Source organism: Episyrphus balteatus, chromosome 3 (assembly GCF_945859705.1).
Source record: "Episyrphus balteatus chromosome 3, idEpiBalt1.1, whole genome shotgun sequence".
Classification (NCBI taxonomy): domain Eukaryota; kingdom Metazoa; phylum Arthropoda; class Insecta; order Diptera; family Syrphidae; genus Episyrphus; species Episyrphus balteatus.
The window spans coordinates 41,154,084-41,366,855 of NC_079136.1; the positions used below are offsets into that span (position 1 = coordinate 41,154,084).

Genomic DNA, 212,772 nt, shown 5'->3' on the forward strand with positions numbered 1-212,772 from the left:
TTTTTTCTGCTGGTAAAATAATGTCATGTAAGTTCATATCTCAACGAAGTGCCTCTACGGAAAGTCTAACTTAAAATATAAGTAAATATATCATTTAACGTTACATAGACCATAAAAATTTGATATTAGCCATATCTACATTCAACTGAAAACCACAGAAAAATATCTCAGACACTAGAAACTTGAAATCTCCGCTCATGTACACAATATCGACAGGATGTGTGTATGATGTGCTTGATTGGCATAGCTTTCCGTGTCTGCAATAGATTTAACATGTAAAACAAAAACAACTAGCAACTGCCGATAACAATATTCACTGTAGGATTCAGCGGATAGCTTTACCAAAACACAACTATACATTTTTGCCCTCCATCGGATCTTTTAAAGACATTTCTGATGACAAACAAATCACTTAACTTATGAACCAACGCAAAATATTAAGCACCACTCGGTAGCATATACTTGCACAAAGTTTCTTGGAATATTAAACCTTTTTAAAAATTCATAAAGATTTTTTTAAAGACATTAAAAAAAAATATGTAGTATAAAATTAGGTTTAAAGTTACAAGTTACATACATCTCTTTAAATGGTTTTAATCTCCAAAGCGAAATATGCCATTCATTTTTACGTAAATCTTTAGAGCCGTTATTTTAGAAAATTGTTATTTTTTTGGATTTTAAAAATTAACCATTTCTTCCGAAACAATTTTTTTTCACAAAAAAAGATTTAAAAACCAGATTGCAAAACCATTACATTCTTGTAACCACTAGGTGAGAATGGTTAAAAAAAATATTAACATAAAAAAGTTTCAATAAAATTCATTGGTCCGTATAGCAAAAATTGATTTTCCCAAAAAATAATTAACTTTTTTTTTTAAATTCAAAAATGATTTCTTTGAATTTTTTTCTTAATTTTATCATTAGAGCTACTCAAAGTCAGAAATCGAGAAAACCGGTTTATACCCTTAATAATAATAGAATCTAATGTGCCACATAATTTATTTTTTTTTTAATTTCGCAAGTTAAATATCGCTACATCACTATGTTTGCCAAATGTAAAACAACACTTAATTCCACAAAGGATTTTATTATTTATAGAGTTAAAGACTAAAATGTAGATAAAATTGTACATCAAACTCTCATGTATCTAAACAAAAAAGTTGGTATCATCTTTTATCCTTGTACAATGTACATACTTCTGGTAAAGTTTACAAGAACATATCTCATGCGAACATTTGACATTCATCGCTGGTACACAATTCAAGTTTAACTAGCTCATGAACAAGCTGACAACGAAAAATACATACTTTTCGTTTGGAAAGCATTCAAGGCCTTTTTGCTTCACTAAGAATCACTGAGTGGACGACATTCCCGTACATTATGCATCTTCTCCACAAAAATGAGTAACGCAGCCTAGACGTAATAATTCTTGGGTCACCAATTTTAAGGCAATACATATTTACAATTTTATCATGGCTTGGAAGCAAGAAAATGCGGCAGTTCAAATCAGTTAGCAATGTTTGGAGTGGTTTAAGGCCCAAAAATATAAGATTGTTGAGCCCAAAGAAATTTTATGTTTACGATTTTTTGTTATTTTAGGAGATTTTTCGTCTTTCCCTCAGCAATGTACCTATATTTACTCAAAAAAAAAAAAAATGTTACACATTCGCCACAGTGAACAGCAAATCATTGAAGTGTTCCTATATTTGAAATACGCATAAGAAATTAGGCTATATCTTTTTCCCTCAGGTTGAAGACCTCAATCTTGAAGATCAAATAAATAAAATATAGATTTTACTAACAACTTCGACTCTTAAAAAAAAAAAACAAAGTAAACAACCACTTTTTGCTGATATTGGAACTTATGTGACACCAATATAAAAATGAGAATTGCCTTACCAAATTGTGTTGATTTTCGTCAACAATTGCCAATCATGTCAAAATATGTATATTTAAAAATAATAAATAAATCCAATTAAGTGCAGATGAGATAGAATTTCTTGGATATTTGTGTAGAGGCTTTTGACCTAATTCTTAAGAATCAATCTTTTTTATAGCAACATCACTACATAGTTGAACTATGGAACGAAGGGGCCGAATTCCAGTGGCCAAGTTTCGCACTCAGGAAGGCAAAACTCGAAGTCGAAGCCGTGTTCGGGAGCCAGATTATAATGAGCAAGATCCAGAAACTGATCTATTTACTCTCATAGAAGACAACATTGCATTGAAAGAGGATAATAAAACTTTGAAAGCTGGAATAGAAGATTGTAAGTTGCCAATTTAGTTTCCCACTACTTTCTAAACCGTATAATCATTAATTTTCTTTTTAAGATAAAAAGCTTCAAAATGAACTATTGGAAGAAAATGCTAAGCTCAAGGAAGAACTTGATAACATGCGACGCTCTCAAACCGATTTTGAATCACGCATCAAAGATATGTCTGCGAAATTGTCCAAAACTACAACTGAAAAGTCAGCTTTGGATAAGTTGCATAAGATGAAAATTGAAAAAATTAATTCGTAAGTTTAAAAAATTTAATAAACACTAAATTCATTATTTACTTTTTGTTTTATTTCAGACTTACTACTCAGTTGCAATCACTGCAGGAAAACCAAGACAATCTTTCAACAACACTCGAAGATTCTATGGGTTTGAAAAGCAAAATTTTAAAACTAATCCCATCGCTGACCAATAATGAAATGGAAAGTCTAATTGATATTGAAGATGGCTCCCGAGCTAGCATTCTAACTGGTGCATGCATTGAAAGGCTTTTAGATGAGTTTGTGTTATTGAAGGGCAATTTGAATTCAGTCGAACTTCAACTGTACGAAGCAAATGAGAAAATATCTGATTTAATGGAAAATGTAAATTTAATTTTATTTCTATTTTCTTATTCTAATTTGTATCTTCTTTTTAGCAACAACATTTTGAAGAAGAAAACGAATCTTTACGCACTGAAAATACGAATCTAACAAGAGTTGCACAATTGTTGACACAAAATATGAAAGAGAGTGTCGAAACAAGTAAAAAGTAATTATTATTTTTTTTTTTAATATTTAAATAAATTTTGACAAACAAATCTTTCGAATTTCATAGAATGGAAGAAGCTTTGATAAAATTGAAGCAGCGAAATGATGAATTGAGTAAAAAATCGAAGGATCTTATTGATGGTCAGGTTTCACCACCTACTACTCCGTCTGTGGCAGCTTTGGTTTCTGCAATAGAAATACCAATACAACAAGAACAACCCCCAGTTGAGGAGCCAAAAGAAGAGCTACCAAGTCCCACTCGCGATCATGGAGAACGAATTGTTGAAATGGTGAGTGTAATTTTTTTCTTTCGATAATCTTTATCAAAAACAATTAAAGGAGAATGGGCGATTTCGTCGCATGGGTGTAACACATAATGACTTATAGCACTGGAAAGGGGTCTATGAATGAAATAAATTTTTTTATGTGTCTTAGTTTGTACTCATGCAGAGAAAGCTCTTCGGTTCATTTGGATTAAAAATTCTCGAAAATACGTTTCGATTAATAACTTGATAGAATATACTTTTAAAAGAAAAGCGTTAACGACTTGAAATTTTGTAACATTTTCATAAATAAAGTTTTTTTCTAAGCAATTTTAAAGTTCAAGTGACCTCAACTCCAAAGCGTTTCGCCCAGGTACGACAGTGAGCTCACAGTTAGATCTGTCGTACCCTTACTAAGACGCCTTATTTTGGTCGATGTTTACCGACAACTTATAAATCTCACAGCATGAATATACTGTGAATTTTAATATTCTGGGAATTTGTCAGGCTGATATAATAAGGAAGAAAAATAACAAAAATAATAAAAATTATTAAAATTATTTTAATTTTAAGTGGAGCGATTGAATATACATAATTCAATTTTAAAGTTGATAAGCTCACTATCGTACCTGGGCGAAACGCTTTGGAGTTGAGGTCACTTGAACTTTAAAATTGAATTATATTCAATCGCTCCACTTAAAATAAAAATAATTTTAATACTTTTTATTGTTTTTGTTATTTTTCTTCGTTATTGTTTTTTTCTAAGCTACAGTCTCTTTAGAGAGCAAAATCTAGTATTTTGTTTGATTCCATATTAAATGAATAACAAAACAAACAATAAAACAATATACAGTCGACTCCCTCTAAGTCGAACTTCCTCTAAGTAATTTTTAATTTTAACGAATAATTTTGAAGAAAAAATCCCTAGCATTTAGATCCGTTGCTGTAAATTTTAGAAAAAAAAAATATATAAATGAAACTGCAGTCAAGTTAATAATTTGCATTTTTGTGCATCTTAAATTTAAACCGCCAAAAACTTTTCCTCCATGAGATACATGCCCATACAAAAAAAAAAAAGAAATGTATTCAGTTCAGACCTTTCCAAAGATATAATATAGGTCACTATGCGCTACATCGACTGGGCGCAACCCGTACAAGAGTGCCCTTTCTCCTCTGCTTTGGTTAAAATAAATAATTGTATTTCATATAGAAAAAGTGAATTTAAAGTGCAGACGGATTGTTGAGTTTTCCTTCATTTAAGTACACACTGCTTCAGAACAGCATGATTTTTATCATCATACCCGAAAAAATTCAGAAAAAAGTGACCAAAGTTAGCTGTAGACAGTGAATTATGGGGAAAAAATGTTTTATCGTTAGATTTATAGACCAGTTATTTAAAATATCCTAGGCCACAAGGAATTAGTGGTAATTGTATATATGTATGTAGATCGAGTTAAATTTAAATTCCGATACAAATTTTTTTTCAAAAAATTAAGATGAATTAATTTTTTTTAAACAATTTCAACCAAGTTTGAAATTCCAGCTAAAAACAAATATTTTTTTGTTTCAAGTTGTACATTTTTTATCTGTTACAATTAAACACGGAATAAAAATGAAGTAAGAAAGAAAAAAAATTGGTGCAATCAATGATGATAATAAATATTTTTAAATAATTCTATAACAATAAGCAACATAAATTGACTTTCTAAAATAAAATAAAACGATAAATCAATATTAAAAATTATTTCATTTCATCGCATTATATTTCAAACAAACATTTCATGATAGACGAAGTTCCCGCAGGAGATTTTAGAAATAAGTTATAGCAAGGAAAAATTGGTATTTTTGGAAAAGTCTTTAAGTTGTGTTTGAGATAGTATCGCAACATGTATCGCAGTCTCTAGTAATTTGTAAGTTAAACTGCAGGCACCATGACTACTTATGTAAAATTAGTGGAGTAATTTTAGAACAATTACTAATTACTTTAGAACAAAGCCGATTTTCACATTTTTTTCAAACGTCGCGGTCGGTAATAACAAAAATACTTAAACCTCTATCGGTTTAAAATTGCATCTTTTGTATTTCTGTTATTTATTCTTGTAAATGACCTGATATTTTCTTAAATTTTGTTCATAAATCCGATTAATGATTGTTTTCTATTACAAGATTATCTCAATGGTGTACCGTAAACCAATTACACTGCTCTAAAAAGGTAATTTTTTTTTTGCTGTCGAGACTAAACCAAACAAAGGTTTTTGATATCCTGAACTCGAATCCGTCGTCATAATATTACGTTTTTAAAAAATATTACCCGTTTTTTTCGACTACTTTGAAAGAAAACTGTTCAACCATAAAACATAACCGTTTCTATAAGAATTGTTTTCCTTCTTTCGAGACCTATTTTAATTTCTCTGAAATCTTTTTTATTGCCCGAGGTAAACTAATCTGATTTGAACTTTGGTACTAAATTTCTTATATCTGTTGGCCTTAATTTTTTTTAACTACCCATTTCGGTGTATAAGAATTGAACATCTCATACATACAAATTAAAGACCTTTCCAAATATAGCAAACATTTCGTGCTACCAAAAATCTGCTGCGATGCGAGCTCATATTCTATAAATGAAAATCTACATGTGTACCTACATATATTTTTGAAAAATGTTTTCCAACAATAATTCTGTTTATTTATACACCTATAGGGAATGAAAAGAGTTTCGGGCTTTTTCAAACCCTTTCAATCAATTTTCAAAAGTTCCTAGGAATTTTTGAAACAACCCATCTAATAAACCTATTATAGCAGCTCAGCAATACTCAATATGACGGTATGTTATCAAAAAAGAAAATGTGTTCGGTGTTCGTGTATCGTCTGTGATGAACGTGTTGTCAGCGAACTAAAATAATTACCCCCATCTAAGAAGCATTTTAAACCTTGTTAACTAATAAATAATAATTTTGCTTCTTCTACGACTAAATTCCTAATTTTGTTTTTTTTTTTTTTTACTAACACTTACTAACTATAAAAAAAAGTCCTTGTCTAACTTACTAAAAAATAAATAAGTATTGTTTGACGGTTTGGTGTTAATCATTTGTATCCAATATAATTCTCTACTAAACAAAAAATCCTTTTTTACTAATTTTCCTTTTGTAGAAAACTCTTATGGAAGCGGCTATTGAAAAAACTACTAACGACGAAATTAAAACTTTGCACATTAAACTGGAAATTTTGGAAGAGGAATTGAAAAATGCACTTGCCCGTGCCGAAAAAGCCGAATCTACCCTTGAAACCTACAAGCGTCAACAGTCGAATGAGTCGAATAGGTTGCATGCAACAATACCTACCACAGTACAAGCACCCCCACCACCGCCAATGATGCCCCCACCACCGCCACCACCAATACCTGCTTCATTGTTATACTCTCCAAATATTTCTACACTTTACAGAAAGCCTCGTTCGGGTAGCTCATCGTCCTCTTTAGGTGGTTCCACTTGCCACCTTCATTCATCCCAGAATGATTTACAATCAGGAAATGGTGGTAGTGGTTCTGGTGCTGGTGGTAGTGGCTATGATGCAACAACAAACAGAAACAACGAAAGCTTCTGTAGCAGTTGCAAACATCAAATGAAGCAACAAGTAGGGGCGGCAACAGGTACGTCAACTCTGAACTTGCTTCTTCCTCCACATTCTCACACGAAAAGAAATATTTATTCACTCAAACACACAAACACATACATTCAATTATACAATACATGTATCTGGTAGTCTTTCCACGTTTCACGTTTGCCTTTTTGCCTCTCACACTCGCATTATTGTTGCGCTTATTTCCCACGTAAACATAGGCATCCCCCCATTCCATTTCCGTATCCTTTCATGCCATATCCTTGGTGAGCTATTAAGTGTCGCAGTCACATACAGTTCATTACTATACACATACCATCCTCCATCAGTGTTATCGTCATGTGCGCATAGATACAGATCAAAACAAGGCCACTCATTTTTTATATATCTCTATCTTTATATGTTTGTATGTATAAATTAGGTGGTGTGTGGGGGAGTGGGAGGGAAGGGAAAGAGGGGTTGCGGTCAAGGGGGACGAGAGTTGATGAGGGGAATTTGATAAAGGTATGGTTGCTTTTTAAGCATGAATAAGAGTCGCATTAAAGATTTATGGTCAAAGTGTTGCCAGATGTCCTATTTTCTTATTTTATTTAATTATATTAGGTCTTAAAGAATTTACAAGTATTGATTGAATGCAAAATACAAATTATTCCAAATTCAAAGTTTCAACTGCAACAGAATCAAAAGTAATAAAAAAAATTTTTTGGTGTATAAAAAACAAATACCGAGGTAATTGCCTCGGCATAAAATAGACAAAGTTCATGGGAAAAAAAACGGGACTCGGAATGTATTGAATCCTGACTGTCTAGATTTCTCCTTTTCTTTCTCGTAATTGTTCTTTAAAAAAAAATTTAATAAAAACCTAATCATATCGAACAACAAAAATCATATTTGTTGAAATTTAACATAAACTTAAGCTAACTAGTTGCATTTTAAATTTGCCTCATATTCTTTCAAATGTCAGTACCGCTGTATACCCGGATTTGTTTCTTCTGTTTTTTGGCTGAATATTCACTAAGGAAGTTCTGATATTTTCTTGTTTGTTTCTGATGTAAACAATTTTGAACTGTTATTGTTGTTCTTTTTGTCCTTTATGGCGAGAGAAAGATGGTGAAGTGAGGCAGAAATTTTAAACAGATTTAAAAAGAATTAAGAATTTAGATTATCAGTTGTTGTATGACTGAGACACTCTACAATAGAATTCAGATATTTTAATGAATTCCGAAATTTCAGTTGAAAACTTATTCTAGGGGTTGGCCCCTTTAATTTTTTTTTTATCAATTTTGAAATTTAATTCCAATAGTGATTTTTGTTTTAAGTCAAAGTCAACAAATCTTAGATTTTTGGGAGACCTCAAAAATGGTATCCAAAAATAAAAGGATATATCGCCAAAATGACTCACAAAAATATGAAAATGCCAAAAGTCGGGTCCGAATAGTCAGTTCGATTATGGCGGTACACATTCATTATAGGCATACAGAAATCCAAAAATGATACCTTTACTGAATATTTAATTAATAAGAGATTATATGACTACCATTAACCCCCATTATCGATCCGTTTGCTTTTATTATTTAAATTTTTTGTTTTATTTTGGGATATAAAAGCGCATCAGTGCGCGATATGAAATAGTCATACACAAACCTCTTCTATAAAAGTTAAAGCCATTTCTTTAAAAATAAGCATTATTTAGATGAGATTGTCTAATATTTGTTTTATATAACGACTAAAAATTTAACCAAAAAGTTCTTAAGTGATCACTGTTATGAAAAGTGCGTTTCATGGTTAAGATGGTAAGAGTGGTTCAAAATACAAGGCTTTGGTTCTTCATAAGTTCGTCGCACCACAAACGTTATTTATTTATTTATATCTAACTTAAAGGGTCACTGTGGCGTATGTGGAACTTTTTCTACTAACAAATCTTAACTAATAATGGAAACAATATTCTAAACCTTTGTTGACCATTTTCTGACCTTCTCAATGGTTTGATTGGTCACGCGAAATTTTGCATGGTATGCAGCACCTAAAAACGGCTATTGCGTAAAATACTCCTAAGTGTATACCCAGATTGTTTAAATTGTAAAAAAAAAATTCACTGAAACGGCTAAAGCGTTAACAAGAAATTCAGAATTAAAAAAAATAACTTAGGTACGATTCAAAAAATATAGTTTTGTTATCACAAAAGTATCACGGAAGCTTTTTTATCATTTTTGTACCTTTTTTGTAACTTTTCTAACGGTTATCCGTTAATTCTAATATATAAAATTTCAATTTACCATCAAGGTAACCATTCAAAACTGGTTTAAGCTGACCGGCAGACAGAATTGTGAGACCCACTTTTTTGACATTCTCTCTATTATCACAATGTCATGTCTGATTGTTATCTCGAGTTCGATTTTGTTTAACGAATCCGAGAGACTCGGAGATAAACTAAATTTTGTAAGCTGTTCAAAATACATAGTTTTTGATCGAGCTGAAATTTTATATGGCTTCTCAGAGTGTCGCTGCGTCACAACAACACATCTTCTCCATAAGTCGCCTGTACTGAATTTCTTTTATCGTAAAAGTGGAGTAAAACAGTCTTACCATTTTTTAAAATAAAATTCAAACGTTTGAATAAAAATTTAAAAATAATTCTGTAAAACCAGGATTGCAAGCATTTCTTTTTAATAATTAAAAAACTAAACTGGAATTTATTATTCAACTACATACATTTTTGTTCGATTTGATTTATTAAATTTGCTGCAATGGCAACACTTAACCACTTCAACACTTTCCATGACATATTGAAGCCATGAAGTGTGGCAGGAAATTGAGGAATATTGCGCACAGCCATTTGAAACCTAAATCTCGTGGATCATTTATTCTTATAAAACGTTGATTTCATGCTTTCCATTTCCTACTCGCCCGACACCGATGAGATATGATACAGAAGACAGCCAACACCACCACTATACCAGAGCGCCAGGCGCCACCCCCAAAAAGAAATGTCACGTCGCCGATGTCGTAGTCTTCGTCATCATCGTCGTCGTCGTCGTGCGTCGTTCACACTTCACTCATCATCAAAAAGCTGTTTACAAAAAATACATCATGCTAACGTTAACGGTAATTCACTTGCCAACTAAACTACCACTCCCGATGATAAAGTAGTATTGGCAAGCCAAAAAAAAAAAAAAGAAGCAAAACAAAAAAATAACCTGATGCCTTTGAATGGCTTCCGTTTCATGGAGAAACAAAATATATAGAAGAAGGTGGGGTTGAATGAGGTGGGGAGTATTTTTGAAATAAAGCACGTTTTTACTCCATCTACAGGACTAGTATTGGTTGCAAGTAAGAAAATTGAAATATTCTTTCAAACAACTTGTATAGTTTTCGTCAAACTATCAAGCCTGGACAGTAGAGTGGATGCCTTATGGTCTTCCTGAACTTATTCTGGTACTCTGGAAATCGACATTTTGCGAGTTTTTAGAAACAATCTGAATTGAGTTATTCTTTATCAAGTCACTATGTACTGCTCATCACTTGCTGATTGCATATTTTGTGTCGTCAATGGAAAAACGAATTCAGGAAGCCTGCTATAAATACACATTTTCGCAAAAATTGAGATTTTTTTTTTTAAATTGCACAAAAATTCCACCTAGAATAAGTTTGTTTTACAATCTGTAAGTATTTGCTATGTTTATTAGAATCTTTAAAGTTACGAAGGATCCTAACTGATGATTTATCTTTAAATGACGTCGTTTATGTGGGATTTAAGAAAACGTTACTTTGACATACCCTGACCAATTTCAATAGAAGTTGTAATTCTAATACTACACTTAAAAACTTTGTTTAAAGGCCCAAATTGACGGATTCAAACATTATAAGCATTATGTTGATTTTGATTTGGTTTTTAAAGTTTCTTTTGAAAAAAATTGGAATTTTTTTTTTTTTTTAAATCAAATTTTCGGAAACCGGACATTGATTTTTTTTTGTTGAAATTTTGGTTTTAGATGTTGATAGTGTATTATACAAAATGGCATACCAATTTTATTTTAAAACCTTTTTTCCAAAAAAATATTTATAAAAAATAAGTTAAAAAAAAAACGGCTCTAACGATTTAAATTTTTTTTTTTCTAAAAATGCATCTTAATATAACAAATGAAATTGCACACTTGTTTTGGAGGGCAATGTGATTTCAAATATTGTTTTATTTCTTTGAAAAACGATTTTAATTTTTTTTGTAGAGCGTTAAATTTTCTATAGATGCTAGAATAATTTATCAATTTGACACATAATGTTATTTGCATGGAAAATTGAAAATCGCTACATCTAAATACTTTTATTAATGACTCATATTTTAACAGGTTTACTTTTTAGACAAACACTGATTTTTTTCCATGTTCTTCGAAAAGGAAAAAATAGTTCGATTTTGTAACACTTATAAATTTTGAAGGATCAATATAAAATGTAAAGCTAAAAAAAATGCGTCATCCTGTACAAAATAAATATTTAGCTGTAAAAAAGTATTTATTGTAGTAACACTACATTATTTGGCTTAAATCTTAAAATTACAAACACGAATATTGTGTTTTGTCAAAACTGTCAATTTTTCCAAAAAGTGCAACAAAAAAATTTGAAAGTGAAAAAATCACATTTTGCATTTTGCAAACAAAGAAAAAACGAAATTTTTTGTTCAAATATACAAGTTACAATTAACACATCTACTGACTGCAATATTTTGTCAAACAATGAGAAAACCTTTCTTTAATTGTGGTTATTTTGAACATTAAATAAATGTTTTTTACATGGACTCCTTCCACTCTTAAATGTAATGACTCATATAGGTACTCCTTTTTTGCTTAAATGCTATAGTGTTTAAATAATTTGACCTTAAGGGGTAATAACATTTTGTAAGCACGAAATCGAGTGTCATTTTCATCAGCGTATAAAACAAAGCAGAAACATTATTTTCTTTTGGAGTTTGTTTAGTTTGATTAAGAATATCCATAGGTAACAGAATAGGCTAATGTGAAATTTATTAATGATAAAATGGCGGTGTAGTTCAGGATGAACGCAAACTCCTGTGCTTCCATCGGGCGACCAATTAACTCCTACAGTTTTTAACCGATCGGGCTGACATTTCGTCTGTAGCTTAACAATACTATTCCCCAGTGAAAGATTTTTTTGAAATATTAAAATTCAACGATTTTATGGTCTTTTTTTCACCGAATTCTGTTTTTGGAATAAATGAATTTTTTTTTCAAACTAATGCCATTTCTCTAAAACTTTATAAATCACAAAACTTTATATTCACTGGGGAATAGTATTTTTAATCTTCACAAGAAATATCAGCCCGATCGGCTAAAAACTGTAGGAGTTAGTTGGTCGCCCGATGGAATATGATCATCCTGAATTACGCCACCATTTTATCATTGAAAAGTTTCACATTATCCTATTCTGTTACCTATTGATTAAGTATATCAAACTGAACAAAATCCAAAAGAAAATAATGTTTTTCTTTTGTATTCTACGCTGATGAAAATAGTGAAACGATTTCGTATCTACAAAGTGTTATTACCCCTTACATAATTAAAAAATAAAGTACATCCATTCAATTTAGTAAGCTATTAGTTAGTTCGGTCACTGGGGTGTATGCGTAACTTTTTTTCTTTAATATTTTCAATCAAATATATTGAAATATTAAAGAAAAAAAAATGTATGAAAACAATTTTTTAGAAATTTCAAGAACCAATTTATTGCTAATTCAACTTTATTTTATAATGATAATTCCATGTCTGTTTTTAATAATGGCTATGAAATTAAGTTTGGCAACAAATTTATTATATGTTATTAAATTTATTAATGTTTTTATTTCTTTAAACTTTTTTTTGAAAATTATAATGCATATTAACACTTAAAAATGATAAGAAATAGGTGTTTGAAATTTAGCATGAAATTGTGAAGAAAATAAATGTTATTAACTTAAAAATTATAATTTGCAAAATAAATATCTCAAATTTGTTAGAAACGAGATTAAAAATAAATTGCACCACTGGGGTCGCACGTACTTGCTCTTATGGTAAAAGTTACTCTAATGTTAAAGCTTTTCATTGAACAAAATAAGGTATATGATATTTTCACGGAATTTCATAAGTGGAAAAAAAAATAAAATCTATTTTTATAAATATTAAATACCGTTTTAAATGATCTTTTACAAAAAAACTAAGTATGCCATTTTATTTCTTGTATAAAAAGGAATTTTTAGAAATTTTTTTTTCGAAAATCGTTAGAGACGTTTTTTAAAAAAATAATTTTTTATATAGAAAAAATTTTTAACATTTTTCAAAAAAAAAGTTGGTATGCCATTTTGAAGAAATAAATAATTTACAGATAAAAACGGAATTTCAAAATTTTTTTACCAACCCGTTTCCAAAAAATTGATTTTAAAAAAAAAAAAATTTGAAATATTTTTTTAAAATCAAAAATGTGTTTTTTGAAAAATTTAAAGTTGTTTTAAATAACGATAGTTTAAACGTTTCTGTATAAAAATTTTGGTCGAAATATGTTTTGTCGTTTACGAGAATTTCATAAATAAAAAAAACCATTCTATGGCAGGTACAGTTAATAACGGTTCAAAAAATATTTTTTTTATTTCCAAAGGAAGCTTTTATGTGTTACACTACACACAAAAATTTTAGTCAAAATCTTTAGAGCCGTTTTTGAAAAAAAAAATTAACTTTTCTATTTCCGTTATATGAAAGGTACCGTTAGTTTTGGTCGTAAAAAAAAAATTTCAATTTGTTCTCTAAGGATTCACCCAAAACTGTTAACTACCAAGTTTGAAGGAAATCGCTCCATTCGTTTAGGTGGTAGTTTGAGGTACACACAGACAGACAGACAGAATTGCCGGACCCACTTTTTTGGCATTCTCCATCATCGTAATGACATGTAAAATTGTTATCTCGAGTTCGATTTTTTTTACGAATCCTAAACTTGCCCTATAGTACCTATATCGCAAGTAAAAAAGGGTCTTAGAATTTACACAAAAATCATAGGAAGTTTTGATGATCAAACTTTCTCCTAGATTGATTTACAGACGCACGTCTGTATCCATGATGACTTTTTTTTTTAACTTCTCCAACACCGTAATGTAGATTTTCATTAAAATTTTGAGTTTTTTGAGTGCATACATTTTGCATTGAAATTTTTTTTTCATGCTTTGCTACAAAATTTTTAATTTGAAATAAATATTTTTTTTTTAATTTCAAATGATTTGTTTAATTGATATTTTTACAACCCTGGTTTGTGTTTCATTAAATTCAGCTTTGATTAAAGCTAATACTAATAGTATACATTTCAGTCTAGTACACCACACCAAACTTGACTTATTTGAAAGCCGCTTTAAACAAATCGAACTCATTCCAAATAATTTTATTCGCTCGCATTGTTCAAAGTTATTGTGAATATCATTCCAATGTATTTTTAACTTTCCACTTAAAACTATTTGCATCCAAAAAATTAAGTGAACAAAGAATAAATGGCTTTAAATTTCAGCAAAGTGAAGTTTTTCTTTCCAATATTTCACAAGTATTCTCCCGGAAATCACAAAAGAAAAGGAAATCACATAGCGAAAAGCCACAATAAAAGTGTTTCGGGTATAGAATATTGCTCATATAGAACTCATAACTGAGAGCTATGAATGGAATTTATTACCTTGTATCACCTGCGTCACTATTTAACTGAACTATTCCTTTATTTGAAGAGTTATACGTCTCGGAATATGGGTTTTCGGGGTTTTAGCATAACTCTTTGACCTTATTAATTACAATCTACGACTTAAGAGCAACAACTTACAACCCCAATATAATCCATTCTATTTTTGTATTTTAATTCAATCTTTGATATTTACTCGCTCTAAACCATGAAATTGTATTTTCCTGTACTTACACACTGATATATACCTGTAACCAAGGACTATAGGTATTTTAACTAGTGATAAGATGTTGATTTTACGATGCGGTAGTCTGGTTCTGGTCTATGGTGTTTTATACCCACACACACACCAACAAAATAACAAAACAAGGCGGCGATTCTACCTCAATTGAGGTAGAGGGAAGAATAAGGAGGAAAATGAGTCTTGGTTTATTGTACCACCACCTCCCCCATTCCAGGATACAATTCGCTGTGTGTCTTAATTATCCACTCGTTTTTCTTATTAACAACTAGGTTTCCTTTTTTTTTTTCTTCCTTCATTCTTTTTTCTTCCACCTTTTTAACTTGGGTAAAGGTATAATTTTTTTTTTTCGAGTCCTTGATTATAATCAAAAGACACGGGGAAAAAAAACGAAAGGAATCTGTTTTTTTTTTTCTTTATTTTTTTTTTAATTCTACGATTGCTTCATTCCCCAATATATATTGAGAGAACGACTTAGGTCGAGGAAAAGTGAGGGTTACCAAGAACTTATATTCATATACCAACAACAGGTATGTGTATATGTATATATCGATAGGATGGTATATAAAATATGCGTACATACTGACAAACCTACAATATCCTTATGGAGAACTATAAGTATAGTGCAGGTGAATCAGTGCCACACCATATCAGAGCCAAGGCAAATAAAATATAACAAACAACAAGTATATTAAATATAAAATATCGATCGAATTTATGATTTTTAGTCATCATCATCATCATCATCATCATGAGAGCCATCTCTCTATCACTATTTTATTGACAATGATGATTATTATGATGATGAAGGATAGGAAATATACGAGGACATCATCATCATCATAATAATCATTTCTTTTTATAGCGTAAATTTGATTTTTAAACTTTAATAGGGCGCACACACTTACTCAACTCAGCTCATCGATGTCGATATATCTCTATCGGCTTTCGTGTCCTTTTTTTGATGACAATTTTTCTCTTCTGTGACTGTGTTATCCTTGTGTATATCCTTTTTTAATCCAAATAACAGCACGAATAAAACTCGCTTTATATTGTAGTGTAACACACAGTAATCACTTTAACCATAAAATAAACACAAAAGCCTCAAACACTTATCCCAGACACAAGGCACAAGGATCAACAAATAACCCATAAAATTGCACTAAAAAAAAAATTAAAAAAAAAAGAAACAACCATCATCATAGAGGTATAAACAAAAACAAGGATGTGTGGGGATTTCTATTTTTTTTTTTTTTTTTATTTAATAATCCTGGCTCAAGTGTTTGTGGGATATTTTTTTTCAATTTTTTTTTTTGTTCTAGTACAAAAAATAACCGAAAAGGATATAGGAATGCGGTGTTTATTCGACAAGAACGCGACACGAATAAAAATCAATCAGTCGTAAAGTATAGGCAAGCAGGATATAATATGAGAGTGTCCTGTGAATGTGAATGTTGTCGTCGTGCGACTACTAGAGCAGTAGCAGCAAGCAACACTGTGCAACGTACGAGGACGAAAAAACGAATATAATTCGTTTGGCACAACGCAACGCAACGAGCACAACACAACACAACTTTTTGGCTGATTCTATATTTTTGCCGCCTATTCCTTGTATACTACTATACTCTACGAAGGATTCCTCTCTGATGCTGGCTATACGGTTGCTGCTGTGATATTATAGGGGAGTTGTGAGAGGGAGTCTGAGGGTATATCAGAAGCATGACATTCTATGCCAATCCCTCGTCGTCTTGGTTTGTTGTGTCGTTGTGCTCTGCTCCACTCACTCAGAGTCACTATACTGTGATGATGATACTGGCTCAGGAGCGAAAAGAAGTATGGAAACAGAGTAGGGGAGAGAAGAAGAAACTTGGAGGGATTTTGTGGCTTCTTTTTACCACCCACTGTTTGAATTTGTATTCTCTTTCTCTCTATATAGTTGATGATGGGAATGAATTTTCCTTACCCTCTTTAGACCCTCCCTCCCTTACCCTACTCACAACCGACCGACCACATGCTGTGGAGTTGCTGGTACTTGGGCCATACGACTACCTTCGTTTTGAAGAGTCTCGTGTCGGTACAGTAGGTATACGGTGTGGTGTGGTAGGGTGGTATTCTTGTGTCCTTGGAGGGAGGCCATCTAAAGCTTCTTTTTCTAGGAAGGATATATTGTGTAGATTTTGCTATGGTGATATTTGATGCTTTACTTTTTTTTTTCTCTTGTTCTTTTTTATATATTTTTTTTTATTTTTTTATAACCAGTACTTTTTCGAGAAGCAAGCATACCAATGCCATCACACACTTTCTTATAGGGTTTGTCCTTTTTGCTGCTCTGTTTTAGTTGTTTGTTGCTTTGGTTCTACTCAAGCATCTGAAGCTCTAGCAACAACAATAACAGAAGGGGGAATTATGGGGGGTATAAGTAAAGTATATATTTTAGCACTTTCTATGCTTTGAAATCTCTACTACTTTTCTGCCTCTGAAATACCACCCGTTGGGTTTTTTTTTTTTCTTACTTTTTTTTTTTGAGGAGGAAGATTTATTTGAGAGTCATTTTTATTTTTTTGATTTTATTATTTTTTATTATTTGTACTTTCTTAAAGTCTTCTTCATTTTTTTTTTTTCTCATCATATTGCCCCCAAAAATAACACACAATCAAAAAAAAAAGGATAAAACAGCCAAATCAAGAGTGAACGATAAGAAGGTGTGAGTTTTTGACAGAACGCGCGAGGGATATGTTGTTGTAAAGGAAAAGGATTTTTATTTTCAATTTTTTTTTTATCTTCTCATTGTTGTTGTTAAATATAATTCTGTTGTCTTTTTTTTTTCTACTTCTTATTTTGTATTTGAAAATGAAGAATATTTTGAGGATTCATATATAAAAAAAAAAAAATAAAAACAAGAATGGGGAATGTGATTTGTGCTACTTGCTCTCTGATGATGGTAGAAAACACATAACATTTTTTTTTTTTGTTGAAAATTTTACTTGTCAAGGGTTGCATTTTGGTATATACGAGTTGAGTATATCCTATCTTCGGCTCTGTGGGTTGAAGCTTAAAGTTAGAAATTTTTACTTTGTTTGGTTTCAATTATAAAATTTTTGTTTTTAAATAAGGATATACTACCTACAATCGCATTATAACACATGATTACATACGTTCGAAGAAGATATAAAGAGGAAGCAGGAGGATGAATTGAAATTTCTATTTTAAAATATTATAATATTTATCTAGATGAGGGCAACAAGATATGCCTTTGCTCCATCTTAATTTAGATATTTTGTAATGAAACAAGGAAATCTTAAAGAAAATATGAAATTTTAAAGAAAACATCGATAGTACGTTAAAAAAGAAATTGATACGCAATATAATTATGTCAAACCTCCTTGCTCTTTAAGTTTTTGTTTTTTTATAAGCTAAATTTATTGTAAAAAAATCTTGAAATCATTTAAAAATTTTGTTGATCAACTTAAATTTCAAACGAAATATGCAAACTCTTGATTAATATTTGAACCTCTTCAATTGGGATATTCATAAAAAAAAAACTGTCTACAAAAAAAAAAAAAAAAATTAATATACTCTGTTTGTTCTGTTACTTGCAATTTACATTATTAAATTGTTAAAAAAATGAATTGTATTCTAAATAAAATACAAAAAAAATTATGAACGAAATTCCTGTAATTTGTATGGGTCACTGTGGTGTATGTGTAACCTTTTTTATTAAAAAGTAAAAAAAATCTGATCACCTTTGTAAACCACTCTCACGATATTAAAAATTGTGAGAAGTCAGTCAAAAGTGAATATATTATGAAGGACTGGAACAAAAAATTGAAATTGGATGGAAATCATTAAATCTTTATTCCGCATGGATTTTTATATTACAGTTGAAACTCGATTAACCGGGATGGTAGGGACCGAGCTCATTACGGATAATCGAAAATCCCGGATAATAGAACTTTTTTTTTCAAAAAAAAAATTATATGTATTTAAGTTTTAATTAAAAAAAATTATTTCAAAAACTAGAAAACAAACAGAAAATTATTCCATAATACGTAACAATTAATTTTTTTGTTTGAATACCTATATAAATCGTGGGCACAAAGGCAAAACCACGAATCTTGAAAGTTGTAGTTTTTAGAAAAAGTCTTCAAAGTTTTTTAAACTCAAGCAATATTTACTCCAGTCAAAGCGTCGGAAAAAAGGGCCTACCCCTATCGATCCATGAAATAAAAACTAACAGTGCCTCTGTGCGCAAGGTCAAATGACGCTTTGACTGGAGTAATTATGAAATCTCGTGCAAAGGAAATTGATAGTTTAAGCTTCTAGGCAACAAATGGAGGATTGGGGTCGATAAAGGGAATAGATTGATCGATAAAAGTTAAATGACGCAATAAAAGGAAAATGTCAAAAAATGCGGTTTTGGCGTTGTGCCGACGAATGTTATGAACTTTAAAGAAAATTAAAAAATTGTTGCATTATTGTGTGACTGGGGTCTTACCCAATGTTTTTTTTTTCGATTTAATTAATGTAAATGCGGTGAAATAGCAATATATCCTGATGAGTTTTCCAGGAAAATTCTACTTACAAAAAAGAACTAAGTTAAAAAAAAAGACCCTCTACAAAAAAAAAAATTGAAAATCTTTTCTTTATTTTTGACTGCCGATTTTGTATATTTTAGCTAAGTTTTCATGGGCACACTACTTTTATTAAGTTAATTTGTCAAATCCATTTTGTTTTGTATTGATAAAACTTTACGTGATCTTTTATTTGCCCTTAACAAAAAAAACTTGACTTGCTTGACTTACGGTTTTCCAACTAAAACCGAACATTATCCAATACAAACCTAGATACAAAACAAAACATGCGTGTCTGTAAGATTTAATAGATACGAAATTCCGTTAGTTTGGAGAAGTGAAGGATCTTCCTCTGTCCTCATGTAACGGATAGTAGAGTTTATAACGGATAATAGAGTTTAACCCTTTGCTCCCGGAAAAAAATACAAATATCTTGAAAAAAAGTTTTGATGTTTTCTTATTACACACTTAAATGAAAAAATAATGATTGTACTAGTAATAACATTGTATAAGGAATTTTTTAAGCTGAGAGTATAAAAGGAGAAGTCCATTTTATAGTAAAAAAAAAAAATAACAAAGTAATTAATACGTGGTTTCATGCTGAAACCACTAGGAAGCAAAGGGTTAAATAAATACATTTTCTTTATTGTCGAGAAAGAATGTCAAATAATTTCATCACGGATAATAGAGCGTCCCAGTTAATTGAATCCCTGATAATCGAGTTTCAACTGTATTTATTTACGAGTACTATCACAAAATTTAAGTATAACAATTGAAGGTTGCTATTTTTGATTAAAAACCCAAAAAATTGCTTCAAATACGTGGCAAATACCAAACTTTGCAACATGTTTTCAAAATCATCAAATGTTAATTTGTATTTCAAAATACAAATATTCAAAACTGAGAAAATGTCACCTGCAGAAACGATTTACTCATCGAGCTAAAAAAAAATTCAAATAATATGCAATTTCAAATACTAGCAAAAGCTAGTTACGAAATCTACACGTCTTCCTTTCCACATCCTAGCACGTTCAGTGTGCATGTGCATCTCATAGATCTGAAAGTAATTACGTCTGTAAAGTAATTACATCTTCTTTTCAAATTCAGAGGAAAAAATGAAAAAAAAAGTGGTGGACATTTGTAAAATTTTATTTAATAAGCGAATTTATTAACAAATTAAAAATTTAAAGCGATTTGAAACCAAGTCGAAATTTGAACATTTGGGTAAAAAACCAACAGATAAGTTTCTTTCTATAGTAGTAGTTCTATATGAAATTTCTGCAGTTCTGTATTGAATTCAAATCAATTAAATATTTTTTTTTCATCAAGTTAAATTGATTTTTCTCAATTCAATATCTTTTTTATGTTAGTTTGAACCTTTATTAAACGGTACCTTTCATGGAACCGTTTTCCTTTATTCTGAATTTCTCTCTAACGACTTATCCGTTAGAGATAGTTTTGGATGGAGATGCCGCCGGATATTCGGTTGGATAAACCTAGCCGATTAGTTCCATAAACTACCGCAACATTCGGCTGAATACCAAATAGCCAAATATTCGGCCGAATATTGGGCCAAAGATGTGCATGTGCCGAATGTTGCGGAAGTTTGCGGAACTATTCGGCCGAATATATTTAATTTATTAAGGGCCAATTTTTCAATAGTCAGTTAAACAGTCAGTTAGTAGTTATTCCTAAGGATAGAGAAAAAATCAATTTTTCAACAAGCAGATATACCTTATTCCTATTTATAAAACTATCTGCTTCTTTCAGAGACGAATAAAAATTATTCTAAGGAATAATCTCAACAAAAATATTGTGTCAGTTGTCAAAGCTGTTTTGAAAGAATTTTGAAAAAAAATACAGTGAAACACAAAAAAACAAAAACAATCATGAATAAAAGTGACGTTTAATTTTAAATATTTTTGAATTTGACAATTTTTTTTTGTTATTCTGTAGAATAAATTATTCTTGATTGAAAAATTCAATGTTTTTATCTGATTGTTTATGAGCCTAATAACTTTATTCGTCGGACAGTTAACTGACTGTTTATTAGAAGATTGAAAAATTGGCTCTAAATCTTAAATTAAAAATATATATTCTTTCATGAATTTTGCATTAAAAGCTCGCAATTTTTAGCAACCGCTTAAAATGTTGGTACAAATTAATGAATAAGTCCTCCACATTTGAGTTAAATTAGTAAGCTTAGTAATTTAATTGTTTTTAAACTAGTAAACTGAATATTTATTTTATTTTTTTTTTTTTTTCAAGTTAATGAGAAAAAAATTACTTGCTCAATTTTTCTGAAACCAGATCAAGATTCAGAAATGGTCAATATTTCCTACTCAAAAAAAAAAAAAATATGAACGTAACAATTTGATTTTGTTAACCAGTAGGTATACAATAAATACGATTTCTATTAAACTTGAACACTTCTCGAATTGTATTGATAACACTGGCCAAAAATTTTCAACTTTTTAAAATTTTCGGGAGAGATTTATATCAAATTTTATAGATTTGGGTTCAGTAAGCTCAAAAATAATATTGGTTTCTTTCTAGCAGCTCTAGTTTTTGCAAATATTTAATTTTTCACATTTGGGGAAATATTCATACTAATTTTTAAGTTTTTCTTAAAGTTTTCCAGAAAAAATTATATTAAACTCAATGTATTTGGGGTCAGTAAACCTAAAAATCACATTCATTTTTTTGTAGGAGCTCTATTTTTTGAAATATTTTAGTTTTCCACTTATTTTTAAGTTACTTATTTTAAAGTTATGCTTATATAAACTGTTTGTTAACATTTTCCAGAAATTTTCTTATCGAACCTAATGCATTTGGCTAAAATCACACTGGTTGCTTTCTAGGAGCTCTTTTTTATTTTTTAAAATATTTTAATTTTTCACATTTTTGGGGTAGTTTCATACTATTTTTTTTAGATTTCATTATTACAAGCGTTTTAAAAGTTTTGTTTGGAAAAATTTGTAAAATAAAAATACAAAAAAAAATTTAACAAAAAAAAATTGTATGAACTTCTATGAATTTTCATATATGAATAATTTAAAAACTAGAGCTGCTAGAAAAAAACTAATGTCATTTTTGGAATCAGCACCCTAAACTTAGTAAGAAATGATAAACAACGGTCTGGAAAATTTTTGTGTGTTGGGCAGTGTAATGAAAATAGAATTTCCTTCCAACACAATATATTTTTCTTTAGAAAAAAAATGAACCCATCGATATTAATTAAGGACGACCTAATTGGTCACCACACTACATAAATACATATGAACATTTTCTACACTTCCCGGAAAGCCTCATTAGTCGGCACATCGATGAAATGGACGAATTGTGATGTCCTTAAGATTTATCTAATTTGTGGGAAGTCTGGAAAATCAATAAAATTATAAGACACATGTGGTAGTTCTTTATCTAAATGACTGTTAATGAGAAAATTCAAAGAATCAAACTCAAACAACAACAAAAAGAAGAATAAAGTTCACATTTAGGTCGTATACACTTGTTTGAAAATGGAATACCTTGTTTGACCAAATTATAGTTACAAATTTTCGATAGCGAAGAAGTAATTTCTTAGCCATAATTTATATGCTGAAAAAAGGTCGGAAGGAACTGTTTATGAAAGGGAAAGCGCACAAAAGTTATCTTAGATTCAAGATAAATGATGTTTTAAAAGATGTCCAGTGAAAATCGATGAAAATGAAAATTCACGGCATCCAAAAAATATTTAAGGGACAAAAAATAAATGAAAAATTGAATGCTTTAAATTCATTGAAAATCTTTAATTCGCAGCAAATAAGAGATTTTTTAAAGGAATTCATAAATAGCCTTTAAATTTCCAACTATCAACCATTATTTTTTCAAGTTAAAACAGAAAGTGTACGGGTACAAAAAAAATCTAGTTTTGTACACACACGCTTTCTGGAGCTTAGTTTTATTTTTATTCTTGACATTCACCGAAAGAAAAAACCAAAAAAAAAATTAAATTGTTTTTTTTTCAGAGCTTTAAGTGGACTCATGTATCATTTGGCAACTGCAGAGTTGACTTTCTTTTCAACGAACGTCAAGCCAGAGCATCCTTACGATGCCATCAAACGAATATAGTACAGCTTTCCACAACATAATGTTCCCGATTCGTTTGGTTTGCTCTTGCTTTCAGAGCATTATTTTGGAATGTTTTGGTTGTTATTTGTGGTTTGCTGTGGTTGTCGCTGTTGTTCCCCCTGGATACAGCAGCGGAGCGATACATTCACATCCATCTATCGTTGCTTCCCGAGGGTACTGTTTTCAAATTGTCAACTTGTCGACTTAACTTATTTATCCAAACCCTCTTTTGCACCACCACCAAAAACCCATCCTCTTCCCGTGGAACGCCCAATTGATTTTTGTTTTTATACAGAAAAAAAAATAAGCATTGTTTGAGCGAGAGTATGTGTGTAAATGCGGAAAGAGGGTCGGTCGAGTGCTGTTGTGGTTGGGAAAAGACGGATTCGGGAAAGCCTTGAGCTGCTGCGTTGCGTTGTATGCGAATCATTAGAGTTTGGTTTGGATGTGATGTTTTTCTTTTTTTTTTTGAGGGGTTTTGTGTGTTGTTAGAACGACCGACATCGACATAATAACACAGAAATCATTTCTCATGGCCAACAAAAGGAAAAGAACTCTTTTGGTTCCCTTGTTAATTGGATATGATTATTAGTTGGGTAATTATTTTTGCGTGTCAATTAAATTCCATCTCTCAATTATTTATATTGAGGCAATAAGGGTTTTCTCGTGTAGGTTGTTTGGAAAAATCTCATGAGCTTTGATTTCGTTCTTTGAGTTATGTTTCGAGAAAATGTCAAGGTCAGGTTAAGTGATTTCTTTTATTTCTACTAATAAAAGAGTGACATTTATAAAAAATTTCCAGTTCATCATCTTTAACATTAATGCTAGAAAAAATAATTAGCACAACAGAATGAAAAAAATGGACCAAAATAAAGATACAAGTGATAATACCTGTGTGTTGGCGGGTCTGATGATGAGTAGAGTTGTAAAAGCTTAAATCTCTAATATTGACCAATTTGAATTTAAGATTTCAATGATAAAAGGTAGTAAATTGATTTTTGTATTTTTTGAGGTGCAATTAAAATGCAGCCTCTCTCCACGTCTGAAAAAGACAAACGAAACCCCGATTAAATTAATTCAATTCTGGGCCAGCGTCAACAACTTTCCACTCATCATCCTCCGTATATGATCAACGAATGCACAAAAAAACTCGTGTTTGCTTGATAAATTGCAAATCCTGTTCTGGGTTAGAATCACTACATTACTAGAAAGCCAGCTCAAGTAGAAGTTTTTCGAATTAATGGACTAAAAGGAACATAGCACCACTAAAAGGAGTGAGATGATCGGTCTGGTCTGAGTGGAATAAACATAGCTCCAGTCCATAAACTTTCTTACACACACAATTTATTGATGTATCACTCAAACTTTCAATATTAATTGGTTAAAAAAGCCAATCTCACTGCATATATGAAAAAGATGTAAATTATATTTTTTTTTTGGTTTCTATGGCGTATACGCAATATTTTTTTTTTTTTTTTTTTGTAATCGAAAAATTAACTTCAAACTTTTGCTACAGGACTGTCTTTGTCATGCATTCTGAAATTATCAATTAGAATAGATGGTGTTTAGGTCAAGAATTTTTGCATTCAAAAATTGAATTGGAGTAAAAATTACTACATATTCACCTGTTTTTACTTGCAAGTATTGTGATTCATTCATTTTATTTTTGGTTTTGATGACTATTTAAACGTTTATACATAAGTTCTTAGACGTTTTACACGAATCATTGGCTTTTTGGGAACAGTTACAGATTTTACTGTCTCTTCGAAAAAAAAAAAACACCCTTTCACCTAGATTTTTTTATGAAAACTCTTTATTTTTGCTTTCTATCCCAAAATCAATGTTTTTACCAAATTTCATTAGGGTGGCTCATCATTTTTGTTTACACTCAAAAAAACACCCATTTAACCACGATATTCTTATAGACACTTTAGGCTATTATTTCTAATCTCAAAAGTAACATAATTGCTGAATTTCAATAGGGTACCACTAATACTACTCTTGTTTTCCTAATTTTTTCAAATATACCCATATTTTCTCTGCACCTAAAAAAAACCCCTTTCACATGAAAAAAAAAGGTATACACTTGTTTTATTTGTAAGTCCTATGGGAAAGACAACATTTTTAATAAATTTCGTGAGGGTACCATTTATACCACTGATTTTATCGGACTTATCGCGGATTTTCCCTATTTCCCCAAAAAAAAAAAAAAACACCCTTTAACCTAAAATATTTTTATAGACTGCTTAGATTCTTGGTTTCTGTTATAAATGAAATATTTTTACCAACTTTTATTGGTGTAACAATTTTTGTGGTCATATTTCCGATTTTCATCATATCTTAAAAAAAAAAACACCCTTTCACTCAAAATAATTTTGTACACTTTATTGATTCTTAATTCTTATTACAAACCAAACTTTTTCACCAAGTTTTAAACTTTTTGCAAACTTTTTGCCAAGTTTCATGAGTTTAACAGTTTTTTTTTTTATTTGTTGATTTAATGTTCTATTTTACCTGTACTAGATTTGAAATAATAAAAACTAAGGGTTTTTCTTGGCTTCTAGGTGACACGGCCATAGCCATTCTTTCTGGGATGACGTTTCAGTAGTTTTAAACTGAAAGTCATATTTGCTGTGTGTTGTTGAAAATCATTTTAGTCAAAGACTTTTTCCACAAATTCCCGAATTCTCGTAGGACCAAGAAATTACAGAAATTTGATGATTCCATGAAGAAAAGCACTAACCAAATTCCAATGAGTAATAAAGATCGTGATCCTGTTGACAATGCCAGCTCAGAAGCATGCTTGCATATGCTGATCTTTCATGGTTTCACTAGTTTTAAAAATCAATCCAGCGAAAAAGAAGCCCCACATCACATTTACATGTCAAAACTTTCTTCAATAATACCAATTTATGAAAAACTAGCTGACCCGGCGGACTTCGTTCCACCTTTTCTAGTATTTATTTCCAATTTTTGTCATCTCCCCAAAGCCTGAATTAATTCAATCTTGTCGATGCGACATTCGAAATGAGACAATTTGAGTAATTATCTCATTTGGGCTCTAGGCTATTAACCAAACAGCTTATATCTTGAGTTCTATTGATCGCACCGTTAAGATTGATATATTAAAGCTGAGGATAAATGACATAGCCTAAGTGCTTATATTCAGAAAGTGAATTTGTGATAATTTAGTCTTATCACCTTTATTAGAAAACTCGCGTTATTTAACCCCCCGAAAACCATATCAATCCGCGATTTGAAGCTGCCAGACTTTGAATTCGTTAATAAAGCCCATAAGGCTATAAAACTGCATACTCACATTTCTGTTATACATCCACTCGCAAAATTTGCTCTGGGCTCTTAGACTATATTGTTTTTTCCAAAGACACCAAAGATCACTTTCACATTCGCTTTCCCAGTTCACACCAAAGAATTCCAATTTTTTTTTTAGATGCAGTTTAGATGCAACAGAAAAGACTCGTCATTCTAATAAAAATAAACCGCAGGATAATTATGCATGTGTTAAAATTGCTAAGAATCTTAAAGCACTATTGATTTGCGTTTGGGTCTCATCGGGTTAAACTCGAAAAGCGGCGGCAAGTCTCCGAGTTTTGATTATTCCACTTCAGAGGACAATTATTTGCATAAGCTTGTATCAGGTGTTCTAACATCAATTTCCTTAAGTTTACATGCTCTTCTCTTTAGAAATATTTTTTGTTGGTAGACACTAGAAAATTAATTTTTCATTTACATTTTTTTCGAAACTTATTTAACCTACCATACATGTTTACACTTCCTAAAAAAATCTTGTTTTTGAAATTTTTTGCATTCTTTAGTTCTTATGCTTCTATTAACAAAATAATTTTTGCTCATAATCTATCATCTATTATCTTTTTGCAAACTCACGCAGTACTCTAACACCCATGGAAATAAAACTTCACTGTCAATCATTTAAAAAATGGTAATTTATTAAAAGTGTTCAACTATCACATTTAATTAAAATCGTTTGAATATCAGTTTTGTTTATTTATGTTTAGCTTTATTTATCGTTCCCACATAAATGTATACCCACTCCTTTTTTATGTAAAAATTATTCAAAAATCTAAATTCTAATACATTTTTTTTTTTACTTTTTACATTACAGGTCTTGACGCTTTAGTACGAGAACTGAAATCAGGCAAAGTAACACTGCGACGTAATCGAAGAAAAACCAAAACAAACGAAGCCCTCCAAGAAATGTTCCAAGTCTTAGAAATAAGCCAAAAGCAAAACCGAAATTCCCAAATTGTAATCGATATTCATATATGATCGTTAGATTGAGTTTAAAACAAAAAAAAAACCTATTAAGCCTTCTTGCAATGCCTTTATGCCTTTTTGTATTTAACCAAAAAAAAAAAAAAAAAAATCACGCATAGCCTTTATTTTTCTCTTAAGCCTTATTGCATATTTATAAAACATAACCTACTAACAAAATATTTTCTTTCTACAACTTTTGTATTCCTTAGATTAATCACCTTATTTTGTTTTGTAAACTTAGTTTACATTTTTTTTTTTGTTACTTATTTTAGTAAATCCTTATTATTGGGTTTAAGAACCGTAATTTATGGTGCTTCACTCAAAGACAAAAATAAACCAATAACCAATAAGTCTTCCAATGGAATTTATTAGCAATTATTTACATTTTTTTTATTATTTTATTAACTAATCATTTTTATCGATTAATATTTCTAAAAATTTATTTTTGATTCGCATTGGAATCAAGCACATTATTTTTTACATTTAATCCGAATGGTACATAAAATGTATCTATTTTATGTAAGTTATATTAATTTTTATATTTTTATCTGTTTACTCAGAATATAACCAACGAATATTTTTTTTTTATATTTTATTTTATTACCTTATATGTATTGCCTTAAAAATATTATTGTTGCAATAAAGCATGACAAAAAAAAAAAAAACACCCAAAGGACTTGTTTCGTTTTATTTATTTTCTAACTTATTCATAGGTTATCCAACAACCAATTTAATCACTATGAAAATTGCCACTATAAGTAATACCAAATTTTACTTCGGAAATAAAAAAAAAAAGTGATTTTAGTAACTTTTTAGGCTGTTTATGCGCTGAGATTTTCAGAGAAGCTCATACGACTTTTTTCATCATAAATATTTACCATAAATACAGGGATAATGTAGGAGTATTTGACACTTTAAGAGTCATCCCGAAAACATGTCAGAATTTTGTCAGATTTTTGATAATTTTTCCCTTAAAATACCACTAATTGGATTCAAGAAATTCTGAATTTAAATTCAGTGATCATAAAAACACGATAAGAAGATAGATACATTGAATTTCAAGAAAATATACCATTTCTTAGACTTTCTAACCTTGATATCTCGAAAACTGTTTATTTTCAAACCTTCAGCCTATGTACAATTTTGGTCGGGAGGATGTCAAATATATATCAAAAATTCAGACAAATCCACCGGGAACTAAATACCATAGATTACTATGGTTACAAACAACAGAGAATGTAGTCTGACCTAGTCACAATGCCCCTTACATTTTTTGCGTCAAGTCAAATGTTCGAAAATGTTGACTTTTGGCTCTCATCACAGATTTTTCCCTTAAAAAAAAAAAAAAACACCCTTCCACCAAAAATATTTTAAGGGACTTTTACTCCAGTCAAAGCGTCATTTGACCTTGCGATGAGAGGCACTGTCTGTTTTTATTTCATGGATCGATAGGGGTATATTTAAAAGGCTTAAACCCAATTTCTCACCACCTGATCATTCTTTTTAGCGGAGTTATTCACAAAAATGCATTTTTTGGGATATTTTACTTCTAAGCTAATATCTTTGCTCCAGATTATCGTAGACCAAAAAATAAACATACATTCTCTTCCTTATAATATTTTCTATCGTTGTATGTAATTTCATTGTATTTGAGTGAGTAAATATAAAATGGCAGCCATTTAAAGTCAAATTCTTGTTGTTAAAAAACACATTTTTGTCATTATTTCGAAAAAAGCTTATATCATGATTGACATTTTTCCAACCTATTTTGTAGCCCTGTTCATGTCCTGCATTTTACAGAAAAAATGAGCTCTTTATCACCAAAGATGGCCGAGCTATTGATAAATGAACGCATGCAAAACCGGTGCGAAAATACCCAAAAATATCGTTTTTTGGGAATAACTCGACTTCAGAATGTCCTACGGCAAAAAATAAAGCAATGAATTGTTCGTTACAACATTTTCTATCAATTTAGTGCACAATCTTTTTGTTGAAACAAATAAAAAATAAGTAATATTAAGTCAAAGTCGTTTTTTTGTTTAGCAAACTCTTGCCTTATTATTTTGCAAATGGTGCGAGTATTGGCTAAGAAAATAAAATATTATTGTAGTCCTTTAAATTATCTACAATTCAAAAAAAAATTTAGCTTTCTACGACCCACGGGAGCCGAGCTATTATAATTTTAAGAAAGCATTAATCCGTACGAAAATTCAAAAAAATTTCAATTGTTTATGATTCGAATACTAGTTCTCAGTGAGAGGGGTTGTTTTCATTGTTTCTGTTATAAGAGAATTTGTCTTATGTTTTTTCGTTGGTCATTTGGACCTTTTTTAAAAAATTAATTTCTCGGCTCGTGTGGGTCGTAGAGAGCTAAATTTTTTTTTTAAATTGTAGATAATTTAAAGGACTACAATAATATTTTATTTTCTTAGCCAATACTCGCACCATTTGCAAAATAATAAGGCAAGAGTTTGCTAAACAAAAAAACGACTTTGACTTAATATTACTTATTTTTTATTTGTTTCAACAAAAAAATTGTGCACTAAATTGATAGAAAATGTTGTAACGAACAATTCATTGCTTTATTTTTTGCCGTAGGACATTCTGAAGTCGAGTTATTCCCAAAAAACGATATTTTTGGGTATTTTCGCACCGGTTTCGCATGCGTTCATTTATCAATAGCTCGGCCATCTTTGGTGATAAAGAGCTCATTTTTTCTGTAAAATGCAGGACATGAACAGGGCTACAAAATAGGTTAGAAAAATGTCAATCATGATATAAGCTTTTTTCGAAATAATGACAAAAATGTGTTTTTTAACAACAAGAATTTGACTTTAAATGGCTGCCATTTTATATTTACTCACTCAAATACAATGAAATTACATACAACGATAGAAAATATTATAAGGAAGAGAATGTATGTTTATTTTTTGGTCTACAATAATCTGGAGCAAAGATATTAGCTTAGAAGTAAAATATCCCAAAAAATGCATTTTTGTGAATAACTCCGCTAAAAAGAATGATCAGGTGGTGAGAAATTGGGTTTAAGCCTTTTAAATATACCCCTATCGATCCATGAAATAAAAACAGACAGTGCCTCTCTGCGCAAGGTGAGGCCCTTTTTTTCGACGCTTTGACTGGAGTATTTGTCTATTCTTTATGAATTTTTTATGATTCAAGTAACACAGCCATATTGAATTTCATCAGAATATGATTTCTTTTGACATAGGTTTTCCGGATTTCTTCTCTAAGCTTAGTAGTATCAGATAACTTAGAATAGATGTCATTAGATTAAGCAAGAAAAAATCCCTTGAATTGATGTCTTTTGAGCGTATCGGCACAAACATTGTTTTTCTTTCGGTTTTATTTACCTTCATATTTCTACCTTTCTCTGTCAAAAAAAACACCTTTGCACCTAAAATATTCTTTTTCTTTTGGGGTTTCAAAAGGTCAGTATGGTGTATGTGGAACATTTTTTTTAAGAATCTGCCGTTTAAATAAAACTAAAAATTTAATTCAGTTCAAGATTTATGATCCCCTAACCCAACGCATTTCTATGGCCGCCTTCAGGCCGAGATCAAGAGACCAAGAGCTGAGTTTTCTTGCTATGGGAGATCCCATAAAGCTCTTTTTGACCCAAGATTTCTTCTTCTCTTCACATTTTTTTGAAAATCGATAAAAAAAAAAACAATTTTCTTAAAATATTTTTTTTTTTAATGATTTTTATTTAACTTAAAAATCTTTGGCTAAAATACATATAACTAATAATACATATATATTTTGTAATTGACACATTATTGCGTATTTCTCACACATCTTAATTAACAAAATATCATATAATTATCATTAAAGTAAAATATTACATATATATCAACTATAAGTGTATACATTTATATATCAATCAACAGAGTTTATTTATTTTTTTTTTTACATTTTTTTGCGTTGTGTACTTTTTTGTTTTTTAATTAAATTTAAGACTTGTAAACAGTAAACATGCAACTTTTTTTTTATTTTTCATTTAAATTTTAACTAACTACTAAACCCTATTCTCAAAACGAAAATATTTAAAAAATAAATTTAAAATACTAAAAATTAAAAACAGAAAAAAATGCATAAATATTTATATGACTTTTTTGTTATGCTTGTAAGAGTAAGTATTTGTTTTTTTTTTATTATTTTTTGTTTCTTGTAAAATTAGAATTGTGGCACTTGTGTTTCATTCTGTATATAATTTTTTTTTAATCATAAGATCTTAGAAATGGTTCTGGTTTGATTTTTAAGTTTGGTTGGTTTGATTTTTTTTATTTTATTAGGTTTTGTATAAAATGTTGAAAAAAATATCAACATTGAGTACATTTTGATTTTGTTTTATTATAAAAATTGTAACATAAAATTTGTAAACTTTTAAATATAACAATTAAATTGGGTTACAACTAGTCTATGTCATTATCATTTTTGTATGTCTAATTTCCATTGCTTTATTTGTACATTGAAAGTATTTTATTTTACAAAAAACAACATAAACAGAAACAGAAAAAAACGGAAGACTTTTTTTTAAATTAAGATTATTTGAAAATCCTCGTAGGATACATCACTTATAAGCTATAAAAACACTTTTTGTAAAGAGTCGTAAAAATAGTATTTGGCTTTTTGCGATATTCCTGACATTACAACCAGCAATTATATTAAATTTGTGCTTTGTGCGAGTGCGTATGTGTAGAAGAGAGAATTTGAGAATTCCCAGCAACACTTTTTGTATTATGGAATGTGCTTACTATTTCTTGATGGTTTCGGAGGCGGAGTTGGAGGTCTTCGCTTATCATCGGCGGCGGTTAAAACAGGATTTGTTGCTTCAACATATTCGTACGTTGAATTCATAATACTGGTTGGACTCATTGTTACAAATGAACTACTTTGTGTCCAGTCAATTCCGCCCGTTAGACTTGTAAAGTCAGTTGAATCACGAGTTTTAGCAGGCAATGGTGGCGGTTTGAGGTCTTCTTCAGATGTTGAATCAGTTGTATCAACGATATCTGTGTTGAATGAGATTAAATTTTAAATTAATAAAAGTTCATTAATAATGTATCTTTTTGTTTTTTTCTTACCAACTGAATTTCGATTACTACTATCGCCTCCTGATAACGAATGGGTATCTGCAGCAGAGAACCCTTTCATACTAGATGTTGGCGTTGCTATACTAGCCGGTCGAGAGAGGCGACGCTCCTTTTCTTTTTCTGAACGAAGTGGACGCTTTGATGTTAGCTGCAAATTAAAGAAATGCAAAAATTGAATATGTAAACTTATATGATATCAATTTAAATCGTTAAAAACAAAACAGCAAGCAATAAATGGTTCCTTGTGTCCCATCTTCCTCTACTTAATTTAACTATTTATTTTCAAGATGGGTAATGGGTGATAAATTAACAACATTATTTTGTTCCCTTGCGGTATGGGCAGTTCAGGACTTTCACCTCTGAGATCTTAGAATTCTTAATGGTAGTGGTAACAGCATCAAATTCAAGATTGGATTATTGAATTAGCATCAAATGAGCAAAAAATTTCAGCATATGTTTGACAAGTTCTACAATGCCCTTTGGACACGAAGGAGGTGAATATAAAAGTTGAATTCAACTTTTTTGAAAAGGATTTGAGTAGCCCTTTAATTTGGTGTTGGGCTGTCTTGGGATTCGAACCCCAGACCTCTGGTGTAATTGAATTTTAATTTCCAATACTTTTTTTAACTTTTAGTTTAAGTATTGTGTGACCTCTGAAATAAAGTGCTTTAAGTGTTCAGGCCACTCGGGGTGGTGGAAAAGAGGTCCGTTTTTTATGATTTTTTAAATTGAAAAAAAAAAAAAAAAATGATGTTATTATTTAGGGGGTACCAATAAAAGACTGTAAACCTCTGACAAAGATTCCGATTCTACGCTGAACTTGGGTAGCACCCTTTCTAAGCTGAATGCTTCCCCTTTCTTTCCAACAACACAACATCACCGTAATGACCACTAAGCGTAAAAAGCCCGAGACAAGGAGTTCCCAGTAGATTCACAAAACAAAAACAATACACATCGACAATTTCATAGAAATTTAGTTACAATTAAAGACAATTTCAACAAAATAGACCCCTCCTGTACCAAACCCAACATATTTATAATCTAAACCACACTTTTAAATAAGCAGCGTTAAGCAAATTTTAAATAATAAAATTTAATCGTAGATCGATTACCGTACTTCTTTATGTATTCAGTTCTTCTGTAGTGGGCTGGAGCTACATCTTATTGGTAATATGATGAAATAAGTTGAATTAGTGGTATATTCTCCAATAAGCCTGGTAAATAATTTTGCAAAAACTAGCATTTAATAAAACGCATTTAATATACTAATAAATAATTTTTGTTTGACTACATATTTTACACTTTTATTTAGAAAACATTTTTCGATCAATTATAGTTATTTGGAGAGGCCGTATTATTAGGCCCAAGCGAAAAAAAAATAAATTTTTTTGGATCATGTTGCTGAATTTTTAATTTTTTTTTAGCAATATCTTATGTCGTTTTCTATTGACGAATCTCAGAATGAGATTTGTGAATCTGACAGCTGAAAGAGGGGGGGGGGGGATGGAGAGGGGAAATAGTGGACAAATCTTAGATTTCATGATCTATTTGAGTCTTGAGATTCAAAAAAAATGACAAAAAAATGAATCTGAGAATCAGAAATCTGAATCTGGATTTTTATCAAGATTTACGCATACAAACACACGCACTTTCACACACACTCCTCTGTTTGACATTTGTCTGAACATTTGTTGTTGTTTTATTTTTTTTTTATACGCACAGATTTCGTACACAATTACAAAACTAGATTTCATATTCTATTTGCAGTGGAAAATCTGAGATTTTTACAAAAAAATCTAAAAAGTCAATAGAAAACGACATTAAACTTTTTTTTTGTCTCAGTTACTTACACTCATCATGTAGATACGGATTGACTTAAAAAAGTTAAAGAATTCATAAATTTCGATAAAAAATAACGTGCAAAAGGGATTAAGCTCTTAACGACATTTTCGTTTTGATTCTACGATTTCGGAATAGACTTGAGGCCTTAAGATTCTATATTTGTGCATAATGGGGTCCTTGTCATAAAGTTTAAAATGTCACATTATTCCTCTATACAAAATTTAAAGTAGTGGACCGGTCTGGAAATTCTCCGGTCGTGAAATCCATAGAAAACGTCTTTTAGAGCTTATTCCCTTTTGTACGTTATTTTTTATCAAAATTTCTAAATTCCTTAACTCTTTTTAAGTCAATTTGTATCTAAATGATAAGTGTAAGTAAATTTGATCAGCAATCAGGAGCCTATAAACAGAATATCATTAACACAACAAATTTTAATGACGCGATCCATTGAACAATGCGAAGAAGTATTTTGGTTTAATAGTTAGAAGTTTTTAAAAAGAAGATCTATGTCAAACCAAAAGGGGTAGCCTAGAAATGGAATCCAGAAAAGTTTGGAATGTTTTATGCTCCTCAAAAAACTCAGTGAAAAGTCATTATTTATGTTAAAGGCTGGTTTTATCTTCTTTATGATTGAGTTGTTCAGCATTATTTGTAACTCTATCACACATTCATATGACAAACAATTTCAATTGAATCGGCCGAAATTTCAATATAAAATTTTTAAAAAAAATTTTATTAATCGACCCGATAAATGTCGTTCTGTTCGAGATGTCAACAACAGCGAGAGTATGTGATTGCTAAGGAGCTGCTTTTTGCTACAAAGGCTTGCAGGGCTTGGTAACGATTACCGTCAAATTATGATGAGAGAATCTCACACAAGACATAAAAGATGATGCTTGTGAATCTGGTGATGATCTAAATGTTATCTTTGGTATTATCTATCTATATCTGGTTTTTATCTATTGTGAGATTTTTTTACGAATAATAATAATAATAATAGACGTTAGGGTTTAATGGACTTCAAGTGTACTTATGAAATTTGAAGTAATTTTCTTTAAAAACTATCCCTGTAGTAATTTTTAAATTTTCAACAATAGTTTCAATAATTGTGTTTGTTTATTATAAGAGAACAAATACAATTTATTTTGGATTGTCAGAGTGTTTTATCAGATTTAGCATAACCGGGAATTTTTTGAATTGATGAATAAAAATATAAATAAAGCATTTCATTAATATCGATTCTATTTTTAACATTCATAAAAATAATCCGATTAGTAAATTGTTTTGAAATTAACCAAAACAAAAACCATAAAATTTTAGATGTTGCTACAAATTACATATTTATTTTACGATTATTATTAAAATTACCTCTTCGGTTAAGACTCTTGGATCTGGACTTGGTTTCGATAACGATGTATTGGAGGCTGATGTTAACGATAATGAGTCTTTTTCGGGCGTCGAAGTTATAGTTGACAAAGGTGTTGTATACCATTGACTGTTGGCTACTGGAAGGCTAAGTGCTTCTCTATCAAGCTATTTGATAAATACAAAAAAAAATTATAAAATTTAAATATTAGAAAAATTCAGAATTTTACCTTTTTAATGGATCTTCTTTTAGTTGGTGTCTTTTCTTTGGTTTTGCTCTTAACACTTGGCGAATGTCCCAGCGTAGTTCTACATTGTCAATCAAAATCAAACACAAAATAAAGAAATAAAAATAAAATGTGTGGACCAAAACGAAAAAAAAAAAACGTAAAAAACAAATAAAAACTAAGGAAACAAAAAGAAATTGAAATTCAAATCAAAATGAAACATAAAGTGCAACATAAAAAGTGCTGTGTTACAACAGGTGTGTGGAAAAGATATCAAATCTACAGAGGTATAAATGGTATTAGATAGTATATATTTTTTATTTTTTTATTTTTTTTTGTTTGTATTTGTATGTCTATGATTGATTGCTACGGCACCTGGTTATGTTCGTATTGAAATTAAAGCTAGCGAATGTAGATTTGATCGAATTGCTTTGGGCTCTTCCATAAAATGTTGATTTTGATAGGCCGCTACTGTTGAAATGAAAATAGAAACAAAAGTCAGCTTTGTGATATTTTGATTAATGATTTCAAGTTAAACTTACTCTGATGAACCCATACTGGTTTCTGATAAACGGTTGCTACCATCAAACATTTGTTGCATCATAGAACCATTGCGGCGCAGGAGGACAAATGAGTCTCTTTCGAATTTAAGATCACACGACTAAAAGTTAAAAATTACATAAATGTCATTATTCCAAAAAAGAAAAAGTCTACTTTATACCTTCTTTCCATATTTGCTTTCAACATAAGTTTGCATTTCACTGAAACATTTCTCAATTCGTTCGTGGAATAGCTTCAGACTTTCAGGGGCTTTTGATTTGTGCACAGAAATTGCGATTTCCAACAGCGGTATCTGTGATGCAATTAAATCCTTTAGCCTATCGACTAGTTCCTCATCATCGGGGTTCTCTTCTAGATAATCCGGTGTTAAGAAAGCCTCCTCGTATTTACCAAATCCACCCATTACAGCTGGATCAACAATTCCATTGATTTTCATGCTCAAAGGATTTATTGGAATATTTTCATCATTCCTATGAGCAATAATCAAATCACGTAGAGCTTTGTTCGTTGATTCCATTGTTTCTACAGCCAATGCAATGGGAGATATCTATATGAAAGAAAAAGTATTAGAAAGTTTGAAGAACTGAAAATTAAAATAATTGTCTAGAAAGCACAATTGATCGAAGAAAAAAAATAATACAAATTATTACATATTTAGGTACGACAGCATCTAACTGCTGATTACAGAAAGTGGTTTGTAATGCACATACCAACAACGAAAAGTTGCTGTGTTTCCTGGATGCAAGTACCACAGGGGATACTAATATGTCAGCAAAACAGTTGAGTGAATTGGAAGTTTCAAACAGGAGATCATTTATAAAAATGAGAAAAGAATCCTAGATAGAATGGAGCCCTGGGGCACACCATCATTTATTTTGTGGGTTTCTGAATTGAATCTACCAAATAAGACTTGTATCTATCCAATGCTTTTGCAATATCAACAATCTTTCTTTTTCCAAACGATGTTAAGATTGTTTTACTGTTCGTGGAAATAAATCATCAGGTCAGGACCTATTCGACCACTTCACAAACATAATCCATGTCTGTGGATAGGGTGGGTATTCAGAAGCTGAACAATGAACACGAAGTCAGATAAGTCTCAACGTATAATAGGCTTATGACACGGCTTCACGATGGTTTTGGACTGATAACGTAGAATTTAGATACGGGGAAGAGCTTGGTGCGTTGTCAAACACAAGCGATTGATTGGCACTTGGTTATATTAAGATGCATGCAGATTTTATTAACACTAGACTGAGAAATTGTCCAAATCTAAATTAATAGGTAAGAGTAGAGTCGTGGGTCGACGAAATGGTCTTGATGGAATACAATGAGATATAAAACGACCATTTTGAAATCGTTTATAATGAAGATGAAAAAAAGAGGTCCTAAGTGGTTGCCTCGAGGTACCTAGAAAAGGATTTGAAAGTGAAAAATTGAAACGCAATCTATACTCAGGTTTTCCTAGGTAGGTGGACATGAATTTCAAGAAGCAGATTGATTTTTTTTTTCTTAAAGTTACGCATATTACATAATTACGCATATCACATTGATTGTACAAAAACTCACCTTAAACTTTTCCGAATTCACCACTGGGAACCACCTGAGAATGCCTGGCAAGGGGAAACTTGTCGTAATAACCGTCCTCTCCAACCACAAACCTCGCACATCATCACTGCCACTGTCTTTCTCCCTAAACGGCCGAGAAAACTTAAACTTCTGCACATTGTTCGATGTATAATACTTGGCAATCTCATTTGAAATGACATTATCATTGAATTTACTAAATGCCTCATCCATTATCGGTTCAACATTATTTATTTGAATGTATTGTCCATCTGCCTGCATTATTTCTGGACCAGGCGTTGTCAATGTTTGCATTAGCTCTGCTGTTGGATGCTGAACTAAAATTCGAGAACAAAAGTCACTTAGCCTTTCGTATTCTTTACCTCGGAAAACAAACACCTTATTGCGAAAGATGTTTGGGAATTTCATTCCGTAATAGCCAACACGGAAATACTCAGAAGTGTGACGCATTTCTTTGAGAATTTTCTCAAAAAACTGAGCCATTGTTTTATACAAATCGGCCAGCTTGAGATAGTCGAATGTGACCTCTTCATATTGCTTTGCTAGCACTTTGCACATATCTATTGCACACTCCCAGACTTTGCCTTTGTTGAAATAGTCAATTATTTCATAGTAGAGAGCTTCTTTGAGTTCTCTGTGCGTTCGGCACATTACATGTCGATGGGATCTCAGCAAGGGCGACAGTTCAGTATCATTCCACTGCAGGAGGTTTGTGTGGAGCTTCAGTGTGAATGCAGCTTCCGTGTAGTTTTCAAATTCCATGTGCAGATCACACAATTTGTACACGTAACGGATGTACATCTCCTTGCGATTGACTTCCAGATAAAACTGGAGTATACTAAAGGTGCAACCCATTCGGTTCTCCTTGCTTTCGTCTTGAATGATACAACGATACTCGAGCAACCTTTCCATAAGTTTCGTCAGCATGTTGACAAATCTTGTTCCTTCAACATTGAGTGTATTGTGGGCCATACAGTGCTCCAGCATGATTTTCTGGAAGAGATCCTTAAACTCATGGTCACCTTTGCCAGATCCAATCAGCACATCGAGCTTTTCGATCATCTCCGTTTCGAATTCATTGAAATTCGCTTTATAATGAGCATTATTTCGCTTAGTGTCCCCATAACTTTCCATCAACATTTTCGAACTGTAATACTCGCATTGCATCATATCGAAAAAGATAGGTATTGTGGCTTTTCGAAGTTCGACTTCTGGGATCATGCTCATTTCTAGAATTGGTTCAACCAATTGTGGCACAAATTGTGGTTTATGTTCGCCAAGCTGGAACCACATTTTTCGAATTTCATTGGCAGTCTCTTTGCGAATATCTTGATATCGTTCGAATATGGTTGCACGTTTGTTGTCTGAGAAGTCATTTAATTGCAACGGTGATTGGATGAGAAAAGCAATGGAACACTGGAAAAAGTTTGACCATACTTGTTTTTCGAATGGCTCGAAGAATGCATCAATAATAACAGTTGACAATTTTTGTAGACTTCCCAGAATTACAGTATTTTGATGCATAATCATATCCATCCAGTCTTTTGGGAATACTGGCTTGGGATGTGGCGATACGAGTTCTTGGAAGACCAAGAGTAATTCAATTATGAAACTTTGTAAATCATATTTGTTACTGAAACTGCGAACAAAAGTGTCGTAGTGGTAGTTTGTCATACTACGAAGTATTCCCAACATAATGGCAACTAAATTTCCAACTAGAGGATTCTCACGATCCATGGCTTGAGACGTTTTGATCACAGTACGTAGTAGTATTAACATAACATCTTTGATGTCCTCTTCTGTGGGTCCGATGTCATCGCGGAAGAGAAGTTTCAGAATATTGTTCATTATGTTGATGCATTCGTTTACCTAGAGAAGTTTTTTTTGAAAAAGGTTTAAATAAAACTTGTGGAAATCGAAATAGAATTAAAGTCAATTATTTTTAATAAACGAGGATAATTTTTGTCCAATATTTGAATTTTAATGTTTTTTTTTCAATAGTATTAAACTCAAGCTAACTACAAAATTGTATTACTCTGAATTGTAAGTAATTTTACTTTTATCATAAATAATTGTTTATGTGAAGTTCAAAGTTTTTAATGAGCCTGAGAAATACTGATGGGCATTCCTTGAAGTAAGAGTATTACGGTTAAATTGTTTCAGGGTAGGAATGCAGCTAGAAACTTCATTTGAACATTTTGTAAAGAAAAATATGTATACCTATAAAACAAATACGAGCGTCATACATTAAACACGTAGATGAAACGGGCGAAACAGTCGGCAATATCTATTTATTTGATTTCAACGAAACTTTTTGTAGAAAGCGTTTATACAATTTTAATATAAGCCAAAAATAAAATTTTGAAAAAATTAATTTTTGGAGTTTTAAAAAAATTTGGAAAATTTTTTTTTGAAAAATCAAATTTTTTAAAACGGGACAATGAATTTTTTTTTGAAATTTTGGTTTTAGATGTTGATTAGTGATTTCTACAAAATGGCATACCAATTTTGTTTTAAAACTTTTTTCCAAAAAATCATTTATAAAAAAATTTAAAAAAAACGGCTCCAGCGATTTAGAATATTTTTTTAATGCATCTTAATAAAACAAATGAAATTGCATACTTGTTTTGGAGGGCAATTTGATTTCAGATGAGGTGCGTTCTTTTTCTAACAATAGTCAACGATCGTTGTTATGTCAAAAATTATTGTTGAAGTGTCATTGTTAGAAATCGTTGGATTTTTTACAAATCATTTAGGAACGATTTATTGTTAGAGATTGTTAGACTGTCAAACCACCAGATAAATTTCTTTTGAGAATACTTTTATTTCCAGTATCATAACAAAAAATTTTGTTTTTTATTCAAAATAAATTATCATTCATCAAAAAATTACAAAACTCTCTTTTTATTTTATTTTTTTCCGCTTATTTCCAAAAGAAAAAAATCTTTGAGTTCGTTTTCTAAACAAAACATCCACTTTGACACATCAACAATCTCATGAATGTTTAACACATATCATGGAGGTGAGTTGGAAATAGTTACGATTTGTAACTATTTGACACTTCAAAACGAGCTTAGGAACGATGGTCATCTGTCAAGTAGTTACAAATCGTAACTATTTTGTAGTTTAGGAACGACAAAAGTTAACAATAGTTAACTATTGTTAGAAAAAGAACGCACCTATGTTGTTTTATTATTTTTAAAAACTATTTTTATGTTTTTTTTTTTTATTTTTTCCACTTAATTTAAGGTGGACTTTTTCTCTGTGTTGGAACTAAGCAGCAGATTTTACTTTGACATGGCAAAGGAGTTTATCCATCTTGGAACTGATGGTTAACTCACCGAATGTTAGCTAGGTGGGAGAATAAAAAAGTATAAAGATAAACCTGTATTGCGTTTTAGACTAAATAAAATTCATTAGTTTCTCAAAATGCTGGAAAGTTAAAATAAGACTCGTTTTAAAATATAAAATATTTTTTGATAAGTTTAAGGATTGATTAAATATTTTTGATAGGCACAAATTTTTTTTTCAAATATTGGACGACAAAATCATTTTCGTTATTAAAGAACATTTAAATACTATAATGATTTTAAATTTTGTAAAATAAAACAAATAAATAAAACGAAGCCAAGCTTAGTGAACAAATACACTCACTCACATAAAATACATACTTTTTTTGTTGAAATTATATAGAAAAAACTCAATTTTTTTGTTTATAATTTTTTGTTTGTTTATGTTTTTTTTTTTTAAGTTTAATAAAATGTTACCTTTAACTTAGCTGTAGTTTCACGTGTATGCAGTTGTGATTTTAATTGCCCCAAAACTTTAGCTGCTTTTGTAAGATTCTTTTCTTGTTGCCATATATCGGATTTGCAGTCGCCCTATGTTAAGTTTTTTTTTTTTATATTTAATTCATTTAGAAGAATTTTTATTTCTTTTGTTTCGTTTCTTTTTTTTTATATTTTGTTGGGTATTTTATTCGATGAATAAAGTAACAAAAAGAAAAAAATGAAGTAGGTAATACATTCCGGTAGTTGAAGATTTGATGATATTTTTCTATGATATTACTTTTTTTTATTATTTAATTTATCTAGGTTTTAGCACAAATGGCTTTTTTATAGTTACATTCCAGTTGCGCTTGTTTTTTTTTTTTTTGAAGATGAGTAAGTTAACTAAGTGAACCCAAGCAAAAAAATGGTAGACTAAAATGTTGATGAAGTGAAAGTATATAAATAATGTGACAGTGATGTTTAACGAGATGCAATAATAATGTAACCATTTGAAGTGCGTGCAATGTATGTTTACTATTAAAAACTATAAAAGCTTAAGTCTAAATTTGTGGTAAAACTTAAATTAGAATGTTCTACTTTAAAACTGAATGAGTCTTTTAAAATTCTTATATTTCTCTTGACTGAGAAGTCAACTCCCAACTGATTTATATAAAAAATAAATTCGTTTGATTTGGAAATAAATATTATTTTAAAATATTTTTTTAAAACAGCTTTGAAAAATTTTCAAGTTCAATTTTTTTTTTTTTTTTGAAAAATCAATTTTTCGAAAACTAACCAACGACTTTTATTGAAACTTTGTTTGCATATGTCGATTCATATTTCCTTTTTAATTGTATGTAAAATTTTTTTTTCGAACATTTTTGAGAATTTTTTATAAAAAAAAACCATTTGAAATTTATTTTTTCTATAAGTTCTATGTTATACAAGGTCAAAACCATTTAAGCAGGTGTTTTTGTAACTTTAAACCATTTTTTTTTATTTCTAATAATAATGCATTTATGAATTTTTAAAAAGCTTTAATATTCATAGCAAATTTTAATATAAATTAAACCAAATTAAAAGGAAGATTCAAATGGCACTTTTTTTAATCCGGAGGCATTTTAAGAATGATTTGGTTACATTCTGATTTTAAAAGTACAATAAGAAATAAAACTGGATGTAAAGTGTTTCCTTAACTACGAGATTCAAGAATCAAAAGAGTCCATAAAAATCCACTTTTACTTCACTAAGAGAAATATAATAAAATCAGTTGATAAAACAAAGGGCGTACGAGTATATCCAATCGATCAGGACCGCAAATCCCATTAAAATAATCATAGCTTTCAATTTGTGTTATATCTGCGTAATTACTACTAATAGCAATACTGCAAAAAATGTTAGAAATACATTATAATGGATTCATTAATACATAAATAAAAGCAAATAGCACTTAAGCTCCTTATTTAAAACGACAGTTTTTTGGTACTTTTATTAATATCAAAAATTCAATAATTTGATGGGGCTCTGTTCTATGTAGTAAAATAGTTCTCTTAAATTCGTCGGTAAAGATCCTTGAAGGTTGATGCAGTCGAATTTAATTTTGCACTCAATTTTATTTTAGTCATAGAACACAATTAGGGGGTGCCTCAACAAATGTTAGTAAAATTTTGATTTTAAGACGCAACCTACCTCTTATCTTGATTTATTTTATAACATTTTATGATATAATAAATAAATAGACTTTTATAAATACAAAGCATAAAACTCATCTTCACACTTTAGAAACAAATTAACAACAACAAAAAAAAAGCCAATACTAACTAAACGAAAATTATACGAAATAATTTATTTACAATTTATGGCTTAAGCTTAATTTAAACATACAAAGCAACACCTTAAAAGTAAGAGAAAAATAAAAAAGTTTAATAAAAAAGCAATAACCCAAATTAAAGCACAAATGGAAATACATATAATTATGATGTGATTTATAAATAATAACTTTGATATGACGGTGTATTGGGTTTTTTTACCTACAAAATGATGCATACTACCATTTGGGTAGATATTTATTCCCCAGTTTCGGTTTGTTTTTTCTTTGTATGGACAAACACAGTAATAGGAACGAATTTTTGTTTTTAAATTTTGTTTCGACGATTGTCTTGAATTTAGTTATTTTTTTAGAAGTGCGACGTTGTTCAATCCAATTGGCATTCTTGTGAATTATTTGAAAAATAATGGCAGTCAATTAATCTACATGCAGTCTACTACAAGGACAATTTTTTTTTTTTTTTAATTTATCAAGACAATTAACACTTTTGTTAAGACTAAAACAAAAATTAAAAATGACACATAGAATATTTATTTCTATTAAACATAAACAAATGAATTTTTTTGTTCAAAGCAAAAAACAAAAACAACAACAAAAACAAAAACAATTTAAACAATTAAAACACACAACATGCTATAAACCGTGAATGTAAGTTAAATATTTTTTTGTTTATATTAAATGCAAATGAAAAGTCGCTTCAACACAATAAATAATTTACATATTATAACATAGATCAAATTAAGGATGTCCAATACCCATTAAATGCGAATATTTATTTTTAAGATAATAATTTTCAATTTGCGAATTTAATTCTATTATTTGCTAAAATTCCACAAATGGTTCAAATATCTGCTACACATTCAAAACGATGTACTTTTTTCAGCGTTAAGAAATTCAGCTTGTATAAAATTGTCGGTTGGTGTTCTACAAAGGGGATAGGCGCTCACCGGACAAGCTCGAGAAGCTTCTTGGTTGTGGCCCGAACCTCTGAAGGCGCAGACCAACCCAAAGTTAATAGTAAAAGTGTTAAAACAGAAGGTACTAACATAAGAATATCAGTTCAACTGCTTGGATGCGGACGACATGGACAACATGTGCCACTCTCACAGATTCGTATAAGAGACTTTCAATGCAATTTAGGAAGGAACATGCAAAACTCGGATTGTAGTAAATGAGTTCACATTTCATGAAGTATGAAAAAATTAGCTCTACCTTAATGGAATTTTTTTCTTCATGGACGGTAAAGTTCAAAACATGGACCTCAATAAAATATTCCATCAGTCAAAACAGGAAGTTACATTTCTCGATATATTAATTGTTGGCTTTTCTTTCAATAAAATCGAGAAAGTAAAAGGAATCGGGAAAGTGGCTGATCAAGAAGATCACCAATTTCAAATATATTTGAAGAATAGCTCCTAAATGTAAAGTTAGAGTACTTAAAATCCAAGAATATAATTGATAAATAAGTAAGTGTACGTGTGTGTAGTTTTGTGTCATTATTTATGCATTGATTGATAGAAAAAAATTATTATTTACAAAATGAAATGATCACCATTTTTATATGATCGTTAATTTTTTTTTTAAATTGTGAATGCATTCAGTGTCACCCCAAAACTTGACCTATGTTATAGTATGTTTTTGATTATGTAGAAAGAAAAATTTTTTTTGGATCGACTTGATGACAAATATACAAAACTTACCTCCTCTCCACTTTCAAGGCGATCTTTAATGTGTTTACAAAAGACCGGCAAGAGTATAGCTCTGCATTCGGGATAGTGAAATAATTTCGAATCGACAAAATCTTTGATGCAAACCATTTTCGATTGGGTCAAACGACCCGGTGGGAATTTCATCAATATTTTAACTATGCTATTACTATTGTTAATAAAAAAAAAAAAAATAAGTTATTAACCAAATAAAGAGAGCATACAAAATTAAACTCACCTCAATTCAACTTTGTCATAAACTTGAAGAAGATCTGTTGCAATTACATGAAGATTTTTTAAGAGTGCTCCCTCGGATTTTAAAAGATCCGTTGGACAATCAATCATATCGATGAACATTATCAGTAGTTCTATTAAAAAGGATAAATAATATTTATAAGCTTTCTTCTTTAACTCGTTGAAAGCGTCTCATTTACCTTCAAGTTTATTTTCAAAATCTTTTAAATTTGAATTGTCATTCAAAGCAGCAAATAGCATTCGTGATCGAATAATGAATTTCATTACGTAATGCAAGAATTTTGTAGTTTTATACAATCGTCTAACTTCGGCTTTTTCCTCATCGGCTTCGTAATTGTTTGATGTGCCTGCATTGATGGCTTCACGTATGTGATTTTGTAAAACGTCAATTAATTTGCTTTAATTTAGAAAAAAATATTCATTAATACATTAAAATTGGTAAACAATTTCAAGAGTATTTACTTATAAGCTAATGTAGCTGAAAAACTTTCATTAATGTATACATCAAGAACCGACAAGAAATGTTGATATTTAAGATCGGAAACTGTTTCAACTAGATGTATGATGCTCATAAAGACTAGATTATCATAACGTTCAGGATTATCATTTTCTACCTGCAATTAAAAAAATTGTATTTAATAAGAATTCTTATTCGTAATAGTTTGTAACTTACCAATATATTAAATAGAGCGTCTAAAATATCTTGTAAAAATTTCACAACTTCTTCACCAGGAACTGTTGCAAGAGCTTTAAGTGAATCTTCTAGAGATTCTTTGTGCGCAGACCAATTAAGTAGACCTAGTAAGCTTACTGAAAAAATAAAAAATTGATGATTTATAAAAAAAAAAAACTAAACAATGCAATGATAAGTGGAAAAAATACATTTGATGAGCAAAAGAGAACTACTGAAAGCATCACGTAGTTCAGAAGGAACCAATCCAAACATCATTTTGACCTGAGATAAATTCACAAGTCATGTTGCTGTTCAACAACTTCATCAGCAATAGCTACATCCCAATCGACAGCAAACAAAAATTTACTATGTACATACAGTTGTGTTCAAAATAATAGTAGTGCCTGCAACTAAATAACACTTGTTATATTTACGGTGCTTCTATGGTTAAAAATTTAATTTCTTTGATGTCAAAGTTTGTAACGGTCAATTACTAATAAATGTATCGTAATTTTAAAGTGGAAAAGAAGGTGCCAAATAATTTTTCAATGATTTTTGGTTGTTCTTTCGAATTTGACCTGTTCAAAATAATAGTAGTTAAAGTTATTTTTTAAGAATTTAAAAGCGGTTTATAACTTAGAATATTTATTTTTGGTTTATAAGTAAGTACTCATATAATTTGAATAATTTTTCAACAAAAAACGATTTGTTTCGGTTTTAATCTATTTAAAGTTCGAAGAGCAAAACACTGCAGTTCGGATAACGGAAACTTATACGAAAGCTGCTTGAAGAAGGGAAAACCTACTTGGAAATTCAAGTTTATATTAGGATGCTCCCCTACAATGGTAGCCAATGCAATAAAGTCAACGAAAAACCCGAAACGCGCGGTAGAAGAAGAAAAAAGACCGCCGTAGATGACAGGAGTAATGTCCAGACGAGCAAAGTTGAGCCTTCTGCATCGTTGTTTCACATCCAGAAGGCTTTAAGCCTGGATTACAGTGCAGTGAAAATTCGGAGGCGAATGTTAAACACTAATTTGTACGCTTGAAGTCCACGAAAAGTTCAGCGAAAAATGTTAAAAAGCGTATCCAGTTTGTAAAAGACCACATAAACTGGCCAGCAAAGTAATGGCGTAACATATTGTTTACTGATGAGAGCATATTTGTCCCCTTTGGTGGTACTGGATCTCCAGAATACGTCCGACGTCCACCCAATACGGAATATGTTCCAAAGTATACCTACGACGGAAACAGTTAAACATGGAGGGTCGAAAATTTAAGAATTTAAACATATTTCTTTGTTAACAGCGGAACTTTTCGTGGACTTCAAGCGTACAAATTAGTGTTTAACATTCGCCTCCGAATTTTCACTGCACTGTAATCCAGGCTTAAAGCCTTCTGGATGTGAAACAACGATGCAGAAGGCTCAACTTTGCTCGTCTGGACATTACTCCTGTCATCTACGGCGGTCTTTTTTCTTCTTCTACCGCGCGTTTCGGGTGTTTCGTTGACTTTATTGCATTGGCTACCATTGTAGGGGAGCATCCTAATATAAACTTGAATTTCCAAGTAGGTTTTCCCTTCTTCAAGCAGCTTTCGTATAAGTTTCCGTTATCCGAACTGCAGTGTTTTGCTCTTCGAACTTTAAATAGATTAAAACCGAAACAAATCGTTTTTTGTTGAAAAATTATTCAAATTATATGAGTACTTACTTTTAAACCAAAAATAAATATTCTAAGTTATAAACCGCTTTTAAATTCTTAAAAAATAACTTTAACTACTATTATTTTGAACAGGTCAAATTCGAAAGAACAACCAAAAATCATTGAAAAATTATTTGGCACCTTCTTTTCCACTTTAAAATTACGATACATTTATTAGTAATTGACCGTTACAAACTTTGACATCAAAGAAATTAAATTTTTAACCATAGAAGCACCGTAAATATAACAAATGTTATTTTGTTGCAGGCACTACTATTATTTTGAACACAGCTGTACATATATATAAATGGGAGACGAGTACAGTGTAGAGTTCTAAGCAAGACCAACAAAATCTTGGAAAGAAGTTTTGCGAAACCAACACCATCTGTCCAACATGTAGCTCGGAACTTTTGAGAAAAAATGGAGCCTCATCTATTCTTACAGTTCAAGAATGACCCTGCGATTACCATCAATAGCCATCAGTATTTGTTTCAGTTTAATCATACCCATACTGTTTTTAATAAAAATCGATAGCAACCAATCAACAACCAAAACCAGCAGACCTCAAGGATCAAAGCTGGAATCCCACCTCTCCTCCTGTTTTTAGTGGTGCTTGGTGGTAACACACACAAGTTGTTGTTGTTCATTCAAAACCTTCAAACAAAGGCAGCATCACTGCAAGTATGTAAAGTCGATACACAAATCACTTCTAATAAGTTTCTTAATTGTACACATCGGTGGGTTCGTGCTGGATTAGAAAGACATTTGAGGAAACTAGCTTTACTGAAAAAAACTGCTAAACTGATGCAAAACCATTGCACTAAAACAAATTTTAAAATGTGAGAAAGGAAAGAATTGAAAGAAAAGTAATTAAAAATTTGAAATTTTAAAATGAAAAATGTAGTCTTTTACTCTTTGCTAATAATAAGGAATGAACTTTTTTAAAACATCAACTTTCAACGACTTATCGCACTTGTAATTCGTCAATTGTTGAAATTTGGATGATAAAAAGTATGGGTGGTATTGTTATCAAGTTTGCTTTTTTATTTTTTTCAACTTTCCATTGAAAAATTACGTTTTGGCCGTCCAAATCTTACAATTCGACAACTCTTGCCTATAAGGAGAGTTCACATAGTGTTTGTTTTTTTTTTTTTCAAAACCTGTTTTCACGAAGATGACGACGTTATTTTCATTATCCACATGTTCTGATCTCTAACTTGGAGACCAGTTTAACAATATGTTTCAAAGTAGCGAAGTGAAGCTTGGGTGATTTTCCATAAAATCAAGTTATTAACTTCAGTTTTGCTAATAATGAGGAATAAAAGAACAATCTTACTTGGAATTATTTTAACTATTTTTCTTCCAGTAAAAATGAGTTGGTAAAAACCCATTGGAACAATTTGAAGCTATGGAACATCCATGCCAAAGAATGAAACAAAATTTTGATCTGATTGGCTTTACATCGTTTTCTTGAATAAATAGCTTGAATTTGCTGAATTCTCATGAAAACACCGATTATATCACCAAATAATAATGAGAATGAAATATAAGCATCCTCTTTGGATATCTGGCAAAGTGTACAAAATGGAAAAAGTAATACTTACCACTTTGTGTCAACTTTGTACTGCATAAATTAACACCAATTGATACACTATCCTTCGAGAGTAGTGTCAGACCAAGTGTTGATGGTTTGGTTCCACTTGGTATTTCAGAAACTGTCGATGGCAAATCCATATAAGAAATAATAACATTCTTATCGAATTTCTTGTGATCGATTTTGTAAACTATTAAGTTATGTTGTCCTTGCTATAAAGAAAAAGAACATAAAAATAAGAAAAAAGCTATTAACTATATAAAACTCACTGTAATAGTTGTTCCATTATCTTGCATCAATTTAATATAAGATAAACCAAATGGTTTTTCATTTCGATCTTTTTGTTCATTCGAACTTCGATGTTTATACAAGAATTTTAAATGACACTGCTTGAATTCATCAATTGGCACATGAATCTTAAAGAAAAAACAAAATAAATTAAAATCTCTACTAATGATAATAATTCAAAATGTAACAATTTACTTTAAATGTTTCCAACCACTTTGGCTTATCATCATGATAATATACAACCGATTTGTATTCATCAACTGGACCATGTCCGGCTCCAATACTCATCACACCTGGCACAACTTCACCTCTTTCATTGCAAACATAAACAGTTACTTCAACATTCTTCTCACTACTTTTTGCACTTCTGGAAAACTCTGCTCCCATTAGTGATAAGTAGAGATCATTTCGTACATCACCTGGCAAAATGACTTCTGGAAAACCCATTTTACGAGCAAATGGCACTTTTCCATGTACAAGATGAGGAAATTCTTCTTTTATCTAGGAAAGAAATAACATCAAGTTAGTTTTTTTTATAATAAATTCGCACTCGATAAAACTCACCTGTTTAATATCTCCCTGTAGCACTTCTATGCTCACAGCTACTTTTGAGTCGATTTTCCCGATATCCTTATTTGCTACCAGCTTCTTTAAGGTCGTATCAAAGTTATCTTTCTCACACATAATAAAAGGCAAGTCAAGATTTCTCTTAAAATCATCTGGTTTGCCAATAATTGGTGTTAGATCTTTACAAGCCACACCAAAAGGACGTCGCATATGATCTATACTATTCCCCGACGAGCTATTCGAATTAATTGATAGCTGTGAACTTTTCTTACTAGCCGAACTTAATCTCGTACTAGTTAAACTTGACCTTTTATCTTTGTCCTTTTCCTTGTCTCTATCTTTCTCCTTCATTTCCATTGAACCAATTCGAACGGCATAACAAACTAAATATAACATACTGATATTGAGGTCATTTGTACTCAAATCTGTAAAGAGAACACGAATATTATCGAATTGATCGATGTCGCGTGCAATGCCCAATCGACCCCATCGCACAACGTAGTTCTCTGTAATTGGCTTATGGGTTTCCCCATTGTATAATGTGAATAGAAGATCAGAGTCCTCTTGGAATTTACAAACAAATGCATGTACTGTAAGCAGGACGTTGTGTGAATATTTGTTCATTGTTCGTGATGTCCGATGTTTAGCATGGGGATTCTGCAAAATGAAAATATGTAGTCGTTATGACAATGTCAATCATAAAAAATAAAAGAAGAACAAATAAACAAACATACATTCGCCCTTCGGATACGATCAACGGCATTCAAATGATGATCATACAACTCAGTTGTACAAGTGGCATTTGTGTCGAGCATATTGCCGCTTTCGTCCCGCACTACCATGTCCAATCCAAGCAGACAATTTCCTGTGTCTATTTGTGAGGTGGCTAGCAATTTAACTTTGCGCATTTCATCAGCTGGAAGATTGCCGGATATAAGCAACGCCCTAAGATGAATCAATTCGAACATTTTTCGTTTGATTGCAGTAAAATCCGGATGGCAGTTCTATATTGGAAAGAAAAAGAGATGTTTAATCATTAAATCGATCTGGAAATGTATTGAAGTAAAAGAATATTACTTACCAGATAGTAGCCTTTTAATAATCGACCCCATTCTAATATCACTTTTGTTGTTTCTTCGACTATTTCTGAACGTTTAATATAATAGTCGCCTTTAATATAGACCCATTCAACGGTTTGAATGTATCCTTTTGGAAAGATTCCTCGTTTATCTTTTCTTCTGTGGGTTAGAAATAAGAAAATTAAAATGTTGCTTTCTTTTCATAGGATTCATTTTTGTTTTAAATATGATATTGTGAAACCTCTTAACTGTTATTTTTTTCATCGTGCATTTTGGAACGTATTTTTAATTGATTTTCTATTTATTTAACTCGAAGAGTTTTAATAAAGAGGCACGCTAGTGCAAAGCCAAGTTCTCCAGAAAAATTTGTTCTAATCCCTGACATAAAAAAAAAAAAACAAAAACATTTTTGGAGCGAAGAGCTCAGCAAGAACCAAGCCGTAGTGACTAAGAACTTTTTCCATTCTATTCTACAATTTTTAAATTGAATTGAATACAGAACCTGTAACGAACGTCTATCGCATTAACCATAACGCCGCATAGTTAAGTGAAAATTTGGAAATGGGTATCTTAAAAACCAAATCTTTTAAACCAGTTCTCATTTTTGGCAACAAAGTCACCACCAGTGCTAGACTAAAGTCATAAGACAAGACATATTCTGCCAGTGAGGACGTTCTATAATTCTGTCTTAAACTAATTAGAGGAATGCAAAGATGTTTTAGCAAACATTTTATGCAAAAGCTTAATCGAAGGAAGAGTTAAAAATTAATCAACACGTTTTATAACTTAAGCTTAATGACAAATTTAAACATTTTCCGGTAAGGGAATCAATTATAAACTTTTGAAGATATAATTTCGAGCAGTTGCTTGTACATTTTTATAATTTTTCAATTTTCTAAAAGAATATGTAAAGAAATTTGCTAAAAAGTCGATTGATTTTTTTTTTAATACGAGATTTATGTAGAAATGGAAAACTGCGAAGCGGAGGCTCTTCCCATTAATATAAAGAGCTCATATTTGGTAAGTATGTTCTAGAAGTGTCTAGCAATCGATTGGAGTACAAAATAAATATTCGATGTTTATATTGTAATCAAAAAGATTCTATTTCCATCATAAATTTAGTCGGAACCTTCCATTTGATATATTACTTGCGATATAGGTACTATATATCAAGTTATGCATTCGTACAAAAAAAAAAAAGTTGAGATAACATTTTTCCATGACATTGCGATGGTAGACAATGCCAAAAAAGTGGGTCCCGGAAGTCCGTCTGTCTGTCTGTCTGTCTGTCTGTCAGTCTGTCTGTCTGTCTGTCTGTATAAGGAGCTACAGCCTAAACGGATGGACCGATTAATGTCAAACTTGGTATGGAGCGTTATTTGGCGACTCTCCAGAGGGGTTTTTGGAATTAATTTTTTTGGACCAAAAATAACGGTACTTGTCATATACCGATTTTGGTAAAATTGAAAAATCTCAAAAACGGCTCCAACGATTTTCTTTAAAAAATTAAAATGTTAGTTTAAAGCTAAGGTCTATATTTCAATGAAAAAAAAAATTTTTGAAAATCATTATTAACGGTACCTGCCATAGAACCGTTTTTATCAAATTCGAATATCTCCGAAACTTTTTATTCGATTTCAACGAAACTTTTTGTGAAGAAGCATTTATATAATTTAAATATAAACCAAAAACAAAATTTTCAAAAAAATATTTTTTTAGATTTTTGAAAAAATTTTGAAAATTTTTTTTGAAAAATCAAATTTTCGAAAACGGGACATTGAATTTTTTTGAAATTTTGTTTTTAGATGTTGATTAGTGATTTCTAAAGAATGGCATACCAATTTTATTTTAAAACTTTTTTTCCAAAAAATTATTAATAAAAAATTGTTTTTTTTTAAAAACGGCTCTAACGATTTTGAAAATTTTTTTTCTAAAAATGCACGTTAATATATCAATCAAAACTGCATACTTGGTTTGGAGGGCAATTTAATTTAAGATTTTATTTTATTTTTTTTTTTTCAAATTTCTGTATAAAAAGTCTTAAAAATTTTAGCAACTTTAACTCCAAGAGCAAGTTCGTGCGACCCAGTCGTGCATTTTATTTTTTACTTGCGATATAGGTACTATAGGGCAAGTTTAGGATTCGTAAAAAAAATCGAACTCGAGATAACAATTTTACATGACATTACGATGATGGAGAATGCCAAAAAAGTGGGTCCGGCAATTCTGTCTGTCTGTCTGTGTGTGTGTCTGTCTCTATCTGGAGCTGCAGCCTAAACGAGTGAAGGGATTTTCTTCAAACTTGGTAGTTAGCAGTTTTTGGTGATTCCCTAGAGGGGAAATTGTAATTTTTTTTTATGACCAAAACTAACAGTACCTGCCATATAACGGAAATAGAAAAGGTAATTTTTTTCAAAAACGGCTCTAACGATTTTGATTAAAATTTTTGTGTGTAGTACTACACATAAGGGCCAACTTTTTAAATAAAAAAAATATTGTTTGTACCGTTATTAACGGTACCTGTCATAGAACGGTTTTTTTCGTTTCTGAATATCTCGTACAAAATTAACCCGATTTAAATGAAAATTTTTATACAAAAGTGTGTAAGTAGAGATAATATTAAAATTTTAGAAAATTTTCAAAAAACGCATTTTTGGTTTTTTAAAAAATATTTCAAAATTTTTTTTTGAAAAATCAATTTTTTGAAAACGGATCAATGAAAAATTTTGAAATTTAGTTTTTATGTGTAAATTTATTATTTCTTCAAAATGGCATACCAACTTTTTTTTTGAAAAATTTTATATATAAAAAATTATTTTTTTAAAAAACGGCACCTACAATTTTCAAAATTTTTTTTCTAAAAATACCTTTTTATACGAGAAATAAAATGGCATATTTGTTTTTTTTTTAAGATATTTTAAAACGGAGTTTTATTAATTATAAAAACAGATTTAATTTTTTTATACTACTTATGAAATTTCTTCAAAATATCAAATTTTAAATTTCTTGAATAAAAAGCTTTAACATTATACACTCCTGCTCAAAATTAACGCACACATTTTTCGTCTGAAGTTATACCCCTGCATCTTATTTTAAAAGGCTTTAAAATTCTTTGGTGCATTTTTTTGTGTTTTGTTATTGTTTAGCAAGTCGAAAAAATGCTAAACTGCAAAAGTATTATCAACCAAAAAAAAGATAAACCAAATTTAACAATTCAAGGTCTGAAAACTGATTATAAAATAATTTTTATTTTTAAGAAGAAAAATTAAAAAAAAATGGAAGCGGGTGACGGTTCTTTCCCATAATTGTATGCAATACTTGGTATAGTCTCCTCTAGCGCATATGACAACCTGGAGTCGTTTGTCCATTCCACTAATTAACTTTTGAAGGTTTTGTTTTAACACTTCTTTCACTGAAGTTTTCAGTTGATCATGACTGCTTGGAGGTGGATTTCGGTCGCGAATGCATCTTTTCAATATTTCCTACACATGTTCTATTGAATTCAAATCCAGATTTCTGTGTGGCTAATCCGAAGCTGGAATATTAAAATCTTGAAGATATTCTCAAACTACTCTAGCATGCATTATCGTGCATCAGACTAAACTGTGGACCAAATCTAGGGGTGATTGGAACCAGATGCTCGCTAACTCCGTAGGTGTTGTAAAGCAGATTTAACTCCATGAAATTTTATGACTCTTCTTTAAAAGGCTCGCGGGTTAACAGACAGACTTCAGCAAATCTCTCCCCAAATCTTCCCGACAAACATATTATTCCATACCTTTAATTTAAGATCACTATTGTCTCATTTGAGAAAATAACCATGATGCTGTGGCATAAAGTAATAGCAGGACTTTACTTTAAAATAAATATGATGTGCGTTAAATTTGAGCAGGAGTGTAGTTACTTTAAGCATAAGAGCAAGTACGTGCGACCCCAGTCGTGCAATTTATTTTAATTTGACTTAACTCTAGACTTGAAAAATGACATCCATCAGCTTGGAACGCAAGCGTTATTTTTTTAAATATATCTGCTGTATGGTACCGATGCATTTAGCAAAATATAACGATCTATGAAAGATGTTAAAAGTTTGGGACTACGATAATTGTTAAGAGTTGTATGAGAACGTGCCATAGTCACGATACTCTCAGTGCCAGTTGTATAAACGTGGATCAGCCTTGGTTTAAGAATTTAACTTCGGGTCAAGCATGAATGTTGCTATTTCTACATATATGAACCTTGAACCAGTGCTAAACTTCAGCCTTGCTACCGATTTCAGAAGATCCACGGATTAAATATTTGTACAACTGACCCTCAGTGTACTAACCAAAGGCAGTTCAATTTTGAGAAGCATAAATTAAACCTTAGTCCGTATAAGAACATGAGACATTCAGATGCGAATCCAGCACCCAGAGATAAAGATCTTTCATTATTGTTTTTATGTAAACGTTTCTAGTTCGACATGAGTGAATTGAATAAAAACAACATTTTCTTTAATCCTATCAATACAAAAAATTTCAATAAAATTTTAATAATTTTCAAAGATTTCAAGTGTATTGAAACTCTCAGTATTTTGAAAATGCATTCTTTTAAAGGTCTACGCCAGCACCAAAGATAAACTTCTCTCAACGTAAGCGCCATCCAACATCATGAATAAATAAAACAAAACAACATCCATTATCATTTTCAGTTTCTTTCTTCCAGATCCAACTACTTCCGTTTTGGCACCATACTTTTACCAGTAAACATACACAATCAAAACATTTATACACACACAATGTTCGTTACCCATATGGCTATTGCATGCATTGAAAGATATCAAAATTGCACAATAATTCTAACATTTGTGTTTAACAAATATTTATTTTAGAGCGAAAATTTTGCTCCCAAGAGTGAGCTAACAAGAAAAATAAACAAAATCTGAAGAACCAAAAAGGTTCTCTAAAGTCTTCTTATCATTTAGGTTGTTTTTTTTTTTTAATATCGACGACCAACGGTCGCTGAAAAATACACTCCAATTCCTTCACATAGTTATCCTCCTAATTTTTCAATATAATTTTCAATTTTTTAACAAAAACCTAATGTGAACTATATCCAGCAAGATTAAGATTTTCATCATTAAAACTGGAAAAAGGTTTTGCCCGTCGTGGCTTGGCTAGTTAATAAAGAGGAAGAAGATTGGTTTTATAATACAAATTCTATATACTACTACTACTGAAATCAGTAAAGTTGAAGAATATACACTATATTTAATTGGACTTGTTAAGTTATTGATTTAATATGGCTTTTTACGGCCTTTTTGTACTATTCTGTTTGAGCTTCTGGATTACATGTGTAGTCCTTCTATTGGATGTTTTCATCCATGGTGAAATTTGTGCGCATTAAATAAACCTGCCAGACTTTTAAATTCTTTATCAGGGAGCTAATATTTACACCTTCATGTAACCAATTTTTGGTTAATATTATATTCCTCCACTCCCAAAATCTGATAAAGGTTCTGTGACTATGATTTCATGAGATATCTCAACAGTTTTAACGTTGAAACGTCGCAAACTCAAATGCAATTTTTGAACTGTAACAAAATGATAAAAAGTCCATAAAAATGAGTACAGACACAATGTATTTTTAATTAGAGAACTTCGATTCAAACAAATAGTCCAAAACAACGTATGTATGAACATTAAGGTGATCTTTGTATTGTTATTTTTCGAAATTCCTCCCGAATAGTCTCCCGGCAGTGTTGCCAGGCTATTTATAGCCAAACAAGCTCACTCGCTCCTTAAAATTTTGACTTCCGATTCATCCGAATTTGGCTATTTAAATTTTGAACTTCGCAATTTAAAGCTCCTTTAAAATCAAAGCATTTTACAACAAAAATCCATCAGAAATTTGGACAGAAACAACCAATTTGCATAAATTTTTCATTTGTAACAGGAAAACTAAAATATAACAACAAAATGAAATACAAATAATTATACTTGAAGTCTGATAGGAAAAAATTATCCAAAAATTAAAAAAAAAATTTTAAATCTCATACCAAAACAAAATTGACCAATTTTTAACTCGGCTCTTTTTGGTACTAAGATTTTTCAAAATCAGCTCCTTGCCTCTAAAATATTCTGACAACACTTTCTCACGGTACAAACCGCGAGTCTAATGGAATACCTCATATAAAGTATACCTTAAAATTCAAAGAAAATATTTGACAAGGAAAGGAAATAAAAATCTAAAATGAAAGGGAAATTATTTCTCAACATTTCCAACTGAATGGCGGCTATCCAACTGCATATCCCGGATAAGAACCGCCTTAATGTAAATAATAGATGTATGTGAATAAGGCTTTCTCCATTTTGTTAACATATGACATTAAATCTTTTATCAACTTGTAAAGTAGAAATCTTGGCAGAGAGTATTTTTTTAGATGAAAAAAGCTTAAGCAAATGTTGGGCCAGCAAATTTTTTTCTTTTTGCACTTGATACTTTTTTTTGAGGTGAATAGAAAAATCAAAAAGGCAAAATCCTTAAACGTATGCGAACCGAAAAAGACGTTATCAATAGATTTTTACTTTTATTTTATTTTGTAAATGCTCCAAACCCATCGAACTGCAGTGTAAACTATGAAGAGTCTTATTTGTTATCTAAAATGTCTTTATCTTATTTGCATATTAACCTCGACAGAGAAAAAAAAAAAATAACAAAATTCAATTGACCCAATCAAATCAAAAACTGATTTCACAATAAATTCTATCACACAATCGATGTTTTATTAGTTCAAGCGTTAATTTTCTCATGAAATAGAAATGAACAACAATCAATCTATAACTCATATACTCACTTGGTATTGTAGCCGTAATACCATTGTGTAAGTTCTTTTAGAATCACTACGGAATCACCAACATCCAATGTCAATCTGTGGGGCTTATCTTCTTCTTCGAAATTGTCTTTTGCTGTGAAAGAGAAGAAAGAAGATAAACAATATTTTATTAGAAAATTTTAAATTTAAATTTGAGTTTGAATAAGTTGTTAGGAAGACTTTAAAAAAAAAAAACGAACAAGGTGCGATAATGCTTGATGATGATAAGAGCAACCGACTTAGCTAACTGCTATGCAAACACGTCTCCGGGGTGACTAGCTACTAGATCCATCTACAATGTTTATATTTGCCTCATTTGGCATTCAATATTCATTTTTTATTTTTAAATTTTTTTGCGGCGGGATTAAATAAGGGGGGAAGCTATTGCTTTGCTTAATGGGAAAATGAAACAAGCGTTTTAAGCACGCAGCTTATAGTGATAGAGAGATAGTGAGACATCAGAGGAGCAGCCAGAACCAATATAACCCAGCTGGTTTGGTTGTTTGTTTTTTTTTTTTTTTAGTGCTCGTTATCGAGTTACTTCCTACAGATGTAGAACACTGCATTTATAATCAACACACTGTTGGCACTGGGGAATACTACCCTCAGCTTCAGTTTAGTTCAGCTTGGCTCAGATCACAGCAGACCCCAGAGAGTACACATTATGATATGAGGTTAATTGTTTTTAATGTCAAATACACGCAGTTTATGCGCGAGACAAGTATACAAACAGAATCGAGTACGGTACCGCGACTATACCAAGTATAGTCACATGCATAGCATAGGTTTGCTTTTTTTTGTTGTTGTTGTTATTTTTAGTTTAATTGATGTTATGTTCGGATGGACATAAATGAACTAATGAAAATCTTGGAAACGGGTTTAATTATGGAATTCTATGTATAGCCTTTCAGGGTTTGAAGTTTTTTTTTGTTGTATGTATTTTCATAAAAAAAAAAAACAACATTATACGGGGTGTTTGAAAAAGTGAAGTTAGTTTTTGGTCCGGTTAAAAGTAGTTTTGAAGTAAAATCAATACTTTTTTTTGTCGGAAAAGTTTAACCCTTTTAAATATGCGGCTTGATTCGAAAAAGATGCAATTAGCTCTTCTGAAAACCAAAGTATTCTTTTTCTTGACATCAGTTCATTAAACCATTCCTTTCTATCTTTTTCAGAAGTGGGATAACCATTTCATAGGTTGCGATGGACACGATGGGTGTTTTTTCGATAATCTCAAAATTAGACTGTATGATTTATGCTATGCACCATGTTGTTTGGCCCATATAAACGTTATTTAAGTCCTTTTGTAGTTTAACCAGGAAATGAAATTATATTAGGATTTATAAGAAGAGCTTTGATTTACTGATGGCAAAAAACAAAACGTGTTCTTAAGCTTTCCGCTTGAGTTGAATTTTCTATTTTGATTGTCTGTTCTACACCCAGGATTATTATTTCAGTCAAGCTTTCCCGCTCTGCAGAATCCTTTTCGAATCCCAAAAATATCTGGACGATCGGCTATGCTCATTTTGGAGAGGAACCACCAAATCTAGCAGGAAGAAATCAACATGATTCTTTTTTAAACAGTTCAAAAATTCTTCTGATTTTTTTTTTGTCTGCATTAAGGAAATACTGCAAACTGCACCCATCTTGCGCTTTTTCACTGCTACGGCACAAAAAAAAGTGTCATGTACCAGGAACCAGACCTATCTTTCTATATGTTTTTGGGCACGCTGATTAAGAATTTCATGTCCGTTTGACCCGGTTATCCTCCAGTTTTGAGCTGTGACTGCATTTTGTTTGCATTTGTATGACTTTTTTGGAGTTTTTTGCATTTTTCTCAAAACTGGAGGGTATTCGGACAAAACGGACTTGAAATTCAAATTCAGCGAGTCCAAAAACGTATAGAAAGATAGGTATGGTTCCTGGTACATGAAACTTTTTTTTCGTGTGCCGGGGATGACAGCGACAGTGCAAGCACACAAAAAAAAAAGTTGTATTTACCAGGAACCAGACCTATCTTTCTATATGTTTTTGGACCCGCTGAATCCGAATTTCAAGTCCGTTTTGCCCGGTCACGCTCCAGGTTTGAGAAAAAAGCAAAAAGGGCAAAAAAAACTTCCTTTTTACTTGCGATATAGGTACTATATATCAAGTTATGCATTCGTACAAAAAAAAAAAGTTGAGATAACATTTTTCCATGACATTACGATGGTAGACAATGCCAAAAAAGTGGGTCCCGGAAGTCCGTCTGTCTGTCTGTCAGTCTGTCAGTCTGTCAGTCTGTCAGTCTGTCAGTCTGTCAGTCTGTCAGTCTGTCAGTCTGTCAGTCTGTCAGTCTGTCTGTCAGTCTGTCAGTCTGTCAGTCTGTCAGTCTGTCAGTCTGTCAGTCTGTCAGTCTGTCAGTCTGTCAGTCTGTCAGTCTGTCAGTCTGTCAGTCTGTCAGTCTGTCAGTCTGTCAGTCTGTCTGTCTGTCTGTCTGTATAAGGAGCTACAGCCTAAACGGATGGACCGATTAATGTCAAACTTGGTATGTAGCGTTATTTGGCGACTCTCCAGAGGGGTTTTTGGAATTAATTTTGTTGGACCAAAAATAACGGTACTTGTCATATACCGATTTTAGTAAAATTGAAATATCTCAAAAACGGCTCCAACGATTTTGTTTAAAAAATTCAAATATTAGTTTTAAGCTGAGGTCTATATTTCAATGAAAATTTTTTTTTTTTTTATTTGGCGACTCTCCAGAGGGGTTTTTGGAATTAATTTTTTTGGACCAAAAATAACGGTACTTGTCATATACCGATTTTAGTAAAATTGAAATATCTCAAAAACGGCTCCAACGATTTTGTTTAAAAAATTCAAATATTAGTTTTAAGCTGAGGTCTATATTTCAATGAAAATTTTTTTTTCGAAAATCGTTATTAACGGTACCTGCCATAGAACCGTTTTTTTCAAATTCGAATATCTCCGAAACTTCTTATTCGATTTCAACGAAACTTTTTGTGAAGAAGCATTTATATAATTTAAATATAAACCAAAAATTAAATTTCCAAAAAAATAATTTTTGGATTTTTAAAAAAATTTTGAAAATTTTTTTTTGAAAAATCAAATTTTCGAAAACGGGACATTGAATTTTTTTGAAATTTTGTTTTTAGATGTTGATTAGTGATGTCTAGAAAATGGCATTACAATTTTATTTTAAAACTTTTTTTCCAAAAAATTATTTATAAAAAATTGTTTTTTTAAAAAACGGCTCTAACGATTTTGAAAATTTTTTTTCTTAAAATGCACGTTAATATATCAATCAAAACTGCATACTTGTTTTGGAGGGCAATTTAATTTCAGATTTTATTTTATTTTTTTTTTAAACGAATTTTATTTTTTTTTTTCCAAATTTCTATATAAAAAGTCTTAAAAATGTAAGCAACTTTAACTCCAAGAGCAAGTTCGTGCGACCCAGTCGTGCATTTTATTTTAACAAGTTCGTGCGACCCAGTCGTGCATTTTATTTCTAAGCAACACCTTCTGTTTCTATTCAAGTGCTGCTCGAAGACCCAGTACAAAAAAAATAAATTTTCTATACAAACATTTAAACCCGCAGATTCAAAGGGGTGAATATGACAAAATCTGAATTTGTTATTATTACTATTTTATTGGAGTTACCAAGTCAGTCACCTTTGAAAGAATTCAACTATATGAAAACTAAAAGTTTTAACGCAGACATATTTATACACCCATCACTAACTTCATGCCCTATAAACAAAAGCAATAAAAGACAAACATCTCCAAGGAAGTTAAAAAGTTGAAATATTTTCTTTACCCTCTCAGCATGTCAGTACCAGTCTCAAAATCAAATTCAACTTCCATTCATGTAACATAAAAATTCATTCCCTTCTCTCTTTATATGTTAATTTTGAAAACTTAAAAAAAAAAAAAAACCTCTCTTTTGTAAGAACCTAATAACAAGGAGTCTTTCAATTAAAATACTTTACAAAAAAAAAAATAACTCCTGCTTCCATACGATATACCTACTCGTAAAAAGTATACACATTACATTCATTATTTTTTTCTTCATTTATATCAAAAGAAAAGCATTTAAAAGCAATCAACCCAATTACCTTTCAATTACATGGGTTGCAGAACCCATTAACCTCTTTGCATTATTCAGAATCCTTATAATAGGTCTCCTTTTCAAAAAGTCATTCACTCTTCTTCTCTCTTCCTCTAGGCCGAAATTCAAAATAGGCATCATATAGGTATAAAGCTACATGTATGCCAGTTGCTATATGTATATTTTCATGCAGGGAAATATTTATAGCATTTCAACAGGCTGAATCAAGTGCTGAGCACGTGCTAAATACACGTCTATACAAATTCACAAAATACGACCCTTAAAGCAATCCTCACAAGCCTCAATCCTCAATCCTAATCGTAGGTAAAAACTTCTTTTCAATATTGCCATCTCTCTGGAATAAACGAATATATACCCACGAGCCACGAGTGTATGTGATATCAAAATATATACACAGTACAATTGTGTGGTTTTATTGTCGTCATCGTTCGTCGTCGTCTTATTCGACGTACTCTACGTCGACCCTCATTAGAGAGTTTTTAATATAGATTTACAAAACAAGCAAAGCTGCTTCCTTCCCTTCTGCTTCTTTTTGTTTCTTTTTTTTTATATTAAAATAAAATGAATGTATCCCTCGGGAGCATGCATCGGATAAAACTATCTGAGTCGTGAGCTAATCGTGCGTAAGAGCATATAAATATTTTATTTTAGCAACAGGGTCGAACTTCTTTCTGTATGTTTAGGTAAATACAATTTGGGGTATTCGTAAACACTGTTTAAACTCTTCTTATGCAAGTCTCGAGTTTATGCTATTTTATGGATAAATGCCTTTATTTCTTAAGTATTTGCATCACAAAATGTATAGACGTAATAATTTTAGTGACTTATGTAAAACTCTTTTAAGGGGCAAAAATAACAGTATTTCCAAACTTTGTTTTTTGAATAAGAACACAGGGCAAGTTGGTGTACCTCAAGGTTCCATTCTTGGGCCCTTTCGTTTTTATTTTATGTAAATGACTTTCTGTCCTTACGTGAAATTGTTCCTTTAATACGTGCGCAAACGAAGTTTAGCTTAGTTTCAGTTGCCGAATGAAGCAGTCGGATAAAGTGATGAATTGTTCTGAGTAAAATGGTCGTATTTAAACCCCTAAATATTTAAAAGCTATGAAATATCAAGAAAAATCTGTAGATCTCACTTATTTTATGTCAATTGTTTAGCTATACTCAACGTGCGGCCTGATAGCCGATCTCTAATAAGATGCTTACCAGCAAAAGAGGAAAACTTGGAGACTGGCATCATTATCCCTCAAAGATATAAAACCTTTCAAAGAAAAGCCCACAAAATCCATGAAAAAAACATATTCATATCCACTCAAAAACGGTTGAATATGGCTGGTTTAGAGTAATACTTCAATCGAATACATTGTAATAGCAAAAAAAAAAATCCGAGTAAGCGCTTTCTGACAATTGATAAACAAAAAGACTCAAAAATCCGCCCAGAATAATGTCCATATTTTTCAGGATGTATTTATTTAAATAAAATAAATGTTTTAAAAATCATATCAAACTCATTTTGGAAAGGCTAAATTTACATATGTAAATGAAAAAGATTAAGTTAAAAATTAAGTTTCTTGCAAGAAACATGCTTGAGTTGTTTTTTTTTTTCTATTTTTGTCAACTTATTTTTTTGAAAAGTTGGAAAATTATAGACATCTTGTGTTGTTTCGCTTTATTAAAGAATTAAAATCAAAGGTTGAAAATCGGATTTATTTCGCATTTAAAGTGAAATAAAATCAATTTTTGGAAAGTTAGTTTTATTTAACTTAGCCTTATTTAGTGCGGGGAACTAAGTCTACGGGAATAAAGTCTACTTAACTACCTCCGTTCCCACTCCAAGAAAAATAAAATTCAGTTTAGTAAAGTGGAGTTAGTTCCCATGCTAGGTAAGAATCTCATTCTGAAAAAAAATTGCGGTTTTCGTTCCCTCTGAACTGAATGTAAAATTAAATTTCACTTTCATCAAGAAGAATTAAATAGTGTGTTTTTAATTTGACTTTTTACAGAATCTTAAAAAGCAGCAGTTCATTTCGGAATTCAGTTTTCAATATTCTGAAATTGGTGTAACACGGAATAACTTTTAGTTTGGAAATATCACCCGCGGGGCAAGCCGAAGTTTAGTTAAAAAACTGTTGTTTTTGGAGCCTTTCTGGCGACTTTGCATACTCTAAGACGAGCAACGAAGTTACGCGAGGGGAACAGAGGACCCGAAAAGGGAGTTAAAATTCAAAGAACCCGTGAAGCGGACCAGGCAAAGTACTTATTAGTTACAAAGACTGTCTACATTATCGACTCTAAATATCCTATGAATGTAAGTATTATAATTTGGCAAACTTGAACTAGAAAAACATTTGATCACATGAGATTCTATTTGATTTGCACAACCCAAACGTGAAGCTGAAAAAATTTTGACTACGGGAGTATCAATTTTGAGGTGTAAAAATAAAATAATCTCAACGCGGGTTATGCGACAATATTCGAATGTTTGTATATTTTCGTCTTTTTATATGAAAACAAACTGAAACCCTTAAACAAAATTTGTGGCCTTTGGGTAAATGTTTATATTGCTCTACGCATAATCCAACCCTGAAAAGCAAACATTGAAAAATAGAGAAAAGAAGACATCATCATTGAACAGGTGCATCAAGCACAAGTAGCACCGCACACTGAACACTCAAGCTACTTGTTTCCTCCTCGCACCTGCATCACGCCAACGTGAGGTGGAGCATAAAGCAACTTGAATAATTCAATCACACGCAGTTGTTCAGATTAATTTTGCAGTGTTGCAGGTTTATGCGTTTAAAATGAGATAAAAAAAAGCAAAAGCAAAAAATAAAAACAAACAACCTCAACGATCCCAGCTTTCGTCATAGAAATTGGACAAACATGGAACTGGCTGCGACATATTGACGTGGAGCCCGTTTTCGATATCTCAATGCTCTGCTGAAAGTCTCGATTGCGTGCCACAACTTTTAAGTGGAAAAACGAATGAGTAATTCTGCGCAATGCTAATTGTTTCATTCGAAAGAAGAAATCGCCACACAGCCCAGCCAGCCACAAGATATAACCCAATTGGGAGTTGAGAGTGACAATGACGCGTCAATATAAAGCTTCTATAAGCAAAAAAAAAACAAAAATACCTAAAGAATCAAATTGGAAAAGAAAATAATAAAAAAAAAACCACATACATACATAGCTTTCGAAACAATTGAGCATGACATTTAAATTCATAATTTGTTCATTCAAATTCTAGTTTTTTTTTAGTTTTGAGAAAAAAAAAAACAAGTAATGGCATAAATGATACAAAAGATAAACGCGATTGGAATTTGTCTCATGTATTCATTTAGCTGTGGTTTGAATTTTAGGGTAGATTTTTGTTTTCTTATTTCCAATAAGAGTGGCCTTGTAAAGACAAGTATACGACGACAAATGGTTTTGTGGTAATGTTGCAATTAGTTCTCGATACTTGATGATATCGGATCTTCAAGTGGCCTAGAGAAGATTTGTTCTCTTTTGTAAATGTCATGTTGTTTAAAAAGTCGTATGAGCTTTGATTTGATTGATATTGATATGAAGACTCCATCATTTAAACAGTTGGTGTGTCTTAAGTGAAGACGCACCAAAAATTTAATTACAATATTTTTAAGAAATCTTTTCGTCATTGTTTTAAATATAAACGCGTTTGTTGGAAACAATAACCCTCCTTTGAGGTTTGAATTCACTTTAAGTTTAAGCTTCAATTCAACTATTTATTCAATTTCACCATTTCGTTTGAACATTAAACTGAGTTCAATAGGTAGTGTGAATTTAACAATAGTATTCTGCCGTTTAAATCTTAATTCAGTTTTTGGCCACACTTTCCTCAGTGACATTAAAGTTTTAAGGCTGCAAATTCATAGAATTGTGTTTGTAAAGAAGGTTTCTCCAAAGCAGCAAAATATAAGTTCTTTAATTTAATAATAAAACGGTTCTGGTTTACAGTTTTTAACATATTTACTTGCTCTTAGGTCTCTGTTATGAAAGTTTTTCGCACTTTCTTCGGATTTTCGGGCGAATAGCCATTGTTTCACAGACAATGGTTGTTGAAATGTCAACTTCAAGGGCATTTCCTCTTCAGCATAGTATCCCTTAGGATTTCATTGTATTTAAGGTGGTCCATAATACCCTCTATCCGATGAAGTGGGCCCACACCATGCCAAAGAAGGATGCTGCTCCCACCATGTTTAACAGCCTTTATGGTATATCAGCTCAAATTACAAAAGCCCCAAGTGGGGAATTTCCATTGGAAATGCTTCATATGGGGCATAGGAAGCTTTCCACATTCTTAGTAGTTTACACTTTTCAGTGATTCCACTGAGGAGACATTTAGAAAAAAAAAAAACTAACCGTATGTCATATGACCAAGATGGAAATGTTATTTTTTAACAAAAACGCCTTAAACGGTTTTGATTAAAAAATTATAAGATTTAAGTAACTTTAATTTCAAAAAATTCAATTTTTTTTTGTAAAATCAATTTTTTTATTATTTTTTTTTTTAATTAAGAACGCTGTAATACCTTGAATTAATCAATTTATCAAAGATAATATGAATCTAAAATTTACTAAATTTACTTTTTCATATCTTTTAATATGTACATATAATATGATGATTTTAAGCAGACCCGAAATAAGGTGACATCTTTCATTCGCAAGGCTAAATGCACTTACAATCAGAGTAAATTTAATTAAAATAAGTTGACGATATTTTCCATTATGATGCAAGGATGCAATTTGCTTTCAACATTCTATACTATCAATAAACTCAAGGTTAGTTGGATTGGATGGAGTTCACCCCAAAAACATAAAAACATGTTAACCTCCTAACAACTAGTGTTTTTTTTAGCAGAGTTTGCTATAACTTCTTTTGAAGAATTTATGACACGACATCCATCTTTGTCAAAGACGACAACATTTTCATGATCCACAATCTTCTTTATGGATAGTAAGTTGACTTTCAACTCTGGGACATAAAGAGCATCATGAACAACAACATCACTTCTTCCTTGTGGAGTTAAAACAGGCAACGATATGTCACCCTTACTGATAGCATTCATGGACATGTTATTTGCTGTCTTAATTTGACCTTGAAATGGCTTGAGTTCTTTAAAATAACCAGGATCAGATGTCATATGGTCAGTTGCACCACTGTCAAAACACCATTCATGCTGTTTCGACTCTGCATGAAACGCTGCAAACATTGAGCCACTTTTTGTTGACTTAAAATCTTGACTTTTTAACTTCGATGGACAATCTGAAGCGTAATGTCCAACCCCATCACAGTTAAAGCAACGTGATTTGCCTTTCTTGTCATACTTTGACTTCATTTTCTTGTGTGAATTCGAGAAACTTCCTCTCTTTGACAAAAGAGCACTGTTGGATGATTTGGAATCACACTTAACGTCCTGCAGCAATTTCATTTTGATGGAATCTGCTGTAATTGGCTTTCCACTGCAACCTATGCTCATGATCATTGGCTTATATTCATCAGGAAGACCCTTCAATAATATGCTTCCAACCCATTCTTCATTTACTGCAAATCCTATTTCATTCAACTTCTGTGCAGTCGAAACGATTTAGCTTACATAATCTTCTACGGAGGAACATTCTACCAGGACCACTGAGCATAGTTTTTGAAGCAAACCAATGCGCCTGTCCAAGCCAGAATCTTGAAAAAGATTTTTCAAAGCTGTCCAAACTTCTTTGGAAGTATTTGCGTCGCTTACATGGACGTAAACACTCTTGTCGATGGCCAGAATCATCTTACACCGAGCAGTATTGTCTTTAGCAGCATCCAATGCAACGCCTGCATCAGGTTCTATACATTTCCACGAACCATCAAGTTGTAATTGAGTTTTCATGGCAAAGCTCCATGTTGACCAATTTTCGGAACCAACAAGCTTCTCCATTTGATGGGTTCCCAAATTCTGTTGCAAAGACATTTATCTTTTTAAGCAATATATTTTTTCTTTAAAATATATAATTCCTTATTTTGTTATTGGACTGGGCCCATAACCTTTTAGCAGAGTTAAATAAATAAAAACGTCTTGATTCCAATAGAGCAAACAACAGAATAAATATTTTATTGAAAATTATTTTCTTTCAAACAACAAACTCAAAACTTAGTTACTTATAAATTTTGATCGCAAGTATAATCTAAACAAGTATTTCAACAGTTTTCCCTGACAAACGTAAAAGTGTACTATTTATTCCAAAATCTAAATCACTCAAAAACACCGATTATACCCCCATAGCTATTTTACCTTTTCTATGCAAGGCAGATCAAAGTCATTTTGGATGAACAAAAGATAATAATAGATTTTAAATTGGATCCCAAACGCAAGCATATTTATTATTTATTTCGAGATAATAGCATTGTTGCATTTCAGAACTTATGAAGCAAGTGAAGAAGTGTTTCATGAATATTGAATGGCATTTATGGATTACGGTGTTTCTGGATTTTTCAAAGGCTTTTGACTCAGTAAACCATTTAATTTTAATCTATTAACTTTCTTTTCCTTTTTCCTTTTTCAATTTTCAACAAGGTAATCCTTGTTTATTCCTTCTACAATCTGTGCACGTTCAAATAAATTCCCGAACGAGGTTGGCCCGTAATCCTGACTTTTTTTTTCGTAGCACCTGCCAGAGTCAAATATTGATGAGTCAAATGAGTCAACTTGTCTGCAATCTAATGTAATCATTATCTTGGTAATATAACTCAAGCAGTTTTTGACAATAATAATAGTTAATTCTAAATATTTGTGCCTAACGGTGTGCCACAAGAATCCGTTTTGTGTCCCCTTTTAATTATGATCTATGTATTTAAATGAATTTTCTATTTGTTAAAAAATTGTGAATTTCATATTTTTCGCTGATGACGCGCAAATATTTATTTAAGATCAAAAAGACTAACTATTAGTTTTGCAGTGGAGCAAAAGAACGATGATCTTAAAATAATGTTTTAGATAGTCTTAGTTCAACGCTTCCAAAACTAATGCTATTATTTTGTGGAAGACACAAAAGTATGTAATATATGCATAGATAATTTTCTTTTTGAGTTTGTAGACAAAGCAAAGAATCTTTGTTTATATGTAGGTAGCTTAATCATTAATAGCATAGTACCAAAAATGTATTTAATTTTTCGAGGTTTGAGCCCTTAAAAATGTACTAGCCTATAGCTACAATGAAGCTTTGTCAATTAGTCAGTGTCAAGGTTTCTTCTCACTAAAATTAAAATTCCTTTTTTCCTTCTTTTTTTTTATACCATACCTACATATTGGAAAAACTTGATAATAAAACTTGTTTTTAGTCTTCAATATAAACTACAGACCTCGCAATTATTTTACAAAAAAATATTATACGCATTAATAATTGCGAAGTAGGTGATTATATCAACTAAATCTGGTTTAAATAGCCAACCAGTAAGTACAAAGTTTGCTACAAATTTCACATATAAAGGAACAACTTTACTTAACTATTATACAAAATACCCAACATACAGCTCATAAATCCTCATGTTCTAGATAACAATAAAAGTCAAATCAAATTCTGTTACAAGTTCATCACGATTCCACTACAGACATTTGGGTTAATGACTCATATTCCCATTCCGAGAAGATCCCAAGAAAAAAAAAATATACCAAACAAAACACATGAACTCGAATCAAATCAATGCACAATAAAATGTGTAAAGCTCTATCGGGAAATGTGAAGAAAATAAAAAAAAAAACATGACAATCGACGACGACGAGTCATTTTCTAGAGGTGTACAAATTCTTACAAACATGCAACATGAGCAGCATAACAACAACAACAACTACAACAACATCCGCTTCCAACAATGACGCTTCTTTTTGTTTTGTTTGTTAATCAGAAGAAAAAAAGAGATTCCTTAAGAATCATCATCATCATAAATTCAACAACAAAACATATTGTGAGATTGAGACTTTCAATTCAAAAATTATCAAAAACAGTGTTACATGTTGGGTGTTTCGTCTTACGTCGAATAAAACCCACTGTCTTTCACACAGGACAAGAAAAAGGGGGAAAGTGCCCGCCGCAATGCATTTCATTAGTTGTCCCTCCATTTCATAAAAATTATTCTAATCAACATCGACTTCGTTTTTAAAGAGGCTTTGTCGTGGACTACGATTGCGCCTGCTATGACTGTGACATTACCCCAAATGGAACACCAAACAAGATTGTGTGTTGGTCGACAACTTTTTTTTTTTTAATAATTACTCGACGTGCCGTCACACAATGGGACAAAACGATCCAAAAGCTGGCAATAATTAAAAAAAAAACTAAATTGCAAATATGCTTGATTTTTTAATATTTTCTAATAGAGGAATATCCGTTCTTTATAAAAATATTATTTTTTTTTATATAGGACTTCCCGTTTCTTCACCGTTTTCTTTTTCCTGGTGTAGTTATGTCCCCACTTAAGGTGAGAAATAAGGTCATCGAGAAATAGTGTAAAGAATATAAGAAATTTGAGCACAGTTTTATGCAATTTACTAAAAAAAAAAAAAACAAATATATTTTCACCCCTGTACTCCTATTACGATCGTCAAGTGATAGTTGATAAATACTGAAATTTGGTGTTTTAAAATTTAATTGGGGGAAAACTGGTCATTTTTTTTGCCTGGAATTTTTTAATTATGTATAAGTATTTCAAATAATAACGGTTGACATAATTCTTTGTTTTGAATTTTTTTGCAAATTAGATAATAAGAGATCAAAATGTATTTATTATCAACTATCAATTGATAGTAGACAATCGTAATAGAGGTGTTTGAAACTAATCATAAGATTAAAATAAGTGTAAAAATTCTTTATTATTAATAAAGTATGCAGCAGGGCTCACAGCTGTACTGAACCGAGTAACAAAAATTCAATTTGGAGAAATAAAGAGTTAAGATCAATACATTGCCTTTGATTGCTATTGAAATCACTCAATATTTTAATCGTTATGTTAGAAACAAAAAACTTTTTGGCAGAGCTCTTTGTAAACCCTAATAAAGTTTACCCTTGTGTAGAAAATGGTCCTCCATATGTAAAATAGATTTTTCATTTTCATCTATGAAATGAATTTTTAAAGCAAACGTTTTTGTAAATATTCAGAGAAAAAATGCACGGGAGTTTTGAATTTTTCGTTTTTCAAAAAGGACATACAAATTTATTGTGAAAACTTTGAAGTAATTGTTATTATATATTCAAATTAGTCTTACTGATCTTTCAATTAATTGCAGTTTTCAAACCCAAAGTGAAAAATTCGAGCAATTCAATGTCAAAGTCTAAACGCAAGGCGTTTAAAAATAAGAGAGAATCAATTTTGAGGTTGCGAATTTTTTATTTTTACACCTCAAAATTGATTCTCGCGTGGGAATTTTGTTTCCCCTTTGCGTTTGGACTTTGATATTAAATAGAGTTTATTATAGTAACCCCAGCTCAATTTATTTTAAAGGCAAATAAATTCTTGTTGTTCCTTAGTTATAAAGAATAAGCATTATGAAAAAGAGTAAAGAATTTTAAGACTTTGTTATTTCTCATTTTTATTTGTCAGTCCTCACAATTGAATCATTTATTTTCAAAACATGATTAGTCCATGATTTCAAAATTTTCAGGAGAAAAAAAAAAACATTCTATTTTCTTTTGTTAAGTGTAACAAAATGTAAAAAAATATATTTTGTAGGACTTTTACCTAGCTACAGAATATCGTTTGGTATTTACTTTTTGGACCGATAGTTCAAAAGATAATAAATAAAAACGATTTTGGGCTTATCATACTTGAATCGTTGATTGTTAAAACAACATAAGTGACAAATTTTTTGAAACCACTTTTATAACTGTTTTGTATTGCTTATGGGTAGAACTAGCGTTGAGAGCAATACCAACATGGTTTGATATTTGGATCATATAAATTTTCGAGGTTAAAATACGCATTGAGTGCTAAAACAACATATCTCTTCTGCCAATTTTGAAATTAAGTATTAAAACACCTTAAGTACTTGATATTAATTTGTTTTTTTATTCAACGCTAGAAAAACGAAGAAAGTAAACTGTTATTTCTTACAGTTTTTTTCGATGATTTACTGTCAGCCAGTTGTTCGTGGTCATTTGAGTGGAATGGCATCTTTCAAATTGTTCTAGGTCTTTAAAATATGGATATAAATACAGAAAATTCTGAGTTGGACGTTCGGCAGTTACAAATGAAAAAACTATAACTAAGGAAAAGTTTTACTATGAACTTTTCACTGCATTGCATTAAGAATGTAAGATATTGCAATATTAGTATTGTGTTAATGCATCTTGCAATATGTGAAGGACATATTGAATTTAATTTTTATTTTGAATACGAAGTATCATTCTCTGTTATTTTACCTGAGCATGAAGATAAAATCTTGAATATCATGCCAATAGAAATCTTAATATAAACTTTTTAAGCAATCAACTTCGAGATTTTGTTTGAGAGTTTTCAAGCGATTAAAACCAGCAAAGAATTGAAAATCCGAACTATAAAAAAAACACGTAACTGTTTTCTTAAAAGGCTTCTAATTTGGGTTCTCTTGGTTTGATATTCAAGATCAAGGTCTTCAAACCATCATATTTTTCACTTCAAATAAACATTAAAATTACATCAATGAGGCAATCAATAAAAAGTGTTAAATGCAAAAATGCATTTTATACTATTTTGATGTACCTACGTCACAAGGATAAAACTTTTGCACAATATGAAAAAGACTTAACTACGTCAAAAAATAACAAATTCATTGCTGGCCGTGGAACGTCCACTTTCGCCTTTTTGTTTAATGTTCTTGTTTTTTAATGTATATATATAAAATTAAAATTGCTGAATTATAATGGTCTTTTATTCATTTCCATTAAATTTGCTAATACTTTGGATGTAAAACAAGTGTCAAAACAACATTATTTCCAAGTAATTAAGTGGTTTTGACTCCCAACAAAACGTTGGGTGTTAAAACAACATATAAAAAATATTTATTTTTTGTTAAATCTTCTTTGATAAAGATATTTTTTTAAAACTTTTAGTTAGTTTCAACTCTCAACAAGGCCTCTAAGCCGAATTTAAAGCTAAAATTGTCAATGCGACCGCGCCGTCAAAAATACAGAGTTTTTTGTCTCTCCTAAAAAAAAATAAAAATGTTACTTATGTTGTTTTAACAATCACCGATTCACTTTGAAAATAAACGAATGTGAATATTAGTTTTAAAAAGAATATACAATTTTTTCTAAAGCCTCAGTCTATTAAACAATTGCATTTGGGAATAGATTATCATGTTTCGAGTAGTTATTTAACTTGAAAGACGCTTTCAACTTAAGATTTTGAGTCAGTAGTCAGCTTCTTTAAGCCAGAACCATAATTGGCGAATGGAGTCGGAAGCTAATGTCAATTGTTGTTGTTTTCTTTGTATTTTCGATAAGTTTTCATCCGTCGAGTGCGGTTGCGAACGCTGTTCCTCTCCGTTTCATCCGACGAATCCGACAATTATAGTTCTGGCTTTATGTGTAGTCAATTACTCATAAAAAAAAGTTGCTGTTTATTTTTAAATAAAATGCACGACTGGGTCGCACGTACTTGCTCTTGTAGTTCAAAGTATATTTATCTTAAATATCTATTGGAAATTAAAGATTTTGTTTAGTGTCGAGAAAAAAAATTAAAAAAAAAATCGAAAGTTGATTTCAAAAACTTTTTTTTAATTTTTTAATACATTTTGAACTTCAAAGTGATGTCTTAAAATTTTGAATAAAATTGACTTGTGCATTGATCAAATATATGAACTTAAAAAATGTCAATTTTCGAAAACGGTATATGGGAGGTATGCGTTAAAAAAGAGATATTGAAAAACTAAAAAAAAACGGACCTAGGGTATTACGCAAAAATCATCTGTACAAAGTTTCAAGTAAATCCATCCATCCGTTTAGGCCCTAGCTCGATGTACAGATGGACGAACAGACGCACAGACCAACGGACGGCATGACGAAAACCACTTTTTTTATCTTCTCCATTATCGTAATGTTGGTTTTGATTAAAACCTCGATTTTTTTTACACGAAACCAATACTTGCCCTATAGAGCAAGTAAAAATGATAAGTCCGGGACTTTTATCATGTTTTGACAGTAAACATTTTTTTCGCTTAGCTGTAAAATTGAATATAGACTGAGTAGATGCTTCATATTTTGAAGGCAGGTGTGGTTATCCCCCAAGAACATATTCAGTCAAAAAAAAAAAAAACGAATTTTGAAAAAAAGTGGGCTTATCATGTTTTGAAAATAAACGATTCAATTGTAATAAAAAGTAGATACCACAGTCCTCATAAAATATATTATTTTGTGGCTGAAAACTGCAATTGAATCTCGAAAGTAATTTATAACAGCCTATACTGTGTTAAAAAGTGAAATTATTCCTACACTCCGTGGGTAATAACTTAACACAAAAGTGAATTTCGTTCCCACGAAAAAGTGAAATTTGGTGGGAATTCGAAATTATTTCTCACTAGAGGTGAAGTTATTTCCCATTTGAAGGTAGTTCCCGTGAAGTAAGTTCCCTGCATCTGATTATAGTTAGGTCTAGATGAAAAGTTTATGTATTATTGAGTCTCTTTAGCCCTAAAATAACCTATCAATTGAAAATGAAAAGTATTGAAAATTCTATTAATTCCCAAATAATAAGAGTTTAAGTGGGAGTTAAAGTGGGCTTGGCAATTATAGGCTTGGATATGACCTAGTAAAGGTCTCATGCAAATTTTCAGGTTCCCAGCTATAACGGTTAATTTAATACCACGTTTTAAGGCATTCTTCCCTACTGTGGTCGTTGTGGGTTTTTGTTGTTTCACTTCAATTCCAAGCCAAGAGGGCGATTGGGGCTAAATGACGACAAATTAAACAAAATCGACAGATACGGAATCGAATCGAATTGAATTTATTCCAAAAATTACAAAGAAATGATCAATTAATTAAGAACATTGATTCGATTTCCGATGCACACACAACAAAACGCATCGCATCGGCACAATCTCTTCTCTATGCAGTTGTTGCACCTCTGTGCTTTTGCCCTCTTGCGGCTCTGTTTCTGTTGTGTATCATAAAAATGCAACAAGTTCCACCCTAGGAGGTCGTCGTCTATGTTTGTGTCGTTGTCGTTGTCATTGTTGTTCGCTGCCGCTCGTCGCTCGTTTTCATTCAGTTTCTTCTTGATTCAAGGGTAATTTGTTGCCGCGAGGCAAAGCAAGGGAAGAAAATCATTGAAATTGAACGAGCAACGAGCGACTACGACGACGACAAATGTTTTTAATCTGTTGCTAAAATTGTTCCAGTAGCAAAAATGATTGGAGATGAAATTATTAAAAAAAAAAAAAATAAAACTCCAATAAAAAATTAAATGGAGATAAATAATTTTTCGGAGAGTTGCAAAGCGACTTACCAATTCCAAAGCGATGTTGATCATCCGTATCCAGCCACACAGTCATTTTGGAAAATTATATTTTTTTTTTTGTTTCTTTTTTTCTTCAAGATTCAGGATCTTTTTTTTAATTTATTTTCACTTCTTTTTTTCTCTTGGCACAAAAAAACACATAAAAAACACTCAACACAAATAAACGAATATATTTATTTAATTATCACAAAACAAAAATTAATTATTATTAATTTTTAAAAGAATTTTTGTCAACAAAATAAATTGGGAGACGTCGTCATCGGTCGCGGCCCCACGGACATTTTTTCGAAAATAAAAAAAAAATACATGAAAATGAATTTCAACTGATTACAAACTTTACACGCATATGTGTGTTTGTGTGTAAGTGCGCAGTTGGGGAGAGGCTTTTTTGCTGGAGCACAACAACAAATTAGTATATGTATTTGAAATTTTTTGACAGATTGTATTGTGGGTGTGTGGGTGGTTGTATTCAGCATGTGGTGTAGGACGCTCTGGAAAAAAATGGGCTTTGAATGATTTTTTTTTTGTAATTCAGCAAATGGTTGTGTTCAGGCAGATAAGTTGGGGTGTAAATTTAGGTAGCATTTATACGTTGCAATTTGTTGGCTTTTGTTGTAACAAAAAATCTTAAAGCCTATTTTTACTAGAGCCCAAATAAATAACTTCGGAAATTATCTCATTTCGATTGTCAAATTACAAAGAAAAAAAAAATTAATTTGGAATTTAAACTGACCTCATTTGCGAAATTATCTCACTTGGGCTGCAGTGAAAACAGGCTATTCAGAGGCTCGTTGTACAAATATGATTAAATATTTGTACAAATGGCCTCAAGATTTTTTGTTTCAGCAAGAGCTATTGCAACGTATACAAAAAACAGGCCCTTCCCAACTCACATTTCAGCTTCGTTAAAGGTATTACAAAAGCTACATTTCAGCTTCTTTTAAACTTTAGTAAGGTTGTTGGGCATGGAAAAAGGAGAACGTTATACAAGTTTGAACCTCTATAAGGATCTTAAACGAAGCTTTACCGAAGCTTTGAAATTTGACAGATAGCTTCGCAAGAACTTGTACAGCTCTTTAATACAAGTCTTATCGAAATTAAAAAAATAACAACTACAAAAACAAAAAAGAATTCTATTTTTAACTGGTTTTAAATCATGAATTCAATCTTTTGATCCTATATTATATATAGCATTCCATTAGTTTTTAGTATATCTATTAATAGGTGTGTTTTTTTGTTTATCTATATAGAATGTCGTTTTTTTGCACAAAATCTATATAGATAAACAAAAAAACACAGCTAATAATAATTTTCAAAGTATATAATTTTTTACCACACCCAGGAATCGAACTTAGTATCTGCTTGGTGGCAGTCCGCCACTCTACCCACTCGGCTATCCTAGTATATTCATTAACGAAGTCAAAAACTTAATCAATTCAAATAGTAGAAATGTCAAAACAAAAAATGTCCGAGCTAAATTATTCAATGTCAAAACCAAAAAGTGTCCCAGCTAGATTATTCAATATCAAAACCAAAATCAAATACTAAACTTGGTAATTTCTTTAAAAATTCTATAAATTCATTAAACAGGCCTTTCCGAAAACAAGCTTTTTTCGTTTAAGTTTCTTAAACAGTATTTAAACAACTTATTAGAAGTTGTTAAACAAGTCCGAACTTGTGTAAGCAATTAAATTCTGAAGCAAGCTCAATACAAGCTGTATAAAAAGTAGTACCAGCGAGATCTCAAATTATAGAAGCTGTTGTGCCAGTTGGGTTTGCATGGATAGGGGTCGCTGATTTCGTTTTTCAATGAGAGTCTGGTTCCGCAGCTGTAAATAAACACGCTTGTTGATGACAGCCATCAAATGAAAATAAAATGGAGGCATGCACTCATCGAAAAACTTCAAGAAACTACAGCCCTCTATAAAAGCTTCAAGGAACTAACAGCACAAGCACTCCATATATTAGGTGTGTTTTTTATTACCACCGGTCTTAACTGGACAAAAAAACGCAGTTGGGGCTAAGGAATTTACATGTTAAATGCAACAACACTTTAGCCCCTTGGGCTTAGCTGTTAAGCCCGGAGAATTCTCTGGGCTTAACTTTTTCAAGAGATTTAAATCTGTGATACCAACTCAACTTGTTCGTAAATTGTTTAGAATTTGTTTAAAAACATCAAAACTGATGTTTGGAAGGACAATTATTATTTTAAATATTTATTTAATAGTTAATTGAACTTTTTTTTTCAAAAACACACTAGAAACCCCAAAAGCGAAAAATATGACAACTTTATATTTTTTTGTGTCAGCTGATTTCGGAACATTTAGTATGCAGTGCTGCCAATTTTTCTCACTAAGCCCCGAGGCGTTTTTTTTACCAGTTAAGCCCGGTGGTAATAAAAAACACACCTATTATATCCTCTAAGGAAAACGGGCGATGCTATTTCATTATGTTTCCCACTTAATGTTTATCTTTGACATTTTTCAAAATGAGTGCGTTCGAAGACACAAACCAGCTAACGGCTCGTTGACGTTGCATTTTTATAAACAAAAAAAAAACATACAAAAGCAGCACATAAAAGAAAATGCAATAAAAAACAACGAAGATTATCAAGATTTTGTCAACAAAAAAACTGAATAAATTCCAAAAATATTATTCATTATTAAAAAAAAATAATTACATAAATAAACTACAAAACAATTATTCAAAATTATAAAGTTAATTTGAATTAAAATCTTATCTATACTTTTTTGTCAATTTAAAAGCAAAACAAATCCAATTTAAAGAATTGTGAAATCATCATAAATAGACAGACATTTTTTATTTCTATCGGCTACAACAAAACAACTACAACTTTGCTATGCTCATTTGTTGCTATTTATTTAACAGCTAAAGCTTGTTTATTCATGTTAAATTTTCCTGGAATTCGCGAATATTCAAATTGAAAAAAAAAAAGATATAAGAATAATAGGTCAATATGGGAATTCATAAACCAAATTCAAACCAAGTTTCTAATGGAACTGGCTCTGTCCAAGACACAAATACAGTGTCGACATTTGGAAACCAATCAACAGGTTTTATTTCTGGATTTGGACAACAATCCAATGCAGCAGTTTTTGGATCATTTGCAAATCAAAATAATCAAGGAACAAACACTTATTCGTCCACAGGGTTTGGTAGTCAACATACTTTTGGAAACAACTTTTTTCAGAATCCAGGTAGTATTTTTATTGTTTACTAACTTAACTTATTTATTATTCATATAATTATGTATGCTGAATTATGAGACACTATTTTGTCACAAAATGGCAGTCGGGAAAATCCACTTTATAGACCTGAGTCACTCTTAATTCTTACTAGTTTTGTAATTGTATTCATATATAAAACGTCACAAAAAAAAACAAGACACAATAAATAATTAACATCTAAGCTATTAACTATTATTTTATTTATTTTTAAACTGGGCCTCATGCTACCTATTATAAAACAGTAAAACCCGCTTAAGAGAAAATCCCGCTTATCTGAAACACTTTTGTCATCCCGAAAATCTTTTTTCATTTAAAAAAGGTTCGTTTAAGACTGGGTTCCCTTTTTCAGCAAAGTCAAATCTCATGTAAAAGCATTTGTGTGTATTAGTGAATGTGTTTCGCTCTCTCGCCATCGAATTCTCTGGTTTTTTACTCTCAGGATGTTGGTTATGGTTTTCATTCATTGTCTCTTTGTGAGATCGCCATCGCACTCACGCTTGCGGGGTGACATGCAAGTGGATGTAGGTATCCATAGATCTTTATATAGATATGGTGTTTAGGACGAAAACTGGTTTGAAATTCAATATTTTCATGAAAGATTTCTGGAGTGTATATCTATTTATTTTTGAAATGAAAAAGAAACTTGTTTCCATGTTGCTGTTGTGGATGGCATTTGAGTTTTTTGTGTATCAGAGAAATTTTTTGCATTATAATAATAATTATAGTTGTTCAGCGGAGAAGCAGGTAGAGGATGTGTTATATGGGTGCATTGATATAATATACTTGACAGTATCCTTTGTGTAGTTTGTATAAAAATATGAGTAGATGCGCAGAAGGATTGATTTTCAGGTTCTTGCTCACTTTTGAGTTGTTCTTCGTTGAGAAATTTTTTGTCTCGCACTCGCGCGTGCCGGCTGACATGGAAATGTATTTACATACAATATATAGAATGTTAAGGTTCTTATGTGTATGTTGTTTGAGGATGGACTCGATATCAATCCAATTTACTTTCAACACCTTTTTAATAAAGATTTTATTAGAGTCACCAATGCAATGAACTCAGTTCGTAACTGAATCGATTTTGTTTTTTATTTACCTATACCTACATTATTAGGAAACAAAAATAAGGCAGCATTAATAACTTATAAGTTACTTTTTTTTAAACCTTGAAATTAATTTTTCAATTATGTACCTAATCAATGTTTAGGGAAGTTTTCAAAAATAATTTTCAAGCTCAACACTTTGAAAAAAAATGATCTATTTTTTCAAACTGATATTTTATTTATAAATTCAGATAGGCATAAGCTACTTTTTTGCTTCTGTTTCCTCAGTAGGTGTAATTTTAAAAACTTTTTTTTGCTAAGGAAACATACTGAGCATCTTCACCTATTCAAAACTATTTCTATAAATACCATCAAGTGCATTCTAACCACAAATACACTTATATAACCCTTTACCCATTCCCCCGCGAAAATATTACTTTTATACCTACAAACCTACAAAAAAAAAACCGAATCCGCAACATATAAACAAAGACAATGAAAAACAAAAGGACATATTTATATTATATAACCCCGCACGCACGCGCGAGTGTAGTATAATAAACAATACAACCCAGAAATCAACCTAAATATGGAAATAAATCATTGTGCACATGTCAAATGTCAATACACATTTTTACACACAAACAAATGCATACCACATATCTAATCCTTTACCTATATCCCCGCACGAGCAATGTGAATATTACACAATGCAAAGAATTTCGCTGACACAAAAAAAAACCCAAAAGTGTCAACTCGCAAGCGCGGGTGCGCTATTATAAACACGAAATGAATTGTTAGGAAAAACCCAAGAGTCAACAAGAACAAAACAACCCTTTTTGAAAACCAAAGATAATGATCTTGCAAAAAATATCTACTATCTACCTACTCTCTGCATCATCTTCATAATTTCATGAATGATTTCTGCCTGCCTGAGTGAGGAAATAGGAAACAAAAAAAAAGTATTATGTAAACACAAAAAAAAAAAAAACAAAATATAACGAGAAAATGAGAGCGCAAGAGCAGGTTTTTTTTTTCAATAAATAGAAAAGAACAGAAAAAAAAGAGTTCATCAGCGCCAGCTTATGCGTGGCATTCTTTTGAACTAAATTTGCATGTGTGCGTGATCAATGGAATTTTCAAAGTAAAAAAAGCTAAAATAGACACTTTTTCAACAATTTATATTAAAAATACTGTGCGCAAAAATATATATTTTTTTTTTGAAACTGATTTGAAATATAATGAAAAAAAATAATAAAAATAAATTGTGGATGATTTGACTGCCCCTTCCTCAAAAACAGAATGCAAATATTGGTTTATTAAAATCAAATTTTTAGTGTGTAAATAAAAAAAATATTTTTTTTTGGCAAACGGGTTGCATGAACAACTTTATTAACTTCTCATTAAAAAATACAAAAACATTTTAAAAAATAATCACGCTTTGCCCCACGACTAAAATGCTAAAAAAGTGCATTTTGACACCTTTCCTTCAAATTAACCGTTCGAACTAACTTCAAATTAAATTTTAGAAATTTTATTGGATTCTCCTTATTTCACTTTATTGTTTTCTTTTTGTTTCATCTAAAAACACCAATAAACGGTAAAGTTATTCTAAGAAGAGTGAGTAAAAAAACATGAAATTACAACAAATTAACGAAGCTTTTTTTCTAACAAAAAAAAAAAAAAAAAAAAAAATCTGTTTCACGCATTGCATGAAAACACAATTAATCATTATAAAACAAAAAAAAAAAAAATAAAAAGTTTACAAACAACGGTGCCCCAACCAAAATTCTGATTCAATCTAAATTTGCAGGAAAAAAATCATTTTCGACCCTTATAAAAATCGCACAAGAAATGTTTCTAAAATTAAAATGATGCAAAAATATTCGTACGTTTATTACCTTTTCAAAAAAGTACGTTTCATAAGATTATCTTATAAACTGCAAAAGTTATACAACAATTAGTCAACCATCTTCCATTAAAATGCTATGGAAACCCCCCCTTAAGAGAAAAACCCGCTTAAGTGAAAGAGAAACTGTGACATTTTGCCGTTTCACTTAAGCGGGTTTGACTGTATTCACAGTAACTTATAGTAATTTCGATTGGCAGTCCGGAATCATTCTGAAAGCGTTTTATTCGCACAAAACTGACAGATTTGTATGAATAAAATTTTTTCAGAATGATTCCGGACGCTTCCGGACTGCCAATCGAAAACGCCATTACATGTGAATACAATATGAATTACTCTAGGACAGACTATAATTTTGAACATAAAAAGTTTAAATGGATTCAAATTGGAATAGGTTTTATTAGTAAAATTCTCCTTTTGGGGGCATCGATTGTTTTAGTTTATACCCTCTCTCAATCGAGCCATTATTATGTCAAATTAAGTTTTGTTCTCAAATGCAAGAAATTCGCAGGATCCATTGCTTTAGTAAATATGTCAGCTTGTTGTTCTTCTGTCCCGATTGATTCAACTTTTATTAATCCTTTTTCAATACTGTCTTCTACAAAATGATGTTTTATATCGATGTGTTAGGTCTGTTTGCTTACTAAATTGTGGGCCATGCCAATGCATCCTTTATTGTCTTCAAAAATACAAATTGGTTCGTCTTTGATCTCTTACAATAAACCTCTTAGCCATATAAAGCTATATATTCAGCTTCGCTTGAAGAGGTAGCTACAGTTTTCTCCCTGTCTACTATATCACATGCCCAGTCTGCATCAGCAAATCCGATAATTGGGTGATTATTGTCAAATATAATTTTTAGTTTTAAGTTCCTAGTACCTTTTAAAGATCGTACTATTCTTTTCAGATGTTGCCAATGTATGTCAGATGGATTTTGTTGGTTCTTCGCACAAAACTGACTGCGTAGCATATGTCTGGCCTTGTACAAAGCATCATATACATAATACTTCCAAGAAGTTAACGCTACGGTTTTTGACAATTTTCACTGGTTGTATTTGCTTGAAGTTTTAAACCTTTCTCCATTGGACTTTTGACAGGGTTGCATTCTACCAAACTTGAGTAAATTTAAAAAGTATAACCAGCTAGATAATTATGTATACAGGGTGTCCCAAAAGTTAACGTCGAAACGAAAATGGTAGATAGGGTAGGTGGTGACAGTTATCAGAAAAATAATAAAAAAAATCGCAGCCATATATTTTGTAAGTTGTGGGCATTTGAAAAAAAGTAAAAAAAAAATGGTCACCAAGTGACGGTTTTCCATGTGCAGTGACTACAAATCTTAATTTTTCTCAGTTTTTTCTTTTGTTACGGAACCTTGAATAACCCTGCTACCAAATGTTTACAAAAATTTTAACCCAGCTGCATCAGTTTTAAAGCAAATCTTATTTTTTTGCCCAACTAAGTACTAAAAAATGTTACATGACTATCTCCATTTTTATCTATATACCTAGAGGTTTAGTCAGGGCATGCATGTTCTTTTGCGTTTATTGAAGCAAGCTTACTTATTTACTTTGGGTGATCATGCGCCTTAAGGCGGCTATGTTGTTTAATGAAGACAAGAACCTCATCAAAAATATATCTAAAAAAATAGCCTCATAAGACAACATATATATAAAACACCATTTTAAAGTCGTTTTTTTTTTAAGAAAAACTAAATTTTCAGTTTTGTCAGAATTACTAATAGTCTTAAATATATCTCCGATCATCCACGGACGGTTTTGCAAAAACCATTTAAACTTTTCGAGCATCGTTATCAATCAAAACGAATGATTAAAACCTCGACATTAATTTTTAACACTAAACTAATAGCTCCCTTATAACAGCAAGAAGAAATAGTCAGTATACAGCAATAGCTTTAAGAACAAAAAATGGTAGAAATCCACTGACTTGCTGTCTTTGTATTTTTGAAGATTCAAAAATATATAAGTATAGAAAAAAAAATTCTCTGTACTTTTGTTAATCGTTAAGCCCCTTGCACATGACAGCGACCAACGAATGAGAGAATGAACGAAGAAATGAAATTTAAAAAGCTATTTCTTGGGTAAATTTTTTTAACAAAAACTGAAGCAAGCTAACTAATGTTTAATACTTTCAAAGAAAAAATTACATTTTAATTTCTTAAGTAAGAAAAAATATGACGAAACAAATAAAAATTCGTTCGTATGAACAAATGGTTTTCTCCTATTTTACTTATTTAAGAAATAAAAATGTATTTTCTTTTTTAAAACATTAACCATTAGTTAGCTTGCTATCGTTTAATATAGTTATTGTTAAAAAAAAATTACTTAATAAATACATTAAAATTCATTTATTCCTTCATCCGTTGTTCGCCCTCATGTGCAAGGCGCTTTAGCAATCATTTTTTTGATGTTTACCGTGCAACATATATATAAACTAAAACTAAGTACTGAATTACTACCATAAAAACATCACGAATTCCATTCGTATCGGAAATTTGCTACGATTCCCGAAAAAACAATCACGAAATCCGTTCGTAATGGAAAATTTCATACAAATGGTGACTACGATCGGATTTTGTGATTGTTTTTTTTTTTTTTCGGGAATCGTACTTACATACATACGGCACTTACATACGGTTCACAATGTTGGACAATGTACAGAACGTATGAGAGTAAACTGACAGCAGCTGAGATGAAGATGCTTCGTATGACAGCAGGAGTAACAAAGCTTGATCGAATCAGAAGCAAGAAAATCCGAAAATCACATCAAAAACACCATCTTGGATAAAATACAGCATGACCGTTTAAGCTGGTACTGTCATGTACAAAGACGAAACCCTGAGAACCCAGTTCAAAAGGCGATCGCTTACGACGTTCCAACGCAATCGCGAAGAAGAGGCAGGCCTAAGAACTCATGGAGAAGACAAATGCAACGACAACTGCATTCAGTTGGCCTTAGACATGGAACAATTCAAAATCGAGAAGCCTGCCGACGTTTCCTGAGGTCAACCCGGCGAACCCCACATGCGGAGCCGTAGTGTGAAGCAGTAAAGTGGGAGAGTTGTGACCCCATCCGAGATCATGACTACCGTCGATAATGGAGAAGAAGAAGAAGTAGAAAATTTCCGATACGAATAGAATTCGTGATAAAGGATAGGCGAATTTTGTTTCCTTGTAGTATGATCTCTTTTTGGAAACTCAACTATTCCATTGCTATAATATTTCAGTATTAATTATTCATTTGTTATGTTAACTTTTAAAAATTTTTCTTACTTTATGATTTTTTAATTTGTTATTTATCAACAGGATATTTTCAACCTTTCAACTTTGGATTTGATCGCAAGATGTCAAAACACATTACGAACATTTGTTTCACAGGATTTGGTGAACCTAAAACAAATTATTCTTTTAGTAGTACTTCTAGTGCTGGTACAAAAAAAATCACATTAATTTTCGAACATCCAAATTCAATTTTCGGAAGCAGTATGTTCACCAAGCCAAATACAATTGTTGAAATAGAAGCTTGTTCTACAAATAACTGGTCTTCTTTACAAAATTATAATGACTTTTCATTCACTGTTCGTCAAATTGAAAAATATAACAGCATTTTTGTTATGAAAAGCAGTAAACCAATAAGTAAGTAAATTTATTTTTAATCAATTAATATAATTCAAAATATTTTAAATTATTGTTTATAATTTTAATTTTATTTCTTCAAGAATTGTGACTAGGTTCTAAGATTTTTTATTTTTTCTTCATTTTAAACACACACCTAAATTTTGTTCTGTCTACAACTTGATTTTTTTTTTCTTCGAAACTAAGGGACTTGGACTGTCTCGTTTTCCCTTAATACGGTTGAAATTAACCTCACTTTACACCATCAAAAAACCCGCGCACTAATCTGAGTTATTTTGAACCCAAACTAACTTAAAAGTGGGCGAAACCTAAACCAATTCTATTGGCCGATCAAAATAAGCTTTTTAGAAAAATTGCAAAACAGGATATACATTTACCGTTACAATAGTTTTTCAACTAACTCTTTCTGATATATATGATATTTTAGAATATTTTGCCTTACTTCTTTGTCGTACTGAAATTTGGCCCTTCGGATCACAACATTACAAAAGTTCCTTTCCTTTGAAACGACGAAAACTAACTTCTCTGCTAGGATTGCTTCCTTACATTCTAAGTTGAACCACGACTTTTCTTTATATTTTAAACTCTTTTTCCCTATAAGGGATAAACGTTTTTATACCCAAGAGAACAATGTTGGAAACCATATCAGCTGCGGCATTTATATCATTGTCCAAAAAACATAATGACTAGTTAAAAATTCTAAAAAAGTTATTAAGGCCAATCCAATCAGCTTTTTCATAAAGCCACACAGTTCGTTTAGGAATTTTTTCGTATACCTAAAAGTTGGTGAGGGGAAAAACTACTGAAATTACACAGTGATCCGATTTCTCCAAAGGAGATGAGATATTTACCGTATATTTTTCAGAGTGCGAACTACCGAGTCTGTTCCCAATTACAAAAATTGTGTAGAAGAGAGCGCTAACGAGAGAGTAAACAATTTCCCCACCCTAACAGTCCCAAGAATTTCTTTGGTCACAAATATGAGTTCTGTCATATCAAACAAATAAAAATAGAAGAAAACAAATGAGATTGTGGTGATTTTTAAATTTAATCGCGTTTACGTGTTTTTTTGCATTCTAAAAGTGTTTTTATTATGTGCCTTTAATTATAAAAGTGGACTAAGTCACTCCTAAAACTGGCATCAAATCTAGCCTAAAAATAATTATTATTTAAGGGGTAAAGTTTATTTGAACAGGAAATTGCAGTAAATAAATTTCTTTATTGCTCCTTCAGTGATTTCATAAAATAAATACAATGAAATCGTTATAAGAAAATTATAATGTAAGTTTTTCTTTAACCAATGCAAAAAGTGACTTAGTCCACTTTCATAATCAAGGGCACATTAATCGAATTAAGGCATAACTACAACGGCCATTTTTTGCAAAAAGTCAAAAAGTGAAAATTTTCAAACTCATTTTGTGACAGTTTTTCCGAGCACAAAATTAAAATAATGACGCAAAAAGCTTATTTTGTTGGTTTAAAAAACAATTTTTGTAGTTTTTTTCCAAAAACAAATGGCGCTAGAAAGAAATAAAAAAAATTCACTTTTGTAAATTTCCCACTTTTTCACTTTTTAGGTCATTGTAGTTATGGCTTAAAACGTAAAATATGACATTACGATTTTTAAATGGTGTTCAACTTGTTCCAGACTCTTTTGCAGCCTTTCGTAGTTTTATTTCCTTCTGAGATAATTCTCTCTCAACTCCCAGAAATTCGACGGACTTGCTAATTTAGTGCACAAAAGACCTAATTGCAGCTCATTCGATTCTTTCTCAATGGAGATTTACAACCTCTGTAGAAAATTCAGATTTCCAACACGAATATTTTTCATCTTAATTCCTCATCTCGATCAGCGTATATGTATGCGGGTACTAATATATATTTAAAGAGAATAACATTAAAAAAAAAAAAACTTAACGAAAGTGCCAACGCCCAAGTGATATCAAATTGAGCTCAGTTTATTTCACTTCACAGGAAGTCACACACATGAAAGAATTTTTAAATTTTAAACAAAGACTTCGACGAGTTGGATGAATTGTTTTTTTTTGTCCCTATCTTCCTCTGTGAGTCTGATAGAGACACAAACAACGAAAATCTTTTCATCGTTTTCATTTAATAGATTCCAGATCCATGATCATTCAGCTTGGGTGTTTGCTTCTGTTCAGTAGTTTTGAAAATTATTTCTTTTCAAGTTCAAAACTTATTATAGTTTATTAGACTGATTCAAAAAAAATTATTTTTATTTTTAAAAAAAATACTGTAAAAGTTACAGCCCAGAATATTAATATTAAGTACTGCCGCATCGCAAATTTCTATTTTCCATATGATTTATATGGGAAAGATTGTGTTTTTGAGTTTTTTATAACTTTTTAATGACTCATCAAAAAGGCTAGACTTAATCATTTTCTTGTATAAAATTGAACGCTCTACAAAAATAAACCGCCCTTTTGAAAATTATTCAACTTTAAAATATTAAATGTATTTTTTTATAAATTTTTTCCCAATTTTTTGACGAAATTATTAGGTTTTTCAAAAAAATTGGCAAACTTTTTGAATTTTTTTTTATTATATGTTGTTTTTGGGTTTCACAGATCTTTTTATTTAACTGTCAAACTTCTAATACTATCGTATTAGTATTGTTCAATAAATTCGAATTATTTATATTTTTTAACTAAAAAATATGTATTTTCATCAATTTTTCGCGTCGTTTTTTTTTTTTTAATTTTATGTAAGCATTTTTGTAGAGCGTTCAATTTTATACAAGAAAATGATTAAATCCAGCCTTTTTGATGAGTCATAAAAAAATTATAAGATTCCAAACTCAAAAACACAATCTTTCCCATGTTAATCATATGGGAAATAGAAATTTGCGATGCGGCAGCACTTAATATTAATATTATGGGCTGTAATTTTTACAGTATTTTTTTTCGTCGTTTCCAACAATATTTACGATATATCTATGAACGAAAAAAAAAATATTTTTTTTTTTTGAATCAGTCTCTTATTTATTATTTTTTTTCTTAATTAATGTGCAACTAATGATATTAAAACTTATAAAAATCATATAAGAATTTAAACTAATAAAAAACAATTATTTGTATACACAAATCCTTGTAAAACGATTTATTTTCAGAATATTCTATAAAAGTCAAACAGCAATCTGGTCTTAACTACAACTACAACAATACCATGGCATCATCAAATAATTATGGAAATCGAAAAATTACTTTAACTTTCCAACCAGATCAACCAAATTATATACCAAACACTAATATCCAAAGACCAAAGGAAACTATTTTTGAAGTTCCTATTGTATCTACTAAAAATGATCCATTTTCAACATTTTCTAAGCCTTCCAATGAAGAATTTGCATTTTCCGTTGGTCCAAGTAATGCTAGCAATTCATTCGAAGTTCAATTATGCAAACATGCAGGTAAGAAAAAAATAGATTAATTAAATTTCTGATCAAATTTTTATGACTTTGTGTAACCTCTTTCAGCTTATCGAGTAACATTTGCAGAAACTGGATCCAATAATAATAATCAACTATTTGGTAACCGACAAACTAGAACTGGTTCAGTTTATTTTGATCAAGGTCGACAAATGAATGCTTTTCCAAATACAAACTATGCAAATTTTGGTAATTCATCTGCATTCGGTGCAGGGAATGCTTTTGGAAGCTCATCTTCCAATTATTCTGGTCAAAATATTAACGGTGGTGGTTCTACATTATTTGGGAACCCAGCATCAGCTAGTGGAGGTTCAGTATCAAACCAATTATTTGGTAATTCAGGAACTTCGCAAACAACAGGAGGTTCATTGTTTGGTAATCAACCATCAGCTACCGGAAATTCAGCATTTGGATCAAACCAATTATTCGGCAATTCCACAACGGGCAACGCAGCTGAGTCGCAAACTTTCCAAAACAGCCAACCAACAGTTGGTTCATTTTTTGGTAATAAACCATCAAGTGCTGGATCGAACCAATTATTTGGCAATTCAACTGGTACAAATCCTATCCCGGAAAATCGCCCAACTGGAGATATGTTTGGTAATGGTGGATCGGCATTTGGTTCATTATTTGGAAATTTAAGAGCAGATCACGTTGATCAAAATCAACAAATGAACACTGTTGGATCATTACCCAACCAGCCAATATTTGGTGGCAGTAATGGCCAAGCCTGTGGATTTAGTGCCAGTAAACCAGCAGGAGCATTTTCTGACAAAAAACAACAAATTAACACCTCTCCAAACACAGGAAACTCATTGTTCGGTCAATCAAGTAATTGTATGAATAATCAGCAACAAATTTTCGAACAGACATTCAAAAATTCAAGTGCAGGAAACAATGCATTTTCTGACAAAAAACAACAAATGAACACCTCTCCAAACACAGGAAACTCATTGTTCGGTCAATCAAGTAATTGTATGAATAATCAGCAACCAATTTTCGAACAGACATTCGAAAATTCAAGTGCAGGAAACAAAGTTGCATATTTTGACCAAGGTCAGCAAATTCATACAAATCATGACCAGTTTGAATCTAATGCATTTGGTTCAAATCATGCATTCCAACATCCAACACCAGTAAGCTATCAACCAACTTTTGGCAGTGAATTTTTAACAAATAAAAAATGCAATATCAATACCAAAACAAATTGCATCACTGCAATGAGAGAATATGAAAATGCATCCCTCGAAGAACTTCGATTTAAGGAATACTTTAGAATCCATGGACAACCATCTGGCAACATGCCTGTAAACTTTGGCAGACCAGAACAAACAACTTTTTCTAATCCAAACACATCAGATAACATGCCTATAAACTTTGGCAGACCAGAACAAACTACTTTTTCTAATCCAAACATCAATATTCCATCTCAAAACATGACTGGAAATACAAATCAAGCTTTTTTCGAACAGCTTCATAAATTGATTCCATATTTAAATGCTGGTTCATTTTGCAAATGTAATCGTTCGAGTAGTGCCTCAAAAAATCAAACGGTAATGCCCGCTAACAATCAATCGTCATCGTCCAGAACAAACAATGATTCTCTTGATCGTTTATATGGAAACACTCAAAAATCACGTCATAACGATAACATGACAATTGATGAGTTTTATGAAGATGTTTTTAAATATTTGGAATACATTCAGAAACAATATCGCCATTTGGAAAGTACTATTATCAATAAAAATGCAAATAAAGATCAAGACCGTTCAAAGAGTTCATCATATAAAGCAAAGGAATCGAAAAGAATACACAAACCATCAGCGCCAGTTTTTGGTGGATTAGCTTGTCCAAAAGTAAAGATTTTATCAACAAATAAAAGCACTGATGTATTAAAAGAAGACAAAGTAAATTTGCCAGAACAAACAGAACTCTCTTGTAGCTCAACAGAAGCTGGTAAAATTATTATCAAAGAAGACGATAAAAACACATCAACACTTGGAACATGTGATCAAGCAACAATCAAATCACTTGACGCAGCGGACGTCCCAGATTCAAACTCTAATTCGACAGTGAATACAAATAAACCAGAAAAAGACTCTGGTATACAAACAACAAATAGTAACAACGAAGATTCTCAAAAAGCATCAATATTTGGCGAAGGTGTGAGTAGCATTACCGAAGACCCAGCAGCATTCAAACCTCTTGAGGCATTGTCTGTCCCAGATTCAAACACGAATTCAACTGCCAACACAAGCTCTGAAAAAGGATGTGGTTCCTTATCATTTGCTGGACCAGAATCCTACTCCCCTAGTAGTCCAATAGAATCAACAAACAAAACTATTAAAGAAGATCTGAAAAAAGAACAAGACTCCATTAAGATCATCGACCCAGCAACACCTTTATCATTTGGAACAATATTTGGCCCAGCTTCAAACTCTTCTTCGACAACTTCCTCACCATTTGGGACAGTCTCTGCCCCAGTTACAAGCTCCAATTCGGGATCAATATTTGGACCAAATCCGACTAAGATAATCGACCCATTATCTTCAGCATTTGGGTCAATCTTTGTCCCAGTTTCAAACTCAAATTCGAAAACTTCCTCACCATATCGGACTGTCTCTGCACCAGTTTCAAGCTCCAATTCGGGATCATTATTTGGACCAAATTCTGCTGCAACCACTTCAGCATTTGGAGCAGTCTCTGTCCCAGTTTCAAAATCTGATTCCACAACATCCTCCCCATTTGGGACATCAAGCTCTATTTCTACATCGATGTTTGGAGCAATTTCAAAACAACCTTCACTATTTGGTACAGCAGTTTCTGTTCCAGTTTCAAACTCTAATTCCACAACATCCTCACTATTTGCTCCAGTTTCAGGCTCTAATTCGGCATTAACATTTGGAGCTAGTCCCACTAAAACAATTGTTCCTGCAACTGGTTTAACATTTGGGGCATTCTCTGTCCCAGTTTCAAACTCGAATTCAAATTCATTATTTCGAGGAACACCTTTAGCAAGCTCTATAAATATTAAACCGGAAGAGCCTAGAGGTTCTATTTCTTTCTCATTTACCGGACCAACAGTATCCTATTGCAGCACAACAGAAGCAACAAATAAAAGTAGTATCAAGGACGTTCCTAAGAAAACATTGATGTTTGGAGTACCGGATGCCCCAAATTTAAACTTTAAATTTTGCAGTTCTGATGAAGCAACCAAAATAAAGGAAACCAGCAAGACTCAAGATCCAATAAATAAAGTCGAAGAATCAGCTAAAATTTCAACCCAAAATTTACAAAAATCAGTTTTCACCAATTCTGGTTTTGCTGCACCACCAACTACCAATGCACCAGCAGTACCCTCTTTTTTCGCATCAGGAAACAGTAAAAGTAATGAAGAACATAAGTTTACTTTTGGTTTTGGTCAAAGTCCAACATCCAAACAACTTGCCACTGATGATGAACATAATTATTCCAAAGCTGGTTCGGAGACAAAAGGAGTGACCTTTTCATCACCTAGTAACACAGGTGTTACCACAACTTCAACTGGAGGTTTCACATTTGGCTTAAGCAATTTCGGTTCTAGCCATAATCCACCTAAAAACCTTTCACCTTTTGGAACGAGTCGGGGATTTGTTTCAGCTAAAGCAACTAAAAACTCAAGCAATTCCATGCCATCTTTGCCATCACCAAGTTCGGTTTTTGTGAAGTTAGTTGACAAAGCTATGGCAAATAAAAATCCAAGTTCACCTGCAACTGAGTCTAAAGAAAAAGATTTATCAATCAACAAAAGTTGGAAAAACCCAAATCACCCAGATAATATTGAAAGTGGAGTAAATAATGCCAAAGCAAATGAACAAATGAACGTTCAAGATGGTTTTGTATTTCGAACATCAAAACCACTTAATATGGTAAGTTTAATGCTCTTGAGTTTTTTGTCTTTTTTCTGATTTTTGTTGTTTTTTTTATAGAAAAAAATCAGTGATGAATTAGCATCTTTAGAAGCCAATGAAATTGAGAAAGAAAATCAGCGTAAAGTCTCGTTGACTAAATCGGATACTGATAGTGATATTTCAAACTACAGTTTGATATCTAATCCATCAAACCAAGAAGATGACAAAGAAAAAGAGGAAAATCCAATTGGAATTAAAATGACACGTTACGGGTAAGTTATCAATTTGTTTAATCATTGTATTTGTGTCCGCTTGTTTTGGTTCCCCTTAGGGTTAACACCCTTGATCTTTATTTTGAAAAAGCGAATTACTTACTTAAGTTTTCAGAAGTTCGTTGTTAATCCCTAGGGTAATATAGGTGCTTTACTACACCTGGGACCTATTCATTGCTTTTTCGAACCGTTCGACCCGAGAGGGGTAGAACTCGGCTTCAACCAACAATTCTATGCAGCCAACTCGGTTCCTAGCTAGCTGTTGCTGTCTCCAATTGGTTGATGTTGTCTGCAATTGAGGTAGCACCTAAGTTGAGGCCTTCCCTTGCCATGTTGCTGATTGAAGTTAGATACGAAAACTCGAAGGGCTGGTGTTCATACGCTCCACATGACCCAACCTTCTTAAACCATGAAAATTCAGCTTTCTGATGTCGCTATAAGGCTCTTATAGCTCTTAGTTGTATCTTCTCCGATGCACACTTAAACGAACTTTACCCGAAGGGTTTTGTCTACTGTTCTGCATATTTCTTACTATATTCCCGTTTTTTCATTCTTGTGTAAATTGTTTAACCTTTTTTAGAGTTCCATGATAGACTCGACACTCGATCACTTGTTTTTCGTGATTTTCTTCCGCCTACATTATCCGTAGAACCTGTGCTCGGAACAACAGCTTTTGAGTTCCTTGTTTATCCAATAACGTGTTCTGTTTTGTGCAGCTGCTATCCGAGCTTTAAGTTGTTTTCTTTCGTTGACCCTTACCCAATTCTCGTTAGAAAGTAAAGCATCGTTTTCTTACTGCACACGACCAACACTTCTTTACGCGCACCTAATGCGGAACCATTTTTCAAGACATTTCAGTAGTTTTTGATGGAGGCAGGTTTTTAGCTGCTGATTGTTTTCATTTCGTGAGAAAAGTCGATAAGTTGTTAACGGTTGGTGCGATCCTTTATAGTCTTCCATTGTTCAACTGGGGCGTTGGGGTGGTTCCGTTTGATGATCTCCCAGCTACAGCTGTTCGTTATCTGAAGGAAGGTACCGTTGTCAAAAGATGTACATTTTTTAATATAATTAAGTGAATATGTTTCATTTCTCATTGGAAGTAAGAATACAAATACATCACTTATGTATTTAGGGCTTAACGGTGTTTTTTTTTTTTTTCAGACAAAAGAAATAATTTTTTTGAGTTAATTTTTGTTTTATGTATTTAATTAAATTTCCAAATCTATTTTTACAGCTACTACACCATACCTTCGCTTGACAATTTAAAATATTTTATCTCTGATGATGGAGCTTGTATTGTTCCCACTTTCACAATTGGCCGTAAAGGTTATGGAAAAGTCTGTTTCAATAATGAAGTCAATGTAACTGGTATAAATATTGACGACTTAGGTAAGAAAATTTAACTAATAAGTTATTTTATTTATATAAACAACAATTCATATTTCTAGTTCATTTCCGAAACAAAGAAATTATAATTTATCCCAATGAAAATGGAAATAACACAACAATTGCAAATGATTTGAAAAAGTGTGATGCATTGGTTATTTTGGAACAAGTTTGGCCGCTTGACGAGGCAACACACGAACCAATCAAAGATCCGCAGCATTTGGATAAAATTAAATATGAAGATAAATTACGTTTGGCTTGCCATAAGAATGATATACATTTTGTAGAGTATCACCCAGAAACCGGAAGTTGGTTATTCAAAATGAAACAATTTACCAAAAATAATATTAATTGCTGGAATGAGGAAGATGATGAAGATGTTTCCCAAAATAATCAGTGTCCAATAGGAACTCCGGAAACAATGTAAGATTTGGAAAATATTCTTTTACTTTTAAATATTTACAGAAAAATTCTATTGCAGGAAATTACAGCCTACTAAGAAAGCAGAAGAACAAGGACCGCCTAATAAGAAAATCTTTTTCTAACTAATAAAAGAGATAATATTTATGTTTTGATTCACTTTATGTATTAATGAAAAAAAAAAATATATTAAATATGTTAATGGCTTTAATTAAAAAAATATGTTTTTTTTTAACTTGTGATTCTGGCACTTTACATTGTGCACTTTGCACTCGTAAGTCAATTCGATCGGCACGGTGATGTTTTCATTTTTCCACAGATGAATCATCAATCAATAATCTGGAACGTTGTTGCATATTGCCGTTTTGGTGGGGTTGTATGGCAGTACCAACTAAGTCGGTTTTCCGCTATTCGTTGGCATCTTTGTTACTCCTGCTGTCATACGAAGCATGATCATCTCAGCTGGCATTCATTTATGCTTGTACTTTCTGTAAATTGTCCAAAAATCTGATTGACTTATTAAACACATCTCTGCTTTTGCATTAAAACTTTGTATGGAAAGAAAACCCTACCCAACCTACAAAGCATTACATTTGCACCAGAAATACCAGACGCTTCGATGGTGTCTAACTGGATATCTTACTCTAGTAATCGTTACATAATACATGTCCTTTAACCACACATTAAGCACCCATATTGCGACTTACAACTATCAATCTAAAGTTGATAAATACAGAAATTTTGGATTTTAAAACCTAATTTTTAGGGAACCCGGTTGACTTTTTAATGGAATTTTTCAATAAGATTTCTATTATGTATAACCAACCTCTGTTTTCAAAACTTTTGTCAATTAAGTATTAAAATATTGAAATTTAATTTTTATCAACTATCAATTGATAGTTATAGATCGCAATAAGGGTGAAGTGTTTAGAACTCCTCGTTGACCAATCACCAACCATATCAGATATCCTCTTTTTTGAGCAGCTATGTTGATGCTCTGCAAATATCTGCGTTTTACATTTATATAAACCTGACATTTGTCATTTGCATTAATGAAAGCTATGGATTCGTCTTGCGAAATCATGCATTTATTAAAACACCCAAGCTTTCTTTTTTAATTTGCAGTGCCTAGGGAGGCGCTACAATCCATTGTGGATTTGTGCCTCAACCAGCAAGCTTCTCCAGCCAACTTTATCCTTAGGATGAGGTCCCCACTTGCGTTTCCAAGACGAGGTCCTTCCCATCCCGTACCTCAGGCGTGGAGTCGAAAACTTTCCGGGCTGTAACATGACCCGTCCTTCACAAACAATGCATATTTGCTCTTTAGGTTAATGGTCTTTACAATCCAGATAAAATCGAATCGAAAATGAAATTTTTCTTTATTTTATATTATTACTACCCCATACGGTATGGTGAGCGTTAATTGTACACAATCAACTTATTTTCAGTCATTTTTCTTCAGCGACAAGGAGATCATGGCCACGATATGGCGGTCCTGCCCATAAGGTCCTGTTGTCAGTCTTAAATTAAGCTGCAAAGAAATAATGATTTGCTATAATGATTAGTATTTTATGAAAAATCTTCAACAAGTTTTCAGCTCTAAATTAAAGTACTAGGCAAACAGTAACTGAAACATTCCTTCCCTTTTGTCTTCCCAAATAGCATTCAATCAGCTTTTTTTTTAATTTCAATAAAAAATACAAATTATTTTAAAATTAAAAACAATTTAATACTTTTACATGCAATATGTACATTCCTCTATATATGTAAACATTAAAATAAATACTAAAAATTTTACACAACATTATGATTTGCTGCAACAACTTTCAAGTAGGCTTCTATGTGACCTTTAGCATCACACTTCACATAACTTGGTAGTTTTCTCATTTTCTCTTTCAAACTGTGAAAGAATTCTTTATCTTCATCATCAGACGATGTATCAGAATATTTTCTTCTCTTAGCGGCAACTCGCTCACGCATGTCACTTATTTGAACGTCATTTTGTTCAATACTTTGTACGATTGCTGATGGTGAACATTCGAACAATTCTTCATAAAGTGCGTCATCTAAATCATCATCTTTTGAAACCTAAATAAAAACAAACAAAAAATTAGGAAAAATGTTTATTATTTATCTGTAATACAAAATTACCCCAGGTTGGTCTGGGAAACTGTAATCTTCTATGATATCCTCAAAGCTAAAACATCCTGAAACTTCAACAAAGTTTGGCGAATCCCTGAGAATTTGATGATGAAAAATATAAATTTTACAGATTGAAAATTCATTTTGGTAGCTTACATGCTTGTCTTGATAAATGGCCTCAAGAAATCCATTTGTTCGCAATACTTCCACGTATATTTTCTATCATTTGCTTGGCCAACAATAACTCGAGTATAACCATTTTGCAATGCCATCCATTTCTCTTTACAATCGGTAACTGTAAAAAGAGGATATACATATAAAACTGCCATATTCTATAAAATATATAAAAAAGAAGGGAGAAGGAAAAGAAGGAAGAACGGGAGATAATAAAAGACTCAAGATATAACAAGTGGTATAAAGAAGTAATTGCAGAGGAGATTCCGCAATATATGAAAGCGGAATGGAAGACTGAAAGAACAAGGAAAATAGCCAGAGGGAGTGAGAAGAGTGGATAAATAATTTATAGGAGTTGAGAAGGTACAAAACGAGAGATGGGAGAAGAGGAGGGAGGGGGAACAATCTTTCATACTTGACAATCCAAACTTATTAGCAATTTCTTCCCAAGCTTCTTTTTTCTTCATTTCATCTTTATAACTTTCATCAACATAATTCCATAGCAATTCCTTATCTTTGATAGCTTGAATGAATTCAATTGTAGAATTATCATCAACCGTAGTTCCATTAGACACTTGAAATTTCTATTAAATATACAACCATGTTAGATTTTAACCATTTTAAACTTGTAAAATTAACCTACCGCAGTGTTTGCACCACAAGAGTCTGAATCATAATTAACTTCATAACCCATTTCTCCAGTGCTAAATTATTTTGTTTCTTTAAAATGAAATCATCTTTTAATAAGATCAAGAAACTTACTTGTTAATTTTTAAATGTGGGCACAAAAATGTCATAGTTTTGTAGTATTTCCATCTTGTAGTTGAATTCTCTTCCGTATTATTACCATATTTGTTCAGATCTGCAGTAAAATTTGCTCTAAGACTTTTCCATTTTCGTTTAGCTTCGTTAACTTAAAAAATCCAAGAAGAGATAAGAAATTAGATAAAGAAAAATTTCTGATTTTTTTTTTTTCCTTACTAGATACACCAAATTCTTTAGCAATCGTATTCCAAGCTTGTTGCCTTTTGAGAGCTTTTTTATAGTTAATGTCGGCTGTGTCCCATAGGATTGTTTGTTTTTCAACAGCAAGAATAAAATTCTCAATCCAATTTTGATCAGGACTAGTAAATATAGACTGATTGGCTGAGTTGATTTCATTTGCCTCGAAAGATTGCTGTGGTTATAAAATGTTGGTTAAGAGTTTTTGTTGTTTTGTGGAGTTTAAGAGTTACCTCATTATTTTGCTGTGTAGATGGTCCATTGTTGTCACCATTATCAGAAACACTCAATTCTCGCTTCACGGTTCTGAAATTAAAAAAATATATATGTATATAATGTTGTTTGTTGGATGTGAGCAGGTGGAAAAAGATGCATTTGGGCTAGATTTTCACCACCTACTTAAAGGAATTTCAAGGGAAGAGTTTTTATTCGTGCATGTAGGTTTGGATGGGCATGTCGGGAAGACAAAGACTGGAAAACTCGAATGAGTTTTTCTAAAAATCTATATCTCCGCGATAAGGAGCTGCACTACCTTGTGTTTTAACAAAAGGCCAATGAAGAAATATTTGACTGTTAACAGTCGAATTGTTTTTTCCCTGAACACCGTTTATTTTTAATAAATATGATTGAATTTGAATTTATAAATATGATTTAAAATCATGAAAATATATAACCAGCATAAAAGTGTTCATATATGCGTTTCGCCCCGATGTAATGCTTGGGCTCATCAGAAGACGACCATTACACCTTGTCTTGACGCATATTTTCCCGAATAAATCGAGATTCCATATAATCCGAGCTGCATAGAGCAACTGCGAATTATATAGTTGCTACAAGTCTTCAAAGAAGATAAATTGTAGCTATTTTTATTGCCTTGCTATGGCATTGAAGAAATATTTGACTGTTAACAGTCGAACTGTTTTTTCCCTGAACACCGTTTATTTTTAATAAATATGATTGAATTTGAATTTATAAATATGATTTAAAATCATGAAAATATATAACCAGCATAAAAGTGTTCATATATGCGTTTGCGCAGTTGCTCTATGCAGCTCGGATTATATGGAATCTCTATTTATTCGGGAAAATATGCGTCAAGACAAGGTGTAATGGTCGTCTTCTGATGAGCCCAACCATTACATCGCACAGTGTGGTAATTCGCCAATCTGACTGGACAAAATAGAAAAATAAAGTTTAGCCACATGATTTTAAATCATGAGTTGAGCTTCTCAATACAATGGGTAACTGTAATTCATGTTTGGTTTTTTGGTTCCCATCTCGGATTAGCGTAAGCTAAGCTTGAAAGTTGGTTCTTGTCAACAGTTGGATGGAGATAATACAAAGTATTCTATTTTTCGCTTGAGTTTGGTTGACGATTAAAAACGCTGTGGTAGTTTTTTTGTTGTAATTGTTTTTTTTAATTGTTAATCTACATTTGGAGGTAAAGTATTATAATTTTTATTTATTAATTACCATTGCAACTATTTAAAAAAAAAAAAATCTGTAAGAAGGCTAGGAAGTGCAAAAAAAAAATATCTTTGTTTTTCAATTAGAGGTAAAGTTAATTTTTCCGCATTTTTCCGGTCTGAAATTAATTAATTAATGTATTGTGGAGTGTTGTCATTGAGATTAGCTATTTACATGTCTCGCGTTTTCTCGACCGCCATACAACTTTTTTCACTTTTCAAAATGAAGTCAAGATTTTCAAAAAAAAACAAATTTTCGAAAAATGTGTCAAAACTGCCAAATAAGATCGAAAAGACAGTTTTTTTTTATCTTTTAATGAGCAGGTTTCATCTTTGGAACATTTTTGACAATAAAGAAATATTAAAAACATATATAAAAGTTTTGTGCTTCAAGTTAAGCGAAAAAAAAAACAAAAAAGGTGGAAGACACTTTGGACCGCTCTTTAAACATGAATTTCATTTTGCTTGACCAATATTAGGTGGTAACTAATTAAACAAAAACAGTAGATAGTGAAACAAAGAAGAAAAGAATTTTTAAAAATAAAAAAACGGGAAAAATATAACAAACGGAAGGTTAAAAGTGTACCTATCCATTAGAAATAGTTAAAATCAGTAGAACCGCTCTCCGCAAAATTGAAAAAGCATATTCCAATAAAACCGTAAAGGATTTATCGAAATTTTTTTTGAGTGAAGGATCAAAATGTATAAAAGATTAAGTTCTGATCCTGAACTAATGAGGCATTATCATTGATGAATGATGCTTTTCTGTCGGAACACATAAAACAAGTTAAATGCAAAAAGCAAGCAAGTGTAAAAGGCCAGAAATAGGGTCACGAAGAAATTTAGAGAATTATTATCTTGAAAAACATAGAAGGTAATATAAACACAGCTGTTTTTAATAGGCTCTTATGTTTCAAGTTTGCATCGCACAAAAAGGAGTTACTTTTTTAAATTATCTGTAGATATTTTTAAAGGTGATGCCATTTTTTATGATTGTGAAGCATATTTAATTAAAATCATTGCTAAAATTTTAATTTAAAGCATGATATTGAGAAAATAAATCATGTATGTCACCTGTCAAAAACGTGTGTAAAAGTTCTATTTCTTAATAAAAACTAATTATTCTGCCTCTCTTTTTTCGTGAATAGCAATAGAGTTTTTATTTATTGAGATTTTTCAAGCGTTTTTTTAAATAATTAAGTATATCCAATCATAGAATATGTTTACGGAAACATAAATACTATAAAAATGCATTTTCTTCATCACTATTTTGACCCACTTTTTGCAGAAATTATAGATTTCTTTTTAAAAAACCTTTCTTTTTTATAGAATGTTATCTATTCACACTCATTTGTTTAAAACTGTTTAGAAAAAAAGTCGATTTAAAGCGAGTTATTAATTTTGTCCAGCTAGATTCGTGATTGGCCACACTGTGCATCGGGGCGAAACGCATATATGAACACTTTTATGCTGGTTATATATTTTCATGATTTAAAATCATATTTATAAATTCAAATTCAATCATATTTATTAAAAAGGCCAATGTTCAGCAAATCAATTTAACTACTTGGGTAAACGTAAAACTTTCGCACTATAGGTCGCTGTCGTCGATCGAAGACGTACGAGTAAACAAGGAGTTCAATTATCTCGGATGATAATCAGAGTCATTACTTGGTCGTACTTCTGATTTCCGTTTATAATGAATACGATCTCTTATTGTAACGAAATAAAAAAAAAATAATCGTGGCGTATACGTAACATTTTTCTGATCTGTGTCTACATTATTTTAATAAGAAAAAAAAAGTTTTTAAAAGATAGTGAAAAGAAAGCTTTATTATGATGGAACACAGAAAATAAACTCTAGAGACATTTCATAGACTGGATTGTCTTTGGTTTGACGGCCTGAAGAAAGAACCTGGGGTTGAATCGCGGTACACGATTACGATCATACGTTTTGACTATTTCTGTCTCCATTACATTAGTAGAAAAATATAGGGACACATAGATCCCATACGTTAACGAAAGTATGCCGTAATTCGACCCCTGTACGGCATCCCTTCAGCACAGAAATGGAGTTCTCCACAATAGAGTACAGCCTGCTGACTCAAACATAGAGTTACAAGAAAGTCATTTTACAGATTTTCGGATTCAATGATTCATCAATCAACACTTTTTTTTGTATTTTTTTTTTTCGCTGATATTGGTTTCCAGAAATAAAATCAAACTTAAAGCAAAAATTGAAACTTACACATTAGCTTTGAGATACGGCAGCAAAAAATCCAATTCTTCAAAATTTTCCCACGTAGCATTGTTGGGATATTTTGCAAATTCTCGAATAAACGCACCTCTTAGTGTGGCCCATTTTCTTTTGCATTCCAATGCTGAAAATAATAATCAAAATTAAACTCACTTTTAATTTTTCACAATTTTAAACTTACAAGATACTGAAAAATGAGCAGCTATTTGTTTCCATGCTTGTAATCTATATTTCCTATCTTTACATCGTTCATCATTAAGATCCCATAATATTGTATGTTTTCTTATTTCATTAATAAACTCTTTGACTGTAAACTTTTTTAAAGCTTTTCTTTTTGAGGATTGATTTTCATCATTTTTGGATTCCTTTTTGTAGTATAAAAAAATGTTAAAATTGTTATAGAGTATTGCAGTTATGTGAATGATCATAAAGAATTACCTCAAATGAACTTGAGAAACTATTATCATTTCTTCGTTTAAATTCCGACTCGCCTACGAAACTATCACCTCTGAAAAACAAAAATCATGTAAGAACTTGGTTCTTTTAAGCAGTCATTAAAATGTAAATTTTTTACTTACTTCTTGTATTTAACGTGTGGACCCAAGAATTTCATTTGTGAGTAGTAATTCCAATTTTTATATTTTTCCTTTATGGGTTTAAAATAATTTCGAACAAATGAATCTCTAAGTGCTTTCCATTTTCTTTTGCATTCCTCAACTGGAACAAACATAGTCAAAATTTATTTTTATACTGATACTTTGGATTGCAAGATTAATTGAATTAAATATTTACAAAGTGGATAAGAAAATAAAATGATTTATACATTTTTGTCTTTTTAGACATAATATGGAGTACCTTTATCGAAAGTAAAAAATACTACTTACCAGAACAGGAGAAATGTGCTGCAATGAGTTCCCATTCTTTAGCTCTTAGCTCATTGTTTCGATAATTCTCATTATTGGAGTCCCATAACATTTCATGCTGCTTTACTTTAATAATAAATTCATCTACGCAAAATGGTTCTTTTGATTCCATCTCAAGTCTATCTATTTCCTGTTTTATTAAATTAATTAAAAATAAATTTACAACATTTATGTCTTATAATTTACCTCATATGCACTTGAATAATTATCTTCATCCATTAATTCTTGTTTTACAACTAATTCTTGATATTGTTCTTCTTCGCCATTTTGTTTAATGTCTGGTTCTTCACATGAGTCATCTTGATTGGGTGTATTTCTATAAGTAAAATACATTCCGATTTAAAAAGTGGAACAAGTCATGTTATTCAATTCGTACGTTAAAATTAAGTCATTTTAACTAAATCTAAATTTTTACTAAAAATTGACACCTCATAAAAACTAATAACTCATGTCTTTAAAATTACCTTTTATATTTTAAATTTGGCACTAAGAAATTCATTTGTTTATAGTATTTCCACGATTTTTCTTCTTCTTTAATGGGCTTGTAATAATTTCGAGTAAATGCGTCCCTTAGTGCTTTCCATTTCTTTCTGCATTCAGCAATATCTAAAAAGATGAAAACATTTGGCTTTGAATGAAATATTTTTATTTTTTATTTTTTTTTTTAAGATCTTAAAATATTTTAAACCCTAATTATTTGAAAACTTAAAAGTTCAGATAACAATTTAAAACGTAAGTTCACAAAGAATCAAGTGACTTAGGTCCAACTGTTTGGAAATTTTTTGCTGAGCCCGAATGGATAAGGTGTGATGCAATTATTCTATAAACATGGATATGCTGACGATTAATTCACAAATATATCGCCATTGATATCCTTAATAAAAGTTAGTTGATTCGAAAAATTTTGTGTTGATAAGCAAAACAATATTTGACGAACTTTTCACAGAAGCTACATATTGTAAAGGTTTTGAAATAAGTAGATTAATGTAGCGTCAACTGCTGGAACGTGACCTCAGACTTCTAGTTTAAAATTGACGGCAGTGAGTCAGGGATCGAGCTGGCTTGCTGCACATTTTTATTTCAAAACGAAAAGATTTCCAAAATCGAAGGGTACGAAGGTGGAGTGTGCATAAGTGGAGACTCGTTAAAAAAGTTTAAAATTCGGAGAATTTGATAGACGGATGTTAAAATACTGAAACACCCAGTCGACGGACGATGTAGAACTATGTAGAACAAGTTCCTCAAGGGGAAAGAGAACTCAATCAACCTAATGTCTGGCGTAACTGAAGGCAGCTTAAGTGGTTTGTTTGCTAGGTTTGTGCTCTACCCTGGATTTTGATATATGTACATATATTTAAAAACTAACGAATAACGTCCTAAGAAATCAGAAAATCAATAGCAACAATCAGACTTAAAAAATCCACATACTTTTCTCAGATTTTAGTTTGCTAATTTATTTTTTAAAACTTTCAAAGAAAAGGTCAAAGAGCAGCATGACTTAACCGTCTTTGTGGCTTCTAAAAGAGGATTGAGTATGCTAGGATCACACTATTTAGTTAAGTCATTAGAACAAAAAAATTGGGAATTGATGTTCTGGAATTCTTTAACATTGAAAAAATAAATAACTGTTTAAATTATTTTTTTTTTAAATTTTAAGATGATACAAAAAAAAGGATTATTGGGTTTAAGTATTTTTTTAGATATTAGTAAGACCAACTTACTTGACATAGCAAAATGATCAGTCACCTCCTGCCAAGCTTGTAATCTTAAATCCTTATTTTTATAGCTCTCGCTGCTTAGATTCCACAACATTTCATGTGATTTCATAAAATTAATAAATTCCTCATTCGAATCATTTCCAGTTTCATCATGTTGGGTTTCCTTTAATATTTTGTTTTTTTTTTTTTAATTGTATGAGATTAAATGAACTTTTAAGAACAAAAAACAATTTAAACTACCTCGCTTATACTTGGAATTGAATTTTCTCGTACTTCCTGTTTGATTTCATCAACTAAACTGCCTGATGGATTTGACTGGGTTCCTAATTGATCTCTGGAATAAAAATATAAGTACAAGATCATTTATATATGCTACCATTAAAACTTCAATCAATTCTAACCTCTTTTCTGCTTTTATATGGGGGACCAAGAATTGCATTGGTTTGTAATATCTCCAATGTTTATCTTCCTCATTTATTGGTTTAAGGAAATTTCGAACAAATAAATCTCTAAGAACTCTCCATTTCTTTTTGCAATCTTCAACTGGAAGAGAAAAGTTAATTTATGTTGAAGAGAGAGAGAATTGTACGTTTTTGTTAATAATGTTTAAATTTTTCAAAAATATACCGATATGGAATATTCTTTGATTTTAAAGTCTTGAAAATTAAAATGCGAGGGGAAACGCCATTTCTTAAAGTCCGAGTGTGAAGATGAGTTTGTTGGAAGGAGGAAGAATGCTGTTACATGATACATTATGTCAATACTTTTGATTTATTGATCTATTCTTATAAATAAGATATCATTATGAATTGATTTCAAAAGCTCAATCGGCTTAAGGTATGAAAATACGATTCGAGCCATAGACAAATACACTCGTACGCTTTAAGGATAACTACTAAATCTGAGGATGGAGGAGAACCCAAACATTTCACAGCCCCAGGAGGTGACTTCTGATATCCAGCGCTCATATCAAAGAGATAATTACTTTTGCCAATCGTTGCTACTTTAGTAAGAAGGCAATGCCATATCTCGAACAATTAAGGTGAATCTAAGCCAGAATGATATCATTTCTGTCCTGTTTTATGCTGCAGAGACATGGACTTTGACAAAGGCTGATGAAAACCTTCTGGATTGTTTCAAGAGAAAAATTCCTCCGGCTGATTTTTGTCCCGTCTGCATTGGAGAAGTAGATACAATAAAGGACTGTACGGATTGTACAAGAACACTAGGGGCCATTTGCTGAATCGAAACTTAAATAATTTATGTTGAACATAAACTCTTATTCTCTATTTTTTCCTCTATGTAAACTGTCACATAAGGATTTATGTTCAACATTAATGGTAAAGTTTGGATTCAGCAAACGGCTCTAACCTAGCCAAACGAGTAAAGGTGCATCGATTGAAATGGCCAGGTCATGTGGAGCGCATGAACAACAATGCTCCTTTCCAGAAAGTTTTCGACTGCAACCCAAAGGGACGGCGCAGTAGAGGCAGACATCGTCTTAGGTGGTGCACGCTAGTGTCAGTAAGTGACTTTAAAAAAGGATTTATTAATACCTGCGAAACTATTTGTTCTGACTAGTGTACGCACACTAGCAGCCCAACCCGGCCCAACTACCGGTCAATTAGCCTTAAGTGTACCCAGAATTGCATGGCCCGGTTTTCGGCAATCAGCATAAGGCCGAAAAGTTACCATTATCAATTAGACAACGTCAGAAGTCACTATGCAGAGCGAATTTACTTCAAGACTCCAACTCGAATGCTCTTTTCAGGTCAGAGGATTTTGAAAACCGAGAAAGATTGTATAATCTATGTAGTAATTTGGATGAAGATTACATCCAAAGATTTCAGATTGAGCTGTTTGAAAATGGCCTTCGTCATCATTATTTAAGCATAATAAACGAATTAATTATATAGATTTGTACATACCTAATACGCTAAAGTGATCAGCAACTTCCTGCCATGCAACAAATCTCAATTTAACATTCTTGTAGTTATTAAAATTCGAATCCCATAATATACGTTTTTCTTTCATTACTTCAATAAATTCTTCATTGGAAAACTCCTTGACTTCTTCTTTTACTTTTTCCATTTTATGTTCATTATCTGTGCCCTATTTTAAGGAATTATAAATTAATTACTTAAGTTTATCTAAAAAAAAATTGTTTAAACTTACCCAGCCTTCAGATGATAGGCTATCATCATCAGAGACGGTACGTTCAAATGATTTCTCAAAATTTAATCTGTGAACAAAATTTTGCAAATTATAATAAAAAATAAAATTTAATAAAATCAATTAATTTATAATACCTTTTACCCTTGAGGTGTGGTTCTAAAAACATTAATAGTTTAAAATATGGCCAAATGTTAGTTTTCTCATCTGGATTTTTATTATAACTTCGAGAATAAACATCTCTTAATCCTCTCCATTTCTTTTTAACTTCGTCGACTAAAAATAAGAAGTACATAGTTTTTAAAATGGAAACAATAGTCAATGTTTAAATTTGTATTTACTTGTAGATTCAAGTTTATTTGCAATCTTTTCCCAGGCCTTCATCTTTTTGTAAATACTTTTATGATTCTTATGATGTACATCCCATAATAATGGATTTTTTTCAACTTCCTCAATAACTTTTTCGGGGAAATCTTTTTTTTGTTCGGACACAACAGGAGGAGGATCTTTAGGTGACTCATCAGGAATAGGTTTGCTAAAAAAAATAAATTAAGAATTTACAATTATTTCCACAAAAGTAGTCATTCTGAAAACATACAAATATAAATGAGACATTTTTTTGTATTATTTTATTGGGCAAAATTATGTTAACATTTTGAATGACTAAGGATTGCCATTCGAATGGCACATTTTAAAGCACCTTTGGTTGAGCAACTAGTCAGGTCAGACTTTATCATAATGTCTGCTGACGTCTGTCAGCATAAACATACATAGATGAGATAAATTTTCGTTATTTTCGTGAAATTAAAAAAAAAAGGTACTGAGGGTCATCGAATGCTTTCAAGTGTTAACTAGGTTAAAGACCGACGATTTTCATGTTAAGTACAGACATGGTTATGTTCTGCGTTAGGTGGGAATAGCTCGATGTGTTATATTAAGAGCTTTTAAAACCAAGTGAAACCATAACAGGAGATCGTTATCAAATTTATGCATTTAACTGAGCTAATGTGACATCTGAATTTTCTATTGCTACGTCACACAGTACCTTTTTTTGGTTGCAAAATTCATATTTTCTGTATGAATAAATCGCTTCAAATTTTTACTTGCGATATAGGTATTACACATATGTATAACATGTTATGCATTCGTACAAAAAAAAGTTGAGATAACAATTTTCCATGATAGTGTTAAGTGTCAGTTTTTTCGTATGTTTCCATACTTGCAGTGGCTGCTATTTATTCTGTCAATTCCATTATCTTTGAACAACAACAACATCTTGAAGGTGCTACCACCAAGTGTTTATGGCTAGAGTTACAGTACTGTTTCACGGATGAAAATCCGATCATCAGACTCCTTTACTCCATTTTGGTATGTGGTGCTTAGTCTAGTAATTTTTTCATTTGATTTGAAAAACTTTTTCCGTCACCTAGACCAAGCGATTTCAGAAGCCAGTACACTACGCACTGCGTTACCTTACCCACATGAATAGCTTCAGCTGAGGTAGCGCAGTGCGTAGTGTACTGGCTTCTGAACTCGCTTGGTCTAGGTTCAATCTTAAACTCTAACAGCAAGTTCGTGCAACCCAGTCGTGCATTATTTTTTTTTATCTTGAAGAAAATTTCCGGAAATTTTAAGAAGTGCTTCAGAAGTGTTTGTTGAAGTAAAATTTTTCATCATTAGTTTTTCCAAACCCTTGCTTTGGTTAACTCACATCAAGTCCAAACTCCTCGCGAAAACTTGTTTGGATCTCTTGTTTTCTTCTTTTGTCCTTCTCTCTAGTCTCAATAGACTCATCAGTATCTCCGCCTTCTTGTCGAAAATTTTACGCAAGTTTCAATATAAATTCCATAATATCTGATTCTATCATGCAGTGAAAAGATTCCATAATATTCGTATTTATGTTCTTCCTCATTTATTGAGGCTTTTTTGTTTTATTTCTGTTAATTCATTCAAAAATTATGATTCACAAACATAGTTGTTTCCTCATCCTTTAACTTATCAAGTAAAGTAGCATAAAATATATTTTTCGTTTTTAATAAAAAATCATGTTATTTAAATCCACCACACACAAAACAAAGAACGCGTATTCTCCAAGATTTTAATTTTATACATGAAAAAAAAGAAACAAGAAAAGTCTGACTTCATCTAATCAAATCTTTCTGGCTTAGTCGATGAAAAAATGGCGCAACTGAGTTTTTGGATTTGCGTTAAACATATAGAAGGATTTTGAATCTGTTGAGCTTGGTTTAATGTACTTGGAACCTTTTTTTTTTCTATACAATTTCAAGTCGAAAAAGTGTGCAAAAAGTGGTGTTTCAAAAAAAATTAAAGTAAACAATTAAAAAAGATTTGTTTTTAAATTATTAAGAAATAAAAAAACTAAAAGCGTGTGACTAATTGAGGCTTATTTAGATTAGCTTAGTTCTGGTTATGCATAGGAAACTTGAACCGAGTAGTTTTTTCGAAAAGCATTCAAGACAATTATTTTTAATGTTTTAGATTCATATGCATTCGTCTAAATGGCCGACATTTTTGTATAATATTTATATCACGATTGTATTTCTTTTAAATATCTTTGTAACCAATCAAAAAAGTACTTATTTTTTATGAGCGACTGTCAACTTATGTGTCATTATGATGTACTTTGTGGTGGTTTTACTTGAGCACTGAAAAAGTTTCTAAATAACTATAATAAACCAACAAATCATCATAAGACAACTCATCATAAGACAATTCATCATATGACAACTCATCATAGGAAAACGCATCATGAGATTTTTCTCGTGCTTAGAAGCTAGCTTCTATTTGGATTTAAAAATATCAAACACAACAAATTCTTAATACACACAAAGGTTGAGAGATGTTAAAAAATAAAATTTAATTAAAATTTATTTAATATAAACATTCCAAATATGAGAATCTATCATTTTCACTTCGCTTATCCATTTTGCAAAAAATTTAAGAGCTTTACAAAATATCATTAAATGTGGTAATTGATGTTGAAATACGACACTTAATATAAATCTACTGTGTGTTTTTGAATCTAAGTTAGCAATTTATTATTTTGTTTTTCTTGTCAATAATTTTCTATTTAAATTTTCACTTCTTGTTAAACTGCGAATTCAGTTGGATTGTTCCTTTATATTAAATAAACTTAATTATATTTATTGTTATTATCTGGAATTGGTTTTAATTCAATAAGAGAAGTCAACAGGTTATGGGCCCAGATATGGAAGACAATAAATATAGAGTTCATCTGTTCGATGGTACCAATTTCAATAATTGGAAATTTCGGTTGTTGGCATTGCTAGAAGAGCATGGCCTTGAAGATTTTATTTTCAAAAAATTATCTGATGTCTTAGAAGCCGAGCCCGATGCAGCAAAGAAGGAAGTCTTAGTCAAGAAAGAAAAGAAATGCAAGTCTCTCATAATTCATCGCATTGCAGACAGCCACCTCGAGTACGTCAAGGATCAAAAAACGGCAAAAGAAATTTTTGATAGCCTTGTGGGTACTTTTGAGAGAAAAAGTATTGCGTCACAACTTTTTTTAAGAAAAAGCATTTTGAATCTCAAGTGCCCGGAAGGAGGAGACATGGAAGAGCATCTTTTGAGGTTCGACAAATTGGTTCGGGATTTGCAATCATCAGGTGTTACCATGGAAAAAGTTGATGTTATTTGTCATCTTTTATTAACAATGCCCCCTTCTTTTGAGGCGTTGGTAACTACCTTAGAAACTATGGATGTTGAAAAACTGACTATAGAGTTCGTTAAAAGCCGAATCCTTGATGAAGCGAAAAAGAAGACAAATTCAGAAGTTCAGCATAGCGATTCCGTAGCAATGTATTCGAAAACCAAACTCAAATGCTATAAGTGTGGAAAACTTGGGCACAAGCGCTCTGAATGCAAGAGTAGCAGATGGCAAAACCAAAATGAACATGTTGCCAAAGCAAAAGTGAGTACTACTGATGACGAAATGTTTATGTTCATTGCACATTCAGGAATGGGTCTAAAAGCTGAGTCTAAAAACTGTTTAAATTTCTATCTGGATTCTGGTGCTACAGATCATATGGTAAACGATGAAAGCTATTTGACTGAATGTAAAGTTTTAGACAGTCCGATTCAAATATCAGTTGCAAAGAACGGTTTTTACTTGATGGCATCGAAAGTTGGAACAGTCCCAGGAACCTTATCAGCAAATGGAAAGAAAACTGCTGGGGTTATCGAAGATGTCCTGTACGTTAAAGATTTGTCATGCAATTTACTTTCAATTCGAAAACTGGAAGCTAAAGGAATAAAGATAATTTTCGAAAACGGAAAGGCAACTCTTTGGAAAGGCGAAAATCTTCTAACGGAAGCTGTTGGTAATGGAAAATTGTACGAGCTATCCATAGAAGTAGATGAAACCCAGTTTGCTGGAATTAGCGCCGGAAAAAGTATTGAGTTATGGCATAAGCGAATGGGTCATCTGAACACTGCTGACATTTTCAAACTAAAGCGAGCTGGAACTGTAGATGGGCTGGATGTATCTGAAAGTGGTAATCAAGAATATTTTTGTGAATCATGTGTTGCTGGTAAGCAGCATCGAAAACCACATAAAAGCGTTTCGGAGAGCAGATCATCAAGACCATTAGAACTTATCCATAGTGACGTTGTGGGACCAATAACCCCAACCACCTATGATAGAAAAAGGTATGTTGTTATTTTCATTGATGATTTTACACGTTTTGCAGTGGCCTATTTGATGGAGGGGAAACATAAAGTCTTTAGTAAATTCATCGAATATACTGCATGGGTAACTGCTCATTTCGAAACAAAAATATCTCGTTTGCGTGTTGACAATGGTGGTGAATATTCTTCAAGCAACTTCAAGAAATTCTGTTTGGAGCAAGGGATCAGAGTAGAATACACATCAGAGCAAAATAGTGTGGCCGAAAAATACAATCGTGTTATTATGGAAAAGGCCAGGAAAATCCTATTAGATGCGAAAGTCGAAAAATATTTATGGGGAGAAGCTGTTGTAATGTCTGTGTTCTTGTCGAATAGAACCTGTACACAAGCATTTCAAAACAGGGAAGAGAAGAATGTCACACCTGCAGAGTTATGGTACGGTAGAAGACCAAACTTGAGAAATTTACGTATATTTGGAAGTGCAGCATACGTTCACATTCCTGGTCAGCATCGTACTAAACTTGATTCAAAATCATTTAAATGCATTATGGTGGGATATGCGCCAAATGGTTATCGGTTGTGGAACCCAGTTTCCAAGAAAATAGTGATAGCAAGAGATGTAATTTTTAATGAAAAGCCTTTGAAATCTGACCAAATTAAACCGATTGTTTGGGAACAATCAAGCATATCTCATGAAGATGAAACCGAACTCGAAGTTATATCCGAAGCAGGAGGAGAAAGTCAAGAATGTGATTCGAACTATGAAGAATGTTTGGAAACCCAAGATGTAAGAGAACCCGATGAGATTGAGAAACCAAATGATGAAAATGAACGTCTTAAGCGAACTATTAAACCGTCAAGTAGATTCAATGACTTTGACATGACAACTAACATCACGTGTGCCTTGAGTGCTGAAAGTTTTGTTGAAAATGTGAAAACATCATTTGACGATGGAAATAAGACCCCCGGTAAGAATCAATGGAAATTTGTAATTGAGGAGGAGTTGCCATCTTTAAAAGAAGCTTATACCTGGATTGCAACAAAACTACCCGAATCAAAGAAAGCGATTAGAAAGAGATGTGTATTTAAAATCAAGAAATATCAATGCGACAAGGTTACAAAATTCAAAGTCTCTCTTGTTGCTAAAAGATTTTCAAAAAGAAAGGGTCAACTGGAGAAAGTAAAATTTCGTTTTTATCTGTTATGTTATGACAAGAGCTTTGTCGAAATTCCAATTCATTGAACTTAGAAAACAACTAGGGATTTATCATCAAGCTGAGGAGGAGTGTTGAAATACGACACTTAATATAAATCTATTGTGTGTTTTTGAATCTAAGTTAGCAATTTATTATTTTGTTTTTCTTGTCAATAATTTTCTATTTAAATTTTCACTTCTTGTTAAACTGCGAATTCAATTGGATTGTTTCTTTATATTAAATAAACTTAATTATATTTATTGTTATTATCTGGAATTGGTTTTATTTCAATAATAAGAGAAGTCAACAATTGAAAATTGATAACTGCATTTGCTGTTTAACGGTTTAAAAAAAATTTCTTTATAGCTATAAGAAATCGATCTACAAGTTAACACACACAAAAACAGGCCCGAATGCTTTTATCTTTTTCTAATGATTTTACCGTTTTTACAAAGCAAACTTGTCAATTCTATCTTAAACATAATTAACCTTTTCCCTTTATCCCAAACAAAAAAATCAACTTACGTTCTTGTGCCATGACCAAGAAAGGGTCTTACAAAATCCAAATGTGTAAAATACGCCCATGTACTGTCGTTATCAGGATGTCTTGATATTTCACGACCCAAATAGACTTTAAAATATTTCCATTTTTTTCTACAATTTTCAACTGAAATTATAAATATTCAAAAATTAATTCATAATTCTTTATTTCAATATATGATTTATTACTAACCCGGTATACCAAGCAAATTCTCAATTTCCTTCCAAGCATAATCTTTCAATTCTTTATATTTAAAATTCGGATCATTGTGACTCCACAAAACCGGACGTTGTTTTACAGCTTCAATAAATTGAAATATTTGCTCGCCTTGATTCATAATAACTACTTTATTATCCTTTTCCAATTTAAGTTCAATTGGCGGTTCGAGAGGAGAAACAACAACTTCATCATCACTTTCAACACTCGATTCGGATGAGTTTTTATTGTTTTCTTGTGCAAATAAAGGACTGCTAAAAGGAAAGAATTCATAAAAAAAAACTATTTAGAATTGTTCAAATAGGTGTTGTTAAACCTTTTCTTTTTTATTATTGGAACCAAAAATTCCATATCTTTAGCATATTTCCATTTTGTACCACCTTTGAGTGGCGGCAAATCCTTATCACCTGTCTTCAATTTCTGACGACAAAGTGTTGCCCGAAGACCTTTCCATTTTCTTTTGCATTTGATAGCTAAAATATAATAAATTAATAATAACCAATACAGATTAAAACAATTTTGCACAAAAAAATTTGTTATTGTTTTTATTTTTTTTTTTTGTTTGTTTTGTTTGATTGTGATTACTTGGTAGATTAAATCGGCTGCCAATTTCATCCCAAATTTGTTGTTTCTCAAGAACATTTTTAAAATTGGGATGATTTATATTCCATAATATTTCGTTTGTTCTAATTGCACTAATAAATTCTTCAGTTGTCATATTTATAACATTTATATTGGATATTTTGTTTAATTTTAAGATGAAAAAATGTTTAACAAAATTGAAACTTTTTTGTTGGTATCAGCTGTAAAAAATTTGCGAAATAAAACTCGTCGGAATCAAATGGTTGCTTGTATTTGCAGCGTCGCCATCGCTGCCATGAAATTTTGGTAGTTTTGGTAGTTGAAGATGTCGCTTGCCGCGGTGGCGCGGTGAGCCCAATGAGTGTGTTTAAAGTTGATTTGAAAAAATTGTGAGTGTGTTCAACGCTGCTAGCAGCATTTTTTCAGTTGTACAAACATGGTTTAGCATTGGTTTAAGTTTTTTTGAGCTACGGACAGCGTTTTTTTATGACGTAAATTCGACACCGGACCCAAGTAACATAACAGCTTCTGTAAATTGAAGTCTCGCAGGTACTACTTTTTATACAGCTTGTATTGAGCGTGCTTCAGAATTGAATTGCTTATAGAAGTTCGAACTTGTTTTATAACTTCTAATAAGTTGTTTAAATACTGTTAAAGAAACTTAACGGAAGAAAGCTTGTTTTTTGGATAACCCAACTAACATTTCAGCTTCGGTTAAGGTATTACAAAAGCTACATTTCAGCTTCTTTTAAACTTTAGTAAGGTTGTTGGGCATGGAAAAAGGAGAACGTTATACAAATTTTACCCTCCATAAGGATCTTAAACGAAGCTTTACCGAAGCTCTACCGAATTTGAGTTTTGACAGATAGCTTCGGAAGAGCTTGTATAGCTCTTTAACACATGTCTTATCGAAATTTAAAAAAAACTACAAAAACAAAAAAGAATTCTTTTTTAACTGGTTTTAAATCATGAATTTTATCTTTTGATCTGATATTATATATAACATTTCATAAATTTTTAGCATATCTATTAATAATAATTTTAAAAGTATATAATTTTTTTACCACACCCAGGAATCGAACTTCGTATCTGCTTGGTGGTAATGCACCACTCTACCCACTCGGCCATCCTAGTATATTCATTTATGAAATCAAAAACTTAATCAGTTCAAATAGCAAAAAAATGTCCGAGCTAAATTATTCAATGTCAAAACCAAAAAGTGTCCGAGCTAGATTATTTAATATCAAAACCAAAAATCAAATACAAAACTTTGTAATTTCTGTAAAGCTTCTATAAATTCATTAAACAGGCTTATAAGAAAAACAAGCTTTCTTCGTTTAAGTTTCTTTAATAGTATTTAAACAACTTATTAGAAGTTGTTAAACAAGTCCGAACTTCTATAAACAGTTAAATTCTAAAACAAGCTCAATTCAAGCTGTATAAAAAGTAGAACCTGCGAGATTTCAATTTATAGAAGCTGTTGTGCTAGTTGGGAAGCCTGGTTAGTGAATTTATAGAAGCTTTATACAAATTGCCAAGTTGAGTATTTGATTTTTGGTGCTGATATTAAATAATCTAGCTCGGACACTTTTTGGTTTTGACATTGAATAATTTAGCTCGGACATATTTTTGTTTTGGCATCCCGACAAACAATTTTGGTTCTATAAAACTTTACAGATGCAATTGTTGCTTCTGTAAAGCATTATAGAAGCAAAATTGTTAGTAGGGATCAGCTATTTGAGCTGATTAAGTTTTTGATTTCATTAATGAATATACTAGGATGGCCAAAGTGGGTAGAGTGGCGGACTGCCACTACTATTCTTTTTAAATTATTATTAATAGATATACCAAAAGCAAATGGGATGTTATATATAATTTCAGATTAAAAGATAAAATTCATGATTTAAAATAAAAACCAATTAAAAAAGAAAATTCTTTTTTGTTTTTGTAATTGTTATTTTACTTTCGATAAGACATGTATTAAAGAGCTATACAAGCTCTTTCGAAGCTATCTATCAAATCTCAAAGTTTCGGTAGAGCTTCGGTAAAGCTTCGTTTAAGCTTCTTATATACCAAACTTGTATAACGTTCTCCTTTTTCCATGCCCAACAATCTTACTAAAGTTAAAAAGAAGCTGAAATGTAGCTTCTGTAACACCTTTAACGAAGCTGAAATGTTATTTGGGTATAGAATCAAAAATTATTTTCACTCATTCTTTTTTTTTTTCTTTGTTCAGTTTATAATTCTTGTTTTTTTTTTACTCGTTTTCTCTGACTTCAATAATACTATGTTTCCACCTACACCTTAATCTCCTTTTTCGAGATTTAGAGCTAAATCTACTTCTAAATCCCGAGATTTCCCATACAAATTTAAATCTCCTAAAAAGTAGATTTAAAATAAATCTCCTCCAAATCTACTTGGCTGAATGATTCCATGCTCTAATAATGATAGGAACATGCGACAAGAAAAATTGAATTAAAATTTATAAAACAAATGTGATCTGAAAACAATAATTACGAATTTATTTTTAAATAAAAATTACTAAAAGTTTTAAAAAGTAATGGGAAAAGTTTTATTTTTGATGAATTCCTTTTGAGATTTGTAAAATGTCATTCACCAACGTCAAAATAAATCTTGGAAATGTCAAAATAAATCTGATTTGGCTAGTGAAAACACTTCGAGATTTATTCTAAATCTAGTTCGCTAAGTCTCAGATTAAGGGTAGGTGGAAACATAGTATAAGTTTTCTTCAGTCAAGTGCGGTTTTGATTGAACTGCTCGTTTCCATTTCGTTCCGTTAACAATTAATATTCCAATTGTAAGGGGTATTTTGACCGGATCGTGAATACCCCTATAGTCTTTTCCAATACATTCTGTTTATTTGCACCCTGCCGGATGCTAGCAAAACAAATTTTCAGTAGCAAATTTCAATTTTACCAATCCCCAATTAAGCCTGGTACGCTGCTCGCGCTAAATTTTAGCTCCCATACAAATTATCGAAAAATTTTAGCCGAGCTAAAATGAGTCCCATACAAATTATCGATAACTTGTATGGGAATTTTATCTTGGCTAAAATTTAGCGCGAGCAGCGTACCAGGCTTTAGCAAAAAGTTATCAAAAAAAATCTAATTAGCTGAATACGGTCGTCGACCTTATAAAACTAAAAAGACCTGAACACATTCATTCAGCAAAATTTTTCGAAACATGCGTTTTCGAAATAAAAAAAAAAAAAAATGACAGCGCAAATTGTCAATACAAAAAAATCCCTTCAAAAAAACGTTATAGCGCCATTTTTCTGTTAATTATTTTCTTGCACGGTTCTATCGACAATTTGTTATTAAAATACTCAATGCTTATATAAAAATAGAGAAAAACATTAAACAAATTGTGATAACTGGCAGAAATATAATAAAATAAAAATTACCGGCCAATTGTTTCCGCTGTGAAAGAAGAAATAAAAATTACCCTGCTCCCCTAACCTACAGAGTGTCATCCATTCACTCGTGTGTTTGTGAGAAGCTTTTTTGGTTTTCTTTTCTTTTTTTGTTACTCATGAACTATTAACGATTTTCACCACTTGACGTTGATTGAATCATTCAAGAGTATACAATTTAATAAAGAAATTATAAAAACAACCACTAGAATTTGAGAAAAGTAAATAATTGAAAGCAAACATGTTTGGTGGAACAAAACCAACTTTTGGCCAAGCTCCTGCAAACACTGGCTTCGGCTTTAATAGCACAACCACTGCATCGCCATTTGGACAGTCGACATTTGGAAAACCAGCTACTGGTGGGTTTGGACAAGCTCCTGCTTTCGGGCAGCAACAAAACACTTCGTTATTTGGTGGAGCTCAGAATCCAAATCCTGGACTATTTGGAGCTAGCACATCTACGGCGTTCGGGGCAACAACAACCGCTCAGCCGTCGTTTGGAGGTAATTTCTTATAATTCTTAAATAAATTGGAAGTTTTTTTTATAATTTTTGGGGAAGACTTTCTTAAATTAGTTTTCTTTATATTAGCACTATAATTTTAATTATATGTTAATAAATTATAATAATAATAGTAAATTGAGATAGCGTTGCATTGCTATTGTTTCATTTTGTCGAATATTTCAAAGTTCATAATGCTATTGTCAGCATTGAGTTTTGTAAATTTAAAAGAAATAACAATTTTTTTGAAAATTTTAGTAAATAATTGCCAGGAACCGATGTAAAACAATGTTTTGTTACCTACCTTTTAAAATATATTACTCATCTTTGAATTAGAGAGTTGTTTTTGGGAAGATGGTATGTAAGTTTGCCAAACTGCTTGCTAATAGTGGCATATGCAGTCCAGGGTGAAACACGGCCCCACTTACAAATGTTCTAACTAGCCCGATGCTTGCTTGATTCCAGTTAAACACACCAAGTTGAATGTTAGTTGGTATTGTTCTTCACTGGTGCAAGCCCCTGGGACTAAGGCGAATTCGCGGTAATCGACACTTAAAAAAATTTTTTTTGTTGATTTATGGCCTATAGACTATTATAAATCACTTACGACCAATTTCTTCACAAAAGTCCTAAGTCAGCTTAGTACCCGGTCTAGCTAGACCAGGGGTCGAACTACGGCATACGTTCGTTATCGTATGGTTGCTATGTGTCTCTATCTTTTTGTTTTGATTAAATAGAAAGAGAAATAGTCAAAACGTTAACGTATGATAGTAATCGTGTGCGGTGATACGACCCCAGGTCCTAGCACTAGTAATCGGTCCTAAGGAAAAGTTAGGACCCGAGCATTTCTTCACATATACATACAGGACCTGATCTAAATTTACAACGCAGTCCTAAGATTTAATACGTATAAAACTGGGGTCGAATTACGGCATACGTTCGTTAACGAATGGTTGCTATGTGTCCCTATCGTTTTCTAATAATTAAATAGAGAAAGAAATAGTCAAAACGTTAACGTATGATCGTAATCGTGTGCCGTAATTCGACCCCTGGTCTAACTGTCATTCTGACAATATTTTGATGTTTAAAATAATTAATTTTGATATTTGAAATAATTTATTTTCACATTTGAAAGACAAAATGTAGAAAATAATAAAAGGACTATCAAAAAAAATCTAAAAACAAATGTGGTCAAATGTAACAAGGGCCAACAAGCAAAACAAATTCGATTCATTTATCAAGAAATTTCACAGTCAAGAATTAATTCCTGAGTGCTGAATTGTGTGATCTGGGTAATGTAAACAATTCTGAAATACAGGTCACCAAAAACGAGGAAGGTTTCATACAAGTACTCGAGATTTAAACGGAACGCAGGCCCATATTAAGTTAACGACACTTTCGAATACACATTTGTACCTACATAACGATTATAATGTACCAACCTACACTACACTTTTAGGAAGATCGAACTTTTTTTGGTACTTTTTCATCAAGAAGTGTTCTCTTGCCCATTCTTCCCGTTCCGGCATTGCATTCGTCATTTCAAGTGTTTTGGGTAAATTTTAAAAAAATCGTTCCAATCATTAAAATTAACAAGAAACACTTTTCAAACGAAACAATACCCAAGAAATTAATAAATCTGGCCGATTTCTCTTAAAAAGAATAAAATTCATTGCTTTTTTTCAAGTACTAAACGCTAGACTACCGATTTTGAGGTCCTAACAAATTACGAGTCCTAACTAATACTCGGTACCAATTTGACAGTACTAGGGCTTAGTACTTTTGTGAAGAAATAACTAGGTACCGATTTGAGTACTAACAATTGGTATAATAACCAGGTACTAGTCGATTTTGAGGATCTAGCTAGGACCAGGTCCTAACTAGTACTCGGTCCTAAACTGAAAGTTTTAGGACTTAGTACTTGGGTGAAGAAATGAGTTGATACCGATTTGAGTACTAACTTTAGGACTAGGACCGGTATTAGCGTTAGGACTCTGTGAAGAAATTGGCCGTAAAACTTTTCCTCCCCGGGCTCCGGTACTCTCGTCTGACTTGTACACACTTTTACTTAAGCCCAGCACGCTGCTGATGCGAAAAGAAATTTTCCGTTGGTCTCCACCAGGACAATGAAATCTTTGCGAGAATCTCAACGGAAAATATTCTCAAATTGTAAAACATAAATATGTAATAAAATACAAGCAAACACACATCTCAGAAAGGCATGCAATAAAAAACTGAACAACAAAAAGAAACCAAAAACTCAAATGTCATTTTATCACTCAAAAATGGCAATTGTTTGAGTGCGAAAAAGAAGTGGAGACTTAAATTTGGCTGTGTCGAACAGCGTACTGCATAACGCAGTGGAATCATACTATGAAAGCATACATATTTTGACATAGTAAATAGTTAGCACGGTACGTGTAGATTTGTTAAAGATAAAGAAGTTAATAGTAAACAAACCCTGTCAGTTTTTACGTTAATTCAGTAAAATATTTGGTAAAGCTACTCTATTTCAAGTTCAAAAATACTTAGGTCCAATTTATTCACACTCCATTAAATTTAAAGTCGCCATTAAAAAAGGGAAATTTTAAAATTTGTATGCGATTTGACAGTTTTATAATTTTTAATGGAGCCTTTAAAAATAATGGAGAGTGAATAAATTGGGCCTTAGGTCCAATTTATTCACACTCCATTAAATTAAAAGTCGCCATTAAAAAAGGGAAATTTTAAAATTTGTATGCGATTTGACAGTTTAATAATTTTTAATGGAGCCTTTAAAAATAATGGAGAGTGAATAAATTGGGCCTTAATCTGTTTTTTTTTGTGAAAAATATTTACAGATTAAATTCAACCCAAACTGTTGTTTTGCATCTTCGTTTCTTGTTTATTTTTTTTCAGCTTATTTTGCAGGGCAAGCAAAAAAACTCACGAACTCAAACTACTAGACTATGCTAAGATTTTGAAAAATTTCAATGTCTTTTTAAATGACAAAAACAAAATACCTACCTATTAAATTTAAAAAAATGCATGTTATAGGTACAATAAAACAAATTTTATAAACATAATCACAAGTTCAACTTTAAAATGCAAAACAAGGAATAAATAAGTTTTAAAAATAAAATCATTACAAATATGTAGTTATAAAGATTGCATCTTCCTTGAAACTCAAAAAAAAAAAAAAACTTTAAAATAGTTTTTGAAATGTTTAAGGGTTTTCATATTCATGATAACTTCTTTCTGATTATCTTTTAAAGTTTTTATTTAGTTCAGTTTTCGTCGTAAGAACTGAGTTAAAAATATTATTAATAGCCGTATTTCCGCTAGACTTTGAAGTCCAGTCATTAAAAGTTTAACATAGAGTTAAACAACAACAAAAACTTACTGCGAATTATTTCACCGTCTTTGCTCCAGTAAATTAATTGGAATAATTGCTTTGGATCATTTTAAAATTATAGAACATTCATACAACAAGGGCTTCAAAATCAAATTGGTTTAACATGGCTATTGTCAAACTCAGATGATAAACACATACCATTACTAGGAGCCATAATATTGAGAAAAACATGCTATTGCAAAAAAATGTAGTTAAATTTTTGAAAACTCTTACAGCCGATTTCATCACAGAGTCATTTCTTCACTCAAGTACTAGGCCCTAAAACTGTCAATTTAGGACCGAGTACTAGTTAAGACTTGGTTCTAGCTAGCTTCTCAAGTTCGGCTAGTACCTGGTTATTATACCAATAGATAGTACCAAGTGATTTATTCACAAAAGTACTAAGTACTGTTAGATTGGAACCGAGTATTAGTTAGGACCTCAAAAATTGGTAGTCTAGCGGTTAGTATGTGTTTGAATCAAAGCAATGGATTTCTTTTGAGAGAAATCTGCCAGATTTATTAATTTCTTGGGGGTTGTTTCACATGACAAGTGCTTTTTTGTTGATTTTAATGATTTAAACAATTTTTAAAAGTTTACCAAAAACACCTGAAATGACAAATGCAATTCCTTAACGGGAAGAATTGACAAAAAAAAAACACTTCTTGATGAAGAAGTACCTACCAAAAGTAACAACCAAGTCAAGAAATATATCAAACATCAAAATATTGTCAAAATGACAGACCATTTTTACACGAATTATTTTCAAATTATTATTTAGGACCGCGTTGTGAACTTAGATCAGGTCCTATAAATGTGAAGAAATGTTCAGGTACTAACTTTTCACTAAGACTAAGTACCAACCAGTGCTAGAACCTGATCTAGCTAGATCGGTTACTAGGCTGACTTAGTACTCATGTAACAAAATTGGCCGTAATAGAAATAGCAACAAAGTTTTAAAGTCTTTAAGTATGCCTACACATAATTGTTGCAGAGCGGCTTATGAAAGATCCGATACCAACCATTGTAATCGAGCAAAAAAGATTACTTACTTTCTCATATAAAAACGTAATTGATTCCAAAAGACTGAGGGAGATTTTCGGATTATCACTAAAAAAACAAAACATCCATCTACTGCTGTATGTATTAAGCTTGTATGTATTTCTTTAAATTCTTAATCAATTATTGTTTGATTTTCTCACAAAAAAAATTCGGGGTGGTGTTAAACCAATTACATTGTAAAAGAATCACTCATCACTTGATGACAGAATTTCAAAAATAATACATTGGTTTTTGTCACTAGAAATCCATCACATTGATTTATGGTTTTGCGCATGAGCAATCTTAAATCCATTTGTAAACAATTCGACAACTCTGCCAATCAGCATTTTAGTTTGACCAAACATCTGGGTTCTTTTAAGATCACTATTAAAAGATTCATTTGAGTGCTATGAATGTTTTAGATGACAATACAAATTCAATAACTAATAATGACATCGATACCTCAAACATAATTAAACCTAACCCAAAACAGATTTTAGTCATAACAAATAAAAGGAACAGAAACGAATCAAATATCATTTCATTTCCTCTCCCATAAAACTTCTGAAATGTAAATCCAGTGTTTAAAGACAAAATTAATAAAGAAAGAATCATTCATTGATTGACCATGTATCGAGAAAGTAATCGCTTTACAAGTTATCGTTTTTAAGAAAATTAATATTTCTAATAATTAATATATATCAAAAGATTCCTTTTTTTTTGTATTTTAGAATTTAAATTTGTTTCATTACATATTGCAAAAATTCAAAAAAATATGCTCTCCTGATCACTTACATATTTTTCATTTTTGTACAATATTTGCTTCAATAGGTTTCTCTCAACCTCAGCAGAATACTTCAATTTTCGGAGCCGCACAGCCAGCTGCTCCGCAAACATCACTCTTTGGACAACCATCGACATCTGCATTTGGTGCAGCTAAACCATCTGGCTTTGGTTTTGGCCAAACGGCAGCTCAACCAACAACATCATTATTTGGCCAAGCCCAACCAACTAGTACCGCAGGATTTGGGTCTTTTGGTCAAACCGCTCAACCAACAAATGCCTTTGCTAGTGCTGCAACTGCATTTGGTCAGCCAACAGCAACTGCTGGCAATGCAACTGGCTCTGTTTTAGTAAAATATCAACCGACCATTGGCACTGATACTCTTATGAAAGGTGGAACTGCCAATAATGTCAACACGAAACAACATTGCATCACTGCAATGAAGGAATATGAAGCAAAATCCTTGGAAGAACTTCGTGTCGAGGATTATTTGGCTAATCGGAAAGGTCCACAAGCTGGAACCTCGGCTGGATTTAGTGGATTTGGAGCAGCTCAAACTACAACGAATACCGGGGGCTTATTTGGTGCAAGCAATCAACAGACAACTGGTCTTTTTGGCCAGCAACAACCTGCCCAACAGCCAACCGAGAATAAAAACCTCTTTGGCACCAGCATCTTTGGGCAGCCTGCCCCAGCTTTCGGTGGAGCAGCTCAAGCAAACAACAGTTTTCTAGCAAAACCATTTTCAACACCTGCTACATCTACAACAGGTTTTGCATTCGGTTCAACTCAACCCGATAACTCGGCAAATAACCCCTTCGGAGCGAAACCAGCTTTTGGCCAGACTCAAGCACCCAGTTTGTTTGGTCAGGCGGCAGCACAAAACACAGCAGCACCGGCCTTTGGTCAGACAGCAACAACCGGATTCGGTGGTTTTGGTGCACCTGCTCAACAAACTTCTGTATTTGGAGCTCCCGCTGCAGACAACAAGCCAGCCTTTGGCCTTGCAGCTTCAACAGCCAATACCGGATTCGGTGGATTTGGAACTAATGTTAATACTAGCACCGCTGGTGGAGGACTCTTTGGACAAAAACCCGCTCCAGCATTTGGAAACACTTCTGCGTTTGGAGCTGCTGCCCCAACTACTGGTTTCAGCAACTTCCAAACCAACCAAACTGGTTCATTGTTTAACTCAAGTTTGAACAAACAGCCTACAACTGGATTTGGTGGATTCGGAACACAAACATCAACTGCTCCCCTCACCTTCAACACTGGACAGCCTTCGTTATTTGGCAATACCGCCAACAAACCGCTATTTGGGAATACCTTACAAACTGGCAACACCACCGGAGGATTATTTGGCGGAGGACAGAGTATGTTTGGCAATAATAACTCAATGAGTGCATTTGGTACTTCTACTTTAGGAGGGTAAGCTAATTGAGTTCTTTATGTTAAATAATTTCAATTAATCAATTTCAATTTCAAGGAACACAACCCTGGGAGCCAGTCAACAGCAAGCAACAATTCCAATTCATCAACACATTCTCTCCAAAGTAACATCCCCATATGGAGACAATCCAATATTTAAAGACCTCAAACGCAACGATGAAACCGATGCCCTGCGAGCTACCAATCCGGTTGCTCAAAAAGCTATCCTTGAATCAGCTGGTTCACAATTTAAAATATCAGCTAAACCAAGTTCCAATTCGATTAAAATCAAACCTGTTGGTAGTGCTTTGACTAAGGTGAGTTTAAAATTTAGGAGTTTGGTTTGAAATTATTAAACTCTCTTTCTCTCCTTTTTTACAGAAAGCTCTCTTTGAAGGCCTTGAAGAATTCGACAGTAGTGTGGAGACATTTAGCTTAAAGCCAAACGCCAAGCGTTTAGTTATCAAACCAAAACCAAGTACTCCAAATACATCACTTAGTGGTGTCGGCGGTTCGAGTACTCCACAAAGTGCTAAGCCTTCAATAATACCAAGTTCAGTTAGTTCCAGTGCAAATCAACGAAATGATTCATTTTCCGGTGAAATTCCACAAGAGAATATTCCGCCAGCAAATAAAGACAACGATACCAGTCGTAGAGAGTCATGGCTTCATCCGAATAATTTGGAAAAAGTTCGTCAACAAAATGTACATCACAAATCAGATGCTGTTTTGAATAATACCCTCACTGAGTTGGTTCCACGTAAATCATCGGACTTGTCATTCGGAACTGGGACAAATGAAGAAGCTGGAACTCCGGCACGCAAGGATTCCTCGCTTAGTAAAACTGTTTCATATAATGAAACTGTTAGCGAAAGTTTTGTCTCAAATCGATCATACAATGAAAATCGAAATGATGAATCGATCTATTTAAGTTCGGATCCACATCCAACGGGTATTGTATTACGGCGAGTTGGGTGAGTTAATACACAAAACCTATCACTTCATTTGATTCATTTATTGATGATCTATTGTAGATACTATACTATTCCATCGCTGGACGATTTGAAATCATACCTCGCTGAAGATGGTTCGTGTATTGTTCCCAATTTTACAATTGGTCGTGAAGGTTATGGTAATGTCTATTTCAACAAAGAAATGGATGTGGCAGGACTTAATTTAGACGAAATTGGTAAGTTCTTGATTCTTTGCCGAATAAAAAAAAAAAAAAATATTTCACAATTTTTCTTTTCCTTTAGTTCACTTCCGCAACAAAGAAGTTATTATTTATCCAGATGATGATAATAAACCACCAATTGGCAGCGGTCTAAATCGGGAGGCTCAAATCACACTCGATCAAGTATGGCCACATGACAAGACTATACACGAACCAATTAAGGATCCACAACGTTTGGCTGAGATGGGCTATGAATTGAAGTTGCGTCGTGTTTGCGATAAGAATGATATTCGTTTTATTGAATATCGTCCAGAGACGGGAAGTTGGGTATTTAAAGTTAAACACTTTTCAAAATATGGCATAAATGATAGCGATGAAGAGGATGATATTCCGACTGATCCGAAGAAAGCTAAAATGAACATAAAGGAAGGTGATCCAGGTGCTTTGAGGAATGGAAAGGTAAACCTTCTTATTCATCTTTTGTTTTTCTTATTTTGAATGACTTTTATTTTGCAGATTGGTGAAAATCTTGCTGGGGCAGTAGGAGGAGCAATTGGTGGAAAGCAAGATCCAAAAGCAGCTGCTATGAATTTTGATGAAGCTGAATTTATGTTGATGGACAAGACTCGTAAGTTTAATATTTTTTTCGAATTCTCATAGAACACTTGTCTTTGTCCATATTTTTGATTTATTTGTATTCCAATAATCTTTTTTAGAGTGTCTATTCTTAGTTTGATGTGAACACTCTAAGTTTTGACGATGACAATCTGATTTTATCAAAAAATATAAACTGGTTTAATATTTTATTTGAGTGCTTTGTTTGTTGTTTTGGGTGCTTACTGATGATCACTTTTGATGCGATTATTTCAAGAATTGTATTGTTATAAATAGTTTATCAATAAAGATTATATTATATGATTGAAATATGTATACAATAATGAAAAAAAAGTTGTTTTTATTCTAGACTAAGTTTTTTATGGATTTGCTAGGTAGAGAACATCAACTCTACTTGGTATCCATATTATCTTGGAATGGAATAAAGTGTTAAGTATTTATTATTATATTATTGTAAGTCTTTTAAATATAATATCAAAGTAAAACCATCAAAATAAAAAAATCAGGTATAAAAAAAAAAAAAAAATTATAGCGAAAGTCACTTGTTGCCTCTAGATACAAAATTTTGTGTATTTGTACGCTAAATAATTCTAAGCATAAAACGTACGCCTCTAGTGACGTTGAATCCATATGATACGATTAAAAATTTAAATCTTACAGAAGGAAAACAGAAAAGTCGATGAATACCAATAACACCTGCAACGCTCTTAAATAATCAACATGTTACCTGAACCAAAAACTAAAACGTTTTATTCATTAATAAAAAATAAATAATTAATTCAATAAATTCTAAATCGAAACACTTTTCCATTTTTGGTCTTCTTCTGTTAGCTCTGTTGAAGAAGTTGGCTACCAAGTATACTCTACAAGAAAGTATTTTATATGCAGTTCTCAAAGGCGTGAACAGTTTCATTATACAAAAATTTTTAAATTTGAAAGCAGAGCCTAGCACATGACTCAGTTTTAAGATACCGCTTTTTGTTCATTACTAGCTCAGATACTTAGTCTAAGGGGCAGCATTCAAGAAATGTTTAAACTTCTCTCAACATTTTTACTTGATCTACATAATTTTGTATACTATAGGGCAAATATTGGTTTCTTTTAAAAAAAAAACAAAATACCAACAATACGATGATTTAGAAATGTAAAAAAGTGGGTCTCGCAATTTTGTCTGTTGGTCTGTGCGTTCGGCCATCTTTACACATTTCCACAGCCTTAACGGGTGGACAGATTTTCTTCAAATTTGGGACTGATGATTTTTATAGAATTCTGAAAGTTTTTTTTTATATCTCGCTAAAAAAATGTACCTCCCTAACGATTTTGATTAAACTTTGCACACGTTATATTCAAAGAATTCAACTAAACTGCACTTTTAGTTTTTCTCGAAAAAGTAAAAAAAAAATGTATTATTATTTATTTAAAAAAAAATCAAGGTAACAAGAAATAGGAACTCGGTCGGTGAAAAAACATAATTATATGACGCTATGAGAACAATAGTGGCGTAACCCACTTTTTTTTTTGTTGAAAAAATGAGTTTTTCATAAAAATGGGTCTCTTCATATATTTTTTTTAATACAAAAGTAGATTTATGCAGCTAGATACACACAAAACTAGATGTCACTCAAAAAAGTATTGTTTTAAAAAACCTGTATCTTAAATCTCTCGTAGCTCAGAACTGAATTTTATGGCTTACGCCACTTTTGTTCTCATAGCCTCATATGTATATGTATCAGGTTAATTTTTTTAACCCAAAGTATGTCTCCCACTATGAAAAGGGGGTTGAGTGTTGGACTTAATGTGAGTGTTTTAGCGAATATTGGTTTTGAAAGTTGTGCCCATAATATTAGAGGCATTGAGAGCCACAGGGGCCTTACTTTTTTCTCATTTTTTTTCTTGAAAGCCTCATATCTAATTTAGACTTAGTACTTCATGATTTCGTTCCTCTGAAAAATATAAACTAAAGGCGCAAGAAAGGAGAAATTGATTCTTTAAGTAAGAAATACCAATTCAAGACTATTTTCAACTTCAAAGCAATCCATCTCGAAGAAGATAGATAGATACAATAACTTTGTAATGTAACCTTGAAGTTTAACTAATGTTTTTTTTATGTATCCTCCTTCCATTTCTTAAAGAGTTTCTTCAAAATTCATCACAAAATGACTTCTCCTTCTTTGATTCATCAAAACGAAACAATCTTACAAGCCCTACTGCAATCTTGGCTAACGGCAATGGTACTGATTCACACAAATTACAATTAATGAAAGCCTCACTATTCATTGACGATGATATGGATTCTAGATCTGGTAAGTATTTTATAAAGTTTTTTTATTACCAGATATTTGCTTTACATAAACCATCCATAACAGTTACCTCAGAGAAACAAGACGAACGCGATAACATGGACCTGGGTGTTAGAAACCGTTTATACCTTACACATGATCACGATCAATATTCCTCATCGCAATCATTATGGAAAGATGGCTATGCCAATTCAGTTGCTTCAAGTCAAGTTGATTTTGTTGGTAGTCAAAGTCCAATGTATGAAACTATGAGTAATAAACCAAGAGATACAGAAGTGAGTTTGGGGAACATAATAATCATATTGTGATACTTAATTTAATAAAAATATTTCAGTCAACAGCAACACCAACAGTGGAACCCATTGCACCTTTAATCAAATATCAGCCTCTGATTTTAAAGCCAAAAGTGGCTCAAGTCAAAGGACATGCTTCTCAAATTCCATTCGAGAATTCACTTGCTTTTCGTTTGCAAGGAAAATGCGCTGCCGATTTGGGTATCTTTAATAGTCGCAAGTTCAAAGTGTGCTTTGGACCGCAGAATACTTTGATTATACCTGCAACAAAAAACTCTGCAGTTAAAAAAATCAATGGTGGGTTTAAGAAGTCTCAATAGATTCCCATAAATCTTAGTTTAATGTTTTTTTTTTTTTGTTTTAGATGCGAATTTAGAAAATTTGCATGATCTCTTCCGTGGTCGGAAATCCAAAGATTTCTCACAAACTGTCTTGCTTCGTCTTAAAATTTCCTCAGCACAACACACTGAGAACTTTGAAAAATCGATCGTTGATCATTTAGAAATTCAACTTAAGAATTCATTGCAAGTGGAAATCGAAGGCAGTGATTGTCCAATGATTAAGTCAAACAATGGAACCAAATTAATCGTTAAACATTTGGAAGAAGCCATGAAACTATTGAATTTTGGACCTCTAGAAGAATATGCTGTATCAGTTTGGTCACTTTGTTTGGCGCTATGGGGTGAACAGGAAGAACTGGAAGACTCTGATCCAACTAGTCATCATGCAGTCATGTGGCGAAGGAATCTCCTATCACAGTGGCTCGAAAACACACTCACTGATAAAGATCTTTTAACAAAAAGTGTTTCAAAGAACACATACATTGATCATTTAATGGATCTGCTTATGTGTCACAAAGTAGTTGAAGGCTGTGAGCTGGCATTCAGGTATGATGATGCCAATTTATCACTTTTATTGGCACAGCTATCGTCGGGACCAGTGGTTAGACAATTGATGGAAGATCAATTGGCTGCATGGCATAAAGTTGAAGCAGATAAATTTATAAGCGTTGAACGCTTAAAATTGTTTATGTTGGTTGCTGGTGTTTCTCTGATGGACTCGTCACATGGTCCAATTAATACTCTTGAGGGTATTGAGTGGATTAAGGTTCTTGCGGTAAGTCGATAAGCTAAGGGTTACAAGTTTTCCTTCTCCTTACCTTCACTCCTCCTCTCCTCTCTCTCTATTATATGTATGTTCCCACGTCTCTTCTTCACCCTCATATACTCTGTACACTTTCTCCTTTTCTCGCTTCTATTACCATCTTTCTCTCATCTCATTCCCTAGCCCTTCCTTTTCTCCTTGTTCTTTCCGCCTTCCATCGAGATTTTAAATGTTTCGAGATCCCCTCTGCAATTAATTCTTTATACTATCTGTTATATCTTGAAACATTTATTGACTCTCGTCTTTCCTTCTCCTATTCTCCTATTCCCTATCTTTATAATCCCTTGTATATGTTCATACCCAGCCCTATCCTGAGTTTTACGTGCAAATTTTTCCGCCCGAAACATTTTTGTTCGCCCGGAATTTTAAAAGCTTTCGTTTCACCCCAAGGGAATTCCCATTTTCCTCTAAACTAGTTTTCTGTTCGCCACAAAAATTTTGAGCGAGATAAGAGCTGTCGACTATATAACATATCACCTGAAAAAATACGGGGAATTTTCCGAACGTGAACAACTTTTCGGAAATTCTTGTTCCACCCACTTTTACTCCTCCCCAGTTCATCTTCTATATCCGCCGTTTAAAAGTCAAACAGAAATGGACTCATCGACCATCCCTGCCTCTCCCGTTAAAAAAATTTTTCCCCTATCACCTTTGGCGATTTTACTTACTTATCGTTTCTTTGTTAACTTCCCCACTCTTTCCCTTAACTTTTTTCTTCTCACTACGCCAATGCCTCCATCATTATTTTCTTTCTACTGAATCGAAAAATATGGTACTAATAGTTTTATTTGTAATAGCTTCAACTATGGTATCTCTGCTCCCCCACCTGCTCTATCACCGATGCCTTGATCGCCTACGAAAAGTCATTCCTGGCCGATGAATTCTATGCTTTGCCGCCATCACCTCACTACACGGAATCAATTGGAGACAGCGAAAGCCATCCACTCTATGACTTGCGTTATCACATTCTTCAACTTTATTCAAAACGAAGTCATCCACTCGAAAGCCTTCTGGATCCTTTAAACCATACCGCAGACTTTATGGACTTTAGACTAAGGTATTTAAATTTACAAAAACTTATATCAGCAATAGTTTGTTAATCTTTATCTAATTTTCAGTTGGCTTCTCTTGGAAACATTCGAAGCTCTTGGCTATCATCATTGTTCTGAGCTATTCGAGAGTCGAAGGCATGTTGATTTTGCTTCACAATTAGAAAATCATGGCTTATGGAAATGGTCGGTATTTGTATTGCTTCATATAAAAGAGCAAACTGTGCGAGAAACACATATTCAAGATTATCTCTATCGCTATGTGTCTGTATCAAATGATGGCGCTATAACAGATGATGAGAAATTTATAATTAACGTTTTGGGTGTGCCACAAAAGTGGTTAGATTGGGCGAAGGCAGTTAAAGCTGGTGCAACTGGCAATTATCATATGCAAGCCAAGTATTTGTTGAAAGCTCAAAAATGGGCTGAAGCGCATGAGGTTATATTTGAGCATATTGCTCCAGATGCTGTTATTAATGGTGGGTCTTTCTAACTTATTAAAACAATACAAATCTTTTAACTTGTTTCCTTGAATCTCTTTTAGACAATATGGACTATCTGCATGATCTTCTTAGCCGATTTGATAATTTGTCCTCGACTAAAAGTATTAAAGTACCGAATTGGTCAAATCAAGGGCAAATATTTTTAGATTTCATTGACATTAATGAGAAGGTAAGCAACATATTGATGCCCATATCAACACTATACCAACAAGTTCCTTTCTATTTCAGTTTAAGAGTCTAAAGAATCTACATGAAGGTGACATTGAAGCACGTTGGGAGAATCTCAAACCTCAATTGGCTGACTTGTGTTCGCGTATTAATCTTCTGCCATGTCCGACACCCAAACATCGTTTGTGTCAAAGTGAAATAGCCCAGAGTTTAGCATGTTTAGTACGTGGAGTTTTAGTTGTTTGTCCTTCCCTAAATCCATGTCTAACAATTAAAATCGCATTAGAACGGTTACCTCTGCCGCAGGAATTTGCACAACAAGAACTAAGAGCTTTGCTAGATGCGCTGGTAACAGATCTCTGTAATTCAAAAGACTAAACGAATTTTAGTTTATAGTAAGAGAAACAAGAAAAAAAATATTGATAGCTCTCGGTTTAGTTAAGATTTTACAATTTTTTTTTTAACTACCAATATTATTATTTGTAAAACGAAAAAAAAAATGTTTAAAAAAAAATCCTGCTACAGATCATAAATTATTTTGTAACAAATTTTTAAAAAAAGTTTTGTTTTCTTTTTTTTATACAATAGAGTCCCTTAAAAAAAAAAGTTCATAAAAGTACACAATATTGTGAGTTGTTAGTTTTTTTTTTTTATTTTACTTGTTTGCTTAAGTTTAGTAAATTCAATTAATATAATAAACAAAAAAATTTAAATAAAATACTTTTATTAGTTTTATTTGTATATTTTTTAATGTTTTCAGGAAAAATAATCAACTTTGTGGGTCTGGAGTTTTCGCTCACACAAATTCATACGGAACAAGGTTATCTATCAGCTCTAGAACTTGGAACAATTCCTTATGACTGGGTCGCATGTACTTCCTCTTATGATAAAATTAGATCTTACCCTAAAATTTTTATGAAAAAAAAGAAAATTAGGGAAATTTATAATTTGATACATGAAATCTGTTTATTTAATAAAAAACGGTTCTTAATGGTTTTGATCACAAAAAGAAGTATGCCATCTGATTTCTTGTATGAAAAGGAATTTTTAGAAAAAAAAAAATTTTGAAAATCGTTAGAGCCGATTTCGTTGCAACGGGCTAGTTTTGTAAGAGATATTCAGAAACCAAAAGAAGATTCTATGGCAGGCACCGTTAGTAAGGGTACAAAAAATATTTTTTTTTTTATTTCAAAAGTTGGGTATTATCTTTACATTACATCCAAAAATCGTTGGACCCGTTTTTGAAAAAAAAATATACTTTTCTATTTCCGTTATATGGCAGGTACCGTTGGTTTTGGTCCTGAAAAAAATTCAATTTCCTTTTTAGAAATCACGTAAAACTGTTAACTACCAAGTTTTAAGAAAATCTCTATTAGCTTAGGCTGTAGCTCGACGTGCATACAGACGGATAGAATTGCGGGACCCACTTTTTTGGCATTCTCCATCATCGTAATGTCATGTCTAATTGTTATCTCGAGTTCGATTTTTTTCCGAATCCTAAACTTGCCCTATAGTACCTACATATTAGGGTGTCCGTTATTTCCCAAAGTGATGTTTTCGGGGGAGACACCCCCTAGATCGAAAGCTTAGGGCCTAAATAAGGGGAATTTAGCAAAAAAAATTTGTTTGGGGGTCATTAACCCGTGCCTCTAGGGTCATACTTTCCCCATACAAATTTGAATGGGAAATTTTTAACTCATACATAAAATTTTTTTTTCTCTCGCGTTAAATCATATTTTTTTTTAATGTTTGATAATTCTGGTTGGAAAACAGTTACTTTAAAAGATCACATTCAAAATTTCCCGTTAAAAATTTTGTTTATATTTTATTTCGGTTTTTGAAATTATTAGCTGTTTTCGTGGTTTTTGCTTTCACCTATCACACAATTTTAAATGCAGTTTTATTGTTTTTTAATTCTTTTCAAATATTGCATTCACAAATTTGTGAATAAATAAAAAATTTCAATTTTTTGAATTTTTTTTTTTTAGTTTTTGCAGTTTTTATAATAAATAAATATTATTAAATACTTTACCCTTCCTTGTTTGCAACTTTTTTGATGCAATTTTTTAGGTGAATAATTTTTAAATAAAATTCAATAAAAATATTGTAAACATATCTTTTGTAGTTCGAGAAAAATAAATTTAAACGTATAAAAACGGCAAAAATTTCAAAAAAAAATTTCAAAAATTGAAATTTTTGATTTATTCACAAATTTATTCACAAATTTTTTTTTGCTAAATTCCCCTTATTTAGGCCCTAAGCTTTCGATCTAGGGGGTGTCATCCCCGAAAACATCACTTTGGGAAATAACGGACACCCTACTACATATGTATATCGCGAGTAAAAAAGGAGACTCATATTTGAGGCTGTGAGAACAATAGAGGCGTAACCCACTTTTTTCAAAAATGAGTTTTTCATAAAAATGGGTCTCATAATACATCTATTTTAATACAAAAAATAGATTTATGCAGCTAGATACACTCAAAACTAGATGGCACTAAAAAGTGTTGTTTTGAAAAACCCTGTATCTTAAATCTCTCGAAGGTCAAAATTTAATTTTATGGCTTTCGCCACTATTGTTCTCATAGCCTCATTTGTCAAAAAACTACATAGGCATGCATCAATTATTCTAAACTCAATTAGAAAAGTGTTCGCTTCAATCTTGTATAATCAACTCTTGAATTGGATAGAATCAAATCAAAGATGAAATGTGTTTCAAGCTAGTTTTACGACATTTTCGCTTCATCAAGTACCTATTGCCAACAAATTCATACGAAAGAAAAAGAAGCTGTAAGCTTGTTTTGTAGATTTCAAAGCAGCATTTGTTGCAGTGAATCGTCAAGCTCTAATATACAAAATGGCTAACATTCAAGAAAATTTCTAGAAATTTACGAAAGTTTTTGTGTGGAACTACTGAACTGTTTGGGAAGGGTCAGGTAAGTCAGTGGTGTTTTCGCATTTGCTTGTACCATGAGTTTATAGGCCAACCTTTATTTTTACTTCGTGTTCGAACGTTATTATATTGCCTTTTGCACGGGGTTCTCAGGATCTTTAATTTGAACATGGCAATACCAACTAATGGGGTTTTCGTTTGGTACAAAAATCAATTTATTTTTTTATTTAGATCTGTCAAAAACTGATTTTGATCATTTTTGAATTCGTTTGGCCAAAAAAATTGATTTATTTTTTGATCTTAGATCAATTTTCCAGATCTGGATTTTTCGGCAGATTTACACCTTTTTTACTAACACCACTATGCATAATTATTGGCATCCATCTGTTTGACAAGTTTTTTTTCGATAATAATTAAAATAGTCTTGAATTCAAGTAGATGCAGTACCTATAAAGTGAATAAATTTATTCGTCTAGCTCATCTTTGAACAAAATAAAATCAACGTTGGAATACAACTGCGATCGCTGCCTGGTTCACATACACAAATACACACCAATACTATAGCAAATACAAATCAATCTGAAAACGTGTTCGTCTCGTAACGAAAAAAAATCAATTTTTAGATCAAAACCCATGAGTCGGTCGGTTTCTATGTTTTTTAAATATTTTTTGTTCAATTTTTGTTTTTTAAATTTCTTTTTTTATTTTATTTTGTGCTGTATGCCTATTTTGTAGATTTCAAAGCAGCATTTGTTACAGTGTATCATCAAGCTCTAATTAACAAAATGGTTAACATTGGTATTTCACGAAAATTTCTCGACATTTACAAGTTTTTGTGTGAAACTACTGCAACTGTTTGGGATGGATAAGGGAAGTTAGTGGTGTTTTAAGGCCAACCTTTATTTTTACTTCGTGTTGGAACCTTCTATGAATGCCCTTTTGACGGTGTTCTCACGATCTTTCGTTTGAACATGGCAATACCAACTGAGTCGGTCGTGTTCTATTTTTTATTAATTTTTAATTATTTTTAAAAAATTTTTTTTCTATATTTTTTTTTCATTTTTTCTATTTTTTTAATTATTTTTTCTTTTGTACATTTTTAAGTAAAAAACTTTCAATTATGCATATGCATACTCAATTTAGTATCCATTATAAATATACAAACTTTACCCAAGATATGTTTTTAATTGTACTTTTCAAGTCAAGCATCCTTTCATCGTTAGAAATTCTGTTGAAATGTTCAATTCCCTTTACATTTTTTTTTTTTTTTAATAAATAAACAACTAAACAATGTAATTTTATAATGAATTTTTTATTTAATTTTTATTTTGTTCTTCATATTAACCAGGTATTTCTAATGTTATATTTTTTGTTTTATTTTTTTTTTTTTTTTTTACAAACTAAATAAATAAATGTATTTTTTTTTTAGTACCTTAAGATCGAGAAAATTCTTTCCAGATTATTTATATATATTTTTTTTAACCATAAAAAAGAAATTAAATAAAAATTAATTAATAAAATATATCATTTGCAGGAGTTTGGATAGATTTACCTACCAGGATATAGAAGAGAGATATTAGGAGTATGTTGCAAGTCACACATCGCTTGATATTGATCGCTTTTCAAGCATATGCATTAACGTGTTTCATTTTTCATTTCATTACTGATGACCTGTAACTTAGTCAAAAACAATTAAAAAATAATAATTTGATTGCCATTTCGTTTTGTGTTGTAAATTTTGATTTCATGCATTTTCGAAGAGATGGTTACTGTTGAAGTTGCTTTGAGGTTATTGATTTCAAATTTATTATTATTATTGATCAAATTTAATTTTTTGTAATAGTTAGTACTTAGTTCTTTCTCTTCAGCTGGACAACAGCAACAATCCCTTCTCAGCAATGTAATTCCCTTTCTTTGTTTGGAACGATACATTTTGATGTTACAAAAAAAGATGTTTTTGGAAATCACTCAAAGCCTCTACATCTCGCCGATCAAGCGCTGAAATATTTCAATAAAAAAGCCAAAAATAAACAAATTTCATTTCTAGGAAACACAAACACAATCAACTCAGGCTCCAAGGGAAACCCTGCATTTCGCTTCTCATCTAAAAATGCAAAGTCTCCACTCGATGTTTGTCCTTTAAGTTGTTGTGGTGTTCTGTTCTGCGGGACCCACCTCTTTTTAGCTAGAAATTTTACTTTTTTCGAGACGGAGTTAGTCTCATCGCATCCAGCTTCTGGAATGGTTGGAAAAAATTGTTAAATAAATACAGTTTTGGACAAAATATGGGGGTGATTCTATCTCAGACTCCTACAATAGATTGAGTTCAAAGGAAATTAATACAATTTTGGAAAGAATTAAATCGATTAACAAATGTTTTAAAAAAAACTAAATCTTAAAATCTAAAGAGCCAGCTCCTCGACATTACCTCAGGAATAGTACACTCAAAAGCAGTCCCCACTTAAGAACTGCTGCTGTTAGTTTAGTCCACCACAAGTAATTGCTCGGGAAGTTGTTGCAGGGGACGCTTTTCGCAGTTTAAACAGTTTTCTAGGGAAACTGTTCCTTCAACAGAATGCAAACAGACGCCGCTGTCTGGTGGACTTTGGTAGTAATTGTGTTCACCACAAACTACATCGCGGGACATTGGAAAGAAGCCTGCTGCCTCATCTGGCAGTGGATCATCATTTAGACCAAGCAATTGGTCCCAATTTGTTGTAGTGTCAGCAGCGCCTCCATAAGGTGAATAATCGGAATCTGTGAAGAAATTGAAATCATTGATGAAACTCTCTGATAGAATTGGAGCATCCACAAGCAGATTAGTACCGTTGTCATCGTTGAAGTCGTATACAAATGGTTGATCGTCAAAATTACTCGACGATGATCGATTTGAGTCTGTGGGCGAGCAAGAAGATTGTTTGGGTGAATAAGCACCCATTTGAGGTGGTACTTTGCCATGCAAAACCGAGACCAAATCTAAAATCCCAGTTTGATTGGAAACCAATCCTTTGTAATATTGTTTTTCATGTTCCAACTTTTTAACCAATTTAACATGTTTCTTTAAAGTTTTGTGTAACTTTTTGTTTGCATGTTTCATTGAATCAAGTTCTTTTTCAAGTGTTTCGAGGTATTCTTTTTTTTTGCGTCGATTTTCGCGTGCCAACAGGGCATTGCGATTGGAAACGTTTGGATCGGGTCGTCGGGTTGGTAAACGTTGGACTGTTGTTGTAGTTGTCGACTTTGAACCAGTCGAATTGGAATATTGACTTGCTGAACTGCTAAGGATACCATCATAATCAGAATCGGAATCACTTTCGCTGCTGGATGATGAAGATAAGTTTTCGCTTAAACGTTTGCTGATTTCACAAGTCTTCTTATAAGCGGCCATTTTTTTTTTTTTGTGCGATTATTTTGCGTCGCAGTTTATAGGTGGTTGGTATGTATATATAATTTTTTTGTTTTTTGGAAACACAAGGAAAATTGATAAAAACTTGCTTAATTTCGCTGTTGTTTTTTGAATTACTTACTTTTTTAAATAGAAATTTGGAAATATTGATATTTTTTTTGTTGAAATGGTTATTTTTTAAACGATTTGAATGCGTCTTGTGATAAAACGTAATCGTATCGGGGTGGTGAAATTTTTTGATATGAGGAAAAGAAAAAGGAATTGAGGTCACAATGGATACATATTTTTGTCGATAAGGTAGTTTAATTCACAATATAGCATATTACGGAAGTTTGAAGGTTGATACACATTTCTTGACCACAATGGAAATATATGCGGTAGCGGTACGGATAAAGGCATGACCACACCGGAAAGATATGCGGTAGCTGTATTGACAACTAAAAAATTAAAATGCGACACTGGTGGGAAAAATAAGCAACTACATAGTCAGCTATTACATGAAGCCTCAAGAGGCGCGACTCTTTTTAAACATAATGAGTGCAAAAGAGAAAAAAGATGAAAAAACAAATTATCCGACCGGAGAGTCGTGGGTCGTGAGTCCGAGACTCTTTTTTTACGTTTCTTTTTCCACTTTTTCTCTCTTGAGGCTTCATGGAATAGCTGACATATACACATAAGAAATCAGAAGCCATATGAATACATAGGGGTATTCACGACGATCTAGTGCAAAAGGCCTAGTAAAAATGTAAAATTTTATTTTTTTACAATAGATCGTGAACGCCCCTCTTCTTATCTATAGTAAATATTGAAGAATGAATGATGTTTTTTTTCCTCCACCGTTGCTTCTTCTTTTTTTCATTTTTTATAATTTAATTCTCTGTTTTGTTCGGGTTAATTAATTTTCACTAATTATTTTACATCAAAAGAAACTAAATTACGGGACATGAGTAGCGACAACCATTATAAACAGAATAAAAAAGACAAACTGTTTATCATGGGAGACGCGACGGTGAGCTGCCATCTGTCAAAAATAATTTTACTCTATTGTATTTTTATTTTGCAATAGGTCTAGGGTATAGCAAAAGTGCAAGACCATTGTAAAATTTCAATCCATATATTTTGTTGTTGTAGTGTTGTAAGATTTTACACTTTTGCACTTTTGCAATGATACTTATTCTTAAAATAAAACAACCAAATATACAGACTACAATTTTTTTAAACTTTTACACTTTTGGTATACCCCAACCCTATTGCAAAAATAAAATACAATGGTGCAAAATTTGTCTATTGTAGTTGTAGTAGTAGAAAACAAAATTTTGCATTTTTACACTAGGGGTATTCACGATCTGGTGCAACAGGCCTAGTAAAAATGTAAAATTTTATTTTTTTACAATAGATCGTGAACGCCCCTTTTCTTATCTATAGTAAATATTGAAGCATGAATGAAATCCATGATGTTTTTTTTTTTTAACAGGGTTGTTCCTCCACTGTTGCTTCTTCTTTTTTTTTCCATTTTTTATAATTTAATTCTTTGTTTTCTTTGGGTTAATTAATTTTCACAAATTATTTTACATCAAAAGAAACTAAATTACGGGACATGAGTACCGACAAGCCGATATCCATAATAAACAGATTAAAAAAGACAAACTGTTTATGATGGGCGACGCAACGGTGAGCTGCCATCTGTCAAAAATAATTTTACTCTATTGTATTTTTATTTTGCAATAGGTCTAGGGTATAGCAAAAGTGCAAGACTGTTGTAAAATTTTAATCCGTATATTTTGTTGTTGTAGTGTTGTAAGATTTTACACTTTTGCACTTTTGCACTTTTGCACTGATACAAGACCAGTTGCATCGGATCGTGAATACCCCTACTATTTTGTTACACCGGATCGTGAATACCCCTACTTTATTTCGAAATCATTTTTTTCACAATTGAATATTTGAAGAAAAGTTGCAGTTGAAGTGTTGGATTTGACAAAAAAAATTGTATTCATGTGAGAAACTTGTCCCACAAAATGATTTTACTCTTTTCCAAAATGACATTGAGCCCTCAGAGATTTTTTCTTGGCTGGGACGCGCCTATTTTGTTCAGCTCTCAAAAGATTTTTGTTTCAAAACCGTTTGTTATCCCTATTTCCTCTAATAAATCCTGTTATAACCCTACCATACCGACTAGAATACACACCACAAAGAAAAACGTCAAAAAAAAAAATTCGCAGACGTCAGCCCAAAAATGAAGAAAATCCACCATTCTGCTGCTTTTTCTCTTCCAAAAGGAGCAGAGTTCTTCATTCGTGTCGTTCGGTTCGTTATCGTTTTTTTTTTTTGCAAATAAAAAAAATAATAAATTTTTGTATATGCGCGAAAAATTAAAATAAAATAAAACAAAAATTTACACTTGTGTGTTTCATAAAAAGTTTGTTCTTTTCCCTTCTGCTACACTCACTTGTCTTGTCTTATTTCCCACAAAATGATAGAGAAATAGAAGAAAAAACCATCATCTTTGCAAGCAACTAAAATAAAATTTAACAAAAAAAAAAAAAAAAAAAAATTAGAAACATGTTTGCTATCACAACTTAAAACCTTCTCTCTTCAAAATCTTGAAAAATTCCCATACAAATTGAAAAAAGGAAAACAAGCAACTCCCAAGAGTGTGAAAAAATAAGTCAAAAAGTGCATAAAATTTTAAGCAAAAAAAAAAAGAAGTAAAAAAAAAAGTAACGAAAACGAAGAACGAAACACTTTCCAGTGTTATACACATAAAATAATAAACAACTCAGCGCACGACAGACAAAAACAGAGACTCACTGAGACGGACACTAAAAATTACACCAACCAAAAATCCAATTGGGAATTCGGGAAAGTGTAAAAATTCATTCAAAAATTCAGCCAAGTTAAACCCGAACCCGAAATTTCCTCCTCCAGAGTTTCTGCGTGTCTCAAACCGTCACAGAGTCGTCCTAGACCCAAATCCTTAGACAAATAGTAACGGTAAACGAGATAAACGGTAGACGAGAGAACAAGTTCTTAAATTATTCTTATTATAATCAACTCGAAAAAAAAGAGTTCAATCATGAGTTCAAGTGCTGAAGTTGACGCTGCTGATGTTGCTGCTGTTGGTTCCGCTGCTGACGATTCTTCGTCCGATTTGCCAACCTCAGTGCTTCTAGTCACGGCCAATGTTGGTAGTGTTTTTGAAGATGTAAGTGTTGTTTGCTTTAAAGATTCATTCAAGTCAAAAAGAGGTCATTCCTACCTCCACTTTGCTGTCCCACTTCTTTTAGATAACCCATCACTCGCTATTGCAAGTGTTAATCACGGCCTACTGTTGTTCAAAATGACAATTCTCGTTGCAAAAATCATAACTTTTGAAAGCATTAAAATATCGGTATCTACAATTTTTATTTTTATTTGAACTAAACTTTCAGCTTCCAGGGCATTAAAACAATGCATTTCAAGAAAATTGTTACTTGCGATATAGGTACTATACCTATATCAAGTTATGCATTCGTACAAAAATAAAATCCACGACTGGGGTCGCACGTACTTGCTCTTATGCTTTAAGTTAATGTTAAAGCTTTTTATTCAAGAAAATTAAGAAAATTTAAAATTTGATATTTTCAAGAAATTAAAAAAAAAATAAAATATGTTTTTATAATTAACTAGCTAACCCCACCCGCTTCGCTGAGTGCATTTATGGGCAAAATCGAACTTTATCTAAATAATAATGTGAGTAATTTACAGTATTATTTGGCTCCTGTCGCTTAGTTTTTTGGAAGATTTAACGGTGAACTTCTTTTTTCACTTTTTTTAAGCAACCAGAGCTCCAATTTCGCTCATGGCCAGTCTTGCCCCAGTCATATCATATTTGATGTCCTGGATTATTTTTTTTAAATTTATCTTTATGACTTCTTCTTTCGCAGAAAATACTTTTGAATATCTTATATATAAAAATGAGTTCATTTAGTGTGTGTGGCCGATAAACTCGCGTTTGGCTGGTCCGATTTTGGTAATTTTTTTTTTGTTTGAAAGGTATTAATGTGTAGATGGTTTGTATACAAAAAAAATAATACCTTTTCTCGCATCTTTACATAGCTGTCAATTTGTACGAGTAAAAAAACACTCTCACTTAAAAAAAAAAATAAGCTTAATTTGTAAACAAATTTATTAGACAGGCTTTCAAAATAATTATTATCGTTTAAGGCCTGATTTTGACAACATTTGCGTACATGTTAATAGTTCGCAAACATGAATTTAATCAGATTTTGTTGTGTCATGCTGTGGATATGTATTTAGGTATGTATGCAAAAAAAGAACGATTAAATTCTATTTTTTTTGATCAAAAGAAGTTCAATTCTGAGGAGTACCTACTTTCAACTTCGTGATGCCATTAATGATGGTAATGTTAATGATATTGGTCAGTTCACTATTTTGCTAACTTCATACACTGGTGCACACTGGGGCCTACTGTATGGGTGGCTGATGTGATATTCTTATATATAGTAAATTAAAGTTTGGTTTTGTGTACGTTCGCTAACCGGCCAAAACGGTTGTCTGATTTTCTTAAAAGAGTAGAAAGTTTATTACAAAAAAAAATTGATGATTTTATAGGGTAAATAGGGGTAACAGTACATTGAAAAAAGAGGCTATTTTCTAAACGGTAAGTTTTAGAGATCTGATTTTTTTAAATTGATAGATACATTTATTGTTAGTTTGGAAAAGGTAATGAAAAAATTCTAAAAAATTTCAAAATTAAGTTGTTAAGGGTTTTTTGCAGTCAAAACATGTGATATACCTTCGACAAAAGATTAATTACAGATAGGCAAAATTTTGTACAGAAATTTGAATTACACCATTAGAAAGATACTAAAAAAAAAAATAGGCGTCTTATACGGATTTTTTTCATAGACCCTGTACTTTTAAATATGAATTTTTGAAAAAAACAAGGAATTTTTAAAAAACTGCGAAAAATTTTAAATTAATAGGACACATGGGTTTTAATTATGCGCATGCATGTGCAAATAATTGAATTTTTAAAATGATTTTTGACCGAATAACGGGAAAAACAAGTTTTTTTGTTCCAATTTTTTTGGCCGTTTTTAACTGTTTTTTATTTTTATCTTTTTTTCTTCAACATATAAATGAATGAAATTTACTGTGTAGATAGATAATAAGCAAGACTATAATTGTATATTTGTATCAAAATGTAAACACAATCTTGAATAACGGTAAAATAAAGTTCTATTTTTCAACACGTCACATCTTTTGATTGAGAGCACATAATAATTGTATTTAACTTTATTGAGCATCTTGATGATATTACCTTTCATTTGATCGCACATATCGCACATAGCCGTACATCAACTACAAGCTACATAATGTTAAATTAAAACCTTGAGAAATACCTAAAAACACCTGTGGAGATCGGTTGATCATGACCAGCCACCAGTGGTGGTGACCAGTGTGGGAAGTACCGTAATCTCAGTTTGAACTTTTGATATGGTTGGCTTTAAAAAATTCTTACTTTTTTTGTAGGCATCGTAGAAATATCATTAAAACGTCATGTCAAAGGTGAAATAATAGGCTTTCACACTATCTAAAATTTATTATAGGTTGTCATCGAAAAAATTGATTTATAGCATGAGAAAATAAAGTATATGTTTTTTTTGTTTTTATTAAGAGACAATTAAATTGATTCTCTCCATTGCATCCATGTTGCTTACAATCAATTTTGAGAAATTCACATAACACCATGCTTTTCATAGCGTAGGAATAGCTTGCCGAGCGAACCAGTTGAGCGAACCACGCTCATGCACATTATGGGGTAGCATATTTCCGCTGACTCGCACATGCTTTACGAAAAAATTTAACTATATGTAGGTACCAAAAAGAGAGATCAAAATATTTTCTAAAGTCGAGTAAAAATGGGCGTAAGAAAGGGCAGGCTAAATAGCATACACATTATTCAAATTTATAAAGAGCCGTTAAAGTGCGATATTGATAATAGGGTGTATTTGCAAAACGCTGATTTTTTAAAGTGCCGTAACAAGCCGTATTGAAATATTTATGGAAAAAACGTGTGAAAGAGTTAATAACTTTGCATTGTGAAATTTTGTGTGGTGCAGCATTGTAGTGCATGTAGTGAGCATTTTACTTAGGCTACTTTTTGCTAAAAGTTTAAAAGTGAATATTTTTAGACTCATTTTACAAACTTTTAAAGTTTTAATCCCCTTTTTTTTGTTCATTACAAAGTCGAAAATTGGAAATAAATACAAGAAATGGCGGAACGAAGTCCGCCGGGTCAGCTAGTTAACTATAAAATAAGAAATAGTTAAAAATTTTAATTTTTTCACTGTTAAACATACAACTGACTTTTCACATGAACGATAACAATTTGATAAAAAATCACAAAATTTACCATAATTCTTCGGTGCCTCAACTGAACTTGGTAAAACTCGTGATCGATCATACTATAAGGCACGTATTTCATTGCAAGTGTTGCCAATTTTACTGTTTTTCATACAACGTAGTACAAAAACGGTCTTGCCCTAGGGCTATTAATGTCGGGACAATAGGTTTTAAAAGTCGGGACAAATTGGGACACCAAACAAACTTATTTCCTACATTTTTGCAGATGGTAAAAATTACATGTTTTGACAGTTTTCTAATTTTTAATGCGGACTTAAAATATAATGGAGTGTGAATAAATTAAGGCTAACAGCTTTTTATCTGGAAAGCTAGAAGTTTTTCATTTTGGAAATTTCAAGCTTTTGGCATTTACCAGATTTCAATTTTCTGAACTCTAACAAAAGTTATAGTGTTATATTTCAAAAACATGTTTTGTAAATTTGGACCGGTAGTTTTACTATTCATTTATACACGTGTAATAATAAAAGGGGCAATATATTTTCACAAAAAGGAAAACAACACGTAGCAAATGTTTTTAGGAAGAAAATGTCACCTCGTTTAAATGTTTTCGAGAGAGAATAGCCCTCTTAACCACAGCTCGAATACCTACATACATATAAATTACGTGAGTGTAAACAGAACAAAAATCATTTTCATCAATTTTAAGGGTAAAGCCATTATGAATATCTTATATCTGAGGTCTCAAAAATTTACTTTTCATTGACATTTCAACATTGTATTTCTGTTTTAACGGTAAAAAAAAACGTCAAAATCATTGAAATTGCGGCACATCAATAGTGATTCATTTCGCAGTCACATTTTTTTCTTGCCGAACGATTTCAAACAAAGACGGATTAAAAAACAGAATGTCGGGAAAATATCGGGACAGGTCAAAGTGTTGGGACTGTCCCGCCGAAATCGGTACGTCTGGCAGCCCTATCTTGCCCTCATAGGCGGTCTTGCCCCCACTTCCACTATAGTTTTTTATTTATACACGAACATTGTTCCAATATTTTTTTACTTTCTTGCAAATCCATCAAGGTGAAATCTAAAGCTTCAACTTATTTTATGTGCGCCATTGTGCTCTCATCCGCAAAATAAGCTGACAATGTTACAAAACTTTGGTAATTTCCAATTCTTTTGAAATATCTATAACATGTAGGTTTCAAAAGGAACTTAAGAGCAAAGTGAGCTTTACAGTTACCATTTAATTCCCGAAGAAGCCAGAGCCAGTGGCTCTTTATTTTTTAGATGATGCAATGAATAATAGCAAAAATGTTTTTTCCGTACCATCAGGAAACAGGTGCATATGAAAAACACAAACACAACCTCTAAATGATCACACCTTGTTTAATTGTTTCGTGCAAATACTTTTGTTGACCATTTAACTTCGGCACATTAGTTTACGCAAACATTTTTAATTCAATGCAATCGTCCTTCCACTTCAAGAAAATCTTGCTCTGCACGATTTGGAGCAAACATTCCAAACTGTGCCCGTGTTTAATTCGTAAAAACAAGACCGAGGATCAGAATTTAATAATACATTTCATGTGTGTAGGTATTGCAAATGTGGATTAAATGTCACACGATGCTTTCCTGATCCTGAGTAATGTTATGTTAATAATAATGCCAAAGTCAGGATTTAAACGATAATAATTAATAATTATTTTGAAACCTGCCTCAATAAATTTATTAACAAATTAAGCTAAGTTAAAATTTTAAAAAATCGAGAGTGTTTTTTCATTCGTACAAATTGACAGCTATGTAAAGATGGAAGAAAAGGTAATATTTTTTTTTGATACAAACCATCTACATATTAATACCTTTCAAACAAAAAAAAATTACCAAAATCGGACCAGCCAAACTCGAGTTTATCGGCCACACGCACTTAAAGAACTCTCTTTTATATATAAGATAAGTTTTAAATGATCTTTCACAAAAAACCAAGTATATCACTTTACTTATTGTATAAAAAGGAATTTTTAGAAAAATATTTTCGAAAATCGTTAGAGCCGTTTTTTAAAAAAATAATTTTTTATATATAAAAATTTTCAAACATTTTTCAAAAAAAAAAGTCGGTATGCCATTTTGAAGAAATAATTTATTTACGTATAAAAACGAAATTTCAAAATTTTTCATAAACACGTTTTCAATAAATTGATTTTTCAAAAAAAAATTTGGAAATATTTTTTAAAAATCCAAAAATAAGTTTTTTAAAAATTTTCTAAAATTTTAACATTACCTTTAACTAAAACGCTTTTGTATAAAAATTTTCATTGAAATCGGGGTATTCTTGAACAAGATATTCATAAATAAAAAAAACGTTATATGACTGGTACCGTTAATAACGGTAAAAAAAAATATTTTTTCAACTCAAAAATTTTAATGAAAATCGTTAGAGCCGTTTTTGAAAAAAATTAACTTTTCTATTTCCGTTATATGACAGGTACCGTTAGTTTTGGTCCTAAAAAAAAAATTTCAATTTGTCCTGTAGGGAATCACCCAAAACTCTTAACTACCAAGTTTCAACAAAATCACTCGAATGGTTTAGGCTGTAGCTCGAGGTACATACAGACAGACGGACAGACAGACAGAATTGCCGGACCCACTTTTTTGGCATTCTCCATCATCGTAATGTCATGTAAAATTGTTATCTCGAGTTCGATTTTTTTTACGAATCCTAAACTTGCCCTATAGTACCTATATCGCAAGTAAAAAAAGTCGAGATAGCATTTTTCCATGACATTACGATGGTTGAGAATGCCAAAAAAGTGGGTCCCGGAAGTCTGTCTGTCTGTCAGTCTGTCGGTCTGTCTGTCTGTAAACGAAGCTACAGCCTAAACGGATGAACCGATTGATGTCAAACTTGGTATGTGGCATTATTTGGCGACTCTACAGACGGGTTTTTGGAATTAATTTTTTTGGACCAAAAATAACGGTACTTGTCATATACCGATTTAAGTAAAATTGAAATTGCTCAAAAACCCACGATTTTGTTTAAAAAATTCAAATGTAAGTTTTAGGACATAGTCTATCTTCTAATATAATTTTTTTTTTTTTGAAAATCATTATTAACGCTACCTGCCATAGAACCGTTTTTTTCAAATCCGATTATCTCCCAAAGTGCTTTTTCGATTTCAACGAAACTTTTTGTAAAGAAGCATTATTTATATGATTTTACTATAAGCGAAAAACAAAATTTCAAAAAAAATAATTTTTGGATTTTTAAAAAAATTTTGAAATTTTTTTTTTGAAAAATCAAATTTTCGAAAACGGGACATTGAATTTTTTTGAAATTTTGTTTTTAGATGTTGATTAGTGATTTCTACAAAATGGCATACCAATTTTATTTTAAAACTTTTTTCCAAAAAATTATTTATAAAAAATTAGTTTTTTAAAAAACGGCTCTAACAATTTTGAAAATTTTTTTTCTAAAAACGCATGTTAATATATGAATCAAAACTGCATACTTGTTTTGGAGGGTAATTTGATTTCAGATTTTATTTTATTTTATTTTTTTTTTAAACGAATTTTATTTAATTTTTTTTTTTGTTCCATTTTCCAAATTTCTATATAAAAAGTCTTAACAAATTAAGCAACTTGAACTCTAAGAGCAAGTTCGTGCGACCCAGTCATGCATTTTATTTCACAGGGTGTTTCGTAGTCATTGACCGAAGAAAGATTTTCGTAGAAAAGGTAATTTACAGAAAAAACAATTGAAGTAAAACTTTAAAAATTGTACTTAGTTTTGGAAATTTTGTTTAAATACCTACAATACTCAACTTTCCTTTCAACATTCACGCGGACGCGGATGTAAGGAAAGTCGCCCCAAAAATAAAAACTATGACCATTTAAGTGCTATATGATGACGAACCTTTTAAGAGTCCCGTGCCATTAAAAAAAAAACATTTTATTTGAAGTGCATTAGGCGCAGGGGCGTAGCGAGGGTCCAAGCCAAGTGAAATGCCGACTCATTTTATGAATTTGCCGACTGCATCCGATTTTTTTTTAATAATTGAGAAAAGAAATAAAACTATAATTTTCACGATAAAGCATTTAATTATTAAAATAGTAACCTATAATAACAGAAAAAAAAATAAAGAATGTATAATATTCTTTAATAAAACTACAAATGTGCCTACCTAATTTATTTTCTTTTACCAAAAATATTTTTGGTAAAAGAAAATAAATTAGGCACATTTGTAGTCTTTAAAATTTTAGTCTTTAAAATTAAAAGTTATTAATTTCAAAAAAAAATAACATAAAACTTATGTATACATAAAATTGACTTTTAATTTAAAGCCTAATCCTGCGATATTTTAACAATGCCCATTTTTCGACAGCCTAGCTTAGTTGAATTTTATCAACTATATCTTTTGAGGAATATAGCAGCATCAACGAATTTAACCTTTCTTCACCCATGGACGTACGCAAATAATTAAGAACTGTTTTAAGTTTACTCAATGACCGCTCACAAGAAGATGACGTCATAGGAGCGGTAAACATGTAGTAAACTAACTTGAAGGCAAACGGAATTACATTTCTTAGTTTAAATAGGTACCTCTTTGGTAATGTCGTCGAAATTCGAGCATTCGTTTGCAATTCAGATAAATAGGATCCAATTACACACACAATTCGATTCGACTTATTCTATTGTGGGGGAAACCAACGAATTTACGAATACCAGAGTTACGGGCGACAGAGTTACGAGCTTCAAAGTTACGCGAAACCGAAGTTACGAAAAACTAGAGTTACGAATTCTAAAGTTATGTTAAGCTATGACATGTGATTTTTGGGTTGGCAACAATTGCGAGGAACGATATGGAATTATGGAAATACAAACAAGAGATTAACATTTTTCTCATTGGTCAGAACTAAATGAGTTAAGCGAAAATGGGTGTTATTTAATCTTGTTAAATTTTGATTGGATAGGTATAGTTAAGAATGCCACGTTATTCCTCGGTACAAGAAATTAAGTATTGGACCGGTCTGGTAATTATCCGGGCGTGAATTCCATAGGGTATGTTTTTTGGAGCTTATCCCCTTTTGTACGTTATTTTTATCAAAAGGTATGAATTTTTAAACTTTTGTCAAGCCAATCCGTATCTACATGCTATGTGCAAGTAAATGGGACAAAAAAAAATTAAGATATTTCGACAAAAACTTTAAAAACTGAGCAAGAACTGAACCGAAAAATTGTATTTTTTTTCGCTTGGGCCTAATAATATGGCAAGGTACTGTATGTTCCAACCTACCCTAAATCCGAGATTTAACGTAGTATAATTGTATAATTATAAGTATTGGAATAAATCTATCATGACGACAGTTTTGTTTGTACGTTGAAACTTAACATTCAAATTGTTGAAATGTTGACAAATATCAGTGAAAAATTTCAATTTTGAGACCCACGTTACATCAACGAATTAAAATGATCTATTTTTTCCTCATTTTGTAAAAATAATCTAATTTCTTTCAAACAATTAAAAAAAAATTCAAGAACTTGACAACGCATCAGTAAGCCATTGGAAACCGAGTATAATTTATTATTTGGAAAAAATTTTAAATTGAACAGTTTGAACTATTTTTCCAGTGACAATTTTTTTTAAATTGTTGTACCTAACCAAGTGGGAAGAAAAGAGTTTTACAATGGAGCAAAATCTCAACTGGAAAAATCGTTCAATAGCGCTGAAATGTGCAATTGGATAACTGTTGGTAGCGTGCTGGAAATGTTTAAGGGGGTGCCGCGAATGGAACGTGTGCCATTGGTTCGGCATCCCTGTTATAGGGTCTTCTAAAATAAAATTAATCACAACATTGGATGCTTGAAGTTAACAAACCTATTTCTTAAATTTATTTATTAAGTATTAAAATTGTTTTTTTTTTTTTTCTGGACCACTAATTCCATTATAATATTTTAGCTGCGTTCCTTTGGAAATATTTATCTACTGCTTAGTACTTAAAGCTGCTTTGAACTACTTTTTCAAAATAGCAAAAGTAATTCAAAGTAGTTTTAAGTACTAAGCAGTAGATAAATGTTCCCAAAGGAACGGAGCTTTTATACATTTTTTAGTGACATATTTTATGTGAAACAGGAAAGAGAAAAATAAACGGACCAAAAAATTAAAAAAAAAAAATTGGAAAAATTTAAATGTTTAATAGGTAAAACAACAAATAGTTTGTTAAGGCACTAAAAAGGTTGTTCCCCAATAAAAGATAAGGAAAATCTCTAGGTTTTGAGAAAATTGAAAAACAATTTTATCAGATTTTTCTTTTTTCATATTATTTTTTTTATGTTTTTTTATTTTTCAATCTCCTCAAAAATTAGAAGGCATAGTTTTTATTGTTCGATTAGGAATGAATTAAGGCAGTTTTCTGCATGAGTTAATTTTTTTATTCTAGCTGGTTTAATCAAACCACATGTTTTATACGTTGTTGAAAAGGTCTAAATGACAAAGATAGATTTTTTTCAATGGGTGAAGGTCCAAAAAACTGTTTTCTTGCCCTTTTTAAAACCTTGTTTTTGCTACACAGTGTTATTATTATCTGCATTAAAATAAAGTAAAACAATGTTATGTTTTATAAGCATTTTTCGAAGTAAACTGTTCCAAATGTCAAAATTATCACGGGCAAGAAAAATGGAATGGCCTTGAAAAATAATATTTGACCAATTAAAAAAGTAATCAACATTTTTTAAATGCAGTTACAGAAAATAATATTCCTTCTTAGAGCAAATAGCGTTTTTGTGGGTCAAGGTATGCCAATGTAAACGTTTTCTCAAGCGGTTTTTTTTTTAAGTAAAAAATCTCGGCAGTGCGCAAGGTTGCGCAGCTTAATATTTTGCACTTGGCTGAACAATTGTTTGGTGCACGTACCTTAAGTTTTAAATTTAAATTAACTTATGAATAAAACAACCAGGTAATATAAAAAAAATGTATATTAATTTTCATATGCTATAATCGCAAAGAAGAAAATTAAGAATTATGTTTCTATTAGAAATAATAAAAAAACAAAACAATAAAATTAAAACATCAGATTTTGTATTATTGCCACGATTTTTCCCTTTTTGGACAACAGTGCGCCCGCTCTTTATAAAATTATAAACGCGAAAACTCCATAATTTGCGCCTTATTGATTTTATTATATTCACTCGCACACACGACTACGATATGTATGTCTCTTCTTTCTAATTTGATTAACGTAATTTATCTTTTGGTGTGTTTTCGTTTTTTTCTTTTTGCAGCCATCACGATTATTGGAACCATGGGTGGAGGAGTTCCTGGCGCGAGTAACACAACTCAAACCTCAATTCTTGGCTTTGCATTTGCAAGAAGTCGGCGGCAAGACATACGAAAAGTCTATGGAATATGTTCAGGATTTTATAAGGAGTTTGTGTGAGGCCAAGCAATTGAGTGATTATTCTTGCATTCGTATTTACATGGATGAGGATTTTAAGTCAGCTGAACACTTTACTGTAAGTTTGTTAAATTATATTTTTTATATTTTTAAATTGACATAAAACAGGTACATGACCTAAATATTTAGAGGGACTGTGTAAAACATTAAATTAATCTTTGATCTTTCAATGACAAAAATTACTTATTAAATATGATATGGGTTTTTATCAGTGACGCATTATCGAATTCAAAGATAAGCTAAGTTGAAGTTGTTTTTGCGAAATCAACACTCGTATGAAGAAAAGTAGGTAAGACTGAAAGACGTCAGATAAATAGTTGGGCGTAGTTCTGTGGGTCAAATTGTAGTTGATTAGGAATATACTTTTGAGTGCTAGGAGGTACGTATATTGCAATTTATTAATAAAGTTTATTTGACAAATGAGATAAGAATACAACGTGATACGGTTCAAGTTTGATACCCTTTTCCATTTGTAAGGTTGTAGATGGTGAGCTCGAATTCATAGGAGGTTTTTTTTAGTCATCAATTCTGTAACATAGCTTGATCGAATAATTAGAAAAAAAAGTCAGGACATGCTTTCAAATTAGAAATATCGGAAAGACCCAATAAGCTAGTATTGTCATGAACAAAAAAGATACCTTAAGAACCCAGTTTAAAAGGCAACATCAATCAACATTCCAATCTAATCACTAATTAAACATAAAGTTATGGAACTTTTCAAACTTACGAGTTTTTTTTACGTGGATGCTTACTATGAAGCAATAAAGAGAACAACTTAAGATATAATTGCATTAGATATCATAACCAGGGAAAAGATTTGTATGAAAATAAAATAAAATAAAAGGCAAAAAAGTTATTTATTAAATAAAAAGAAAAAGAACTTGATATTTAATTAGTAAGGTATTGAACTACCAACAGCTTTTTAAAGTTTTCAGGAAACAACCTCTTGCGATTGTCTCTAAAAAGCGTCTTAAAGAATTTATTTTTTTCAACTATTTTCAATAACTCATTTTCGTTGATATTCTATAAAAAAGGAAACACTTGCCCAATCAGTATACTTTGAAAAAGAAGATTTAAATATAAAAGTAAATATGTACTGTAGGTAAAGTCTCTCAAAACTACCTGATTTTTGAAAGCTTTCGAAAATTTGGGTTTTAGAGCCCCCGCACACTACAGACTTTCTATCGGCCGATAGTTAAGTCGGGTAAGGTTCCTAGTGTGCGGACAGGCAGCCGACTAAAAATATTCGGCTAGGTAGGAAATATTTTAGTTTGAAGGCAATTGTGAAGCAAAACAAACTTTTTTTTTGATCAAACAAACTTTTTGATCGGCCGATACTTAATCGTTGTAGTGTGCGCGCTTTCATACTGATTAAGAGACCGACTAAACTGTCGGCCGATAGAAAGTCTGCAGTGTGCGGAGGCTCGTCGAATAAAATTCAAAAATTTATATTAACGATTGAGAAAAAAATAAGAAATTTAATTAAGAAAAGAAAAGTATCTACTCAATCTTCCTGTACTTTCTTTGTCTAATGTGTTCAGTTCAAGAAAATTTGTTTTCTAATGTTATGTTACGGCCATATTGTAAAACGAAATAATCTTAATTAAAGTGAACGAAATTTCAAGCTATCATGGCATATAAAATTGAGATTCAAGATTTTTTTTTTTCGATTTAAAAACACAATATATACTAAGTACCTCCCTATTAAGATCGCTTATAGCTTATGTATTGTAATGTAATGTAATCAGTTTATTTGGCTCTGAGTAAGACATTTCATTTTACATAAATAAATATTGTTGATATAATAATATGTAATTGCTAACAAATAATAAATTAATAAAAATACAATTTTAAAAGGTTTAAGGTTTATCGGCTTTCAGACTTTTACACAATGTCGCACAGTGTGAAGTTTTAAAGTTCCGCTAAATTGATTGGCACAGTCGTGCTACCGCTATGACATAATTTTCAATAACCAAATGCTAACCGGCTTTGCTAGGTATGATGATCCAATTAAATCCTAACCTACGTAGGTTAGTGTTTAATTGGACCTAAAATTAAATTTTCTTCGAAATTAGATAATTTACAAAATTATATCATTTTAACTCTAGGAAAAACAGGCTATTACGTCTATCTTATAATGCCCATTTTCTACCCTTATATTTATGTTTATATTTGCTGCTTGTATTAAAGTTCATAATAATAAAAGCTTTTTAAATATGTAGGTATATGAGAGTAGTTCTGGCTTCTACGGAAGGAAGAGGAAGGAAGAGGAAGCACGAATACGCAAAAGTAGGGTGTATTAAATATTATGTATCCTTAGGATGATTAAAAAAAAATAGAACGAACTTCCTTAGGCCCAATTTTTCCATGCGGCGGTAACTCGAAATTCTCTAATCCTGAAAATGAATTTCACTCCAGCTAACTCAAGAAGTGGTACTTACATAATCGGGCATTAAATCATTTTTTCACTTAAGCACTAAGCCCTAGTACCTTACCTATACTGTCAATTTAGTATTGAATACTAGTAATGATTTGGTATGAAATAACTAGCTATTTCTTTAAAAAGAATTTAAAATTCTGTGAATATGTTGTTGACGAGCCAACCATCTGTTTTCAAGAATTTCAAAAAATATTTTCTTTGATGGTCTTCTTCAGAAATTCAAATTTGCAAATGCTTAGACAGTATCGCATAGGAGATATCAGATTACATGAGCTTAAATAAAGTCGCACGGCTAAGGTCGACTAGGATTGTTCTATGGGGATTTTCATTTTAGTCACCTGCGGCTTACGTTCACACGAGTCGACTTACGCCGAAAAGCTTCGCCGCACGGCAAAAATTGACTCGTGAAAAGTCGCAATAATCAACGTAGTTGCCTCGATTAAATTAAATTGTTTAAAATTACCATTTTATAAGGTTATTTTTACCCACCAACTTGTTTATATTGATCGAGAAACTCGGTTAAAATTTGAGATTTTAGTACAATTTATCCAAGATAGTGGATAAGATTAAACAATTTTAAATAACCGAGTGAACTTGTGTAATTTTAGTTTGCAGGTGCTATATTAGCATACTCCATCATCTATTAATTTTACACGAGTTTTACGTTGTTTTTAACCTATCATTTTTCTGTGTGTAATTGACTCGGCCATATCTAACAAAGCTTCTTTGTACGATGTGGGAGACTATATTCGATTCAAATAACTTCTTTGACTTAGATATGGCATTGGTTTTCGCTTTTTCTCAAAATTATGTAATTAAGGATTTTTTAATATTTCAAATAAGGATCTTAGAGTCTGCAGAGCTTTTTTCCTTCCAATTAATTAAGAAAAAAAATTTTCTGACTTCTTATGCGTGAATTTCGAATCTTTTTCAATAAAATCTTATTAAATTTGTCAAATCAAATTAAAAACCTGTTGGGGGAATCAAAAAAATATACATGTATCCACCTTTCTTTAAACTCTAATAAAAACTCACACGTAGAAATGCTTTATTCCGTCCTTTACTTTAAACGCACTTAGGTAGATATTTCGAATTTCAAATGCGTCATAAAAATGTATCACTTCCATTTTATACACGTACATGTGCAATCATTTTCACTCCAAATTAAACACCATCACAAGAAATTTCTCTCCATATATACATACTATACTCGTATAAGCCAAAGAAAAACGGATATAACATCACACGGAGGTGTGCCTTTACTTCCGTTCTAGATCTGACCTACTTTTGAGGAAGATAAAAGGAAGAAATATTCTTTTTTTTTATTTTTTATTTCTCAATTATTGTTTGCAATGAATTTTGCTTCCTTCGTCTTATTAGTTCAATTTTGCATTTTGTTTGGATAGAGAATTTTTCACAGCTTTTTATTTTTGTTGGGAAGTTTTGTAAAAGCCAACAGAAGCTGAAGTTTGATGTCGAAAACGTTGAATATCCCTCAACCCCAGTACTTATCAGGAAAACAAGAACAGTCCTACAAGATTATGTTTTGTTATAAGATTATTTTCCTTTTTTTTTTATTATTTTTTTTTTATCTTTATTAACATCATCGACATTCAACCGCATTATTGTAACGAACAAGTGACCTTGGGGCAATAGAAAGCCTTCCCAAGCAGCACACAAAACACTTGTAGAGCACATTTTTTTGTGTTTTGTTAACCAACAACGTTCTAGCAACGTCATAAATAGTAATTTGTTCTGATTAATCATCAGAGAAAACCACTTTTTGTGTGTGGTCGAGAAATTGCAATCGAAATTCCCATGCGGATAAATAAAAAAATACTCCCAAGCAGGCTGGCTGGCAGTCAGGCGTGTCGTTGACGGCAATGACGACTGACCAACAAACGACAACTGCTTTTAAATTGTTTATTACAAAAACAACAATAGCAACAAAAAAATCGACTTCATTAACAAAATAATTTAAATAACTTGGGAGTGGTTCAATTTTTTAATTGCAATTAAACACAGATCTCATATTTCTCGCGGTAATTGATCCAATATAACAAATTAATATAAATGGATCCCAAAAGCCTTAGAATTTTCGCATTTCTTGGAAGAAGATTGAGAGACCTAGTAGAACTTTACATTGTTGTGTGTTACCACAAAGGATATAATAAATATTGAATTGAATGCACAACAGCCACCGTCGAGTATTTTATAGGGATTCAGTAGCAGATACTTTTTTTTCTCCATCCGAGAGAGACTGTATGAAGGTTATAAAGAGGCTTCCCTTTTGCCTTCCCACACACAATAAAAGTTGGCGATTGCTGCGATGATTTGTTTTGTATTAAATATCAATTATATCTTGAAAACTAAAAACCCTCAGTATTTTTTTTTTTTTTTTAATAAGATATCTACTGCTTCACCTACGCGAAGGTAAAGAGACATCAGGCCATGGATTTGTACTGTATGGTAGGGTAGGGTATTCATCCACTCGTTTTTGTATTTACCTTGGAGAATTTCCGAATAATTATATTTATTGAAAGAATGATGAAATGGTATTTGCATTGGCTCGTTTTCGTTGTGGTTGTTGTCATCATCAAGAGCTGGATGGAGGGAGCCCTTGAAAGAATGAATCAGTGGGTTTTGTATTGAATTGGTTTTTTTTTTTCTTTGTATGAGCTATGTTGTATTCATACATGAATATTGGAGGGTGGATAATGTATACCTTATGAAATATTTATATTTTCTTCTTCTGAAGAGAATTATATCTATTCAAATTTTATTTTTTTTAAACGAAGGGTGTGTGAAGAAGTTTTTTTTGAAGAATTTTGTTTGAAAGGTTGGTGGAATGGAGCGTACATAATGAAATTAGTTAGGCAGTAACTTTTTTTTGAAAGTTGTGAGGCATCATAGAATATTGTTAAATTAGCCGTTATGAGTATATAAAGCAAATAGTCAATTTTGGTCTTTGTTGTCGCACTATGCCGAATATTAAAAAAAAAAGATGATAAATTTATAAAACTATGTACATTGTATATCGTATTAATCGATATTTTGCAGATTGAAAAAGTTTTGGGTAAACTTTATCCCTAAAACGTTTAAAAGGGATTACAAATCGATGAAGAATTGTCGATTAGCAATTATGATAACACCTTTCTTGCTTAAAACTTTGGAGTGAATTGGTGTCCCTTGGAAAAATCGTATTATCTACACCTATGTGAGGGCAAATGTTCGGAAACTCCCAACTAAAAATATACTCTCATTATATTACACGGTGTAACACTCAAAAAATACGCGGGCGGAGACCTATCAGGTTTTGTAGAGCTAGTCGCACTGAATACGAAACGGTATTTGAAAATCCCCTAACACCCCCAAAATCTGGAGTTACGGGCAAAAAACGGTTTTTTGGACCTTCACCCATTGAAAAAATTCTAGCTTCGACAATTTTTTACCCATTTTCGATTTTTTTACAGTTTCTGATAGAAAATAAATATACCTTTTTAACAATGTATAAAACATGTAACTCGGTTAAACCACCTAGAATTTATAAGATGTCAAAGTTCAAAAATTCAATTTTTTTTGTCACTTGCCCAACTTCGGCATCAATTTAAAGTATATGTTTTCAAAACAACATGCTATTTAAAAAATATATTCTAAAACTATATCTATTTCCCAATCGATCGAGGTATTTTTTATGAAAATCACTTCAAAATTGGCTTAGAAAAAAAAATTTTTCGATTTCAACCCAGATACAGAAATTCGAACTTTTAGGTATAGAACAAAAATGTTGTTTCGGCACGTAGTAAGATAAGTTGGGCGCCAGGATTTGATTAAACGTTTTTGTAGAGGAGCTCAATACAAACATTTTTTTTCTTTGGGAGGGGGGTCTATCTCCCCCCGTTTAGGTGGGAGGGGCATTTTTCTAAAAAAAATTATCAAAATAAAAAAAAATTATTAAAAAACAACGGCAACACTTACAGTAATAAATGATACCATTTCCAAAAGGCAAAATTGTGCATTTGGTTCTAATTTCTAAATCAATATAATATTACCAATAGTTTTTGAAATAATCGATTTCAAAGTTAAAAATAGGCGAAAAAAAATTTGTAAAAACTCATTTTATACTATTTTTGTCCAGACTGTGAATTTTAGTAAATAAATTACTTAGGCAGAAAACTGCCTCTTAATTCCTTATCGAACAGTGAAAACTATATGTTTCTATGTCTTCTAGTTTTTGAGAAAATTGAAAAATTATTTTATCAGATTTTTCTTTTTTCAAAATATTTTTTGTTTTTATTTGTTTTTATTTTTCAATTTTCTCAAAAACTAGAAGACATAGAAACATATAGTTTTCACTGTTCGATAAGGAATTAATTGAGGCAGTTTTCTGTCTAAGTAATTTATTTACTAAAATTCACAGTCTGGACAAAAATAGTATAAAATGAGTTTTTACAAATTTTTTTTCGCCTATTTTTAACTTTGAAATCGATTATTTCAAAAACTATTGGTAATATTATATTGATTTAGAAATTAGAACCAAATGCACAATTTTGCCTTTTGGAAATGGTATCATTTATTACTGTAAGTGTTGCCGTTGTTTTTTAATAATTTTTTTTTATTTTGATAATTTTTTTTAGAAAAATGCCCCTCCCACCTAAACGGGGGGAGATAGACCCCCCTCCCAAAGAAAAAAAATGTTTGTATTGAGCTCCTCTACAAAAACGTTTAATCAAATCCTGGCGCCCAACTTATCTTACTACGTGCCGAAACAACATTTTTGTTCTATACCTAAAAGTTCGAATTTCTGTATCTGGGTTGAAATCGAAAAATTTTTTTTTCTAAGCCAATTTTGAAGTGATTTTCATAAAAAATACCTCGATCGATAGGGAAATAAATATAGTTTTAGAATATATTTTTTAAATAGCATGTTGTTTTGAAAACATATACTTTAAATTGATGCCGAAGTTGGGCAAATGACAAAAAAAATTGAATTTTTGAACTTTGACATCTTATAAATTCTAAGTGGTTTAACCGAGTTACATGTTTTATACATTGTTAAAAAGGTATATTTATCTTCTATCAGAAACTGTAAAAAAATCGAATATGGGTAAAAAATTGTCGAAGCTAGAATTTTTTCAATGGGTGAAGGTCCAAAAAACCGTTTTTTGCCCGTAACTCCAGATTTTGGGGGTGTTAGGGGATTTTCAAATACCGTTTCGTATTCAGTGCGACTAGCTCTACAAAACCTGATAGGTCTCCGCCCGCGTATATTTTAAAACCTCATTTTTGTAACACCGTGTTATTTATGCGGGACTATTTTAAATAAAGGAATATTTAGAATCCTAAGAAAACTAGTGATAAGATAATTTAAGTAGATGTTAATGTATTTGTAAAATAGAGATAAGATATAGTTATAGAGTAGAGTAGATTTATTTTGAATAAAACAGAATACTTTGTGCCATTGAAACGAGCGGTCCTTTTTACTTTCCTCTAACTGCCTTACAAAATTATTCAGTGTAAATGTGCAGATTTATTACAGGCACATGAAGCCTCAATACTAAAGTCTAATTTAAGTCTTATAGCCAATAGTTAGGTATAAAATTTTCTAAAAGAAAAAAAATTTCTAATTTTATTTTTTTTTTATTATAGAACATTTTGTGGAGACTTCAAATATATACTTAAATTTTCTGTAAAGTTATCCTTTGTTGAGGTATTGATAGTTTAAGTCAAAAGTATGGTTTTTGGTTTGATGACTGATTATTACATTGTAAAAAATTCGTAGAATAGACAAACGAAAAGAAACTTGAAGCTTAATAAAAAGCTTTTCAAAAACAATATTAATTTAATGAAGAGGGTAATTTATGTCGCTTTAAATTCACATTAATGGGCCGTAGTTTGAAAAATTGTCATTAAAGCCCAATTAACATATTATCCCTCAATTCAAATTCGTAAAAACATTTTGTCCCCTTGATTTTTAATTGTTAGCTATTAATTTATTTACATAAAAACAAATTTTCACACGTCTGCAATTTATAAAGCATATGTACATTAGGGTGGGTCAAAATACAATTTTTTGGATTTTCAGAAAGTCTCAGCGATAAAAAGGTGCTAAATGGTTCGGTTAACTTATAAGTAAAATTTCATTTCATTATTTGAAGCCTAAGTGCCTCCGGATTGTGGTTTCATTTTTGAAAAAAGCTGATTTTTGCCTAAAAACCACATACGCTTTGCTTAATTTATTATGATCTCATTTCTTATACAAGCTAATTCAAGAGGATGTGCCAAAAAAATGATTTAATTAGGAAAAATATTACTAAAAATCAACCGTTATACCTACAACAACATGTTATACCTATTTGTTGAGCCCAAAATCTCTTTTTTATTTTGCTTTCAAATAAAGCTGTTTTCTAAAACAGTTTTTGAAAAATTAATTTTCAAAATCAAAATTTTGAAAAAAAAAATGTTTAAATTTGCGAACTAATTTTTTTTCAAAATTTTATGTGATTAAGTACTATTTAAGTTTTCAAAATTCAATGCTTTTATTTGTTTTCAAGCAAAAACAGAAAACTAAATGCAAAAATGTTTTGTCGTTTTTGAGAAATTAAAAAAAAAACCAAAACTACATTTTTCTAAGACTTGTTAATTAATTTATGAAACATTATATGTTTCTTTTATTATTTTTAAGGGGATACCACGCTCCAAGGCAGAAAATCTGAAGTTTGAATATGTTTCCTTTGCATTGACTACAATTCTACCAAGTTTCAAGATTTTAGGGTATTCATAAGTATACTTTTTAATAATTGATATTAATTCTACCAAAATGGGCAGTTACCACGCCCCCTGAATGTAAAATCTCAATTTTTCGATTTTTTTCTTTGTATGTACTTCAAGAGCCATGACCATAACAAGTTTCTATGAAAACTAGAAGTTTGCCATAATTTTTATCATTTGTTAGTTAGTATGTTAGTGAGTAAATCAGCTACTCTTTTTGCGATTTTTGAAAGCCTTTTTCTCAGAAACTACTAATCCTACGTAGCTGAAAGTTTTTGAGGAGCTTAATTTGGACTATGTTAACAAATAAAACGAGTTTGAAATGTTTGACATTATTGAAACAAAAGTTAGAATGGTTCGAAAGCGGCTTGAGTTGTTTCCTAAGGGTGTAGGACCAAAGTTTATAGAGAACTTGGCAACCGGAGGCAAAAGATAAAGTCTGATTATAATTAAACTTTATATTATTGTTCTATTTACAGTTTGGCACCTTTTCATCACTGTGCCCGTAAAAAAATCAGCAAACAAAATTTCTCCATACATTTGTGACCCAGCCTAATGTACATTCGGGCAAAGCTTGAGCTATTTAGACAGAGGTCAATTGCAGATACAATCACATCTTCATAATACTTGTGCATAACCAGCCTTAGTTTTTCTTTTTAATTTTAATCTTCAGAACTTGATATTTAAAAATTATATTTAAAACTGAAATTGTCAAATATTGAACAATTTGGGAACATTCGAGCTCAAAAACATGGGATATTCCTTGGGTCATAAATTATTTCTATCTTCGTGACCTTTTTTTGTTACAAATAATAATCTCCTACGTGAGCTTGAGGTCGAGGAAAGCTTAAGATACATAGGTAAGTAACAAAATTGACCTCAATCCCACGTAAGAAATTATTATTTCCTTGGGTCATAACTTAATGGTTTTGAGAAAAAGTTTGACTAAAACGCTCAATACATCGTCGATCTTAATTTTGGTTTTTTTCTTAATCATATATAGCTTCTATTTTTAGACGAATGTTTTTCTTCCCATGGTTTTCACCAATCTCTCCAATTTTCCAAAACAGACGTTTGTTCTGAAAAGTGCTCGCATGACTAATCGAAATAATGTAATTTTTGCATTAATTTTACCAATGGATAAGTCTGAAATTATTCCTTTTCCAAAGTTGTCCCACTAACTTTATATTGATTAGTCTGAATATTCAAAACTAAATGTACGCACGTCATTTCACTGTTCTCATTTATTAACACCTTGCTATTATTGTACTAGTTCTGTATTGACAATGATTATAGCTTATTTTACAGAATTATGACACATTAGTAGTAATTATTCTCAGACATTATGTGACTACTTTAATCGAATTGTAAGGCTTTTCATTGTGAATATTCAATTTTCTACGTATACAATGTACACAACACCTACCAAACGATATTTGTACGCTAAATAAAAAAAAAACTGGAAAAAGAAATATTTACTCAATAATAATAAAAATAATTCGTGCAAAAAAGCACAAAAACGTCACTAGCAATTTTTCATAAGACATTCATAAGAACTTCACGCGGCGACAATGTAAAAAAAATAAAATAAAAAAAAAAAAATCAATAATACTTATCATAAATTTATTTTCACTTGTGGAATTGTAAGTACATACTTAGTCAATTCTTTTTTTCTTTTCCTTATTATCTATAATTTAATTTTTATTTTTCAATAACCAAATGAAAAAATTAACATATATCGATAAGATAATAATATTATAATATAGAAAAAATCAGAGCAAACTGATTTTTCTTCATTAAAAATTATATTTTTTATTAACCTACTTCATTGGCGCCAGCATAATATTTTTTCTGCTGATTTGCCAGCAGCATATTTTTTTTGTTGTTTTTGTTATTTCACAGCAGCTCTGACGTAGGTATCGGCCATAACACTTTCGAAATTATAAGACTTGAGTCCGACGAACAGGTTAATGACCACTTTTGCGTCAATTAATGACCATACATGAGTCGATGTGTAAACAATTAATATGAAAATGTATGCTGATGGACGATAGACAGACTGTGATGATAACTTGTTGTATATTATGCTTATCTGGGGGACTGCGTAGTGTTTAAGTGACTTCAGCGTACTTATTGAATTTCAAATTGTATCTATACAAAAAATTATCAGTAAGATACTGTTCATCTAATTGGAATAAAATTGAGTGGTTAGGTATTCATTAGTTTTAGTTTTTTTTTTTTGTATTTTTCTTTAATCTTGATGTTGATCGTTATTGTTGCTATTTTTTTTTTTTTGGATATTTTTACTTTGAAGTTTATTTTTGTTTGTAGTAAATATAAACAATAAACACTATTATTGTTATTATTTTATCAGATGATAAATATTTTGTTTATTTTAGGAGTTACGTAGGTATATGGACTTTGAGAATGTTTAACTCAGCCGATATTAAGTTTTTGTAGAGCTTGGTTGCTTGAAAGACTTTATAAATAAATTGCTTTAAGTTTTCATTTAGTCTAGTAACTTTTTATATCAGACTAATCCTCATTCCTCAAATCCATTAGTTCTGATTTTTAGTATTTTTTGTATTGTATGTCCAAATTTGATCATTCTGAGTTTAATCAATTTTGCCTATATCCAATTTCAATCTAAATTCTAAATGAAAACAATAGATTAAGCAAAATGTACTTTTGCAACGAATATGTTAATTAATGTTTTTAAATAGCAAATTGTTACGTATGCGAAATTCCATAACCGAATCTTGATCGCATCAAAAGTTATTTAAGGCCAAGTGTGGAAAATATAAATTTATGGCATATAACTTCAAAACAAAGCCGACGTCGATGTTTATAAGTACTAAATGCAAAACTTCTAGATGCTAGATCACACAGTTTTCCATAATAATAATTTAGAGAATTTTCTTATTTCAACTGATCGGTTAGAAGCTATGGTATTTTTGAAAACGTAAATTTTTTGTACAATTCATAAACCACCAATATTACCAAATTCGCCACTTAAATTCTAGCTGTCATTAAAAGGCCTCAGTCTCTGTCAATAGAAAGTGATAAAAAGGCAGGTCTGGTACTTAAAAAAAAAAAAGAACGAAGACAGTAGACCTCAATGAAGTCTTACGAGTTTTCGATAAATAAGGCGGGTGGACACTGCAGAAACACTTTAATAATCGAGCTTAAGAAAATTACTTTTAAAAGTGAATCCACATATTTCCGATCCATATCCATTGGCTTGGAAAAAAGTAGTTCACATCTCACCGAGGTCTTTCTTCAAAGCTTGGAAGTTTCACCACACAGCCTGTTTTAAGATTAGAAGCGATAAACTCCAATTTTTTTTATATTGATATCTCATTTTTTTGTTTACTGACCGACGAGGTAAAAAAGTTTTTTTTTTTTGGCACCAAGAGTGTCTATAAAAGATACACGCACCAAACAAAAGGATCTTCACCCTTTTAGCTTATAAATACGGTGACCATATTTCTAGGAGCGAAACACGGGACAGATAAAAAATTCGTTAGATGGTTTTGAAAATATTGATTTAAAAAAAAATTATATTTTTTCAAAGTAGGTACTTTTCATAATTATTCCAGGTCCGTCAAGATAGCACCCACACCCCCAAATTTCCAAAATCTGAGTATGCAATAATTTGTTGCTAATTTGTTGCTAATTAGTTGCTCTAATCCCGAATTTGTTGCTCCACCCCTTCCCCCTCAAAATTGATGTGGAAGGTGTGGGTGCTATCTTGACGTCAAGATAGCACCCACACCCATTAAAAACTCAACATTTAAAAAAACTGAGTATGCAATAATTTGTTGCTAATTTGTTGCTAATTAGTTGCTCTAATCCCGAATTTGTTGCTCCAAGATTTGACCTTGAAATGCACTTTAACAGTTTTCTCAAAAAAGCTAAATTCCCTAAAAATGAACGCACAGCAACAAAAATGGTGTCAAATTAAAGGGCTTCTCAACACCTTTTCAAAAAGGTCTCATTCGACTTTTAAATCCATCTCCTTCATGTCCACAATGCATTGTGGAACTTGTGGAACATATCAAAACGTCAAGATAGCACCCACACCAAGAAAAACTTACAAATTTAAAAAAATGAGTATGCAATAATTTGTTGCTAATTTGTTGCTAATTAGTTGCTCTAATCTCGAATTTGTTGCTCCACCCCTTCAACCTCAAAATTGATAGAAAGGGTGTGGGTGCTATCTTGACGTCAAGATAGCACCCACACCCCCCTATTTCCAAAATCTGAGTATGCAGGATTTTAGTAATAATTTGTTGCTAATTAGTTGCTCTAATCTAGAATTTGTTGCTCCATGATTTGACCATAAAATCGGCTGCAACAGATGCATTTTTTTGGAGACTTTTTATCTATAATTTTTTTCAAAAAACTAAAAATGCCAAATTAAAAACATGATTTCATGCTCTGCAAAAAGTAACATACAAATTTTCCATCACTTTCCATTCCAGTCTTATAGTCCAAAAACTAGTCAACTCTCGCCCCTAAAAACTATAAAAAACGGTGTGGGTGCTATCTTGACGTCAAGATAGCACCCACACCCCCCTATTTCCAAAATCTGAGTATGCAGGATTTTAGTGATAATTTGTTGCTAATTAGTTGCTCTAATATTGAATTTGTTGCTCCACGATTTGACCTTCAAATCGACTGCAACAGATGCAATATTTTGGAGACTTTTTATCCATACGCTTTTTCAAAAAACTAAAAACGCCAAATTGTAGACAGAATTTGTTGCTCTGCAAAAAGCTATTTTTAAATTTTCTATCACTACCCAATCCTCTCTTACAGGAGAAAACATTTTGCGATAACGTTCCTATTTTACCATTAGGTACCTTACCTCAATTTCAAAAAATTAATTTGATTTAACGTATAAACATCTACCTACCTTTTTCAAAGATATCTTACAACAACGAACATCTATTAAAAGAAAAAATGTCTCCCATGTCCTAGCCTAGAAGAAACCTAGACATCTCTTGAAAACGATGCCTACCCCCAACATTTTTTTGTAATTCTTTTCATGGCTTTTTTACACTTTAAGTCTATCACTCTAGTTTTGGAGAGATGCATTTTACTAACTACCACTAAAGCAACCGAAAAACACAACTCAATGCTATTCAACCAATCAGGTTGCGATGCGACTATTTTTATTATAAAAACAAACCAAATACATAAATGTGTTCATAGTTAATAGGAATAATCGAGTGTGTATGCGTTGATTTAAATTTTGACTCCGCCCCCCACAGTCTGCTTTGATGAAAATAATACGAACGCACACCTTGAAATGTTTTTTCCTTAGTTGGTTTCAGACCTCTATGAAGGTATGATGTACGGTCTCTCGGCTCGCTCGATTTAATAATTTTATGACTTAGGTACCTACATAATTTATTATAGACACACCAAAAGGTAAGTTAGGTACGTATGTTTGTAGGGCCTTCCAGTTTATCTTGATTTATGCAATTTTTTGTGTTATGGTACCTATGTCGCTATGGGTCTTATGAAAAATGTTGCATATTTTTAGGGGAAAACTTTAAATTCAAAACCACTGAAAACCCGAATTGAAAATTTCTTGAATTTGTTGCTTCACAATTTGAACATTAAATGCACTTCAACACTACAAAAAATCTTAGGTAATTGCCTAAAAGGAAAAACTTTAAAATTTAAGAAAATATGTAAGCAGGTGTGCAGGAATTTGTTGATAATAATTAATTGCTCCAACAGATGCATTAGGTAGGTATTTTAAAGACTTTTTATCTATACCTACCTAATTTTAATTCAAAAAAACTAAAAATGCCAAATTATAGACATGAATTGAATTGATAGTTAGCACCTTCCTTCTTATGCAATAACTTCATTCCCCTTATGGTGAAGGCCTCAATCCCACATTACCGAACGTTTTCAAAATTGAAATTGAACTTAAAAATCTTTGGCACCGGGTACAAAGGTGTTAAGTCAGAAAAGGTAATTTTGAGGAAAATGAAATTGAAGTTTCAATTTTTGTTTGTAAATCTGAATAATATTATTTTGAAAAAGTAATGATGCAGAAACATTATCTATAAGATCTTTTTTAATATCCATATGCTGTTGACCGGAAAATGACCGTTCTTAAAAAAAAATTGTGTTGACTTAACACTCTAGAGCCATTTACCTAGTCTTCATAAATAAACTTGGTCCAAAGGTGTTAAGTCAAGAAAAATCTTTGTTTATATTGATAACAAAGCTTAATTTATAAAAGAAACTTGGAAATATCTATGTGATTAATTACCAATGTGAAAATTCTTTTTTAAAAAATATGTACCTAATATAATTCTGTAGAAAAATTGCTTTTCGTTTTCTGTCTTCCTCTTGACTTAACTCCTTATGATCAATTTATAAGAAAAATGATTTATTAAGGGGGGAAATCCCTCTGGACGACAGTTTTTTCAATAATTTTTTTTGGAAAACTGAAAGCATTTATTGAAATTTGGAAAAGTATGTGATATTATTGACATTATGAAGTATTGATACAATTTTTTTGAAGTAACAAAAAAAACGAAATGGCGACTCTACAGCTCTTTAAAGTTGACGCCTCGAATTTGCGCCGTGCAATGCACAGGTCTAGAAAATTATTTATAATCAAAAAAGAAATTTTTTCCCAATAAAATATATTTATACGCATTGCATGAACCTAAATTTAGTAAAAAACAGTGTAAAATAAAAATTAGAGACCAAAAATACCAAAAAATACAATGTTTTTTGATAAACAAATTGTTAAAAAAAATATTTATTGTGAAAATTTTATTGAACTTTTAGGTTCATGCAATGGCCAATAAATTAACGAGTAATTTGCAATTTATTTCAAGTCGCTAGCTTCATTAGTTTTTGAGTTACGTTGCACGGCGCGGAAAAAAACGCGTTTCAAGAAAAATGCGTTTAAAGTTATCGTTTTTGTACTGTGGTAGGTTCGGAGCGCTGGGTATCGAGACTATCTAGGGACTTTTGAGGCTTCATTTAAGGCTAAAACCACTAAAAATAGTTTCTTCAGTTGATAAATGAATGTACAAGGCAAAAAAAAAATAATGCAAAAATAAAAAATTTCAGAGGGATTTCCCCCCTTAAGGTATCACTTCTACCACGTTTGAATTACAAACATGTTTTTTTTTAAGATTTTGTCAAGCTAAATTATGTACTGTGTTACCCCAAAAACTAAGTTACATAATAGTCCAAGAGCTAGTGGCACATTTGACTAAGGTAGCTCTTGCAAGGCTTAAAATTCTTTCAGTGGTAATTTTTAACATGATTAGTAAAATAATTTTGGTCTGGCAGACCTCAGCTGTGCATATCATGTATACATAATTTAGCTTGACAAAATCTTAAAAAAAAACATGTTTGTAATTCAAACGTGGTAGAAGTGATACCTTAATAAATCATTTTTCTTATAAATTGATCATAAGGAGTTAAGTCAAGAGGAAGACAGAAAACGAAAAGCAATTTTTCTACAGAATTATATTAGGTACATATTTTTTAAAAAAGAATTTTCACATTGGTAATTAATCACATAGATATTTCCAAGTTTCTTTTATAAATTAAGCTTTGTTATCAATATAAACAAAGATTTTTCTTGACTTAACACCTTTGGACCAAGTTTATTTATGAAGACTAGGTAAATGGCTCTAGAGTGTTAAGTCAACACAATTTTTTTTTAAGAACGGTCATTTTCCGGTCAACAGCATATGGATATTAAAAAAGATCTTATAGATAATGTTTCTGCATCATTACTTTTTCAAAATAATATTATTCAGATTTACAAACAAAAATTGAAACTTCAATTTCATTTTCCTCAAAATTACCTTTTCTGACTTAACACCTTTGTACCCGGTGCCAAAGATTTTTAAGTTCAATTTCAATTTTGAAAACGTTCGGTAATGTGGGATTGAGGCCTTCACCATAAGGGGAATGAAGTTATTGCATAAGAAGGAAGGTGCTAACTATCAATTCAATTCATGTCTATAATTTGGCATTTTTAGTTTTTTTGAATTAAAATTAGGTAGGTATAGATAAAAAGTCTTTAAAATACCTACCTAATGCATCTGTTGGAGCAATTAATTATTATCAACAAATTCCTGCACACCTGCTTACATATTTTCTTAAATTTTAAAGTTTTTCCTTTTAGGCAATTACCTAAGATTTTTTGTAGTGTTGAAGTGCATTTAATGTTCAAATTGTGAAGCAACAAATTCAAGAAATTTTCAATTCGGGTTTTCAGTGGTTTTGAATTTAAAGTTTTCCCCTAAAAATATGCAACATTTTTCATAAGACCCATAGCGACATAGGTACCATAACACAAAAAATTGCATAAATCAAGATAAACTGGAAGGCCCTACAAACATACGTACCTAACTTACCTTTTGGTGTGTCTATAATAAATTATGTAGGTACCTAAGTCATAAAATTATTAAATCGAGCGAGCCGAGAGACCGTACATCATACCTTCATAGAGGTCTGAAACCAACTAAGGAAAAAACATTTCAAGGTGTGCGTTCGTATTATTTTCATCAAAGCAGACTGTGGGGGGCGGAGTCAAAATTTAAATCAACGCATACACACTCGATTATTCCTATTAACTATGAACACATTTATGTATTTGGTTTGTTTTTATAATAAAAATAGTCGCATCGCAACCTGATTGGTTGAATAGCATTGAGTTGTGTTTTTCGGTTGCTTTAGTGGTAGTTAGTAAAATGCATCTCTCCAAAACTAGAGTGATAGACTTAAAGTGTAAAAAAGCCATGAAAAGAATTACAAAAAAATGTTGGGGGTAGGCATCGTTTTCAAGAGATGTCTAGGTTTCTTCTAGGCTAGGACATGGGAGACATTTTTTCTTTTAATAGATGTTCGTTGTTGTAAGATATCTTTGAAAAAGGTAGGTAGATGTTTATACGTTAAATCAAATTAATTTTTTGAAATTGAGGTAAGGTACCTAATGGTAAAATAGGAACGGAAAAGCTGTCTTTATAATATAGAGAAATTAAATGGCATTAGTAGGTACCTTTATAAACTTTGTTTTTGCTGTTGAGTTTTACTTAACGTCTTCCGTACCTATAGGTAGGTACTCGTTTTAAGGGCTTATGAAAGGGCAAGAATACTTGAGTATTGGAAATGTAACTTTTTAAAAAGCATTCATTTTTGAAAATATACCTATATAAAGCTATATATACCTATATATTGCAACTGTTGCAGCCGATTTAAAGGTCAAACCGTGGAGCAACAAATTCTAGATTAGGGTAATAAATTAGCAACAAAATATCTTCAAATTAATGCGTACTTAAATTTTCAATTTTTCGTTGTGGCGTACTCAGCTTGATAGATGACGTTATCGCAAAATGTTTTCTCCTGTAAGAGAGGATTGGGTAGTGATAGAAAATTTAAAAATAGCTTTTTGCAGAGCAACAAATTCTGTCTACAATTTGGCGTTTTTAGTTTTTTGAAAAAGCGTATGGATAAAAAGTCTCCAAAATATTGCATCTGTTGCAGTCGATTTGAAGGTCAAATCGTGGAGCAACAAATTCAATATTAGAGCAACTAATTAGCAACAAATTATCACTAAAATCCTGCATACTCAGATTTTGGAAATAGGGGGGTGTGGGTGCTATCTTGACGTCAAGATAGCACCCACACCGTTTTTTATAGTTTTTAGGGGCGAGAGTTGACTAGTTTTTGGACTATAAGACTGGAATGGAAAGTGATGGAAAATTTGTATGTTACTTTTTGCAGAGCATGAAATCATGTTTTTAATTTGGCATTTTTAGTTTTTTGAAAAAAATTATAGATAAAAAGTCTCCAAAAAAATGCATCTGTTGCAGCCGATTTTATGGTCAAATCATGGAGCAACAAATTCTAGATTAGAGCAACTAATTAGCAACAAATTATTACTAAAATCCTGCATACTCAGATTTTGGAAATAGGGGGGTGTGGGTGCTATCTTGACGTCAAGATAGCACCCACACCCTTTCTATCAATTTTGAGGGGGAAGGGGTGGAGCAACAAATTCGAGATTAGAGCAACTAATTAGCAACAAATTAGCAACAAATTATTGCATACTCATTTTTTTAAATTTGTAAGTTTTTCTTGGTGTGGGTGCTATCTTGACGTTTTGATATGTTCCACAAGTTCCACAATGCATTTTGGACATGAAGGAGATGGATTTAAAAGTCGAATGAGACCTTTTTGAAAAGGTGTTGAGAAGCCCTTTAATTTGACACCATTTTTGTTGCTGTGCGTTCATTTTTAGGGAATTTAGCTTTTTTGAGAAAACTGTTAAAGTGCATTTCAAGGTCAAATCTTGGAGCAACAAATTCGGGATTAGAGCAACTAATTAGCAACAAATTAGCAACAAATTATTGCATACTCAGTTTTTTTAAATGTTGAGTTTTTAATGGGTGTGGGTGCTATCTTGACGTCAAGATAGCACCCACACCTTCCACATCAATTTTGAGGGGGAAGGGGTGGAGCAACAAATTCGGGATTAGAGCAACTAATTAGCAACAAATTAGCAACAAATTATTGCATACTCAGATTTTGGAAATTTGGGGGTGTGGGTGCTATCTTGACGGATCTAATTATTCCTAATTTTGAAATCTAGATTTCTTAAACGATTCTAATGGAACATTTTCGTTGAATCATTTTAGTCAAGGAAGTCAAAAATTAAGAAAACGGTTTTATAAAATGTAACTTATAAGAAATATTTTTTTTAATCAAAACCGTGAGAGCTGGTATTTAACATTTTAATTTTATTTAAAACGATTTTGAAGTTGTCTAATCTTTAATTCAACTTTTAACATGACCTTAAAAGTTTGAAAATTAAGCTTGGTTCTAAACTCTTCCATATGTTGTTCATTATTCGAAAAAACTTTTCTGGAGTAGCTTTTCAAGCTGAAACTAAATAATTGGCTAAACATCTTAAAAACCAATGCTTTTATCCGAAAAATTAAAAAAACTTTTATTTTCCAACCACTGTTTTTTTGTTTTCTCAGTTTTTTTTTGTGAGTAATTATTTTGGTAATATTTTGTTTTCTGCGTTTTTTATGATGGTTAAAACAATCGTGTTAAAGCAATTAAGCATATATTTTACAATGGTATTGTGTGACAAATCTTCATTTATGGGAAGATTTATTATGGCATTAATCATGACGCTTTGCTTTCCAAAACGTTATTGAAAAATCTTAAATATAAAAGTATTTTCGTCGCCTTAAATACTACAATAATTTGCAATAAACAAAAATTGTGTGTGGCGTATGAGTAACTTTTTCACGAAAAAAAAATGAATTCCTCTAAAAATTCTGGGGAAGCAGATAGTAGAAGCCAATTATATTTGAATTGAACTAAAGATCGGAATCAATGCAGAAAAACGTGATACATTCTTAACTTAAAGCAATAAAGCGTCACGTGGGTGACATTTAAATAACAAAATTTTAGCTTTTATTCTTCATTAAAAATTACCATTTTTGAAGGCGAACATAACGGATGCTTTAGCCGGTGTCACCTTTATATAATTATTTATAATATTTTATTCAATGATATAACGTTTGTTAAACTCAAAATACTCTACAACCATCCTTTTTTTTACCACAACTTCAGTTTGAAAAAAAAAAAAAAAAAAATACAACCAAGAAAAGGAAACTAGCATCGACTTAAGATTTTTCGGAGAGTAAAAGAGCCATCGGAAAGATTTAATCAGGTTTTAAAAGGAAAAAAAAACAAATAGAAACCTTTATAAATTATGCTATAAAAAAATACTCCGCGTTATAACATAACCTAGAGTATAGACTATAGACAATCATGTTTCTTTCTGAAATCATAGTACGAATCCATGAAATCTGGAATGAATCCGGATCGAATGCAGAGGGTCACGGACAAAACGGATATATCATCAGACAAATCAAACACACATTCCGATAGTTGGAGAATACATTTTTATTTCAAAGCTCCACAAGTGTGAATTTATGCAGTTTTAACTTGATTAAGTAAGACTGAAATGTCCTTCATCGGTATCTGATTAATAATAAAATTAAATCGCCTTCTCTAAACAACATGAACATCAACAAATACAATTATTTATCAGTTTAATTAATTGTTTGTTAAAAAATGATCTCATTTATATCATTGATGACGATCATCTTTACTGTTCGATGTTCAGAAATTGATCTTGAAACTTTTTGATTATTTAGAAGCAAAAAAAAGTTCACTTAATAATCATTCCTAACGCTTCCTATTTTTATTACTCAATATAAATGTTTTTACTAATTCTTGTTGTTTAAATAAAAATATAAACGTTTTTGATGTGTGCGATTATATTTGTAATCTCAGATCAAATAATAAAAAAAAATCAATAAATAAAGTAATAAAATTCATTCAGAACAACAAGAATATATTGTTTTTTTTTTTTCTAAAAATTTAAAATTGGAAAAAAAAATTAAGAATGCAAATCAAATTAAAAGGCAGTCCAACAACTTTTACCCCATAGCAAAAAGCAAAACATTCTTTCACCATAAACGACAACGACTGGTGCAAAACTACATACTCGCACATTATTATATCGCAAACACTTCCATTAGCATAATCTATCTATCGCGTCATAAAAAATCTTATTTTTAAATTTCATCGCTTAAAGTTGACTTACTTTACCTGCTACAATACTTTCGATTCTAAAAACTGATAATATAATATATTCTGACGCTAAGTCAGTGCATATTGTAAAATAGATTTTTTAAACTTGAGGTTCAAGTTATGCACTCGTAAAAGAATTCTAAAAAAGATTAATTGATAAAATATAATATTGGAGCTTAATGATCTTTCAGAAAAATAATGCAATTATTTATAAAAACTAATTCATTATTTTCCCAGAGTTTCTCCAAGTTTTTTTTCGGGATTCATCAGGAAAATCATTTAGCTCGAACATTTAATTTGTATAATTTGACAACATATTATGAACATAATCATTTACCACTAAAAAGATTACATATCATCAGTAAATAAAATGCACTACTGGGTCACACGCATTTGCTCTTGCAGCTCAACGCACTTTTATATAAGTTTACTCGTAGATTTTCAGAACTGGCTCCATATCAATTTTATAGAAATTTGGTTGATATACGGACAGAGCCGACATGGACGACAAATTTTTTTGTTATTTAACTTTTTTGAGAAAAACCAAAAATGCAGTTATATTGCAATTGTTTTGAATATAACTTGTTTAAAGTTTAGGTAGTCAAAATCGTTGGGTCGTTTTCAGTTTTTTTGATTTAACTCGAAAACGAAGCCTAAATTTGAAATGGTTCAAAGACACTTTTCATAGCAAATTAAAGATGGTTAAAAATTTTAAAAATTATTTTTGACTAAAATTCTAACCTAAAATCAAAGAAAAAAAGTTAAAAAATTGAGGATTTTATTTTTTTTTTACTAAATCAAGGGCATTTTGTGTATGCCGGTACATCCAAACTTTGTACTAATAAAATAAAGTAGAGGTAAAATCCTTTGGTAATATGCAATTTTTAATTTTTTTTTGTCAAGAAACGACTTAAATGTACCTTTTCAAAAATTAGCACTTTTTCCATATTTTTGACTTTTTTAGACTTTTAGACTTTTAAAGTAAACAGACTTCGAGGGATTGATTGAATATAAACTAAGTATGACAAACAAAAAATTTATTTGCATCCTTATGGCCTTGTGTGCAATTTTGTGTATGTGCATTTTTATAAATACGGATCGAATGGTTGGACGCACAGCCATTAGCTTTGGTCTGTTGCATAGAAGAACATAATACCAACTCTTTTACTCTTTTCAATGGCCTGAAAAAAAAAAAACATTTCTCATAAAATTAACGACCAACGAAAGGTTTCTCTTGAAAAACGAAAAAATACTCAAATAAGTTTTAAACAAAATAGCCTAGGCAAATTAGTAAATCAAATCGCACTTTTCGCGGGACAAATTTTTTTCATTGAACGTGTTTAGGTGTATGTCCTTATCGTAAAAGTTAATTTTTTGGGATGATAGGACATCGGGAACAGCCGCCATCTTGGAAAAGAGGTCGGTGCCGTTTTTATTTCATAGCGTATAAAAAGTGTATAAAAAGAGTACTATAAATGTTAATTCTCATATACACAAAAAGAACAGTGCACAATGTGTAAAAGCAAGTATATTCGACATAATCGTGAACTTTATATATTTTTTGTATATCTCCTACTTTGTTATTTAACATATTATATTGAATAATGAATTTGAAAAATAGATTAAGTTAATTTGAAAGCTGTCTCGTAGTTTTGATTCATTGTTGCTAGAAACCAATTTTTTTTTTTGCATTTTGACGTATTTTTGAAATATGTGTTACTCATCAAATAATTTTTGTTTCATCATACAAGTTCACGAAAGTCAAATGTTAACACTCATGAGAATATTAGACAAATTATTGTGAAATATAGATTTATCTCAGTTCAATTTTTTAAATAAAAAAATTTAAATGAAATATACATAAGTCTTTCAAGACTTTATGCAGAGTATACTAAACTTTATTCATCTGATCTGTCATTCAATAGGTTCGATGAAAACAATTTGAAGAAAATAAGGAACTTTAATTTTGTGAGGTTTTGATTTAACAGCTTTAACAGTATACTTAAACAAATTCTTATTCCCTGCCCGGGCGCCATTTATCAGAAAAATAAATACGAAAAGAATAATTTTCATGCTTAAGAATAATAATTTAGTTGCATTTAGATAAAGAAAAAAATAATAAATAAAAAAAAAAAAAAAAATGATTTAATAACCTGTTTTTTTCTGTCTTAATATTTTTCTCTCTCGGAATATTCATTAGAGTTTTCAAACTTTTATTTTTTTTTTTTTGTTATGAAAATGCTTTGATTCAATCAAAAGTTCCTTGAGAACTTTTTTTTTGTGTATTTTAGTATGCAAATAGCAAGGATGGCTTCATTCTGAATGAAATAATATAAAAATATACTTAAAAGGATGTTAAAGAACATTTGAAATAAAATTGAAATCTCTCTCTGTATTTTATCTTTACAAACTTTTTGGTAAACACCTTAAATACGTTGGTACATAATTATTTTGATGAATTCCTTTTTTTTATTTAGTCCTTTTGAATCCTTTTTTTTTTTCAAATGTTTGTGCGCAATATAGACGACATTCATTTATGATTTCTGCCTTATAATGACAGTTGATATTTTGAGATGTGCAAATAAAAAAGATTAATTAGTGTTAACCTTTACAATAAAAATCAAAGAGACAGATAAATTGAAAGAAATGTGGGAAGCATTTTTCAATCTAAAAGTAAAAAGACCTTTTAACCTAAAAATAAAAAGACCATTCCAGATAGTGTTATCACAACAAAAACATTACTGTTAAAAAAGGAGCCAAGTTCTCCTATGTTGAAATTATGCTGGCACAAAAAGTACTGAGATGTAAAAGTGTACCAAGTTCTAAAGTTTGGGTTCAAATTCGTATCAATAAAATTTTGATTGTTCTCTTGACAATTTTTCTTTTAATAACCGATTTTTAAAGTTATTTCAAAAATTGCCAAGTAAACAATCAAAATTTTATTGATACGAATTTGAACCCAAACTTTAGAACTTGGTACACTTTTACATCTCAGTACTTTTTGTGCCAGCATAATTTCAACATAGGAGAACTTGGCTCCTTTTTTAACAGTAATGTTTTTGTTGTGATTTCACTACTTTTTGCAAGGTATGGCTGTAGAATTGAAAATCTCTATATTTGATGAAAATTCAGTGAAATGGCGGTTGCCACGCCCCCTGGCTGAAATTCTCAAACTTAAAATTTTTTTTTTGTATAAACTACCATCTCTACCGTTCTACCAAATTTCAACATTCTACGATAATCAGAAGTGCTCTATAATTTTTTATGAAAATTCAGCGGAAATGGGTGGTTGCCACGCCCCCTGGCTGAAATTCTCAAATTTTAAATTTTTTCCTTTGTATAAACTACCATCTCTACCATTCTACCAAATTTCAAGATTCTACGATAATCAGAAGTGCTTTATTTTATTTCATGAAAATTCAGCGGAAATGGGCGGATGCCACGCCCCCTGGCTGAAATTCTCAAATTTTAAATTTTTTTCCTTTGTACAAACTACCATCTCTACCATTCTACCAAATTTCAAGATTCTACGATAATCAGAAGTGCTCTATAATATTTGATGATAATTCAGCGGAAATGGGCGGATGCCACGCCCCCTGAATTGAAAATCTCAAATTTTCGATTTTTCCCTTTGTATACACCACAAGCCCTATCACCGTGTAAAATTTCAAGTTTCTACGTTAACGGGAAGTTCTCCATAATTTTGATGATCTGTCAGTGAGTGAGTAAGTGAGTGAGTCAGTCAGTTACGGTTTTTGCGATTTTTGAAGTCCTATATCTCAGAAACTACTCATCGTAAAAGGCTTAAATTTTGTGAGGAGTTTGGTTTTGACAAGCTCAATAAATGTAGCGAGTTTGAAATTTCTAGCATCTTTGGTGTGGAAGTTAGAGGGGGGTCGAAAATGGCCTGAGTTGTTTCCTGTAAATAAGGGCACTACCGTGCCCCTTGATTAATAAGACAACTTTGTAATTTAGCTTTACCTAACTCTTCAATTTTGAAAACCCTTCGTTGAATTATCTTAAATGAAAATGAAAAGTACTCCTTTGTATGGTTTCCTTTGATTTAATTAAATTTCAAGTGAAATAGTTTTTTTTTTTAAATTATCTGCCAAAACGTCATACCTACGATGATTTATTTATGTATTTCTTAGGAATAATATTTATGTAAATAATGTTGTCAAAAACAAATGTTTTTGTTTTTTATTTCTAAGAATAAAAATTGTATTGTATAAGACTTTATTTGGTAACTGAATCATTCAATAAACACTCAGGACATTTTATAACATGAAATTATACTCGTATATACATACTTTCAAAATAATATTCGTTTAAATTATGCAATAAAAAAGGGGTATTATTTGTTGATGGAAACTTTTAGAAGACATTGCTCAATATCCAATAAAAATATAGAATATATGTATATAATCCACAATCATATTAATTTCAATGAAATTGCGCACGGAAATATCTTTCATAACATAACTCCAGTTTTGTTTATTAATTTATCCAAACTGAAACAAAAACAATACCACTGTTTTGTTCAGCTTTATGTTTGAATTAAAGCTGTTATTGAAATCATATCAATAATTGTGGTTTTATTACTTAAAATATTGTAATCGAAATTGAAATCAAGATTTGACTTTTGTATAATTTTTAGTATGAAGGTCTGATTTCGGACCAAGTGATATATTTTCTTTAACAATCCTTATGGATAATTTTAGTAAAAAAAATTTATAGTCGAGCCATAGAGGAAGGAATACCTAGAGAGCCGACTCGTACCCCCTTACCTAAAACACCCGCAAATTTAATTTCAGATAATCTCTCTTATTTTTCTCTTGTTTTCCTATCTGTGAATACGTGTGAAAAGTACAATTCGTTTAAGGGCAGGTCTACCCAAGCAGCCAACTTAAATCTCATGTAAATGAATTTGAATGTATTAGTGCACTTCTCTTTGCCATGATTTCACAGCTTTGAATAACATTTTTGCTCTTCGACTCTTTTTTCCCTCAAAGTGAAGCAAAAAAAAAAAAAAACAAAAACAAAATTAAAAGCCACACAAGAAGATAGAGAAAAGAAATACCTCTATGCACAATAATACGACGCAAAAAACCAGACGGCAAAGGAGATACATTTTTGTTGTTTCATTCATGGGATGTGTGAAAAAAAATGCTAGGCAGGCAGACGCAGAACAGTGATTTTTTTTTATATTATCCTTTACTTATGAACATAAATAATATGTTTTACGCATGAATAACAAGTTCTTTTTTTTTTGTTTGCTGGATCTAATTATGTCATGTGTTTTATTATCTTTTGTTTTCTAATGATATTTGTATAGGTTCTTAGAAAAATATATGTATAAAAAAAAAACGGCAGGCGAAATCAGACATTTCAAAAATATTATAGTACCTATGTAGGTTAGGGTGGGTCAAAAAAATCGAAATTTTTTTTTTTGATTTGGTACTCCGAAAAATCGATTGCTAGACCCCTCTAGAATATACACACCAAATATGAGCTCTTTATATTAATGGGAAGGTCCTCCGCTTTGCAATTTTCCATTTTTACATCAAGCTTCTACTAAAAAAAAATAATTTTTTTATTAATTGACTTTTTAGCAAATTTCTTTTCATATTCTTGTAGGAAATTGAACGCTCTACAAAAAAGGCCTTATAAACTTTTTTCGTTTATCTAACCGTTGAATAGATATTTGAGGTCAAAAAATCGAGAAAATCTTTAGAAATTCGTTTTTTGTTCTTAATTTTGTAACAAATTGAAAAATTATAATGATCAAACGCGCAAGACATATTCTTGTTGGAAATTGATTGCTCCACAAAAAAGGTCTTAATAACTTTTTTCATTAATCTAACCATTCTAAAGATATTCGAGGTCAAAGTTAAAAAAAAATATAAAAACATTTTATATTTTTAAAAAATTTCTAATTCACTGAAACTTCATTATTTTCAAATTAGCAAGATATATTCTTGTAGGGGCTTAAACGTTCTACAAAAAATTCCTTGGAATGAAATTGATTGCTTTAACCGTTTAGAAGATATTCGTATCCAAACCAATGCTCACTGATTTCAATAGTTTTCTTATGACCCGTATGCATTGCGATTTGGATACGAATATCTTCTAAACGGTTAAAGCAATCAATTTCATTCCAAGGAATTTTTTGTAGAACGTTTAAGCCCCTACAAGAATATATCTTGCTAATTTGAAAATAATGAAGTTTCAGTGAATTAGAAATTTTTTAAAAATATAAAATGTTTTTATATTTTTTTTTAACTTTGACCTCGAATATCTTTAGAATGGTTAGATTAATGAAAAAAGTTATTAAGACCTTTTTTGTGGAACAATCAATTTCCAACAAGAATATGTCTTGCGCGTTTGATCATTAATACAGTAAAATAAGGAGAAAAAAGGGGTAAATCTCGGAAAGAATGTTAGTAGAAATTTTTTTTGCTCAATATCTTCCTTTTGCCATTCTATAACATATCTCAAAAGTCTAGAAAAATCTCATGTCCGCTTGTCGCGATTTCAAGGTCAAATCGCGAAATGAAGATTTTCAAAATTAGCAAAAATAGGCTATGGTATTATATACACACATGATACATGATTTCAAGGTATTTTTTAATGCTGATTCCAAAAAATCTAAAATCAAGACAATCTGACGTCTCTGGAAAAAGTTATACCTGTTTTTCATCTGTCAACTCATATTATTATAACAGTTGCAAACTTACTGCCGAAAAACCCTTAAAAGTTATGGCAGATGAACCAAATTTTGCATGAAGATTTTAGAATCCATCATTATTAAAAATCAAAACTATCCATTACAAAAAATATATATACCTACGAAATAATGGTATTTTTTGATGGAGGGGCAAATTTTAGGATATGCACTAAAGAAGATTCTTGTTCATCTTAGGAATAAGTGCTAATAGGCTAATTTTTTCATTTTAATCTTTGTTTGGATATTCTTTAACTACCCTCAAAAATCTAAAAAAATCTCATGTCCGCAAGTCCTAATTTTCTTGGTTTGAAGATAAGGTGCAGATTTGAAAAAATTGAAAAACTACTCTTCAGATATTTGTGTAAGATCAACATGAATAAGGTACATTACTTTTTAGGGATGGTCATATTGATTTGTTTGTGGGTTTTGTTGGAATCAGCGTTAAAAAATACCTTGAAATGATATGGGTTATGTTGGTATACATATAAGAATCTAAAGTTTTTTTATTATTTTTTTTAAATCTGCACCTAACTTAGTTTAACCTGGAAAATTAGAACTTGCGGACATGAGATTTTTTAGATTTTTGACATAAGTTAAAGAATATCCAAACAAAGATAGAAACAAAAAAATTAGCCTATTAGCACTAATTCCAAGATTGTACCAGGATGTTTTTTAGTGCACATCCCAAAATTTCCCCTTTTCTCAAAAAATACCATTTTGTCATGGATATAAATGTTTTTTTGCATTGCATTGTTTTGATTCTTAATGATAATGGAAATGAAAACCCTCATGCAAAATATGATTCCGCTACCATTACTTTTAAGTGTTTTTCGGTAGTAAGTTAGCAACTGTTATAATAATATGGGTTGACACATAAAAAACAGGTATAACTTTTTTCAGAGACGTCAGATTGCCTTGATTTTAGATTTTTTGGAATCAGCATTAAAAAATACCTTGAAATCATGTATCATATGTGTATATAATACCATAGCCTATTTTTGCTAATTTTGAAAATCCCCATTTCGATATTTGACCTTGAAATCGCGACAAGCGGACATGAGATTTTTCTAGACTTTTGAGATATGTTATAGAATGGCAAAAGGAAGATATTGAGCAAAAAAAATTTCTACTAACATTCATTCCGAGGTTAAACCCTTATTTGACTGGATTACATTATAATTTTTCAATTTGTTACAAAATTAAGAACAAAAAACGAATTTCTAAAGATTTTCTCGATTTTTTGACCTCAAATATCTATTCAACGGTTAGATAAACGAAAAAAGTTTATAAGGCCTTTTTTGTACAGCGTTCAATTTCCTACAAGAATATGAAAAGAAATTTGCTAAAAAGTCAATTAATAAAAAAATTATTTTTTTTTAGTAGAAGCTTGATGTAAAAATGGAAAATTGCAAAGCGGAGGACCTTCCCATTAATATAAAGAGCTCATATTTGGTGTGTATATTCTAGAGGGGTCTAGCAATCGATTTTTCGGAGTACCAAATCAAAAAAAAAAATTTCGATTTTTTTGACCCACCCTAATGTAGGTACATAATTATGTAGGTATATCTAGCTATGCAGGATTCGCAACCCTTTCACTTTTTCAATTTAGGTAGCTAATTCTTTTTTTCGCAGTAGTGTTACAAAGTAATATGTAGGCTGGTAGGTACCTACCTACATATTGAAAAATATTTATTGGTGCTTTCTATCAGTGCGCTGCGTCATGCGGTGGCAAAGTAATAAATGTTTTTTGATCATTTAGGTGATGATGAACAATGGAAAAATAGATTTATCATCTCAGTCATTTCGCGGAACATGGCGCTGGGCACCCACATAACTGCAACGGCTACCTACTAAAAGTAATAATTTTTTTGAAAGGGTTGTAAGAGCGCTACATAAATACATATATGGTAGGTATATACATAATATTTGATTGTCCTTTAAAATACCTACTCTTCAACCCAACCAATGTTCAAGATAGGTACCTAGACCAACTAGTAATTAATACACTATACAGATTTTATTTACAAGTATCTTGAAAGAAATAAAAGTAGATAGATTGTATCCTACCCAAAAGTGTTTACAAATTTTTAACAACAATATCTACGTAGGCATGCTAATGGCTGGCGCACGCCGACGCGCCGCCGCCGACCGACGACACCATGTCTGTCGGTTACGAGGACGAGGACGCTGGTAGTGGCACACGACCAGGATGATGTCCCGAAAATATATTTTATTTGTGTTTTATGACTTTTCATTATAGAACAGACCAATAAAGAAAAAAAAATTATGTCGAAACTAATTCTACCTACTTTACTATGTATGCAAGCTATGTTCCTATACACTATATATGTACCGAAAAGTAATATTCGTTCATCAACGATAAAAAAAATATTGCAATCATGACCATGCACAAAAAAAAAAAAACAGTACATACCTAACTTACTTCTCTGAAAACAAAAACGAAAAACATACAATTACTGTCACCCATAAACAAAAATCAAGCAAATATCTTGCAACAAAAAAAAATCTGACCTTCCACAAAGTCTAGCATTTAAAAAAAATGAGACAAATAAAAAATAAGACAAAAAAAAACAGACGAGACGAGAGTCAAACAAAAAAGTGAGAAAAAATGAGAGCGGATTTATTAAAAAAAAAGAGAATACAGCGAAAAGAGAATTTTTTAGCGCTGATTTAGCAGTGGAATTTCGTTGAACTAAAGTTATTTGTGTGCGTGAACGAAGAATTTTTTTAGGTGAAAAACGCAAAATAGACACAATTTCAAAAATTAAAATTAAATATACCATGCATGAAAAAATATTTTTTTTTATTGGAACTTATTGACAAAATAACAAAAAAAAATAAAAAAAATAAATTGATATTGTCAAGGTTTCCCTTCTTTCACAACGACATTATACATATTGACATATTCAACTGCGTTTATAAGTATGTTAGATCCAAAAATTTAAAAAAAACAATCAACAGATCCCAGCTCTGAAATATATTTTATCATATTAAAATAATAAAAAAATTTAAAAAAAATTATTTATGGATTACCCGCCATCAAAACAAAAAAAAAAGACACCAAACCTATAATTTTTTCAGATTTTTTGTTCCAAAAACTCATATTTTTTTTATAAAAAAAAAAAAAAAAATACAGAAATGTTAATGAATTTTCAGGCTTTAAAAAACAGTTTATTTTGTTTCTATAACTTTTGAACTTTAAAAGTTATGCGAAATCTAGCATTGATGTTTTTTGGAAATTTGCCCTTTTTTTCGGGGTTTGGCAATATTTTTTTTCAGACAAATTATAACAAATTTCAAAAAAACGATTCAGTCGAGACTTGGAGGTATTTATTGTTATGTAAAAAAAAAATATTCACAAATAAAAAAATAACATTTGATGAATTTCCCAGCTGTTCTTAACAACACACATCTAAATTTGACGATTTTTCATAGTTTTTACTGATTTTGACAACTACAAAATTTTAATTTTTTTTTTTTAAGCCACTAATATATGTCACCAAATATATTCTTAATCCAAAATCGTTTATTTCAATAAAATCTTCTCAAAAATGTGGATTCTACAGAGCTTCGCGCAAAGTCTTAATCATTTTTTGGCCCTGACACATACCCTTAATACCTTCCTTTCAACAGTAGATGTCCTCACAAATTTTGAATTTAAACATGATTTTGGTTTGTACATGAACTTGAATAGCTCAAATAGCTCACTCCAGACACCCACCTTTCAATAAATATGTACAGAAATAAAAAAAAAAAGGTTCGTGTTTTGAATTTATTTTATTATTTTTTTATGAATTTATTTCCTACTGAGCACTTAAATTGTTTTTAATTGTTTTGAGCTCAACTCCACAGTTGAATGTGTTGGTGCCATTTAAAATGCACGGGAAAACTACCACATATAAGCACTGTGGAGTTTTTCCTCTCATTGCAGCTTGTAGGGTGGAAGAGAAAAACCAACCGAAGTCGCGTCTCTAGGTATTCCTTTATCTATGAGTCGAGCTTTGACGAAAAAATGTCCAAAAATGGTCGCCACAGAGAACGCTTCAAAAGCAATAATTATGCTTCGTAAAATGAAAACATTAAATTGCCACAAAAAGTTTAAGATCAAATTTTGTTTTCATTTGGTGCAACCAAAGTATTATGAAGATCAAGAAAAAAATTGATTGAGTGCTGTGAGAAGACCAAGAGAAAAGATATTTCAAGCAACAAAATCTCCAAATTTTTTTAATCACAAAATGAACTAAAAAATTACACAACCAAAATCAAACCTATTGCATTCATCAATTACCAATTTCTTTATTTTGGTAACGCGGTGGAGAAGTAGGTAACGCTGTTGTTAATATTTGATTATATCGTAAATATGAACTTAATATAAAAACAAAAAAAAAAAATGTTGTCATTGTCAAAACTGTTAACATAAAAACTCTGTTCACAGAGCAAAAATACCTAAAAACAAGCGGATTCTGTATTAAATTGAATGGATTTCTGCATGTTTTTTTTTTGCCAAGAAGACTTCCGTTTTAAATTAATTGTACAAATCTTCTTAATTACTTGAATGTCCTAATTTAAAAGAATACACTTAATTTAAGAACAAAATCTTGGTATTTTTATGTGAAGATATGTATGTACATATTTTAATTAAAAATAAAACTGAAGCCACTGGATCACTAGGCGAGCGCTTTCTAAAGAGGCCAGGCCTTCTCAGTGTTGAAAATTAATATGATAAACTGCAAGATGAAGTCTGACGATAATTTTTAAATTTTCTTAAGTTGTTTCAACAACGAAATATCAAAAAGATTTCCACATTAATTTTTAATGGTCTCCTTTCTCCAAGAAAACCGTTTAATATTAAGACGTATGCACATAGAATTAAGATTTAATCTTTTCATTTTAAGTCGTTTTTTTTTTAGATGAAAATTCTTATCATAATGAAATAAAATTCACTTTAAATTAAACAGAGTTTAAGTGCATTTCATTAAAGATGGGATTTAAATGTGACTTATTTTTCTCCGTGTAGGTGCTGTAAAAAACAAAAAATCAAATATTTGTATAACATTTTTAACTTTTCAAAAATCACTAAAAATTCTCCAATTACACGGTTTTACAAAAATGAGGTTTTAAAATATACGCGGGCGGAACCCTATCACGTTTTGTAGAGCTAGTCGCACTAATTACGAAACGGTATTTAAAAAGTCCCTAACACCCCCAAAATTTGGAGTTAGGGGCAAAAAACGGTTTTTTTTTTACCTTCACCCATTGAAAAAAATCTAGCTTCGTCAAAATTTTTTTTTTTTGAGTTTCTGATAGGAAATAAATATACCTTTTCAACAATGTATAAAACATGTAACTCACCTAGAATTTATAAGCTGTCAAAATTCCATTTTTTTCGTCATTTACCCAACTTCGACATCAAATTAAAGTATATGTTTTTGTAACAACATTCTGATTTAAAAATATATTCTAAAATAATATTTATTTCCAAATCAAACGAGGTATTTTTTATGAAAATCGGTTCAAAATTGGCTTAGAAAAAAAATTTTACGATTTTAACAAAGGTTCAAAAATTCGAACTTTTAGGTAGGTATAGAACAAAAATGTTGTTTTGGCACGTAGTAGTATAACTTGGGCGCCAGGATTTGATAGCGGGTTTTTGTAGAGGAGTTCAATACAAACATTTTTTTCTTTGGGAGGGGCAGTTTTATCAAAATAAAAAAAAATTATTAAAAAACAACGGCAACACTTACAGTAATAAATGATACCATTTCCGAAAGGCAAAATTGTATATTTAATTCTTATTTTTAAATCAATATATTATAACCAATAGTTTTTGAAATAATCGATTTCAAAGTTAAAAATAGGGGAAAAACTCATTTTAAACTCATTTTATACTATTTTTGTCCAGACTGTGAATTTTAATAACAAAATTACTCACACAGAAAACTGGCTCAATTGATTCCTTATCGAACATTGAAAACTATATGTTTCTATGTCTTCTAGTTTTTGAGAAAATAAAAACAAATAAAAACAAAAAATATTTAAAAAAAAAGAAAAATCTGATATGTAAAATAATTTAACAATTTTCCCAAAAACTAGAAGACATAGAAACATATAGTTTTCACTGTTCGATAAGGAATCAATTGAGGCAGTAGCACCACTGAAAGGAGTCTGATGATCGGGTTGGTCCCACTAAAATAGCTATAACTCCAGGCTATGAACTTGATGGTAAATTACACAAGTTGTTGTTCATTCAAAACCTTCAATATTAAAAAAGTTTTTCTTTCAATAAAATCGTCCAACTGTTTCTTAGTAGACTTTCTCAAATAAAACATTGTGGTTATAGTCTCCCAGACCCCCTTTGTTCTGAATAAAGAGTTTTATCTTAAGTACACTTTGACATTTTTCACCTTTTGTATACTTTTTAAAGTCTATATACATTTCTAAGCATAAATAAGAAAAAATAAAAATAATCTAGGGCGAAAATTCTAAAACTTAAATGTTTAAGTTCCATGGCCCATAATATAATTTGGGACATAAACCATTGTTTTAAAACTGTTTATGAAGGTTATATTTATGATTTAAATTTGTCAAATTGACCTAATTCCCAAGTCAAAATTTGATTATTTATAAATGTGTTAAAACACCTCTCGTGATGCCTCAAGCCAGAACACCACATCACAATAAACCCAAAATTAATTTAAATGCCCTTAAAACTTTTAAAATCAATTGAAACGAATTTTGTTGTTGTTTTTTTTTATATTACTCAAAATCCTATAACAAAATTGAATGTAAACACATTGCAATTAAAAAAGCTTTTAATAATTACATTTACATCTTTCTCCCAAAAAATATGATAATACAGCCAAATCATCAACACTCTTCTTCTACCTTGGCATAGATAGAATATTCAGTACATGTGCCCTGTAGCCAGACCTAATCAATAAAACCCCCACATAGTCCTGAATAAATCTGAAAACATGTCACATTTATCTACCTTTATCATGTACTTCACATATAGATACTTACATAGAAACCTACTCGTATATATCCAAATATCTAATCTACATTCTATTTTGTTTTTTCATGTGTTTTTTTTTTTTTTTTTGTCTCCTTTCAGGCTCTGGGAAATTTATACTTCGTCCACCGGTCGCTGAATGGGGTGAAAATATGGAACTTCCTTTCACACGAATGGGACTCAGCCGAAGGGAAAAACATTTACACGGGCAACATTGAGACCATCTCCACCAAAGAGAAATCTAAATTTCCACAACACTTCTTTCCGGAAGTATGTATAATAGATATTTATATAGACGTACATATATGTATACTTATATATATAATATTCATTAGCATACATCATGGATGTACATAACATAAATTTTAATTTTACAGTATGTTACAAAAGTAGGGGTTTTTTTACGTAAAAAAAAATAAAATAATACAAGTACCTATATAATGCAATAAATTAAGACAGAACCAAACAAAATATCTAACTACATCACCTTTTCTTCTCAAATAGTAACAACAATATTTACTATTATTACACTATGGACTACGCCAACAGGGCTAAAATACGTTTCCAATAAAGTTTCCTGGATAGATTTAAGCCTGAACTACATCAAAACACAAAGTCGAAAAAGTAGGAAAAAGTAAACAAAGCTCAAAATATAAAAATCACATGTATATTTACCTGACATCTATTGGACTGCCAATCGAAAACGCCATAAAAAAGCTCTTTTGTTTTTAAAGTTTTGAAATTTGAAATTAAAAAAAATTGAAAAAATAAACAAATTACAGTCAACTCCATCTAAGTCGAATTGTCACAGAACACGAAAATTGGTTCGAGTTGGAGGGAAATTCGACTAAGAGGTATCTATTTAATCTTTTTGCTGCAGTCGGTTTCATTAAAAACGGTAAAAAAATTTGAGTTAGAGGAAAATTTGACCTAAAGGAAGTACGACTTATAGGGAATCGACTGTATTTGAAATTTCAATTGTTTGTCAAAAGAGCTTTTTTTTCCGCAAAATGACAGGAACTATGTGATCGAAGAGCTAGCTTACGGAAAGGATATAAAATATTGTTTGAGTGTATTTGTTTTTGAAACTTTGTGAAAATTTAAAGCTTGGTCATGTTCAAGCTTTTTGACTCGAATACTTTTTAAAGATGAAAGAGAGATATACAAACAAGTTACTAGGGGGAACAAGAAAAAAATCGTGTTTACTTTTTTGTACTTTTTTGACTTTGTGTTTTGATGTAGTTCAGGCTTAAGTGAGACGGCTTAAAATCTAAATCGTGCACTTTGTGATAAAAGCATGAAATTTTTATATCATTGGTAGTACTTAAAATAAGAGTTATTTTGAAATATTGGGCCACCTTGTATTCCATCCGGAAGGGTAGATACAAGACTTTTTCTGTGTTGCACTCGATTTGTTGCATATCATAGTATAGGCAATGAAACATTTGTATTAATATGATACATGTTTTCGGGGTATTTTCTAACTCCCGAACGAATAAAATCAATACCAAAATGTCTCGACTATCATGTAAAAAGTTATTGGACTCTTTATGAGTTGTCTTTTACTCAAAGAGCTAGAGTTAGAATATTACCAAGTACTCCTTGTAAAAAAGTGATAGGTTGATAAAATTTTGTGTGGACGTTTTTCATATACCATAGAAAAAAATAATAAAATATGTGCATCAAAAAATTTCAGGTCAAAGGCTGTTTTTTTTAGCGAGAAAGAACACTTTTGAAATGGTAGGTACTATTGCACCACATGTACAATTTATGCATTTTTTTGATCTGCATATTTATTTTATACATCCTATCAGAATCAAAAATTAAAAAAAATTAATTATATTTTCCATGGAATGTTGAATTTTCATGCAAAACTTAAATTGCTTGCTTTTATTTTTTATTGAATTTTCATACAAATTAATATTTTAAAGGAGTGAGGTGCATAAGTAAAAGTATGAAAAATAATTGTGCAGTTTGTGATAAAGGGATCCCTCATTTAAAGATATTGGGCCACTTAATATTTTACCTTTAACGGCGTTTATAACGATGCACATAAAGCAAATTAAATGAATTTTTGTGAAATTTGTAATTATTAGATGGCTCACGTACATCCTCCTAAGTAAAATATTAAGTGGCCCAATATCATAAAATGAGGGTTACATATTGTATTAACAATCCTATTAATTTGATCTCTTTATCACAAACTGCACAATTATTTTTTCATACTTTTACTTATGCATCTCACTCCTTTAAAATATTAATTTGTATGAAAATTCAATAAAACATAAAAATAAGCTCTTTAAGTTTTTCATGAAAATTCAACATTCCATGGTAAATATAATTAATTTTTTTTTAATTTTTGATTCTGATAGGATGTATAAAATAAATATGCAGACCAAAAAAATGCATACATTTTCAATGTGGTGCAATAGTACCATTTCGAAAGTGTTCTTTCTCGCTAAAAAAAACACCCTTTGACTTGAAATTTTTTGATGCACATATTTTATTATTTTTTTCTATATGGTATATGAGACGTCCACACGAAATTTTATCAACTTATCACTTTTTTACAAGGAGTACTTGTTAATATTCTGACTCTAGCTCTTTGAGTAAAAGACAACTCATAAAGAGTGCAATAACTTTTTACATGATGGTCGAGACACTTTGGTATTGATTTTATTCGATCGGGCGTTAAGAAATAACTCGAAATCATGTATCATACTAATAAAAATGTTTTATTACTTATACTATGATATGCAATAAAGCAAGTGCAACACAGAAAAACTCTTGTATCTACCCTTCCAGATGGAATACAAGGTGGCCCAATATCCCAAAACAACTCTTATATTGAGTACTACCAACGATGTTAATTTCAGGCTTTTATCACAAATTGCACGATTGAACTCGTTTTTAATGCTAAGCCGCCTCACTATTTGTGTTTTGATGTAGTTCAGGCTTAAGCGTTTAAATTTGTTTCAACTATTGTGTGCGAATTAACCCATTTATTGAGAAGGTGTATTCGCTGGATAGCTTGTTATGCTCTGTGGTGGAATCGGCTAAAAAATCAACATAACTTACAGACAAAGTTATCAATTTTCACTAACAATTACACTGGTAAACAAAATTGCACATTTTTTTTTGTTTCTTAACTGTTACTTACTAATTTGGCATCGCTGATTTCGCATCTGCCCTCAGTTTTTTTTCTAGCAGCTCTAGTTTAAGTGATACAGGTACTAGGGAATTGCTTGAAAAGTAGCAAGCAATTGATTTTTGTGATTTTATAACGGGAATTTCTCAAAAAACGCGAGCTGATGGGAAGATTCTGATTTCGGATTCAAGTTCATCACACCCAAGACCTTTAGAAAAGTTATTTATTTTTGTTCTGAAACAGAACCACTGTAAGCTAAAAACCACTTTAGCTTAAAAAGCAGCAAAAAATCGATTGTTGAGATCTTATAATGGAAATATCTCAAAGCGAGCGAGCTGATAGAAAATTTTTTACTTTTTTGGAGGTCATTAACCCGTGCCTCTAGGGTCATACTTTCCCCATACAAATTTGTATGGGAAATTTTTAACTCATACATAAAATTTTTTTCTCTCGAGTTAAATCATCTATTTTTAAAATGTTTGATAATTCTGGTTGGAAAACTGGTACTTTAAAAGATCACATTCAAAATTTCCCGTTAAAATTTTTTTTATATTTTATTTCGTTTTTTGAAATTATAAGCTGTTTTCGTAGTTTTTGCTTTCACCTATCACATAGTTTTAAATGCAGTTTCATTCGTTTTTAATTCTTTTCAAATATTGCATTCAAAAATTTGTGTATAAATCAAAAATTTTAATTTTTTTTGGAAATTTTTGCCGTTTTTATACTTTTAAATTTATTTTTCTCGAACTACAAAAGATATGTTGACAATATTTTTATTGAATTTTGTTTAAAAATTATTCACCTAAAAAATGACATCAAAAAAGTTGCAAACAAGAAAGGGTAAAGTATTTAATAATATTTATTTATTATAAAAACGGCAAAAATTTCAAATAGAAATTTAAAAAAATTAAAATTTTTGATTTATACACAAATTTTTGAATGCAATATTTGAAAAGAATTAAAAACCAATAAAACTGCATTTAAAATTATGTGATAGGTGAAAGCAAAAACTACGAAAACAGCTAATAATTTCAAAAAACGAAATAAAATATAAAAAAAATTTTTAACGGGAAATTTTGAATGTGATCTTTTAAAGTACCAATTTTCCAACCAGAATTATTATATATTTTAAAAATAGATGATTTAACTCGAGAGAAAAAAAAATTTATGTATGAGTTAAAAATTTCCCATACAAATTTGTATGGGGAAAGTATGACCCTAGAGGCACGGGTTAATGACCTCCAAAAAATTTGTTTTTGCTAAATTCCCTTTATTTAGGCTCTAAACTTTCGATCTAGGGGGTGTCTCCCCCGAAAACATCACTTTGGGAAATAACGGACACCCTAATATATATATATATATATATATATATATATAGGAATAGGATGAAGAGGGCACACAAAACTAAGATGAAGAATTGCGAAGAACGGCGGACCCATACAAGTGGTGGTCATACTACAAAATGTCCAATATTGACAACATTTGCTAAAGTCTACCTTTCGTCTCCTGGGACAAGTGTTTACAGCGAAAGACTATTTTCCGAAGCAGGAATAGTCTACGAAAATAAAATTAATCGTTTACTACCAACAAATGCGGAACAAATAGTTTTCATTCACCACAACTTGCCTTAGTAGATTATAAGTAGGTACTAAAATTTCAATTTTTTAATAAAACTCACAATTTGGTATAATTATTTGTATTTTTTCTTCTCCATTTGGTATTTGAATAGTTTAATAATTCGGCCGAATACCAAATACCAGAAAAATAGGCCGAGTAGGCCGAATACTCTCTACTCTTAATATTTATTCCTTCGTTTGAGCCTTAAATCATTTGAAAAACAATAGGTCCAACAGACAAGTCGTTATTAAAATAATTGAAAGACGGCAAAAAAGCTTTACCCTTACATTCGTTACATACTGTAAATCTTTTTCGTTATTACTTGTTACCGCTTCATATTTATCTATTTACCTACACAAACATTGTTGCTTGTTACAAAAATAAACAACTTACGTCCTTGATTATTATTTTATTTTTTTTTTGCTATCTCAAATTTGTTTTTTTTTTTTTTATTTTTTTATATATTTTTTTTTTTCAGTGTTTAATGTGTTGCTTTTTATATATTTTTAGTGCAAATGGTCGCGTAAAGGCTTCATGCGTACGCGCTGGGAAATTAATGGAACTGTTATTGATCTCGTCAATATTCATCTATTTCATGATGCTTCTAATTTAGCTGCTTGCGAAGAGTTCCCCTCGGTTTATTGTAAGACAAGGAGGAGAGCTCTCGTTCACACATTGGAAAGGTGAGTGTGAATGTTATTTCTTGTTCTTGTTGTATTTTTTTTTTTTTTCTTTAAAGGATAATGGGAGTGTTTTTAGGACCTGGGGGTTATTGTAGGTTTTGTTGGAAAAGGATATGGGGAGGTGTTCTGTTGAAAAAGGCCTTCTTTATAGGTCATTTAACATTGAAAATAGTTAGGATGAATGAGGTTGTTGTTGTTGTTGTTGTTTGTGATGATGTTTTTGTTTGCCTCGAGACTTGTGGGTGTGGGTTGGTTGTGAATTTTGAAAGCTTACAATGTTTGCATTTCAAAATTAGGTACGGTACACACTTTTAAAGGTTTAAATATTAAAGGGAAAGGTTTTTTAAGTTTTATTATTTGTTTGTTTGTTTGTTTGTTTTATGCAAATGTCAATAAAAACACAAAACACCTACCTAAATACGTGTTGCGTTTGCTTGACTGAATTTGTGAGTTTTTATGTTGAAAATTACTGTGTTTTTGTGTCGTAGGTAGGTATTTATATTTCTGTTTTATATAAAAGGTGAAACTGAACTGCTGCATGGCGTCGGCGGAGGTAGATTACATTGAAATTGATGTCAATTGAAATTATGCGAATCCTCTTTTTGTTTTACGTTGATGGCCTTTAAAGGGTTGTCATTTTAACAGAGGCATAATTTATATATAAATCTTGGAAAATTCCAAGTTGAAAAAAGGTTAAAGGTAAGGTTAAAGTTGCTTTGTCATCAAGAAGAATAAGGATCTTCTTTTTTTTAACTTTAAGCAGTTACTTTATGTATTATAAAGAATGGGATTTTAAAGCTTTTGATGACATAAATTATGCAAATGATGAATAAACTTTGAGGAACTTTTTACGTCTGGAGCTCCTATTAAAAAAAAAACAACAGCTAACGTACGTTAAAATTCATCACAAAAAGTAATAAGGTTAGGTTAAATACACCAAAACAGTTGAGTTTCAATGTTTTAATGAGTTGTACGGTATAAAGTAGTTTTTCTGCTAAGATCGCATATCCTTTTATATTTTATTATGTACCTAATATTCTGTCTTTTTTTAATAAAATAAAACAAAGTCAGGTTAGTTTTACCAATTACTATTGGAACGGTTTGACCGATAAAGTCCTTTATATTGGATTTCTGTCTCTTCGATCCAATTTTGTGAAAAATTCACAAAAAAAATTGATCTCAAAAACGTATTGAAAGATTTTGATCAATTTTGTTTGTCACACAAAACAAGAACACAAAATGAATACCGTGAAATAACGGTATTCATAATACGGCCGAATTTTAAAATTCGGCCGTATTATGCACTTTAGCAAAGTGAAATAATGCAGAATCCAAATTGGGAAATAAGGCCGAATGTTAAAAAAAGTAAGAATAAAAGCAGACGCAGAGATACATTTTTTTTGAATTCGAAAGGGATATAAGGCCCAATTTGTTAAGGAACATTTGTCCCAAACTCAACTTGGGACTTATCTCCTTCCATTGAATAAGTTCCGATTAAAAATGTTGGGTCCTATTTTCGTCTAGGTATATATTCATCAAGAAGTGATAAAAACATTTCCATTTTAATACCAAACTGCCTGCAGTGGATTTCCCATCAAAAAGGAGATAACATCTTATGCAACTATAGTTCAAGGAAATTTGAGAATAAAATAAGTTAAAAGTAAAATAAAATAATATCCAAAAAGTTGCATAAGTGTATTCTCAGTTTATTTAAGCGAACTGGTTCAATTTTTGACTGGTTTCTTTCTTCCCCATGTAAAGCCAAAGCCTTCTTTACTCCCGCAAAAACAAGATGCCGCATCTCACTGTGGGTAAAGTTACGAAAAAAAACTCAAATTTTTGTACATATATGTATGCTTATTTTTGCAGTGTTTGTTTTCATTAATAGATAGATTTATGGGTAAAGTTACGAAAAAAAACTCAAATTTTTGTACATATATGTATGCTTATTTTTGCAGTGTTTGTTTTCATTAATAGATAGTTGGAGAAAACAGTTTCAGGTTGGTTTTTTTAATTGAATTTTTATTTATGAATCTGACAGATTTACGAAGTTCGGCTCGCTTAAAAATCGCCTTTTTTTATGTATGCACAATATTTTGCTTCCTTAATTTTTTAAAACGTTTTATGAACTATAAATGTGTTGAAGAAAAAAAAATACTTAAATTTTAAAAAATATGACACACAAAAATAAATAAAACCAATGGAAAAAAAATTATCAGAGAACTACTGCAGGCTCACAAAAAAAAACTCTGGTCCAAAATTAAATTTTTTTTTAAAATTTGTATTATGTATTTCCAAACAAGGAGTACTAGCACAAAAAATATAAATATGATATTTCAAAAGGTAAGAAGAAAAATGTTAGTACATTAAAAGGTTAAAGAGTTTTCATGGCATTAAAGAATTTGTTCTTGTGATTGCTATTTGCTTCCCAGATTGCTTCCCAGAATGTTAACAGATAAGTTAAACAAGTATGTGAGTGCTTCCCTGTAGAAAGTAGGAACAAAAATCCTATAAATACTATCGACCGCAATTTACCAGGAAATGTTCCTGTATAACCACAAACGGGGATGTATTATATAATCTGCTATAAAATTTTCATATCCCTACATAAAATACTGAAATGTAAAAAAAAAAAAAAAAACATTTTCTATGAAGCACTTCAACTAATATTGCATACCCTTTTATTTTTCTTTGAATTAAATTTAAAATTAAACTAAATTCAGATTAAATATAGATAAATTGTTTTCAATTCAGATAAATTAGATTTATTTATTTTTAAAGGAATAACAATTTTCTCCGATTTTATCCTTAATCATGTGTAAAAACTTCAATAAAATCGTTCAAATAGTTAAAGAAAAAAATGTATTTATTAAAATAACATTTCGTTTCCTTAACATTTTCATTCAGAATATTTTTTGTGGGTATGGAAATGTTGTTGACCGCCTGCTTTTAGTCATCATTCCTGAAAATTTCATCAAAATCGAATGAGTAAATTGTTTTTTTTTTTTTTTGATTTTGTCCCCTCTGCCATACAAGCTGCCCTACTGTGCGTCACCGCGCAAGTGTGCGCATCCTCAATTTAACTCTGTTATGTAAGAATTAAATTTCTGCGTCGTCGTGCATAGTCTGTTTTCGTCAAAATCCGGCAACCGTTTCAATAAAACGAAAACAAAAAATATGTTGCACATACGCCGCAGTGACCTTCTGCATTAAAACGCATATAACTGTATTTATACATATTATGAAACAGAAAATCTTGTAGATAACTAAAGAAATTAACTATCTGGATTTACTGGTCGTGACTCGTGATCGTGAAGCAAAACTCTCCACTTTTTTCTCCACGAAATTTCACGAGAACGTTCACGGGTAAACAAAATTTGGTAATTTGTATGGGTTCACGACTTGCTTAAAAAGTATGTACTAAACTTAAAGATTTACAAATCTAACTTGTGCGAAAAATTGAGATGACACGTGCATTATGATTCTTGAAATTTTTATCAAACTGCTTATTGTTTAAATAAATTTAGGATAGCTCCTGGAAGAAACAGTTAAAACCTTCAAAATTGTAAACCTATAATTTTACAACTGCTTAAAAATTACAACTTTTGAAGAATAAGAGGAGTCGAATTACAATATTTAGAACTAAATATATGAAACGTCATAAAAAATTCTCTAATGTCAACATTTTCTTTTCAAACAAAAAATTAAAATTCACATTTAACGAGTACCTAGTTACTAGCATTTGCAAATATTTATCTACACAGTCTGATTCACAGATAAAGAATTTGGCATACATTTTTATGAGCTGTACTATATATCTGGGTTAGGTTTTTTTTTTTTTTTCTAGGCTTAAATAAGTAAACACTTATTATCTGATAATAACCTACGTCAATAAAATAAATGCTACGCTACTACACAATAATTAAGTCATACAGAAAAAAAAACTGAAAAAAAAAAAATACAAAAGTGACGATCTTAAATGAACATTACGTGAACACAATTTAATCATCAATTCAATTGATTTTTTTGTCTCTTTTTTGTATTGAACTTAAAAAAAAAATTAAATTATTAAAAAAAAAAATAATAATAAATTTAATTGTTTCTAGATTCCATATAGATGCCAAAAACGGGCTGGCACCCTTTTTTGTTTTTGGAGATTTTAACTTTCGCTGTGATACAGAAGGAGTTGTTAAAGTAATTAATATTTGTTTGTATTTATTAAATTTAATCTATTTGTTTATTTCTGTTTTAATAATTTAATCATTTGTTTCTTTTTATTCAATAGGAACTTACAGAAAACTTAACAGCACATCGGGTACAAAGTATTAAACATGATAGTACAAAGGTGCACTATAGAAATACCGATGGCGATAATGTACTTACAGTTGGCAAAAAAGAATTCAATTATGCCGATCATCAACTTAAATTTAAAGAAGCTTGGGTAAGAAAAAAAAAAATTAAACAAAATGATCGAAAATAACTCGTGGTTTTATTTAATAATGGTTATTAATAAGCTGAGTGGTTAATAATGTCAAAAAGATGCTTGGTCACGCATTTTCAATTTGATTTTTTGATATTGAAATGAATACAGGAATGAATGATTCATCAAAACTTCATTTATTATTCTCGTACTTAGATTCTTAATAAATTTAATTTGACTTCGGGTTCAAAACTGCTCATACCAATTCTTTCTGTTAATTTTGTATAGATAATTCAAAAAGTAGCGCCAGGCGTAGGACACTATCAGTCAAAAATTTTTGATGTGCGCTCATCCATTCCCCACGACTCAATTCATTGAACTTTTACTTATTTTTTGTTTTTTTTGCATATTTGAAGACAGTTGTTGTAGAATGAACGCCTCATACTATTCAATGGTGTGTTTTCCATTCACCATTTTTGAAGGCAGAGCCAAAAACTTCCAGAAGAATTTTTTCTCAGGAATTGACGGTTCGCATGACAAATTGATGACACAAGTCTAGAACATAGTACATACAACAAAATCTTGATGATACCATCTTGCACAAGGCAGCCCTAGTTATTTAGAAATGACTCAATGACCTTCTTAACCTGAATCCTCTTCGCCTCAGCATTGGTATTGTTATCTCAGTTTATAGTGGATCTTAGGTAACGAAAATCATTAAGGATAAAAAACTTTTTTAACGATAGATGGCATCAAAATTTGGCCTTCATTCAAATGATGTTGTGTATCAAAAGATATTGGCCCTCAATAATAGACCCGAAAGCTTGATTTTAACAAAAAAATAAAACATAACTTCCAAATTAAAGAAGTGCTATGATTTTAAAATCGACTTAGTTATAGGTAAACTGCTTATAAGCCAATTCTAAGTTTAGAAGTTAGATGTGTGTTTACCATTAATTTTTTTTGTTAAATTTGTTTCTACCCCACTCGTAAAAAAAAAAAAACAATTCCTAGAACGTTCTTACTCATATCGCAATTACGGGCGGTTTCAATGTTTTCAATACTTGTTCTTATCTAAATTTATTTTCAATGGCTTCAGAAATTTGATTTATAAGTTGATTATTGTTCTAAACTCTTCGCGAGTATCTATAAAATTTTAACTATCCAGCCTTTCTCTAAAAATTACCGTCTTATAATACTAGGTTTCCTTGCCTTCAACTTATAAAAGATTCTGAAAAACAAAAGCTTCTCAAAAAAAGAAGATGTTTTATTGACCTATAAATATTTAAGCTTTTTAAAGATGATTTATTGACCAATTTGGAGAGAAGATTAAATTCTTATTTTCCTTTAGCATGAGCGTTTAGTATTATTGTGAATCTCTAGGGAAATTTTGATTCTCAAGCATAAAGTTTTGAATCACTTGCACAAACTGAAAATGAGTAATAATAAAAAGCTTCTTCAGCCTGCTCTATCCTTAACGGATTCTTATGGTTTCGAACGCCAAGTTAAAAGAGCTTATTCGAGAGACGATCCAAAAAGACCAGGTTCTAATTATTAAGACAATTTGATTGAAAAGTTGACTGGGAAGTTAGTCCAAAAGCAATCCCTCTAACTCGTTTTACTGGTCTAACTAAGTTTACGTTCCGAAAATGACGTTTATAAAATTTCTAGTTTCCTAAACGTACCCATCTCGGTAATACCTTTACTTTGTTTGAGTAATTTTCTAGATTGTATTGTTTATGAAATGACTATTTGTATAATATTTTGAAATAACTTTTTTTTCAGTTACAAAAATACGACCGAGAGTTGGAGCCACTTAATGAAATTCTAGTCGAATATCCAATAAAATTCCCCCCAACTTATCCATATGAAGAGGATCCTGATATGCCATCGGATTATATGTCAACACGTTGTCCATCTTGGTGTGATCGCATATTAATGAGTCCGGCAGCAAAGGATTTAATTGTTGAAGATCCAAACAACAGTGATGATGTGAATCCCTACAACATATTGGGAGAGAATGTTTGTATGGGTGATCACAAGGTAAAGTAAAATTGTTTTTCACTTGTTTAAGGTTTTGATCTTTCAACAGAAAATGTTGTTTTTTTTTTCTAAAAAAAGTTGTATACTCTAGTCCTTAGAAATGAATCACTTTTCAATAATCTCAAGATCAAAACTTTAAATAAATTAAACAATTTTTAGTATTGTTTGTTTTTTTGAAATTTTTAATAAAAAAATAATTTATTTTATTATATTTTTCACAGCCAATCATATTGAGCATACAACTTAAAGCCAAACAAGGTACATTTAGATGTTGTAATTGCTTTAAGCATGCTAGTGCGCCAAATAGCATACTAAGTAAAGACGAGCTTGATAAAATTAGTCAATCACTCAATGCCAATGAGGACAATGCAATGCAAAATTATTGTCCCTATAACAGTAATGTATTTAATACCATCCTAATCGAATGTCAAAAATTATGCCCTAAGCCCTCAGTCATCAGCATTAATAATAGTCGCCATAGTCGCAATGCTAATAATTCTAGTCTAACAGAACAAGAGTCTGCCGCTACTACTGCTACTACAGGTGGTGATACGGCTGCTGTTGTTGCAACAGCAGCAGCAAGTATAGCAAAGCCAGAAGACTCATCCTCATCGTCAACTTCACCCTTCAAACAGCCGCAAATCAGTATAAATCTAATCGATTCAGATAATCTGCCCATATGTCTGTGCTCGCAAATATCTGAAGCATCTGAAAGGCCGTCAAGACGTCGTCGTACAACACCATTACGATCAACTGAGTCTGATGATGACGATGACGATCACGATGGTGATTCACATGATGATGATAAGAACGATGACGATGATGATGAACAGACTGCATTGAATAATAAAAAGAAGATTTGTCCCGAGTGTCAGAACATTATAAGGCGACAACCAGTCGAACATCGCTGCACACTAATATCGAAACGATTGCTTCTAGCCAATAACATTATTGTTAATCGCATTGATACACATTACCTTAATACATACCTTGATAACCGCCAGGATCCGTACACCCCTGAGAGCGCCGAATCTCACTCACCGTATCCAGAGTTTGAGACGAGCCACAGTAGCCGCAGCAGTCCCAACGACGAACTCACCGACGAACCATTGCGTTCGAACAACAATACCGAATCTAAACTACTATCACCGAAGGCCAAGAAGGCTGGCGCTATGACGACGGCGACGACGGCTACAGCTGCTGGAGTGGCTGCTGCAGCTGGTGGTGGGGTTAATTTGAAACAACCAGTTGAATTGCGTGGAATTGTCTCGCCGGGCCAGTTGAAGTCCCGGCTGGAGCATTTGCAGCGCACCTCGTTGCAAAACGAAGATTCAGATGAGTTAAATGAGGCGGGTATTATTGGCAAACATAAAAATAATAATCGCTGTTTTGATGGTTGTTGTACGATTCTCTAAAAACAAAAAAAAAATCCAAATCCAAAACATTGTTGCATTATAATTCCAAAAACTTAAACTTTTTTTTGAAAAAAACATTCAAAATCCATGAATTAAGTCCTCCCCTCTCAAACACACGTACACGCACATAAAAACTATACTCACTTCTAGTTTCTTTTTTGCTATTTTTCTTATAATTTTTTGTTTTGTTTTTGAATTTTGTTTTGGATTTCAATTTTTTTTTTCTTTAGATTTAAGTTTTTTTTATAATTATTATTATTATTTTTTTTTACAATTAATATTATGTGATATTTATAATATTGTAATTTAAATCTGAGGTCAATAGTTCTTTCAATATATTTTTTTTCTGGGGATATAAAAAAACTGCCATAAAAAAACGCTCTTGAATTCTAGAAGATAAATGAAATTGAATCTCTGTATTGTACATTAGGGTGGGTCAAAAAAATCGAAATTCTTTTTTTTGAATTGGTACTCCGAAAAATCGATTGCTAGACCCCTCTAGAATATACACACCAAATATGAGCTCTTTATATTAATGGGAAGGTCCTCCGCTTTTCAATTTTCCATTTTTACATCAAGCTTCTACTAAAAAAAAATAATTTTTTTATTAATTGACTTTTTAGCAAATTTCTTTTCATATTCTTGTAGGAAATTGAACGCTCTACAAAAAAGGCCTTATACACTTTTTTCGTTTATCTAACCGTTGAATAGATATTTGAGGTCCAAAAATCGAGAAAATCTTTAAAAATTAGTTTTTTGTTCTTAATTTTGTAACAAATTGAAAAATTATAATGATCAAACGCGCAAGACATATTCTTGTTGGAAATTGATTGCTCCACAAAAAAGGTCTTATTAACTTTTTTCATTAATCTAACCACTCTAAAGATATTCGAGGTCAAAGTTAAAAAAAAATATAAAAACATTTTATATTTTTAAAAAATTTCTAATTCACTGAAACTTTATTATTTTCAAATTAGCAAGATATATTCTTGTAGGGGCTTAAACGTTCTACAAAAAATTCCTTGGAATGAAATTGATTGCTTTAACCGTTTAGAAGATATTCGTATCCAAATCGCAATGCATACGGGTCATAAGAAAACTATTGAAATCAGTGAGCATTGGTTTGGATACGAATATCTTCTAAACGGTTAAAGCAATCAATTTGATTCCAAAGAATTTTTTGAAGAACGTTAAGGCCCCTACAAGAATATATCTTGCTAATTTGAAAATAATGAAGTTTCAGTGAATTAGAAATTTTTTAAAAATATAAAATGTTTTTATATTTTTTTTTAACTTTGACCTCGAATATCTTTAGAGTGGTTAGATTAATGAAAAAAGTTAATAAGACCTTTTTTGTGGAGCAATCAATTTCCAACAAGAATATGTCTTGCGCGTTTGATCATTATAATTTTTCAATTTGTTACAAAATTAAGAACAAAAAACTAATTTTTAAAGATTTTCTCGATTTTTGGACCTCAAATATCTATTCAACGGTTAGATAAACGAAAAAAGTGTATAAGGCCTTTTTTGTAGAGCGTTCAATTTCCTACAAGAATATGAAAAGAAATTTGCTAAAAAGTCAATTAATAAAAAAATTATTTTTTTTTAGTAGAATCTTGATGTAAAAATGGAAAATTGCAAAGCGGAGGACCTTCCCATTAATATAAAGAGCTCATATTTGGTGTGTATATTCTAGAGGGGTCTAGCAATCGATTTTTCGGAGTACCAAATCAAAAAAAAAAATTTCGATTTTTTTGACCCACCCTATTGTACATATTTATACTATTAAAAAAGAGAATTTGTTTTTCATTTATCTCGCGAATAAAAAACCCTTGTCTTCCTTCCTTGTAAATCAACCAAAGAAGTTTAACAAAAAAAAAAAAAAAAAAATAAAAAATTTAACTTTTTTTCTCTAACAAAAATTAATCGAATATAAAATGGCTTCATGTCATCCATGTCGTTGATCAAGTAGGAATTTTTTAAATTTGTATTTAATTGCTTGAAACAAACATTTGCCGTCATCAATAAAATACTTACATAGCATATTTTAAAGGAAAGAACCGACACTTGTTAACACCATTCTAGCTTTAAAACAGTCTTCTAACTTAAGCACAGTTATAAACACGCTTTTCCAGTGCTCTCTTCTAGTTGTGTTGTTGTATAGATAGTGTTTGTGAAAAGTTTTATTCTAGAAAAGAGATTTCGGCAGAGAAAAGTATCCTCTCACGGATTCCTTAGGGTGGTACTAAAAAGATAAAATAGGTTTTTACTGGTTTTAAATTAAAAAGACATACTTTTAGGCTAGTACCATAATAACACGGTGTTAGTTTCGCATCAAATCGCCAATAATTTTGCACCAATATATCATAGGAATCATAAAATAACTCTCTTTTGGCGAATTAATGTAAAGGAATTATGACCCAATAAGTAAGAAAAATGTTGTCCCGCACTGTTAAAGTGTTTTGAATTATCTTAACTTTAATTGTGCCCTTAATTATGAAAGTGGACTAAGTCACTCCTAAAAATGATTTGATCTAGCCTAAAAATAATTATTATTTAAGGGGTTAAGTATATTTGAAAACGGAATTGCAGTAAATAAACTTCTTTATTGCTCCTCTAGTGATTTCATAAAAGAAATATAATTAAATCGTTATAAGAAAATTATTATGTAAGTTTTTCTTCAAACAATGCAAAAATTGACTTAGTCCACTTTCATAATCATGGGCACAATTATATTTAATCAAGGTCATCGATTTAAAGTCGTTGTTTTGAGAAATTGTAGTTCAATCTCTCGATTGTTTCAAATCTCAAAACTTGTGACTTTTGTGACTGAGCACAGTGCTGTTCGAAAATTTTGGTCAAACTTTTTTTTCGAATTTTGTCAAATTTGTTGCAATAAGTACATATTTTTTAAGGAGGATTTGTTTTATTATGCGGTCGCTTATTTGAAATCTTCAAATTTATAATTGAGGATATATTGGAACTTTATACATCAAAATTATTTTCTAAAAGTACATACATTTCAACCTAAAAAATAAAAAATACAGATATTTGTTTCCAGTTTTAATGATTAAAATTTGTTTATCATGATGGATATAATTCACATTAGATTTGTGTCAAAAAATCTATTTAAGTTGAGCTGAAAAAATTTGAATTTTGAAAAGGTGTCTCACGATAAGTCAACTGATGAGTCCAAGTGAGCTCCACTAACATCAATAATTAAACAAGTCCAACTATAGGGATGGCGGTTGTTAGTACAAAAACCGGTTTTTCCTGTTTTTTTTTCCTTTCGGTTAAACCGGGCGAAAAAAACGGTTTTCGGTTTTTTTGCTTGATTTGATAGCCAAAAAAAAATTTAACTTAATTTGTCAACCAAAAAAAAAACTTTTCGAAGAAAATCCCTCAGCAAAGCTTTTTTTAGTTTGATTTCGTTATAAGAGTTAACTCACTCTTAGTAGGAGTTTTGAGGAATGAAAATTTATAATAATATGGTTAGTTGAGAGAGGGAATGAAAGTTTTGAGGGTTTTCAGTTTTTTTGTCTCGTCGGGTCTTTTTTTGTTCGACGTTTTTTTTTCAGCCGATTTTTTTTCGGTATTTCGGTTTTTTTCGCAAAAGCCGGTTTAAACCGGGAGAAAAAAATCGAAAAAACCAGTTAAAATAAAATCTATTTTATAACATCATAAACTGTCACAGCTTTTAGCTATCTCTCCTAAATACTAAAATAATATATAATTTTGGACTTAATATCTAAATTATTTAACTGGCAAATGTTTGATTTAAACAATACTAACTCTTTGAAACAAACTGAACAATAAACTATGAAAAAAAGTAGTAAATCATTGTTTAATTTCATTTAGGGCCAATTTTTCAATAGTCAGATAAACCTCAGATAGAGCTCATTCCTAGGAATAAAAGTTTTTTTATATTGACTTTTATTCTTCTGATAGTCTAACTGACGATTGAAAAATCAGAGCTTAAAATATTTTCTAATTCGGTGTTACTTAAATTTTACATTGAACTTTTTTGCATTATAAGAAACAAAAATAAATAAATAAACGCTTTCCATATCGTAATCTCTTTTTTTTTATTGTCGTTACATAGTCGCCCACCACCAATTTGTGTTTTTAACAAAATACAAAAAATTATTTTAAGTGCCATGCTTTTTCATTTCAGTTTCCTTAATAAAAAAAATGTTAAGAATATTAATTCTATCAATTTACATTATATAAATCTCATTTTGTGGTTAGTCTTTTTTTCTATTTTTGAAAGAATTTAATAAAAAAAACAACAGTATATTGCTTTAACTTATTAGAATAACAAAAAAAAATTAAATTAAATGTGTTTTTTTTCAAAATTATTAAGTTGCTTTTCTGTTTGTTTTTTTTTTTAATGACTAAATCATTCCAAGTGCAATTTTAAGCAAAAATACTAAACAAGAAAAAAAAACACTGAATCTCTTTTTTCTAAAAATTAATTTACCTCATGCTAATTTTTTCTTATTTAAGCTAAAAAAAAAAACAAAATAAATAATTTTAATTTAAATAAAATTAAGTTTGTAAATATGTATTTTAATTTGTATGTTTTGGTTTTGTTTAAGAAATATTATTTATTTGCTCAAGTCTTAATTTATATTTGTCAGATATAATATTGTCGTACCTATGTTTTTTAAATATTAGTTTTAATTATTTTGTACTATAATTATAATTAAACTATACATACATACATTTAAACAGATATATATATAAATATATTCCAACTTTTATGTTGTTCGTTTGTAATGTTGTACCTATATGTACTTATAAAGTAAATTTGTTCTTAAATATATATATATATTTTAATAATATTTACACTTTTTGTAGTTATACAAAAAAAAAATGAAGAATTCAACATTTTGTGTTTTATTTCTGTTTTATTTTGTGTTTCTTTTATTTTTATTTATTTTCAGCCACATTTACTTTTTTAAATTTGTGTTGATGGTTTAGTTTTTTTTTTCTTTTGTTTGTTTCAAAAAAAAGTAAATAATATTTTATTATTTACATAATATGAAGGTAGGTACTTGTTACGTGACTATTATTGGTTTAATGAAAGTGGTACTTCTCTAATCCAAAAAAAAAAAATAATTTACTGTGGGGTGGATACCTGTACATCAATATTCCCATGTGTTGTCCACTTTAATTTTATAAAGGTCTTTGAATGGACCCAGAAGTACTAAAAAGTACTGAAGTATATACTGGAACTAATGATGTGGGTAATGAGCTTTGTTTGTGTTTATTTTATTGGTACTACGCTTCTGTCAATTTTCTAAAAAAATGTGTCTCAATTTTTAATCACTGAATGTTCGTAACATTTGTAAAGCGTTACCCACAGTCCACCCTAACATCACCGTTTTGTATTTACTTATTTGGTGTTATTATAAAAAGGCTATTATCGCAACGACATTAATGCAACAATGTTGCCTTTAGTTCTCAAGGATATTAGTTATTATTTTTTTTTATTCAAAACGGAGGCTCCAATATAACGGGCAGAATAAGCTACAAAATATAAAGCAAAACATAAATAGAAAAGTCGTAAAAAGGTATGCTAATTTAAAAAAAAAAACCAAGAAATAGCATAATATTAAAAGTCTAAAATTATGCTTTATCTACTATTTTGGAACTTTGTTTTATAAATTTTTGATTTATTATTCATTGAATATGAACAGTTTTACCTAAATCCAACATCGAACACCTTTTTCATAACAGTTTGGCTAAATGTCTAATTTATATACTGTTTTCAAAAGAAGATTATATCTGATTATACTGACGTTTATGAACAGCAGAACTGCAGTTGGACTAAGTTAGTCCGATCGCAGATCTGACTTTATGAACACGACTAACGCAGGCCTAAGTTAGGCAGACGTTTATGAAAACACCCTATATCTGAATATTTATTCTGCACGTCATTTTGGAGGCGTCGTTTTAAATAAAAAAAAAGTTAGTAAATTTTTATGATTTTCCATACTAATATCCTTAAGTGTACTAAATTCCATTTTTCACACTAAAAAGCACCAAAGGCACTAGTGTGTGTTAAATGAAAATTATGGATTTCGACTTTAAGTCAAATAAACTGTTTCTTCATTTGGTTAAAAAAAATGATTTATTAAAGATAACATAGAAAACTATTGATTAAGTCCATAAAAATAATTTTTTTTAAAATAATTTAAAGCTGAAGTTAGAATATTTTGTTTTGGAGTTGTCTGGTTCTTGAACCGTTTTTCATACAAATTGTAAAAAAAAACTACCGTAGTTCGAGTTTAGGTAAGTTTTTAGACATTAATGGGGTATAATTGGAGTTCAAATCTTTGAGAGACTAATCTTTTATTTTAAAATAATAATATTAATAAATAATTTAAATTTAGGAGAATAGTATTTACGGTGCAAGTACCGGATATCTCCAGTTCAAAATTGCATAGTAGGATGACTTTCATAAACACAAAACGAATGATTTGATATATAATTTAAGGTTCTGAAATTGTGGCTAAAAAAGGAAAGCACCACACTTGACCAACCTGGAGCCCAAAACTTTAACCTTAAAAAATGTATTAAAGTCGAAAAAAAAAAAAAATAATATTCATAAACAAATTACAATAATTACTTGATCCATTTGTATATTTGTTTTTCAATTCTCTAAAATGTTAAATTAGGGATACATATGCCCCCATGATCTTAAAAGGGTTAGACCATTAAAGCATCAATTTTTTTCAATTTAAAAAAGTAAATGTTAAACATAAACATCGGCTTATTCCTCCGCAAAAACTTAACTTAATTTTCCTCTATTGTGAATTCCAGAGCAAAATTTGTCCACATTCGAAAAATTTCCCATTTTCTGTATTATTTTTTTTTTAGTCAAAATGAGAGTTCATTGATAATTCTAATTTTGCTGGTCAATAACAAGTATTTTCAGCGAAAAATATTAAGTAAATGAGAACTTGAAAAATTTCGGGTGATAAAAATGTTTCGCATGAAAAATTTTCCACGTGAAATTATTGTGATTTTTTGACGCCAAAAAGAATAAAAAGCACAACTATGCATCATCAAAAATTGTGCCCTATGTCACCTTTTTTTTCAACCTTCAAGTTCAAATTTTCATTTGTGGCTGGAACTGAATTTTGCAAGGGCATTTGTCTTCATTTTTAATTCCTTAAATGAAGAAATTTATGTAACATCAGTTGTAATTGAAAATTTGCCTACCCAGGCTTGCGCCCAAATTTTTTAACCAGCTCATTTTCGAAACAAAAAATTAAAAGGAGAACTACAAAAAACTAACAACGGAATTCTGTGAACAAAACAGAATGAATTTTTAGCTAAGTTTAAGAATATTTTTGTTTAAAGAATCATATTTTCGAGTATAGACAAGCCAATACCGTTGAATAAGGAAAACAAAACAAAGTACCTAAGGTGAATTTAAGTATTTACACACGTGCCTGTATTGATTTCTTTGGTACCCGACGTTTTTTTTTAGTTATTTACTATCCAGTTTATTTTTTAAGATGCAAATATTTATTTTAAAAAATTAATCTGAGTAACCGCACGTACGTTCACTATGGCGTATACGTACTTTTTTAAAAATATTATTTTAATTTTATTTGAATGCATTTCAAACATATATATAAAAATATGTTTATGCACATGTTCAATATTATAAAAACAGCAATAGAGATCCTAAAGCGTTAACACCGGCAGCTCTGTGTTTGAATTTTAAAGAGCATTAAAAATATCAATTCCTTGAGTTCACTGAATTTTTTTTAACGATATCCAAACATTGCACAGGGATTTACTTAAAAAACATTTTTTTAATCTTTTACCTTTTTTTTGTATTTATTTTTTAATTTTAATTTAATTTCATTTATAAAATGTTAATTAATGTTTTTTTCTTGTTTTTACTAATTGTGTGGGTGTACGTTAAGTTACATGTAAATAAACATTAATATATTTATATACTTAATCATATATTGTCCCTTATATTTTCGTTAATTAAAGTCAACAATCACATATAGCTTAATCTTAGATAAATATTAGTAAGCAAATATACAAAATACTAACGCAAAAAAAATATTAAATAATCAAAATCAATTTCGATTTCTTTTTATATCAATTGCAGGAATAATAAATACAAATCCAACAGTTTCTACTCCACTTCAGCGTATTGTCGATGAAATTCTTGGCGATGATGGTATTTGGACAATTCAAAGTAATGATCCAACAGATTTAGAAGCAAAAACCCGTTACATTCAAATACATCCCGTTGATGCAGCTTCAAAAGATAGCTTCGAAGAAATATTCCAAGAAACTAAAATGGCACCCCCAATTTTACGTGAAACAACAGTTTAAATAAATATTTAAACAAGAAAATTAATGTGAGATTGCTATAAAAGAGCATTATAATTACTTTAAAAAAATATATATATAATTTAATTTAATTAATCAAAAAAACAAACTCTAGTCAATATAATATAATTGTTATCAAAAATTAGGCAAATATTTAGATAAACTAAGAAGAAAAACAGTTATTTTATTTTTTAAGTTTTAGGTTTTAAGCTTCAGCTTTGTGTAGTCAGCTTTGAGAGACTTAAGAATGTTATTGCTCTATTTGGATTTTCTGTACAGTAAATATGTTTATTCTTATATTGTTTAACAAAATCTAATTACCTCATCATATAATAAAACGGCAAACACTTATTTTGTGGTACAAAATACGCGGCCCACAAAAACCGAAGGGGCATAAATTATATACCGAACGATAGGAAATTTTATCTAGATGTGCAGAATGTATACTTTGTTTATTTTTTTTTTTACCGAAATAGATAAAAACAATAAATTAAAATTGAGGAAAAAACAAAAACAAATGTGCTGAACCACGCCCTCTCCCTTCTCGAAGTGTAAACTTCTAAAAGCAAAGACGAGAACCTTCGAAGACATTCTCGAATTTCGAATAAAATTAAGTGTTGCATATTCTTAGTAGTAAATAAAGTGATTTATATAGTGTGCTTATTTGGGCATAAATAAAAGTTACAATTGGCACTCGAATTTTGAGTGCGGGGTCGGCTAGTTTATTTTAAATCTGTTAAGATTGCACCATTTCTATGTCACACTTTTTATAGTACAGCTATTGCGGACTATCTGAACACACATTTCCTTGAACTGCGTTTCAAAGTATGAATTTATTTTAACCATAATAATAACGTGCGATCTTTAATCTCGAAGTTTCTACATACTAAAGCACTCTGTTATCCAGTGAATAACTTCTCTGTTTTTTTTTCTATTTTCACTGTTGTTGAAGATGTTATCTTCAACCATAATATACAAGAATATGAAGTGCCTTACATGATCAAAATTTCTCTGCATATACAAATGTATGAATTTCATTTGGCTCATTAATAAATCAATGCACACAAAGAAAAGTTGTATTAATTCTCATTTATTCTAAATGGCGCCCAACGCAGAACACTTTTCAGTGTGGTATCTTTGGTTAACAAACTGAATTGGGTGACACTTTAAAGTGAAAATAATCTTATATACGTATAAGATAGGTGTCATGAGCGTTAAAGTATCTTAAAAAATGTACTGATTAAAGTTTATTTGTAGGTACTATGTTCTTGACTTTACATAGTAAAATATGTTCTATGTACTCAATACATACATATAAATGTAAATAAAAAAGTCTCTTTCTGAACTTTGTACACGAACATGATAATGTTAAAGATTAAATAGATTAAAGACTTCATGTGTTAAGTACAAGTTAACAAATAAATGCTATTCAGTACCTACATTAGTCTTAAATGTACTGAATATCTGTGAGTTATTTTCTTAATACAAACTTATGTTCATACTTTGATGTTCTCAGTTCAGAGATAATGTATTCAGTAAATACATTTGTTTGGATACCCAGTACAAAATTTAATGTACTGATTTATTGTACTGAGTAAAAATTTGTGTATACTTGAACCACAATTTATTGCGCATATGTGAATCTTCGCTATCCTATTATACTTGATTAAATAATTTATCGTTCCACTGTTTATTGTTCCTTGTACTGAATAAAGTGTCTTTTGTACATTATGCTAATTAATTGAAACTATTTTCCGGCACTCTGATCAAACTCTTGTGACAGAAATAAATGAGTTGATAAATCCTATAAACAAGATAGTACGAGATAGTACAGAAAGTACATAGAGTTTAATTTATGTAATGATTTACGAGTATAGAGAGTAATTGAACTAAAATGAACTAGTTCAGTAGCGTGATTTAAACTTAATTGATCTATCACTCAAATGAACTAAAGTGCCCAACTTTAATGGACAGTAGTACGTACCTTTTCCCCTTTAATTTTCATTTAATGAGTATATAATTTCACCATTAAAAACGGTGTTCATATCTTTATGTACTGAACTGATTGCTTAGCACTTATTTATTCAGTACAATTTATTAACTGCGATGTAAAGGGATGTTCTAGCACATTTTCAATTAGTACCTACCCTACATAATAGAAATATACACTGAAATAGTTATTTTTATTTTGTTTTTTTACTTTTAATTAGTAGGTCGGTACTAAATTTATATCTTAGAAACTGTTTGTACCCTGTACTTAATAGTTTTTCCCCCCAGTATATATTGATTTCTTTTAATGACTTCACCTAAGAATTTTGAAAAATAAGCATTTCTTACTCTCTCAAATTTGACTTTGTTCCATTAGATATAATGTTAACATAACCTACATTATTTATAAGTGGTAATTAAAAGTGGCAAAAAAAAAAATACCATATGAGCAGTTCTAGTTAAATATTTATTAAATATGGCCGTGAATCTTACCATAAATGTAACACCATATAAAAATAACAAATAAATAAATAAATTAATGTACCAAATAAAAAAAATTTATAATTAGCAGTAAGAAGTAAAAAAAAAATAAAATATAAATTAAGTTAGTTACAAATAAAAACTTATGTAGCTAGCTATATGTTGCTAAAATTTTAATTTTGTTTATTTCAAACAGCAAGAATTAAAAACAAAAAACAGAAGTGAGATGTAGCTTC

At 31.1% G+C, this 212,772-nt stretch overlaps 7 protein-coding genes and 1 long non-coding RNA gene across 17 annotated transcripts; 5 read left to right on the forward strand and 3 right to left on the reverse strand.

Moving 5' to 3' along the window:
- Window positions 1-5,997: 5,997 nt before the first annotated feature.
- Window positions 5,998-28,483, forward strand: LOC129915504 (shootin-1). Its single transcript, XM_055995065.1, has 3 exons — window positions 5,998-6,115; window positions 6,442-6,940; window positions 27,674-28,483. The coding sequence occupies exons 1-3, from the start codon at window positions 6,110-6,112 to the stop codon at window positions 27,835-27,837; spliced, it is 669 nt and encodes a 222-aa protein (XP_055851040.1). The 5' UTR covers window positions 5,998-6,109; the 3' UTR covers window positions 27,838-28,483.
- A 3,568-nt stretch (window positions 28,484-32,051) lies between these two features.
- On the reverse strand, window positions 32,052-76,740 carry LOC129915499 (dedicator of cytokinesis protein 1). 2 transcript variants are annotated; one of them, XM_055995055.1, is made up of 22 exons: window positions 76,437-76,740; window positions 58,816-58,927; window positions 51,986-52,142; window positions 51,639-51,908; window positions 50,902-51,561; window positions 50,533-50,838; window positions 50,319-50,465; window positions 50,060-50,261; window positions 46,754-46,890; window positions 46,543-46,694; window positions 46,260-46,477; window positions 46,064-46,193; window positions 45,820-45,994; window positions 42,289-42,402; window positions 38,504-40,390; window positions 37,095-37,481; window positions 36,916-37,034; window positions 36,749-36,844; window positions 36,377-36,455; window positions 36,150-36,314; window positions 32,931-33,087; window positions 32,052-32,858 (listed from the first exon to the last, which is right to left on the reverse strand). In XM_055995055.1, exons 1-22 carry the CDS (start codon window positions 76,480-76,482, stop codon window positions 32,584-32,586), a joined length of 5,991 nt encoding a protein of 1,996 aa, XP_055851030.1. In that variant the 5' UTR covers window positions 76,483-76,740; the 3' UTR covers window positions 32,052-32,583. The 2 variants fall into 2 exon arrangements, with proteins under 2 accessions (XP_055851030.1, XP_055851032.1); XM_055995057.1 differs by lacking the exon at window positions 42,289-42,402.
- A 2,269-nt stretch (window positions 76,741-79,009) lies between these two features.
- Window positions 79,010-95,958, forward strand: LOC129915508 (nuclear pore complex protein Nup98-Nup96-like). 4 transcript variants are annotated; one of them, XM_055995066.1, is made up of 8 exons: window positions 79,010-79,666; window positions 85,975-86,304; window positions 89,438-89,737; window positions 89,804-93,663; window positions 93,724-93,917; window positions 95,152-95,306; window positions 95,366-95,726; window positions 95,785-95,958. In XM_055995066.1, exons 1-8 carry the CDS (start codon window positions 79,426-79,428, stop codon window positions 95,846-95,848), a joined length of 5,505 nt encoding a protein of 1,834 aa, XP_055851041.1. In that variant the 5' UTR covers window positions 79,010-79,425; the 3' UTR covers window positions 95,849-95,958. The 4 variants fall into 4 exon arrangements, with proteins under 4 accessions (XP_055851041.1, XP_055851045.1, XP_055851042.1 ...); XM_055995070.1 differs by lacking the exons at window positions 79,010-79,666; window positions 85,975-86,304 and adding an exon at window positions 88,148-88,172; XM_055995067.1 differs by lacking the exons at window positions 79,010-79,666; window positions 85,975-86,304 and adding an exon at window positions 88,385-88,495.
- A 1,469-nt stretch (window positions 95,959-97,427) lies between these two features.
- On the reverse strand, window positions 97,428-115,092 carry LOC129915509 (uncharacterized). 3 transcript variants are annotated; one of them, XM_055995072.1, is made up of 26 exons: window positions 114,784-115,092; window positions 114,515-114,671; window positions 114,175-114,449; window positions 113,967-114,108; window positions 107,919-108,112; window positions 107,715-107,853; window positions 107,581-107,647; window positions 107,334-107,517; window positions 105,807-105,948; window positions 105,646-105,739; window positions 105,409-105,568; window positions 104,152-104,293; window positions 103,874-104,003; window positions 103,649-103,817; window positions 103,343-103,481; window positions 103,203-103,272; window positions 102,946-103,129; window positions 102,756-102,888; window positions 99,275-99,347; window positions 99,021-99,216; window positions 98,802-98,952; window positions 98,683-98,743; window positions 98,455-98,623; window positions 98,022-98,160; window positions 97,875-97,959; window positions 97,428-97,811 (listed from the first exon to the last, which is right to left on the reverse strand). In XM_055995072.1, the coding sequence occupies exons 1-26, from the start codon at window positions 114,914-114,916 to the stop codon at window positions 97,518-97,520; spliced, it is 3,822 nt and encodes a 1,273-aa protein (XP_055851047.1). In that variant the 5' UTR covers window positions 114,917-115,092; the 3' UTR covers window positions 97,428-97,517. The 3 variants fall into 3 exon arrangements, with proteins under 3 accessions (XP_055851047.1, XP_055851046.1, XP_055851048.1); XM_055995071.1 differs by having other exon boundaries at window positions 114,175-114,452; XM_055995073.1 differs by lacking the exons at window positions 105,409-105,568; window positions 105,646-105,739; window positions 105,807-105,948 and having other exon boundaries at window positions 114,175-114,452; window positions 114,784-115,090.
- Window positions 115,093-118,041: 2,949 nt separating this feature from the next.
- Window positions 118,042-133,217, forward strand: LOC129915510 (nuclear pore complex protein Nup98-Nup96). Its single transcript, XM_055995074.1, has 15 exons — window positions 118,042-118,716; window positions 123,959-125,339; window positions 125,398-125,656; window positions 125,721-126,313; window positions 126,374-126,528; window positions 126,596-126,972; window positions 127,030-127,141; window positions 129,261-129,431; window positions 129,495-129,703; window positions 129,763-130,018; window positions 130,086-130,837; window positions 131,683-131,942; window positions 132,004-132,413; window positions 132,479-132,606; window positions 132,666-133,217. The coding sequence occupies exons 1-15, from the start codon at window positions 118,455-118,457 to the stop codon at window positions 132,981-132,983; spliced, it is 5,643 nt and encodes a 1,880-aa protein (XP_055851049.1). The 5' UTR covers window positions 118,042-118,454; the 3' UTR covers window positions 132,984-133,217.
- Window positions 133,218-137,327: 4,110 nt separating this feature from the next.
- On the reverse strand, window positions 137,328-139,142 carry LOC129915511 (uncharacterized). Of its 2 annotated transcripts, XM_055995076.1 has the most exons (4): window positions 138,325-139,142; window positions 137,927-138,255; window positions 137,674-137,734; window positions 137,328-137,496 (listed from the first exon to the last, which is right to left on the reverse strand). In XM_055995076.1, exons 1-2 carry the CDS (start codon window positions 138,884-138,886, stop codon window positions 137,981-137,983), a joined length of 837 nt encoding a protein of 278 aa, XP_055851051.1. In that variant the 5' UTR covers window positions 138,887-139,142; the 3' UTR covers window positions 137,328-137,496; window positions 137,674-137,734; window positions 137,927-137,980. The 2 variants fall into 2 exon arrangements, with proteins under 2 accessions (XP_055851051.1, XP_055851050.1); XM_055995075.1 differs by having other exon boundaries at window positions 137,927-139,142.
- A 2,016-nt stretch (window positions 139,143-141,158) lies between these two features.
- On the forward strand, window positions 141,159-210,156 carry LOC129915512 (inositol polyphosphate-5-phosphatase A). 3 transcript variants are annotated; one of them, XM_055995078.1, is made up of 9 exons: window positions 141,159-142,109; window positions 152,556-152,786; window positions 188,477-188,644; window positions 193,650-193,822; window positions 197,929-198,016; window positions 198,108-198,263; window positions 200,028-200,285; window positions 200,507-201,634; window positions 209,841-209,952. In XM_055995078.1, the coding sequence occupies exons 1-9, from the start codon at window positions 141,981-141,983 to the stop codon at window positions 209,844-209,846; spliced, it is 2,337 nt and encodes a 778-aa protein (XP_055851053.1). In that variant the 5' UTR covers window positions 141,159-141,980; the 3' UTR covers window positions 209,847-209,952. The 3 variants fall into 3 exon arrangements, with proteins under 3 accessions (XP_055851053.1, XP_055851052.1, XP_055851054.1); XM_055995079.1 differs by having other exon boundaries at window positions 141,160-142,109; window positions 200,507-200,543; window positions 209,841-210,156; XM_055995077.1 differs by lacking the exon at window positions 209,841-209,952 and having other exon boundaries at window positions 200,507-202,103.
- Window positions 179,497-183,767, forward strand: LOC129915514 (uncharacterized). The gene is made up of 2 exons (XR_008772316.1): window positions 179,497-180,028; window positions 182,886-183,767. It is a non-coding gene; the product is annotated as an uncharacterized LOC129915514 (long non-coding RNA).
- Window positions 210,157-212,772: the final 2,616 nt, after the last annotated feature.

Bases quoted from the DNA above. Each gene is read 5' to 3' on its own strand.
- LOC129915504 (XM_055995065.1), top strand. The intron at 6,941-27,673 runs GTACGTCAACTC...TTTACATTACAG, and splicing joins ACAAGTAGGGGCGGCAACAG to GTCTTGACGCTTTAGTACGA.
- LOC129915499 (XM_055995055.1), bottom strand. From the start codon at position 76,482: ATGACTGTGTGGCTGGATACGGATGATCAACATCGCTTTGGAATTG. The intron at 46,194-46,259 runs GTAAATGAGACG...CCTTTTTAATAG, and splicing joins TTTTGAAAATAAACTTGAAG to AACTACTGATAATGTTCATC. The intron at 36,315-36,376 runs GTAAAATTCTGA...TTTATCAAATAG, and splicing joins AAAGAAGATCCATTAAAAAG to CTTGATAGAGAAGCACTTAG.
- LOC129915508 (XM_055995066.1), top strand. From the start codon at position 79,426: ATGGGAATTCATAAACCAAATTCAAACCAAGTTTCTAATGGAACTGGC. The intron at 95,307-95,365 runs GTAAGAAAATTT...TCATATTTCTAG, and splicing joins TATAAATATTGACGACTTAG to TTCATTTCCGAAACAAAGAA. The intron at 95,727-95,784 runs GTAAGATTTGGA...ATTCTATTGCAG, and splicing joins ATAGGAACTCCGGAAACAAT to GAAATTACAGCCTACTAAGA.
- LOC129915509 (XM_055995071.1), bottom strand. From the start codon at position 114,916: ATGACAACTGAAGAATTTATTAGTGCAATTAGAACAAACGAAATATTA. The intron at 99,348-102,755 runs GTAAGTTTCAAT...TTTTAATTTCAG, and splicing joins CCGTATCTCAAAGCTAATGT to AACCGTGAAGCGAGAATTGA. The intron at 97,960-98,021 runs GTAAGCTACCAA...TCAAATTCTCAG, and splicing joins CCATTTATCAAGACAAGCAT to GGATTCGCCAAACTTTGTTG.
- LOC129915510 (XM_055995074.1), top strand. From the start codon at position 118,455: ATGTTTGGTGGAACAAAACCAACTTTTGGCCAAGCTCCTGCAAACACT. The intron at 125,340-125,397 runs GTAAGCTAATTG...TTCAATTTCAAG, and splicing joins GGTACTTCTACTTTAGGAGG to GAACACAACCCTGGGAGCCA. The intron at 126,314-126,373 runs GTGAGTTAATAC...GATCTATTGTAG, and splicing joins ATTGTATTACGGCGAGTTGG to ATACTATACTATTCCATCGC.
- LOC129915511 (XM_055995075.1), bottom strand. From the start codon at position 138,886: ATGGCCGCTTATAAGAAGACTTGTGAAATCAGCAAACGTTTAAGCGAA.
- LOC129915512 (XM_055995077.1), top strand. From the start codon at position 141,981: ATGAGTTCAAGTGCTGAAGTTGACGCTGCTGATGTTGCTGCTGTTGGT. The intron at 142,110-152,555 runs GTAAGTGTTGTT...TTCTTTTTGCAG, and splicing joins TTGGTAGTGTTTTTGAAGAT to CCATCACGATTATTGGAACC. The intron at 200,286-200,506 runs GTAAAGTAAAAT...TATTTTTCACAG, and splicing joins TTTGTATGGGTGATCACAAG to CCAATCATATTGAGCATACA.